Raw genomic sequence first — 288,358 nt, forward strand, 5'->3', positions numbered from 1 at the left:
GGAACTGGCAAAGTGAGGTGTGTGTGGCTTGTGCTGCTTCTCTGATCTTCCAGCATTCATCCCAATACCAGGCCCCGGGTGTGTTTTTATTAATAAGAACTTTTAAGATTCATGTAACACAATGACACCCTGATTTTTCACTTATAGTTTCCATAATTGTGATAAAATAAATGTCTAACTTTAGAATACCCAGTCTGGGATATTTTGTTATGGCAGGACAAGCAGACTAGGTAGGAAGAATATCTCTATATAATATAATAATATAAATATATGTACTACATAAGATGAGTTCATTCTCTGCCATTTATTATTAGTACAGTGTTAGAAAAATTTCTATGGGCATAAGAATACGTCTTGTTACAAAAACAGATTTGTGAGTCAATGGAACAGAATAGATGATCTAGACCCAAGCCCACACAATGGCAGCCACTTGCATTTTAACAAAGATGGAAAGTACACCAAACATCTACAAAACTTGTGATGACAATTGGCTATCCACACATAGGAAGAAACTAGGACCTCATCATTCAACCTGCACAAAAATCAAAAGAAATTAATGCAAGACCAAAAACTCTGAAACTATTAGAGGGAAAACACTCTAAGATATTGACATCGGTAAGGATTTTCCAGTAGCTTAGAAAATAAGGCTGGCAATCAACAAATGGGAACTCATGAAATTAAAAAGTTTCTGCATGGCAAAGGAAACAGTTAATAAGGTGACTCATCAGCCTAGGGAATGAGATAAAAAACTTTGTCAGCTATTAGAGTATACAAAGAAGACAAAAAACTAAATCACAAGAAACCACACAACTCAAACAGTAAATGGGCTAACCAAATGAACAGTTCTGAAACGGCTAAATACAAATGGCCAGTAACCTATGAAAAGTGGTTCAACCTCTCTAGAGAACTGCAGATTAAAATTACACTGAAATTTCATTTTATTCCAGTCAGATTGACAATCATTAAGAATAGAAATACCAAATGTTGGCAAGGATGCAGGGGGAAAGGAATATAAAATGGTTAGGCCTCTGTGGAAACGAATTTGGAGGTTTTCTCCAAAAAAGCTAACAATAGATCTACCATATGACCCAGCTCTACCACTCCTGGGTATTTACTGAAGTCAATAGTATTGACTCCAACTCAAGAGATCACAGAATACTTGCACTTGAATGTTGACTGCAGATCTATTACAACAAATAATTCACAGAACTATAACAGGCCTGACAGAAATGAAGATATTCTAAGGAGACACTCATGTCTTTTAATCTATCAGACTATTGAAACAATGGACCTCAAGAAAATGGGAATTTCCTCAGAAATCTCATGTGCACCTGATGCTCATGGAGGTCAGATGTGGACATTGGATCTCTGCTAAAACTAGGGTTATAGATAGGTGTGAACCACAATATGGATGCTGGGAATCGAATCTGGGTCCTCGGCAAGAACAAGTGCCCTTAATGCTTAGCCATCTCTCCAGCCTGGTACATTAGTTTTTCATGCTACTATTATTTCAGGCTGGTGCTATTAGCTATGGACTAGAATCCTAGTCTGTAATATGAGTAGTAATACAATTGGCATGGAAACTGTGTTGCTTTCACAAAATTTTATATGTGTGACCTTTTAAATTAAATAAGCCCATCTTTGACTTATAGGAATAATAAAAAAATACATACTAAGATAAATTAGCAAAATATTCTTTGATGGTGGTGGTATGAATGTTAATAGAAGATTACATGTATCCTGACACTCACATAAGGCCCTCCAATATCTAATGATGTCATTACTATTATTATTATTATTATTATTGTTATTGTTATTGTTATTATTAGTATTATTATTTGTCCATATATGATTTTCTGTAGCACAGGTTAGCCTAAAATTCACAGCAATCCTCCTGCTTCAGCCTCCTGAGGTCTGGGACCATACACATAAGCCACTGTCTCAGTTAGGGTTTCTAGTGCTATAATGAAATACCATGACCAAGGCAACTTGTAAAAGGAATGTTTTGTTTGAACTTACAGTTCCGTGGGGATAAGAGTCCATCACTATTAGAGTGGGGATATATGATAGTAAGCACCAAGCATGGCAGCAGGAACAGCTCAGAGCTCACATCTCAAACCACAAGTGGGAAAGAAAGTGAACTTGAAGTGACACAAGTCTTTAAAAGTCTCAGAGTCTGCCTCCAGTGACACAGCTCCTCCAACGTAAACCTCCCCAACAGCACCATCAAATGGAAGCCAAGTTTTCAAATAACCTGAGACATTAGAGGTCATTTATCACCTAAATCACCACATCCACCATGCCCAGCTGACCATCTACTAAAATTAACAAAACAATACAAACATATATAGATTTGGTGCTATCTTTATTCAAAGTAAAATTTCATTATCTTTACCAAAGCAAGGAAGCATATATATCTGCAGTTAAAATTCAACCTTTGAAGCTCAGATATGTTCTTGCATGTTTGAAGTAGCTCTATTTTTCTACCCAAACTCCATTTTTAACTACTGTCTAGTTCAGCATCTGAGAATAAGCTTTATGTTTTCCTTGCACTTGCTAACATATAATTTGATTTCTTCAATTAATTTCCCATTGAAGATGACTCCTTTTAGAAGGTAGCTCCCTGCAGGGAAGATCTGCATATCCATCTTAACAGTGTTGGCATATTTTTTCTCATAAGCTTTGTTAGAACTCCCATCTTTCCCCAAACCTTTCCCCAGTGTCCCTCATTCTCATCACGAAGTGTCTTGTGAATTCCATGGAGGTGGAATGAATTCTTAAGCAGCACTTGGACACAAGGCTAATTTGATTTCACATCAATCAAAAGCATCAAGTGACAGAGACCCAGAAACAAATATAATTTCAATATTTACTAAGAATCACACAACAGTGATTTGGTTTTGTTCTCCTTAATTGGCCCTAATATGTTTGTTTTAGGAACTCTAGTGAGCAGGAAATATGCAATAAACACCAAATCACAGAGCATCAGAGTTTAAAGATCAAGGTTTGTCTGGAGTAAATATGTTTATCTATTGAGTTTCTGCTTTTAATGATGTCCCAGATAATTACTTGATAAAGCTTTATCTTTGAAGGAGATGATTTGTGGCCATTAGAAAGTAAAAATCTAGCAATTTCCAAACATCTTAACAATCAGATCAATCTCCACTCAAATTTAGGTAAATGCTCAATGAATGTTAATTTTCTTTATCCCCCTGCACTTTAGGAACTAAGGTCATACAAATGTGGAATCTTTGATAGCAAAACCCAGGTCACATGGCTGGCTGTACTTGCCAGCTGGTCAGCTATGGATGACACTGTTGGTGGAGAATTGCTGACTTGCTTATCCTGCCGATTTCAGTGTTGATTGTTTCCTCCTTCTTCCTTCTTGTAATGAGAATGAAACCCAGGTGTCTTAGTTACTGTTCTACTTTTGTGAAGAGACCAAGTCAATTTATAAAAGAAAGCATTTAATTGGGGGCTTGCTAGCAGTTTCAGGGGATGAGTCCATAATCATGAGTAGAGCAAGGCAACAAATAGGCAGGCATGGTGCTAAAGCAGTAGCTGAGAGCTTACGCCTTATCCATAAGCAGCAGGTAGAGAGAGAAAGACTGATCCTGGCAAGGGATTTGGAAACCTCAAAGTCTAGTGACACACCTCTTTCAACAAGGCCACACCTCCTAATCATGACCAAGCATTCAAATATATGAGCCTATGAGGACCATTCTTAATCAAACCACTACACTAAAGCATCACACATATAAAAGTTCATGTTTTTATTTTGAGACATGTTCTCACCAAATCACCCAAGCCAGCCTTGGCTGTAGCACAGGTAGGGCTTGAATTTCTGATCCTCTAATATTAGCTTCTCAAGTAGCTGGTATTACGGGCTTGTGCCACCAAGCCTAGCTAAAATTAATCTTAAAATTAATATACTTCTCAAAGAGCTGCACTATGATTCAGCAAATGGGTTACCAAGTCTTATATTTCAATAGCAAATTTTCATATTGTGAGAAGGGTATGATGGGTATGCACATCTATAGACCTGAGAGACAGATAATGTAATAGTTAGATTTGTCAACTAATATGATCTAGAATGACCTAGGAAGAGTCAGAAAGGACTTGCCTGGCTTGTGCTGATCTGTAAGTATAGCTGTAAGGGATTTTCTTAATTCAGTCAATTGATATAGGAAAACCCACTCTGAATGTAGGTGGCACACCATTTTGTGATCTGGGCCTTGAACTGAGTAAAAAGAGGAGACACAGCTGAGCACTGGCAAGCATGCATGTGTTCATTCTCTCTCTCTTCTTTTGACTATAGATACGACTAGCTGCTTCATGTTCTAGCCACCTTGACTCTCCCTCAATGATAGTAATCTGGAATTGTAAGCTAAAATAAATGTTTTCTCTTTCAAGTTGCTCTTTGTCAGGTTTTTATCACGCCAATAGAAATGAAACTGGTGCAGACAATGAAGTTGATTATTCTTCATGGATAAGTATAGTTGGCAAGAAAATGGCAAGTACAGTAAGTGACTCTAGATGTATATCAGTTATCAGAAGCAGGAGATGACAGAGCAAGGTGCACAGTGAGGGGCAAATTAAAAAACCAGGGTTATTAGGTTAGGCCAACAGAGTGAGAAGCTCTCATCATTTCTGAAATGTCATGCAGAAACACCTAGCACAGAATTATAATAGCTCCTTGTCACTGGTGTCCTTCCATAGGTTGGGCACTGATTCTGACCGGTTTGACTTGCAATTAATAACTTCTTTTTCTCCCAATTTTTTAAGTATGCTTGTGGTTATTGGCTATGGAATTTTACTCAAATAGATCACATAGTGGAACATGGCAATTTAATCTGGAAAATAAACTCCAGGAACACTTATTCAATTTTATTAAACACACACACACACACACACACACACACACACACACACACACAGTGGGGAATATGAGTCTGGATTACAGAAGTTCAAGATGAGCTACCAGAAACCAAGATTCATATTGCTTTCCATTTTTTGTCTTCAAAGCATCCAGCTCTACACATATCAAAACAGCTATTGTAATAATAGTAATATTGAAATGTGTGTCCAACCCTAGCTTTTTGTTACTGCAGTCAGGCTACAAGGCTTGATGTTAGACCCATGAAATGCCTGGAGTTCCTGCAGTCAATATCCTAGCTTCTCTTAATGATTAATCATGAAGGACCAATATGACATCCATCATTGTCCATATACAATGTGCAATCTCTAATGTGTACCAAAGAGACTGGAATTATTTGAGAGGAAGGCACTAGGTATCAAACACAAGGTCTTACAAATGCTAAACATGTGAACTACCTCCCTACTCCTTGAATCTTTTAAAATGGTAGATTTTCTGATCTCACATCTCAGGAATCCTGATTTCCTAGGTCTGAGTCAGGGCACATTAATGTCTATTCTTACTGAGCAGCTAAGGTGATTGTGGACAGTCCACGTAAACAGTCCTTGGACCATGTTTTAGAGACACTGAACATAGAGGCATATGGGAAAGAAGTAAGAGGAAGAGAAAGAACATGAACAAGCATATCTCTAAGAGAAGGAGAGTAACCATTTCACACAAAACTAATGAGCTTTTGATGAATGTAGATTTGAAATAGAACCACAGTAATATTTTAACAATGGACTTGCTTTGCTCATTGGACAATGGATGACAAAACTAAACTAAAGACATTTAACACCATATTTTCCATTCTAATGCATAAGCTGCAATATCCCCATCAACTCTCGACATTTGGATCCCTTACAAAATTTAATCTGTTGAATATCCATCAAGATATATTTGGTGTCAAAAAAGACCAGCAATTGACTTTGCTGTTCTAGAATCATCATTTCACTTTCAGAATTATGCAAGAACCTGCTTCAACCTTAGGTTGAATATTAAATATTAAATGTAAAAATATTTTAAAATTTTAATTTTATGTATATGGATGTTTTGTCTGTATGCTTGTCTCTATACCATGTATGTCCCTGGTACTCACAGAGGCAGGAAAGAGGTGCTGGATTCACTGGAACTGGTGTTATAGATAGTTGTGAGCCTCCATGAGGGTGCTGGAACCCAAACCTGTCTCATCTACAAGAGCAGCCAGTGCTCTTTACCTCTGAGCCACCTCCCAGCCCCTAAATAGGAATTTTTTAACTCAAAATTCTCCATTTTAGCTTCTCAACCTACTCTGGCTTCTTCATTTGGATATGTAATTGAAAGTCTGCTATTTGCCAACATATTAGTAAACAAATAAATGATAATGCTTCATATTTATTTGGCACTAGCTCCTAGTGTTATGTTGTTTCTAAATGCATTATCATGTCTCTATAACAATCTTGGAAAGTGGGTGCTACTATTATTTCAATTTTACAACTCAGAAAGGTAAATGATTGGGGGCCAATGATAAGGATGTAGAACTGGGATTTGATTGCTTCCAAGAGCATATGTGCCTAACTGTCATCAGTTACATCAGTATTGATTATGGAGCTATGCTTTTCACAAAAGGCCACAGATCAGTAGCATTGGCATTACCTGGTAATTTCTTAAAATTTTAAGTCCTTCTCCATTAATGCTAGGAATCTTAGTTGGTGTCATCCTTGTGGATTCCTAGGGATTTCCCTAGCACCACATTTCTCCCTAACCCCCTAATAGTTCCCTCTACCAAGATATCTCTTTCATTGCTTTCCCTCTCTGTCCCTCCTTTCATTTAGCTATCTCAATCCCTCTTGCTCGCATCCCCCATCCCTTCCCTTCTACCCCCTCCCAGTTTACCCAGAAGATCTTAACTATTTTCCTTCCTGGGACCCTCCATGTGTGTCCATCTTAGGGTCATTAATTTTACCTAGCTTCTCTGGGGTTGTGGATTATAGACTGGTTATCCTTTGCTTTGTGTCTAATATCCATTTAAGAGTGAGTACATACTGTGCTTGTCTTTCTGGGTCTGGGTTACCTAGCTCCAGATGATTCTTTCTAGTTCCACCCATTTGCCTGCAAATTTCATGATGTCATTGTTTTTTTGTTTGTTTGTTTGTTTTTTAAACCGCTGAGTAATACTCTATTGTGTAAATGTAATTTTCTTTATCCATTCTTCAGTTGAGGAGCACGTATGTTGTTTCCAGGTTCTGGCTATTATGCACAATGCTGCTATGAACATGGTCAAGCAAATGACCTTATGGTATGATTGAGCATCTTTTGGGTATATGCTCAATAGTAGTATGGCTGGGTCTTGAGGTAGATTGATTTCCAATTTTCTGATAAACTGCCAAACTGATTTCCAGAATGGTTGTACAAGTTTGCACTCTCCAGCAGTGGTAGAGTGTTCCTCTTACTGGACATACTCTCCAACCTTGGCTGTTGTTAGCATTTTTGCCCTTAGCCATTCTGACAGTTATAAGATGGTATCTCAGAGTCATTTTGAACTTACCTTTCCCTGTAATGAGATTAGTGACTACCCTAATTGTCATCATAGAACCTATATCTAGTAATTAATGGAACCAGATGCAGTGATCCAAAATGAAGCACTGAGCTCCTAGACTTCAGTTGAAGAGAGGGAGGAGGGATCATAGGAGCAAGTGAGGTCAAGATCATGACGGGAAAACAATAGAGACAGCTGACCCAAGCTGGTGGTAGCTCATAGACTCTGGCCTGTCAGCTGGGAAACATGCATGAGACCAAAAACTAAGCCCTCTGAATGTGCGTGATAGTTGTGTGGCTAGATGTGTTTGGGGAGCCCCTGACAGTGGAACCAGGACTAATCCTGGGCACATGAAATGGCTTTTTGGAACACATTCCCTAGGGTGTGATACCGTTAGCAGCCTTGACACAGGGGGAAGGGGCTTGGTCGTGCCTCAACTTAATATGTATGCCAGACTTTGTTAACTCCCAAGGATTAAAAAATTGGATTGGGGGGAGTAGGGGGCGGGAGAAGGGCAGGGAGGGGAACTAGGATTGGTATGTAAAAAGCAAAACCCCTTTTTTTAAATAAATAAACTAAAAAAAAAATTTAGTTCTTAAGCTCCACTTGAAATGGGGCCCGGATATAATGGAGATACTTTGTTTCAACTAGCTTCTCAGTAGTTTTGATGCACACAGAACTTTGAGAAGCACTGAATGAGTGAACTAGATATAGAATCCTATTCAGTATTAGAAACTGATTCCAGGTCTTGACCATAGCTACTCATTGTTATTGTCACTCCATGAGAGAAGCTTGATGATGGGCGCGGGAGGAGGGAGGGGCATTTTTCCTGTGTTCCAGACCTTTTCTCATTAAAAGGAGATACACAGAAGGGACAGTAGAACTCAGGTGCTATGAAGGGGAGATGGGAAAAACAGGGGTGGAGAGATGTGAGGGTGGGGGTTGGGAGATAGGGATACTTTTCTGAATGTGGGGAAGAAGGAAAATCCTGCTAGTGGGAAGGAGGAATAAAGAATTCTAAGAATAATTTTTAAAGCCATAGGAAAAAATGTTTTGTTTACTAAAAACATTCATGTAATGTATATAATTTTGTGCATGTATTTGTATTTCATCACTAGGTAAAGAGCTACAGGCAATTAATGGCTGCTAAAAGAGGGAGAATCAGTATTTTCAATGGAAGCTCCTTGATAGATTATCCAATCTCAAGTGGTCAGTCATCCCTAAACATATGTACATATAACAACACTAAAAGGACACAGCAAGTTGTATTTATATATTCATATGTATGCATATATAAGTAAAAATAATGAATGGAAGGACACAGAAGGAGTTGGAGGAGGAGACCATGGGGCAGAAGTGATATACAGTACTCAAGTGTTAAATCCTGAAGAAACAATAATAAAATAAGTGTTTAAAAATTAGCTAAATAGAAACCTTAAAATGTTCTTTTCCATGAATACTCTAAGAGCTGGTAAATAGCTCCCAGGTTAACAAATCTATCTGTCATCTAGCCATTTACTAATTCATTATTTCATCCATTTACTTATTTTTTTCAGCCGCCATGCTGGTTAGTTTTTATTGCTAACTTGATACAACCTAGAGTCATCTGGAAAAGGGGAACCTCAATTAAAGAGCTGACTTGATCAAATTGGCCAATGGCCAGGTCTGTGGGGATGTTTTTTGAATATTGATTAACATGGGAGGATCCATCCCACTATGGGCAGAACTATCCCTCAAACAGAATGTCCTGGGCAGTAAAATAAAACCAGGTAGAAACAAGCCAGTGAGCAGCATTCCTCCATGGTTTCTTCTTTAGTGTCTTGTTGAAGAATATTATTTTAAGGTGTATTACTTTTGTTTATGTTGCATTTGTTTAACTCTGTGAAGCTGTGATACTTTGCCTGTCTAAAACACCTGATGGTCTAATAAAAAGCTGAATGGCCAGGCTGGAGAGATGGCTCAGCCGTTAAAGGCTAGGCTCACAACCAAAAATATAAGAGCTGAATGGCCAATAGTGAGGCAGGAGAAAGGCTAGGCAGGGCTAGCAGGCAGAGAGAATATATAGGAGAAATCTGGGAGAGGGAGACCTAGGAGTCAGAGAAGGAGGACATCAGGGGCCAGCCTCCCAACTACACAGTAAGGCATGGAGTAAGAGTAAGACTTACAGAAGTAAGAGAATGGGAAACACCCAGAGGCAAAAGGTAGACAAGATAATTTAAGTTAAGAAAAGATGGCAAGAAACAATCCAGGCTAAAGCCAGGCATTCATAGTTAAGATAAGCCTCCACGTGTGATTTATTTGGGAGCTGGGTGATGTGCCCCCCAAAAGAGCCAAAACAACAGTGTCTGCTTGAGTTCTTGCCCTTAGTAAGGGACTGTGATGTGAAGTATAAGCTGAAATAAACCCTTTCCTCCTCTAACTCACTTTTGGTTATCATGTCAGTAGAAAAGCAAACTAGAATAGTCACTTACTCCACAAATGTTTAACAACCACTCACATGTGAGGTACTGGTCCTGCATATTAAGCATATGGAAAAAGAAGATAATGGCAACCACATACAGGAAACCAATTTCACAGTGCATGGAACTAGACTTGGAGATCTAGGAGTGGTCCTGACTACTTCAAAAATCTATAGTTCAATACCACCAATGTCCACTCCCTTCAAAAGACTTAGGTAATGAAACTCTAAAAGGAGTATAGACAGATAACTAGAAAAAATACAATGCTCTTTTTCACTGCTGGATCTTAACAAGTGTACATGGAACGTAAGAGAAAGCTACCAAATATCTAAAATCAATTCTATGTCAGGCAAATCCTACACAGAGCCAGCCACCAGATGTTTTCTTCAGTGTCTCCCATATGGCATACAGAAATAAAACTGTAGTAGCTAGTTTCTTAAACACTTGTTTAATAAAAGGCTGATAACTGAAATGATCTTGATTATGGGAGCCTATGGGAGTCCAGCTCTGACCCGCTCCCACCTTTTGAAGGGTTCTTAGGTGGAAGAGAGAGGAATGAGAAAATATCAGATAGAAAGAGAGACCTAGAGGACAAGAAGAAAGACAGACACACAGGATAGCTTCGGGAGGGCCTGACTCAATACCAACCAGCCTTGTCCTTTATTGTCTCTTCAAAAGGGCTTTTTATAATGATTCCAAGGGGCAGGGCAAAAGACTTCCCCCTTTTAAGATCAAAGCAATAACATACAGCCAAGTGTAGGCCCTACAAAACACCTGGTAACCATGTCCATGGTCAAATCATCCCATTATGCAGCCCTGCTGAGTAAACCAAGCCCAGATTCTCTGATCCTGAATAATTTGGGCCTGCACACTTGATTAGAAGAAAAACCACTTTAGGTAGATTTGGTGATAGAAGGCCCTGCTTCTAGAATGTGAAATTCATGAGGCCAAGTATCTGAGTGGTTATTTTGTGCCATGATATATTTCAAATACTAAAAACAGCATTCAGTACATAGTTGGTGGTCAAGAAATATTTGTTATGAATTATCCCTGTCTGCCTTCATTTTATATAATTTCAAATATCTATTCTTTATAGAAAATGTCATTAACTAAACATTATTTTAATATGTGCAAAAGCTTTTGACATATATAAATACCCTTCATAAAACCAAAGATTATACCCCTAACCAAGTTTTGATTTAGGAAATGGGGTCATCCTACCAACAACACATCTTCTCTGAACTTTGACGGTTAATCCAAGGATTAACTTTGCAAAAATAAGCCCCTTAAGACCACACAGGCCAGATATAGTTTCTGGTTCCTGGAAAGACTTTCCAGTTGAAACAGATCCATCCAGTGTTTTGGCTACAAGCTAGGCAAGCTTTGCCCTTGTCGGCTGGCCTCTGGCAAGACCAGCCTGGCTTGAGAAAGCCTCTGGCACTTGTCTCTGTTTCCAATGTTGCTGCCATGGATACTCATGGCTAGAAAGCAAAGAGTGAAATTATCAGATGCCTGCGGCTGAGGTGCCAGACTTAGGGTGGTAAGAGGCTAAGTACCAGCAGTAGAAAAAGCAAAGGTTGGTCCTTATGCACCAGCTAGAGAAGAGGCCTTTGGTAAACACCCTCTTGGGACGATGTTGATCACTCCACACCGATATGCTGAGTTGTTTCATCTTAAAGCTCCTGAAAGGACACTTTGGGTGAAAAGTACAAACATTAACAAGTTAAATCCCTCTTAATAGGCCTTTCTTGAGATGCCTCATTTGATAGAACTGAGAATGGAGCAAATATATTTACACATTGCACATAGCAGGGCTGAGTTACTCCCAGGCTGTATAACCAAACCATACATGGTTGGGGTTGTTCACTTACACTAGAACAAGCACACAGTTTCTTGTGATCAAGAGAAGGAGAAACTAGGAGTCTACTTTCTTCACATGCAAAAGAAAATGTGTATACTCTCATTTGTCTTATTTTTTTAATTAGTATACATGAGGCTGGAGAGATGGCTTGATGGTTAAGAGCACTGGCTGTTCTTCTACAGAACCTGAGTTCGATTTCCAGAAACCACATACAGCTTACAGTCATCTATAACTCCAGCTCCAGTGGATCTGATACCTTCTTCTTGGCTCTGTAGACACTGCACACACATACCACACACATCTATATGTAAATAAGGCACCCATACACTTAAAATAAAAGTTAAAAAGGTAATCAGTTTCCTTGAAACACTTTTATACATATTTATTTTTTATTGTTACTCCTTCCCTTCTCAGCTTTGGTTGGCTTGGCCTGCTCTAGAGACACAAGTTTTAGTCTTCTGTAACCTTTAGGGGTTCAGAATTTCACCAAAAAAATATATATAACAGTTTGAGTTCATAATATGTTTACCTCATGCTATGAAATATATTTAGCTGAGATTCTAGACCATAGATCAAGTGTTTGCCATAAATAATGAGTCACAAGGTGGGCAGTTGAAAGAAACAAATGATTGTCTTATAAGTCAGGACACTAGAGGTCCAACATCAATCTGCCTGCCAAAATAACTGTTCTGCGTGTGGCCTGGCTTCTGGTGCTTTCCCAATAACTCTTTGCCTCTCAGCTTATAGATACAGCACCCCAATTTATGCATTATCTTTATATGGTGGTCTCCATGTACATGTCTATCTCCATATTTCTTTCTAATGAGGGGCCTGGTCACGTGGATTAGATCCATCTCACACTAGTATTACCTTATCTTACCTAACTACACCTTTTTTCCTCCTGTTTTCAGATAATCTGCATTCTGAAGTACTTGGGGTAGAAATTCAATGCAAGAATTTTGTGAGAACCCAATACGGTCCACAACGTCAAATATTGTCTCTAAATAGAAGAGCTTTGTTTCAGGTATAAATGTTGATCACAACAGCTAATGTAAATTCTATTAGATAGTGCAGCATTTTGAATAGCACAACTAACGAAACACTATGATGATAATAATAACTCAAAAGATGGGGAAACAATAAGTAAAAAGTACATTGTTCTTCTTACAGCAATGGCTTCAAAGGGAATAGAGAGAAGATGTAGCGGACAAGCAGGGCAAGTCACACTGGCCTAAAGTAACTTAATTGCTCCTAACCTGGCAAGCATCCGTGAGATGTTTGCCACGGGGGGGAAAAATCAAAGTTTCTTGTTACTCAGGCCCTGTTTTTTAGCACATTGTAGAAGCTGCTGGCTCTTCAAATTGAACAGATTGCTCTGAACTGAAGGAAGGAAACAACACAAACACAGCTGAGGCATTTTCAATATGCAAGAGGAAATGGGCAAACAAGAGGAACCAGCACCCCTCCACAGGAGTGGATGGGGGTGAGCACATAGAAGAGACATTTGCTGAAATCTCAGATTTCTGCACAGCGAGCCATGGGGTGGCACAAAGTAAGTGAACTCCCTTTCTTGTCATCAGAGGAGAGAGGGGATGACATGGGTGGTTTTTTGACAGTCTCAAATAGCTGGCTTTAAACTTGCTAAGTACCAGAGGATGACCTTGAACCCTGAGCCTCCTACCTCCACTCCCTATCTGATGGGATTACAAGCACGTGTTACCACCCCTGGCTGAGATGGATTGTTGAAGGCAAATGTTGATAAGCCAACTAGCCATAAGACTTTTCTGGAAGCCTTAACCAAATACACTATGATGCAGAGCTTATTCCTCAACTTTGCAAGTACAAAAATAAAATCCTTTCTGTATTCCATGCAACATACTCAAGAAGAGTGACTCATGCTACCAAGTGAGCAGACAGAGATTGCCAGAGAAACCAGAAGAGCCAAATGTTCGTGTAGAATCGATTACTTAATAGGGTCACGGTGATGGTCATCATGCATGTATTGTCCAAATCTCATGGTGACATTAAGATAACACAGAGCAGAATTTAATATCAAAAGATTTCAGGGTGTACTTGAACTCTGAGAACAGAAAAGATGCTGCTTGTCAAGGTATTCTACCCAGACCACAGTACAGCCTGCTCCCCTTCTGCCTAGAAAGTGCATGCCTTCCAGGATGTTTATGAATCCTTCCAGCCTTGGCCTTCTAGGCACCCTTGCTAACTATCCATTCTGCACTGATTTATCCCCTCCTTTAGTAGCACTGGTTATGATACAGGGGAAATATGGGTCCTCTTTGGGAGTTCTTAGTCTCATTAATAAAAGAATTTAATAATGGACTTAATGGAAAAGTCAAGGACAATTTTATTAGCTTTTAAAAGACAATTTCCAAGGCAGGCAAGCTGTAAACTTCAGTAGCTACCAGGAAGAGGAGAAAGGGGGAGAGAAGGGAAAAACCATGGCATTTAAGTTGGCCTTGAGGTCAAACACATGACACACAAGCAGCCATGTGGCAGGGAGGGAGGTTTTAGAGAAAGATATACTCTAGGGGGAAAGCCCAGAGTGTTAATGAAAGCATGCTTCGAAGAGAGCTCAAAAGAAGAAAAGGAAAAATTAGGTTAGAAAAGCAGGCAGACTTAGGACTCTTACATAGCTGCAGCTCAGAAACTTCTACACCAGTGGTGAGGAGTCTGGGAAGGCAAAGTACAGTATCTCATTAAAGAACTATTTTTCCTATTTCTTTAGCAGGGCTTAAGGTGTATCCACATTCATAAAGGTGGTCCCTTAAGCCAAGGTGATTGACCTAGCCCAACTGGGAGGTTGGATCTCTTACCAAACCAGAGCTTCCATTCTCATAACCAGCCCCTTTTTTTTTGCTCTAACAATTATGTTAAAATTAAGTGTATTCTCTCAAATTCTGTCTTGACCCAATGTTCTGCCTGTGTCTATTATGTGCTGATTGTATGAGTTGATGGCTCAACAATTTGAGGACTCCTCACTATTATTTCTATGTGAAAGATTCTGCCTCACATAAAAACTTAATTATTCAAATCATCCTGCCTCAGAGAAGTTACCACAGTTTTGTTCTAAACAAAAGGATCCTTGTTACCTTGGCATATCCTTTAACCCCAGGACAGGAGGTAGAGATGAATGAAGATGGAAAGGCAAAAGAGAAAGAGGGAAAAGAGAGAGAAAGAGCCAAAACTGTAAGCACAATGGGCAGAACTATAAGTACAATCAGAACACCAGTATTAACTAATGAATCCCTTATCAATAGTCTCCATGCCATCTGTAGCTTCTCTTTCAGGAACTCCCAGACTGTACGAAACAGGCTCCATTGGGGTCCTCTTTCTCATCCTGGTGATTTCCTCCATCACAGTCAGGTTGATGAAGAGCTCAAATATTCAGATTGTTGTACCCCATTGATGCTTTGGAGACTTTGGTGCAGTTGTATGTCATATTGGTTTCTAGTAAAAGGTTCATGGCTGCTATGGTTTATTGATAATTTTTCCCTGTTTGAGTTGGACTGACTGTTCAAAGTCATGTGCTTCTTTGGCATGAATCAAAGTCTTTCCTTCACAGTAAAAGACTGGTCATTGTCTAGTCACAAAGAGAAGAGACACAAAGGCTGATGTCACAATGGATGTATAAAGATTGAAAGATCCTTTTTTCTCTATCTTTTGCTCAAAACTTCCTAATTCATTAACTGTGAATTCAGCTCAGTAAGCATTGGATGAACACTAGTAGTTTCTGTGGACAACAAAATAAAGTCCCTGCCCTAAGAGAGCTTAATGTCCATAAAGGAAGATATTAATTTGAACAAGTCAGATGGGCTGGAGAGATGGCTCAGATTTTGCTTACTATACTTGCAAAGGCCTTGAGTTCTGTCCCTAGCCCCTGCATGGTATCTCTAAAGCACTCATAATTCCAGTTCCAGGGGTTCCAATGCCCTCTTCTGACCTCTGCAGTCTCCTGTCTGCATTTGATTCATATACACTTAGGTGTGCACGAGTACACACACATACACACAGACACTTTTTTTTTAAGAAAAGAGATAAGTAAGACAGTAGTTGACTAATGGCAGAGAGTGCTAGTAGAATAGATGCAAGACTAGTCATAATGATTCAAAACATTCTGCGGTAGTGTGTGCCAGGCCAACAGACTGGCACCATTTTATTCAAAGCTATGTTGACACACATCCTATCTGCTGCAATAAGTGTTCCCAATGTTGCTGCCTCTTTGGTGGAATTGAGAGGTTGTCTTGCCAGTAAGAATGAACACAGGAGAAACTCAAGGGGGAATGGAGTTTCTAGGAAGGAAGAAGAGAGTCTGGGATAGAGATACATTTAAAGCATTGTTCAGTATCCCAGAACAGGAATATTCACTCCTTGTGTTTTATCATAAAATTACAGCTTAGAATGGAGGTGGCAAAGATATAGGAACTCATCTTACTCAACCACCACATAGTGCTTGAATCCCCTTGAGACTATCATTGTAAACAGAAGTCCACAAAGGAGACAAAGTTTTATGAGAGAAAATGGAATTTCAGTTGAATCCTCAGATATCTCACCTCTCTCTCTCTCTCTCTCTCTCTCTCTCTCTCTCTCTCTCTCTCTCTCTCTCTCTCTCTCTTTCTCTCTCTTTACTGGAGCTCAAATACACAGCCTCACACATGGTAAAAATATTGAATCATTGGGTCTTGGTGCTTGAAAACTAAAAGATTTGGAAGTGGCAACGCCCCAAATCTCTCAGAAAATATGATATAATTTCAGAGAATAATTTCAAGAGATAAGTTGCATAGAGTATACAAGGATATAAAGAGAATAGAGAGTGCAGATAAAAACTTGGTAGGAGTTAGGTCATGAAGACTTTTGAGTATCAGGCCAACTAATACACAGTTGATTCAATAATGAATAGGGAGTTTTGGCAATTTAAGAGCAGGGGAAAAGGAAACTTTAAAAATGGATTTTGAAGACAGAGTGGGGGCACATCTTGTGCCCCAAACCAGGTCTTCCCACCCATCCCCAATAAGAGGATTAAAAGAGTCAAATTAATAGTATAAGGTGCAAAAGAAGGGGTTATTCAATGTGGCCACACTGGGAAAAGGGACAGAGATTCAACAACCATCACCATATGCAGGCCAAGTCCATCTTTTGGTCCTGAAGCAAGATTAAAGTTTAAATAAAGCAGTTGTTCTTAACCCGTGGTTTGAAAACACAGGGGTCACCTAAGACCATCAGAAAACACAGATATTCATATTACAATTCATAACAGTAGCAAAATTACAGTTATGAAGTAGCAATGAAAATAATTTTATGGCTGGGGTTCACCACAACAGAAGGAACTGTATTAAAGGCTCCCAGCGTTAGCAAGGTTGAGAACCACTGAAATAGAAGGAAGGACAAGGATTTGTACATTTAAGCTGTTCTAGGCAAGAAGTGGTCCCACTCACCTCTGCCCCATCAGTCTCTAGGCTTCAGTCTCATCATACACTGTGGTCTGACAAGTTATGTAGAACTGTGTGGCATTTGTTTTCAGGAGACAAGTTTCCCTTCTGGCTAAGGTCTTTCCTTCTCTCAGCATGAGATGCCTGAGGAAATTCCCATTTCTTTGGCGTCCATTGTTTCAATATTCTGATAATCAGATTGAGAGGTACAAGTGTCCATTACACTAAAGTGACAGGAGACTGTAAAATAGATTGGAGGTTACAGTCTCTTGGGGAAAGGATAGATACTGCTTTTCAGTTAGGCCAGAAAACTACAAATAGCAAAGTGATAGCTTTACAAGTTGTAGAGGTGGGACCTGGTGATGTGTGTGTGTGTGTGTGTGTGTGTGTGTGTGTCTGTGTGTGTGTGTGTGCATCCATCCGGCAGTTAAAGATTATCAAAGAGCTAGAACATCTGTTATTGTTTTGGTCCTTGTGACAACTCTACAATACAAGCAGATAAAAAAGGATCACAAGGCATAGGCAAGTCACAGCATTTAGGAGGCTGCAGCAAAAGGACTGTGAGTTGGAGGCCGTATACATTACATAGTCAGACCCTATTTCAAACAAATGAAATCAAATGAAACACCATACAAAAGGGTAAGTGTTGTGGATGAGAATGCCAGACTTGTTGACTAATTAAAACAGCAGTGATGTGGAAAGTTTGGAATGTTGCAGATCCTGGGCCTAAATATACTTTAGCTATGGCCTTCTGAATAGCCATGCTTTGTCCACCTCTGTGTCAGAACTAACACCTTGTAACTAACAGATAAAAACCTTTTAGAATCTATTAATTTAGCAAACCAATATCTCCCACCAACCCAAAAGCTAAGAATGTCATCAGGCACAGCATTTGAGGCCTAGAGGATAGATTCCCCCATCTTTCTGTAACTGCCTCTCTGATGTACCCAGTGTTTTCTTTGCTTCCGTTTATGATGTTCTTTGTTCTGCTACTTTAAAAGTTCATGAAACTGCTTCCATATAGGTACCTAGGGGAGCAGAGTGTGGTGGTCTGAATGAGAATGGCCCCCATAGGTTCATAGATGTGAATGCTTAGTCACCAGTGAGTAGACTATTTGAGAAGGCTTAGGAGGATTAGGAGGTATAGCCTTGTTGGAGGAAGTGTGTCACTAGGGGTGGGCTTTGGAGTTACGAGAGCACATACCATGTCTCCCCTTTGCCCCTCCCAAGCCTGCTGCCTGTGGATCGGGATGTAAAGCTCTCAGCTATTCCTCAAACAGCACACTGCCTGGCTGCTACCATGATCCTTGCCATGATGATAATAGTCTTACCCTCTGAAGCTGTAAAGAAGACTTCAATTCAATTATTGCTTTTATTGAAAATGGATTTTTTCTTTTATAAAAATGGCCTTGGTCATGATGTCTCTTCCCAGCAATAGAGCAGTAACTAAGACATCTAGCTCAAAATCCTGAGCCTTGGTGACTGAAACTCTTCTCCAGAAGAAACTGTCTCTTACTCCCTTTGAGGTAAGAGCATTTGTGTGTGTGTGTGTGTGTGTGTGTGTGTGTGTGTGTGTGTGTGTGTGTGAACAGTGTCATATTGAACAAAATCAATCTCAGGGTCTGGCCATCTGACAAGCAGAACTCAACAATCCTCCATGTCTACTCTGGGCTTTGTTCAACATTCTATCAATAAGACAACTTCTCTTTGCTCTTTTAAATGATCTAATTATTATAAAAAAAATAACTACTTTTTATTTGGAATTTTGTATGTGACAATCACTTCTTAAATGTTATTAACTAACATTGCTCCTTCACAATTTCATGCATCTACACTAGATATTCCAGTCACACTCAACTCTACCTGGTTCACTGTGATCACATAGTGGCTAGTACTATGTATTACGCTCTGTTTAGAAAGAAAGAAAGAAATTGTTCTTGTTTGTGCAGAATAAATGGCTCGTGACAGACAAAGCAACTTTCATTAGCTTGTTTCCTTATCGTAAAAATAGCGCCAGGTCAAGGTAATCCATCCCTTGAAGCACTTTAATCTCACCTAAACCATATTGCTCTCTGCATGAAATACATCCAGAGAAGAGCATCATTCACTCAACCTTCTCATGAGCTGTGTGGCTGCTGGTTCAATGAGTAAAGGAAGGCTGTGTTATAATCAGAAGAAACAGCACTCCTTTCATCTATTCATATTCATGATTTCTGCTACAAATAAAATGAAAGCCCCGAAAAGCATCCTCTTTGGGGCTATGAAAATACATTACGTGTAAATACAAATATTAAATAAAATAGTTTTTTAAAAGTCACTGCCGAATGAAAAGTAATATGGTGACTCACTGTCAAGCCTTGCATACCTCTCAGAGCAAACACAAATGGACACAGAAGAGTCACCAGATCAGCGGCAAGCAGAAAATAGAAACAGTCTTTGATCTAGGGTCAAAATGAAAAGGCAAGGAAAAGCCTTCCTAAGGATGGACAATACGTCCAAGCTTTAGTTTGGAGAACTGCATTGCATAGCAGATTGACTGGGATTAATAACAATGAAACATTGTATTGTTCAAAATCACTAAAAGAGAAGATTTGAAATGCTTTACTACAAAGAAATGATAAGCATTTAAGATGACTATTAGGCCAGGCGGTGGTGGTGCACACCTTTAATCCCAGCACCCAGGATCCAGAGCCAGGCAGATGTCTGTGAATTCAAGGACAGTCTGTTCTACAGAGTGAGATCCGGGACAGGCACCAAAGCTACACAGAGAAACCCTGTCTCAAAAAACAAACAAACAAACAAAAAAGATGACTATTATACTCATTAGTCTAATTTGAGCATTATATAAGGGACAGGTGAATCTAAATATTACATTATACCTCCCAAATATGTATACTTATTGTCAATTAAAAATAAAATTTAAACCATGTATGATACCACATACCTATAAACCCAATACTTGAGGGCTGAAGCTGGAAGATCACTGCAAACTTGAGACTACATGTAGATTTCCAGGCCAGCCTATACAATAAGAGTGTGACCTCCCCCCTTCCCCCCGCCTTTTTAATGGGTCAGTGAGATAGCACAGCAGGTTAAAGTACTTTGCCATCAAGCCTGGTGACTCTGGTAAGTTGTCCTCTTGCCTCCATATCTGTGTCATGCCATGTACACACACGATAAACAAATAAATATAAAAAATAAAAACCAGCAGCCTGAACAGATGGCTCAGTGGTTAAGAGTACATATTGCTCTTACAAAGGACCCAAGTTCCGTTCTCAGCACCCACATTGGGTGGTTCACAACCCTCTGTAACTTCAGTTCCAGGGCTATTGCACTCCTCAGGGTTTCATGTTCACCTTTACTCATTACCATCCCCCCACACACACATATTCATACACATAGTTAAAAATAAATCTTAAAAAAGCCAAAAAGTAAAATTTAATTTAAAAAAAACCTACTAAGAATTCTTTATGCAAATCTCAAATACTATATTGCTAGAAAAAAACAACTGATATTTAAAATCACATGTTTCAAAAGGGGGGAAAGGAAATAATGAAAAAGGAAGGATTAAATGGGGTTGGGGACAGGAGGGCAAAGTAAAGGAGGATAACTAATACTCAAGGTTCTTTAAAAAAGGGATATGGAAACCTAATACTGCAGAAGCTCCCTAAATGTACATATAAATATACATAGTTTATACATAGATGTATTTACTATACACATACATATATATGGATATAAATATACATACATATACACATAAATATACATTCAGAGTTTAAGTGGAGTTACCCTATAAATGAGGGGGCCATACCCAAACTAGACACCACATATGCCCAGTACCAAGAATGGATTACCTTTTTTTGAATTGCTGCCTAATAGGGTCCTGTAGAACACCCCCCCTCAAAAAAACAAACAAAAAAAGAAACATTACAAGCTATCACCATTGCTCTTGGTTACCTTTCAGAACTTGATAGTAAGACCCTATTGGTAAAGACACCACACACTTGAGTCATAAAACATAAGGAAATTTAGCTGGTACTGACCTAGAATCTTCATCCTTACTGGCTAGCTTCCATATGCTGGAAGGTACATGCTGCCCGAGGAGAAAAGTAATCATCAATCATACCCTGCTATAAACCCCATGAACTATAATAACTACTGCCCCAGCAAGATCACACTGCCTACTTGGGCAATAGTAGCACATATGTTATAGGTGTAACACTTTCTGACTGGATTCAAGTCCCACTCCACGAGGCCAAGAATCTATTTCATAGGTTCTAAGAGAGAACCTGATACTATTATTTTGCTAAATGGGAAATGTATTAAAATGACTCCTGATGAGTTGCTATTATACCCATAGAATAGTACATCTCTTAGCCCTCATCAGAGAAGCTTCCTACAGTAGAAGACAGTTAACATAGAGACCAACAACAGGTCAAGGTATAGAGAATAAAAGTCTTAGAAGTGCTCAGCCCCAATTGGGACATCTATTCTACACTCCTCAAATCCAAGGCTTAGGAATCTTCACAGAAGAGGGAGCAGAAAGAGTCTAAGTACCAAAGGTGGTAAACGACGACATGGAAACACTGTTTTTCAGATACACATATAAATTCACAGTAGTTGTGACAGCATGTACAAGACTTGTGCAAACTCAAGCTAGGCAGAATCCCATCATAAAGGACATGAGATAGGCATGGAGTCCTGCCCCCAATTGAGGAGCTATTGATAACTGACAACTTCTAAGAGAGAGAGAGAGAGAGAGAGACAGAGACAGAGACAGAGAGACACACAGAGAGAGACAGAGACAGAGAGAGAGAGAGAGAGAGAGAGAGAGAGAGAGAGAGAGAGAGAATTTTCTTTAAGGGTGTGATACTTGGTAGGTCAACCACATTCTAGGGCAGGCCCTGAACACAAGAGGTTTTGTGTAACATGAGCTAGACACTGAGTATTGGGGGAAGTGAATACACACATGGAGTTGGGGAGGAGGTGAGTATGATTAAAATATAATGGATGAAATTCTCAAAGTATTAAAATACTATTTTTAAAAATCACATCTTTTAGCTGGGCATGGTGGCATACATGTTTAGTCCCAGCACTTGGGAGACCAAAACAAGTGGATCTCTGTGAGTTCAAGGCCAGTCTGGTCTACAGAGTAAGTTCTAGGACAGCCAGGGCTGTTACACAGAGAAACCCTGTCTCCAAAAACAACAACAAAAAATCATGTAGTGGATAGCTGTTCCAATTATGACCTGGAAGCACCACCCCTAGAGAGGCAGCAGGTAACTGCTACACCTGCTATGACCTTGAAGTACATGCCTCTGGGGTGTCACCAATCAGGACCCTTAAGACCTGTGTGGTTTGGATGCTGAAATGGACTAGGCAGATCTTGAATCAGGAAAAAGATTAGCATGGACCATAGCTCAGTTTTTCAGGTTGTAGTGAGTTTTATCTGCTAATAAATTCCTTTGCCTATATGCAGACTCGGTGGATTTCTAGCAATAAAATCACATTTTTAAGTCAGATATGAAGGCACAGCAGCAGGAGTTGAAAATAAGGCCAATGAGCCAGTGTCAGTGTCTTTTCACCTATAAGCAGTGTCTGGCCTCCTGATGTATCAGATGAACCACTCAATTCTGTGCCATTCATCATTTTCCCCTTACAACCACAAACTTTTCCTGTCTCTGCTTGTATAGTTAGTGATGTTTCAAGGAATTACTTAATAGGCTTTTAAGTCCTGGCTTGGAAATTTGGTGTAAAGGTATCAACCATATAGAATTAGGTACTTATAAGGAACAGCCAGGAGACATCAATGGACCAACGCATAAATAGTCCAGGGTTGTAGTGAAAAAGAAGGGAATAACTTTATGTTTTCTTATCTCTGAGTATATATTCAAGCTCCAAGCCCAAGCCCCAAACGAATGCCATCTTCTATGCTCCTGCATCCTGCCTACTAGTATACCAGAATGGGGAGGAAGTACTAAGTGTGGGTACTAAAGTAATACCACCTGGGCATTTCACTATGTTTCCTGATTCAGTTGAATCCTCACTCTGAATTCAGTAATAGGGCTACTATGGGATCATTGGGACAATATGACCTGTAGTCAAAAGGTTTCCTGTGTCCTGCCTGACAAATGCTGATTGGCCAGTAGCCAGGCAGGAAGTATAGGTGGTATAAGCAAACAAGGAAAATTCTGAGAAGAGGAAGGGTGAGTCAGGAGTTTCCAGCCAGATACAGAAGAAGCAAGATGTGAAGGCAGAACTGAGAAAAGGTACCAAGCCACATGGCTAAACATAAATCAGAATTATAGGTTAATTTAAGTGTAAGAGCTAGTCAGTAATAAGCCTGAGCTAATGGCCAAGCAGTTATAAATAATATTAAGCCTCCATATGTTTATTTGGGTCTGAAAGGCTGAAGGACTGAGGGTAAGAGATTTGTCCTGACTGTGGGTCAGGTGGGACACAGGAAACCTTCTGACTACAATGACCTACTAAAAACATCAATCAGCACGAATTTAATGACCTCTTTCTCCTCAAGTAAAACACTTGACTATCTGAACCTCAAACCTTACTCATTATGCAGAATAATTTCCCCATCTGTGTTATAAATAGTGTGGTCTAGTCAAAGGCCTAATATCAGATGTGGTAGAGTTCAAACTGCTCTGGTCAAGGCAGCCCTAAAGGACCTGAGCCCTAAAAGGCCTCTGCTCTCCTTTTTGACTCTGAGAAAGTGGATTGTACCCTGACTCAACAAACAGAACCCATAAAGAGAAGTCAGGACATGGAATATCTACCTTTAGTTAACCAATAAATGATTGAAATCCTCCCTGAAGCCATAGCCCATAGAATGTGATTGATAGCTTATGAAATGAAATACCATCCTCTATGAAAAAGGTCATTTTTTAGCACTATTGTTAGCAATACAGTATCAAAAAGTACCCTTTCTGTTTTTTTATGCAAAACAGTGTTATGTCTTGATTTATTGATCATAAGCGACATGAAAGAATATAAAATATATAGTTCAATATTCTGATATATTTTTTACTATTTTAATAATACAAATAATACAGAATATATAAGAGGAGACTGTCTCCACTCATACCTGACACTCTTAGGTAAGTATCCTTTCAGAATTCTGTCACAATATATATGCACATATATTGTCATAGTTATTTTCCTATTGACATAGCAAAACATCATAATCAAGGCAACTTATGTGAAAGAATTTAATTTGAGGGCTCACAGTTCCAGAGGGTTAGAGTCCATGACCATCAGGTTAGAGAGCATAGCATTAAAAATGTAGCTGAGAGCTGCCATGTTGAGACAACAACCATTAGGGAGAAGAGAGGGAGAGAGGGAGAGAGGGATGCAGGGAGGGAAAGAAAGGGAGAGGGGGAGGGAGAGGGAAGGGGAAGGGAGAGGAAGAGGGAGAGAGGGGGAGGAGAGGGAGAGAGGGAGAGGGGGAGAGAGGAAGAGAGGGATAGAGAGGGAACGGTATGGGCTTTTGAAACCTCAAAGCCCACCCTCCTCCAATGACACATCTCCTTCCACAAGGCCACACCTTCTAATCCTTCCCAAAAAAATAGTTCTGCTAACTGGAGACAAAGCATTAAAAATATGAGCCTATGGGGGCCAGTCTCATTCAAACTACCATGTATATGTATATACAGATTTCTTGTAAAATATTATTTTATATAGTTGGCTTTCATGTATTCAACAATACCTCTTCAGAAAGTTATAAACACACATAAACATATTTTTCAATGGTAGCTTTACATGTGATTTCACCTTGTTAAAGTTATCCAGTACTTTACTGGCAAATGTTTACCCTTCCTTCCTTCCTTCCTTTTTCTACTACAAAACAGATTTTTTCATTTTATTTTATAAATGAGGGAAAGCGTGCAGAAGATGGAGGCTCTGGTTTCCAATGGGTAAACATCATTGTCACCCAAACTATAAAGAACAGGGAGTCTAGGTCACCAGTATTCAGTCTTGGCCCCAGTCCTCATTTTGTTGAAGTCTCTAGATTCCTTCTGTCAGTGCAAAGGAAGGCCTGGGGCAGTTTTGCCAGCAGAGTGCTCAGAATCCTGCAATAGCTTCCTTACTCTACTAAGAAGTTGATATAAGCTTTATGGATTCCATCCCAGCCTTTGAAAAGGCAAATGACTTGCTAGGACTAATTATTCCTTAAAACTCAAGCCACCTATGGCAGCACTGGACTTCTCAATGACATTAATTTTCTCACCTCTCTGGCCTTCTTCTCATCTATAGGAAGTAGTGCATGACCAGCCCTGAAATTTCTTTAGGGTAAAAGGGTGAAACTGCAATAAACTTCACCTTAATTAGTCACTGATTACACTAACCATGCATATTTATTTTAGAGCTTCCCACTTTATGGGTTTTTCACTCCATTTATTTTTTAAAGCCCATTTTCTGTTGAATATGAAATTTAGCACAAGCCAAGACTTCTCAGTAACTGACGTCAATACCAACTTGGAAGCAAAACTAAAGAAACCCAGATCCTGTGCCAAGATTGTGGAGTGAGTGAAGAACTCCTTTCTGTCTTTCCCAGAGGCTCAACTGTTTGGACCCTTCTTGAATGCTTAACAAGAAGTGTTATTATCCAATTTCACATGCATTTGCACTGGCCCAGTTCTCCTTTCAGCCCCAGTGTTGCAGTTTTGCAGAAAAGCTTTTTACTGAAGAGACAGTACCAAAGAACCTAGTGCATTGTCTCCTTTAATATTTGCAACTATCCCTTTTAAACGGCTAGTATGGAAACCCATTGGTTAATAAGCTCATGAGACCCTATTCTGAACTGAGGCGCTATTGGCAGTTGATAGGTGCTAAGAGAGGGAAAATCCTTTTTCTTTGGGGCTGTGGCCACAAGTAGGTCACTCATGCTCTGGTACATGGCCCCGCATTCATGCACATGTTGGCAGCAGTAATTGGACTTACTTAGTTGTTTTTAAAATTAAAGAAGAGATGAGATGAGATGAAGTCAGGAGGAAGACACATTGGGAAGATCCAGTGGACTTGAAGGGGGGGAATGGGGAGTGAGTATGATCAAATTTGATTCTATACGTGTATGAAATTCTCAAAAATGAAATAAATTACTGCTATCATTGCTAATTAAAAGAAAAATGGAATTCAGATACAATTATAAGATTGTTAATTTGGTATTTAGCTTTCTGAGTTCTTTGTATATTCTAAGATGCAAATCTGCTATCAGATATACAGATGGCAAAACTGTCTTCTTTACTGTACACAGTGTTTCACTTGGTATATAGAAAGTTTTAAATTTCACAAGGCCCCCTTTGTCCATTGTTGACCTTATTTATTGTGTGACTAGAATCCTATTCAGAAAGTACTTACCTGTGCATGCACATTAAAATATTTCTCCTATTTTTCCTCCAGCAGCTTCTAAGTTTTACATTAATAGATTTTATCCATTTTGAAACACAAATCAAGTTTAATTCCTCTACTTGTAGATAGTCATTTTCCCAGCACCATTTTCTGAAGAGGCTGTCTTTTACATTCAATATATGTTTTTGACGCCTTTGTTGAAAACCAGGTGGCTATAGATGTGTGAGATTTTTCTGGTTCCTCTATTTCCCTAGTCTATGTGTCTGGTTTTCTGTCAGCATCATGCTGTGTTGGTTACTATGGTGCTATAATATCATTTGAAATCAAGCATTGTGAAACCCCCAACATCGATCTTTCTAGTTCAGATCATTTTGGTTACTTTAGGTCTTTTGTATTTCTGTATATATGTTAGGATTTTAAAAATATTTCTGTGAATTTTAACAACACTGTATATTTATCTAATATGAACTTTTGTCTTTCTAGAAATAAAAAAATATTGATCCTGTCCCATTTATACTCTAAATGATTTTCCAAGAAAAAAAAGGTTGTAATAAGTACATATCAACTTGTTTGATCCTAGTTATCGCAACCTAGAAATATCTATCTTCTCCACTAAAATGTAAGCCTCATGTTATTTAATAGAAACTCACATATTATTTAATATAGGCCAGATTCATTTATTCTTCATAATAAATGACTGTGTGAACTCATGACTATTATTATCTCCATTATTCAGAAGTAGAAACCAGGGCACAGAGAGGTTTGATGAGTTATCTACTGTCAAGCAGCTGCTAAGTAGAAATATGAAGATTCAAATGCAGGCAATCTGATTGCAAAGTTTATGTTAACTGCAGGTGCTTTGTGACATGTGAAAATGGAGATCTTACATTGTTCACTACTTATATCCTCTATGCAAAGTACAATGCTTCACAAATACTCAAGGTTCAATAAATATGTCTCTTAATACACCCCCCGACACACACACACATAATCAGATCTCATGTAAACCAGGCTGACTTTGAACTCTAGCCATGGCTCACCTTGAACTCTTGGTTCACCTGCTTCTATACTCCAAGTCCTGAGAATACATGCATTTGCCATCACACTCCCCTAACTAAGTATATTAATATCTTAAGTAAATGAAGGAAAGAATTACAAGATACAAAAATAAAGTACAGGGAACTTAGAATACACTAGATTTTAACTTTTGTTCCTTACCATCTGGGCTCCAAGGCATAACCTTCTGGAAATACTACCAGATCAAGGCACCCACTACAGGGAGGAACTATATCTATATCTCATGGGAAAAACTCTTGGGATCTTTCTTCACTGACTGGCTGGCTTTAGCCAAAAATGGTTGTTGACAATAGACTGTTTTTGCTTTGTCAGTTAGTACAGTATTTTCATCTTAGTGTGTTAATATAATGAATAATGGCTATGCATATACAAAAGTACAAGTCCCTACTGTGCTATCAGTCTTAGTGTACATTCACCTTCATTACATATACAGTTGACATTGGTAGATTCTGTATCCCAGTAATTTTCATTCTTGTATCCAATTGATAAATCATACTGACCTAAAAAAATGGTTGTTGGCTAAACCCAGTAAAGATTTCATGATGACACTAATTGAAGGAGATAGTTTAAAAGCACCATTTCTATTCAGAAGTTTTCCTCACAAGCTGATTTCTGTGGAAACTTTCAGGAGATAAGTGTAGAGTCCAGTTTGTCAGGATCACCAGTTAAACCAAAACCACAAAGACATCCTGACACTTTTCATCCTGACTCAGTCCAATGACAGCTACAAACTTAAAGCAATAACCCTTCCCAGAGGTGGGAACTAGGGACACACAGAGGCCACTCCTTGCCTGACTTACACAAAGATAGGAACATTCAGTTCCTTATTTGATAAGGAAGAACAAAATGAGCCTAAAACAGACAAACAAGTTTCTGTTGTCAAATAAGAAAAACAGCTCTCATTTTCCATCCAGGGTTTAAACGATACAATTTTCAAATAATTCTATTTCCCAAGAACATTACCACAATATTTATGTAAGATCCCACTAATCATGTATAACTCTTATATAGTTCAGGTTATAGTTGTGGTTAGAGTAACCTCAATTCTGAGGCTAAAGAACTTCTCCCATAGTATTAATGCATATCCCATAGTGAAGCATTTTCTCTGAGACTTGCAGATTACCAAAACCATGCTTCCATAATACCCCCATGGGTTCTATGTTCCCTTTTAGTCTAGGAGTTCATAGGACTCTTAAAGAGTTACATGCCTCTGAAATTGCATGCACCAAGTATGAACATTATATAAAGTACTGATTTCAAAAGCCCTGTGCCATACATATCTTTTATGGTTACATAATTCAAGATGGTTCCTTCCTTCTAAAAGGACTTTCCTTGCTTGATTCTTACCTGAAATTCCAGCAATTGAAAAAAGCATACCATCAAAAGGAGCAAACAAGACCAATTGGTGAAGCACAGCACCTTCTATCATATAGGATAGGAAGGAGCCTTTGCAAAGCTTTCCACCTTGACACATTTGAGCTTGCTTGTTTGTCTAAGAAGAATGCTATCTACATAATGGACAGCAGTCTGGAATTCAATTACTTTATTTCATTATCTCCTTAAATACATTGGAATTTATCAGACCATGTGCCCTGAGTAGCAATTGGAAAACATTATCCCCCTCTCATTGAAAGAGAATTTAAACTGTGCTAGTCAGTTGGATGGCAACAGAATAAACACACACCATAAATTACCACTGGGGAGCTAAGAAAATGCTGAATAAGTTGGGCTTTTCCCATGGCTGAAAATACAAATCATACTCATCTCACTGAAATATTTAGATGCATCTTCTCTGTCAATCCATCCATAATAAAGACATTCACCATATTCAGAAGGGATACTTGTGGGTGGTATCTACATATTCTGAGAGAACTATTTTTTTTTCAAATTCCTCACTCTGCTTCACCATAGTTCTGGCCCAAGTTTGGTTCATCAAGAAGGAAGCACTTGGGCCAGCAGAATGGTTTGGTAGGTAAAGGCAAGGACCTCTGAGCCTGACAGCCTGAGTTTGAGCCCACATGGTGAAAGGTGATAACTGGCTCCTATATGTTGTCCCCTGATCTCTGGTACATGCATGCACGCATACACACAATAAATGGACAAAAACTATTTTTAAATAGAAAAACAAGTACCTCACTGCTCACAGCTTAGCTCTTTCTTCATATAAAACAGCTGTATAGCACACAAGGCTGCTTTTGCAACAAAAGATTAACTAGTATTTCATGTCAATAATTTTTTCCCAGACTTTGTAACAACCAGGAAAAAGAAGAAGTATACAGCAGAGTTGTCTGTGAACTGAAATATAAACAAGCAAGTGGTGTTGGTTTTTGTCTTGTTTTGTTTTTTAGGTTTTTTTATTTTATTTTTTTTACTCTTAGCTCTTTGAGGGCCTGACATCCAGCTCCCAAATAAATCACACATGGAGTCTTATTCTTACTTATAAATGCCCAGCCTTAGCTTGGCTTGTTTCTCGCCAGCTTTCCTTAACTTAAATTATCCCAGCTACCTTTTGCCTCTGGGCTTTTCCTGTTCTCTTACTTCTGTAAATCTTACTCCTACTCCATGGCTTGCTGTACAGCTGGGTGGCTGAACCCTGATGCCCTCCTTCTTCTCTGGCTACTTCTTCCTTCCTCCTATATTTCTCCTTCTAAATATCCTCTCTCCCTGCAAAACTGCCTATTCTTTCTTCTGCCTTGCTATTGGCCATTCAGTTCTTTATTAGCCCATCAGGTGTTTAGGCAGGCATGGTAATACAGCTCCACAAAGTTAAACAAATACAACATAATCAAAAGTAACACACCTTAAAATAATATTCTACAACGAACAAGCCTTTTCAATAACCCAGGAAGTGAGAGAAACAAGAAGGGGAAATACAGTAAAAACAAGATCAAAGGACAATTAGAAGCAGAGAGGAAATTGTTGCTCAAATTGCTAAATGGTCTTTTTATAAAAAAAAAAAAAAAAAACCCAGATTCTGATAATGGGGTGAATGCTGAAAGATCAGAGAGACAAAGGAACAAGCCACCTCTTACCTCTAGGACTCCCCAGCATGAAAAGCTTTCCTCAGCCAAAAGACTTTAGTTCCTGTCTCCTCATGCCTTATATACCTTTCTCTACCCACCCATATCATTTCCTGTCTCAATTTTCCTTGTGCTAGGATTAAAAGTGTGTAACTTCCAAGTCCTGGGATTAAAGGTGTGTTCCACCACTGCCTGGCTCTGTTTCTCGCCTAGACTGAGTCAATCTCATGTAGTCCAGGGTGGCTTTGAACTCATAGAGATCCAACTGGATCTCTGCCTCCGGAGTGTTAGGATTAAAGGTGTGTGGCACCACTGCCTGGCTCCTATGTCTAATCTAGTGGCTTGTTCTATTCTTTGATCTTCAGGCAAATTTATTAGGGTATACAATATATCACCACAGGAAATTCTATAAATGTAAATAATATATGGAAATCAAACTTTTGGAGGACTGCTGATTTACACTTAAGAATCCCATTTTTCCTTGAAATCTATATCAAGTAGATAATCCAAAGAAAAAAGCCTACAGTTGTGATTTTAATAAAAGCAGTTGAGCAATAATGTACTGCCTTTTATACCTACCTTCCTGTAGTTCTGCTTTCTTTCTTATGTCATCTAAACAGACACCCCTATCCCACTTGTGGACCCTAGGCCAGAGTCTCACTCCTGGCCCTTTACCTCATAGATATTGATACAGTGTACTCAAACACATATTGGCATATTGTTGTTGTTGTTGTTGTTGTCCTTGTTCAGATCTTGTGTAGACAGCCATGTTGTTGAGACTTCATGGGTATAGCTTCCCTGTCATTTCTAGGATGTATAGATATATATAGATATATAGATATTCAATGATATCTTTCCAGATCATGATAGTAAGTTTATATTGCCAGAGGCTGAGAGTCTCTAAGGCCTCTGACTTCTGCAATCAGGCAAGACATGCCACACTACAGACCAAAGAGGAGCCAGGGTGATCTTGAAGTTTTGGGAGCCTTTCACCTGTAAAACCACTAAAGGACTTTTATTTGTGAATACTCATCTATATACATTCAAGAGGGGTAAGAACCTGTAAGACACTGTGGTTCAGGGTACCCTCACCATATGCTATAGTAGAATGAGCATGTTCTGAGAGAGAGAGGTTCAGGTTCAAGTATCACTTCAGTAGCTTCTTCTTCATGTGATCTGTTTAAGGCACTAACCTGAAACTTCATGTTTTTGGATATTCAGGATGTAAGACATATGGAATGATACCTGGCACACAGTCAAAGGCTGGTTGCTCCCAAAATTCTGTAAAGACGCAGTGTCACAGATGAATCATAGCTGAAGTTCATTGGTGAGGGAGGCTGACTGATTTGAAGCTGAGGGGTTTTGTTTATTTGTTTTGTTTCACGAAGAATGTGTTTTTGTCTAATGTACTCTATGGTGCTTAAAAGGCCCACAGTAGCCCAGGGAATTCTTGCAACTGTCATAAATAGCATCCCAGTCAGATGTAGTTTTTGTGAACACCTAGACCATTGTAAATTACAGAGATTCAATGCCATCTAAGGCCAGGGTTGCATTTCTTTGGAACCTAAAACTAGTAGAATCTTCTATAATCCTCATTGTCTTACCTTGTTTAAAAACAAAATTCAGCAACATTTTCTTACTTGATTTTATGCAGCTACAATAAAATTTGATTGCAGCTGGTCCAAATGCAGAGAACAACTGGCCGTGTGGTACCCAGCCCTAGTTGATATATCTACAACACAACTCTCGTACCTAAGGCTCAGGGAACCAAAGAAGGAACAGAAAGATTGTATGACCCAAAGTACTAGGACTTCTGCTGTGACATTGTGTTTCCTAGAAATGACAGGGAAGCTATACCCATGAAGTCTCAACAAACATGGCTGCCTTCACAAGATAAGAACAAGGACACCAATAATAATAATGTGCCAATGTGCACGGGGGAAAGTCCAGGAGGCCACAAACCTGCACTAAGATCTACAGGCAAAGATCTAAGGGATGCTGAGAAAAGGATAAATCGTCTTCCCCAAGGATGAACCCCTTAATGCATTATCCAAAACCCTTGGTCATCCCTGAAATCATATACATGCAAGTAATAATGAACAGACTGAGTGAATTATAGTCATAGTTTATGCATTCATGTTTATATGTCTATATTAAAGAAAAGAAGACCGTGAATTAAAGAGAAAACAAGGAGGAGGAACATGGGAGAGGATAGAGGGAGAAAAAGGAATAAAGGAAATGATGTAACTATAATTTTAATTTCAAATAAACACTGATACAAATATCAAAAAAATGAAATAATTTATTTTATGCTATCCTAGGATTTTGAATGTCCTATTAAATAAAGTATGTTTTAAAGTAAAATAAGATCATTACAATAATCCTTGCCTGGTTCCAGAAGCTAGCTGGTACAGACTCTGTGATGGCTGTTCTTTGTTGACAGCTTGACCACATCTGGAATGAATTACAATGCAGAAATGGAGGGCACACGTGGGAGAGATTTTTTGCTTAGTTTGAAGTGGGTAGTCCAGATCTTTGAGGTAGTAAGAAACATGTCTTTGATACAGATTTTTTTTCAGGGGGAGGCTTAAAGCTGAGAGATAAGAGGAATCGAACAAGCCACAAGCCAACCTCAACTCACTGATCCTCCACTTCCAAAGAGACCTACTTCCTGTATACTCTCTCCTATATTCCTTTCTGTTCTACTACCTCATTTACTGTCTCTGCCAAGCTCTGTCACTTCCTGTCTGTCTGTACAGACTTCCAGACCTTTATGGCTAAAAGTGTTGGAATTTAAGGCATGTGCCACCATGCCCGGCTCTGTTCTCAATGTGGCCTTGAACTTACAGAGATCCAAACAGATCTTGGGGAGGGGATACACACCTTTAATCTGGACCACACCTCTTGCTGGAAAGCCTATATGTTATATAGTATATAAGGGCATGGAAGAAGGACACTTGCTCTTTGCCTGCTTGCTCTCACCTTGCTAGCACATTCATTCCTTCCCTGGCATTAGAGCCAGTGTCTACTGAAGTCCAGGTGAGACATCCAGCCTCATGGACTGAACAACTTCTGGATTCTTGAACTTTCTCTTCACAGCCAGCCATTGCTAGATTAGCTGGACCACAGCCTATAAGTGATTCTAACAAGTTCTGCCACACTATACAGCCCTAACTAATACAATGGGTCTTGATTGAGAAGTTTGTAAAGGAAGAATGCATGTTTTTCTTCCTTTGTGACAGTGCACTTACCAAAGAATAAAAAACATCTGTAATATCCTTAGTAAATGTGAATAAAGATATCAGAAGAAACTGTAGTATTAAGAACCCAATATAATCATGCTTTTCTTCAAAATCTCTGCTGTCCAACTCAAAATGTGTTGGATGACAAATAAAATGAGTGAAACAATGGAGCAAAGAACCAATTAACAAATATTTAAAAAACAAATGCTCGAGGGCTGGAGAGATGACACAATGGTTAAGTGAATTGGTTGCTCTACCAGAGGACCCAGGTTCAATTCCCAGCACCCACATGGCAGCTCAGAACTGTCTGTAACTCCTGTTCTATGGAATTGACATACTCACATAGACATACACGCTTCAATTTACATAAAATTAAAAAATATTAATAACGCTCTTAAATTTGATTGAGGAAAATGGTTATATATTACTGTGGTGATATTTTGTGTGTGCTCTAACAAAGCTTCCCTGAAGATCAGAGGGCAAAGCCAGTACACACTTTTAATCCCAGCACTTGGGATCTCATGCCTTTGCTCCCAGTACGTGGGAGGCATATAGGCCTTTAATCCCAGCAGTAGGGAGGTTGAGACAGGAAGTGATATGGCTGGGTGGAGAAAAGGAATATAAGGCGGGAGGAGACAGGAGCTCAGGCCCTTTGCCTAAGGAGTTGGTGAGGTGAGAGGTGGCTGTAGCTTGTTCCTTTGTCTCTCTGATCTATCAGCACTTACCCTGATATCTGGCTCTGGGCTTTTATTAAGACCAATTAGGATTCATGCTACATACTACCAATCTAGAAAGTATAGGTATGGCTCTTGGTTCTGCCAATTTAGCAGTTAAGCAGGTCACAAAATCTTGGGATTGAAGATTACTGATAAACGGAAATGATAGTAACAGCTACAATATCTATTTCATTTCCTGGCTGCTCATTCACCCATGCATTCATTTTACTGAAAATGATTGAGTGTTGACTATACCCCTGATTGTGGAAAGAAGAAGAAACAAGCCCTGAGCTCCTCTGCATGTGTAGCCCTTGGAATACTTGTACAAATAAAAGCATTCCCTTGATGATGACTGTTCATCTCCCTTCATAAAATACCTATTTACTCAGCACTGTTTTCTAGCAGGTACTGTGTTAGATATTCTTCATAAATTACAAAATCCTTCAGGAAGATTGATCATAATGATCCTCATTTTTGCAGGTAAGATAACTATAGTTCTGAAAGCCTGAGTAGCTTACCCAAGATCACATACCTTGTTGAAATAGTCAAGCTGAGATTTCAGGCCCAGACTGAATGCTAAACTACAATGTTTTCTACCCTGCCACACTGCCCACGTGTGATATAGCTATTGTCCAGATGGCTTTTTTTCCTAATTAGGTACACAAGTGACTAAATTTTTCTTTAGTCAAAATATAATTTTTGGTACAATCCAGCTTTAGAACAGAATAACAAAGAGTCTTTGTTGATTCGGTTCTGATACAATGCAATTTGTCTGAATTGTCCCCTAAAATGAAAGTGAAGACGACAGGCACATCAGCCTCCTGAGAGCCAGACAAGATGGCCCGGGCAGCACTCATCACTGACAGAGAAAGACCCTTTTAATATAAAATTTGAAGATTTCTTTTATGCATATGAGTGCTTGGTTTACATGTATGTCTGTGTACCACGAGCACACCTGGTGCCTGCAGAGGTCAGAGGAGGGTAGCAGATCCCCTGGAGCTACAGTTAGGAAAGGCTGAGAATGGAATCCAGGTCCTCGGCAAAAACAGTAAGTGTTCCTACCTCCTGAGCCACCGCTCCAGCCCAGAGAGAAACTTCATGTGCATAGTCTCTAGGATTCAAAGTCAGGGATTACCATGATCATTTAGTATCACTGGTGACAGGGCAGTTGGTCACAATGTAGCATGAGAAACTGTTTTCTGAATCACTTGTGCTGACTGTGGAATCAGTTTAAAATTTTGTCTTGCACAAGTTATAGTCACTACTACAAAGTCAACATTTAAGCATCAACTCATTGATTCACACATAGACAAAACGATGATATCTCTACCACAAGAGCTATAGAGATAAAAGAATGTAATACCATGTCCGTGATGATGACTGTATCCATTGACTGTTAATTAATCATAGGTCAGAGCTGAACAAGAGCTTAGAGAACATCTGACTTAATTCTCACTTTACAGAGATTTCAAAGGGAACTCAGGATAGAGAGGTGGCATGCTCACAGGAACATGGTTATTGCTTACTAGACACTGAAAAAGAAACAGCTATCATGGGGAAGAGAATGGATGGATTAAGAGGGGACAACTGATCTCTTCATTTTTCTGTCAGAATCTGGTCACCAAAAAGGATGTGTGAGGTACTGTATGTTAAAGATAAAAAGAACAGAAGAATTGGAAACAAAATATCTTGACATGACCATAAACTAGCCCTGTGACCTTTTATCCACTCCTTTGATGTGACTTTGGTCATCTAAAAAGCAAGGATACTACTATCAACGCAGCTCATTTCCTAGGGTCCCAAGACAAACAAAAAATAAAAAATAAGAAATGGGCATGTTCTGAGCCAAAACTTAGAATTGCTCCCACACTGTCTTCTAGTTAATTTTTTAATTATCTAACTCTAGTAACAGCCCCCAAACTTATACTGGCTTTCACCCCTAGGATGTCACCAAACACTACGGCCTACTACTTTCAGCCAGTGCCTATGAAAACCTAAATCTTTGAGATACAAGTATAATAAAAAAAAATCCAAGAAATGAATTCTCTCTCCTTGCCTCCCACCAGATCCCCCTCTCTCAGTCAAGATCTTTTATGGCTATTACTTGATTTTCTCTGTGGAGTCTGAGATTCTTTATTGTGGAATGACTCACTGTGAAAGGGGGAAATACCCTATTGTCTGTCACTTTTCAAGGAGGTACTGCATGGGGTATTTATTAATATAGGACAAATGTATTCCACTTGAAAGGTTTTTAGTGTCAAGTTGGCAGAGCATCAGAAGCCAATTGGGGTCAGAAATTTACCCCAAGATAATCTTGTGCCATTCAGAAGCAGTAAAAAAATCACATATGTTCCCTTTATATTATTTATTATTCATGAGTTTGGAAGGAAATCACAAATCTACCATTTTAATCTCTTTACTTATACTGCACATATATAAACACAGGCAAACACACAACACAAACACATAGGCACACAGCCTTCCTAGCTTGGTGTGGGGAAAAGTCTATTTTTGTGCAAGTAACAGATCATGTAATTCCACCAAGCAAATCAGAGTGATTTTTCTTTTTTGCAGGGGGTGGGGTGGGAATGCATACTTGCTCCAATTTTCTTGTCTAAATTATCCAAAGCCCTTACAGTCTTGATATAGTTCACTTAAAGATCATTACTCATGTTACCGAGTGGGCTGCAGAGTGATTGTGCCTACGCAAGGTATTCTTCTGGGTGTTTGAAAATGACAGCAGTTAGTTCTAGTACTGAATGTACTGAAATGAACTCAAACTCGCAAAGTTTCATCAACACCATTTAAGGGAAGATATTTACCCCGCAACTTAAGTAAAGGTAAGGGAGGTAGAGTGATGGGAAGCATTAAGCAATTTATAACTGAAAATGTTGAACTCAGATGACTATCTATAGGTTCACACAACACCCCCCAAGGATATTCAGAAATTAGCAATATGGCCATTTAAATGTGTGCTTAAGATAAATTATTAATGCAAAATAAGAATTTGAGATGAAAGGATTACCACTTTCTCCCAACTTCTGATTTGGCACATAAAGACTACCTGCCATGTATCATTTGTGACTAAGATCAAACAAGGGCCTTTCTAAAAGATTAAGCACAGAAGAGGGACTTGTTATTTCTAGAGCACAGGAAAAAAAAACAGCTTAAAGATGGTATGGTTTATAATACTCCCCAAGAAGTATCTTGGGTCTTAATTAGCTTTCTTCCTTATCTGTGGTAAAACAGACCCACAAAGGAATGGAAGGTGTGTAAGCTCATTTCCCCCTATTTGAGACTTATTCCTGGCAATGTGTGTATGTTTGTACATTTTGACTAATAATTATGGAGAATTATGGGAGATGCAGTTAGAAACACTGGTTCCATTAAATTAGAAAGGAACATTCTTCCAATATTTCTGTAGGCCCAGTATCATCGTAAACATGATTTACAAAGTGAATTCAAGTCATTTTAATGCAAATAATTCTCTAGATTGGATAATGGACTTCCATTCAGAAGTTCACTCCACCTCAATGCGTTCACCAAATAAACAACCATGAGTTAATTGAAATTTATATTTTAAAATGCATACATAGAAAGGATGATCGCTTTTTGCAGCATCCCCCTCAACAAAAGTATCTGTGAACAGTCTGTGTTTCTTCCACTTTTCATTAGTCAACTCCACCTTTTTGGAATTTTAGCGAATATGTCCATTGCTACACTCATAAGCATGATATTATTACTATTAACAGGATCTTGGTGACAGTCTCTTTACATTAAATATTATTATCTATATATGAAATGTATGTTTTCAAATGTGGGTAATTTAAATGCTCTGAAATACTTTTGTATTAAGTGCAAATGCTGGCAAGGGAAGGGCATAAATAGGTGGGCCTGTGGAGCATACAGCCAGCCACGCTAGTCAATCGGTGAGATTTGGGTTCAGTTACAGCAGTGGTTCCCAACCTTCCTTATGCTGTGACCCTTTAATACAGTTCCTAGTTTTCTACCACTCAGCTATACCCTCCATCTAGGAGATGCTTGAAGAGGGTCTCAAAGGAAAGCATGACCATCAGCTAGAGGAATATTACATCATCCTTGAACCACACTACAAAACACCAGAGGGTATCACATGCATGAAAGCTGAAGCTATGCATTTTGAAGCTTAGATTAGTATACTTTAGTTTAACTTGCCTTCTTAGTGAGGATTTTTCCATCATGTGCTTATTGAAATAACCATTTAGCTGGGCTTTGTGGTGTACACCTCTCATTCTAGAACTCTAGACGCTAAGGCAGGTGGATCTCTGTGAGTTCTACATAATGAGTTCCAGGCTGGCTAGGGTTACAAAGTGAGATTCTGTCTCAAAATAAATAAATGAATAAAAATAAAATTTTAAAAAAGCATAATAATTGAAGGAGGTTTAGCACAAGCATAAGTGGGCTATGACAAAAGCACTAATTAAAGGTACAATAGCTAATAACACAAAGTTAAAGTCCGATAAACAGATATGAGATCTAAGCCTAGCTCTATCTCCTAGAAAATCTTAGACCATGACCAAGGTATATTGCCTTTCTTTAACTTGGTTTCCTTGTTGGATAATAGTGAGTTAACAAATAAGTAACTGGCCAATAGCATAAGTGTTCTATTGAAGATGTAGGAGCAAGAGGACTAGAAACAGGAGACCTGGATATAGACACAGATTCATCACTTACTGACTCAGGATCAGGAATATTAGCTCTCTGAACTTCAAGTTCCTCATCTCATCCATGGACATGGAAATGATCAGCCCCTGGCTTCAATGGTCTTTTAACAGAAATGAAAGTTGTAAAACACTGTTTAAGCATTTGGGTTTTTTTTTTTTTTTTCAATTAGATGAGAGAATATAAAAGTAAAGAATAAGGAGCTGAAGAGATGGCTCAGTGGTTAAGAACACTTGTTGCTCAGCCGGGCGTGGTGGCACACACCTTTAATCCCAGCACTTGGGAGGCAGAGGCAGACAGATCTCTGTGAGTTCGAGGCCAGCTTGGGCTACCAAGTGAGCTCCAGGAAAGGCGCAAGCTACACAGAGAAACCCTGTCTCGGAAAAAAAAAAAAAAAAAAAAAAAAAAACAAAGAAAACTTGTTCCTCTTCCAGAGGACCCAGGTTCAATTCTCAGCACTCACAACTGTCCTGTAACTCCAGTTACAGAGAATCTTTTTCCCTCCTTTATTCTTTTATTTATTGAGAAATGTTTTATTCATTCCACATACCAACCACAGATCTCCCCTCCTCCCTCCTCCAGCTCCCCTGCAGCCTCCCCCCCTGCCCCCGCCATCCCAACCCCCATCCCCTCCTCTGAAAAGATATGGGCCTCCCATGCATGGGGAGTCATCAAAGCCTGGCACTTTCAGCTGAGGCAGGTTCAAGCCCCTCCCCTTGCATCAAGGCTGTGCAAGGTGTCCCACCATAGGCAAAATTACAGAGTATCTGACACCCTCTTCAGGACTCTGAGGGGACTGCATACATGCAGGAAAACACCCACATATACAAAATAAAAGAAATCTTTTAAAAAAGGAAGTACAGGGTAAGATGTAAAATGAGTTCATGTGTTTCCATTCCTTTGGCTATTTGTCCCTGTGCTTTATCCAACCTTGGTTTCAACAATTCTCGCTCATATAAACCCTCCTCTTTCTCGCTAATTAGACTCCCGGGCCTCCACCCGGGGCCTAGCCGTGGATCTCTGCATCCAGATTCCTCAGTCCTTGGATGGGGTTTCTGGCACAACTATTAGGATGTTTGGCCATCCTATCACCAGAGTAGGTCAGTCCCGGCTGTCTCTCGGCCATTGCCAGCAGTCTTTTGTGGGGGTATCTTTGTGGATTTCTGTGGGCCTCTTTAGCACTTTGTTTCTTCCTTTTCTCATGTGGTCTTCATTTACCATGGACTCCTATTCCTTGTTCTCCCTCTCTTTTCTTGATCCAGCTGGGATCTCCTGCTCTCTTTCCCTTGACCCTCACCCTTCATTGCTCCCACTCATGTCCAGATTGTTTATGTAGATCTCAGCCATTTCTCCATCATTGGGTGATCCTCGTGTCTTTCTTGGGGTCCTATTTTCCAGGTAGCCTCACTGGTGATGTGAGTAGCAGTCCAGTCATCCTTGTTCCACATCTAGTATCCTCCTATGAGTGAGTACATACCATATTTGTCTTTCTGAGTCTGGGTTACCTCACTCAGGATGATTTTTTCTAGATCCATCCATTTGCCTGCAAACCTCATGATGTCATTGTTTTTCTCTGCTGAGTAGTATTCCATTGTGTATATATGCCACAAGTTATTTATCCATTCTTCAGTTGAAGGACATCTAGGTTGTTTCCAGGTTCTGGCTATTACAAACAATGCTGATATGAACATAGCTGAGCAAGTGCTCTTGTGGTATGATTGAGCATTTCTTGGGTATATGCCCAAGAGTGGTATAGCTGGATATAGCTTGGGGGAGATTGATTCCCAGTTTTCTAAGAAAGCGTCATATTGATTTCCAAAGTGGTTTTACAAGCTTGCATTCCCACCAGCAGTGGAGGAGAGTTCCCCTATGAACCAAAGGCTGAGGGGCCCCCAACTGGATCAGGCCCTCTGAATAGGTGAGACAGTTGATTGACTTGATCTGTTTGGGAGGCATCTAGGCAGTGGTACCAGATCCTGGGCTCATTGCATGAGTTAGCTGTTTGAAACCTGGGACTTATGCAGGGATGCTTGGCTCAATCTGGGAGGAGGGGACTGGACCTGCCTGGACTGAGTCTATCAGGTCAATCTCAGTCCTCAGGGGAGGCCTTGCTCTGGAGGAGGTGGGAATAGAGGGTGGGCTGGGGGGAAGGGGAGGGGGGCAGGAAGGGGAGAACAAGGGAATCTGTGGCTGTTATGTAGAACTGAATAGTATTGTAAAATAAAATAAAATAATAGTAATAATAATAATAATAATAAAAGATGTAAAGTGAGAACTTCATCCACTCAAAGCACAAAAAAACCCAAAACATTTAATGATAACTTTTGCCAAATCATGAAAATAGATGATTCTTTTCCTTTTTAGCACTAATCTTTAACTTTCTTAGCCAGCCAAAGCAGACAAGAGTTTTCTCTACATATTTTCTGTATGAAATTACTGGACAAGAGTTTTCTCTACATATGTTCTGTGTGGAATTACTGGAGCACAGATTTTACAACTGGAAGTGTTCTTAGAATTTTTGTCTAATTCAAGCTTTCTACAAGTGCATGTAAAATACTGATGGAAACAGTCTGTCCTAGGAAGAGGCTTATAAACTTGTGAAACAAGATTCATATGGCCCCTTCCCAAGATGATGAAGGCTGTAGACTATTGCTAGCAGAAGGAGACTTTCTGAGCAGCCAGAGCAAACTTACTACCCATGCTAGGTTGGGACTGTCAATGATACAGCAGCATTTGAGTCACCCACACTTCTGTAAGTAACTTCAATAAACTCACTGGTTCATTAAGATAAACACGGATGGAATGAATTCTTTTGCTGTCATCAGCACCCTATTGGGTGAATATACAATTGGTCATCTCTTCCCAGTAAAAGCCTTAGAAGACATTTAAAATGGAATGTGGTAGCTGGAGAGATTGGCCAGTGGTTAAGCAATTACTGCTTTTGCAGAGGACCTGAGATGTATTCCCTACACCCACATGACTGCTCACAACACCCTTTAACTCCAATCCCAGGATGGATCCCACACCTTCTTCCAGCTCTCATGGGTATCTGCATACTTGTGGAACAGACATATATACACATAAATAAAAAATGATATTGAAAAAGAACTACAAGAGAATGGAGTTCTGTTATTTAAAAAGGAGGTAAGAAAAGTGAAGGACGGACAAAATGATAAGTTGGCATAGTAACAGTGGGACACGTAAAAGTAGAATTCAGATTTCCAAGTCAGTCAATGCTCCTCCTTAGACAGTAAACTCTCCTAGTCCTTCCTTCTTAGCCTTTGTTCTTGCATTGAATTATGAAATAGGTTTATGCTTACAACTTCCCCAGGTATCTCTCTTAAATAAGATATTTATCTTTCTATATCTGATGCAGCCACCTGCACATTTGGGAGCAGTCTATTGCAAATCTTGCATATTTCACAATTGTGCTGAAATTGTAGCAACAGTTGGACTGGATTCAATCATACATTCATCTCACTGGAGCAATTTCAATACACTGCAATAGCATTTCTCTTACCCTCATAAAAACTGTATTTGAATAAAAGAAAATAGGAACAGGTGGCTTTATATATGGTAACAATCATTAAAACCCTCAGTTGGCCAAATTTCTAAGAAAAAAAATATTCTGCCCAGAAACAACAGAGCATGTTGAGAGCCAAATGTAATGGATTTCTATGGAGAATTTAGGAGCCACCTTATAAATATGGCTTCTCCTCCTCTTGCTTGGCATTTCTTCTAAAGTCCTGGAAGGACTTAAGTTACCTGCAGGACTTTTTCTAATGACATCATACTAGGTGAAACGTAGGACCTTGGTTTTCCTCAACTGGTCTCCAAAGAGCTTGCAACAACAGTACAAAGGAGACGGTATGACAGCATTTCAACTCGGCCTCCACTGAAGTTCGATATCACTATTACTTGAAAGGCTTGGTAGTGATAAAGAGATCAGTGGAGTGAATGTGAGACAACTTACTAAGACACAAACTTAAGTTCTCATAGGAACATTTTTTTTAACTTTCCAGGGATTCAGGATGGGATCAGTTGTTCAAAAGACTGACACTCTGCAAGCAATCCAATGAATCACATTGAGAAATGCTTTCCTGCTGAGGTAGAACTTGCTTTGAATAGCCAAAGAAAATGTTGATCCTAGCCTGTATGGCACTTCCTTCTGCCTTGTCTGAGTACAGTACTTCACTTAGCTATGTACCATCCAAAGACAGTAGCCCCCTCTCTTGAAGCAAAGAAAAGAAAAGGAGACCAGGAAATTGAAAACTGAGAGAGGGAGCCAGTAGACAAAACCAGAATCCATCACGTCAAATGTGATAATGACTCTGATCACACTGATAATAGATCATGTTTACTGAACATTTTACTAAAGTGCAAGTTACTTCTTGGCAACTCGTTTTAACCTTCATAACATGCCCAGGTTAATACTAGTATATCCTTACCTTTACCAGTCATGAAACTGAGACTCAAAAATGTGGAGTAACTTACTTGAGTTTATAGGCCCCTGAGTGATGAGTAGAAGTGGGCTCCAGTGAATATGACTGCCCACTTACCTCTTAAAGTCTAAAGGTCTACTTAATGTAAAAAGCAAAGATGACACCTGACACTCAGGAGCAAAGTTATGAAACGAAGTTTATTAATAAACTTCTACGTGCTGAGCTGGGCCTGTGATGTAGGCCTGTAATCCCAGTTATTTAGGAGGCTAAGACAGGAGTGTCACAAGTTCAAGTTTCCCTGAACTACAGAATGAGTTCAAGTCAAGAATGGGCTACTTATCATGACACTGTCTCAAACAAAATAAATAAATAAATAAATAAATAAATAAATAAATAAATAAATAAATAAATAAAAAGTAACCAGGCATGGGATTCCTCGCCTTTAAGAGGCGAGGCAAGACAATCTCCATAAGTTTGAGGGAAGCTTTGTCTACATAGTAGGTTCCAGGCTAGCCAGGACCTCACAGTGAGACCCTGTTTACACAAACAAAATATAACAAAGAAACAACAACAACAACAAAAAAAAAAAACAAGTAAAGAGGGGGTAGGGCTGTGGCTCAGTAGTCTCCAGAAAACTCCCTCAAATAAGGCTTCTTACAATAGTGTACCTATTTTTCAGTGTATATTTTCCCTGCACACCTCCTGCCACAGGGTCACAAGATTGTAACTGTACTAAATGCCATTGAACTGCACATTTTAAAATAATTAAATATATATTTATAAAATTTAAATTATAAATTTAAATAAGATTTAAAAAATTGTCCTTAAGGGAAAAGATGTGATAAAATGACTCCTACTGATATTCTGCCGTACTCATAGATCAGAAGCTTCCTCCTGCCGCAGATGGGAACAAATACAGAGACCCAGAGCCAGACTTTACACAGAGAATAAGAGACCTTGGAGCACTCAGACCTCAATGAGATGTCTTGCTCCAATCCCTCCCCTCAGAGTTCAGTGGAGGAGAAGAGGGTGTAACAGTCGGAGGGGATAAATGACTGCAAGGAAGCAAGGCCCTCTAAATCAACCTGAACAAAGCTCATAGGCACTCACGGAAGCTGAGGCAGCATTCCCAGGTCCTGTACAGAGCTGCACCAGATCTGTGTATACATTATGGCTTCTGATTTAGCATTTTTATGGGATTTCTGAGTGGGCAAATTTGCCTTCTCTTGGGCTCTTTTCCTTCTGTTGGTTTGTCTTCTCCAACTTTGATGTGATAGTTCTCCTTTTAACATATTATATTTTGTTGTATTTTTAAATGAATGAAAGAACTAATGAATGAAAACCCAGCCACCAGAGTAAAGGTTAACAACTGAACTGTCATTTATGCCTGGGAGAGAGAACATCAGTTTTCCCCAATGGACTAATACTGGGTATATCAACCACTCCTGGGCAAGCCTTGTGTTTGGGAGAATTTGACTAATCTATAATGGTCTCCACAGGTTTTTGTTGTTGTTATTTTTGTTTTGGGAAGGTTGGAGTTTTTGTTTGTGTGTCTGTGTGTGCTTTTACTTGGTTATAGTTTGGTGGGCTTTTCTTTTTGGATGTGATTTTATTTTATTTTCTTGGTTTGAAGGGGGGTTGATGTTGTATTGGGTTTTTGTTTCTTTTTTGAGAAAGAACTTAAAAGTTTGGTGGGTAGGAAGGAGTAAAGGATCTGGAGAGACTTGGAGAGGGAAAGAATATGATCAAAATATATTGGAGTTTGAAAATTATTTTAAATAATTAAAACTATAAAAATAAAAATAAAATGAAACAATGTAAATCTATGTCATATGCAGAAACTATTTTTTGCTTAGTAAAGCCAGCTCCAGTAAGTAAAGTCTCTAGAAGAGTGATCTGCACATTTTGCTTCCCAGAGCTCACATTATCTCTGTAGCATTTTTGAAATTGCATTCTGAGTTCGTCTCACTCATCCTGCCACCCTATGTCCATAGATCTAATTGGCAGAAAGATATTGATTACCCTACTTCTATGATTGTTTTCTTGCTTTAAGTCTTCTAAAGCTCTTCTATTCAATTCAGCAGCCAGCAGTCAGATGCTGACATTTGAACCTGAGGTCATTCAAACAGATAAAACAATTAAATGTAAATCATAGTACCACAGAAGTAGTAGCTATTTATCGAGTGCTCAGTAACCATTTGTGGGTTCCACATAGCAGCTCCCTTGTTGAATGCTGTAGCCATAGAACGTTTTCATTATCTCAAAATGTTTTATCAGACTGGGCAGTGGTGGCACACATTTTTTTTTTTTTTGGATTTTTCAAGACAGGGTTTCTCTGTGTAGCTTTGCGCCTGTCCTGGGACTCACTTGGTAGCCCAGGCTGGCCTCGAACTCACAGAGATCCGCCTGCCTCTGACTCCCGAGTGCTGGGATTAAAGGCGTGCGCCACCACCACCCAGCCACATCCTTTTAATCCCAGCGCTCAGGAGGTAGAGGCAGGCAGATCTCTGAGTTCATGGCTAGCCTTGTCTACAGAGTGAGTTGCAGGACAGCCAGGACTATACAGAGAATCCCTGTCTCAAAAAAAGGAAAAAAAGAAAGAAAGAGAGAGAGAGAGAGAGAGAGAGAGAGAGAGAGAGAGAGAGAGAGAGAAGGAAGAAGGAAGGAAGGAAGGAAGGAAGGAAGGAAGGAAGGAAGGAAGGAAGGAAGAAAGAAAGAAAGAAAGAAAGAAAGAAAGGAAGAAAGAAAGAAAGAAAGAAAGAAAGAAAGAAAGAAAGAAAGAAAGAAAGAAAGAAAGAAAGAAAAAGAAAATGGAAGCTTGGTTCCTCCAACTTTGGAAGAGTGATCTAGTGCCTATAGATATATGGTGGCAAGCTACCAAAGTATTATCTCATGGTTCTGAATATCAGAGGAGATTGGATTCAACTGGATTTGTGCTCTGCAACTCACAAGGTTGGAATCAATCTGTGGCGTGGGCTGGATTCTTACAGGCCTCTAGAAACTCAGAACACCTATTTTAAAAGCTTGATATAGTTAGATTGGTCCCGTCTGATAACCACCTTGGTTTTAATGCATCTTACAAAATCTCCTTTGGTTGGAAATGTCACCACAGTCAAAATCTGCAGGCTATGGTGGGCAGTGCTGGTGAAACTATCTTAGAATTCAGCCTACCACAAAAGATTTCCCCTGTTTCATTTTGTCTATAACACATTTTCCAGAGAGCTCTTGGGCCCAGGTAATATCTTCCTTTGGGTTCTGCAAAAAGAGGTAGCACCTCCGCAGCAAACATTTCCAAAGCTTAATTCCAACCAAAACTTAGTAAGTTGTATAAGAATAGTTTGAGGCCTCCTAGAGACAGACACAGGAATAAAGTCAAAACCCATAATTAATGATTCTCTTTTCTCTCCAATTCATTGCTCAAGGAGACTAGAATGTCTCAATTATTTAATTGTATTAGCATGTGCTAAACTTATATTCAATTAGAAAGCTTAGTCTAAGGAACGTTTTAAATGGAAGCAGCTCTATGTGACTAAACTAGAAGGCATATATAATTCTACATTTAGTGCCAATATAAAATGATGGCTTTCCATAACTCTTACCCGAGTCTCCTTTTTACAGTTGCCAAATTTCACACACACACACACACACGCACGCACGCACGCACGCACGCACGCACGCACGCACGCACGCACGGACACGCATGAACAAAACAACAACAACAAAAAATCCAGCAACAAAACGCTGACCACATTTCCCTCTGTCCTAGTTTGCTATTTGCTGCTATGATAAAACGCTAACCAAAACCTACCTGGGAAGGGCGGGACTTATTTCTTCCTGTTCATAGTCCACCATAGAAGGAAGCCAGGAACACAGGCAGAAGCTTGAAGCTGAAACCATGGAGGAACACTGCTTACTGCCTTGTTTTGTTTGTCTGGTTTGTTTGGCTAACCTTCTGTCTTACTGTCTTACTGTCTGGTTTGTTTGGCTAACCTTTTTATTTTATTTTATTTATTTTATTTTACAATACCATTCAGTTCTACATATCAGCCACAGATTCCCTTGTTCTCCCCCTCCTGCCCCCTTCCCCTTTCCCCCAGCCCACCCCCCCATTCCCACCTCCTCCAGGGCAAAGCCTCCCACGAGGACCAAGATCAACCTGGTAGACTCAGTCCAGGCAGGTCCAGTTCCTTCCTCCCAGACTGAGCCAAGCGTCCCTGCATAAGCCCCAAGTTTCAAACAGCCAACTCATGCAATGAGCACAAGACCGGGTACCACTGCCTAGATGTCTCCCAAACAGATCAAGCCAAGCAACTGTCTCACCTATTCAGAGGGCCTGATCCAGTTGGGGGCCCCTCAGCCTTTGGTTCATAGTTCATGTGTTTCCATTCGTTTGGCTATTTGTCCTGTGCTTTATCCAACCTTGGTTTCAACAATTCTCGCTCATATAAACCCTCCTCTTTCTTGCTAATTAGACTCCCGAACCTCCACCTGGGGCCTGGCCTTGGATCTATGCATCCAGATTCCTCAGTCCCTGGATGGGGTTTCTGGCATGACTATTAGGGTGTTTGGCCATCACATCACCAGAGTAGGTCAGTTCCGGCTGTCTCTCGACCATTGCTATCAGTCTATTATGGGGTTATCTTCTTGTACAGCTCAGGCCCATCTGCCCAGGGATGGCACCACCCAAAATGGGCTGAGTCCTCCATCAACTAGCATATAAGAAAGTGCCCCCACAGGCATACATACAGCCTGATCTGATGGAGGCAATTCCTCAACTGAGATTCCTTCTTCCCAGGTATGTCTATGTGTCAAGTTGACAAAACTAACTCTTGACAGTCTCCTTTGTGCTTCCTGTACGAAACAGTTATTAAAACTTGGACTACCCTAGAAGTGTAAGGTGATATTCTAAAGAAAGTTGGATATGAGACTGGAGAAATGGTTCAGTGGTTAGAAGCACACACTTCTCTTGCAAAGAAAACAAGTTTGATTCCCTTACCCACAACAGGCAGTTTCCAAGCTCCTGTAACTCCAGTTCCAGGAGGATCCAATGTGGGCACTGCACTGATGGACACATACCCCAAAGACACACAGAGTCATACACACATGTAATAAAAATAAAATTTTGAGAGTGTGATATGACCTCATCGATATTCCCCTGTCCATGTTGGCATAACAATACCTCTGGATGAAGAGCTACTGGTGGTCAATGGCTGTTGTGAGAGGGATAATCAGTAATCAGCTTCCTCCAGAAATAGCTGTATGTATGTATGTATGCCTGTGGGGGCACTTTCTTAAATGCTAATTGATGGAGGACTCAGCCCATTGCGGGCGGTGCCATCCCTGGGCAGAGGGGCCTGAGCTGTACAAGAAGGTTAGCCAAACAAGCCAGAGGATGCAAGGCAGTAAGCAGTGTTCCTCCATGGTTTCAGCTTCAAGCTTCTGCCTGTGTTCCTGGCCTCCTTCTATGGTGGACTATGAACAGGAAGAAATTAGTCCCACCCTCCCCAGGTAGGTTTTGGTTAGCGTTTTATCATAGCAGCATCATGTCAGTCATGAATCAACATAGATGATTCAATTCTAAGTGGTCAGTCCTGGGCAAATGTACATATGAGTAATGCTAAATGAACGCTGTAGATTGTATATGCACGCTGCATCGTGTGTGTGTGGTGGGGGGGGGGGGTGGGTGCGGGTGTGCATGCGCAAAACAACAAAAATAAAGAAGGGAGATGAAGAGATGACTCAGTGGTTAAGAACACTTGCTACTCTTCTAAAGGACCAGAGTCCAATTCCTAGGTGATTCATAACTGCCTGTAACTCTAGCTCCAGGAGATCTGAAACCCTCTTCTGGCCCCTGCAATACCAGAACACATACAGATAAACAAACAAACAAATAATAAATAAATATGAAAAAATAATGAAGATGAGGCCATGAATTAGGAGGGAAGAGGGGCCATGGGAAGAGTTGGGGGGTCAGAAGAAAAAAGGGGTGGGAGAGAAAAATCTTTTAATTTGATGTTCGTAGAAAAGAAAATATTGAAACGGTAAACCAACAACAACATTCTTGCAGCCAGAAATGCCAGAAGTGATATATTCAAAACACCACTAGGCATCTTCCCTTTGAGAACTCTTGAAATTCTTATAGATGCAGGTCTATGGATCAAGGTTTCATGCTTCCTCCTCTTGGAGAAATACCTATTTTAGGATCAGCAGGTCAGTAAGAAAACAAACAAATAAAACCAACTAACACTGACTTGAATGTGATCCGCATGGTTCAAAGTGCTATAAGAATGAAGGGGTGATGGCAGTGATGACTGACATGTTGCCCAGGGCAGAAAGGGAGCCTACTTCATAGGATTCTCAGTTCCCTCAGGTAGAGGCATGTGAATAGATCTTGCTGCAATTTCCCCATCTTGAAAAGAATATACAATTCCAGAATAAAGCATTAGTTGCAATGAATAATTTTCTACTTTTCTGAACAATAATATTGCTTTTAGTAAAATGCATCCATCAGGTCTATTAGTCAGTGATTTGCAAACAATGAGAGGATCTTGACTACCATTCCTAGCAGGGTAAGATAACACCCAGTATAATTCTTTATCCCTAATATTCAAAAGGATGCCATATTTGCTGGCGAAGCTAATACTTGTGAGACCATCCCTAGATAATTTGCAAAGAGCTCTCACAAGACACCACTGTCTCCAGAATTTGTTCCAAGTCTTTCTTTCTCTGAAAAAAATTGTCCTTTAGCTGAAATCCTTGTCTCAGGAGACCCCAGGGTTCCATTTCCTCCATATGCACACTTGTGTTAGAAGTAGCACATAGCATTTCTAAACTGGAAAGGGTTACAATGAACCAATCTGATCTTTTCTAAAGAGGTTAGGATAATAGAACTCAGTTCCACGATCACATTCATCTCCCTAGAATCATTCCTCAGCATGGCCTGGGGTTCTGAATAACCAACCACATGTTCAAATTCCCACAAATCAGACTGGTTGCCATGGCCAAAAAGAAACATGGGTCGGTGTATTAGTTACTTTCCTTGTCCTTATGGCAAAACACCTAATGCAAACAACTTAAAGGAGGCGATTTTTAGCTCACCATTTCTGAGCGTGACAATCCAACATGTCAGGGAAGGCAAAGCTAAGTAGATCTGTCTATGGTGGGAAGCATGTGGAGGGGACTTGTTCATGTGGCTCAAACAGGAAGTGGAGAGCACAGGGAAGAAACAGGCATAACTGTAGCTTTCAAGGGCCCATCCCTAGTGACCTACTTTCACAAGCTAGGTGCCACTTCTCAAATGCTCCACAGCCTTCATAATAGTGCCACAAATTGACAGCCAAGCATTTAAGATGTATGTGTGTGGGGGGGAGCTTTTCAGACTTCATTCATCATTTTTAGGCAAATACTAAACCTAGTTCCAATATGTTCAGCTTCCCCTTTCATGTCGTCCAGTAAGCTATGTCTACATATTTTAACTTGTTCTATAATGATTTTTAAAATTGCATAAAATTTTCACAAATAACCCAGGGGTACCTCTACTACCCTTTAGCTTGGTTCCCTTAATGCTAACAGTTTGCATCGCCTTGGCAAAATTATCAAAGCAAGGACACCACATTGGCTCAGAACAATGAAATGCAGACCGTACTGGAATGTTATAGAGCTTCTTATACTAATCTTCATTTTCTGTTCTCAAATTCACAGGTCCTATATTATAATAGTTGTTGCAACTCTTTGGCCCTTCCCAGTCTGGGACTGTCTTTGTCCTTACATTGACACTTTTGATGAATATTGGTCAATTATTTTGTTGGATGTTTCTCAGTTACCTCAGGTCATTTTATAACTCTCACTTGGCATCTTGGTCAGGTTCATGTTTTAACATTTGTCACTAGTTAAGTACCACCTAAGTATTTGTCTCCACTTATGACCACTCCCAATTTGTCACCGCTCTTCTGCCAAAATTAGATTTGCTATTCTTTGGATGTCTCCGGAGAATCACTTTGTGATGTATGATGAGTAATGAGAACACTGTCAGGACATAAAATGTGAAGCTCATTAATATGGTAATCTTGCATCTGTGTTGTTATCTTGCCTAGTTTAATTATGACAGAGGACTGTGGTAAAGCTGAACAGGGTACAGGGGTGCAGTCAAGAGTCATGAAGATGTGATAAATGCATTACATGAAAAGCCATGGAAATGCAAGGCATTGATAACCAGACAATGTTAATTCAAGCCAGTCCTTAACCAAGATATGAGAACCTTCCATGCTCTGAGAGATGGTGGGCATGATGAGAAGCAGTGGACACTGCCTGCCCCACCAAAAAAAAACCAGAGGAAATGCAGCTGAAAGGAGGATTGCCTGGAAAAGTAATCTTTAAAAATCTCTTGATACTACTCTATAATAGAGGATAACAGAGCCATCTCCATTTCCCTCCCAGGTCTGTTGGCAATGAGCATGGGGAGAGGAGGCAAACACAATACAGCTTAAAATAAAATAAAAGCCATTGGATATCAGGAAAGACTTAGTGCTGCAAAATTCCACTCTTCTGATGGATCCACTCAGCAACAAAACTCCAAAGCTTCTACTTTAAAATCGTGTTGACCGTGAACTCTTACTCTGTCATGGGGCTATTTTGGTTCTTCCCTGCTCTCATTGCTCTTCTCTTGATCTCTCTAAAACTCTCCCTTTCTAACTGGGCCTTATTTTAATTAAAATTTGTTTTTTTCATATGATATTTATATGATATATATATATATATATACATATATGTGTGTGTATATATACATACATACACACACACACACACACACACAAACACACACACACACACATATATATATATTGGTTTTTCGAGACAGGGTTTCTCTGTGTAGCTACTGGCCTCAAACTCACAGAGATCCACCTGCCTCTGCCTCCCCAGTACTGGGGTTAAAGACCTGTGCCACCACTGCCCAGCGATATATTTTTATCATATTCTTCCCCTTCTCCCAACTCCTCCCAGATCCTCCTCATTTCCATACCCACCCAACTCCCCCCACTCCCCTCTGTCTCTCCCAACCCCCACTGAGAGTAGATAGCAAGGCTGCTATAGGGACAGTACTTGGTCAAATGCTGGTCATATTGTTTTACTTGTCTAATCCAATCCTCCCAATAACCCAGAAAAGTAAGCAGCATGGATATTATTTCCATTTTAATGAGGAAAAAATGAGACAGTTTACATGACCTGCTTGAGATCACATGACAGTTGACTTTCACATTGCTAAACCTGGGGAAATGAAATTTGTCCCATGCCTACACTAAGCCTGGAACAGCAAACGCCAAAGTCTTCAAGGGCATCAGAATGTGGGCAAGCAGAAGGTGTTGGACAACAGCTGTGGTGAAGAAAACAGGATAAAGGGGGTAGATATGGTGCAGGATGAAGAAAGGAAATGGCCACTATGACATTTGCAGGCCCAGCACCTCATTTCATTCTGACCCCAAGCCACTGAGTCTGCAGATGAGACCATTGGAATTTAGATGTGCTGAGTGACTGGTAAAGAAATGGGTAGTGAAAGGTATGATCATGTTCATATCACTTCAGGGTTTTGTCTGGGCTCAGAGCTCTGCAGAGGAAGCCAGGCCATTTTGTCTTTGGAGAAAGCAAAAGTCTGCAGGAGTAGTTGAGAGGGCTAATCTGAAGAAGGTGTTAGGAGAACCGGCTCAGAATAGCATTCACTGAAGGACAGTTGAGTAGGAGTCCCTTCTCTGGGAATTTCTGAAACAGCAAAAGTAAGAAGACAGAACATTCTGGAAGAAGCAAAACAGTAGAAGACAGGGTCAGAATGTGATTTATTAAAGGAGAATTCAACTAAACTTTCTCTCCTGGGTGTTTCTCTGCAGGTCGGGGAATGGAAGCAGAAGTTTCTGGGAATGAACCAATTGATAGAAGGTAGATTCCTCCAGGGCTATTGCTGGATAGAGAAAGAACAATAGTTGCCATGCCAATCAAGATTCAAAGGAGATGAGGGCAAACTGCTTTTACTATGTGGATTTTTCCTTGTCTTCTGTTTCAAAGATAAAACTTTGCAACTAACTCCTTCCAATTTAAAAAATTATTAATGTGTATTTGTTATACAAAATGAAGGACTTCATAATATTTTTGTTCAAGTATAGTATGTACTTTAACCTTACTGCCTCCCCATTAACATTATTAGTCTCTACTCCCTTAATACTAGTACTCTTCCTCTTCTATTTTCATATACATACATATATATACATATACACTCCCCACGCCCCACATATATATAAAATGTGTGTACATATAGGCTTCATGTATGAAAAAAACATGGTACTTTTCATTTCAGCTACTTTTTCTGCTGTTGTGATAAAATATCCTGATGAAGCAACTAGAAGGAGAAAAGGCTTACTTTGACTCACTGACTCCGCATTGTATCTTCTGTTGGGGAGCAGAGAGTAATGAATGCTGCTACTGATAGCTTTCTCCTTTTCATGCAGTCAGGGACTCCAGTCAATGAAATGGTGCTGCTTACTGTGGGCAGATTGTACCATTTATATTAACCTAATATAAGTGATCTCTCATAAGAATGCCCAGAACTTTGCCTAATCTATAGAATCCTTCTCAGGCATTGACTCCTATGTGATTCTAGAACCTACCAAGTTGATAGCTGAGATTAACCATCACACTGGTTAAGTTTTGCTTAATATGATGATCTCTAAATTCCAAATCACTTAAGTTTATGTTTCTTTATGGATTACTAAAACTCCACTCAGTATATATACCACATTTTCACTAACTACTGGTGTATATTCAGGCTGATTGCATAAGTTGATCATGGTGAATGATCCCATAATAAACATGGATGTGCAGGAATCTGGGGAGTAGTCTGACTTCTAGCCCTTTGAACACACAAAGCTGACTTCTCTGTGCTCTTTTGCCTTGTGCTTATTTTTCTTTGTATTTTATAATATGAATTCTGTATGTTCCACTAAATGCTCTTTATATCAGATAATTAAGTGCTTTGTGGGTGTCACATCAAAGAATTTATTCTGCTTGGGAGAGAATGAGGAGTTGAGTGGTACAGGGAAAGAACAGATATGGGGCTAGAACTATGGCAAGGGTTGAGGTTGGGACAGAGTAATGAAAACTAAAAACAGAAATACTCAGAGAAGTTTTGTGTTGCAGGTCACTACCCAAGTTAATTTAAGCCACTACTTAATCCTGATAGTCATCAATCTGAATAAACATTAGTCTGAAAGACAAGGTAGAAAAGTTACCTGCAATTATATCCTATTACTAATGTTAGTCAACACATGTAAATGCTTATATGAAGGAAGAAGAGAAAACTGTCACCAAAACAATAATTCCAATAATTTTTTTAATTTATCATTATTTCAAAAGGACCATCACTGAATCACTATGTGTGAGAGTCTGCCAGAATCCAGCTCCAACCTGTTCCTACCTTTTGTAGGGTTCTTGGGTGGAGGAGAGAGGAATGAGGAAATAATGGATAGAAAGATAGAAAGAGACGATAAGAAAGACAGACACAGGATAGCTTCAGGATGGCCCTGGGTCAATACTCAGCTGCTCAGAGCTTTATTCAAAAGGGCCTTTTTTTTTTTTTTTTTTTTTGGTTTTTCGAGACAGGGTTTCTCTGCGTAGCTTTGCGCCTTTCCTGGAGCTCACTTGGTAACGCAGGCTGGCCTCGAACTCACAGAGATCCGCCTGGCTCTGCCTCCCGAGTGCTGGGATTAAAGGCGTGTGCCACCACCGCTCGGCTTCAAAAGGGCCTTTTATAATATGCCAAGGGGAGAGGCAAAAGTCCTCCTCCCACTTGCAATATCAAAGCACACCATACAGCCAAGTGTAGAAACTTTCAAACACCTGGTAAACATGCTCCTGGCCAAATCATCTTATCATGCAGCTGGGCTGGGTAAAGCAAGCTCAGATTCTCTGACCCTGAGTAAGATCTCACTAGATAGCCTCTGTGGGCCACCACAACTTTGTGACTCAGCTCATCCACTCCACTCCGTTGAAAATTCAAGAGAAACTAAGTCAAATGACCTCATACAAACTTACACAGGAATATTCAAGGAAGCATTGTAATAGAGGAAACAAAAGAGTAGAAATAAGCCAAGTGACGAATAAAAAAGCAAGACATAAAAGGACCCCCAAGACCAACTTCTCAGCACAAAGGAGATTTATTTGCCCCAAAGGGACAGAAGGCAGGAAATAAGAGACAAAGACAGGAGATAGAGGGTGAAGGAGGAGGGGAGGGGAACAAGGGGGAGTGGCAGGGATGTTGGTCCCAGATGACAAAGGACTGCCTCTAGATAGAGAGGAGACAGATGTGGCCCCTAGGAAAGTGGTATATAAAGTTTATAAAGGTACAAGGGGAAACCCCATGATGGGAAGAGGTGTTTAATTTTAATTGGGAATGTTAATTAGGTGAGCCAAAGGGGGTCTTTGATTGCCATATTTAAATACGTTGATAGCTGGACCTTGGTAGTCGACCTCAGGAGGAGGGATTGGCCAAATAAAGGAATGGTCCTCAGGGGCTAGCTTTAGGAATATAATGTTTTTTTAGAAAGGAAGAAGGAACTGGGGAGAAAGGCAAGGCCTGCCAGAGCCACATGCTCAAGTGGGTTGGTGTCCCTTCAAGATGTGTTTTAAGTTGTATACAAAATGGAATTCTATGCTGCAATGAAAAATGAACTACAGATACATGGTACAATGTGGGTATGTCTTGAAAGGATACTGAAGAAATCAGACACAAATTGACATACATTGTTTGTGTGCCATTTTTGTATTCCATTTATGTGACATATCCAAAACAGGTATCTATATGGAGAGAAAACTGATTAGTTCTTTGTCAGAGGCTAAGAGTTAAGCCAATGTTAAGTGACTAATCATGAGTAAGGGGTTTCTTAGGGAACTTCTGGAATCACAGAACTCAAGTAAATTAAGCATGGGGCTCAGCTTTAAATTTTTAAAATTGTGGAATCTGTGATCATCAACAAAGAAATCTCTGAAAGTAAATTCATGCCAGGTGTGTGTTTTAATTAATTGCACGGCACCACTCTTCATTAAAATGTGATTTTCCCTCTCACTATAAAAAGATGGGAGGGAGGGAAATTGGGCTATTTTTCATTTACACTTTCCCACAAGTGACATTTTAATTAATCCCCCAAGAAAAATGTTTTGTTGTTCTTGCTTTTCCTGTTCAGAAAGCCTAAAGCGTATGTTTCCCCTCAGGACAAACCGTTTGTACAACTGTTGGAGGATCAGTGTCAACTTTCATTTCCTCAGGAGTCTTTGCTGGGTCCATGGGACAAGTGGGTCTCATTAGTCAGGCTTGGCCTTTTAGACACCTGAAGGACACACATCCCAGTGGTGCTGCCCTTGACTGCCTTTCTTCCAAGAAGATTCTTTCCAATGAGTCTACTCATGCACCAGACCCTGTCACAAAATTGGAGCTGTGTGGCCAATCATGAAAAGATACCTTTGTGTTAGTTTTAAGACAACACTTGAAAAGCTGAAGCACGGGAATTAGCATTAAGTTTGAAGCCAGCCTCAGCTACGTAATGAGTTATAGACCTCTTAAGGGATGGTATTACAGACTTGAGGACCACAGGAAGCTTAAGAAAATACTTCTTAAAGGTATATGTGGAAATCCTGATGCCCTATCAATTAAAAATCCTCTTCTGCATAGGTGTTAGCTCAAACCCAGCCATAGAGAGTTGCTACACTCATCCCAGGCAAGGAATTAATACAGATTTTCAGAGTGTGAACAAATGTGCCCACACAATGTGTAAGTCTGCTAGAAGCTACAAATCCTTCTCAATTCTGTTCTGCTTCTTAGGTCAAGGAGAGGAGGCAGAAGGGGAACTCATAGTGGAGGTGGACTGGTGTGAATTGATGGATCACACAGAGAATGCAGGAAGCCAGAAGTCCCAGGAAAGGCTTCCTACCAATGCCTGGAAGTGGAGAATATCAGGTATGGCACCTCTGGAAAACAGACAGCATCTACCAAAAGGTAGCAATAGCTAGATATGTCCCTCAGGCCTCTGACCCTGCTACTTTGAGACACTGAGTGCAGCTTGAGCATCTTTGAGACCTCAAAGCCCTCCTTCACAGTGACACACTTCCTCCAACAAAGGCCATACCAACTCCAACAAAGCCACACTGCTTAATAGTGACACTCCCTATGAAATTAGGGAGGCAATTACATTCAAACTATCACAGTGTGTGTGTGCATACATGCTTGTGTACATATACCTGAGTGAAAATAAGTATCTGTAAACACATACAAATATACATTTATATAATCAAAAGAAAGGCCTGCTCCATAGGAAGACATGCATGCCTGGTAGTGTAAATATGGGCAAGAACTCATAATGGAGGTTCTCAAAGGCTGCAGGGGTGACCTTACTATTATTGTTTGGCTGAATAGACATAGCGTTAAATTGTCGACTAAATTCATAACTCTGTACCCATAGATTAGTGTTGCTCTCAGATCTCATCAGAGATATTTCTTTGCATAGAGAATGGTGGTTAACACCTTCTAAATGGTTCACAACCTCCCCAACTAGTCCCAGCAACTGGAGGCTAACTGTTCAAATACCTGAACCTCTAAAGGCCATTTCTCGTTCAAACCTTCACAATGTGGAATCTAGAAAAAGCCCAAGCTTGTTACATACAAATTGAACCAAGCAAATCCTGTTAGATCAATTTTGTTCTCAGAGTGTTTTATTTTTGTTCTTGAATGAGAAAGGTACTATTGTCAATTTCCCATCAGATAATTAGTCTGAACCAATCCATGCATAGCACTTTGCTAACTATTAGTCCAGGTGCAGTCTGTAGCACTTATCTTAAATGGTCTTATTAATAAAAACAAACCTGGAGCCAGGTATTGGGGTGACTGTTGGAAAATCAGAGAAGCAGAACAAACCACAGCCACCTCACCTTGCCAATTCCTCAGCTGATCCTGTTTCCTCAGACTGGAGGCCTCTGAGTCCTTATCCAAATGGATCACAGCTGAACTGCTTCTCGAAAGCTTGAAGCTTAACCAGCTCTAGTTCCTGGTTTTCATGCCTTATATACTTTCCTGCTTTTTGCCATCACTTCCTGGGTTTAAAGGCATGAGTGACCATGTTTGGCTGTTTCCAGTGTGGCTTTGAACTCAGAGATCCAAATGGATCTCTGCCTTCGGAATGCTAGAATTAAAAGTGTGTGTGGCACCATTTTCTGGCCTTTGTATCTAGTGGCTGTTCTGTTCTCTGACCCCAGATAAGTTTATTAGGGTGCACAATGTTTTGGGGAACACAATATCACCACAGCAGAAAGATGTGCTACGTCTGTTCAGAACGAAAGACTTAAATTCCTGGTTTGGGGAGGTTTTCTTCTTTCCTTTTCTTTCTTTTTTTGGGGGGTGGGTGGATGGGTATGTAACAACTCTGGCTGTCCTGAAAGTAGTTCTGTAGACCAGGCTGGCCTCTAACTCACAGAGATCCGCCTGCCTCTGCTTACCAAGTGCTGGAATTAAAGGCGTGCACCACCACACCCAGCAAGCATTTCTTTCTTCTGATATGACCCAGGTATGCTACTGGCAAAACTGTGTGTGGAGAGAAGAAATAATAAAAATACTTTTAAAAAATGGGTATTTCATAACACTGAGCTAATTATGGGGTGCCTGGGGCCTCTTTCGCCTCCAAGAAAGCTTTGCAGTACTATAAGAATTTTTCCTTATTGTTACTATTGGGTTTCAGTTCCTTGTACTAAAGAAACATACTTGTACAGTGAGGTTGAAGGAAGCCTTGTGAAATATTTCATTCTGGGTTGTAACACATTTTAAAGAGCAAGTTGTGTCTGACCCTTTCTGCATAGAAAGAAGTGTTGATAGTTTAGGGTGAGTGGTTTTAGGAGATTTGCAAGATGTTTCACCACAGCAGACAAGAGCAATGATTTAAAAGACTGGCTGCATTTTCCATGGGTGCTGTTGTCTTTTGACATTTGGAGTCATGGGATATGTATGTTATTAAGGAAGACCCTCATTTATAGTTTTCCTTTCATCCACTTTACAAATACCTATTCTCATGCCACTGTTCAGATGATGCCTCTTTACACACCCATCATAACCTTTAGCACACTTCAGTGTAAGTGCCTATCACATGACTAATTGAGCTCCAGATTGCTGTATTCTTCTTTGTAGCCCAGGTATGGTGGTCTGAATGTGAATGGTCCCCATAGGCTCATGTATTTAAATGCTTGGTTCCCAGTTGGTGGAATGTTTAGCAAGGACTAAGAGGCGTGGCCTTGTTGGAAGAGGTGTGCCACTAGGAGTGGGCTTTGAAGTCTCAAAAGCCCACACCTTTCCCAGTTAGCCAAATCTCTCTTTTTGCCTGCAACTTGGGGATCAGATATGAGCTCTCAGGTACTTCTCCAGCATCATGTCTGCCTACCTGCCACCAAGCTTCCCTCCCTGATGATCATGGACTAACTCTGAAATTGTAAGCAAGCCCCCAGTTAAATGTTTTTCTTTTATTAGATGCCTTGATCATGCTGTCTCTTTACAGCAATAGAACAGTAACCAGGACACCAGGTAAGGCAGGAGTCAGCAAACGACAGCCTGTGGCCCTTTTTTTGTGTAGCCTATGAATGGAAAAAATGGCTGTCATGTTTTTAAATTGTTGAGAAAAGCCAAATGTCAATAGGTTCAGATGTCAACCTATTGATATATCAAAAATTGTGTATTAATACTTCAAACCATACTGTACATAGGATATGCAAATCTATACTGATGTTATATGTTTTTATACTATGATGTAATACTTCTTTGTGGTACAGGGAAGATGGGTGACTTTTCTTCTTATATTTTTACATTTTTATAATTAGAAAAATTTTTAACCACTGAATTATTTTATCAACTTAAAACGATGCTTTGTGAATCCTTTAGAACTTGCTTTGCATATATTTTCTTCCCTAAATGCAATATGATGTACAAAGGACTCAACCTATAGTAGAGATTCGTGTAAATAAAAATCTCAGGGATCTAGAATACAATAAGAAGGAAAGCTGACTTTCCACAGAAATATTTTTAAAACAAAAAGGTGCATGCAATTAAATAAAACAATATTCTTAGGAGTCTTAGCTAGGGTCACTCTCAGATTCCTGGGAGTTTCCTGTTCTAGGTTTCTAGCTCATTCCAAAGATGCCCCTGATACAAGTTGTATTTCCCAGTACTCTCTCTCCATTCTGCCCCCAAATAATCCCTCCTATTCCCATACCCACACTCATCTAGACCTCCCCCATCCACCTGTGATGTCTAGTCTATTTCCCCTTCACAATGAGATTCATGTGTTCCCCCCTTGAGTCTTCTTTGTTACTTAGCGTCTTTGGGTCTGTGGATTATAACATGGTTATCCTTTACTTTACAGCTAATGCCCACCTATAAGTGAGTACATACCATGTTTGTCTTTCTGCGTGTGGGTTACCTAGCTCAGGATGATCTTTTTTAATTGCATCCAATTACTGGCAAATTTCATGATGTTATTAACAGCTGAGTGATACTCCATTGAATAAATGTACCACGTGTTCTTTATCCATTCTTTGGTGGAGGGACATCTGGGTTGTTTCCAGTTTCTGGCTGTTAAGAATAAAGTTGCTATGAATAGTTGAACAAGTTTCCTAGGGATATTGTAGAATATCCTTTGGGTATACACCTAGGAATGGTATAGTCGGGTGTTGAGGTAGGTCAATTCCCAATTTTCTGAGAAACCAGCAAAATCAATGAAATGATTTCTAATCATATTGTGATATACTCATAGATCAATGCCTAGTCTGTTGTCATCAAAGAGGCTTCACCCAGCAACTGATGGAAACAGATGCAGAGACCCACAGCCAAAAATTAGATAGTCCTCAGGGAATCCTGTGGAAGAGGGGGAGAAAGAGTTATGGGAGCCAGAGGGGCCAAGGACACCACAAGAAAACCCACAGAATCATCTAACCTGGGCTCATGGATACTCACAAAGACTGAACTGCCAACCAGAGAACTTGCATACGACTGATATAGGCCCTCTGCATATATGTTATAGCTGTGTAGCTTGGTCTTCTTGTGGAACTCCTAACAGTGGGAGCAGGGGCTGTCTCTGACTTTATTACCTACTCTTGGGACCCTTTCCTCGTGCTGGATTGCCTCATCCAGCCTTAATAGGAGAGGAGGTTCCTAGTCTCACTGCAACTTAATATGCTATGGCTGGCTGATATACATGGGGAGCCTGCATTTTCTGAAGAGCAAGGGGGAAAAGTAGATGAGAGGAGGAGAGTTTGAGAGATTGGGGGAAGGGCTGGGAGAAGGGGGAAACTGTGATTGAGCTGGAAATAATTAATAATAATAATAATAATAATAATAATAATAATAAACACTATTTAACTGTCCTCTAGAATATTCTCTCAGGAGTTAATAAGAGAATGAGTTCAGAAATACTTTCAAAATACTGTATACTTTTATATAGTTTTAATCTCTTCTAGCAACTGTAGAATAAGCAAAAGTTTTAAAGACATAATTTTACCTTTTTAGGAAAATACTAATCACACGAATATTTTAAAAGTACAAAAACAAACAATATCTTGTCTTTTAGACCCCACTTTGTCCAAGAAGAAAAATATGAACCTTTCAAAAGTTCAAAGGCTTTTGTCAGTCATTTTTCAAATATAGCAACAACCTATGAAGATATGGTGAACTGGCTGCTCTTATGTCAACTTGACACAACCTACACTCATGTGAAAGGAGAAAAACTCAATTGAGAAAATGCCTCCATAAGATCCAGCTGTAGGGCATTTTTTAATTAGTGATGGATGGGGGGAGGGCCCAGTCCATTGTGGGTGGTGCTATCTCTGGGCTGGTGGTCCTGGGTTCTATAAGACAAGGTTGAGCAAGCCATGGGAAGCAAGTCAGTAAGCAGTACCCCTCCATGGTTTCTGCATCAGTTCTGGCCTTCAGGTTCCTTCCTTGTTTCAGTTCCTGTAATGACTTCCTCCGATGGTGAACAGTGATTTGAAGTGTAGTGGTATTGTGTTCCTCAAAATATTGTGCACCCTAATAAACTTATCTGGGGTCAGAGACAGAACAGCCACTAGATACAAAGGCTGGAAAATGGTGCCACTCACACCTATAATCCTAGCATTCCAGAGGTAGAAATCCCTCTGGATCTCTGTGAGTTCAAGGCCACATTGAAAACAGCCAGGCATGGTGACAAACGCCTTTAATCCCAAGAAGTGAGCCTTTTAATCCCAGGGAGTGATGGCAGAAAACAGAAAGATATATAAGGTGCGAGGGCCAGAAACTAGCAGCATTTGGCTGGTTAAGCTTTTAGGCTTTGAGCAGCACAGTTCAGTTGAGACCCATTCTGGATGAGGACTCAGAGGATTCCAGTCTGAGGAAACAGGATCAGCTGAGAAATTGGCAAGGTGAGGAACCTGTGGCTTGTTCTGTCTCTCTGATCTTCCAGCATTCACCCCAATAACTGGCCTCAGGTTTGATTTTATTAATAAGACTCTTTAAGATTCCTGCTACATTCAAGTGTTTTGTCTGCATGTATGTACACACACTACATCCATGTCCACTGCCATTCCTCCCCAAGTTGCTTTGGTTGTGGTGTTCTGCCACAGCAATATTAACTCTAGTTAGGACAACAGGCAAATGCAAAAAACACCTGTAAAGCCAACCAATGACTATTGGCAAAGATTCTTTTTCAAAAAGAAAATAGTTAATGTGCTGAGAAAGAAATGTGTAATAATTTCCCAGCTGTTTGAACTGTTTAATAATAGCTATTACAGTAAAGTGTGAAATTAATTGCATCTAAATAACACATGGTATGGATGCAGAAGAGAATTGTATCTGCTCCGCATTATTCCCTGGGACAGACTGCTAGAAGATCACCAACCCCACTTCTTTCTGTCCCCTTCCCTTTGTGTTTTTTTATGTAGCTAAAGGATGTCTGGCCAGTAGAATGTGAATAGAAGTGATGCATGCCTCTTTCCAGATTGACCCCCTGTAGTCACAAGACTGTTGGCCAGTAGAATGTGAGTAGAAGTGATGCATGCCTCTTTCCAGATTGACCCCCTGTAGTCACAAGACTGTTGGCCAGTAGAATGTGAGTAGAAGTGATGCATGCCTCTTTCCAGATTGAACCCCTGCAGTCACAAGACTGTTGGCCAGTAGAATGTGAGTAGAAGTGATGCATGCCTCTTTCCAGATTGACCCCCTGCAGTCACAAGACTGTTGGCCAGTAGAATGTGAGTAGAAGTGATGCATGCCTCTTTCCAGATTGACCCCCTGCAGTCACAAGACTGTTGGCCAGTAGAATGTGAGTAGAAGTGATGCATGCCTCTTTCCAGATTGACCCTTCCAGCACTCACTTTTTAGTAGTGCTCACTTTCCCATCAGGATTATTAGTTGTCTTGTACACAATTCCATTTTCAGGTAGGTATTAGCTGAAATAAATGTTTCTAGATCTGCCCATGTATAGAACACTAAAATCACCAGAGAATTTGTGCTCACTTAGGAAAAAAATCTTGTCTAAATGGAGAAATCTTTTAAATTTATGCTAGGTTCTTCCAACAATATCCAAAGGGACCACTGATGGGAAATTTGTTTCCTTAGCTATATTTAATTGAAGACTGCCAATCTACCCTTCTGGTCAAGAAATTAGATGACTCAGTACTAGTGTTTTGGAATAGCCTCAAGGTCTGTGTTCAGTTTATATTCAACCATTTGCAGATGTAGAAGAGATGGCAATTCTTTTTCCTTAGGACTCTAGGTTAAAAATAACTCTTACAAGTTATTTTACATGGTTCTACTTGAGTAGACAAGATGGATCTTGAGAGCCAGAGAAATAATCCTCAGAAATATAACTGCTCTTAATCTCAGTAAAGTAGCATGAATCTGGTCTTTTAGAATGTTGAAGCATTAAGATGGCTTGAGCACAGAAGTTTAAGGGCAACCTCAGCAATATATTAAGAAATAACTTCTCCAGGAAAAAGGAAAAGGATGGGAGAGGGGGTATATGGAACAGAAGAACCGTAAGTGAGTAATGTCCTGAGTGAATGCTTAGTGTTGACATGGATACAGCCATGGCAAGGAAGAAGGCCTCAGAACCATGGGAAATTGGCAAAGCCTTTCCCCATAGGGACCAAGCTTGAAACTGGCAAAGACTTCTTCCTTTGGCTCAAGTACAAGTGTTTATGAACAATTGACCATTGTGAGTAAAAACTAGCCACTGCAACTCCATCCTCTCAAATGCTTGCAGCCTGAGACTGATAGCCTACAGACACTTCTACCCAGTCTTTCCCATGTTTACATACTAACATGCTTGAATTGCAGCCCGAGTAAATGCCACTCCATCAGAGTGGCAACATCTCATCTGAATCCGGCTTTTCTGTAAATGTGTTTGTCATTTCTACATTTCCCTCACCATGCCTATCATGGTTTCTGGACCAAGCATTGCAGGTCACAGCAGGGAGGGAAGAATAGGTAAAAGAAAGGGGGGTGGGGCATGTAACTACTTTTGTAGTTTACCCATGTTTGGTACAGGGGCTGCATAATAGCCAATCAGCGTCTTTCAAAACTAATTCCTCAAAGAAAACAAGCAATGTCTTCACAGGGAGGTGAGGGCTGGCCCAAGTCTTTCCTCTTTGAATAAAAGGCACACATACTTGTTCAACTTCCTCAGGCTTGCCCCAGAAGAATTTTTAGTAAATGGAAGTCAAATCAAAGAAGAACAGGATAGCGCAGAGCAGAGCGACATTTTTTATTGAATAAAGAAGGGAAAACATGAACATCATAGAGCAAAGGCAGCTTTTCTGATGAAGCTGCTACACGTTGTGCTAAATAACCTCATCAACCAAGAGTATACAGAATACACAGAACAGGGCAGTTACCTCAACAGCAAGGAGAAGGATGAGAATACGGTTTTTTTTTTTTTAAGATAAAATTTGGTCAAGTGACAAATTTAGTTGCTCAAAATTTCTAGCCCTTTTCCACCTAAATTCAGTATGGTTCTACATATATGCATTAGGTATATGCATACTGAATCCCCATTTTTCATGGAAGCTGCTTTTTAGAAGATTTATTCAATTTTTAATTTCAAATTTATATGACCTGATACTGAATTTTTAAAAATTTGTGATTGACATAGTATGTGTGTATATATTTATACACACTTAAAAAACCACAAATCAGTTCTTATAAGCAGAGGGGTCATGCTTCCCTCCCCCTCAAACTAATGTTGTGAGTTTCAGTTATTTCTCCTGTGTGTCTAAGAAACTTGGTGTGTTCTCAATGCACCCACACAGTCAGGTGGGTTGACAGATGTGTCAAAAATACTTCATGAAAAGAGGGAGGTAGCTCATGCGAGTTGGCAACCTTTTGTGTATTGTTTCTTGCTGGAGCAGGCTGCCTCCCTTTGACATCTTACAGTTAAAGATGAGAGGAAAACTTTACTCTGAAGCCTAGTGAGCACAGTTGTACATTTACTATAATCCACCTTCAACTTGGCTTATAATGTAAGATGACGAATACCTTACACCAGTACACAGCATGAAAAAAGTACTGAAGAAACTTTTCATAGACAATACTTTTTTTTCATGTTAAACATCAGCTTCTATGGGATATATTTCCAGGATGGTTTGTTATCACTTTATAGACATTCTAGGCCATACAAACACCACAAGTAACATCAATGTCAATTTTTTTCCAATAGCTGTATCAATTACTGGAGGCTAATTCTAACAGATATACTACTTAAGGGAGGAAAAGAAGATAATCATGACACATTGCAAAGAGAGCAATATAGCATTTTAGCAGTAAGGGTGATCAGGGACCAGAAAGAGGGGACTCTCTAGAAGGTGATGGTGTGGTTTCTTCAGGTGGGAAAACTGTAAGCGTACAAGCTCGAATGCCACCAAGGGACTCTGGCAGATCAAAGACCTTATGCCATTCATCCTTCTCTGGATCATATTTCTGCACTATCTCAACCATACAGCGATTATTCCATGAATAGCCACCAACCACAAAGATCTTATTCTCAAAGACAGCGACCCCAACATCACTCTGCCCTCTTAACATGGAAGCAATTGGGGTCCACTGGTCATGGATAGGTGAATAGTATTCACAGCTTAGGACATCATCATAATCACTGGTTCCCCGGAAATGGTTGCCACCAATGACATAGAGCCTGTCTCCCACTGTACACATGCAGTGTAGGCCTCGAACAGTGGTCATTGGTGCCTTCTGGGTCCATTTGTCAGTATCAGGGTCAAAGCACATGAGTTCCTTTTGGAAAGTGTCATGGGTAATTCCTCCTAGAGAATGAAAATAATAGGTATGAGGCAAAGAGATCATAAAAATGTAAAAGTAAGGCTCTCGCATATATAGTTAACTTTTAGCTACATTTTATGGCATATTGTAGCTTATAAATAGTAAATTTATAAATATTGTCATTCTATATTCTTTTAACAAAAAATAAAGAAAATATGTTCAACTTTTTAAGACAAATGAATAAGGTCTTATATTAGTATAATAACTTTCTCAAATGGAGATTGATCACACTTAAGAAGCTTTGATGAATGGAAATATATTTTGGCCAGTATTAGAATTGAGTCAACAGTAAATCTGAACTACAAAGCATCAGTCTGTTGTGGGTTTTTAATGGGTAGGCTATGGGTGCTGAGCACCAAGCTAGAGCACTTTAAATTCCAGGGATCCATTAATTCCTTTTCCAAATCAGAATACCCATTCTAATTAACATATTAGGATTACGAATACAAAGCAAAATATTTATTAAAAAGTGTTGAAAGTCTCATGCCAGTAACATACCAACCAGAAAGACTATGCAAATATGCAAAATGGTTGGTTTTGTAGAGTTTGGGTGAGCATGAAGAAAGTGACATCTGTTATATGCGTTGCAAAGCTAAAGAATTGGAATTCTGAACATTATGGGAATTTCATACATGTAGCAGTTGGTTGGTATAGTAGGTCTTTATAACCCACAATTGATTAAGACTAAGAAACATAAACCAACCTATGTAATGAAAGTATCAGTCTCTACCTTCAGCAGACAAGGGGTAGACCTAAGCTAATCTTTATTTGTATCATGTGAAGAGTCATCAAGTTACAAGACAACAATCAAGGAAGCACAGTTTTCTATGCTTTAAAGCCTTACAAGAAAGCAAACCATTGTTTTTGTTTTTGGGGGAGGGTATAAAATTGGCCTGACATCAATGTGGAAGATGATTTTTTTGGGGGAAACATACACCAGTTATGCCAACATGCCACTATAACCATTCAAATGTTAGTTCTGCCCTGAGAACTGTGAGCTTTTGTTACGGCAGTAGAGAACTTACACACATAAAACAGGTAGGTGATACAATATGATTTCCTTTATGGTTCCGTCAATATAAGATGCCCCATAGTCACTCATGAATTGGACCCTGGAAGCCTGTCAATCAAAGCTACAGGCCTTTCACTAATCCTTTTTGACCACAGACATCATAAGGCAGCCCTCTGTGACTCATAATCCCCTCAACAATTTTGTTCTCTAAGAACATAATTGCTTGCTTGGTATTGGTAGGCCTTCAACTTGGGGGAAGAGGCTGTCAGAGGCAGCCTGAACTAGGGAAGAAAGAAAAAAAGAAAGGAAGAAAGAAGAGAAAAAAGAGAAAAGAAAGGAAGGAAGGAAGGAGGAAGAGAGAGAAGAGAGGGGGAAGAGAAACAAAACTGCCTAAAAAAAATTAAATGTCAATATCAAAGACGATCATTATGTTAAAACATATTTCTGAATTCTACAAAAGGGCAATTCAAGCACAAACCATTTGAGAATGAAAGTTGTTATTTGAATTGAGCCATTTTAGAATTTTTATAGAAATATATCCCTGTATATAATGGCACCATAGTAGAACTCCATTAGAATACTAAGGGAATATTGTGTGTATGTATATGTATATATGTAAATATGTATATATACATATATACATATATATGTATGTATGTTTGTGTGATGGGTTACACTAAAGGAGTATTATGCATATTTTATGCACAATAGAGCTTATATGTTATATAATGTAATATTTCCTAATATGACTTAGCCAAATTTTAAGGAAAACAAATTATTATGTATGAACAGAGAATATGATTGGTGTTTACTAGAATACAAAGTATTGAGACTTTAAAAAATGAACTGGCAAATCTAAATGCTTTCCAATTTCTTATCAATTATATATATTTAGATGAATTGGTTTGCTGCTAGCTTGTAAACTTACAAAATGCTCAAAGCATTTACATGCAAATATACACACAAAATTCCTCCTAAAATATAAATTATATTTTGATTATTATTTTCCAAGAATTATCATTATTACTAGCACTATATGGAAAGATCATATAATTAAAGTATAAACATTATTATGTTGTGTTCACAGGGTAATTGCCTACCTGAAATGTACATTACTCCACCATACACAGTTCCAGCATGGCCATAGTGAGGCTCATTCATTTTGGCAACGTAGGTCCATTCATTTGTTCTCGGATTGTAACATTCTACTGTAGCTGTTAAAAAAAAAAAAAGAAACAGAATGATTTTTTTATCTCAAATTTTATTTTCTTTTTAGTAGAGTAATAATAATGTACTAATCTCTGAAAATGCATAAATCAATATGAAAGATCTCAGAGGGGCTCTTCAAATTTTTGAGACTATGTTAATATAAAACATTAAGAGATGCTACATTAGGCTAGATGATATAAATATCTAACACATTATACAACTGTAAAAATCACTAAGGATTCTTTTCTGTCATCTATTTGTATCTTTTTAATTTGACATTTCTTTGCCCTAAAAATACAGAAAAAGATTTTAAAAAATCATAAAGAAGGAATAACACATCAACTCTGAGTCCCTACTTGGACATAGTATACAAGAAGGAACATCAATATATGAAAAACTAACTTCACAGTTGAGCCTGAGGATATTATCACTGCCTAGTTTATGTTCTACACATTTGACTACAGCAACTGCTGCAACCAATACTACTTTTAACCAAAAGATGATTAGCAACAAGGTGATAAGTTCTTTATTAGGCAGACTTCATATCAGTAATCAATTTGTCATCTTCAACATAAAGTATTTCAGACAAGCGACCTCACTTACTTAAATATCTTTCAATCTATGCATTGTTGGAAAACACAAGATCAGAATATCATCAGTCTAGACAGATAGGAAATATGTTTCTTTTTACAAGGAAAGATATAGGGATGTTCTGAGGACTGGTAGGAATCATGAAGTCTAGATGGACTTGAAAGGTTAAAATTATTAACTACAGATATTGCAAAAGCTAATCCAATTCTTTGTTTCCCTCGACCCTGCCTTTTCAGCTGACAAAACCACAACACTATGCAGGGAAGCACAACACCAACCTGAAAATAAAATTTGCTTTAGTAGGTTCCCTTCAAGCTTTATGATATAGTTTTGACTTTATGATAGAGTTCTAGACTGCAACATAAAGCAGAAAGTCTAAGGTTTAGCTACTTGGAGCCGCATGCAATCCCAACTGAAGAGTAAACCTTTAAAGCAGGTTCTCCATTTAACTACAGGCAAATGTGGGGATAGAGGAACGACTTTGTTTTCTGTTTTCTGTACTAATTTCATTTCTTCCATCAGTTCTTATGCAGTTACTTATGCTTCTCCCATCCTCTCCATATGTTAGCACTTCTCACAGCCCTCCAGTAATTTCCCTTTCTACTTACTTTAGGTATTTTTTATTTCAAAATCTTTCACTATTCTCATTCTAATCTATTCTCTTGTCTTATATGAGGCACTGAAGTCTTTTTAAAAATTTAAATGGACACATAATATGATGTATTTATAGTGTACAATATGATGTTCTGATGTGCGAATACATATATGATGGCCAAATCAATATAATTAGTTTATCTGTCACCTCAAGTACACATTACCTTTTGTATTGTGATGCCTTTTATACACTAATTTCTATTTACTTTATCATGATTATCACCTGACAAGCAAACACACTGAATGTACACTATTCCCTCTTCCCCTTTCCTGTCTCTCTCACATATACACAAAGTGACTTAGTGTATTGAGTGGCATGCAATATTAGAAAAGTAATAAATGGACAGAATTTCTATGAGAAAGCGATCTAATCTCACACCTTAACAGGGGATTTTAAAAAGACTTCCAGATATCATCCTCTCCTGACTAGCCATATGCTTCTCTTAATGCGACGTTTTCGTTGAACTTTGAAATTTCCCCATTATAACTGCCCTTTCCTATATCTAATTCCACCTGTCTTGATGCAGTTTCCATTATTTTCCTCTTATTCTTTTTATGGTGGAGTTAGAAATTAAATAGCTAATCTCTGTGGTTGTTAATATTCCCCTATATGAAAAGGTAATGCTGTTCCTCTGTCCGTAAGGTAATTGCATTTTTCTAATAGGGGTTGTAAGAATACAGCCTCTCAGTAACTGTGTAATTGCCCATCAACCCTAAACTTCCCTTTCTCCATCTGAGTCATCAATTTCCTTTACATTTTTAAGTTTCCTTAGCTTTATTGTCAACATTTAAAGTCGTTCTGTGTGCAACTGTTTTTATTAGGGAAATCAGTAAGTGTTCATTATGAAAATGAAATGTAGCTGTTTCAAAATTTGATGTACATATTCTTGTTTCTGTCTTTCACTTTTTTACAAGAAGCAGATACAGATACTGTCCATAAAACTGACAAGCAGAGGAGAGCAAAGTTAGTACAAGACAAGGAGCCTGAACCATAAAGTGATGGTTACAACCATAAGCACCAGGGAAAATGCAGGATAGGTATCAGCAAACTTCAGTCCCAGCCAATACAGCCCCCTGCCCATTTCTGTATGGCTCACAATATAGCAATGTGAATTGCTTTAAAAATTTTTAAAGGTTGGAAAAATGAACCAAAGGACTATTTTGTAACATGAAAATTATATGAAATCACAATTTCAGTGGTCACAAATAAAGTTTTATTGGAACTGAGACTCAAGTATTTGATTATGAATTGTCCACATTTGCGTTTGCTCTACAAGAGTGGAGCCTATTAGCTGTCATAGAGAAATAATAGCCCACAAATCTATAAATAAAGTTTCTGGGACTATGCAGAAGTGTCCTGGCCCATAAACTAGAGACTCAACTTTAGTGGTCTAAGGTTCTAGAGTATAACTTAGAGACTCTTCAGTTTCCTAACTATAATTATGATGCTTATTTCCTCTCGCTCAGGGACCCCCATTCTCTGAGATGATTATATCAAGGTCTAGGGCAAGTCTTAAGAGACTCTAGATCTAGAATCTGAAGGTACTGTTTAGTAATCAACAAAACTCCAAATCCATTAAAGGATATGGAGGCTCATTTAATAAATTTTAGTAATTCTTACTGCATATTTATTTGAAATTTAATAATTTTTATGTTATTTCATCATTTGAAAGCTTTTTTAAAATATGTAATTGAAATGAAAAATCTGAGCCATTATAGTCTTCTTCAAAATAGAAAACCTCAATGGAAGGCCAGTTTCTTATATGTATTACATTTTTCAAAGGTTAGAAAAAAGAACCAAAGGACTATTCAGAAAGAAGCCAGAAATACAAGAATCATTTTTCACTTAAGTGGCAGCTCCTATACACTTATCCTATTTTCCAACCAATATCAGGGAAAGCAGAATGTCCAAGGAATTATACTCCAGTATGACAGCAGACATGAAGATACACAGTCTTTGTTTTATGTACTACAGACTTAGATATTTTTCTCCTTAGCCACTCCTACACACTCCATGAGAGAATTTTAAAAGGCCTAGTATATTGAAATGATCTATCATGACTTACAAAGTGTGCACTGTTTTCCATTTATAATTATTCCTGGACAATGGATATTGTGTCTATGAAGAATACAAGATGCACTGGCACTAATGAACCCATTAAATCATTGACACTTTCCCCATCAATCTCTGTGTCTTGCCTTCCTCTTCCCATCACCTTCTCTATTTACATAGGCATATGAGAGTGGAAATTTAATGAGTTAAGAAGGGGATGCTCATTTACAGGAAGAGATGCTGGCAAGTCTGTATAAGGGGAATTCCAACAAACAAACAAACAAACAATAAAACTAATCCAGTCTCTGTCTGGAATACTCAGAAGTATATGAAAGACTTTCTTTAAGCCTCTTTTTGCTTCAAAAACAATGCCAGCAAGCAAAACTAGACAGCGAAACCAATACAAGTTTTGTTTGGATTTCTATAAAGAGATTATTATTAATGGATAAACTTCAAAAGAACTCACTGACTAGCTTCACTGGGAAGAGGAAAACCAAGGACAATTAGATCAAATTTGGCTACCTCAACAAAACAGAACATGACAAAATGAGACAGTACACTCTCCCTCTCACTTAAGTATTATATGTGGAACTCAAAAAGAATGCTAGGTTAGGATCAGAAAATGAATGAAGTCTCTTGATTTTAGTTTTGTGCAATAATTCCTTCTGGCCTGAAGTCTTTACCAGAATCAAGACTCTCAATTTGAATGTAATTAGTATGTCAATCATGTAATTTTAAAAACTCCAATATACTGTGTCTTAAAATATTTAGTAAAAAAATCTATTTGACAGTGATACTGATTGGGAAGTAATCATTTCCTACAAAATTTTAGGAATAGCTTTATAGTTTTATACTTTATAAATGATGGGAGGTCCCCTCCCTTTCCTTCCCTCCCTCTCTGTTCCCACTCCAGGGCAGCCCTGCCTGTCTGTCCTCTTTCTCTCTGTCCTGGAACTCTCTCTGTAGATCAGGCTAGCCTCGAACTCATAGAGATCTACCTGCCTCTCTGCCTGGGATTAAAGGTATGCATGGCCACGTCCAGCTAAGTGATGGAATATCATAAAGTGAACTGTAATTATAACTAGAGCAGCCTCATAACAAGGCAGGTTAGTATCTGTACTGTAATCAGAAAAACGGTTGTGAAAAATGCTGTTTGTGAAATAAGATTAAAAACAATCTATAGCATCTCAGGTAGATAATACAATATAATATATTTTAAAGTAGTTATCTATCCTTAGGTTAACCTTTGTGAAACCTTTTTAAACACAGGGTCTCAGCTGGGCATAGTGGCACACACTCAGGACTCAGGAGGCAGAGGCAGGCAGATCTCTGTGAGATTGAGGCCAGCCTGCTCTACAAAACAAGTTCCAGGACAGCCAGGGCTGTTACGCAGAGAAATTCTGCCTCAAAAAACCAAACCAAACAAACAAACAAAAAAGACAGGATTTTACTATGGGGTCTAGATTGGTCTTGAACTCTGGATTTTCAGCCTCTTAAGTGCAATGAATTCAGGTATGTGCTATTAGGACTAGTGATAGTCTAGCAGTACCAATAGGCCTATTTTTAATTATGTTTTTAAAGTAAAGTATAATTACATCATTTTCCTCCTTCCATTTCTTCCTTTCAGCCTACTCCATGCACCCCATCTTGCTCTCAAATTCATGGCCTCTCTCTCTCTCTCTGTTCGTGTGTGTGTGTGTGTGTGTGTGTGTGTGTGTGTGTGTGTGTATTTATAAATATATAAATGCAACCTTCTCTAATTAGAGGTACAGATCATGTTCAAGGTAGTTTATTCCTATGTCATCTGCCCAATACATTCACTTATTTCTCGTTCCTATCCAGGCACAACATAAGAGAAACAGAACATGGGGATGCAAGCCAAAAAGGAAGCTTCTAGCTTTTTAGTTTTACATAAGGATTCCCCTTGGCTTAAACAGTGTAATTCCCAGAAGAATAATACTTCTAATTAATATTAGGGACAGTTTAATAAAAACTAAGTGGCTGAATATTCACAGGGATGATCACATTAACACACAAGCACTAAGAAAGGCACTCATCCCAGGTGCGAATAGACTTTTCCAAATGACCACCAACTGCCATGGTTAGCTATCTAGAATTCTGTCAACTCTTGAAGACTATTGTTACAGTAATTACTTTTCAAAAAAACCCACAAAATCAGCACTTGTATTTTCTAGACATTTTCAGATATCATAAATTTCAAACAGTCCAATGAAGCTAATGTGTGTGGTTAAACTAAGGAGACCAAATACGACAGTTCTATGCTAAGGGCATGAGTGTCTTGTGTTTTTAGAAGTCTGATTAATGAAATCAATTGGGAAAGCAGCACAGTTAATAATCATGCTATCTAGGCTCCCAAATCTACAGAGCTTGGTCCTATAACAACTATCATAACTCAAAATGGGAGAAATCAGACAGAAAAGATCAGTAACATTAAGGCCATGTCACTAATAAGAAAGTGCTCTCTATATAGGAAAGTATAAAAGAGAAAGTAGCTGTTTTCTCCAATAAATAGCTCCATCTAAAGACCATGAAAGTCTCTTTTATTTCTTACAATACTAGGAAAAAAGATTCTGAGAAGTATTTAAAGCCATGACAGACAATATGGAGCTTGGAATACTGGTCACGTCAAGGACTCTATATAGAATCAAAGGACTAAAAGGCGGCCAGCGACTGGGGTATACCTCACAGTAATACAGTGCTTGTCTACCACATATAATGCTCTGAGTTTGAGATCCCACATTGGGGCAGCAATAAAAACAACAAACAAAACCCAACAAACAACTTTAAACCAACAAAATCTGTTTCTAGATACTTTAAAAAAAATGTATTGTTGGCAAGTAAAAGAGATTAAACAATAATAGTGGTGACAGATAAAATGTAGTCCCTGGCATTCATTATAGAAAAAAATTATGTTATTCACATTTAATATAAAATAAGAAAAATACACCTTATGTGGTTAATTTATATAGTCAAAATATTTCTGTTAAAATACGCTTGTGACCAACGTTAGGAAGACAAAAGAAGTATACAATGGTGAGACCTGTCTGATGTTTCAGTAAGAGAGTAATCATGGAAACTAGTAGTCAAAGATCTTTTTTTTTTTTTTTTTTTTTTGAATTTTCTTGTAGTTTGCTTTGGAATCACTGTAGCCCTGCTCACTCACAGAGATCCCTGCTCTGCTCCGATGCTGGATTAAGTTGCGCACACCCCCGCTAGTCACAGATCTTAATTATCATAGTTAGTAAACTCTGTCTAATACTAAATGAACTGTTTATATTTACTCTGAGAAGAATATTATCTTACTATATGACCTGTACTAGGTCTCATATCTGGAAATGAAGAAATAAGAGCCAGGCCTCAGTAAAGAAGAATCTTGGCTTAGTAAGTACCATAGCTGGTGGGCTTTGAAAAGTCAAGAATGAAGGATTAGGTCGAACTTCTGCCAAGGCACTATTAGAATATAAATTAATCAGATAGACATTCCAATAGACCTTTCCATATGAAACTATGTGTGTGTTACAGTTGATGCAATACAGCAAACTACATATTAGATATAATTTGGACCTTGGCCAACAATACGTGCTGAAATAAGATATACAGATGGTCCCTGATATTTTCTTGGAAAAACTGTTTACAAATGCAACCCTAGGTATATTTTTGTCTTTAAACTTCTAGAACTGTTTATTTTGTGAACTAAAACACATTTCTGGGTAAAGAAAAAAATGTATTCTATGTATAATATAAGTACACAGACTTACGCAATTCTCCAGCAGCATTGCGCCCACCGACTGCATACAGATATCCTTTGAGGGCACTTAGGTGGAAGAAGGTGCGCTTTTCATTTAAAGGTGCAACTTGTATCCACTTGTTGTATCGAGGATCAAATCTAAATACTGTATCAACAGCCGTTTTTCCTTTTGTGTCATAATTGCTTTGCCCACCAACGACATAAAGAAAATTTCCGATGACAGCAATGCCATGCTGGTATCTTGGGGCTTCCATGGGGGCTAGAGATTTCCACTCATGGGTCTTTTCATCATACATGCGCAATTCTTTACTGACAACCAGCTGCTGCCTCAGGACTCCGCCGAGTGTAACCAAGTGAGTGGTGTCAGACCGAATGGCAGTCCTGTCTGACTGCATAACTGGCTGCATAAACGGCATCATTTGGTAATTGCTGGCTTCCAGAAGCAAATTGACACAAGTATTGTCAGTTCTCATGAAATCTACCGTTTGCACGAAATTAATGAGCTCCTGTGGTGTCATCAGCGGGAATCGTATGTTCTTCATTAATTTTGCAGCAAAGTCCATCCTTGGCTCTTCCAGGCGAAGCCAGCGACAGGTAGCTTTGAAGAGCTCTAATTCGGTGCAGCGCTTAAGGCTGTTACTGGAAAGTACGAAGGCAAGACGCTCAAAAGGGAGTTTCAGGAACTCCCCAGTGGTTATCAATGCAGAAAAATTTCTTAAGACGAAGGTGTTGACGTATTTATCCACTTCTGTAAGGTGGTAAGTGTTGGCAATTCGTCCAACTTCAACACAGTTATCCAAATTAACCTAGGAATCCAATAAGAAAATTAAAACATGGCTGCTTTCTAGACATCTACACTTTGACCACAGAAACTCTTATTTCAGAGTAAGAGTGCTTTGTAAAATCCATATAAATGCAAATAAAGATTATTATTTAAGTGCATAAAGATGTAAAGAAGATGCAAACAACCTTCACCTTGATTTAGCAAAAAGTTGACTAAACAAAAATGATCCGTTAACCTGAAAAGCAACATTTCAAATTGACTATGTCCAAAATAATTTTCTTCCTCAAAAAGTTATCATTCTCTCAAATCCTAATGAAATTATTGCTAGATAGAAATTTTAGGAAAATCATGTTATTCAATTATAGTCAATTTCTTCTTGGTTCTTCAAAGTAGCACACATAATTAGCAGGTCACCAAAAAGCTCTACTATCCAACTCTTGGACTTCTCTTTGATGTAGAGGTATCATTGTTACTATCCTCCATAGTTTCAAAGTTAGTGTTCACAATAAATGACTTAACAGCATGATTACTTCTAGGACAAAGTTATTTTATATATTTTATCCAGAAATATAAGCCAGAGAATTTGTTGAGGGCAGGAGGTATTTATCTGCATTAAAATCCATGCAAGATGAGTTTGGAGGACCTGTTTGGGGAGCGTAACTTTCCTTAGTTATTCTGTTAGTACCAACACACTCTACTAGCAGTAGTTGGAGTCAGAGAGCCCAGAATAATTTTCCCAGCACTGACTCAATATGCCTCAGAGTGGAGAAGTGATGAAAGTAGTCCCTCCACAGCAGGGTCTCTTTTCAATAACTGATAGGTCAAAATGAAAAATAGAAAAGTAACATCAGCAAACATAATACAAAAATAAACCACAAAGCAAGCCCACCACACAAATATTTCTATGTGTGTATATAACACAGTGATAGGAAAAAGGCTCCAAAGCATCTGTGTGTGTTTCTTAACTTTCATCACAGTGTATGCTCAATAAGTAACATAAAATTCATCAATGTATTGTTAGCCTCCTGGCTGCTATGCTAAGAGATGTGTTATATGCTTAAGAGAAAACTGGATAATTCTTCTATTGATGTTTCTCTTGAAAGATGAAATGAAGGACTGAAGACGTAGCTCAGTGGTAGGCTGCTTGCCTGGCATGCACGAAGCCATAGGTTCCATCCCCAGTACTGGAAATAAAGCTAAAAGCATTACTCCTTTGCATAAAATAACAAGCCAGTTAGATATAGTAACAGTAAAAACTCTAAGATTAGCCCACAAATATTTTCACAGATATATTTCTCAAGAAGAATTTGCATTTGTTTCTGATATTTGTTCTATTTTGTTTAATAGCTTATTTTTAATGAATTAAAATCAATTTTATACATGTATACAATTCACATGGACAACTCTCACTCCACCCTTTCCTATATTCTTGTCACCTGTGTCTACTTGTTTTCTCTCCATGAATCTTTTTGTGGTTCATAGGGTTTAACAAAAGCTTTGGTTTTACCAGGATCTTCTGTGTGAGCAAGAGTTTGGAGCTATCCATTTGAGCCTGGAGGACTGATGGTAATGTTTCCCCTAAGAAAACTGATTTGATGAGTATAAAAATCATCAAAATGTCTAATTGCTTATTTTATTTGGTAGTTATAGATTTAACTTCTCAATATATTTGGTAGTTATATATTTACACCTAAACAAAACTGACACAAAAACAATGAAAATAAAAATAAATTCTGGTGCTCTAGAAACACAGTTTAACAATGTACCAAGTATCTTTGATTTCTAATATAAAATATATTTTAATACTATTTTAGAAGTGGCAGGCTGATGTGTCATAAAAACTTTCAGTAGCATTGAGCATCAAATAATATTCCATATTTGAGTACCCAAATGGTACTAGATACAAGGCATTACTGTTTAAGGTGATGAATCTGTTTCTCAAGGTAAGTGAGAAATATAGGTAATTTGTGCTTTTCTAAATATTTATTAGTAGTGGTAAAAAAATTATAATTAATGATAGCATAAAATTCTCAAAGATGAACATTTCTGTTATTATTGATATGACCACTAATAAAATCAACAAAAAATGAGTATTTAAGATGTTAAAACAAGACCAACAGCTATTAAATTAAATCTAAATTTATAGCATGTAGTGAGTATGATGGTATATGCCTGTGATTCTAGCATTTGGGGAGCAGAAGTAAGTGGCTCACAAGCTCATGGCTAGCCTGAGCTACAAAATGAGATCCCCATCTCCTCCTAAACAAAATCAAAATGAAAACGTTTAAATAGAAGGCAAAATAAACCAACAAGAGAGATTAAAAAACCAAGCTACATAAATGGTTAGTAGAGCCTGGAGTGCTGGTGTACAACTATAATCCTAGGACATGGGTCTCTGTGGCCAGCCTGGGCTACAGAGTGAGACCTGGTCTCAAACACTAATAATAATGATAATAATAATAACAATAATAATAATAATGAAGAAACATATTGGGACATTTTATTCTCTTCCCCCTGCCCTAGCCTCCCCCCATCTTCAATAATACCCAATCAGAACAAACATTACTAAAATGACAGGAGAGAAGAAACCTACCTTTTATTTAGGGGCATTTGGAGAATGCCTTCTAGATATCAGTAACCCACATACACAGATGCACAGGACTGGAAAAGACTTGGATGGAACATCTAATCAATACAAACAGCTCCTACCTTTGAAATAATGCCAGAGGACTTTTGATAACCCTTTGAAGTGTCATCTTCTTTACAAAAGGACTAACTATTTTCTATAGCCTCTATACAACAGGCACCACACTGTGGGCACACAGCAAAGTTAAGACCCAGCAAAATCAATATTACAAATATTCAAGATGCAATAACAAAATGTAATACCTGTTAGGACAGAAAATTCCTAGGACCTTATTAATTATAAATGGAACATGGGTAAATATGTATTAGGAAATTAATTTTCATCAAACATGTTTCATCAAACAGTGATAAGAGTTGAAACCTCAAACAGTTAACAATATATACAGATTAAAATTGAAGGCAAAAAGTAAATAATTTTGGCACAATTCAGGATTACTTGATTCTTAGTCATACCTCAGGTAGATCTCCAGATGTTTAAACCAGGTAGTATTTTAGAAATGGATACAGGCAGTAACATATAATGTAATTTACATATATGATAGAATACCTTACACCTTAATAAGCTTCTTTTAAGAATTCTTTAAGTAGAAATAACTCAAATTTTATGCTAAGTTATCTAATTTCATCTGAAAATTTGGCCAAATTTCCCCGTAATTACTCATGAAAACAGACTTACAACAGAAGCTAGCTCAGATAGTATTACTTCATTTAAAGGGGCTGCACATACTCTTCAGAGCATCTAAAACTTCTATCTTTTAAAAGGTCTGAACACCAAAATGAGAAACAATTCTTCAAACACATCTAGTCCCTTCTCAAATTGTTCTTCAAATTTTTACTTCTATTTCCTTGGCCTATATTATTTCAAGTTATTTTCATACAATCAAACCTTCATCCATCCTCAAAACAGTTTGCGCATTATAATTTTTGTTAGTTGTGTTCTTATTAACACATTAGTCCTTCCTGCTGCTGTGGATTCAAATGATTCCAGCTGCTCCCAAACACCTTCATTAATGTAATTTGACGAGTCAATGGCACATTGGATTGGAAATCAAATATTAGTTTGTTAAAGGAGCAGTGTTACATACGAAGAGATCCTGGTACAGATTAAATAAATGAATGCCTGCTTTTATACTCTTAAGGGAAAAAGTAGAAACTAAAAGAATCTGAAAATCTCGACTATGCCTCACCCATGTCATAGAAATAATACAGCTTCTCAGTGAGAAACCACTCCACACTCTTAGACATGAAGTAAAGTTCCTTACTAAATAGAGCTCCTGGTTGACTGTGGCTAATGTCCAAATAAGAGTCGACAACCAAAAGATTTCATTAGCTTATATCCACCTTAGGCTTATGCATTTTATATACGCTGCTGTCATCCTTAAATCTCTTTTGGGTCCTGACCCCAGGTTACATTTTGAACAATTCAAACAGAGACAGGAGACTACAAGTCTGACCACTTAGGCAGATAGGAGATTTATACAGCAAAGATACTGCATATTGCCAGAATTATTTTAAGTATGCCAGTGTTGTTCTTTTTCAAATAGTTGTTACTGGGGAATCACCTTGTGCACCTGGCAGAATTATATTTTCCTGGTAAGAGCACAGGGGATTAATGGCAGACCTGAACTTACTTAATGATGGTTTAACCCCATGCTGCCTCCCACCCCCAGCTGCCCCTTAGAGATATATCTTTGGTATAGGATCAATGCGACTAATGGCTGGTTTTAAGTCAGTGCTATCTCCCTTGTTATGAGAATCAGAGTCTAAAGGCTGATCAATCCTGATGAGTAAACATTTATATACTACTACCCTAAATTTTGTGTATCTATAACAGGCCTAGTAAGCATGATACTTATCTTTGGGGTGCTTAGGAGGCAGTGCTCCTTTAGCTAAATTCCACATGCGTGACTTAATGTTTCCTAAGCAAATTTATTAGTAAGTCCTTTATAATACCAATACTATCACTTCAGCTTCTTCTACATAACCCATTCCACAAATTAAACTCTTCTTGGTGCTTTCTAGTGTGTTTGGGGAGAGAATGTTGGAGGGGAAGGAGGAAAGAAGAAGGGTATCTGTGATTGGTATGTAAAACGAATCAAAAGATTTTCTTAATAAAAAAAATGGCCGGGCGGTGGTGGCGCACGCCTTTAATCCCAGCACTCGGGAGGCAGAGCCAGACAGATCTCTGTGAGTTCGAGGCCAGCCTGGACTACCAAGTGAGTCCCAGGAAAGGCGCAAAGCTACACAGAGAAACCCTGTCTCGAAAAAAAAAAAAAAATGAAGCCTATTTCCTCCAAAATATTTGGTTTCAGCACACAGTTTTAAAAACATAGGCTCATCTTACTAAGAAATTACTCATAATAATTTAGCTCAGGGAATAAGTAAAACAAAAAACCTCCAATGTGAAATAGTCATAGTATCTTGAAACAGGAATTTCTAAGTAGAAAAGGTGCTGAGAAGGAAGGGAGAGATAGCTCAAAGCGGAAGAGTGGTTTAACTAGAAACACAATACATCAGAAAAAGAAAAGATCCTGGTACTAACAATCCACCAATTTTCTAAAAGTAGATCAAAGACCATGAGAGAGGAGATTGCCATTATAAAAGAACGCAGACACATTCTCAGTCCGCATGACAAAGCATGAACAAAGTAGAATGATGTTCAGAAAAAGATGAATCTCCTACAAGTTCACAGACAAGGAAATCTGCAATGAAGAGGCAGAATGAACTGTAGCACAAGTAAACAACACTCTTATCAAGGTTCCTCACTACATATGGTGGAGCTTGTCTGCTGAAGATATTAAGAACGAAGAACACAACCTTGAAGACAATATTAACTGTCCATGATAATGAAGGCATCTCAAGAAAGCCTTAGTTATAGCAAGTGTTTCAAACACATTAATTACTAAATTACTGGAAAGGTATAAATATAGAAAATCACTATCATTCCATCTTCAAATAAGAGTTTTTAAATAGTTATCTTGAAAAATTCTTCTGTACTAATCTGATAGAAATATATTTATGATAAATACAGTTGGTTTAATCCCAGCATTTGGGAGGTATAGGCAAGTGGATCTCTGTGAGTTCGAGGCCAGTCTGGTCTACAAAGCAAGTTTCAGGAGCCAAGGCTACACAGAAGGATCCAGTCTCAAAATAACAAAATAAAATAAATAATAAAACAAAATTAAAAATACATTTGGGTGTGGTGGTTCATGCTTTTAATCCCAATACTTAGGATGCAGAGGCAGAAACCTCTGTTGAGTATGAGGCCAGCCTGGTCCACAAAGAGAGTTCTAGGCCAGCTAGAGCTACATAGTAAGACCCTGTCTCAAAAAAATGTATGTATACATAAAAAATATATACATATTCTGTCTCTCTCACACACACATACATTCTCTCTCTCTCTCTCTCTCTCTCTCTCTCTCTCTCTCTCTCTCTTCTCACACACACACACACACACACACACACACACACACACACACTAAATTTGGTCATCTTTCAGGTAAAGTGATCATGACATTTGAAGTTATAAATGCCAAACATCTGTTAGATAACAGGTCAACACTGCTTCTTCCCAATGAAATCACAGCACTTTCTCTAGTTTGTTTCAAGACAAGCATATGTTGCTAAGCTCAGTGGAAAGCAATGCTAAAGAGTCTGCAAACATAAGCTTTAATCCTTGAACTTGTTACATTCAACACTATCACAGTTTACTTGAAACTCTAACATGCTGTTGGTGATTAAAAAAAAAACTAGAGGAAAAATAGTTAAGAGTATGGGCTTTGCATAATGGGGTTAAAATGAAACTTAATACACAAATTTAGTAATGCTGGCAAACAGTAGAATGAGCGATTAATAAACTTCACTTAGACTATTCAGAAGTAATGATATAAGTCAATAATATAGCACTGTATGGTCATAAAACCTTTAAAAGAGTAATTAGCTTAAAATTTTACAAGTAGTTATGACAGTCATTTCAGTACTCTATAATGGAAAGAAATATATTAAAAACAGGTTTAAATAGTATTATTAAATGGGTATTGGCTGATATATAGAAAGTTTCTCATTTTTAAATGTTCTTTGTTTAATATGCCTAATTTTTTTGTTTTGAATTGACATATATACTTATTTAAATTTGCTGGTACAATATGATGTTTCAATACATATATATATGTTGTGTAATAATTAAGGTAATTAGCATATCCGTTGTCTTATCCACTATCTTCATTGTAAGGACATTTTAAATACTTTTATAGTTATTTTGACATATATGAAACATTATTAGAAATAGTCACTCCACTGTCCTGCTGTTCTAGAATACCAGAATGCTACTATGTAACTCTGTTTCTGTACCCACTAACCAATTTCTCCCTCAACATTCTTCAGCCCTATATTTCCTGGAGTCTGGTAAGCACTATTTTCCTCTGCTTCTATGAAATACGCTTTTCTAGCTTCCACATGTGTGTGTGAACAGGTAGTATCCTTTTTTGTATGTGTGTCTTATTTCACTTAATATATTATATTCCAGGCTTATCCTTGTAACCTGTAAATGACAGAAATGTATTCTTTTCATCATCCCCTTGTGTACTTATATCACATCAGTATTGATTCACCTGTTGGTAGATAAGAAGCAGCTTATTAATAAAATAATTAGGTAAATGATTTCCCCAATCTTAGTGTTTTAAGGAAGAAAGAGTTCATGTACAAAAGTTCAAAAAGGCCTAAGAGCAAATTACCAATATTAAAGTTGACATTAGTTAAAACCAATTATAGGAAAATAATAATGAAGTAGAAAATATATAAAATTTCACTGTTACTATAATTTAAATCACAAAAGCAGGCTCCAGGAATTGTAGAAATCCTGTCATCTCTGTATAAGCCAGACAATGTTTAAGTTTTCTTAACTAAAACAAAATAGTGTCTCTAGGAATAGAATGACTATTAAGCAGTTCCTTGATTAGTTGGTTTAAGAAAAAGCTAACCACTATTCAGTGTGATATGTTCTAAGTTTTTGCAAGTTAGCACTTAACTGCTAGTTCTTAAGATCAAAGTTCCCATATTCAAAGAAGAAAAAACTGTCAAGCTTGCTTTAACAGAATTCGAGAAGCTCAGGTTACTTTTCTATGTAATTCAATAAAAGAAGCCTACTGTATAAAAATAAGTTAATTGCTGTATAAAATCACTGAAATGAATAAAGCAAAATTAAAGTAAATAAAATTATGAAACAAGTTAAGGCACATATATGTTCAAATGTAATACTATTCTACATCATTTGCCTATAGGCTGTTGTTAAATAATTCTACTTTGTAAAATTTACCTCGTTTATTTTCCACTTACTCCCACACCACGCCTTACACAAGAGCTGCTTCTGATCTAAGTTTTACATGTCTATACCAATGACTTCATGAGCCCTTCTCTAACTCTACCAACAAGAAAAATAAGATCTGAAAACATCTTACCCCTGATATGAGAAACACTTTACAGAAGTCCAAAACCGGTAGAATCTGCAGAAAGCTGGCAGCTTCCAGAGTGTCTTGAAGGTTGTCCATGTTGAGAGACAGTTTCGAAGTATAGATGAAATCAATAATTTTCCTTAGACCTACTCTGCTCACGCCATGAAGCTTAATGCACATTAACTCTTGTTCTTTCATGCCACCTTAAATGAAAAGAGAGTCAATTCAATGAAGGTGGATAATTAAGGTCAAACTTACTTCTGCTGCTAATTAGATGCATTAAAATCAAAGGAAAATCTTATTCCAAGTAAGCATCCATTCCACAGTTGGGCTTTTGCACATTTTTACAGTTAAAAAAGCACTTGAAGAAAATTCTCTCTATACTAATGAAGATCATATATGATGCAAATGCTTTCAAATGTTCTTCTGTCACTTTCTATCTTTTGATAAAGTAAAGACCATATTATAGGAACACAGAGTCTCTGATATTAAAAAAAGAAAGACTATGAAGTACAAGGGATGGTACGAAACATGCTTTGATTTCCCATGACAGAGCAGCAGCACACACAACCACACAGATTGGTAAATATTTCTTTTGAAAGTATTTTTTTTAATGACATAGAGTGAAATACTAGATTTTGGATTAGAAATAATACTACTACAATAATTAAACAGGGCTTTCCCCTAAAGTCTTAATGTGAATGCAGGTGTCAAAAGGCAACGTACCTGTGAACATAGCTTTGAAGTAGTCACTAGCAGATGCCATCATGACCCTGTGCACAGGGTAGGCATCATCTGTATCACCGGGCATCAGAGTCACATCACAAAGCAGTCCTTCATGCCGAAGCTGGTCAAAGCCCTGTAACAAGCACATGAGTTGAGCCAGGAATCAAGCAGAAAAGAACATCACAACCCCTGTGTGCTAAGCTTCTGTTTAGAGGTCTAGTCTATTTTGAAAACAGAGCCAAAAGAGTGCACAAAACTGCTGTGTTGATCTCTGTATACATTTTACAGCACACAAAAAATAGAACATGAAGGCTAATTTACATTAATAACAAAGAAGGGAAGTATGTAAATTCATTTATTTATACATTTATTTACCCTACTTGGAGAAAAAAATGATAATTTACACTTGTTTTCCCCATACATTAAAAAAAAAAAAAACCCTTCAAGCTTCCAGAACAGCTTTCCATAATCACATGGATAGAACTGCTATAGGACTTTAAGAGAATCTTTTGCATTTTGATGGCTTTTTCCCACTTGAGACAGAAAAGAGAAGGTATCTGTCTATATCAAGTGCAAGACTGGAGTTCATCCTATCACCTGAATTGTTTATCCTCCTTAAGAATTAAGGATTATGCTTTAAATATTCCAATACCCGGCTTATTGCTGCTGCTGTTTGGCCAATTTATCTTTCATGTCAGAGATTTAATTATCTTTGATAAAAGGAGTGTAGGGAGTCCCAACAGTAAGCTTAATTGTCTCCAACGGCTTAAAGGATTAGCAGAGGATGAACAGGCTAGCCCCTGCAGTGGAGAGGAGAGACAGGTCCCAGTGAGAAGAATACCTGTTGATTAACTCCTTCATCTGTACCCCAAACAGGGAGTTCGGTCTTGACAGGATTATGTATTGTATTTGTGTATCTTTGCCAATGAATGTCATGTTTTTGTTCATAATTACAAAACTGTTCACAAATGTCCCCATTCCTCTGCAAACACAAACACTCAATACCCTAGCTCTGTAATTCACCCCTTGACTCTCTTATTCAGAAATGTAGATGAAAAACAGTAACAGTGAATCTTGCCAAAGCAATGCCAACTTGGAGAAGCTGTTCTCATACTTAAGACAAGAATTGACTCTTACTATTCATGTAAGGAGCAAAAAGTTCAGTAAGTTTATGGGAGGTGCTTTTAAATTTGGTAAGTATCTGTAAGTATAGAATGAGCACACTGCAGTGGGGGTAAGACTGTCAATCAGCTAATAAAGAGACACCCTTGGCTGGCACTGTTTGGGGACCAGTACCTTTGAATTCACCAGTGCTTTGGCATATCCTTTGTAGTAAATGTTCAAGTTAGGATATGCACAAAACCCCATTTCACTTAGAAGCTGTCAATTAGTACTTTAAAGTCATGTAAGCATGGTGGGGAGAACATAGCTTTTTGTCATATTAATTAGGAACTAGAAACAGCTTCTCCCAATAATGAAAGGGAATGTGTTTAAGGCGCTTGCTGTGAAAGAGTATAAAGGTTGAAAATGAGAAGAAAAAACGGAAGTAAGTCTAGTGTTTAGGAAGAAAAGGTTGGATACAGTGGAATGGCTTGTTTTCCCTTCCTTCCTCAAATAAATTTGAGGTTAAAATTATTGATATACACCTTTTAAAAGTCAAAACACATGCCTACATAACAACAAAGAGCCTTGTATCTTAATGTGCAAGGACAAACTTCATTCTTAGAGGATGTAAACTCTCCCGTGGTGACATACCACAGCACTCTGATGGTCTTACAACTTTTGAAATTACAATTGATGCAACAATGAACTTCCTGTGGACAGATAGGCTCATTCCTTAACATCTGAACAGCATGGCTCAGATCAGCTAAGGTATCAAGAGACTTTATCCTCCTCACAAAGTAAACCATTGTGCATCTATTTACACAATCATGAAAAACTCAACCCTTTCTCAGTATAATTTGATGTCATGAAAGACCCCTGAATCTGCCTTCAATCTATCTACTTTTTGTTCTCATTCTCACACTCTTTTCTTAATTGTTTTTTAAATTTGAGAATTTCATATGCAAATACTGTATTTGTACCTTGTTTACGCCATTCCCTCCTGTTTTCCTTCTACCCACTCTCTCTGAAATTATTGATCTTTATACACACACATACACACACACACACACACACACACACACACACACACACACACACTATTGAGTCCATTTAGAGCAGTTTTTGTGTTTAGGGCTGTACCACTTGGGACTGGATAATTTATCAGAGGACTTGTCCTTGGGGAAGACTCATTTTCTCTTCCAAAAGCCACTGATTGCTTGTAGCTCTTCACCCAGGGGTAGAGCCTTGTGAGAGTTCCCCATCTACACTGTAATGTCAACTGATGTCATTTTGCAGGTCTTGTTTAGGCAGCCATATTGTTGAGATTTATGGGAGCAGTTTTCCTGTCCTATGTAAGAGACACTATCTTAAAGTAGACTTTCAAGTGCTCTAGCTCTTACAATCTCAACCTCCCCACTCCTCTTCTGTGATTTTCCCTGAGCCTCTGTTGTAAGGTTGCCCTGTAGATGTGTCAATGAGGGGTTGGCACCCTCCAATCTCTTCTCTGCATTTTACCAGTTGTCTCACAATCTGTTCCTCTGATCAACTCTAGTAAAGAGCTTAGAGATCATGCACAAAGTATGTCCTTTCATTAAAAACATCATTTTCTCCGACCAATTTTGTATTTATTCCTTTCATATAATTTCTATAAACTTACACTGCCCACCGCTCTACACATAGAGTTCTGCTTTATGAATATTGCTTAGCTTCTATTTAACTTTTAAGGATATCCTTGAAACTGCTTCCATTGATTTAAATTCACCTTTTTGTATTAGCACTTATCTTATTTCTCTATTATTTCATTTCTTCTGGGCTTTGGTTCTGATTTAAGAGGAATTTGTTTGTCTTCAGTTCCTGGATATCTACTTTTTTCTCTTCAATAAATCTCCCTACATCTTTTTTATATTTCTTCTATATTGTTTTGGGACAAACAAATACTAAAATGTTTTAATCTTCTTGAAATTTAAATTATCCAGTATATCAAAACTTCAAATATTACAAAGAGTCATGTCTATAAATACCCTAAAAGTAGAAGTAAATTAACTCAACCTAACAAATTTCATAATTATTCTATAAGAGAAAAGAAAGAGTCAATGTTATAAAATTCTAATATAAAAATAAGCAAAAATAACTTATTTTAAAAGTTGGTTGGATAGCAGTGGCATTCAAATGAAATATGCAAAATCAACTCTGATGTATAGTATGGTATTAAAAATAATGAGGCAAGTAAACATTCCACCAACTTCTGCATTAGAATTTAGTAGTATATTACAAATAATGTGATAACTATAATTTTGCAAAAAGAATGAGCAGAAACAGGAAACTCATCTTGACAAGAACAATAAAAATTACCAATAGAAAATATGTTTTACAAACAAGCATGTAAGATTTTAAGATGTGAAGAAGAAAAGGTTAAGTAATGAGTTTAATCTCTTAGTAGCTATCACATATTTGATCAAAGCAATATGAGATTTTATTTTATGGGGCTGCTCTTCATTTGATTCAGAGGGATGAGATATATAGGCTGGACATAAAATTTTATATTAATATGAAACACTGTTATCATTATGTACCACAGCTTGCACTTTCAAAACATCTAATAGCTCTCTATCACTGTGCTACATCATAACTCCTGCTTTTCAAAGACTTCTCAAATCTGGCTCTAATCCAACTATACACCCAGAAGTTTTATGACTCTGTGTAATGTAACCCATCATATCAGGTTGTCCAACCCAGGCTTACTCCTTTTCCATTACTTTTTATTTATGTCATTCATTTTTTAATTTTTTTCATTTTATATTCCAACCACAGTTCCCCCTTTCTTACCTTCTCCCGCTCCCCCCACCTCTATACACTCCTCATAGGAGGTAAGGCCTCCCTTGGGGAGTCAACAAAGTCTGTATGTATCACATGGATGTCCTCCCTCCTTCAAAGTGTAATTCAAATTTGACTGCCTTTATAAAGCTGTTACCAACCAAATCTCTCCTAAAACAGTCAGTTTTGCTTCGTGTCTCAAGATTAGAATTTAAATAAAGCTCAGAAAATTTTGTTTCCAGAAAGGCAAAGAAAGTAGCAGATTTTTTCTTCATGTTACCTCCAAAAACACCTTAAAAACATGACAAAAATATAAAAAGTACAGCTTTTTAAGACCAAAAGAGCAGCATTTGTGAAAGACAAGAAAAAGAATTAGATGAACCCATAAGTGTCATAACACACTGTGTAGAAAGAGGTACAACGTGAGAACCCAGGCAAAATTCAGTTTGAAAAGACCAAGACAATTAAGTTTACTGGACAAAATATAAGGGAGATTATGAGAGATGCCTTCTCACACCACTCCTTCTCCAACCCCCACCAGCCAGCCATCAAGGGCAAGGCAAGAACTTCGGTATCACGCCTTTTGTAAGTAGTCGTCTAGCATAGATGCATGATAGCCCATGTGGTAAGTGCTCACTTTTTCTCTAAATCTGAATCAAGGAGTGGGTGTAGTTATGGTATGTATATAGCACTGCAGGGAATGGAGCCTCAGCTTTTAGATAAAAGAGAGAGAGAGAGAGCCCTGGTAAGTGGAAAGTATTGGGAGAATGTTCAACAGGAAGTATAGCCAAGAAACACCACAAAGAGTCATACTGTAAAACACTGTTCACGAATTAAAAAGGGGACACACTATTAACATACATGACAGAGTGAATGGATCTAAAAGACTAGACTATGAAAAGCTAATCTCAGTATCTTATAGGTTATATTATAGTTTGGAGGGTTTGTTTTTTTTTAACAACAGAAACAAAGTGACCGAAAATCAATTGTAGTTCCCAAGATTTAGGAGAAGGGACTACCAAGAGGTAATAAGAAATACATTGGAGTCATGTAATCATTCCATTTCATAATTTTGATGATTAAATGACATATTTGCAATGCACATGCAAGTAAAAATCACTTTAACTGTATATTCCAATTAATAAAATAAAAAGATGGTAAAATATACTGAGTCGACAGTAATTAAAACACAGCTGGCATAAATATAGTATCAGACAAAACAGATTTAAGAACAAAGACTATTAGCAGGGATAATGTGAGTCATTTTGTGACATGGGCATCAATTAAACAAGAGAATATAAAATCATTAATGGTTTCTATGTTTAAGAGCACAATTGCAAAATACATGAAGCCAAAACTTGAAGAGTTTTGTGACTAGAAATCTCCATGTTGGTGTACAGTGTCAGGTACTGACTCTAGAATTTTGTTCATACTACCTACAGCATTGTTTTTGGTTTGTTGTTGTTTTTTTTCTTTACTGTCTTTTTTATGTGAAAGTATGTCATGTAGCCTAGGCTTCCAACTAGTTATGTGGGTGAAGTTGACCTTGAATTCATAATTCTCCTGCCTCTATTTCCTGTGTGATATTATCACAGCTATGTAGTACCTTATCTAGTCCCAGGTATTACCTTAACACTCAAACCAGACAAATATAATTGAAGAACTACAACAGTAAAATCCATCAAGAGGTGTCCATCATGGTAGCACATGACTGTCATCCTAATACTTGTGCCTAGGAAGTTGAGGCCAGAGAATTAGGAGTTTGAGGTCAGCGTGAGCTACATAGAGAGACAATGATTCACAAAGAAAGAATGAAAACAAATCCATCAAGAGCATACATATACAATTAAGTCTTAACAGGTCAAATTTAACAATACAAAAAGCAGTAGTATAGTATGGTCAAAGGGGAGGGCCTTTAGGAAAGCCATTCAAACTGCAGTGAGGCTAGGGTTGTTGATTTAAAAAAAGTTGCCGAATTGATAGACTAAAAGCTTTCCCTTAAACTCAAGAAGAAAACAATATGTACATGCTAATAACTTCTACTCAACACTTGTCTCCAGTTCCTTCCAGTGCAATAAGTCATGGGAAGAAATAAAAAAATTGGAAGCACCCACATGGCAGCTCACAACTTTCTGTAACTCCAGTTCCAGGGGCTCTGACACCTTCTTGCCTCCTCAGGCACCTGGCATGTACACAATACACATACATACATACATATATACATACATATATGCAAGCAAAACATGTATATGCATAAAATAAACCTAAAAATTAAAGAAAATATTCAATTAAGAGGGTTAAGAAACCCTGTCTCAAAAAAAAGAAGGTTGGATACTTGAAGATATATATCAATTAGAAAATATAAGAAGGGTTCATTGTACCCTACCATGGGGGATCTAAGAAGTACTTCCCCAGCAAAGATATATAATAAATTCTTTCTAGTCTGGCTGCCATGAAGGAACAGAAAATAAATGAAATGTATGACTTTGATAGAATCTTAGCAATCTAAATTATTTGAGCTATTTTATAACATGTAACTTTTAGTTATTATGTTTATGTTAACATTTTTTGAGACAGGGTTTCTCATGCAACCTACAACCCTGGCTGTCCCAGAGCGTGCTCTGTAGACCAGGCTGGCCTCAAACTCACAGAGATCCACCTGCCTCTGTCTCCTGAGTGCTGGGATTAAAGGCATTCACTGACATGTTTGGCTCAAAAATACATTTTTAAAAATGTTTCTCTTATAAAGTTTTGAAATGAGGTAAAGGTCACCAACATGTCATGACCAAGAACCCAAACATCAACTTTAAAATTAATATTCCATGAAGCTAAACCAGTAGAAAGCATGACACATTAATTTGCCTCAGCTTTTTTAAAAAACCCACTTTTAAACATTCTATTAGCTAGGTAATAACTGAAGGTTATAAAATTATATCTTACAGTGACTTTAGCACTAAAATTAGAGAAAATAAATAGCTAAAATTGAGAAAAACATGGAAATATCAGAGTGTTAGGCACTAGTCATGAGGATGGGAAAGTGTCAATTACCAGTCTCAATGGAAGAACAGAAAAGTATTTTTAAGTGTCCGTGGGCTTAAGTAAGTATTACTAATATCCAAGAAATGGTTCATATTCAATGACAGAAGTATTCAACAACTAGCATGGATAGCTCCCATCTGGAGCCTTGTATCCTAGCTATGGTCTCCTTGTCCTAACAATGGGGCTACCAATGAAATGACAATTCATATTTTCACTCCTTGCTTTTGTTTTATTTACTTTTTTGGCAGATACAGAGAAGAATAGACAAGGAATGAAATAATCTGTGTAATACTACTTTTTCTATCAAGAATAAAACCTACTATATTATTCATGTAAATTGTTAACTTCTATTGATATATTTTTATAATTATGGCTAATGTGCAGTTCATATTTATAGAACTTATATTTTAGAAGGTAAAACAGTTTAGAACAGAATTAGAATATAAATGCACATACAGAGTCAGAAAACCTGGGTCAAGTCCTAGTATGTATCATCTAAATGGTGAGATGAACTTTGGCAGGCCTCCTAACTTCTGTGATAGTCAGTCTCTACATATAAGGTGGATATAACAATTCTTGCCATCTCTGTTTTATTACATATTTTCAAGTATCAATGAAGCAAGATTATAAGTAAATGCATCTTACATTGCCATCTAAAGTCATTCATTCCATAAATAATACCCATAAGAACAGCAAAAGCATTGAGTGATTTCTCTATGCCAAGTATTAGGCTAAGCTCTTTACACACATTGCATCTTTTAATGATACTGACAATATTTAAAAAATTAAAGCTGGATATTTATGGAGAATACTCACATACCACAGCACTAGATAAAAGGCATACAGAAAGAACATGTTAGATTCCAAGTCTGCAGAATCTTTCTAAGAGATGATGTTCATTAAGGAATGAATTATGTGGATATAGTAGAAGCCAGTAACTGCTTTCGTCACAAAATATCTTATATGGGAGAAATAAATCAATGGTTGTTAAGCTGCAGTTATATAGGCATGAATAAAGAGTTCTAGTGTGCTACTGCCTAGAAGGGTGCCTATAGATAACAAGCATGTATCACAAAGTTTGAAAAGCTAGAAGAAAGGACTTTTAAACTTTTTACCATAAAGAAATAGTAAATATTTGAGGAGACAAATATATTTAACCTTATTTAAACATCATACAACTTACCATGTACCCAAAGATCATGCCACTCATTAATATGTGTACTTTTGTGTTTTATGTGTCAGGTAAACATAAATTTAAAAAATATCTACTTCCTAAATAGGGAAAAAAGCATGTTACCAAAAGGTGCCATTTAAGATGAGTCATTATGAACAAATAGGAGACAGTTAAAGAAAAGAAAGGGCCTTCCAGGAGAGGAAAGAGGCCTAAGGACAATGACATGTGAAAGAACTTGAGGACAGTGAAAATTTCAAAGCCAGGTAAGCATTTTTCTTGACCCTCTTTTCTATTAACTCTGCTAAGCTAATGCTAAGGAAAGGGGTATGTGATTCAATGGATAAAGGATTAGAAATTAACATAGCCAAACAATGAAGGAACATAAATCTGAAGATGTTTTGAGAAATGCCAGCAAACTATTTATGAGATAAGGATTTGTATCTACATTTTATATATATAATAAATATAATATATATAACTTATACATATAAGAGAACATTTATTATTGAATAATAGAAAGACAAATCTCCCAATTAAAAACGGCCAATATTCTAAATAGACATTTCATCTAAGGTGGCATACAAATGACCATAAGCACAAATGAAAAGCTGTTCAATATAATTAGCAATTGGAGAAATGCAAATCAAAACCATAAGTAGTATTTCACACCTATTTGGATGGCCATATTTAAAAAAAAAACACACAATTGTCAAGGAGCATGACTACATGCTTTCTTTTAGTGTACTACATGTCAAAGAGCATGCGCTACATTTATTCTTTTCTATAAAGAAACCAGAAGTGTCTACAATTCAGTATAACTATAAAATAATGCAGCCATATTGGCAAACACTCTGGCAGTTCTTCAAAAGATTAAACATACAATTACACAGGACCAAGCAACTCCATTCCTAGACTCATATAAAAAAGAAATGAATATATTTGTAAATATATAATCATAGCAGCATTGTGCATAAGCTAAAAGCTGGAAGTCACCAGGTACCCATCAATGAACAAATGGGTGAACAGTATGTAGTACATCCATGCAATGGGAATATTGTTTAGTCATAGAGAGAAAGAAGTATGGTACATGCTATAACATGGATGAGCCTTGAAAACTTTTTAGTAAGTAAAAGCAACTAGTCACAAAGCCCATGTATTTGATAACTGCATGTATATGAAATGCTTAGAATACACAGAGCTATGGAGCTAGAGAGATTAATGGCTACCTAAGGATAAGGAAGGGGCTGGCAGCAGATGTAGAGTGCCTGCTAGCAGATACAGGTTTTCTTTTTTTTTCTTTCTTTCTTTTTTTTTTCTTTTGGTTTTTCAAGACAGGGTTTCTCTGTGTAGCTTTGTGCCTTTCCTGGAGCTCACTTGGTAGCCCAGGCTGGCCTCGAACTCAAAGAGATCCACCTGGCTCTGCCTCCCGAGTGCTGGGATTAAAGGCGTGTGCCACCAAGCCCAGCTGATACAGGTTTTCTTAATTTGAGATAATACTATTTCAGAATAGACTGTTGTGATAGTTGCAAAATCTTGTGAACAGTCTAAAGCCCACTGACTTATACACTTTAACTAGGTGAATTATATGTTATATGAATTGCATCGTAATAAAGCCCTTATTTAAAAATTAATGCACCTGAGAGCATATGACACTGAGAATTATCATCAAAGGACTGCATACTAAAAGAAAGACACTGTCAATCTGGGATAATAAGGAGAAGTCAAAGAACTGAAGGCTTTATGAGAAGCAAGCACAGATGCAGTAGCAGTCAAGGAATGGGGGCAATGAAATTATCCTTGACTTTCAACAATCAGTCCTTAAGCTAACTCTGGGTAATCTTCTTACATCGTACATGTAATTTGTACTGCTAACTCCATCATGGATTCTTCTGGGATTTGTTTAAGGTTCTAGGAATGCAAGCTGATTATGTATCAAATGTCTTTCTAGGCACGTTGACAGCCTAATTTGTTGCAGCCTATTTAATAAAGATGACTAATCTTCTAGAGTCACTCAGGCCAACCAGATGGAGACCTTATTTGGTGTACCCATCACTTCTGATCAGCTACATTTCCCCCTGCAATCTTCTCTGTTTAGCTTGGGTGGAAGGAAAAGAAATATTTATCATAGACCTTACTTTTCCATAAACTGTGACATTTAATCTTCGTATCTTTCACCCAGATTACAAATAAGGAAACTGGTCCAGAGAGGATAAGTGACTTTCTCAAAGTCAGATCACCAGCCAGTAGTACTATAATTAGAATTCTAGTTTGGGCTGAGCTAGACGAATCAACTACAGTTAGGAAATGGGTAATCACTCAGGGTGAGACTTCCTAAAGCAGTTGCTCCCCATGGATCTTTCCCTTTGACAGTACTGGAGTTTGCGTTGTTGCTAATTTTAACACAATGATAACATTTATATATTAAACACTTCTCTGGCTTATTCCCTGGACAACCACACATCCAAAATTATATAGAAAATGGTTCCCTGTTAGTGCTTGGTCTTCAAATCTGTTTGTGGGAAGGTACTTTTTAAAAATATCATTTTTATTAATTCTTTGAGAATTTCTTACAATGTATTTTGATCACACTCAGCCCCTCTCCAAACTATTCCCAGATCTATCCCCACCTCTCTACCCACCTGGCTTCGCTTTTTTTTGCTTTGTTTTTTTCTTCTTTTTTTTTTCCTCTTAACTCACCAACTTCAATTTGTATTTGCCTTTCCCAGGTGTGAGGCCTACCCTAGAGTGTGGCTCACTTGCCGGGGTGGGGGTGGGGGGGGGGGGGGTGGGGTTGGGGGTGGGGGTGGGGGGGGGGGGGGGGGGGGGGGGGGGGGTGGGGTGGGGGGTGGGGGTGGGGTGGGGGGATGGGGGGGTCACACTCATAAGGAAAACAAACTCACTCTCTTCCAGCAGCTATCAAATGCTAATAGCTCCTCAGCTAGGGGTGAGACTTTGTGCTGATGCCCCACCACCACATTGGGATACTGTCTGTCTTGAATGTGCACCAGTCTTGAGCACACTGTCACAACTGCTATAAATTCATATGTGCATTTGTCCTACTGTGTCTGGAAAACTTTTTTCCAGAGTCATCCATCACCTCTGCTTCTGGCTTTTACACTCTTTCTTCTCACTTCTTTCTGGATGATCCTTAAAACTCTGGGGGAGGGATATGACATAGATTTCCAATTTAGGGCTGAATATTCTTCAGTCTCTTTTTAGCTGCACATTGTCGAGTTGTTGGTCCCTATGCTAATCACCAACATTACACAAAGTAGCTTTTTTGCTAAGGGTTGAGAGATGTACTAATAGGCCATTAGGAGTTTTTTAAATACTAAGTCAATTTAGGAGAACAGTAGTAGTCTATTCTCCCCTAGAGATCAAGACCAGTAGAGACACAGATCATTGGCCCTCATGTTCCATCTCTTTGAGTGGGTCTTATATCCAAGAAAATATTCATGCACCTAACATTCGTGCCACTGTCATACAGAATCATGCCAGAAAAGTCATTACTGTAGCTCACAGGGTTCACAGCTGGGCAACAATGATGATTATGACTCTCCATCAGTAGCTTGTACAGCATCTTTTAGCACTATAAAAACTAACCAGTAAGAGTGAAGCGTCCAGGTCTGTACTCACTTTAATTTTCCATGTTTTATGACTCAAGCATGTGGTATCTTCCCCAATAGGGTCTTGCCATCAAGTTCTGGAGGGTAACTAAGAGCAAAGGCACTAGCCTGAAATGTTTAGGGGCCTTTGGGACATCACTTTCAAAACTCAAAAGGTAACCAGGTCCTGGTACTGGTGGTTTTTATTTGCTAGTATGTGGTGTCTAGTCAGGGGTACTGTCCTTCAGTGATAGGATAACTTCCCTGAAACTCTTCTATTATATGTATTAGGTATATATTTTACGATGCTTCTACAGTAGTAGGTTTCCATACGGCTTTTTCAAAAGGCCTTCAGGATTAGTTTTCCCTCCCCAGATTCCCTCCTCTACCTTGGCCTCCCATCCACCACCCCATTTAATCCTTATTTCATTATTCCTCTTTACCCCTTTAAATCACTATATTCTATCTGCCTTCCCTAGAGTGATCCCTTCCTTTCCTATGGCCCCCTACTAGTTATCTAACTTCTGTGGGTATTGCAAATTACATACACCTATCTAAAGATTTATAGCTAACATCTATATATGGAAGGAAAAATGTGATGTTTGCCTAACTAGGCCTGGGTTATATCATTCAGAATGACTATTTTCAGTTCAACCCATTTTCACTATTTATTTATTTGTTTGTTCGTTTGTTTGTTTATTAGTTTATTTGTTTTTTCAAGACAGGCTTTCTCTGTGTAACAGTCCTAGCTGTCCTGGAACTCACTCTGTAGACCAGGCTGGCCTCGAACTTATAGATCCACTTGCCTCTGCCTCCTGAATGCTGGGATTAAAGGCATGTATCACAATCTCTGGCAATTTTATTTTTCTTAACAGTTGAGTAATATTCCATTGTGCATTCCATTCCCTGGCTATTATGAATAGAGCATTAATTGAACATTGATGAGCAAGCATTGCCATAGTAAGATTTAGAGTTTTTTGAGTGCCCAAGAGTGGAATAGCTGGATTGTGTGGTAGATTGATTTTCAGTTTTTTGAGAAACCTCTACACCGATCTCCACAGTGGCTTTACTAGTCTGTAATCCCACCAGTGGTGAATAAGTGTTCTGTCCTACCCCACATCCTTACCAGCATCTGCTGCCATTTGTTTTCTTGATGTGGGCCATTCTGACTAGGTCAAGATGAAATCTCAAAGTAGTTTTAGTTTGCATTTCCCCATGGCTAGGGATGTTGAATATTTTTTGAATGCTCCTCGGACATTTGTATTGATCTTTTGAGAATTCTGTTTAGGGGGCTGAGACAGAACTGATTGCCTCAGTTCAAAGTTAGCTTAGACTATAAAGAGAGCTTCAGGCTATCTTGGGCTACAGAACAAGATCTTGTCTTAAAACAAACAAAGTAGGATAGATCTGTGCACTGAATGCAAAAAGTATGTGATTAAATGACTAAAAGATAACAGGGAAAACATTCAGGCTATTTTAAATGTTCCCTCATTGTAACAATGATTTATAATTCATCTTCTCTATCACCTCATTTATTCATTCATGGAAAAAATAATCCATGGTTGTTGGTAGAAGATTCTTGCCTCTGGTTTTTCCCCAGTATTTTAAAACTGTTCTCTAGTACAAAGACATTAAAGAAGCACATTACTTCCTCTTATGTTCTTGATATCTACATTGGCTGGAAAAGTCAACATTTATACTATGTATACAGTGTCAAGATGCCAAAAGACTGAACTATCTTTCTCTCTGACCCTCATATTTCTACTGAGGATACCCAAAGGACAACAAACTTTAGAACCCATCTCTCAGAATTTACGGATTGGACATAAAAGGCAATATAGAGATGTTCTGATCAAGAGTCACATTTTAGGAAAACGAAGCCCAGAGACATTACACTAAACAGAGATTACACAATAATTATAAGCATAATTTTTCATTATAATATGTACTATTTCAGGGTAGTTGTTCTTGATCATAAAATTCATCTAGGATGATTTCATTTTAAGATACATTTAGAAATGTATATATATATATATAAAATGTTACTTAGCAAAAAAGACTGTCAGAATTTAACTTTATCTAGAAGGCACTTATGGCCATCAATGACTCTACTGTTCTCTAATTCATCAATGACCACAGAGGTCAGTAAGGTCATGTGGAATGTCAACATCCATGCAAAATAGTCCCAGATCCCTGGCACTTTGTGTTCCTTTGATTTCTGTCCCCTCCTTTCATGTTAGTTATTAATTCTTACATCTATTGATGGAACTATATGCAACAGCCTCCATCCCTACACCCACACTTACTATGGCCAATGAGAACTGAGACATCAAATAAATGTGATATTTAAGACTATGACAAAGACAACTGCATAACAGAAGACAAACTAGAATATTTAGAATAGGAAACTTGTGATTTTTTTTTCACTTCGTCAGTTAAATAACAGAGATTAGAGTCAATGGTGGCAAACAGGATATTCTTAAGGGAGAAAAGAAATAGGAAACGATGGAAAAACAGTATATAATTAAAAATAAATTTAAAAAATAAAGTGAGATGCTATCAAGATACTCTTTACACAAATAAAAACAATGAACTGTGGAGATGATTTTTAAACTCAAGAACACTTGCATTTTTTGAATCAATATTTCTACACTGGTGGGCTTTGTTTTTCTAAGTAATAGATTCTATTTCTAAGTAATAGATTCTATTTCTGAGATATTCTATGTTAACAATAGCTGAGCTGAAAACAAATTTTCCATGCACCTTCCCTTCCCACTCCCACACATTAACAGCCTCCCCACTTATTGACATCTTGCACTTCAAAACAACAACTAGAAGGTTTTGTAACTATACAAATCTTCCCAAAGCGACAGTTGAAATTACCTGTAACACCACAGAACTGTGGGTATTGCTGGTAAAGATCCGTGTGTTTCCTGCCTTGCAAGACTGCAAATGGGAAGAGAGCCCCATTTCACTGCTTGCAAGGCACAGTTTCATGTGCTGGTCGTCCTCGTCCACAAGAGATCTGAAAGATTTATTAAATGAGAAGGTAAGAAAATGAAAATGTGCATAATTCACAATAATGATTGCTGACAGTCATCTATCTATGGAATACACTGAGGTTCATTTTACTACATTCTAATTTCATACCAGTCTACAGCATAGAAGAAAGGCACATGTTCAAAATGCTTTCCAAGAATAGAAAATGTAGAAAAGAACTGAGAAATCAACTAAAAGATATTTTTAAGATACAGTCTCAAGAAACTTTTAGGGTGACAATATTTGCTTTGTATATTTAGTTTACTATTCAAATAGCAATGTCATCAAATTGTGTCCTTCATGGTTATGCTTAATTTCAAGTACATAATTTTAGAAAGAAAAAACTAGTAACTGATGTAATCACTGCTCTCTATCAAGTACTTGCCAAGAACTTCACAGGTGAGCTCTTTTACTTTAAGACAACCAAATGCAAAAGGTCATATTATTAGCTCCCTTTTCCTTTCTTTTTATATTTTATTAATTGTGTATGAATGTCCGCCTGCATGCAGGTCCATACATCACAAGTGTGTCTGGTGCCTGTAGAGGTCAAAAGAAGGAGTCAGATTCCCCACAACAGGAGATACAGATGGTTGTGAGCCACCATGTGGGTGCTGGGAACTAAATTTTGGTCCTCTGCAAGAGCAGCAAATGTTCTCAACCAGTGAACTATCTTTTCAGTCCCTATCTTATTTTTGTTAAAGAGAGCAAAGTTAGAAATAACTTATCCAGGTTAGTCAAGCAATAGAATCAAGATTTAAATTTAAATATGGCTTTATTCCAATTCCCATACACCCATATTAATAAAAGTAAAAAAATAACTGCAATATATTAATGCAGTACTTCATTTTGCTGTTTTTAGTAATCACTCTAGTCAACTCTAACCAAATAAAATTTTACACATGAAATAAAAATTTTAGCTTTTTTTCCCCCTCAATTTTGGATTATTTACAGAAACAACTATATTCTACTAGCATTTCCATTTTTCAGAGAAATGAATAACTTAAGTAAATGAAAGACATTCCCAAGTATATAATAAAATATTAACTTTTCCCCCCAAAGGCTGTAAAAAAGATTGCCGAATATGGAGTCACCAAGACACTTAATTACCAGAGATGATAATTAATTTACAGGGCTTGATAGTTACAGGGCTTTCCTTAGGTTATACTAAAAATTGACCACCCTAGAATGATCTGTCATTATTTCTTACAAGCAGCCTTTTATACCCCTAACTCTACAAAGCTAAAATGGATTCTGGATCATGTGCCTAAGAACAAGGAGTCCTTGGCTCTGAATTGGTTTGGTTTGTGCATTCATGATGGATACTGCTAAGTAGATATTAGGAAAAGAAAGAATATCAATTTAAATTTTTCTACTTAGCTATAATTTCCTGAAATTTAAATTATTTGATTTCCTATCTAGACTATCTGATATCAAAGATTTCGCCCTTTTCCTGTAATATCTATAATCTGAGCTGCTCAGTTTTAATAAGAGTTTTAAGACTATAGCTACTTTATACACAAAGATGTTGCTTTTTGAATACTGACACCAATCAAGTGCTTTTAAATCCTGCAATAATTAGCAGAAATTCTTGCCTTAAGGGTGACATCAATTCTTTTTAACAATATTAGAGCCATAGTACAATGAAAAATGAATTAATAAAATATAACCATGTTTTATTCATCTCTCATAGATATTTAACAGAGAATAATTCAAATTAGGTTTTGACAAGCATAAAAGAAAATGAACATAGCCTTCCATTAAGGTTTCAGAAATAGCTTTAAAAGGAATGATATACGATATATATAATTTACATAGCATGCAAAATATTCATACACATGTTTGTAGACAGGCACTGGAATTTATAGCATCAATTGGAAAAGTCAGAAATAGATAGATGGTGTGGCACGTCTCTACCCAGAATATATCTATCCATCTAAAATTATTTTAATAGCAAATTCAAGCAGACTGTGCTATTAATTTCTATATTCCCTACACACAGCCTGGTATGAGAGGCTAATTTATGTCCTGTGACTGAATATGGAATCTCATTTCTGTGAATCATTCCAAAGACATTTCTTTATCATGCAGTGCTTAAATGGCCATCAATTATCATTTTTACAACAGGGACAGGAGTAAAGCTGCAGCTGCTCTCTCCTTATGACATATCCTAGAAGTTGCTTCTTTGAATAAACTACAGATAACAACTTGTTTACTTGTCATTTGTCCCTTGCTCTCAAATTTGAGAAGGTTTACATGAAAATGCAACCCTTTCTTAGTAATAGGAGAAGCTGGCTTTCTAATAATTACTTCAAAAGCTGGAGAAGCCTTCATACTTGACTTCTGGAATACTGAGGAGACTGATTCTTTAACATTCAAAACACTCCCTATTATTTCTGCGCCAGTAACAGTACATGTCATGTCAACCTTTTTAAGAGACTCAATATGCCCTTCTATCTTCTTTTTATTAAATTTATTGACTGCAAGGGAAGAACATTGTTCTTCAACACTGTAGGAAAGTAATAGCTTTCTCTTTTTGCAAAGCCCAGGCTACAATTATATCATGTTATGTTAAGAGATTGTTTATCAGACAGATTTCAGAACAAAATTTAAAAAAAGATTTATTTTTCAAGTCATATAGTTAAAACAATATGCATGCCAGTGGTTCTCAAAGGGCAGAGGAAAGGAAGGAATTTTGTTTCCAATCCCTGCCCCTCACCACACACACATCCCTTGACAATGTCTGTGGACATTTTTCATTGTACCAACTGAGAGAGGAGTAGGCAATTACTGTCATCTCTTGGGATGCTGCTAGACATACTACAGTAAACAGAACAATTCTGTATGTCAAAGATGTTCTCAGGGAAAAAAGTCAATGGTGCTAAGGTTGAGAAACCCTGGTATAGAGGGAATGACTTCCACATGAAGTGTTTATCAAGTAATTTCATGTTTTAAATATTTCCCAATCCTTGGCTTGACTCCACAGAGTAATGTTAGCAGTACAAAAACACAGTGGGAATTATTAATTACACTAAATCTTCTAAATCCATCTTAGCAGAATACCTCAGCTCTCCTCATTCCTAACATTTGGAAAACTTGAGTGTTTACAACAGATCAGTAGATAATAGCTCTGATGTTTATAAGATAATTATGTAGAAAATATTTTTATATTTTATATAAGAATAACAATTTCTTAATTCTGCTTAAAACAACTGTTGACTTGATTTAATTTTACATAACAAGTTAGAATCTTGTAAATCTTGAGCAAATCCTGCCATTTTATAAATACTAAAAGGTTACTTAGAGGAGACAATGTCTAAAACTTGAATCTTTCTGCAATAACATGAGAATCTATATATGGCTGCCAAACTAAGCCTGCACACTGAACACATTTTATTTTCAAATCAACAATGAACCACCAAACAGAAAACTAATCTTTCACAAAATGTGTTTGGTAAAGAAAATAATCACTGTTTTGCTGCTGTAGCTGTTGAAGAGCTATGGTTTAGAGACGAGGCCCCCTCCACACCATTTTACTAAAACCACTGCAAACAGACAAAACGTTAAACATTTAGCAGTGCATTTACTTACAGTGTTGTTTGAAGGAAGAAAAAAAATCAAAGCAATTTGTTATTTTGTTAAGAAAGCAATGCCAACATTGTAATCTTGTCTCAAACTTTCCATATTTTACAAGAACCTCAAGGAAAACATATATAAATAATACAAGTGGAGAAATTCATATAGACAAGTATACAAATAGTTAACAGATAAAAATGTTCAATTTCTTCAGTATTCCAGAGCATGCAAATCAATGCACAGCATCTATCTTTTAAACCTATAAATTATCAAAGAGTAGAGCACAAGACACACTCAAAATCACTAGTGCAGACATGCATGAAGTCCCTAGGGTCTAGGTGGAGCTGTTCATCCAAATGGATATTTGACAAAAGGCCTCAAAATTACTAGACCAGTCCTTTTCTTTCCTTCTTTTTTGATAATGAAGGATTGTGCATTACATTTATAACCTAGAAGACTGCCACCCAAAGAGTGCTCTCTAACTCTTGTTAAGATGTTTCCTATACAGAACAGTGATGAGTATGTTCATTTGCTCAAGGTTCTATTAATAACAGAATAGTCTTATAAATTACTATGCCAATCACATTTGTTGGTATGCTCCAGGGGAGGGCACCTCTAATTTGCATTGAGTCCAAACTCAGAAACTCCCTCTGAAATGTCCTCAATCTCTACATCCAAAAGACTAACTGTACTGAAACCAGTTCTATTGTGTTAGAAATTGAGGTATCATCTTGGTAAGTTATAAAATGCACATTTCATATTCTTGGCTTCTAGCACCACAAACACAAATCCATTTTAAATGCAAATGCCAAGGAAGGTGACATTTCACTGTCACGTCAAGGAAAAGAGAATAGTTTAGTGCTTTTTGAAATTATTATCATGAGAATACATTAAATCCAGATGACTTCTCTTGGTATAAAAGTTATGTATGCCAACTTATACACTGGTGGCTTAACTTTTAGTTTACAAATAAAGAACCGTACACTGACATTGTGAGGAAATAATCTGCCTTATACATTCCTGAAGTGCTTGGAATTTGTCAGAAAAAAAACCATGAATCAGAAAAGAATGTAAAGTATATGAACAACAGCTTTATTGTTTCTCTCTATTCAGTTACTGGTTAGTTTCATGGTGCAACTTTTGGCTTGCCATCATTTCCTTAGACATATTAAATCTAACATGCATTGTAATAACACAGTTTCACTACAACAAACCACTTGTGTCTCTTGAGTTAGTCCTAAAGTATAACACAAATATCTTAAGTTCCCAGATAGATAATGTTATCATAACCAAAAGTTACTGCCAGTGGGTGAGCATGTAAGAATGGCAGCACTAACAAGACAATAAACAAGACAGCCATAAATGCTTTAACAGTGCCACAAAGCAGACAAGTTCATCAAGTCAACAACTTATCCTTTCCACAACCCGGCCCTCGGGAAAAGAAAAGACAGATTGCAAACTCACAGTTTTAAAAGAAAATCAAGAAAGGGGTTTTCTTCAAAGAAGTACTCTCCTTCCATTTGTTTGTCTGCTCTGAAGTAGAGAAGTGTCTGCTAGCAGCAGCATTTGCTAAATGAAACATTTCTTGTGATAAAGTTGCATGGCAGGTGGAGGAGAAATTCTGCCACCTGTTCTCATGCTCATTTGAATTGGAGTGCTAAATCTGTCAAGATATTTCCTTCCACCCTTGAGAAGTAAATCAAAAACTTAAGATGATAGGATCCATTTCCCACTAGTTTTCAGATAGATTCAAAGTATGAATTGAATGTTAAAGATATTAATGGATTTTTTCTCCTCTACCCATCCCAAACAAAAACTGAATGATAAATCACACAAATTTCAATATTCATACTCATTCATTTTATCTTTCTCTATCATAAAAACTAGGGAAATACAAAATTAAAATCAGGAAAAAAATGTCCAACTGCTGAAATAAAATAAATAAATCTGATACAGTTGTTTCAAAAGTGAAAAAAATCCATTGTACTTCAATAATTGAAATATCAGTTTACTAACTAAAGTGTCATTTACATGAAGAAATTAAAAATATCATGGTAGCCTGTATGAATAAGGCATAAATTAATTGCTGGCTAAGAAATGTATGGACAACATATCTCCTTAAAAAGATTAGGCTCAAAAGGAATCAAAAGAACAAAGCTTTAGTGAGTTATTTCTATTTTATGATAAATGTTAGGTCTATTATTAATGATCAGAAATGGTTTTACTAAAAGAAATTTTTAGCATAGGCAACATTTTTATTTTTATCAATAGCTGCTATGTTTTCAATATTCTGTTTCTGCCATGATAATACAAGCATCCAGAAAAAGAAAAATAATCAAGGTATTAAGAATATGTTAAAATGGCATTTCGAAGTTAAGAAAGTATTGTGCGTATTTCTCATATTCATACATCCATCACATTCAAAATAGAATTACATTACTAAGTAGCTGATGTCCATAATAACATAGGAATAAGATCATTTACTCAGCACCTGCTGTGTACTAGGCACTGTGCCAGGCACATTCTCATATGGTACTTAATCCTCATGACAATCCCACTTTCAAGACTGGGAACTGAAGCTCGGGGAGGTTAATGCTTCACATACATATCATAACTATGACTCCAAACCCATGTCTAAACCTAGAGTCAACATTGTTTCCATTACATGAGGACTAAAAGTTAAAAATAGAGAGTAGAGACCGTACAATGATTCACATTTAAAAGCTTATTTTATAAATACAAGAAAGATATCATAAAAATACATTCTGTTGCAGGAAAGTAATTTTCTGATTTAACTAACTGCATCCAAAATACCCTGCTTTGGGAGAGGATGATGGTGAGAGAACAGTTAACAGGTACAAGGTCCAGATGTTTCAGTACAATGACTTCTAATGATCTATATTATAGGATAACTATGGTTGATGAGAATTAACTGAAGACTTAAAAATAGCTAGTAGTGAAATTTTTAATATTCTCAAAATAAAGAAATAACAAATATCCAGGGTTATATACACCAATTTCATTGTTCTGATTATTGCACATCATATGTGTATATAGAGATATCACAGCAGATGTTATGAATATGTAAAATTACTAAAATGCCATTTATAAAATTGAAAATAAACCATTTTAGTGAAGCATGCTTGTAGGCTTAACTACTTGAGATGCTGAGATAGGAGGATCTCTTGAGCATAGGAGTTTGAGAGTAGTCTGGACAACACAGAAAGACCTTGTTCCCCTCATACAAAAAGGTAATAAATGGGGCTAGAGAGATATCTTGGTATTTAAGGGTATTTTCTGCTCTTCCAGACAACCTGATTCCCAGCACCCACAGGAGACAGTTCATAACTTTCTTATAACTCCAGCTCCAGGGAATCCAACACCCTTTTCTAGCCTCCAATAGTACCTGCGCAAACATGGGAAACACACATGCATACACACATGCACACAAGTACACAAGTACACACACACACACACACACACACACACACATATACTCAGGCACTAACTCATAAAAAATAAAATAAATCTTTTAAAAACTAGTAAAATAAACATATTATAAAAATAAAGTGTCTACTTTTATCACTCTAGTTTCATAAAAAAACAGTATCAATGGTAAAAAAGTATGTGTCAATATGTGGGAAGGAGTAGTACTTCCTGGATCATAATTCAGATCAAGTTTAGGGAGATTTTGACATTACTGCATTTAAAAGAACAGATTTTGAATTCCACTGCTGACTATCATCATCACAAAAATAGCACTATGACACAGATGAGGGAATTGGGCTAGACAAATGGGATGACAAATGATACTCCATTAGATAACTGTAATAGGATGAAAGTTAATTATCCAAACCCAAAAGCATTTGCACGGAATATTTCAATCCTGTCCTTGAACAACTCTAAAATTAATAATTTTGCTCTCAACCTACCATATTTTAAGACTGTTCTGCTCTCTTCATTTAAAACACTGATACTAATTAAATTACATCAAGTTTCATATACCTTGACAAAAATGTAATATTTTGGAGATAAAAAGATGAGCACATAGGTAGACAGTGGGTAAATACATGGAAATATGTATGAATGGGTGGGTGGATGAATTGTAGAGGATAGTGAACAAATAGAATTCACTATATATTCTGAAGTAAAAATAAAACACTGAGTGAAGAAACAAATTATTGACTGTTCATTCCATTCCTGACATACAGAAAACATCTCATCCACAGAGCCCATTTCCTTTAGACAGCCACAATCATGAGAGATTACACACAGGGTTTGTGGTGATTTGAGCATGGCCCCCATAGACTCATATATTTGGATGCTTAGGGAATGGCACTATTAGGAGGTGTGGCCTTGTTGGAGGAAGTGTGTCACTGGGAGTGGGATTTGAGGTTTCAAAGCTGAAGCCAGGTCTAGTGGCTCACTGTCTCTTCCTGCTGCCTGTGGATCTGGATGTAGAACTCTCAGCTCCTTCTCCAGCATCATGTCTGCCTGCATGCTGCCATGTTCCCCTCCGTGATGATAATGGACTTAACCTCTGTAAGCCAGCCCCAATTAAATTATGTTCCTTTATAAGGACTGCCATGGTCACTGTGTCTCTTCACAGCAATAGAAGCCCTAAGACAGGGGTATGGGTATAAGAAGATGGCAGTATGCACAAGTCAGTTGGGGGAAACAGCAAGTACTCCAATTATAGAGAGGACACAGAAGTTATCCTCTAGTAACACACAAACCTTTTGGCAGAATGTTCTACCCTCCAGCCATTAATCAATCAGGCCTGACTATCAAGAAGACTCAGTATACCTGCAGCTTCAAGTTTAGCTTCTCTTCTTTCAATTCTCAATGAAGAAAGTGGAATGGACACTCCATCTCCTTCAATATCAAGCCAACTTGCTTTGAAACTGTTTTCTTACAGAGCATTGGTCAACTCTAGTGTCATTTTACCTCCATTATCTATAGCTCACCAATTCTGAAATTTGACTATTATGTTATGACATATCTAAATAAAAGATTCATGCTATGAACAAACTGGGTTTCACCTGCCTAGAATTCCAGTTTATTAAATATTCAAACACTCAAGTTATACAACTTCAATATTTATTTAGAAAGCAGACACCATAAACCACAATCAAATTAGCAACCACCAAGAGAGATCTATTGGGGAAAAGAAGAATCATTAGTCTAGTAGGATAAAAAGTGAAAAGCCTAACCTAATTTTCCGGATTGTCCAGTTATATTTAACTTATTTTTTTTATTATTTTATGTGTACATATCTTTTGCATGCATGTTGTGAAGTAGTAATAAAACACCACCTTAATTTGAGATAATGAGACACAATCCTCTTTCACTCCTTTACATATAGAACATTAAACAGGGCTTTTATGCAAATTATAGCATATGACTCTGAGTAGGTGAGAAGCACACAGAAAGAAATGAGTCATCGAGTAAGTGAGAATACTAATGGGGTGTTAAAAGTTTTCCCACTGGTTAGAAAACAGTACCTACTATCTTCACTATATCTTCATGAGCTATTCCTTACAGTAACAGTTTCAAGTCTTTTCACATGTCTACAGTATTTTATATGGAAATGAATTTGACTACATAGTCCCCAATGATCCTTTCTGGAAACCTAGTCAATCAGAACAAATTTCAGGAATCTCAAATACATCCTGTTATCATGCATCCAAATGAACCATGGATAAAATATTTTGGTTTCTAAAAGGCAAATGCCATCATCAAAACACTTCTGTCATCCCCATTTTATATATTTATGATGATTAATTTCATATGTATTATGGTTTAGCATTTTTGCAGATAACTGTTCTTATAGCTTAGAAAACTATCTCTTTGCTCAAAGGCATTTAGTTAAGCACAATTTGCTAAACAAAAACTCAACTCTACATTCTTGACTTCAAGATATCTGGGTCTAGTCCTCCTTAACTGAGCATCCCAACTAATTCATGATAAAGATTCTTGATTAGAGAATAAATAAAATTTAAATTTATATTATAAATTAACAGCCATTTTGCTTTAGAGTATATTGTTTTTATCAGGTACTACCATGCCTTTTGTCCACATTCAACCAAATAGTATGGAAAACAATCTTAAATTTAATTATTCACTTAATTTACAACTCCCAGCATTCCCCCATTGTTCTTATACATCACATGTTCGGGGATAGGGGCAGAGAAATAAAAGAAGTGGGTAGGAGGTGTGGTAACCATGAAAGAGATATGAAGAAGCCTTGTGAAAACCCACTAGTTTTTTTTTAAAAATATGTGTATGAGTGTTTTGTCTTCCTGTATATCTATATGCCATGAGCATGTACAATGGCTGTGAAGGCCAGATGAGGGTTTTAAGCCACCATGTGGGTGCTAGTAATTGAACCTGGGTCCTCAGGAATTGTAGCCAGTGCTTCTTAATCAGTGAGTCATCTCTCCAGACCATGTAAACATGTTAGTTTTTAAAGATTATATATATATTTAAAAACATTCATTCAGAAGTATCCTCCAGGAGGGGGTAATATTCTCACAGGCATGGGTGATTAAAAATCTCATTGCCAAGAACAATATACTACCCTTTGAGTTATTATTGGTCACGAAGACAACACAGGCTATTGTCACTGCTCTTTTTGCCTACCAGAACTCCTGCTACTGAAGATATCACATACTTTGGTAAAAATTAACCTCAAACTAACCAGAAAATGTCCTCTGCCGGCTAGCTTTTATAGTGCCATAAGGTGCTTCCGAGACTGCTAGGGGGAGAAAAGACATCAGTGTTCTTACCCAATGTTACAATGCCAACATGCCAGGAAATATGTGCCCACTGGTGCAATAGCGGTATGACTATTATGGGATAACCAATTCCTCTCTTGATTGGATTTGTGAAGCATGTTCCACATAAGGTATTTCATGCCTGGTACTATAAACGTGATGAAAACTTCAGGGAAATAATAGATCCTAGAGAGGAACCTACTGTTGTTGTTTTAAATGGTAACGTTGTCAAACTCTTTTGAAAATATTTTATTTATGTTTAGACTCATAGATGTGCATGGATCTCAACCTTGGTCAGAGAAGCTTCATATCACAGTAGGTAGCTGTTAATGCAGAGACTAATGAGTCTGTTCAAAGTGCTGAGAATAATGATTTGAGTTCTCAGCAACAGACAAGTCACTTAACAATCTCTCCCAACCCCAGGCTCAGTAAACATTATAGAAGGGATAAAAAGGATGCAAGAGCCAAAGCATAGGGAAAAGTGCTTTGAAATGCTGTCATCTGGTCATGACATGTTTGCTGCACTCATGAACTCACAACAGCTGTTGTTGGCTGCATAAGGTCAAGACAAGTAAAAATTTCAGGAAGGTTGGGGAAGGGTCACCAAGGCCTCACCCCTAGTTGAGGAGCTACTGGCAGTTGATAGCTAGCTGCTAGAGGAGGGACAGTCACTTTTCTTTGAGGCTGAGTCTAGGTAGATTTCCTGTATGTTCGTGGAGGGGCCTACACCAACATTCACATGGGCAGTACATGAATTGTGTTTATTGGGTTATAAAAAAGTAATCAATTAAAAAAAAGAGGACATGAAGTTGAGAGGATGAAGTGCTGAGAGTGGACCAGGGGATGTTGGAGGGTGCAGTGAGTAGGGAGGGGTTCATAAGATCAAGATACATTATGTACATATATGACATTTTCTATGAATAAAATACTTTAAAAAGAAATTCACTTAATTTCAATCTGATATCTGCCAAGCTTCTGTAGTTACTATGAAGCTCTTATGTGTTAAAATTTATAACATAAGGAAATATAGATGATTTCTGAATACAAAACTACTGTTTTTCTTTAAGCATTATTCAGATTCATTCTGACTCTTTTTACTAGACTGTACACATAAAACACATCATTATTTAAATGTATGTATACTAGTAAAAAAAAATATAACCTGCCTGAAAAAGTTTTCCCTGTGAAGACAAAAGGCATGAAATAGGTCATATAACCTTTAAAGTTAAGAGTACTTGCAATCTTAAAAAGACTATAATTTTATTTCTTTATCAATTTACCAACTGACATACTATGGTAACATATTTGGGTACTTGGCTAATTGCTTTTAGTGAAACTACTGTCACTCTGGGTCAGCACCATGGAATTTACTAACAATGATGCACAGAATCCGGAGAGCCACATCTTACCATCTAATGAGACAATGATGTAATACTACATATTCCAATGGATATGCTCAATAATACAATGTAAAGAGGAACTATATGGGGTTATAGTCCAAAAATTACTCTCTCTAGGGTCACTCATACATTCAGCATTCATGGAGCATTTCTTACGTGCCAGACACTATATTAAGAAACAGAAATACAAACATCAGGCAGGGTAGTTGCTTGCTAAGTCATCACAGTCAGACAAATAATTACTAACTGATTAAATTATATAAAATTATAATAGATTCTTACTATTTTGTACCAATGAATTTCATGTATAATTCATGTAAACCAACACCAACCTTAGTTGAAATTTGTTCCCTAATCTCTAAGGATATCCATCCTTCCTTCCTTTCTTTCTTTAAAAAATGTGTATGGGTGTTTTGCCTACATGTATGTCTGTGTACCACTTGTGTGCCTGGGTGCCTACAGAGGTCAGAAGAGGGCATCAGAACCCCCTGAACTGGAGCTACAGACGGTTGTGAGCTACCATGTAAATACCGAGAATCTAACTCAGGCCCTCTAAAAGAGCAACAGCAGATCTTAACCCATGAGTCATTTTTCCAACCCTGTTATTCCTTCTTTTTTAGCATATAAGCATCAATGTAAAAAAAATTATTTCTTCTAGATCTGGCTATCTCCAAAGCAAGATTGATAAATAAATAATAGTAATTATTAAAAAAATGTAACCTGGAATTATAATTATATGAAACAAAGCCAAAGTTTATAATGATGTGACAGTAAAACACATTTCCATAGAAGCATGCTCTAGCTGCATCTATTTAAATTCTCTGACAATATATCTACAGAAAATATGAGCCAGGTCTCTAGTTTATTTAAAATGAAACTTTGGTTACAGTTCCACAAACTTCTTTATAGTTGTGAATCTTTCAGAAATGATTATACATACACACTCTTGTAGGGAGCTGTGCTAAGAGATCATGAATTAGATAATCTGTTTACAACTTAGAACATGCATATATTCTTCAAACTTCTTTTTCAATTATCTTGCATTTCCACTCAAAATAAAGTAAAGTAACTTAATTGGGACCATATTTTACCACAGGAGAATACAAGTGAACATATCTATAAAGAGAGATCTATTTGAGGCTTTGTTGTGAGCTGGCCTTTAACATTAACTATAACACAGTCAAGAAAATGGTATCTAAAAATTGTAAAAGGAAACACAAATCAGAGCTAAGTAAAATCATCCAACAGAAACATACACAGAAGAAGTAAAAGTGATTAGGCATTTCAAAGCACATAAGATAACAAAAAGTGGTTTCTAAGATCCCTTCCAGCTCCTAGACTGAAAGAACATTAAATGAGATCATTTGATTGGTCAATGAAAAACCATTGTAATTTTGGCAGTACTAGAATTGAATGCAGGGCAACTGCTTTATCACTCCGCTATATTTTCAGTCAAAAAACAAAAGAAAAATTAAACTAGATGACTTTGCAATGGTTATTAAATGTTATTTCGGAATTTTGAAAACACCTACAGTGAGAAATATGAATGTGGATGGAACAAAAGAAGGGAGAGCATGGGCAGAAGAATGGCATACAAACACTGGCCTGAGCTTAACACACTAATTTAGCATTCTCCTAATGTGTCAATTTCAAAATTGTAGTGCCTGATAACACAATATTCAAAACTTTTAAAGCTAAAATGTGGCTGATGAGATGGCTTACTAGGTAAAGGTGCATGCTACCAAGCCTGCCAATCTGAATTTGATATATGGAATTGACATGTTGGAAAGCATCTTAGTTTCTGCTCTGTTACTGTGAAGAAACACCATGACCAAGAACACTCTTATAGAAGAAAGCATTAAATTGGAGGCTTGCTTACAGTTTTGGAGGGTTAGTACATTATCATCATGGCAGGAAGCAGACAGGCATGGTGCTGGAGCAGTAGATCCTGACCTACAAGCAGCTGACAGAAAGAGAGACTGGGCCTGGTGTGGGCTTTTGAAGCCTAGTGACATGCCTCCTTCATCAAGGCCATGCCTCGTAATCTTTCCCAAACAGTTCTAACTAGGGACCAAGCCCTCAAACATATGAGCCTATGGGGCCATTCTCACTTAAACCACTACAAAAGAAGAGAACCAATTTTTGCAAGTTGTCCTTTAACCTACATACACACCATGATACATGTGCATGTATACACAATAAGTAAATTTAATAAAATAATAAAGAGAAAATACTATCAAGCTTCCCTATCTTCCATACAACTAAGAAAACAGTGTCTAGAGAGCTGGGTAACTGGCTCTGAGTTCAAAACTTCCCTTCATTGACTGCAAGTTTAGTAACAGTACTTTTCAGGTCTTAGTAACTTGAATCAGTTTTAAAACTCAGTAACAGAAGCTCACCTGTTGTTGGCTTTTTTTTTTTTTTTACTCTTTTTGGGGGTCTGCCACCCAGCTCCCAAATAAATCACTCATGGAGGCTTATTATTACTTATGAATGTCTGGCGTTAGCTTGGCTTCTTTCTTGCCAGCTTTCCATCTACTTTTGCCTCTGGGATTTTCCTGTTCTTTTACTTCTGTAAATCTTACTCTTAACTCCTTGGCTTGCTCTGTAGCTGACCCCTGGAGTCCTCCTCCTCCTCCTCCGACTGCTAGCTCTCTTCTTCCAGATTTCTCCCTCTATATATTCTCTCTGCCTGCCAGCCCCGCCTGTCCTTTCTCCTGCCTTCCTATTGGCCATTTATTTCTTTATTAGACCATCAGGTGTTTAGACAGGCACCGTAACACAGCTTCACAGAGTTAAACAAATGTAACATAAACAAAAGTAACACACCTTGAAATAATATTCTACTACGCTCACCTGCTGTTATTTCACTGTTTTAACTTCATTCAACAATTGGTAATCAAGGAACACTCAAGCTTCAATACTTTCTCATTTTCCTACTGGAGACCTAGCCCTATAAAGGGCATAAGAAAGACTATCAATCACATAATTATATGCCATTGTTTGATAATTCTAAAATACATTAAAAATTTTAATTGCATTCAATTTTGTTGATTCATAATCCAAAGTGAGTGTGTTTTAACTGAGACACATGAAGACATTATAAAAGGCTCTCAGCAACCTATGTTTATTTGACTTTTCAGAGATGTGTGAAAGCCTTCTAGTTGTGATTGGTTTCCATCAAATGTAGTGGGTAGCCATTCCAGCTTTGATCTGGAAGTTCCAACCCCCATTGAGGCTTCAGCAACTGTCATGCCTACAAGGTGGGGTCAAGGGAGGCGCTGAGAGACCCGAGATCTGGATGGGCCAGCGCGCTCTCTGTTGCTGGACTCTAGAAGGTGGAAGTTGATGGAGCAGAGCTCCAAAGAACACCGCTGGACTGCGATACACCTTCCCCAGACCCCGCGACCTATCTATCCCTTCATTTGTAAGTTACCCACTAAATAAATCTTCTTTTTAACTATGTGGAATGGCCTTAATAATTTCACCAATATCTGGTTCCCAACGTTAAATCAAACATTATTAAGAAAGTAAGTTTTGCTATTTCATCCAAGAGATACTACTATACTACTACTGCTTACTTAATTTTCAAAATGAGACATGGGGTGTGCAAATCTTTTTACCACAGTCTTTTTTATGAAGTCCAATAAATAATATAATTTTAATGACTAGTGTTTTTTATGTTCATACTCTTATCTGCATTTTATGTGATTCTGTCTACTTGCAAAATTGATGTCAACAATATTTTCCAATGTTTACAAGAATTGGAACACAGGAAAGTTCTTGTGTAGTGTCCTTATGATGATTTTAACAAAAATCAAGATTATAAGGCTATCAATGTACAATTCTATTATTAATAAGATTTTCATTAAATCTTGTTGCAAGGGTTTGAGAGCTGCCTATGTAACATTTAAATTACTGTAATTTTCAAGAAGAAAATATTGACACAGAGATTAATAGAACTTAGATTAATATAACTTAGTAGTAAGAATGCAAAGTGTCTATCATTTGCATTAAATGAAACAATTTCTTATAATCTTTATACATGCCTAGCATGACTGTTGATCTAGATGCATTAGAGCAGACACCTGGGAATAATTACATCCCAGAAACTTCTGAACATGTTAAAGGTAAAAGAGGCTGTGAATATGTTCAATGCAAAAGCACCTAATATTATGGACCTTGATATGTCAAAATTGTCTTGTATTACTCAGGTGGCCAAGTCTAATCACATAGGTACTTCAATGAAGAAACAGAGTAGGTCACAGAGCAATTAAAAAGGAATTCAACTTGTTGGCTTTGAAGATGGAGGAGAATCAAAGCAAAGGAACGCAGTTCCAGAAGCCAAAATTCTCCTTCAGCCATAGCTAGCAAGACAATGGGGACCTTAGTCCTACACCACAGAGAACTTCATTTAATCACTGACGGGAAATGAGCAGGAAATAGACTTCCTCCAGAGTCTCAGTCCTGCTGACACTTGCATTTTAGCCTGCTGAGACCAGTACCAAACTTATGATCTACTAAACTGTAAAATAATACATTGATGCTTGAGGCCACTCGTACACATTAACTCAATACTAAAGCAATAGAAAACTAATAAATGGGGAATTTGAATTTTTATTGAGTGCTTGTATATAATTAAACAATAAGATAATATTGTCCTCAAGAAAATACCAAACATATTGTGTAGAGAAGTATCTTTGGAGAGTGCTAAGTAGAGCAGACCAGCTATAGCACTGTCCATGGTAGCTGGTTTCCACAGGGAACTGAGGTAGAACAGTGCATTAAGAAATTACAGAGGCTAAGTGTGGTGGCACATGCCTGTATTCCTAGCACTTAAGAGGCAGAGCTCTGTAAGTTCCAGGACAGTTTATGCTACACAGAAATTTCCAGGCTAACAAGGGCTACACTGTGAGACCCTGTCTCAAAAAACACACACACAAACAGTTTTAGCAAAGAAATTATACAAATATCAGGAGATAATAGCTAATACAGATCAGAATAGCAAGTAATCAAAGTTGGCCCAACATTTTCCTACAACTCTGTCAGCTGACAATCTCTTTTTCTACACCACTACTCACTACAGAAAAGCTGTCTCAGCTACCAACCTGCTTCTCTCTTTTCATCCTACTGAGGCATTGTCTAATTAAAATATGGAATAAAAGGTAGCAAACATATTTGTCTGGAGGGGTAGTTCAGTGGTACAAACCTTCCCTAGAATCCTCAAAGCCTGAGTCCCATAGCAAGCACCACAAATAACATGAAACTTAATTTAGAAGAATCGAAAGTCTTCACAAAGGAAAAGGCATTAGAGGTATCAAAAGCTTTGAAATCAGGCATCCCTGGGTTTAAATTATGGCTTATCATTCTGATAAATCATACTGAACAACATAATTAACTTACTTGAAACACTGTGTCTGTGACTGTAAGAATGGGAGAATATATTTATGTATGCAGTGTGGGAGAAGCATCATGGAAGGTGCACCCAATAAATTATATCAACCATGCAAAACCAGTACTTTTTAAAAATGGGATACATTCTCATAGGAAATTCAGAGTATCTGATATACATGATAAAGTTTTAAACTATTTTTATTTTATTAATGAGGTATTTGATTTCACTTCTCCACTGAAGCACATTTTAAAAAGTACTCTGAAACAAGTTGCACATGTTCTCACCTTAGTATACCATAAATGTCAAAATTTAAGTAAAAAATTTAGGTACCTTCATCATAGTGAGTTATGTCAGTCAAAATATTTTGCTAATGTCATTTTAAACAAAAATTTCATTATATAATTTAGATGAAACTATTGCTGCTTGCTGCTTGGAAAGCTATGGTTACTATAATGTTATAAAAAGCATCTGACCAATAAATTATTTCCTGTCAAACATGAAGGATGGCCTTCCATTTTGTTGTTTAAAATGATACTATCTGGTTCAAGCATAAATTGATTTATTTTAAACACTATGCAGTATGCATTTTAAAACCTGGTACCTATCTCCACTCTGTGCCCTATTTTTCTTCAGTAGTGTTTTCATTGCCCTTAAATCAGTTATCAAAAGTGAAAGCATTTAATGATTATCTTGGTTCAGAATTTTCAGACATAAAACATGAATGAAAACAGAATGAAGATGAAGAATAGTAATTCTCATTAAATGCAAGGACTATATCTGCCTAATACTCAGCAGTTATTCTTGGGATGCAACACTAAATAGCTGCTGAATGTTACCAATTTAAAATATGATGGCTCCTGATTTACAATAGTTACACACACACACACACAGAGAGAGAGAGAGAGAGAGAGAGAGAGAGAGAGAGAGAGAGAGGTGTAAAGCACACATTCAGAAGTAAACTTTCTGAAATTTGACCTTTTCCTATATTAACTACATGCAATATGATTGTCTCTTGTGATCCTTGGAAAGTCGAGAGACACAGTTCATAGTCATACATCATGGCAGTAGACAACAGACCTTACAGTGTGCTGTGATGATAGTCAGGGATGCAAGTTAGGTGTATTGAAGTCATTGTTTTTACTTGTGATATTTTCAACTTATTAGATGACTGAAAAAGTTGTGTGCACTTTGAATACCTAGAATAACTCCAGATGACCTCTTTGGTGTAGACTTGAAGAAACATATAGTAACACACTGTGACTGCCATTTCAACTTAAAATATCATCTGCAGTGCTTACCTCTTAACTTCTTAACTGTAATAAAGTTATTTACACGATATTTGCCAGTATCTTACTGCTTTCTCATTTTTCCCTCTCTCAAATTTGGTTCTACATACATCTTGCCTAAATATTCTGTCAAGTTTAATGGGTGTAATCCTGAGTAACTGTGGACCTCCAAATGACAGTATGAAGATTTGCAATTCTGCCTCTTGCCCCTTTATGGGCAGTCACTTTGCAGGGAGGGGTTCTGGGCAGCAGCATCCCTTTAAGAATAAAAACAATGAATCAAGATGAATTTCTGGCAAGTAAAACTCTTTTAAATATCTGAAAGTGAAAGAAACATAGCTATCTTTTTATACATTGTTTATGTGCAGTATTTTCCAAGTTCATTAAATGGTTTTGAGAATTCTTTTAAAAATATACTATGAGATTAATGAGAGAATTTTAACTTTACTTGTACATGCCAGGCTAAAATATCTTAAGTAGCTAACAGAATAAATGTTGATAAGGAGGAGATGTAGTCTAATCATAACCCTATAAAAAGAAAATTTTGAAAACACTAAAGGAAAGGGCTGTCTTCTCCTAATGGGACTACATACACTGCATCACACTCACAGTACCCAATCCACAACTTAGTACAGAACTACTGAGTAAGGACAACAGAAGCAGGCAGTGCCTAGAAACCATGGCACATGGGACAGCTTCCAAGCTTGGCTGTATTCAAGAAATATTTTGTAACTCTACTAGCTCCAGGAGACTCCACTGGGATCAGGAAATAAAATAGGAGGAACTGATTTTGTACAAGGAAGGGCTGTTCATGAATGAAGGTGCTGCTCTGGGGACAATTTTCAAGGAGGACATGGACTACCATCTTTGAGAAGTAACATAGAAGGGATTCCTGCACTAATTAAAAGGACTGTGAGTTCTCCAAGTCATCTCAAAGGCCACTGGGATTTTCTATTAATAAATGATAAGGAAACCCTTTTGCAAATTAAGACAGTGCAAATTCCTACCAACCATGCCACATAAGTTACACAGCAACACAAATTATTCTAATGTGTTAGCTTTATTATTTATTGACATAATTTTGTTATGTAGTAAAAGCAAATCAAGCAGAATGCAAGTAAAGGTTTATTTGCTAACTGTAAAAGCAACTAAATACTGTTTTCTTAATTTGAGATTATTTTAAGTATTTCAGTAGCTAGGAAAGATTTCTCAAAGTACAAGTCTTGGTTTGTATCATGAATTAGTAGAGGACAGTCTTAGGAGAAATAAGGGAAAGAAAATACCAAAAGTATAAAATATACATTTTTTGTTATATCTGTCTTTTGAATCATCCAGAAACGGGGAAAATTAACACAGCATGCAAAATGTTTTTCTCAGTTAATCTAAGGACTGAAATTTATTGATTAAAGAAATTGCTTTGAAATACTACACTGTTGGCATTAACTATAAAATATAGCTTATATATTCAACCAATTTAAAGCAGAAAGCTAACTAATTACAATTATAGAGACAAAAGGAGGACAAGACTCATTCTGGTTCAAATTAGTTCACTAACATCTGTCATCTTTTAGCCTGAGAAAGGTAAAAATCTAAGGAAAAGATCTCAGAGTATCCATCTTGCTAGAATACACTGTTACAACGCATCATCTAATTCTTACCTAATTATTTTCTCCTTCTTGCCATACTTCTATTACTAATCAAACTTGCTGTTTGTGAAGAAGAAAACATTGCTAGCACTAATACTGCTTCAGTGTGCCTTTGGAATCTAGCAATGCATTAATTCTATAACGTTGGCCTGAAGGAGACATTTGCTGTTTTAAAACAATGAATATCAAAACACTGGCCTACCACTTAGATGTGGTTGCCCTTTCAGCTTTATTAATTTAAGCCAAATGACAGGGGAATTTATATGGTTTGCACCTGTCAAAAGTGGAGTCTTTACTAATGCAGTTTCCACTGACCAGGAGAATCTCCCTGAGGCTAAGATTGAACTTCAACCTATTGTTGAACAGCCGGGTAGCACAAACATGTCACCAAGGACTCAGTTTCTATTAAGACAATCCTTTCAGAAATCCAGACGGATGGCATGCCACTCTGCACATGTTCAAGCCTGAAGATGGAGGAAGACTATGTCTATTCAGTAAACAGGGCCAAAAAATTATCCTAAATCTCTTCTCTCCCCCTAACACACTACAACATAATCAAAAATGTATTTTATGCTACATAAAACAATTTTCCTAAAGGGTGCCATAGTCAGTATTACCTCAAACTCTTGAAAATATTGAGACATTTCAACTATCTAAAAAAAAAAAAAAAAAAAACAAGTAAACAAACTTGAACTGTAAAACCCACAAAGAACAAAACTAATATTTCTGTTCAAAGTCTCCAATGAATTAAATGTTCTGTACTGTAGCTGATGCTAGCATAGCAGCCTTCACGTGTCTACAACATCAAAAGCCAAGCTGGACCTAAACAGCACTGAGACTGGGTTTGGGAAGATCACATTTTGTTATACCTGCTGAATTCCTACAGTACATTTGCACTACAACTAAGACACATGATTTGGGCAAATCTTTGAGAAAATACTTGCTTCCAATCAAAGTCATGTAATATGTGTTAGACAAATCACAGTACGTAATGATAGAACAGTATAAAGCATTGGTGGTGCTGCACAAGCACGCATTACAAGAAGATTGTACAACAACGGTGAATAATTCTAGACTCTAGATTACTCAAAATATCACCTGGAATTCTAAGACATGATTTTACAGATCAGTTTCCAACAGGCCACAATATACCAATGAGTCAGAATTTAACTATTCCACTGCAATGCAAAAAGTTTCAAGAGAAACAGCAACAAAACCAAGATTTATTTGCCAGTCAAACAAGTCTAAGAACAAATTTTGGCACCTGATCCAGTAGTCCAACTTAGTTTTGATAATTTGAAGATTAAATTTTATGCTAAACTTAAACATCATTTTGTGTACAAAAAGGTTGTAGAGTATAAAGCATTGATGACAATAACATAGTAAACAATACGTTTTCTTATTTGGGGCCGAATGAATCAATGAATTGTAATCTAAAAGTTAAAAGGTAAAGAACTTACAGATTCCCCAAGTGAGTCTTTTCCATATCAAACATTTTTCTCTCCATGTATATTCACTTAATATTTGGTAGTAATGTATTTATAAAGAAAAATAAGCTGGGATCAATTTAATAATGTTGCCTGGTACCAGTCAAAATAGTCTAGCCTAACCTTTAGCTCTTCAAACATAGCTTTCCATCTATGTATACTACTAGTAAATAGCATTCACCATGTAAGATCACAGTATTTTCTAGTTTTTCCCTTGTAAACCAGGTCAAACAGATAAATGAATTCTTCAAAGGAAGAATGACATTCACTAAAAATGTTGTATTACCTTGTATCTGAGCTCCTAGCTAGTAAGAATTAATAAAAATATGGGCATATATTTTATATCTATAACAAATCTAAAACGGGCCAACCAGCTACAAAAGGGGTACAATTTTAATCATTTGAACAGTGAAATATAGTAAAGAAAATACTATAAACATTACTATTATTTATTGTAACCTAGTGATCTTTGCAGGGCTTTGTTTTGTTTATAGTCAAGTTGCTTTTGGTATACATTTAATCATTTCTCATTAGTTAAGATTCACAAAGGCAGGAAGCTATCCTTCCTTTTTCTCAAATAATTGGAAGGAGCTCCACTAATTGTCACCTCCCATTAGTTTGTGCTTTTGCTAAATACAGCATCCGAAAAACAAACATAGCTGTTGTATTTTCACAAACATCACCTAAATTATTTCACTTCATGACAGAAAAGGAGTTTACTCTCCAATCAGATAAAATAACTCAGAACACAAACAAGGAGGATCATGAAAAACAATCTCAAAATGATTCTGAAATGGCCTCATTTTTTCAGTGCTTTCTAGGGAATCAGTTCAGTTACAGTGACAGCAGGAACATACTTCCTTAGTGGCTGAACACCTTTCCAGGGACCTGGCCAATGTGTATCGGAGTCTCACATGAAACTTTGTTTAAAAATGGCAACTCACAACAGACTTCTAAACACACATTTCACCTAAAGCAAGGAGAATTTCCCCATTCTGACTGCTAAACATATTTTGAAGGGAACATTCAGAGTTCAAACACCCTTATTAATCAAAAGATATCCTTCTTACTAATATTGTTTTTTAAAAAGATCCGGCTTTCCTTTGCTCATTCCTCCTCTAGAAGAAAAGGATTCTAAACAATACTTCAAAAGAACAGTTCATCATATCTCCTGGATTTTGTTTTTAAAACTACATTTTATGTATTTTTGAAAATTCCAAACAGATTTTCCAATGCATTTCTATAGACATTTACTTAAAATACATTTCTAGAACAGCTGTTTGTAGAATACTATTTTCAACCTCTGAATATATAAGTAACTACCCATAGAAGTAAAAGCCATCCAAATTTGAACTTATCACAACTTGAATGAAAAGTAAGAAAGATGAAATATTACTCATTCATTAATATTTATACAGAACTAGAAAGTAAATGTCTTGGCTAGAAGACTCATTTGATGAACTATGAATGTTTCAAATTCTTCCAAATTAATACACAAAACATTTTCATACTTCACATATCACAAACATTAAACATCAGCAGATTTTAAGCCATCACACAAAAGAAATCACTGTAGTTCAGATACATAAAAATTCCAAAAATCTCATGCTAAACATTAAAGTTTCCTTATACAATCCCTTGGCTATACCTTCATAGTAATGATTAGATTTGCATTTAACACTTTAAATAAAAATAAACTCCAGGAAACAAAAACAATGGTAATGTGGGCATGCCAGCATCTTTAAACACAAGCAAGCTTGAGGATGTTTATTGCTGTTTTTTTTGTTGTTGTTTTTTTTGTTCTCAATCTTGTCAGTTGGGGGATGTTGCTATTTGCAATCCCCCTCCCACATTTTGCCACACAGCAGATTCATGAATGAAATCCCACTTTAACATCCTATTTTCTCTCACTTACATGTATGCTGGAGAAAGTGGAGTTGACCTGGATGTTTTAAGCACAGGAACTGGGAATTTCCAGATAGCAGGAGAGCTCGTTTTCCATTTCAATGGCATGTTGTCACCACGGTACTACAATAAACAACGTTTCCATAACAGACTACCAACTAGGACTTCCATTCCACAGTGTACTGACACAGCAGCCGCGGAGAACAAGCGAAAGATTCTGCCAGTGCCCTTAAACCGACGCCTCCAATCTGTACAATAGGACTGCAAGGTACCTCCTTTAAATCCTCCTGTCCCCTAAAGCAATAAGATGATTCTATCCTTCCAACTCAACAATAGTGCCACCTCGTTAGGAAAGTGTTGATTGCAGTGTGTGTGTGTGTGTGTGTGTGTGTGTGTGTGTGTGTGTGTGTGTGCACTGTACTGTGCATAGTACACAATGCAGCTTTACTTAATAAAAGCAGCTACGGTGCTTTAAAAAAAAAAAGCTTGCAATACCATTGTTCTACCTTAACAGGGATACTGCAGCATTGTACTATGTTATGCACCTATTAACCTGATTTCTGACCAATAGTAGCAGGAAAAAAATAGATGGGTTTCATATAAGAATGAAACAACATACCTACTCAGAATACATTTGTCATCCTCTGAACATTCTTCTTTTGAGCTGCAACAATACAAATGGGATATAAACCTCAGCATAGCCTTAGGCCACAGCTAATAGAGATCAGTGACTAAATTCAGCAGCCTGCTTTCCTCCTGTGCAAGCTCTGGCCACACAATACAAGAATGCCATTATGGGAAAAGCCCATTTAAAAAATGCCAGGTCCTCTGTTTTCCAGTTAGAAGAAAGCAAAATGCCAGAGCAAATATAAACTGCTGAAGAACTCTGCGCACTCTTCTAGTAGCTTCTGATTCAAGTTGCACTCCTTTCCCTATTTTTATTTCCAAGCCGGGATGAGCAAAACCTCCTACATCTATAACATGCTGTGGTAACACGAATATCTCTGTCTTCTGCAGCAGAGAAGTACAGAATAGCGTGCTCTTATTAGCAGTCCTCAGAGGGACGCTATCAACAATCTAATTCAACACTGCCCTCCCCTTCTTCCCCTTTTCTCCTCCCGCTCACCCCCCTTACTCCTCCTCCGCCCCCAAACAGCTCACAAATTGTCTAGAGGAAAGGCCGACACTGCTAGCCAAGCAGGTGTCCAGCAGGGACCACTCCACGGCTCAGCAGCGCTCCAGTAACCTCTTGGGATTAGCGACTGTCAAAGAGGTTCCAAAAATTGAAGCTGCTGTAAAAGCAGCTTGAGGTATTCCGTGAAAGCAATGTCAAATAAAGTGTTCATCTATATTGTTTTAAAATACTGCCTGAAAATTGTGTTGTAAATAATCCCATAGTGATTGGGGGGTTTGCATTTTTGTTGAAAGCAGCAAAATAAATTCACAAAATTTCTACGCAATTTTCAAAAGTAAAAATAGTTTAAATTAAATTAACATTGTGCACAACTCGTTCTTTATAAGCTGCTAAATATTACTTCTCATATGGGCAAGTTGCTGTCTCTAAATACCTACCTTCCTAACACCTATTTCTACTAAAAATAAAATTATCATGTCTCCATCAATGCACACTTACTAAGGAATACTGCCAATTCTATAAAAGTCACTAGGTTTTCAAAACAATAACTGCATCAACAAAGAGCTCATATTTATTCTTACACTCACTTCCAAACAATGAACAATAAACTTATCCCTCCAGCCAAAAATTGTGGCTTTCAGAGATTCTTTCCAAATTGTCCCTGGTTTCTAAGGATTGAGACTCAGTCCCTTAAAAAGATTTTTTTGTATAAAAACAAACAAACAAACAACAAACTAAGATGAATGTTTCTATAATAAGAAGCTACTTTCAAAAATCCCCAAACACATCATTTAATACACCAGAAATAGAGCATGAAAGCAGCTATGATAATCACAGCTCCTTTTTTAAATTTAGCTCATTATGGAAGCAAAGAACCATTTTCTATCAGATAGAAATATAGATGGAGAAGTAGTATTTACATATACATTAATATCTGGAAAGACAAGGTTTATTTTGAGCACTGACCAGTAATCCATAAACCTTATAAATATTAAATTGACATCAGCTATCACTACCTCCTGTGTAATTTTTTATTCTATCATACATTAACTACTTCTCAAAAAAAGCTAGAAAATTAAATTATATTCCAAACTTCTTTTAGTACTCAACACAAAACTCTCTCACAGAAATCTTTAAATGAATCAAAGAGAAGAATATTCATCAACATCTTAGCAGCCAAAATATATTTGATTAAAAAAGGGAAGAATGTTCATCAACAACTTAGCAGCCAATTTAAAAAAAAAAAAAACCTCACAAATACAAATATACCATAGTCAGTATCTCACACTGGAAAATTCTATATTGTCTAGTAAAAAGGCCTCAGAAACAGTCAGTAATTGCAAGTTGTTTGAACGTGAAAGAAGGAAAAGTGCATGTATAAACACACACAGACAAGCATGTATATAAAGAGGTGTGTATACATGTATGTATCCAGCTTGGAATGCCTCATTCAAGAATGGGTTTCTAATAAATTTCCAAAATCTGAAGCACATGCAGACATTTCAAAATAATAAACAAAAAAATAGCAATATATTAGCTGTATCTAGTAGGAAAAGTATATTTTAGAGAGGAGATTTGGGCTTTTATGCTTATGACAATTCTACAAAGCAATAACTGCAAATGTGGCTTCACCTTCTGAGACCAGTGATGCCCAGACTTGTGTTAAGCCACAGGAACAAGTGTTTTAGTAGTTATCTGCCCAGAGACACCTCAACATTGCTGAACAGAAAACGGGGTAATAGTTTTACAACTTTCTGAAGTATACAGTTGATGATCACTTTCTTACGAATTTCCTTGAGGTACCATTCTACTCCTAATCAACTGACTAAAAGAAAATCCTAACAAACGAACAAATACTGCTGTCTAGTATCATTAAGCGTCAAAGAAACCAATCAAAATCAATATGTCAATTTTCAATCTAGATTTCTGAGAGACTTGGTGTTAAATAGAATTATTTTAATGATTTTTCAAAGTGAGAAGAAACTAAAACTAAAACTGCTTCCATACATCCCATTTCATCATTCTTAAAGACTTGAAACCCACAAAGTGTTAGACATGATTGTGAGCATTTATTTACATTCAGTTCTAGGTTTGGGGTTTAATAAGTTGCTATTTCCCTTGTATCTGTCACGAGCAAATAAGCATTATCCAAAGGACATATGAAATGATTACTTTAAGTAGTAATATGGTCTGTGAATTATCATCTATTTCAATTTACTTAACACCATTCCTCATATATCATTTAGAAATAAACTTCACTCAGGTACAATCACCCCACTATAAATTAGAAGTATCAAAATTAACTAGATTTCACTCTCTTAGCAATGAGTCTAATAGCAAATATTGAGTGTAACCATAATTGCCATTATATCCCTGAACCTAAAATACGTGCATCTATATTAAAGAATGATTAAATATGCATTTAAAATATATTTGTACTCAGATTCAGCGAAGCACTACTTTGACACTGAGATTCATAAATATCCCTCAATCATATCACAGGAAGCCATCATTTCATTTACAGAACACTTGAATGCTATCACATAGCACCACATAGGGCAGGAGGACAATCTATCCAATGGGTATTCCAAGTATTTTATGAACATTAATTACTTAAGTACTTGTGAAATATGTATCTCAGAGATAAAATAGCCAAAAGACAATGATGGTTCTTGGTCAAGGCCATAGAAAGATCATTCTTGAAAAACTCCAACAACACAGAATCCTATGACTTCCAAAGTAGGAAAAGAAGATTTTTAGAACTGGTAAAGTCCCTAGACACCATCTTTTTCAGTACTCTCATTGTAGAGATGAAAAGTCTGAACTCAGAGAAGTTAATTAATCTATTGTCATTGTGCTGACTAGTAAAGATTACTCTCAATCTCCTAGTCCAGGATGCCTTCTGCAGTGTTTCTAAAGTCTTTTCACTCAGAATATCCATTAGATGAATGCTTCTATCTGAAGTGACTCACACCCAATAATTATCTGAGCATATCCTAAAGAAACAAGGACAACTAAGAGATATTTAATTCTATTGGATGTCCACTGAAAGACAGAAATGGGACAGAATCACCCAAATGAAAAGGTATACATACAAAACCACATCTGAACTTTTAATTCTAGACTGTGTAGAAGAATGGTCAGGTGGAAAATAACTTAAGCACAATTGAAGGCAGTCTTAGTATAGGGAAAATAGAGATAATACAGCTAATATTCTTGATTCTTTTTCTCAGTGTAAATATCCATAAATAACTTATACATGTGAATTTCTTATTGACTGCTACAGCCTGTCATATCAGTTCATCAAATGAATTCACTGATACTTAGGTTCCTAATTTTTCTCTCTATTACTTTCTTAGTAGGCCTAAGAACACATCTTTTCCTACCAATTTTTGTTTAATCTTGTGGTAGTTACAGCTAAAGACTAACAGCAGTAGATACAGTGTATGCAAGCAGGCATGATGTGATTGCCAATATTGACACTATCTTTTTAGACCAATCTAGACTACCAATGTTATTCATGTTGTTCTGACAGGACTGTTATAGATCATGCTAAGCTACATATGCCATTTATGTTCTACCAATTAATTAGTAAAAATATGTAGATAGCAACCAAATCTGAGATCTGGCCAAGAAAGGAAAAAAAAATCACAATGGGAACAGCATATCAAAATTCTTTGGGGAAATAACTCTTCACACTTATAGTTATATACATGTGTGCATGTATCTTTCACACACAGTAAGATTATATGTACTTGTGTATCAATTTGTTTTTGTGAACTTGAATACAAAATACTTAATAAATTTCTTCATAGATAACTCACATACACAGCCTTGTTGTAACACATCTCAAATGTTTCTCATAGATACTACACTGGAAAATTCTATTTTGAAAATTTCCCTAACAGAACTACATATGGTTCCACAACAGATCTATAGAGACATACACAACTACGGCTATGACTACTCCTGACAGAGAACCATTATCTTGTGTTCATATTCATATGCAAGTGCAGAAAAATCCCTTACTCCATATAGCATAAGTAATATGAGGGGCAGGATTCTTTAATAGCCCCAGTGGCTGTGAGTAGTATGTTATGCCGTGGTAGAACAGCAATGTAAAGAGCTAGTATGGTGGTGGCGCACACCTTTAATCCCAGCACCACAGAGGCAGAGGCAGACAGATCTCAGGGTTAGAGGCCAGGTCATATATATATATGACACGTGACATAAGAAACCAAAGAACAAAATCATTGGCAAGGAAGGTAATGACTGTAAGGGGAATGGAAAGAGCATCCTGATTTTTACATAAAATATTTGTAATTGGAATTCCTACTAATTAATTCCTAGAACATGTCAAAGAAGCTATAGGGCTAAGACAGGAGTTGGAGTGGGCTGACAAAGATACCCAGGGACTATATTAAGCAAAGAAGAAAGTTCCAATTGTTGAGGAACCAAAGAACCCACAGATTCTGACTCTATTTACTCTGCTGCTAAAGCTAAAAAAGATTAAATGTTGAATGGTAAGTTCAGAAGTTCTTACCTTCCCTGTTGCCTATCTCCTGAAAGTAACTATATTATTTATATCTTTCTTTTTTTCCTACCCTTCAGTATTTCAAAATATTCCCATCTGTTCAGAAATGCTTTACTTCCAAATTAGAATGTATTTACTAGGGGTGAGTAGTACTATAAATGAATAATGGAAGGGGGTCACTAAGGTGTGCTCTGGAAGATATACCTTGGTCCTCAGCCTCTTACCCCCTCTTAGACACTGTAATGTAAGCAGTCTCTATCAAATGCTTCCAACACCATAATATTCTACCTTGTCTTACATATACAGGATTTAGCTGACCTTGAACTGAAACCTCTGAAATTAAACTGTTTCACTGAGGTATTTGTCACATTGATGAAAAATTGAACAGGCCAGATACCATCTGGATAAAAGTAGTACATGTTAAATAAAATCATCCATAATATATAGTTATGTAACTAAAATAATCTATTGAAAAAGCTGTGCTTTCACCTCAAATAATAATCATTTATCTGGATAAACACCTCTTAGCAACTTCCTAAAGATATCCTTAAATTACTTTGAGGGAAATAACACAATAAACTTCAAAGCTTATCCAAAATAAAAAGCCACTTGAAAATGAGCAGTGTGGGATAGGGTGTAGCTCAGTAAGAGAAGATTAGCATACTCAGTCCTCTGAGTTTGATACCGACCAGAGTCAACCATAATTAAAATAAAAATGTATAGTAAATTTGAACGAACAATATGGCTTTATTGAATAAAAATATTTACACTTTCAATATTTCAGGACTTTGTTTTCATTTTGGTAACTTTATATAGAAACAAAGCAAAAAAATAGAATGAAGAAAATAGGGCAGTCTTTATATTTGTAAATCTTTATATTTGTACTGTTTGGGTAAAAATAATTTCTAATCATGATTATTTATGATGGTTGAAATGTTTCAATAATAAGTACATTGTATACCAAAAAGTATGCCAATTAAAGATAATCAACACTTTCTATAGTCTGTACTATTTTAGAAATATCTAGTAATTTATAAAACCTGAGTGTCTGAAAGGCCTTTCAAATAGCAGAAGGCTTCAACATTTGAATTTTAATTGATGAAATACTACTACTACTTTGAAAAATAAATACTTAAATGCAAAGATCTAGTGCATTCCCATGAGAACATTGGTGTTTTGGCTAAAACTGAGATTAGAAGACTACCTTATTATTTTACCTCTTCCTCTCCCTGTTTAAAAATCTTATAGCACAACTACAACAGATTTTGGGGTTGTCAGCAATAAATCCTTTCATGGAAAGCTGATCCCAATGATTCATTAAATTACACAACACTATATCAATTTGCCATATAAAATGCTATGGTTTTCTTTTAATATTTTCTAGACTTGTTCATTAAAATGTAAATTTCCCATACATATACCCATTAAAAACTACTACTATCAAAAATTAAATGTTCACCAGGCAGTGGTGGTGCTCACCTTTAATCTCAGCACTCAGGAGACAGAAGCAGGCAGATCTCTGAGTCTGAGGCCAGCCTGGTCTACAGAGTGAGCTCCAGGACAACCAGGGAGATACACAGAGAAACCTTGTCTCAAAAGACAAAAAAAAAAGTAAAAGTTCATTTGGGTATGGGGTACATACCCTTGGGCAACTGAGACAGGAGGACTGTGAGTTTGATTGAGGCTAGCTGGACTACAGAGTAACAAGACCAGGTCTCTAATAAATAAAAGATTTAATTGTAGAAAAAAAATTCAACAACTCCATCTCAAACCTGAACCTAATGACCTATTGCTATAACATGAAGCCCAATAGTTAAGGGGGTGGTTCCCATTATTTGCCTTCTGTGGAAAATCCTAAAGACTGAGTAACTTAGTCAATATCTGTATTTTTTATGTGATTATTTCTAGAGCCTTCTCATTTTCTAATTTATAAGTCTTCTCTTTTGTGATTTTGAGCACTCTAAAATAGGTAAAGGATACCAAAAATATGCTGAAATATGACAAATATATGGTGTTTTGTCTGAATTATAGAAGCAGGTTTAAACACTGCATAATTCATTTCTTGTCCTTTATCTCATGCTCTATTATTCATTAAATACAATTTTGAGTAAAAATAGAATGCATCCTCTAGGTTGACCCTACATATACGCTAAAGGTAATCTAAATTTGGGTTTTCAACTTGCATTTATAAGTCTGCATACAATCACTAATACATTCAGAACTACTTTGTGTCTTCAAAATCAAATATGTGCCTTAAATAATCAGTTATTTCTCACAGCATTCTGAAGCTGTATACCACTTCAAAATGAAGTACATTTTCCTATTGTCTAGTATTAAGTAGTCATCATTCCTTCTTCGGCTTGATCTAAGTTAGAGATACTGCTGAACGTTTTTATTAGTCTTCCCCTAAAGAATCTGAGCAATTTAAGTTCCTATGAAACTGCAAGATATTAAAGCCAAAATATTTATGCTTGGAGGTTTTTAGAATTACAAATTTCTGAGATTCAGATTTGTAAAGAATGAAAACTCTTGTAAACAACAAAACTTGAAGTAGCCAGACTGAGCTTAATCTGCTCCTGTAGATGATAGAGAAAACATTAGCAAATTTATTTTTTAGGACCATGCATTCACATCAAATAAATGCATCTTTCTACCAAGGACTCTTTAATGTATTAGTCACTGTGCATAGTATTATATAAATACGTTATATATCACAAATATCAAAATCAATAATTTACTGTTTAGTCAAAACCCCCTCGAGAGAATCTGCATGATAAATTAGTTGTCATGAGTAAGCACTGAAAACTTTGCTAAGTGTTACAAATACACGAAAGAGCACATGTGACCTGAGTGCATGTCACCTTCAGCCTAATCAGACAAACCCAAATGAGAAGGAATACAGGGATGTTGCAAAGCTTTAACCACACAGCACTTTGGACAGCCTAATATTTTAGACATTCTTTAAAAATATTTTCAAATTAAAAAAATCTAGCAAAATTTAGCTATTAAAATACCAAAACTTATTTTTCATCTTTTAGTGACATTTTGCCACTTCCTTTTACCTTTTCAAGACACAGGCCTTTCTAAAATACCTCACCATCTTCAAACTTCACAAAAGCCACTGTGCTGTGCTTCAGCTATAGACACAGAAATGAGCACAAATGCTGGCCTTGGTTCCTCACCCTCGCCTGCCCCCGTCCCGACTGGCTTAGTTGATGTGCTTTGCCAGAGAGCATAGATTCTGCGGAGAGAAAGGTGTCCTTTCCTCGGTGTGAGAGTCAACAGTGAGGCACAGCAAATGTTTATACCTTTAAGGCAAATGCTCTCCAACATTAGTGTATGAAGAATCACCTGGGGTGAATAAAATGTCAAACTCTGGGGGTGGGGACCCATACTCTGCATTTTAAACAAGTGCTCAGACTCATTATCACACCAGATCTACTAGGCTTAAGAAAAGGCTGTCTTAAGATAAGGTAACTAACCCCTGCCCAGGATACCCAAGCTACAGTAATATTCAGTTTCCTTTCTGTCACTGGACTCCCTTAGCACATTGAATTGGCTGCTCACCACTGTCAAACCAGTATCCACAGCCCTTATCTTGCCCTTCCACATTCAAGATCCTTTCCCGTCAGAGAAGTCAGAAAGCAAGGTGCCCAGCTAACAGCTAACAGAAGCAAACAGACAGATGCACAGTGGCAAAAAAAAAAAAAAAAAAAAAAAAAAAAAAAAAAAAAAAAAAAAAAAGTACAGGAGTTAGAAAACAAATATAGTACAAATTAGATTGATTATGCAATACATGTTTAAATGTTAAAAACTTGTTTTAAACTTCATCCATTAGCAAAAAAAAAGAACAAGAGACCCATGGTCTGGTTGCAGTCTGACACTCATTAGCTTAATGACCTCAAGTGCTATTTCTCTCTTCTGTAAATTAGAGAAAAATGCTACTGTCTTTGTTTATCTCACAGCATTGATAAGAAAGCCAAATGAACTTAGGTTTGTGAACTGAAACTGAAAAATGTAAAACACAATTACAATGATGCAAATATTATTAACACAATACTTAATCAACAGACCCTAGATATCAATGAAAGTTTATTTGACAACTGAATGTCTTCAGATACCTCAGGGTCTCTTATTAAAATAAATTCTTATCAGAAAAAAACAGGTACAGGAAAATATAGACCCTTGGACATACCCTGAAGCTGCTTTTTTGAATATATCCTTGAAATCGGCTTGTTTTAAAGACAATTGCCTCCGTCTCCTGAAAGTGGAGTGCAAAAAAAAAAAAAAAAAATCTGGTTAATTGTGGCTTTATTGTACTTGGTTCAAATTTTTCAATGCATACTCTGAAAATATTTAATGTTAGTTAATAGGCCATATTTATAAATTCTGAATACTTAAGGTCCACAGAACAATTTAATACTATATAAATTAGTTTTACAAAATGTAACATAGAAAATCATAAGATTCCATTTGTTTTTAGAAGCTTTCCTAATGTTTAAGAAACTATAAAATGCAGACTGGCATTAAGTATAACATTGATTTGCAGCTGATCTACAAGACCAAGCTAATCAAATTAGCATAGAAAGAAACATTTTTTTAGTAGATATACCCTCAGCCTTTGGAATGATTTGTCATTTTTTAGCTTTTTATGCTTAAAGGTCAGCTCTTTTCTGACACACTGCTTTGCCATAAAGACCAGAAAGCAAATGACAGACATTATAATCTTTCAGAGAACATATGACTAATATTCTTTTAGGATAATTTACTACCTTTTTTCCTTATTTCCACACTGCTTGTAATTAATAAAAACAGGTAAATAGATGTACAGTCTCCTGTACAGAAAATTTGTGGGATTTTTTTTTGCGACGTTTTCTCATCTAAGTAGTTCCTACACATACACACACACACACACACAAACACACACACACACACACACACACAACATTGTACAGACATACTTCTGGTAGTGCCTCCAGAATGCAGTTTTAAAAATAGACACTACTACAGAAACACTGCAGTATATGCTGCTGACAGTCAACTCTCCTAAAAAAAATATTACAATTTGCTGGCAGATGTTTGAGGCACTCCAACACAATGCATAATTTATTTGCATTTATTGCATTGATGTTGCTATCGGCTTATACAAAATAAACATTAGCCTTACCTAATATTTTCCTCAAAATAAGCCATCTCAGATATTTTATTCTGGATCATTTCACAAGCACTAGTGTATTATTAAAGTCATAACTAAATCAAAGTCTAAGAGAATCTTTAAAAAGACCTTGACAAAGACATTATCCAAACAGTCTCTTAAGTGGAAGGGCTCTCTACAAAAAAATGACGGTTGTAGAGAATTTTATTTCTTTGTGAAAATGACATATTCAAGATAGTATCTCTTTAATGGTAATACTATTTCAAAGCTTACTTTAAAAATGCTAAACACATAAATATTATGGTTGACTAATAAAAAGGTATAATAGGTTAAATTCACATTTGTCATTACATTCTTATTAAGCCTTGCCAAGCAAAAACAATTCTATTACTCCTGTGCTTACAATATACTAAAATACCTTTAAATACATGTTATTTTATATTCTTATTAATATTATTCCTTTTCTTTGTGTATGTAAGAACAATCTGGTGTGCCACCTTCTGGTGACTAAGTGAAATTATCTATTTCCACACAAGTCACTATTCTTTATTTTAACTTTTAAAAAATACATATTTCTCAACCTGCATTACATTTATGCTATATAAATAAATGCATTCCACAGTCTGAAGTAAAATAAAAATTCCTTAGAGGTTTTGTAAAAAGAAATCAAGCTGTACACACGCTCCCTATGATTTTTACATGGTTACCAATATGTCTCCTGAATTCTACAATACATATAAAATTGATTTTTATATACCGCTTCACAGCCACAGCTCAAAATAACAGGCTTGCTATTTTAATGAATAAGTAACAGTAGTAAATAAAGGAAAAGAAAGGTCTCTTACCAATAAGCCCATTTTTCTCTTAAGGTTTGAACTCTCATCATTTGTCATGTTCTTGTGGATCCCTCTCTCATCAAATTCTCTGGAGTTTTAAAGTTAAGAGCTGTGATGCACAGCTAGGCTCTGCTACTACACAGTGGCGCACCCCAGTGCATCTGCCTGGTATAACACTTCAACTGTAGCTCCCAGAAACAGAAACAAGCTTTTCAAATGCAAACGCCTGTCCTGCACACCTTGGCTTGATAAGAAATTACTGCCAGTGTGGTTGAACTGTTTATATTTCACATCTAAACTCCTGATCAGATATGAAAATGAGAACTGAGTGAATCCAAAGCCTGACAAACTGAACAGGAGCAGAAAGCTCATCTTCCAGTGAGACAAATGCAGGCACCAGGAGCTCTGACTCCGGCAAAACATGTTTACCTCAAAATAACCTTATTTTTGCAAGGATCACAATCTTATTCTTTGTAATAGGGTCTTAAGTTTTTATTATCCTTCACACTTTCCTCTCTATTACAGGCTGTAATAAATCCTAGCCAGTCATTAAATACTGTATTTTTTCTCTTACACCAATTTTCCAGGAATCTACCTCTTATTGGTTTGTCTAAACAAACAAGATACTTCAAAAAAGACATGTAACTGTTCTCCCTGCATCTCCCATTTTAATTCTTCATTCATATTATTTCTGAATCATTTTTTTAAATAAAGCGACATGTGATAAAAATTTTAGTATTCAGTGAGTACTCAAAATTCATTTATTTTTGGAATTATCTGTGTTACATACTATGCTTACTGATACTGATATACAAGTGAATGAGACACAGTTCTTTTGATCTTAAGAAGCTCCTGACTGAGTGAGGGAAACAGGCAGAAAAACATGGTAGAGAAGCTTTAGTAGCATAGAACCAGGGTACCAGAGCACAGGAAGAATGAAAAGCCGGCTGCAACTGAGGCTAAATACAGCCTTAGAGCTGGCGGCGGCGGCTGAGTGGCCGCAAAGAAAGTAGTAGTGTTGAGGGACGTGGATTTTAAGGCATACAAAAGACCACACAGCAGAAGACAATGCATGACAGTGAAAAGATTTGCATTTTATCCTCTGTGTTATGAGGAATCATTTGTTGAGTGAGTGGATGGATCAACAGCAGAATTAATCAGGCAGTAAGTGCAGTAAGGATCCACTACACAGTAGCTGGCTGGCTCGTTCAGCTTATTGCTGTTGCAGCCCAGACACAGCAGGTTGTCATTCTCTCCATCATACCCAGTTTTCTTTGTTCTTTCTTGGTTTTGCTCTACAGGTCCCCTGGCATGGAATTTTACCCCCTCAGTCTCCTTTTCTGAGAGAAATTCATCCTTGTAGATTTACCTCATCTTGTACTCTTTTCTGTGATATCGTCAAATTTTTCTTAAGAGGGACTGTGCATTATTCTAATGTTTAGCATATAATATATAAAAAAATCACTTTGATCCTGTGCTCATTATATGAAACAGAATTGATTAAAAGGGTGACAATCAGGGCAGGGAACAGGGAATGGGGCCAAGTGAGCTCAAGAAACCCACTTTCCCAGATCTCAAAGTACACACTACTTTTAACAACTTCCTAAACCATGCTCAAATCTCAAAGGAGAATATCAGAATTGGGGGAGAGACGGGCCTGTTAGGAGGTTCCCTTCGTTGCTAGCTGTGTCAAATCTTGTACTTCAAAAATTTTAGAGACTAGATGAAAGATGCCAACAGAATAGCTGAAAGAGGGACAAGTGACCTTTAAAAAACAGCTGTTTAAGTTGGGGCAAACTGTGACTATGTTTTTATCACTTGCAGTAAAGTTAAAGTATTCACCTTGAAGGCACACTAGAAACTACAGGAATTCATGAGGACCACAGAAAGAGATGGGAAACAGGGTGAATCATTTGATCTTGCTTCAAAATCTTCAGGGCTGGGCTGTTAAAGAAGAAAATCTGAGTGTAAGAAGAGAGTGGTATTTTTTAAAGGGTTAACTGTTTTGCTAGGAGATTAATATAGGGCAAGAAGGTATCCTTAGGTGTGTGAATATCAATAGTCTCACCCTATGGAATCACATCTCATTACCCCCAATATCAAATACTCAGTAAGTATTCAAGCTTTGTTTCATCCTGTTTATGGATGCATGATACCCTAAGATTTATTCAATGAGGCAAAAACCATGATGTTTTCATTTATGTCAACAATGAAAAAAATCTTTTCATCATAATCATGGTTTTATGTTCAAGTTAATTAAGAGGAGGCAGCCAATAAATTTAAAAAGTAGCTAATACTTGAAAGTGTATGCGCTCTGACTTAAGATTTCCCAGATAAAAGCTGTCCACATACCCTTCTTTTTTATTGAGCACTTTATACTAATTTGTAAGAAAAAATTAAATACAGAGGAAAAAAAGCAGTATGTAACTTTGGAAATGTGCCACATCTCAAATAATCTTCAGGAAGGACTAGTAGTTAGGAAGACATAAAAATTGCTTAATTTGTCATCAGAATAATGTTTTTAAACTGCACTGAAAAAAAGACAAAATAATTCAGACCATTCATCCGTTTAATGTTCTAGAAAACAGAGTAACTACCATAGTATTTCCTTTAGACCTGACAGGAAAGAAAGATCAGGTTTACATTATTGTTTCATTAGAATGAATATTTTATTGAAATTCTCCTAGCTAGATCATTAAGGTTGTAAAGGGAATGGGGGAGAGGGGTGAGTACAAAAACTATCAATGAAAGCCCATTAATAAGTATTGTATATCTGTGATTGATCATAACAAGTATCTACTGTAAGTCTAGTATAATCCCCTTACACTCCATTTTTTTTTTTTTTTTTTTTTTTTTTGGTTTTTCGAGACAGGGTTTCTCTGTGTAGCTTTGCGCCTTTCCTGGGACTCAGTTGGTAGCCCAGGCTGGCCTCGAACCCACAGAGATCCGCCTGCCTCTGCCTCCCAAGTGCTGGGATTAAAGGCGTGCACCACCACCGCCCGGCTCAACACTCCATTTTTAAATCACATCATCTTATCACATTCATGATAACTTTCTGTCTGCTGATATTTAAGATGGTTCAGAACATGGTTAAGTTAGGTTGTTTGTAGTTTTTTGTCCTTAAGTCTATGGATGACGTATTTTGAAAATCACTGGTATAAAGAAGGGTTAGTCAGGGTATTTATATTAAAAGTAATGATTCATATTCCTATAGCTCAGAAATTCATACTACAGGTGTATTACCAGATCTCAGTAGTACTGCCATTCAATACAATGGTAGATACGGAGCAAGTGAGAGGGAGTAGCTAACAATGCTTTTTTCTGCTACTAATAACTATTGCCTGTGCTCACTGGATTAGGACAAAATAGGAAAGGAGGCAAAGGCTAAAGAAATAAATCATAAATGTCTTAGATATCCTTAAAATAAGTCAAAACTCAGGACGGTAGAGATAGCTCTGTGGTTAAGAGCACTGGCTGTTCTTGCAGAGGACCCAGGTTCAGTTCCCAGCACCCACCTGGTGACTCACAACTATATGTAACTTCAATTCTGGGGGGAGGGGTGATGCTCTCTTATGGCCTCCACCAGTAAATCAGGCACATATATGGTACACATGTATTGAGATGAAACATTCTTATGCATAAGATAGGTGAATAAATCTCTTTTTTTAAAAAATAGTATGGGTCCTACGATCCTTTCTGCCCCTGTTCTGCAGGATTCCCGAACTCTGCCTAAGGTTTTGATGTGGGTCTACATCTGTTTCCACCAGTTGGCCTCTCTGATGACAATTGAGCTAGGCATCAATCTGGTCAAAGGAGATGGCCAGGGGTCAATAACATCACAGGAAAACTCACAGAATCAACTAACCTGGGCTCATAAGGACTCACAGAGACTGGACAACCAGGGAGCCTACATGGGACTGACCTAGGTCCTCTGCACATATGTTACAGTTGTGTAGCTTGATTCTTTTGTGGGACTCCTTAACAGTGGGAACAAGGGGCTGTCTCTGACTCTCTCTTTTTTTTTTTTTTTTTTTTTTTTTTTTGGTTTTTCGAGACAGGGTTTCTCTGTGTAGCTTTGTGCCTTTCCTGGAACTCACTTGGTAGCCCAGGCTAGCCTTGAACTCACAGAGATCCGCCTGGCTCCGCCACCGCCACCACCTGGCTCTCTTTTTTTTTTTTTTTTTTTTTTTTTTTTTTTTTTTTTTTTTTTTTTTTTGTCTCTGACTCTTTTACTGGCTTTTGGGACCCTACTCCTCATACTGGGTCACCTTATCCAGCCTTAATACATACAGCGCTTAGTCTCACTGTAACTTGATATGCCACATTTTGTTGATACTCATGAGAGACCTGCCCTTTCCTAAACAAAAATGGAGGAGGAGTAGATTGGGATGGTGGACAGAGAGGGAGGATGGGGGCAGGACTGGAAGGAGAAGAGGGAGGGGAAACTGTACTGTGGCTGGGATGTAAAATAAATAAATAAGCCTTATTTATTTATTTTAATAAATAAATAACACACACACACACCAAATCCTACTCATATAACCCGAGAGATGAGGTTAGATTTTATTTATTTATTTATTTATTTTTTATTTATTCATTAGATTATTTATTTATTTATTAAAATATATGGAACAAAATTCATACCATACAACTAACTACATAGCAATACATTTGATAAAAATTCACACTGCTTAAGCAATATTAATTAATCAAAGTTTACCATGAAATATACATATTTTACTAACCTAAATAAGAACCTGAAAGGGGTTAGAACATATGTGCTAGGATATTGGTTAAGTTTAAATTTTTATTATTTTAATTTGAAAAAATTAATCTAAAAATAAACAAAGAAAATCCTCCAAACACAAGCTCAAACCTTTTAGATTAATAAACAAGTACAAATATCCTCATTTGTCAATTATTTGACAACCTGATTTTCCTATCCAAATACTAGATATGTTAAGTACTAGTTTAAACTCAACCAGAAAAATTTCTTAATTATGAAGTATTTCATTTTCATGTTAAGCTGATCCTCTAGTAGGCAATGCAGTTGTTAATGTCCCATCATTCCACCAGTGAGAAAACGATGTTAAATGATTCAGTTTGGTAACAACTGTTGAGATAAATGGAAAACAAGAATACACACACACACACACACACACACACACACACACACACAGAGAGTTGTTTATTTTAAGGAAAACTACAAACTACAAATACTAACCACACTGTCCTCTCTGAAGAAGGTTGTCGCATAGTGATGGGGAAGTTATACTATAGCTGCATGACAAAAGTTGTAGAAGAGTCAATCTCTACCTGTGCCAGAAATATCTTCCCAGTGTCAATTTGAGGTTTCCTTTCATCTATCAATCAGCAATTTGTTGGCAAACACTTTAAACATGCCATATTCTATTGTGCCCAATTAGTTTCATAGATGATTCCACTTGGAATTCCATGCTCCCTGTCAACCAAAGAAACTTCTAGTAATACTTAAGTATTCATGAAACTCTCCCACACATCCCTTACCAGATGCTGGGTTCTATCCTCCTGAGTATTATATTTCCTATTTCTTTGGATTATAGCTGTTTGTTTCTCTCCCTTCCCCATCTTTCTACACACACACACACACACACACACACACACACAATCCTACTCATATAACCCAAGAATTGAGGTTAGATTTTCTTATGCTTTTATAATACCTAACTCAGTGCCTCACAAATAACAACCGAATAAAAATATAAATTCGGTAAAAAAAAAAAAACTGTCAGCAGAGGTAGGTGGTTCTTTTCACTCTAAACTCAATTTTAATAGTTAAATAAGAAATCATTAAAGGGATCTTATCCTCCCCAAACTAAAATATGAGTCACAAGACATAAATAAAAGACTACAATAGCAAGCAGCACACTGAAAGTGGTACCTTTTGATGCTTGCATGACAGACCCTGTGACTGGCAGAATGCTCAGCACAGTAGATAAATGGCCGTGGAAACGATGGATGTGGGGAGGACTTGGTAAATGACTAGTGAACTGTATTAAGCAATGGAAATGCTTAGCTAGAATAAAAGCAGTGCTCACTGTCAATTTTCTAAGTAAAGATAAAGCTGGTAAAGCTTAGAGAGTAAAGAAATGTTTCATAGGCTTGTCACCACCTAATCTAGTGAATGCTGAAAAAAAAATGAAGTTGTCTCTCCTAAAGCTAGTCATTTCTACAGACTAGTAATTAAAAATGATAGAAGCGTATTATGTGGATTTTAAGATTCTATTAAATTCTTATTTCAACCAGTGGTGATGAAAGAACACATTTTGAAATCCAATATTGACAATCAATGCTCCACTAGATGGAGCAAAAATATGAAACAGTAGGTTCAATCAAGCAAGCTACTGCACATCACCAATACTCAGTAATACAAATGGTATGGAGGGCAGTCGAGAGTAAACTACACAAGCAAATGGGAGGCTGGAAGAAGGAAGGAGACTAGCAGGATGACGGGAAGGAGGCATGAAGCAGTGGGGGTAGAGTATGGGGGTGGATACAGTCAATGCACATCATATACACAAAGGAATCTGTCTTTATGAAACCCAGCAGCATGTACAATGAATATACCCCAGTAAACAAAAATATAACTGAAACACAGGAGAGCATAATGCTAACATGATCCCAACTTTCAAAACAGATAAATACCTATTTTTGATTAAAGGCCTATGAAACTCTATCCAATTAAAGATTTATTTAGGTTTAATAATGAATCTCTGATCTTTATCTCCACATTTCCTTGCCTCTCCTTTCACACAGACTGGCAGGTAACAAATAGCAAAGATATCAACACAATGGACAATATAAAAATAAATACATCTGGACTTCCCTAGAGAAAGAGCCTGTTTGCAAACTGGATTGACAAATGGAGTCCAGGCAGTGAGGGCAGAAGCTGCGGCAGCTATGAGGGCTAACTTATGCAGATCATTAGATATTGTCTTCTATGTTTGGGAAAGCCAACACTGGGAGGCCTGTTGGCTCACTAAAAGAAAAAAAAAAGGATAGTCTTATAATGTGATCTTTGAGTTTTGCTAGCATTGGACTCAAAATTGGGGAAATGGAAATTTAGGCATACAAGACCTTTCAGCCTTGTTTAGAGTATAAGAAGCATAAAGGCTGTTAGGAATCCAGTCCTTAAGAAAGACCATCTCAGGCCGGGCGGTGGTGGCGCACGCCTTTAATCCCAGCACTCGGGAGGCAGAGCCAGGTGGATCTCTGTGAGTTCGAGGCCAGCCTGGGCTACCAAGTGAGTCCCAGGAAAGGCGCAAAGCTACACAGAGAAACCCTGTCTCGCAAAACCAAAAAAAAAAAAAAAAGAAAGACCATCTCAGGAGCCACAGAGAACAGTCAGCCAGACAGGAATGCAGACATTACCAATTAAAGGAATAAGGTTCTGGACAATGAAATATAGTAGCAAAAAGGGGACCCTGGATAAACAAATCACAAGCCAAGACTGAGGTTTGATGCCCTTCAGGAGCCTCTTTTTCAATCCAATTCTATTTCCCATTACAACTACTACCACCACCACCTTACCAGAACTGCCATGCATCCAATAGGAAAAAATGATACAACCTGCTGCATATAGCAAATCTGTACATGAGAATACACAGTGACGATGTAAGGAGGGAGGTCAAGAAGAGAAATTAAGGGATGGTTTTAAGCGAGGATTGTGCAGTCTCAAAATACCTTCTGGTGTGAAACTCCCTCTCCCTCCAACCTCACTTCATCCTGCCCCATTGTTTGCTCCGATATACTGCCAGAAATTACAGCCATTACAGGTTTATGTGAGCTAACCAGAAGCCTGTCAAAATTATAATAACTATAGCTTCCAAGATGAGGGGGTTGTCAGCTATTCACACATTAGTGTGAATTAGTTCAACCAAGTCTCTTCAAATAGCAAAGAGCTTTTGCCCTGAGGGACTGAAGCTGGCTGGACTATGAGAAAGACTTCTATAACCCTGGCAATATTAGGCAGGGTGTTATTACAAGAATGTTAGCAGAACAAAGGGACTTTGGAAGATAGTAGAAATCAAGGAAAGGGGTCTCAGTAGGTAAGGACCCTTGCTGCCAACCCTGATAACCTGAGATCTATCTCTGGAATACACATAGTGAACTGACTTGCAGAAGTTGTCATTTGACTTTCACAAGTGTGCAATGGCACACACACACACACACACACACACACACACACACACACACACACCCCTACACAGATAATCATATTTATATATTTAGGAATACATACACACATACATACATACACACATACACACATATGTAACAACAAAGAAAAAAAGCCATTAATTTGAAATATAGCAAGGGGATACTATGTGTGACAATATGGAGGGAAGAAAGGGAAGGGAAAAATAAATAGAAAGTGCTGTAGAAGAGGGAGACTGGATGTTGCAAAAAGCATACAAAAACAACAAAGCTCAACTTCTTCCACAACTCTGGCTTCTGGTCAAAAATCTAACACATCTTTCCTGAGGCTCTGCTTCTGCATAGCTCTGGGGTTCAGGCTGGTACTGTCCAGGGGGTACACCGACTATGTAAGTAGATTAACTACAGTAATTGTAGTTATTGTATGAGGGCTACAAATTTCACCATCATAGATGTGATATGTAATGTTCAAAAAATGGATCTGCAAGTAAACCTTTAGAACAAATTCCAAAAAATCCCTTGTACAGATTGTGTATGACCTCCTGTTTTCACAGAAGTTCTGCCTTTTCTTACATTTCAAATATAATTTGGTTACTCTAAAGATAAACAAATGGCATATTCTAAACTCTTCCAGCACTTACCACATATGTGCAGCTGTTTTTCCTCATATGTGTTCACTGCAGTATTCTAATGAAGACTGTAAGCCAACTACCTACAGGCGGAGGTCCTTCATTCAGCTACTCAAGAATTTAATAAACATCTACTTTGTTCCAGGGGCTGTGCTTAGGCTGGTACATCAATACTGAATAAATTCAGGTCCCCATTTCAATGTGATAATGGCCAAAGGGACATGAGATGTGAAATACATGCATTAGGCTCAAGGTGACATAAATGAACATCAATAGCCTTAACTGTACTAGGGCAGGAAATCAGAGAACACTTCAGAGAGATGACATCTGTGAAGTATATTTATAAATAAGCAAGAGCATGTAAAGCATCAAGTCAGAGGCGAGTAGAGAGCAAGGAGGATGCAGCACTAGTCAGGGCACAATTCCAACTGTGACTAAATCAGGTCAAAATAAGACAGTAGTATTGGAAGATAGTCAAAGGGATTTTTATGAAAAAGAATATACAAGTCTCATTAGCTAATGTTTATCACTGACTATGTGCCAAATAGTATTAAAAGTGTTTCACCCACTTGATCACTGAATTTACTTAATCCTTATTATATCCTTATAATGTAAGTTTTGATAATATTCTTTCTAAAATACAAAACTAAGACACAGAATAACAAAACAACATGACTACAGTTACATGCTATATAAATATTGGACCTAGAATTTGCATCAAACCAGTCTAGCTCCAAAAGTCATATATTCATAAGTCCCTGGTATATTATCTCCATATATGAGGGGATAAAGGAGAGCTGGAATCTAGATGACGTCCAGTTTACTGATAGAGAAAAAGGTAGAGGTAGAGGGGTCCTAACAGAGCAACAATACCTAAATTAAGTTGAGGGTCTTCCCCTTCAGTTTATTTTCTCCATATTGTATTGCTAACCAAACAGGTACCTTATTATGAACTCACTTTGTCCTCTGTTCAAGAACTTGGCACATTCCGATTCTTGGAATTATTGATAAGCGTGACTTATCACCCTTCTTAGGATGAGAGCTCCAAAGGCAAAAACTACGCCTTTGTTCAGTTTTGATGAGCTGAAACTAATGTTCAATATGTACTCATTAAAAATAAATTCTCTTGAGCACAGAAAACAGTGTTTCTTGAAGTTTCCATTTTTCAGTCATCCGTGACTTGTCTTCATTTGTCATCTCAGTGGAAACTTTATTGTTTACTTTTGTTTTAAATCAATACTAAAACTGAACATTTTAAAACAAAAATCCCTGTGACTGTGACTAGAAAATGGATATAATTTACCACTGATAAAAACAACTTGTCAAAAGAGATAGACAGCTCCTATAACAGGTAATATTTGTGAACAACCTAACATCATCACACATAGTACCACACACACCAAACTATTGAACATCTTTGTTGGTAGTTGTTGTTTTTTTTTTTTTTTGAACTGACAGTCATATGAAATAAAATTAATGACTTAAGTGAACACTTTCGAGGCATCTACTATATTCAGAATGTTAGGGAGCCACTTCACCAAAGTTGTTGCAAACTAAATTTATTCCCCCAGATAAAATTTATATTCATGAAAGATTTGCTCCCCATCACCAATTTTCACCTGTTGGCTATAGTGAACAGGGCTGCCTTCACATGAGCATACATTTGTTTGAGCATTAGTTTTCGAGCATTAGTTTTAAATTCCTCCAGAGATACACCTAGACATGGTATTTCTAATTCATAAGGTTCTATGATGACCATTGGAAAGACTGAATCTCTTTGTGTAGGTTTTGGATAGCTTTCTTTGTATGTTTGTATGTTTCAAAGAAGCACTGTTATTCAAAGTTTTCACACCAAAATGTGTTTCTATATGTATGACATGCAAAGAAAAACATCATTCTCATTATGCTTGTAAAAATGTCAAATTATTTCATTTTTTGTTGGATACTGGTTTCGCATACAATTGATTTTTATAGAACAGCAGCAAATAATTTGAACAACTAGTTAATATTGTCTTCATATACAATCAAAGGATACATCAATGAGTTCATCAAAACCATCCCTTAATATCACCATATCCCTCATAGCCTAGGTCTGCTTATTTTTTTTAATTCAGTTTTTATTTACTGAATCATGATGACTTCAAACAACAAAACAGAAAAAATAACCCACAGATCTGGTTATTCCACTTCACAATTATGTATACTATAAGAGACTTTTATGTTTCTTTTAATATAGGAAGGTCTGAAGTATCCATGCAAACAATGCAGAAATGCATTCTTGGGCATGCCAGAGCATTGCACTAGTGTAGTGGTACCTGCTCTAGTCTTAAGCAATAACATCCATCAAGTCATAAGTGTGATACAGCAGGGTTTTCTTCTAGTAATCATTAAAATAGAGAATCTATTCAAATTGTGCTTTCTATATCCAGTGCAAAACACAGCATCTGCTAGAAACCTCTGCTCTAATAGGAGCTATCCTCATGTATTGCATTACCATCAAAAAGGAAGCTAAAATCTTATCTTCAAACTATCAATGCATGGATTCATATCTCTCTGAGAAAATGTGGACATCCTTTCATTTAACAGGACACTTTGGTTCAAATAATAATCACTAATTTAAATTGCATGCTCCATTTATTCTATGTACAACCAAGCATGTCATCCTCTAGAATATTCTTCATCTTATGGCAAGTATAATTTAATTTTTATGGTATACAGACTATCATAAAGTCTTTGCATTTACTCTTGTTTTGAAGTAAAACAAAATTTAAACCATTTTTGAATACAAGTGTCCATTAATATATACAAGTAGTATAAATTTGAAAAGCTACATTAAAAACTAAATTTTCTATGTGAAGACACAAATCTGACCACAAGCAAAATATTTTGAAAATAATTCCAAGATGATAAAATGATTATAAAACAAATATAAAGGTTAGTGTTTATAATATATGTAAAGTGCCTAACACAAGTCCCATGAACATCACAGCCATTTAGCAAATGACAGCTTAGATACTTCAAGATCAGGTGGCTTTTCTTGGAACTAAACCATGGATCCTGAGGCCATAATTAAATTCTAATTATGGGGTTTGCTTTAGTCTGATTTTCTCACCTATTTTAGCACCCAGTACATTCAATGCCACCTAATAATCCTATGTATTTTAATAAGTTTTATTAGGCTATAAGCATCCTTAAGTGTACCTCAAGGCTTTTAAAATAAATGGCAATTAAAATGTTAAGCACGTAAAAGGGGAAACCATCTATGTAATAAACACAAGTAATATCATCTTGCCTCTCTATAGCACCCTATTAATTACAAAACACATTTATATTTGTCATTTCATTAACTTATCATCTTTTATAGCTCTATGGTGCCAACAAGGAAGTTGAGACCCATGGAAGTCAAATGATAGTTTGCTATCAGCAAAGCTGGGACTAAGAATCAACTTAATAAAAAAGAGGAAACCAAATTTATAAAGACTGAGACAGATTGAAAAGAATAAGAACAGTAAAGTTCTTAGTATTAAAGGCAGTAGACATGGAGACAGAGACGAGAGACAAAGACACAACACATAGAGACCCAACAGAGAGAAATGCTTATCTTTCTGGGATTGTAAGACATCACCTTAAAGGAGACTTGAAATGTGTTATTTTGATCTAGTTCAACTACAAACACAATAAATTGGCTTAACCTCTCTTAGCCTAATTTCTGAAAGTTAAAAAAAAAAAACCCACGATATCCAAGTACTGGAATGGCATGAGAATGGAGTCATGATAAACTGATTAGTAGTACATAAAGTGAGTTCGAAGTACAAGAGTTACAGCTACCAGATGCAATGAGCCCACTTAAGACTTAGATTAAATGACCAAAGAAGCATCTTCCATGCAGGATGGTACCTATACTTTACTGGCGAGGACAAACATCTTGTTCAATGAAGGACATAGAAGTTTGTGTTGTTTATGCAGTAGAATTCCCCGAAATTTATGATCTGTAACATTGGGAACTCCTAGACAATATCCTACCAGAAGTACTCTGCAATAAATCTGCTGCTATGGACATGAGGAAAAAATACTGACTACTGGATGGAGAAGATAAACACCACTGAAGATGTCCAAGGAAAAGGCTGCTGAGAAAACAGACATCAGAAAACAAACCACTCCTTCCTGACCTAACTTTCCAGTACATCTATTGACACAACTTCGGTGGCTAAGTGGTAAAGAAAAGGAACATTTAAAAGGGCCCAGGGCCTTTTCTCAAAGAAAGAAAATAAGAAGGTTAATTTGAAATTGAAAGAGCATAAGTAACTGACACATGGTTTAGACAGAAAAGGTAGATAGTTTTTAAAGCAAGAAGCAATCCATCTATGTCAAATATTTGATTTTACCAAGTCCATTTTCTAGACAAACTTGCTAGGTCAAGAATTTTGCACCTCTATTGTTTTTATTCGATTACTCTATGCTATAAAAATAGTTCATCAAAATGACACATGCCAGTGTGTTCTTCCTCACCCCATAGTTGGTTCATAAGTACTAATTCATTTTATACTTGTGATATGAGGATTATTAGCTTCATGTAATGGAAAGGAACATAAACAACAAACAACGATGTTAGTTCACTTCGCTGTTTGACACTGCCATTCCTCAACACAGATTAGTCTTCATGCAGGGCCTTAAGTCTGTTACTCAATGTGGCCAAGAAAATGCAACCAAGAAGATCTTCTAAGCAAGAATTTATCCGTGTCAAAGAATCCCAACCATAATTAGATCCTGTGGATGTATTTAGCCTGCAAAATTACTTCCTAGTCCAATGCTCCCAAATACTGTAAGGTCACATAAATTTCATCTACCTAGATTAAACATATATTCAGGGAACATTGCAACACTTAAAATTATATACAACAATGCACTTCCTTTCAACAAAACAGAAAAGGGCATCTTTATTGGCTAGGAATGAATATGAAAGTAAAGTTACACTCACTTTAATAGCTTTCAAGGAAATGTTTCCCATGAGTTCACATTTTGTGAACCAGTCAAATTGAAAAAGAGAAAGCAGAAGAGAAAACAATTTACATACTTCAGGTTTTAAGTTACTTTTTTCCTCTCCACACAACCATAATTTTTAGTGTTTGACTTTCTCACATAATTTGTTGTGATGGTATTTATAAATAATGCCTTCGTGAAGTCAGATTCCATGCTTTGTTCATGATAAATTACACTTAATTCATTTACTTTTTCATTTGGCAAATACTAGTTGAGCAGCTAATCATGTGCAAGCCATAGCTATAGGTATTACAGTGCATAACAGAATCAATAATAGAAGAAAAGCAAAATGAGAAATTATGACAGCTGAAACCAGTAACACTTCAAAATGTAACAATTAGTATTAAAATTATTTGTACCATGTAATAGTTTACAACTATTTTGTGTACTTCAAGTCTTTATTGACATGTAAACATTTTCATGATATAACTAGGAAAGAGATAAAGGCACAATACACCATGTAATCAAGCAGTGTTCCTACTAAACATTCACTACATTCCAGGAATTTAACTGTCTTAGATATATTTCATTTAGTCCACACACATACATGTATAAGTATGCATGTCTACATACATATATACACATACATATATCCTATACAGTGTGATATTAGTTTAGAGATGAAACAGAATTTGAGAAGTAAAAGCACCTTCCATAGTTTACACAGATAGTAAAAAGCAGGGCTTGAGACCCCATTTCATCCTTATAACTTGTTGCCATTCAAAAGTGCATCAAAAGACTAGAAAGAACATACACTAAGGCCTTAATAAACATTATCTTTGGCTATTTTGTTACTTTGCATATACACTTTCTCCATGTGTTACATAATATGGTAATGATAAACAATAAATATGTGTTACATAATGCATGCAGTCTACCATCCCAAATGACAGAAAGTGGGAATAATAAACTTTTAGCCTGAGATTCAGGAAAAAGGTTTAGGTCTGATATGTGATATTATCAACACACAGGCAAAGATTAACAGGATGGCTATGGATGAAATGTATAAGATGAATGTTAGAATATGATCCAAATTATGAATAGCATAAGATGTGGTAGAAAAAGAGATATCTAGTATCATTTTTTTTTCTCCCTAGGAACAGAAAAACTTTGTTTGTCCTGGAAAATTCCTCTAGATGATAAAACATGCAACATTATTAAAATGTACATGCCATTTGTATAAAAATATATAGCCTTTCAGTGATGGGAAAATATAATAATTTGGATCTATTGTAAGATCTTGGAGCAATACTAGGATATAACCAAAATTCACATGATTTCTAAAGGAAAATGAGCCAACTGTATGAAAAGCAAATGGCCTCAGTATTTTAGGTTTTATCCTCTGTCTGTATCCCTCTTCTAGGAGAATGCTTGACTTAAAATCAAAAGCACAAAAATGTGTTCACTCCAGTTTAGAAACATAAATCATGAAAAAGTAATAGGCCAGATCTTTGGTAAGTAATAACTTTATTAAATTAATTTTCTATAAAGTTAACCAAATATGTTTGTATTTAGTGCCCACCATGTACTTATAGGTATGAGTCTAGATTATAACTCAAAAGGAGGGGCTATATTTCCAGCTTTCATATTTTACAGATGTGCACACTTTGAAAATAATAAATGCTGAATATTTTAAAATATCACATGACTTCATTCCTAGCTCTGTGTTCATCTGACATCATATACTATTACAAAAGGATTACTAACATAGTTGTTTCACTCATTAGAAATTTTCTCAGATGAAAATCAAAGGAAAGCCGGGTGGTGGTGGCACATGCCTTTAATCCCAGCACTCCGCAGGCAGAGGCAAGCGGATCTCACTGAGTTCAGAGGCAGGCAGATCTCTCTGAGATCAAGGCCAGCCTGGTCTACAGAGGGAGTTCCAGGACAGGCTCCAAAACTACAGAGAGAAACCCTGTCTCGAAAAACCAAAAAAATAAAAAATAAAAAAAATTAAAACCTGAAAAATAAAAGAAAATCAAAGGACTATTAAAAGCTTGTCCAAATGTTACAATATACTAGCCTTGTGGAAAAGGTCCATAAACATAAAAAAAAAATCACAAAACAGGACTCTAAATTAAAGTGGAGGAACTAACTACTGATCCTTAATAGGTTGATACAAAAATTAAATCAAATCTTATGTATAAGGCAATTAAACTCACAAGCTCAATCTGAACAGGAAATTAGGAACCTGAAAAATTAGAAAATTAATATAAAAATATAAATTTCACTTACACTAAAAATTTTGTGAGAATTTGCAATTTAGATAAGTTGCTTAAATTGTATTTATAGATTATGTGAGGCAACTCTACTGTCTAAGGCAGGCAGGCATCCTGGAATCAGATCTAAGTAGATAAAACAGTCTAGTTCTAACACAGAAACGTGGTAGGGGAAAAGTGACTACATATTATACCAGCTAAAATATCTGAGCCCCACAGGAAAACTGTGAAAAAGAATTGAAAACAAAACACACACACAAACAAACAAAAACAAATCTGAGCTATTTCTAGAATTTAAATTATCTCACATCACTTCTTAAGATTGTCAACATCTAGTTTCTTAATTATAGTGATAGCTGATTCTAAGAAATACATGAAAACCACCTTAAACTGTCTATCCAAGCAAAATTACTAGCAACAAATGACTGCATCAGTGCTCCAATTTCTGTATTTATTGCTCACCAACTGTGTACAAACTCCCACATTATATACTATAAATGACATAAAATGCATTTGTTAAGTCATTCATGCTCTGAAACAGTTCAATTAACAATGTCATAGGTATCAACAAGCTCAAATTACTTCAAGGTGAAGATAAAAGTCATGCAATAAATGTATTAAACAAGTCAGAAGCCAGGAGACCCTCTTGGACCATCTGGCTGATCAGAGAGCATCACATTTGATGTGAGTATGGAAAAATAGGTTGCATTCTGACAGAAACAAAAGGACAACCTTGGTGGCATTGCCATGCTGTGAATTTCAAAATTCTTCTAGTCCAGTTTGCCACTGAGTGTTTTCAAACTTAACCTAAATATTCCACAGTCCATTCTTTCAATTCCACTGCCATCCATTGTGGTCTTTCACTTCTCACTCTGGCTGCTACAGATAGGCAGTTGGTCTCATAAAATCTCCAACTCTCCTTCCGCAAATAACTTATACAGGTATCAGTTCTCTTTGAAAGCTTCAGGAAGTAGTTTGCGGCACATTCACACCCATACAACACAACACAATGCAATACAGCACATGCAGCAATTGCTTCACACATCAAACTTTTAACTTGGCTTCTACCCACCTCTTCTAATCCTCTTTATTTTTCCCTTGACAGCAAAAATCATTAACTTTTTTCCCTTATAGCTTCATGAATATGTTTCGGATTTGCATGCTCTACTGCACAGCAGTGAAAGATGAGATTAAACAGCAGGCATTTTCCTAAACTTAAGAGAAAGGTACAGAATCTATACAATGATCTAGGGAGAATTTATGTTTGACCGGCAGTTTTAGTATGGTAATTAGATCATGGCATGTAATGTAAGTATTCTGCCTTACTTCTGAGAATTTAAATGTTAGGTTCACATAGGTCCTATGAGTTGTAGCTGAGATTATTACTAAATATTTATGCTTTGCAGTTATTTTATGGGGAATGTTTTTCATTGGATCTCTGAAGTGGCCACTACTAATACAAATAAAAGATATTGTTATTTTAGTTTTTATTTATAAATTACTTTTTATAGTCCTTTATTGATTTTTTAAAATCTTGTATAACTTGGGGCTAGAGAGATGGCTCAGTGGTTAAGAGCATTGGCTGTTCTTCCAGAAGTCCTGAGTTCAATTCCCAGCACCCAAAGTGTGGCTCACAACCATCTATAACTGTAGTCCCATAGAATTCATTGCCTTCTTATGGTGTGCAAATGTACGTGTAGACAAAACACTCTTATACATAAGTAAATAAATATTTTTTAAAGTATTGTATAACTTTTATAGGTATATGAATATATTCTCTTCTAACATCTATTTATATCTTTTATGGTATACATTTAAGGTATATATCATGGTGTTTTAGTACATGTGGACATAGTGAAACAATTACTATTACTCAAATAAATGAACAGTTCCATCACCTTCCATATTTGTCATCTTTAGTGAAAGCTCCTAAAATCTACTCTCTCAGCAAATTTTAATCAAACACTACCTTATTAACTACTATTCTCAAGCTGCATTTCACATCTCTAGAACTTTGCAAACTACCTAAGTATAAATTTGTACCCCATGACCTACTTCTCCCCATTTCTTCTTACTCCCTGCCCATGCTTACTACTTTTCGCCAATGAGGTTGGTTGGTTGGTTGGTTTTTTTCCTTAGATCCCATAGGTAGATTGACATTTGTCTCATTTCACTTAGCAAAATGTCTCCTGATTCATCCAATGTTGTGGCAAATGGCTGTGTCCATTTTAAAAAGACTGGACACTATTCCACTGATTTTATATGTAACAATTCATTTGTTCATTATATTAAAGGTAGTTTTTCATCTCTTGGCTATTGTGAATGATGCTATAATGAACATGGGTGTAAAAGATAAGTTGTACATTTCATTTCCTCATATGCCAAACACAAGGATTTCTGAGTCACATAGTGTAATACATGGGTTTACTTATAATATCTACATCTTTTCTAAAACTTATCCTTTGGGTTTAAACACTTTCTGTCAATTTGTCTTTTCATTTTGTTAACTGCTTTGTCACAAAAAAAAGCATTTTTCAAAAGGATTTATTTCTTTTTATTTTATGTATATGAGTATTTTGTTTGCATGCATGTATGTGCACCACATGAATGCCCAGTGTCCTTAGAGGCTTGAAGAAGGCCTTGGATCCCATGGAAATGGAGCTGCAGATGTTAATAAGCAACCATATGGATACTGGCAACCAAGCCTGGCTCCTCTGTAAGTGCTTGTAACCACTGAGCCATCTCTCTAGCTCCCATACAGAACTTTGTAGTGTAGTCCTAACTAGTTTATTTTTGTTAACTGTTGCCTGAGCTTTTAGTGTTATATCAAAATCAATGCCAATGTCAACAATATCAAAGAGGGCTTTCTCTCCATTTCCATCTAGGAATTTTATTATCCTGGATCTTATGCTTAGGTCTTTAATCCATCTGGGGTTTATTTTTGTGATTGGTGCAAGATAAGGGCACAGGTCCATTCCTTTGAATGTCAACGTCTACTTTTTGCAAGATTATTTAGCATTCAAAAGTTGTTTATTTTTTCTCCATTTTTATGCTGGACCAAACTTACAGGTATGCATTAAATAATGGTGATGATGGCAGTTTCTGCTGCTTCTTAAAAACAATTGTTAGGTTTACCATCAAGAATTTTGGAATTACTTCAGACAAAATAGTTTTATATAATTAAAGGGAAAATTTGTACCTTTATCTTTTTAAGCGTTTTTTTTTCTTAAAATATCTGCTTTTTTTTCAAGTACTTTCAGCATTTTATGCTTTTCTTACAAGAAAAATATGTTGAAGGATGCAATGTTTGTATGAATAATTTTCACATTTTCTAAGTTCTGTGCAATATTATAACTTTCTTAACAAAAGGACTTAGTTTCTTCAAAAAATTCCATAGTGTGCCTGGTTTTGCTTTATTTAGAATTTAAAATTGACTCATAATTTGAATATGTATATGAGTCCCTTTTTCCTTAGGTTTTGATGAGTCTGAATAGTGCACCATTCTGAAATGAATTGAGTAGCTTCCCATCATTTTCTAGGTTCTAAATGAGTTTTTTTTAATAAAAAGAATTACTTTTTGATCAAAATGCTCATATTCATAACAAGAAAAGCCATAAGCTAGAGAAATCAAGTCGCTATGTTATCAGCTAGGGATCTTAACATCAGCTTCCTGAGCTTGACAAGATTTACCTCACCTTCCCATTCAAGTACCATGCCAATGACAACAGCATTGAACTAAGAATTGAAATTACAAAATGGTTTCCTTTTATACAGTGACATTATTAATTAATCTGATTCAATATGAAATTCAGGCCACATACATGCCTTTTATGATCAATAGTGTACTTATAATGTGAAAGCTAACACTCCATAATTTTCTAAAGAAAGCCTGAAATTGGAGAGGAGCAAAAATTCCTTGGGAAAGATGCAAAAACCACTAGTCACAATATTTGAAAATGACAAAATATAACTTCAAAGGAAAAAAGTAAATGTCTCACTGAAAGAACAAACTGAGGTCCTATATCCAATTTACAGTACCAGAAAGAAAAAAAAAGAAATAGGAAAATGGGAAGACAAGACTGCAAGTAAGCATGCACACTACATCTAACTCCATATCTAAAGTAAAGCAAAATCTTTGGAAAGTTAAAAAAGGAAACAACTCATTTTAATCAGGCAAAAGACATGAAAATATACTCAAAAGTGTGCAAATAGCTAACAAGCACACAAAAGACCAAATGATTGAAAATGAGAAAAATGTAAAGTGAAAACCTCAACTAGGAACCACTTTCTAGTCAGAGAAAGCCTAATACTAAATATATTAAAAGTTCTAAGAATAGCTAATATGTATAGGTGTATGTCCCAGCAATTTCATTCTTAGTCTTGTGTCTGTCATGGTATATATTTAAATTATTGTCCCAAAAGCCATGTGATAAAGGCCTGGTGGTAACTACTGGTAAACTGTTAGGATGCAGGAGGACCTAGTCAGAGAAAACTGGTCAGTTGAGATATGCCCTTAACGAGTATATTGGGACCCTACCCTTCACTCTCATTTTGCTTCCTGATGTCAATGAGGTGACACAATCTTCAGGTACTGTGATGTTCTAACTCACATGAGGCTCAAAGCAATGGAGCCAGCAGATCCCAAACTGAAACCTCTAAAATCATGATCCAAACAACATTCTCCTTGTTTGTATGTGTAAATGTACAAATTTATATGTCTGTACACGTTCATGTGTTTGAGAGTGGGTATGTACATGGTATATAGCACATGAGTAGTCAGAAGAAAAATGAGTGTCAGTCACTGCCTTCCATCTTGCTTGAGACAGGGTCTCTTTATGCCAGACTAGCTGGCCCATGAGTTTCCAGAATTTGATTGTCTCTACCTCCCATCTCTCTGTAGGAGCACTGAAATTACAGGCGTGTGCTACTGCACCCAGCTTCACAGGGGATTTGAACTAAGGTTCATACTTGTATGGCAAGTGTTTCCCCACTTAGACATTTCCTATGCTTCCTCTTTAATTTTCTAACTTATTTTTCCATGGCAACAAAAAGAGAAATAATATAATATCCAAGGGAAATGAGTACATATTCAAAATAAGAAAATTAAAGAAGAAATGTATCACTCATAGTATCATCTCATCTGCATAAAGATACTTTGACTTCTTCTGTTCCTATTTGTATCCCCTTCAAGTACTATATTGAATAGATATAAAGTGAGTAGACAACCTCGTCTCATTCCTAAATTTAGGGGAATTGCTTTGAGTTTCTCTCCATTTAATTTGATGTTGGCTATCTGCTTACTTCAAACTTCCCTTATTATGTTGAAGTATGTCCCTTATATCCCTAATCTCTCCAGGACTTTTTATCATGTAGGGGCATTATATTTTGTCAAAGACCTTTGTTTTTCAGTTTGTTTATATGGTGGATTATATTTATTGATTTATGTATGTTGAACCATCCCTGCATCTTTGGGATGACATCTACTTGTTCATGGTGGATTAAGTTTTTGATGTGTTCTTGGAATCAGTTTGCAAGCATTATAATGAGAATTGTTACATCCATGTCCATAAAGGAAATTTCTCTGTAGTTCTCTTTCTTTGTTGAATCTTTGTGTTGTTTGGGTATCAGGGTAAATGTGGCATCATAGTATGAATTAAGCAATGTTCCTTCTGTTCCTATTCTATGGAATAATTTGGAGTATGGGCATTGACTCTTCTTTGAAAATCTGGTAGAATTCTATGTTAAAACAATTTGGCCCTAGGCTTTTTCTATTTGGGAGACTTTCGGTTACTGATCCTATTTCACTAGGAGGGAGATATTGGTCTGTTTAAAATGCTTATCTGATCTTGATTTAAATTTGTTAAGTGGTATATATCATGAAAATTATCCATTTCCTTTAGGTATTTCCAATATGTCCAAATTAAAGTGAGTCTTTATGTTTCTCTGGATTTTCTTGTTATGCATCCCATTCCATTTCTGATTTTGTCATTTTGGATATTCTCTCTGTCTGACTTTTAGTTAATTTTGATAAGTCTTTTACAATATTACTGATTTTCTCAAAGAACCAACTCTTTGCTTAATTGATTCTTTGTATTGGTTACTTGTTATTGTTTCTATTTTATTGATTTCAGCCCTGAGTTTGATTATTTCTTGCTGTCTGCTCATTTTGAGTGTGGTTTCTTCTGTTTTCTAGAGCTTTCAGATGTGCAAATTTCTAGTATGAGATCTCTCCAATTTTTTTAATATAGGCACTTACTGCTATGAACTTGCCTCTTAGAACTGCCTTCATTGTGTCCTGTAAGCTTGGGTGTGCTGTATATTTATTTTCATTCAATTCTAAAAAGACTTTAATTTCTTTCTCAATTCCTGTCCTAATGAATTTATCCTTCAGTGATGAGTTGTTCAGTTTCCATGGGTTTGCAAACTTTGTTGTTTTTATTGTTGATGATATGAAGCTAATCTATGGTGGTCAAAAAACATGCAGGGCTTTATTTCAATTTTCTTGTATTTGTTGAGACTTGCTTTATGTCCAGAGAGAAAGATGATCTATTAGAATGATTTACAAGTTGTGGTCCAGCTAATACAACACTGACTGTCTATGGACAGAAAGTCTAAGAATACAGAAGTTGCTCAGTCTACAAGACTAGGTGTTTCAGCTGTTATTCAGTATACAATGGAATTCTGAAGAAGTAGGCTCTAATGTCAGTGAAGATAAGGACTTACTAGTAGCAAGGCAAGAGCAAGTAGGCAAAGAGCAAAAACTTTTTTCCTCCTATGTCTATATAGGATTCCAGTAAAAGGTATGGCTCAGATTAGATCTGGATTAAAGATGTGTCTTCCTGCCTGAATAGCTGGACTAAAGGTATGCTTCCTACGTCAAAGACCTGAATTAGAAGTAGATCTTCCTACTTCAAATTAAGCCAAAATCACTCTCATGTGTGCCCTCTATTTGGGGGTTTTTAATTAATTTCAGATGTAGTCAAATTGATAACCAAGAATAGCAATCACAACAGCTTTGATGGGTATAGTAGTCTGGACTGGCATCTGTGGTCTCTTAGAGTCTGTAGCACATGTCCAGGCCCTTCTGGCTTTCAGAGTCTCCACTGAGAAGTCAGGTGTAGTGGGTAGCCATTCCAGCTTGGATCTGGAAGTTCCAACCCCCATTGAGACTCTGGCAACTGTCACGCCTACGAGGCGGGGCCAGGGGAGGTGCCTGGAGACCTGAGATCTGGATGGGCTAGCGCTCTCTTGGTTCCGGGAACCTGAACGGTGGAGGTGGACCTAGCAGAGCTCCAGAGAACACTGCTGGACTGCAATACACCTTCCCCAGACCCCCACGACCTACCTATCCCTTAATTTGTAAGTTACCCACTAAATAAATCTTCCTTTTAACTACGTGGAGTGGCCTTAATAATTTCACCAATATCCAGGTGTAATTCTAATCGTTCTTCCTTTATATGCTACTTGATCTTTTTCCTTTGCAGCTTTTAATATTCTTTGTTCTGTATGTTTTGTGTTTTGATTAATATGTGCTGAGAGGAATTTCTTTTCTGGTTGAGTCATTCTGGTGTTCTGTTATGTTTCTTGTACCTTAATAGGCATCTCTTTCTTTAGATTAGGAAAATTTTCTTCTATGATTTTGTTGAAAATATTTTTTTATGCCTCTGACCTGAGTTTCTTCTCCTTCCTGTATTTCTACTGCTGGAGTTGGGGATTATGATAACAGGATGGGTGGGTAGGAAGTTTGTAGGAGAAGATCTGTGTGATCCACTGGAGAGGAGAGATCCACTTCATCAAGTGGTCTGCTACAGAATTGGAGGTGAGCCTGGGACATGAGATTTAGAGGTGAGAAAGGAGTAGGGATGATTCCCAGGCTACCTGCTTCCCTGGTAGGAGTGGCCTGCTGGTTCCCAGGGAATACCTGCTGGATCTGGAGGCTGTGATAAAGAACTGAGTGCACAAGTGTGGGGGGGGGCAGCGAAGTTTGGAGGGGAAGACTTGTTTATCTACTGAAAATGGGGGAAGGGGATAGAAGGCTGTAGCAGCTGGTCTGCTACCAGGCTGGGGATGAGACTGGGGGATTGGATTTAGAGGAGAGGAAGGAGAGGTGAAGATCTGCATTTAGCCTACCTGCTTCCTTGGCTGGAGTCTGCTCTGTCTTTTCACCAAACATGACCACAAATTACTTTTTATCATTTTACTTTTTTTTTTTTTTTTGGTTTTTCGAGACAGGGTTTCTCTGTGTAGCTTTGCGCCTTTCCTGGAGCTCACTTGGTAGCCCAGGCTGGCCTCGAACTCACAGAGATCCGCCTGACTCTGCCTCCCGAGTGCTGGGATTAAAGGCATGCGCCACCACCGCCCGGCTTATCATTTTACTGATTTCTATGTTATTGAGCAAATACATCTTATAGTCTCCCGGGACAAATCAGTATCACACCCTTCCAAAGATGATGATAGTGCACATCCCAATACATTGGCATCCTTTATGTGATTACTTAATGTTATATATGGGATTGTTATGTAAAATCCATTGTATACTATATGTCAAATAGCCATAACTTTGTATGCATTCCACTTCTGCCTTAACCATCCACATTTTTGTCTTACAATTCAACTGTAGTTTAAAATATCCCAGAATCACAAATTCATCATGACTCAATGATGAGGATATGTTCTGTGAAGTAAATCATTAGGTAATTTTATCAATGTGTACATAGCATATAGTAAATTCATACATTTATACAAACTTAGATGGTCAGTCACTAATCAAGAAACATTGTAAAAATATTCCACATGAGGCATACTATTTTTTTTTTTTTGATTTTTCAAGACAGGGTTTCCCTGGAGGCATACTATTTTATAGTAAACATTTTTATATGAATAGGATCACATTCTAAAATAATACTAAAAGTATAATATAATGGAATGCAACCCAATACCAGTCATTTATTATCATTACTAATTATTATGTTCTGCACACAACTATAATAAGGTAAACTTGTATACAACATGCAGAAAAATAGGTTCATTTCTATCACTCTCTTCACAAGCACACGAGTAATGAACTTTCCTATGTTATTAGGGTGACTACATAGGGTTTTTCACCTCCATTATAATCTTATAGGACCATAGTTGTATATGTGTCTATTATTAATGGAAATGATATATAGTGTATGATTTGCCACATTTTAATAATTGAAATGCCACACTCAGATTTCAATAAGAATAGCACTTACATGCCACTTACTATTTGCCAAGTCCGCCACCAACTGTGCTCTTCCTCTCTCCCCTCACACACATTACAAGCACACACATACCATAGTGGAGCTTGTAATGTAGGTATTATTGGCCCCACTTCACAGATGATGAAATTGAAGTTTAAAACAAATAAGAACACTTCTCAATACTGTACTCCTACCACACATAATAACCAGGGCATAGAAAATGATGTGGGACATACTATTCACAAAGTTTCACCCAAACTCTGCAATCAAACTACTAGGAAGAAGAAATATTCTTTCACACCTGCATAAACAAGTCCATTTTTCTTTAAACCATTAATTTAAATTCTTAGCCTGCCTTGGAGAGCTCTAAATGGCTCACAGTAACTCCCTGGAAAGCATATAACTGGATTTTAGTGACAGAAATGTATGCATAATCACAGGGAAGTACTATTTTAAAAAATCTTATTGGGACTTCTACTATTAAGCTATGAGTGTATTTATTCACAGATAATGTTTTTAAAACTAAAATTTTAAATCATAATCTCCAGTGGCTGTATGCCAGTTGTTCACACTTTATATCTATTGTGTTTTCTAGGTATGTTCTCTATTTTTCATTAGGTCAGAACACAGTGTTAATAATACTATTTATCTGGTTACTCAGTTATTCTCTTATTTAATAAATAATTCCTATTTTAAACTAGGCATTAAATAAGTATTTATTAAGTGTCTTCTATGTTAAGCTTATAAAATAGAGAGTTTATACAACTTATAAAGTAAATAGTTTTCATAAATACCGGTTGCGGAGTATTGCAGAAACCAATTCTCCTCTGTGCAGATGATCCATCTCCTCTTACAGCTGAATAGACCTATTCAGGAAGAAAAGAAATCAAAATTCATTCTGAAAATCAGTATCAAGACTTTTCACAATAGTGTTGTTTTTAAAAATTATGAAAGTTTTATGACATATATCCATGTATCTAGTGTCCATAATACACCTTGTGAAAATTACAGAATTGAATCATTTTACAAAGTTCAATAGTCAGAATATATTGAAAACATGGTGAGTCATTAAATAGTATTGATAATATTATTGATAATTTCATGTGAAGTCATTAGCTAACAAGTATCCATAGACAGTCAACACAAACTTAAATTCCTCTATATGTGTTGACTATCTATGGACACTTGATTCAGTAGGCTTGAGAAGTCTGTGGGAAGTTAGTTAAGACAAAAGAAATGAAAAGTATAGGGTTGGGGCAAGCATTTGCTATACAAAGACAGCACCAATTCCCATGTTAATGTAGGGACTAAGAGTCTGAGAAGCCCATAAAGTTTTTACAAAGGGTTGCACAAAATACGGGCCAGAAATTTAGAACATCTTGAAATCTTAAGCATCAAACACCAGGTAGAACTTTTGTTTTTCTTGAAAAGAATGGAACTGGTTTCATGGTTGTCCTGTTTTAGTAAACTGAACTATACCAGTGTCTGTTTCTTTTAGGAAGCAAATGTATATTTTACCTTCGTGTTCCTTGTTAATAAAATCAAGCTATCACATTAGAAGGATAAGAATGTGTTACATGCAATTTTGTTTGTAAAAGTGTCTGCTATGAAGATTTACAGAAAAAATAATTAAGGAGTGGGAGATGGGTCCTTCATCTGTCCCTAGCTCTCTTCCAGTTTATTTTTTAAGAAACAGGAGAAAAAGAAAAATGTGCTCTGCTAGACATTTTTTATATAAATTTGAAAAAGGAAATAAATATATCAAAACTATATAGCATGAATGCTTATGTTCACATCATGTTTTCTGCTTATAAGCACATTGTTGCAAGTAATCAAGGACCTTAAATGAAATTAAAAATTTGAGGCATCTCAAAGTTAAATAACTTTGGATTTTCCCTTTCCTTAAAAAGCTTTAAATGATAAGAGAATTTTGAGATGTTGTAAGGCTTATATTTTGTTCAGGCTCTATGGTGTGTTTTTAAAGGAGAGATGATAAAACATTAAAATACCAAATGCTACTAGGAATGCAGAAGAATGAGATGAGCAATAAAGCCCTGCTTTACTAATTAAATGAGGCATCAAATATAATATAATGCCCTGAAGCTAAGCATTCAAACTTATTTAGAATCCTTACTGTCATTTGGATGTGTCCCACTCTGAAAGCACTATGTTGGAAAACTTGACTCCTAATGTGGCAGTGCTGGAGGGTGTTTGGATTTGTTAGACATTTGGATCATGGAGACAACAGCCTTATTAATGATCATTTTGTGGAGTGGGCTCCTTATAAAAGGATATGTCTGACTTGTTTGTTTTTAAAATTGGTTGCATGGGAGGCCATGGCATGGTATACAGACAGAGATCAGAGGTCAACTTGTGGGAGTCAGTGCTCTCCTACCCTGTAGTATCCATGATTGAACTCAGGTCACACAAGTTGGCAACAAGCACCTTTATCTGCTGGGCTATCTCACCAGCTTTTGGCCTGCTTTCATATGCTTGTACTCGCTCTTTCTCTCTCTTTTCCTTTTCATCATCTCCCACAGGATGATAAAGCAAGAAGACCCTAGCACCTTGATTTTGAACTTCTATTCTACAGAACAGTAAGGAATATTACTGTATGAATTAACCCTCTCCGGGATTTTGTTATAACAGCTCAAAGTTTGTGATCTAGGAAAAAATATGAGGACAAGCCATGAAAGGTAAAAGATGATGTCATACCACAAAAGAGGCAGACAGCTCCAGAATTACACAAAGTCAAATGCACTAAGGACAGAACAGATCTGGAGCAGCACAGCAGGACAAGTGGGTCCCCACACATCAAAGCAGAAAAGAGGTTTATTTGCTAAGCTAGACAAAGCTGGGTCGTGGTCTAGCCAGAATGTACCAGCCCTTTCTTAAAAACAATTAACACACCCATTGTCAGTCAAGTAAGATATACTCAACATCAGTGGACAGCACAGCTCATTTGGATGGCAGTCTTAGTGACTTTCCGCTATCGAGCTTGGTATGTATGCCAGGGTCGCCTAACACACCAAATAGAGATAGATTGCAATCAAGATATATGTAAGTTGTATCCATTTAGGCCCTTGCAACAGTGTGATTCAGCCCTTCTCTAACCAACACCCCTGCTTCATATTAACAGCACCTCTAGCACACAAAGATCTGTGTCTTGGGTTGCCATTAAAATTTAAGAGCAGACTCTTCCATTTCCTAAGGAGCAGGGCTTAGCATGGAACTCCAGCCACTTACCATAAAGGCTTTCAATAAACAACCCGTGTTTTAAATCACATGATACATTCTTGCTTCTCACAGACCAAGTCTGGAGATACTAGAATTTCCATAAGAAGAATTAGTTTGTTTTCCTCATAGGAGAGAAGGGGAATTCATTTAAGTTGTAACTTACTTTGTTCAAAATAGTTTTAACCACCTCCATGCTTCTACTGTGTTCTCCCTAACTTGATTTTTTTATTTGCTTTTTATAAGTGAATGGAATTAGGAAGGAATAAACACATGCAATCAAATTCACATAGGATTTAACTAAAGCCAGGTTTTAAAAAAACATAGAATTAGCCGGGCGTTGGTGGCGCACGCCTTTAATCCCAGCACTCAGGAGGCAGAGGCAGGCGGATCTCTGTGAGTTCGAGGCCAGCCTGGGCTACCAAGTGAGCTCCAGGAAAGGCGCAAAGCTACACAGAGAAACCCTGTCTTGAAAAAACCAAAAAAAAAAAAAAAAAAAAAAAAAAAAAAAAAAAAAAAAAAAAAAAAAACATAGAATTAAATATGTATATATTCATATAAAATTTCTACATTTATACTATTAAATAGATGTATCAAATACACACACATATACACATATATACACACATACACACACACACACACACACACACACATATATATATATATATATATATATTATATGGGATAGAAGGTAGATTTAGAAATAAACAGACTAGATAAGAAACCACTTCCATAGTCAAAGCATGAAATAATAGCACACTGAAGTGCTCTGTGGACAGCCAGAGAGATCAAAGTTTTTTCTTTGTTTTGTTTGTACCTAAAGAGGACAGAGAAGAGGGAAAAATAATGAGACAACAAAAACAGTACTGAATATTGATAGAATTATGTAATAGAAGCATACCTAAACAATTAAGTGGTGGGCAACATGATGAGATTGAAATTATTGCTCAAGAATCTGTTTTCCTTAAAAAGTCCAAATGACAATGAAACAGGAAAACAGGCTAGTGAGGGAATCAGAAAAATAGGCAGGGAAGAAACGAAGGGAATTTAATCTAAAAGTTGAAGAAAAGTGATCCAATATTATTCAACAATTTTAAGTTCTGCTGAAAGTAAGAAACAGTTACTTGTTTTGACAATGAGGTGTGCGTTTTTCAACGTATTATTCTCAGAATCAGTAGGGGAGAATTCACATTACAATGGTTGAAAAATGAAACATATATGAACAGATTCAAGAGAATTATGTAAGGACTGGTCCCACAAATGAATATAGGAAAAGGTGAGTGAGAAAAATTAAAACCCACTCCACAAGACAGAACCCGTGCCTGATACTGCTTGGGTAGCCAAAAACCTGAGACTATATAGGTCAGGGAACTAGACGAAAACCAAATACTACTATCCTGCTAAAGGATCAGCAATAAAATGCCTCCTAACAGCATTCCGCTGTACTCCTAGATCAGTGCCTCGTTCAGTCTTCATCAGAAAAGCTTCCTTTTGCAGTAGATGGGAACTAACACAGAGACCCTCAACTGCCCAATGTACACAGAGTGAGTCTTTGGAACACTCAATCCTAAGTGGTATGTTCATAAATCTCTCCCCTCAAGGCTCTGGGAGCTATGCAGAAAAGTGGAAAGTGGAAAGATTGTAAAAGCCAGAGGGGATTGATGACTCCAAGGAAGCCATGTCTTCCAGATGCAACAAGACTGACACACACATGAACTCACGGAGACTATGGCAGCATTCACAAGGCCTGCACAGGTTCAATCCAAACAAGGCTGCAGTGTTGAGAGGGGGAAGACAGCTCCCATCCCTAACCAAAAAGCTATCTTTAATTGACGACTGCTTGCAAAAGAAAAAAATTAGTTTCTCCAATGGAGAAAGAGGGAAAATGTACCCTTCATTCAAAGGCTTGATGAAGGTGTCTTTTTAGTTACAGTGCTTGTCTGGCTAGATTTTTTGTCATTTTTTAAAATTTATTTTTATTTTATTTTATTTTTGAGGTTATAATTTAATTACAACGTTTCTGCCTTCCCTTTCCTCCCTTCAAACTCTTCCATATACCTTTCTCTGCTCTCCTTCAAATTAATGGCAAAAATGTAGCCAGACAAGCACTGTAACTAAAAAGACACACTTCAGCTGGTAATGTTGGTGTATGCCTATAATCCTGGCACCCAGAAAACAAAAATCTTGAGTTTGAGGTCAGTCTGAGCCACATTATGAGACCATGTCTCAACCTTCATCAGCCCTTTGAATGAAGAAAAGCGAAAAAAAGCCACACTTCTCATTGCCTGTGACAACCTAATGAATAAAAAGGGAAATTAATCACTACTCAGAGAGCACACCTGACAAAGACCTAATTGTAGTTTGCCTTTAAAATATTCTACTTACCTCACTAGAAATAAAGCTGACAAAGCTGTGCCTCATAGTTGAGATATCTTGTATAAGTCAAGCAATTTTGCCATAAGCATTTCAGTAACTCACAAATCTAATGTTTCAAGAACCTATCATATTGTTAGGAAGTATTTCAAATAGATTCTTATGACTTTACATTTAATTAAAAACCACCATATCACTCTATCCATGCCTGCACAAGAACCAATAGCTTTAAAAATAATGAGATTTGAGATATCCCAAATTAATTTCATATCACATAAGGTAAACCTTATTTAGGAATTAAATTGGTGTTATATGAAAGAAGTTTTGGAAGTTTCTATAATAGTCTAGCTTAATTTAAAATTGTGATAAGTCCTGTTATAAGAAAAGAATACTGACAGAACTGGTAGGAAACACTCAGCACCACAAAATCGAAAAATTACAAAATTAAGCAAAATTGAATTTAACTGCATTCCTCTAACTCAAGTTAAATATAGTAGCATCACCGCAAATATGACATTATCTTGAAATCATGAATCTGAAGTTTAATCATCAGAAATGTGTACTTTGAGGTTTATTAAATGAAAGGGTACATTTTCTCTCTTTTTTTCTTATATTGAAATGGATTTTTGATACAGTATATACTGATTACAGTTTCCCCTCCCCCACTCCTCCTACCTCCTCCTCACCTCTCTCACACCCATATCCACTCCCTTTCTGTCTCTTATTAGAAAACATGAGGTTTCTAAGGGATAATAATAAAATAAGATACAATAAGATTTCTCAAAAACAAAACAAATATGACAAAACAACCAAATAAGGAAAAGAGCCAAAGAAAAAGCATAAGAAATACATATAAATGCTGTGGATATATATCGCTCTATATAAATAAAACAATGATGGCCAGTGACCAGACAGGAAGTATAGGCGAGACAAGGAGAGAGGAGAATTGGGGAAACAGGAAGGAGGGGGAGACACTGCAGCCACCGCCAGGACAAGGAACATGTAAAGACGCCGGGAAGCCACCAGCCATGTGGTAAGGTATAGATTTATAGAAATGGGTTAATTTAAGATAAAAGAACAGTTAGCAAGAAGCCTGCCATGGCCATACAGTTTATAAGTAATATAAGCGTCTGAGTGATATTTTATACTTGGATTGTGGGACTGCGGGGCTTGGTTGAACCTGGAGAGAAGCTCTCCAGCAACATATAAATGCAGAGATATATACATTTGTTCACATACATAGGAATCCCATAGAAACCCAATACCAGAAGCCATGTATGCACACAAAGTATATATTTTTAAAATGTTATAGAAAGGATGGGGGATGTATTCCAGAGTTACATCACTGTCTATCATACACGAAGCACTGGGTTCTCTCTATAGTATCTCAAGAAAAGTTACAGAATTATCATTTAAGCTCATAGCTCCCTCCTACCTGCGGCATGGAAGACCTATATGCCAACTATTGCAGTAGGTAGTCACTTCTTTTTCATAGTAAATCTGCACTTGATCACCCAAGTGGTATATTTCCATATATTCACCCCCTTCTAAACTATGTAACATTATAAACTAGGACAGTCACGCTATCCTAACTGTTTCATCTAAATTGATAATGCATCACTGAAGTAAGTGATCAGCTTGCCTGGGTTCCCACTGACATCTGTTGAACCAAAACTGTAGGTCTGAAAAATCTACTGGTGACTATAATCAAGTAGGACTGTCCATAACCATTTTCATCATGGAGTTGATCTGTTTTTTTATGACATTCATTTTTATGTAGCACTAGACTTGGAAAGAGGTGCTTGGGCTATATAGTTCAAATCCTCTTTCCTCTCACTGTAAGTTTAGGGATGTTTCAATGATGACTGTCAACATCATTGAATTTCCCGGGTTTAGAAAAGTACAGTAACAACTGTTTCTAGATCCAACCTCCCACTTGAATGAACAGATTTCTATGATCCATCTGATTCTTGCTGTCTTTGGTGGAATGATGGAATGAAATTTCTCTTCTCAAGAAACTCAGCAGTCACTGAGGCAACATGTCCATGTTAGCACCATGTAGGCACTACCATCTTGCTGGCCATTACATGCCATATACCTTTAGTCACAGTGCTTTTTTTAGTAGCATCACCCTTTTCTTCTCAACAAGGTCCCTCATGGTTTCTAATCTTGTCACTCATAATATATTTAGGACTTCCTTGGGCTTTTCTGTTGTCTTATGACATCATTTGTCATTACTGCAACTGGCCATTTTTATTGATAATTATATTGCACTCCTATTAAGAAAATTCTCTATTATTTTCAAATGGTTGTTGATCTATTATTAAAAGGGCTAAATTTCCTTTAACAAATGTCTATTAGTGTGAAATGCCAGGCACAGCTGACTTGATGGCTTGCAATTTCACACTGATACTTTTGCTTGCCTACCATGTCTCACTTTGAATCAAACTCACTTCTGCTAATCACCAAACTTGAACCTCTTCCTGATTACTCTAATTAAGAAACTGAAAAATGAAAAAGAGTATACATATCCCCTAATCCCTTCCTCCCTCTTACTCTTGGAAGTTAGTAATTTGTTTCCACTGACTCCTGCTACACAGTCTTACAAGAAAAAACTAAGAGGGACAAAATATAAATAACAACAGGAAATTTTCTCTTGTGCATCAGAAGCCCCTAGAGACATGTTAAATACAGATTGCTGCACACAGTTCCTCATTCATTTAGGATGGAATGAGCCCAGAGGTCCTGCATTTCTAACAAGTTCCCAAGGCTGCTGCTGCACAATCATGGATGACAGTCTAAGACCTAATGATTTACAGCTAACACAATACTTCTTATGCACTGGGTAGACAGATTATCTGAAAATCTGGCATAGTTAAAGAGGCTCACTGTAAGAATGCTGATCCTATAAAGAAAATGACTGCTTTTATTCCACTAATGTCATAAAAAAATTACTCATAAGTATCAAAATTTGTAAAACACATGAAGAAAGCTCCCAAATAGATGTTGGAATATATCTAGTTTTAAAGCTTTACTGAAGTACATAAAAGAATAAAGGACCTGAGAAAATGAATTCTCACATAACATATCCAGGACAGAAAGGCTCAAATTCATACAGAAGTGGTTTTGTCCTCAGTATAATTTCAGTTGAATTATTTAGAAGAATTGGGAGAATTCAATTAGATATCCCCATAGCTTTTGGTCCCCAGTTGGTGCAACTGTTTGTAGAGGATTAGGAGGTGTGGCCTCGTTGAAGGAAGTGTCACTAGAGGGAAGCTTTGAGAGCTCAGGCATGCACACCATTTCTTGTTCACTTCCTCTGCCTTGGCCTTGCAGTTGTGAGCCCTCAGCTTTGGCTCTCAACATTTAGTTCCTGCCACCTGCTGCCTCCAATACACGGTCATGGACTCTAACCTTCTGGAACCATAAGCCCAAATCAACTCTTTCTTCTCTAAGTTGCCTTGGTCATGGTATCTTATTTCAAAAATAGAAAAGTAACAAATACAGAGGGAATAGGTATTTTGAAGGTTGAATCTATAGATTGGGGGAAATCAACAGGTGAAAATCTTCCCAACTGCTATTAAAATGCACAAAAAAATAAAAATAACATCTCTACCATGTAGGACTAGTATGAGATCAGACAAATATCTTCATAAAATATATAAAATATACAGATTATTTATTAGCTATATCATGAATGTGGCAGTTGAAATCAGTTTGGGATAAATCTGAATATTTCACAAAAACAAAACATAAAACAGTTTATAAGGCTAGGGTAATCCCAGGGGATTATAAGTAAGGGGATCATTAGTTGGAAGTCTTCCTAGGACAAATAGTGAGTTCAAGACCTTCTCAACATGACTTTATTTATTTCAACCCCATCCCAGGCTACTCCCCTTCAAAAAGAAAGAGTGGTTGGGAAAATGGCTACAGGCAGTTCATATCCTATCTGTACCACACATATGCATAGATTAAGAATCTGAATACTACTAAGGCCCACAGCAACTGTATTAGAGGCCAGAGTAGTCCTAGGGATCCCGGAGAATACACTGCCCACCACCGGCTAAACCCCTTTAAGCCAGCCCAACAACACCAGACTTCACCCCTACCCCTGGGCCCCATATTCTAGCCTTCTACTTTGGAAGAAGTTTTCAGGTTTACCAGAGGTCACGCAGGATCTAGGAAATCCAGCTAAAACACTGCCCACCACCAGCTAACACTCCTTAAAATCCACCCAATAACCCTAGACTGTACCCCCTCCCCTGGGCTCCATACTAGGGCTCACAGCCCCGGCAGCTTTATGGGAGTTCAGGTTGGTCCTAGGAACCCCAGGTAGGAGCTGGTGGGGTAGCTTAGTGGTAGGTACAGTACTTGTCCAGCATGCGCTAGGTCCTGGGTTCAATCACCACAAAAATACCTAAGAAAGTGATAATTGTAAAAGCATCCCATATTTGTGAACTGGAAGACTTAATGGTAAGGTGGAAATGTTCCCTGTAGTCTTAACATGATGCAGATCTGTAGTAGAATATTATTTTGAGGTGTGTTACTTTTGTTTATGTTGCATTTGTTTAACTCTGTGAAGCTGTGTTACTGTGCCTGTGTAAAACACCTGATGGTTTAATAAAGAACAGACCAGTAGCAAGGCAGGAGAAAGGATAGGCGGGGATGGCAGGCAGAGAGTATAAACAAAAGGAGAAATCTGGGAAGAGGGATATATGATCTAGGAGCCAGAAAAGGAGGAGGACTCCAGGGGCCAGCCACCCAGCTACTGAGCAAGCCGTGGAGTAAGAGTAAGATTTACAGAAATAAGAGAACTGGAAAAGCCCAGAGGCAAAAGGTAGAGAGGATAAGTTAAGGAAAGTTGGCTAGAAACCAAGCCAAGCTAAGGCCAGGCATTCATAAGTAAGAATAAGCTCCTGTGTGTGGTTTATTTGGGATTTGGGTGGTGCCCCCCCCAAAAAAGAGACAAAAGCAAACAACAACACAGATCAGAATCCCAAATGAATTCTTAGCAGAAATTGATCATTATAAAATTCATATAGAAATTCTCAAAACATACATATAACTATAAGGCAGCACAGCATTAACTGTACTGAATGAAAATTCTTAATCTTTACAAGTTGCTCTATACGTAGCTTCTCTTTGTTTAAATACCTTGTGAAGTTTCTTTCTCTGATTAGAAGTTGGCTGAAACATTTATTCAATTAACTTCATATTCAAGGGAACATGGCAATATATCTTAGAGCAGTGCTTCTCAATCTGTGGGTTGCAACCCTTTGGGACTGAGTGACCCTTTGACAGGGGTGTCCTAAGACCATTGGAAAACACAGCCACTCTGCTACTCAGACTGTTTTCACAGTCAGGAAGCAGAGCACGGTTATCTGTATTCAGATGACCTTCTCCCTTTTCTTCAGTCTGGGACCCAAGTCTACAAAATGGTGCCACACACTAGTAAATGGCTCTATCTGTTCAACTAATCTAATCTAAATAATCTCTCACAGGCATGCCCAAAGGCTTGTCTCCTAAGTAATTCTAGATCTTACTTAGCAAGTTGACATGTTGACCACTATATGAAGAATACAGATTGCTGACCAGTATATTAAGAAATACTCAAAGTCACCAATTAGCAGGGAAATGCAAATTAAAACCACAGTGAGGTATCACTTCCCAGCAGTAGGATAACAAGTATCAGAAGAAGAAAAAGAAGATGCAAGTTAACAAGTGTCAAGAAGGATGTGCAGAAAAGAGAACCCATTCCGTAGGAATGTAAATTATGACAGTCCTTATGGAAAACCAGATGGGTATTCCGGTCACCTAGGTATGTATCTGAGAGAAAGCAAATCAGTGTTCTAAAGAGAAGGCACCTGCATTCACCTGTTTATTGTAGCACCACTCACAAAACTGGAACTTACTCTACAAGAGCACTTCACATCTTCAACTTCAATGGGGCTCAAAAGCTAGATTCGTAATCATATCTACCATTTCCTTCATACTATAATCAAATCATTGTATTTTTTATTATACTTATACAAGCAGCTTATAATGTCTATGAATTTTATTTCTGGTTAATTAAATGAAGCACTACAAAATGCCTAATAGAAAGAAGCTGAGGCCTAACAGATTAAAAGCCATATATGGGGACTTACAGAGTCCTGAAACAGGAGGCTACAGAGAAAGAACACGAATCTGGTCAAGTGGAAAAGGGAAATGTTTTTAATTAGTGGTCCTCTGACTAAACAGCAAAAAGAAACCTGAGCCCAGAAATTAGAAGTCAAGAAATTAAATTAAAGAAAAAATGGAGAAGTGGTTTATTTTTATTTTTTAATTAATTTATTTATTCATTCATTTATTTTTTTCCGAGACAGGGTTTCTCTGTGTAGCTTTGCCCCTTTCCTGAACTCGCTTTGTAGACCAGGCTGGCCTTGAACTCAGAGAGATCCTCCTGCCTCTGCCTCCTGAGTGCTGGGATTAAAGGCCTGTGCCACCACCACCCAGTGAGAAGTGGTTTATAAGTAAACCAACAATCAACTGTGAATATGTAAAGTTGATTTGTGCAATGATTCTATGTCTAAGTACAAGCAGCCACAGCTTCAGATTTGAATAAAGGGTCTAAGATAGGAGATGAGAAGAAAGCCTAATTTGAATTTCAATTCCCAAAGTTTGTTAACAAGCCAGTTTTAACTTAGTAGTTCAATTTGTTATATAAAGTCTATGAACCACATAACATTGCTCAAAAGTCAGTGAGGGGCTGGAGAGGTGGCCCACCAGTTACAGCACATACTGCCCTTGCAGAGGACCCACATCTGGTTCTCAGCACCCTGTCTGGGCAGCTTACAACCACCTGTAACTCCAGCTCCAGATGATAGGTCCAATACTTTCCTCTGGCCTCTGTGGCACCTGCACTCATATACACATACCCACATACATATATACATAATTAAAATAAAATAAATCTTGTAAATATGTCAGAGAGAAAGACCACAATACTAAAGACCACTCTTGAAGAAACTTGTATCAGTAATAAGCCTCCATCTCTGCTTAGGAGTGCCAATGAGAAAAACATGAGAGCAACTGAAAAGAAATACAGGATAGCTCAACCCTTTGACTCTAAGTGGGAAGTCACTGCCCCTAAGTATCTTGGCCAGGGACTTAGGGTTACTTTCAATTGGGTACTTTTTGAAAAGAAACACTGAGAGCTATTTTGCCAAAACTCTGATATTTGATGCTTACATGTCATACTATAATTAGTTTATCTTTTGGAAATACAGCCTGTGAAGATACAGCAAATATGATTTTGTTTTCTCCTTTCTGACCTACCTTGAAAGGACTGCAACCTGAACTCTGGATTATCAAACTTACCTGCCATTCCCAGTCCTTATAGTTTAGAATTAGCAATTCTTGATAAGACATTAGTAAACTTCAATTCAACTCAAACAAGGTTAACCCATGAGACAGAGAGACATTCTATCCATGTGCAAAGCTGCCTGGAAGTCACCTGTGTCCTCAGTATGGGAGATCAGGCCATGGTGAGGCTGTTCTCTTTCTTAGCTACTTCCTTGAGGTAGCCCTGAGCAGACTTATTACAAATGTCACAACCTGTGCAAGTTGGATAGCTTGATAGGTAAAGGTGTTTGCTTCCAAGCCTGACAAGCTGAGTTGAATTCCTGAGCCCCGCATGGTAGAGAGAACTGGCTCCTTCAAGCTGTCCTCTGACTTCCACTGTGGCACACACACACACACACACACACACACACACACACACATACACACACACACACATACACACACACACACACACAACACACACACACACACACACACACACTCTACATAAGTAGATAGGTAGATAGATAATAAATAAATAAATAAATAAATAAATAAATGGAAATTCAATAAAGGCTCAATCTTCTTTTGCTATGACTGTCATGAATAGTCACAGGACAAAATCAGGAATTTTATGATTTATACCATAGTAGTGGTTTTAATATTTTCATGTTAAGTCTGAAATAAACTAACAAAATGACTCATTTTATTGGTCAAGATTATTTAGGTTGACAATTTATAAAATTGCCTATCATTAACTTGGATAAAAATATGTATGTGAAGGATAGATCTGCTTCTGTCACATCAACACTAGATAACTTGAATTTGTTTTTTGTAACTACTAAAAATAATTCACACTACAAATATTGGTGTTCAACCAAAATTTCTAAGGCACACCTTATTTTTCACATTAAAAATATGGTTTTGGAAATACCAAGTTTCAAGTATATAAACACAAAAAGCTTAAAATACTGCTCCATAAAGTTTAGCCAGTCTTTGCTTTCCTCACTCTGTTTGCTTAGCCCAAAAAAGAAAGGTCAGTTTTCCCCTATTCCCCCCAATTCTCAATTTAGCCTGCACTAATGTTTAGAATGCATGGACAAAAAATGTCTTTCCCAAATGCAGAAGCTACTGCTATTTTTAAGTATTGATTCATCACTTTAATGCCCCCTGAAAAAAACAATCCAGGTGCTTAGTGGCTAACATTGGACTACTGTAACTCTCTCGTTCTGCTCCAGATACAGAGAAGTTGTTGCCACACATTTCCAGCAGTGTCAAGTACACAGACAAGAAAACAAGCTGTGCAGCTTCTGGACAGCCTTGCCTATATGCTCCTCCCAAAGGGGTTTATTCATAAGTCTGTGCAAGAGGGACGGTTCAGGAGTTAACAAGGCATAGTATTCTTTCACCAGTTCAGTTCCCAGCAACCGTGTGGGGGAGGCTCACTGTGTGCACATTCATATTCTCATTCTCTCTCTCTCTCTCTCTCTCTCTCTCTCTCTCTCTCTCTCTCTCTCTCTCTCTCTCTCTCTCTCTCTCTCACACACACACACACACACACACACACACACAATTAATTAAAAAAAACTCATAATACCCCCTTAATAGTAGATTGGGGAAAAATACTAAAAAAAATACAGACCTGTCCTTAAATCTTACCTTGTCATATGTTTGCTGGATGTTTTGCCTGTGTTTTAATTTCTCTTCCCTGGTTCTGAAATAATAATACTTCTTAAAGGGTGCATGTAAAATTTGAATGAAATAACATATGTTAAGTAGCTACCTAAACAAAAATTTAATAATAATATGAATCTCCTGTATTCTCTTCCCTATTCATCGGTAACTGAATTTTAATGTTTTTAAATGAAAATTCTTTAAGAGGTAAGTTTTTAATAAATGTTTACTACTTCACATGTCAATTTTCTTTACTCTCCACTCCTTCCATTATTGGATGAACATGACATTCTTTATATGAAATAATGGCCACAGGAAGGAACTCATGTCTGGCACTGGAAACCTGGCCAAAATCTTTGGCATAGGAAGTCATAGCCCTGCTACTATTATTTTGCTAAAGGAGCATACTATCAAACTGCCTTTTAAATGCTTGCCATTTGTTTGTATTTGAAGCTCTCAGTCCTCATCAAAAAGCTCTTTATGCTGGCTGGGGACAGTAGCTGATACAGAGACTCACAACTGGTCAAAAAGTAGAGAATGAGTGAGTGTGGAGTATGGAGTCCTCAACCCTGAATGGGACATCTATATTACCTGTCCTCCCCCCAAAAGTTCAGGGAATATCTGGGAAAAGGGGACAGAAAGACTGCAAGAGCCAAAGGTCAAGAAAGAGTACTATAAAATAATGTCTCACGGACCTGACCTGCAATTATGAACTAACAGTAGCTATTGTTGCCTGCACGAGATCTCCAAGACTTGTACAAGATCACACCAATCAACGCCTAAGCATGGAGAGGGAAGGGGCTCCTGAAGTTCCATCCCTAGCTGAGAACTATGAGCAGTTGGTGGTCACTGGAGAAAAGAGAGTCAGCTTTCTTCAGGACTGTGGCCCATGGAAAGTTGCCCATGCTCCAGCTCTACATCTCTGTGCACATGATCACTGGACTTAGTGATTCACTAAAAAGAGAGTGAAAGAAGAAGACATGAAATTGGGAGGGAAATTGAGAGAGAGAGAGAGAGACAGACAGACAGACAGACAGACAGACCAGGAGGAGTTAAAGGAGAGGAGGAAGTGGAGCCACAGACTGGAACTTCTTAAACCATTAGCAAAGCAAACCTTCCCAATATTTTCGAGGACACAAAAGACTTTTCATGTTCATACATCAGCAGAATTAATACTGTAAACATGGTGATATTACTAAAAAGCAATCTACAGATTCAGTACTATTCCACATTAATACTCCAAACACATTTTTCACAGAAAAATTAAATCAATTCTAAAATATATCTGGAAATACAAAAGTCCTTGAATAGCCAAAGTTATCCTGAGGAGGATAAAAGTGATACTGGAGGCGTCACAGTTCCTGAATTCAAATTGTATTACACAGCCACAGTAATAAAAACAGCATGGCACTATCACAAAAGCAGACACACAAACTGTAATCATCTGCTTCTTGACAAAGATGTAAAAAACATACATCGGAGAAAAGAGTCCTCGTCAATAAATGGTGCTGGCAAAACTAAATATCCATATGTGAAATAAGTGAAATTCCTGGACAAAAATCAATTCAATATGGATTAAAGACATTAATGTAAGACCTAAATAAGTCTAGAAAAACAGACGGGAACACTTCAAGATATAGGCAACAGCTTCGTGAATGGGATGACAGCTCGGGCTCAGACCGTTAAACTCAGTACACCCATGAACCATTACTAGATTGGAGAGACAGCATATAGGATAGGATAGGAGAATATTTTCTCTCTACTCATCTAACAGTAATTTAACATGCAGAATATACAAAGAACTCAAAAATTTCAATTCCTAAAGAATAAGCTATCTAGTTTGTCAACTGACAAACAAGTTGAACAAAGAGTGCTGAATTCAGTACAAATGGCCGATAAATACAGGAAAAACTGTTCAGCCTCCTTAGCCATCAACAGGACACAAGTTAAAACTGCACCTAGACTCCTTTTTACCCTAGTCAGGGTGGCTACCATAACAAAGGATGATACATGGTACCTAGGACGGAGAACAGGTATAAACTGGCACAATCATTATTCCAAGGACATCAGTGTAGTGGTTGCAATACACGTACTGAACCACTCCTGTGTATATAACCAAAAATTCTAAGTCAGCACACCACAGAGATATCTGTACATCCACATTTACTCCAACACAAATCACAAGAGCCATATTCTAGAAAATGCCCTGGTGCGCATCAATAAATTTAGAAGAAAATGTATATGTATACAAATTTATTTATGTGGCCACAAGAATAAGCTAATGGCATGTTCAAGAAAGTGAATGAAAATGTAGACAATCATGTAAAACATATAAGCCATATTCAAACTAATATCAGATGTGATACTAATATGATCAAAAAAGAATTTTAGATACATGTATGGAACTGGCATAATAAACCCAGTATTCTGTACAAGTAATATATGCTAACAAAAACAAGTGGAAAAGTAAGGATTTAGCTCAGGTTATATCTCATTGACAGAAAGCGGATCAGCCTAAATTAGGCAAAGATTTTATTACAAAATGCTACAAAAATCATGACTCTTGAAAAAGCAAACAGTCAAAATATTTTGGTGTGACAAAGACACTACCAAGAGAATGAAAAGGTAAAGCACAAAGCACACATCTGCTACAGAGTTCTGCATCCAGAATCTAAAGAACAATTACACATTGGCTTCACTGGCAGCCTAATTGTTTGTAATGGGCAAAAATCTAAATACTGAAAGACAGAATGCCTAAGTACATGAAAAGAAGCTAAAAATCATTAGCTATTAGGTACATGCAAATTAGCCCAATGTGATAATTCTCTATGCAGTCTCCTCATTTTATCCACATTTTCAAGTAATTCTTTGTTACAATAATATTCCATAAATATTCATATTTATCTGTCTTGCATACATGTGAATAAACTTTTACCAAACACAGTCTTCAAACCAGAATCACAAAACAAAGGGCATTTGTATTTTTATTTTTTATAAATCTAATTTATTGGGTGTATCTGATGTACATTTGGTAATAAAAAACATAAGAAAATTCCCCACTACTTGTCCTGATACTTAGCAAGAGAAACTGAGTCTTTTCTACCCTTAATGGATATTCTCCTTTATTTTCCCTATTTACCTTTTTTCTCATTTTATGAATTCCCTTTCTACTTTGAATTTTCATCCTTAATTTCTTGCATATCTCAGTACTATTTTATTCTACTTTGTAGCTTACCTGTTATCTTCAGATGATCAAATTTATGATTACCTACAATAAAATTCCATTAAAATTTGAGAAAAGACTATGTAACTAGTGAAACAGCTATGTTTCTCTTTAGACTTAAGACTTGGTGAGGATATTAAGCAACTGAATTTTTGTAGAATGTATGGAATTGCAAAACATTACAGTGTCTTAAGAAAAATACCTTAATTCTCCTCTAAAATCAAGCACTTACAGTATGTGACTTTACTCCAAAGGATTGCCTACACAAAAGTAATCTCATATTTGTGAAAATCTACATGTAAATGATTGGGGCAGCTTTATTTATAACCCTTCCAAACCAAAAAAAAAAAACCTAATTATTCTTCAAATGTTAAATGATAAACAATGTTAAGTGTACACCAAAAATACTTATTTGCAATAAAAGGAACAAACTATGCATTCACTACTTTAGATAAACTCTCAAAGGCAGTATGTAAAAGGAACTTGATTCACAAAATTAAAGGATTATATGACTCCATATAGATGACATTTCAAACAAAGCAAACTTAGGAACAGAAGGTAGATCAGTCCTTGCCAGCACAGGGGATGAGGGAAGTAAATGAATATCAAGAGAATTAATAGCAAAATGGAGCTATTCCATAAAATGCTTATAATGGTAATGGCACTACTACTCCCTGTTGCTCAAACTCAGAGCTGGGCATGTATAGTGGTTAAAATTTTTACATCTCAATTGTCTCTCAATAAACGTATCAAAATATCTAAAAATAAATGCATGTAATTTGGGTTATAAATGAGGTATCACTTTCGGATTATGAAATAATAAGCAGCAGCCCTGCTGTAATTGAGACACTAAAGCAGAAGGAGGCTCTTATGCCATCCTTGCTAGTTAAATCCTTTGACAGAAAACAAGACATTTTTACAAAACCCAAAAGCTGTGTTATACCACCATTGGAATGCAGAAAATTACAATAAGACCCTTGCTCAAAAGATTTAATAAAACACACACACACACACACACACACACACACACACACACACACACACTATCCATTCTTTCTAGGAAAAAAACTGAAATAATGCCTAAATCTAGGTAATACTTTAAAGTTTGTAAAGCACCTTGATTGCCATCTCATTCTGGGTTATTAGAAAGAACACTTCACTAGCAAAGAATAAGTGTTTCACTGCTAAGTTCTCATAGAGATGCATGGTAACTGTGAGGCCACCTGTGAAGTTAGGCCTATCAAGCCCCAAGCTTCCCCCCCCAACCCCAGTGACCCTTACCTAAGGTATGATTAAGTCAGTCCAAGACACAGTACGTCAGACCAAAACTGATGGTATGGTTGTAGCATTCCCAAACCAAAAACAAATTTTAAGAAAGAAAACAGAATAAATTTATAAGCGTATTTGCATATATTTACATTCATTTATAGTCAACGTGGCTGAGAAGAAATAGCAAGTTGTTCTTGATCCTAGGGTCCATCTTTTTTTGTTTTCTTTTTTTTTTTTTTTTTTGGTTTTTCGAGACAGGGTTTCTCTGTGTAGCTTTGCGCCTTTCCTGGAGCTCACTTGGTAGCCCAGGCTGGCCTCGAACTCACAGAGATCCGCCTGGCTCTGCCTCCCAAGTGCTGGGATTAAAGGCGTGCGCCACCAACGCCCGGCGTTTGTTTGTTTTCTAATGTGTATGAGTGTTCTGCATGCATGTATGTACATGCAACTTGTGTGTGCTAAGTATCCATGGAGGCCAGAAGAAGACATCAGGTCCCCATGTAAGTGGAGTTACAGCTGGTTGTGAGCCACTCTCTGTGGGTGCTGAGAACTGAACCCAGGTCCTCTGAAGAAACAGCAAGTACTATTAGCTGTTGGGGCATCACTTTAGCCCCACTAAAGTATATTTAATTTGAGGGTGTCTCCATGGTGATTGCTCCCAACAAAATGTATTATGTATTAACATAATACACAGTATCTTTCTTATCCCCACAAGTTATCCCCTTCCTAGTCCAACACCTTTGCTCACTATATTCCCTCTGTTTCTGACATGCTTTCACACAAATACTCCATCTACATTAAGGTAATGATCTAAATTCCATACATACATAGGATCAGTCCCAAACTCCCTCATATTTCCAAGCAGAAGTCATTACTCTTGGTGGATTTCTACTTCATGTTTCATAGCTCTCTCTTACAGAACTGATGACATTCCACTGTATGTCATAGATGGTTCTTCACTTCCAGTCATAAACTCCTTAAGAGCAGGTGTTTAGCCTTGTTCCTCTGAACACTATCACCGAAGCTGACAGTATGTCATGCTCTGTAGATACAGTAAGTTCTCCATGCTTTCAGTGAACTACAGCCATACCAAGAGTGCCGCACAATTCTAGAGAACAGCAATCCAATAGGAAGGAGAAAGGCAGACCTAGAAAGCGAATAATACTCAGGATAATAAAGTAGCAGCATACTGTTTACCCATACAGGTTGGGAATCTGCAAAAAAACAAACCAACAGGATAGATAGGTGAATATATATGTTCATACACACATCACAAACACACACACATACACACACAGACACATATCACAAACACACACACACATACACACACACAGAGTGAAAGAGCGAGAGAGAGAGAGAGAGAGAGAGAGAGAGAGAGAGAGAGAGAGAGAGAGAAATGTGCATTAATAAACAGCAGAGAAAAGAGATTTATTCATTGTGAACAAGTTGAGAAGGAAAAAATAAATCTGGTGACACACTATGACAAGTCCTCTCTTGAGGTGCAGTTTAAATAGAAAGCAAGAAGTATCCCTGACTAAGCAATCCTAGTCATGATATGGTCCTGCCCATCACTGACCCTTCATTTTCTGGCTGCTGACTGCTCAGCAAGGTGATCTGACAAGTTCCTTCACTGACAAACACCAAAGATTCAGTCTTTCCCTTCCTCCCACAGGAGACTACTGGGGAAGTTCCAAATCATTCAGGACCATTGCTTCCATTTACTGATGGGCAAGGGGAGCAGCACATCTCTCTCTTGAGAGCATCTTAGGGACGAGTCATAGCAGGAAGAATCATCTACTCAATCTACTGATGTAAAAATTAACCTCATCTCAAACTATCTACAATGGCATTTGACAACATAGCCAAGTTGGCAGCTAGAAGTTGGCCATCGCATTCAATTTTCTCTATACACTATTTATTCTACATTCCTCTTGACTCCAGTCATTGTCCCCAGTGCATCTACAGTGCGGGCCACCTCCTTCAAAGAAAAGCAGCTTTACTTAAGGCATATTATACCAACTCCTGCTAGATTCTAGCTAAATGATAAATCCCAGTTTTCTATGATAATTTATGTTGCACTTGGTTCTTTTATTATAGTTCAGTCATATTTTAAAACTCTGCTTTAGAATGGATGCTTTCTAAATATGTCTTAATTCTGGAATGTGCAGCATTTTCTTCTTTCTAAACAAGCTACAAGTAACCTCAAGTGAAACTGAAATTTCAACACATCAAGAAAGAAGGAATGAATAGAAGAGGGGGAAATGCTATAAAATAAAATTCTAAGTACCATAATTACTGATGCTAAAATCCATAGTGCTCAAATAAAAACAAAATTAGAAACTCCTAAGTATTTTAATACAGCCTTTCCCTGTAAATAAACATACAGACAGAGTATAGCAGATTGCTGAAGCCAGCAAATAATGAACTTTGGCAAGGCCTAAGGAGACATAAGTTAGATTCCTTAGAGAAGCAAGGAAAAGCATATTAAAACATATTAATGCAACAAGTGTCAACTGAGTATCTATTATGACTGATAGGTTATACAGACAGTGCAAACAGATCTCCCATGAAAATGACTGGTATATCCATCAGTATAAAACAATGCATTACATGAACTGCTATCATCAACCTAGATCATCAAGTTACTCTCGAAGCTAAATGCAAGCTAATGAGGATGTGTGATGCATTTTCATGTGGCCTATCTGGAGCTTGATATTGATGACTATCCTTCAAGTTACCATAACTTCCTCAGCTTCTTACCATAGAAGAAACACAGATCTCCTGGCTTTCTCAAACTACTGCTTCAGGTCTCCCTTTCCTCTGAATAGCTCTCTCTACAGTTCTGATGGGTCCTTTAATCATGTCTTGAATTTCTTCCCCTACAACTTTTTATATACACCTTGTGCAATTAATTGCATGCATTTTTTTGGTTTCAAACATTTGTTTGCTGGTTACTCCTTTAACAGGCTGGCAACTGAGAGTTTGACCATACTCCAATGAGTACATGAATTGCTATCATTGCTAAATTGGACTTGGTATATTTTTTCTTTTTTTTTTTTTTTGAGTGGGGTGTGGCACAAGGGTAGAAGAGTAGACCTGGGAGGAATGGGAAGTGAGTGTGACTGGCGTGCACTGTATAAAATTCCCAAATAATCAATAAAAATTTTCTTGATAGATATTACTTACAAAAGTTAAAACAAGATCAAATAAACAATTTAAATAGACCTATAATCCATAAGGAAAAAGAAGCGGTCATTAAAAGTCTCCCAATGAAAAAACTCCCAGTGCTAGACAACAGAATTGTATCAGACCTGTCAAGAAGAGCTAACATCAATACTCCTCAAATTATTCCACAAAACAGAAACAGAAGGAACGTTGCCAAATTCATTTTATGAGGTCACAGTCACCTTGATACTCAGACCAAAGATTCAAAAAAGAGAATTACAGTCCAATTTCCCTCATTAACATAGATACAAAAATACTTAATAAAATACTTGCAAACTGAATGCAAAAGCACATCAAAAAGATAATCCACCATGATCAAGGTGACTTCATCCCAGAGATGCAGGGGTGGTTCGACACATGAAAATCACTAAATGTAATCCACCATATAAAAAAAGTGAAAGACAAAAACCACATGATCATCTCATTAGATGCTGAAAAAGCCTTTGACACAATCCAACACACCTTCATGATAAAAGTATTAGATCAGGGATACAAGGGACATACGTAAACATAGTAAAAGCAATATACAGACAACATCAAAGTAAATGGAGAGAAACTCAAAGCAATTCCACTAAAATCAGGACAATGCTGTCCATTCTTTCCATATCTATTCAATATAGTACTTAAAGTTCTAACTGGAGCAATAAGACAACTGAAGGAGATCAAGGGGATACAAGTTGGAAAGGAAGAAGTTAAAGTATTCCTATTTGCAGATTATATGATAGTATACAAAAGTGACCTTAAAAATTCTGTCAGAGAACCTCTACACCTTTAGTGAAGCAGCTGGATACAAGATTTTTTAAAAAATCAGCATCCCTCCTATATGCATGTGACAAACAGGCTGACAAAAAAATCAGGGAAACAACACCTTTCAAACAGCCACTATTAATACAAAATATCTTGGGGTAATTCTAGTCAGAAACTGGAAACAAGCTAGATGTCCCTCAACAGAAGAGTGGATAAAGAAAAGGTGGTACATTTTATACAATTTTACTCAACTATTTAAAAAAGGGGGGGTATCATGAAATTTGTGGGCCAATGGGATGGAACTAGAAACTATCATCATGAGTGAGGCAACCCAAATTCAGAAGGACAAACCTGGTATGTACTCACTCATAAGTGGATATTAGCTATTAAGTAAAGGATAATCATTCTACAATCCACAGATCTGGAGAGGCTAATTAACGGGAGGGCTCAAAGGGGGACCCACTTCCTGCAAAGGGAAATAGAATAGATTTTATAGGTGGAGTAGGGACAGGTGCAGATGAGAACAAGAGGGATCGGGTAGGGAGAGAGGGATGGAGGGAAAGAATACTGGAAAAGTCAACTGGAATTAGGGAGCATTGAGAGGGGTGATATTGAAACCTAGTGCAATGGAAATTCCCTGGAATCTATGAGGGTGACCCTAGCAAAGACTCCTAGTAATGGGAGATATGGAGCCTGAACCGGCCATCTTCTGCAACTAGACAAGGCCTCCTTCGACTTACAAGATGTGCTGGGGTAAAAGTGGCCCAGAACTTGTGGGAGTGGCCAACCAATGACTGGTCCTCTTGAGGCCCACACCATGAGAGGGAGCCCATGTCTGACATTGCCTGGAGGGCCTGCAACTAGAGGCTGGATAGCCCAGAGACCCAGGATAGAACCAAACACGGCTGGCCAAAAAAGTCAATGAAATGATTCCTAATGATATTCTGCTATACTCCAGATTGGTCCCTTACTCAATCTTCATCAGAGAGGCTTCATCAGCAAGTGATGGGAGCAGATGCAGAGACCCACAGTCAAACGTTAGGCAGAATCGGGAATCCCACAGAAAAGGGGGCAGAAAGACTGTAGACACCAAAGAGGTCTAGGACACCATGAAAACAGAGCCCACAGAATCAACTAATAGGGGCTCAGAGACTGAAGCGACAACTATGGAGTCTATACGGGTCTCAGCTAGGCCCTCTGCATATATGCTACAGTTGTGTAGCTTGGAGTTCTTGTTGGTCTCCTAACAGTGGGAGAGGGAGGTCTCTAACTCATTTCCCTGCTCTTGGGAACCTTTTCTTCCTACTGGGTGGCCTTATACCAGCCTTGATTTGAGGGTTTGTGCCTAGTCATACTGTAATTTGTTATGCCATGTTTGGTTGATATCCCTGCCTGAGAGGGCTTCTCTTCTCTGAAGGGAAAAAGAGCAGTGGATCTGGAGGTGAGGGTGGACTGGGAGGAGAGAAGGGAGAGGAAACTGTGGTCGAGAGATATTGTATGAGAAAAGAATAAATTTTTAAAAATTAAAAAAAATCCCAAATAATCAATAAAAATATTATGTTGGGAAAATTTTAAAATAATTTATTATAACTAATAACATAATTTTAGATTTTTATTTATTATTTTAAAAGATTTATTTTTTTTATGTATAAGAGTGTTTTGCCTGAATGTATGGAAAGTGCACCACAAACATGCAGTGCCCAGATGTGGCCAGAAGAGGGCACCAAACCACCTGGAACTAGAGTTACAGGCAGTTGTGAGCTGCCATGGAGGGTTCTGGGAACTGAACTTGTGACTTCTGCAACAGCAGCAAGTGCACTTAACCACTAGCCATCTCTCCAGCCCCACAAAACTTAATTTTAAATCTCTTCTATAATTCAGAACCACCTCACACAACTGGCACAAATTTTCTTTTTGCCTTACTATGAGCTTGATCCCAGGGCCTCTGACAAACCAAGCAAGTGCTCTATCACTGAGTTACACACTAAGCTCAGAATTCTTAAATGTAACACGTCCAAATTTTAACCACTCCATTAGCTAAGCGATTTAGTTTTCCCTCCCAGCCTCTTCTGTTCTCTGGCAGTAGGAACAGAACTATTCTCCCACCAAGAAATGCGCAGCAGAGACCTGTGCTCCTCTCTACTTTCCCACTCCTTCATCCATTCCAGGTGTGACTGCTGTTCAATTCATTTGTCCTTCTCTCTCCTTATTAGATCTTAATTTGTATTAGGCGGCTAACCTCCTGGCCTTAAGGCTTGACTGCTTTTAATTTGTCCTACAAATTGCACTCCGATAAATACTGCTACACTACTACTCTCAAGCCAGTCTTCTGTTTAAAAATCACTTCAAGGGCTGGTGCTCTTCCAGAGGACCTGAGTTCAGCTGCCAGCATCCATGCCAGGTGGCTCACAACCAGCTCCAGGGGATCCAATGCCCGAGGTGATGGCCTCCATGGGGCCCTGCACACATGCATGCAGACACACACACACACATACACACTCTTTGAAAAGAGTCCACACACACACACACACACACACACACACCTTTGAAAAGAGACCATACACACAGATACACACACACACACACACACACACACACACACACACACACACACGATGTATATACGTAGATTATATATGGGATTTAAAATCTGACAATAAGTTCTTTAACTATCACCACTGAAAAATGTTTGCCATGTTCAGAAACACACTGCTGTGCTTGAAAAAGACTGATATTTTCCAAATCAGTAATATGTCCCCACCAAGATCACACACCAAGCAGTGGTGTGATCCAAAGCAGCTGAAATTATCACATAAAATGTTCTAGAAGTTTGCATGATATGTACACAAAAGATTATTTACTAAGAAACTCACTGGTGGAACCCCCTCAGCTGGTAAGGTTAACGGTTGTTAACACCAGTCTGCCAAATCAGACTCATAAATATGCATTCAAGGAGATTTTGGATCCTTTGAGAACCAGTTTTTTCTCAACCTACAAGGAATGACAGATTTATGATCAGGCACTTACTTCACAAACAAACCATTAGTTAGAAGCAACATTTCAACTGAGGTCATAGTGCCCCTTTATATGAAGGAGACTCCTAAGAAGGATCAGTTCTACAGCTGGATTTATACACATAGAACACTCCAGTTGTCAGAAGATACCAAGGCCTATGGATTTAATGAGGACCCCATATGAGAAAAACACAAGAAAAATAGGATAGGAGAGTCAATGGAGGGAGAATTTGACAGTGTCAAAAAGGTATAAGCAAACATTTTAGTTTACCTGTGAAGATTTTTCATCTGAATTATGTTAGGGATGAAAGGGCCACTAAAAACTTCCCAAGGTACTTTATAGCCTTGTGAGACACTTGGACCTACAGTGACCTCCTTGACTAATATATCGAGGGCAAAATAGAGACGGGAAAACATAGAAACTATCAGAAGTGAGTAAATATTATATAGAAAAGCTGAGTATAATGTCTGAGGAGCAAATTTGGACTGCTAGAAAGCATCATTCATTATTTTCCAACTTGAGTTTTCTCAAAATTAATTTCTTCAAGTTTTTCTGACTCTTTTATTATTAGACACAACATTTGGGGACAACAGAATCACAAATATTGTGGCTTTTCCACCAAATAGGTTTGTATTCCTAGACAATCTACTGTCATTTCCATAGCCAAGTCTGTTTGTGTGGATCTTACTGGAGGAGAAAAGGTAGCTCTCTCCCTGTGGGTGTGCATCATAAAAATTTTGATTTCTTAAGGGACAGGGACATCGCTTAGTTGGTAGAATGTTTGCTTCGCATGCACAAAGCCCTGGCTGGTTTCTATCCCCAGCACCATGTAAACCAAGTGTGATGGCATATACCTGCAACCCAAACACTTGGATGGTAGAGGCAGAAGGACCAGGCTTTTAAAACACTCCATAAAATGCAAAAGAACTGAGAATTAGAATATATTCTGTTCTGTGCTGTGCGTATGTGTGTGTGTGTGTGTGTGTGTGTGTGTGTGTGTGTGTGTGTGTGTAGCCTCATGTATGACAGTGTCTATGTGTAGATGTGTGTGTACATGTGACACATACTGGGGACCAGAAGACAATCTCGTGTTGTTTCTCAGGAGGAATTTTATATATATATATAATTCGTGTTGTTTCTCAGGAGGAATTTTATATATATATATATATATATATGTATATATATACACACACACACACACACACACACACACACACACACACACACACAACACACAGTCTCTCTCTGACCTGGAATTCACCAGGCAGACTAGACTAGCTGGTCAGGGATCCTCAGGAATTCCCAACCTCATCCCCTCCACCTCCCCATCTCCACTTACTCAGTACTGAGAGTACAACTATGTGCCACCACCCCTGCAACTTTTAAACCTGGGTTATGGTAATCAAGTTCAGGTTCCACATATTTGCACTTTAGTGACTGAGCTGTCTACTCAGTCTTGAATGTGGTATTTTGCAATCAAATAATTTTGCTACAAATCAATGATAAATTAAAATAATCATGCCTGGATACTAAACTTGTGGATAACACTATGCCAAACAAATAAAAAAGGAAATTATAAAATACTCAAAAATGTTAAACAATAATGTACATAGAAAAGTTTGAGGGACTGGCAAGATGCCTGAGCAGGTAAAGGCACCTGCCACCAAGCCTGGTAACCTGAATTCAATCTCTAAGAACCACATTGGGGAAGGAAATAAACAAGCTGTCATCTGACCTCCACACAGGTACCATGCACACAGGTCTCTATGCATGACTACCTACACACACACACACACACACACACACACACACACACACACACACACAATTTCAGAGGTTAAAATGCAATGCATATGGAAAACAAAGTTTAAAGAAAAACTTATATCCTTAAATACTTTGATATTAAAAAAGAAAAGCTGAAAATGGATGCACTAGGCTTTCTGCCTCATAAGCTAGAAAAGGAGCCCAGTGAGATCAGAGCAAGTATGACTATAGGCTAGACATGGTGTCATCCCAGTTATGGAAGGACAGAAGTGTATCACAAAATCAGTGCCAGCTGGTAACTCAACAAGACCCTGTCTTAAAATTAAACAGAAATTTAACATTTTAAAATGGGATCAGGGTACAGCTCAGAGATAGAGTATTTTCCTGGCGTAAGCAAAACAGTGTCTCTCTAGCACCACAGGAAATATACAAATCAATGAAATAGAAAACAAAATAACAGGAGCTCAGACATAGACATTACAGAGACTGAAAAGAGAACCTTTTCTAAAGTTGTAGGGAAACAAAGCACAAATTGAGGAAAGCAGCTTCTTGCAGGTCAATGAGGACACAACTCTCCATCTATATGCTGCAGCAATTCTAGCTCTGGACTGTTTTCTCTCATCTATACATAGAAACGATGTGCATCGCTGCAAAGGCAACTGCAAAGTCTCGACGAACTTAACGTCCCTAGGTCAAAGACTGTCAAGGTATGCTATGCAGTTATTTATTTTCTAGTAGCCAGAAAAGTGGGAGAATTTATTAAGAATGAGGAAGTAGACTGGAGAACCAGAAGCACAATGCCCACGCTGTACAAAGGATGAGAACTTTAATGTCACATAGTGTGGACTTTCTTGCAGTTACTAAAATTAATAACATAGCTTGCCACATAACTTGTAGACCAGTGGTTCTCACCCATCCTAATGCTGCGACCCTTTAACACAGTTTCTCATGCTGTGGTGACCTCCAACCACAAAATTATTTTTGATCCCTGTGAAAGAGTCGTTTGACTCCCAAAGTGGTCACAACCCACAGATTGAGAACCACTCCACTGTTGTAACCAAACATTCCTAGAATATTTTATTAATAATTAGAGGAAATAACCCAAACATCCATCTACTGATGAATGAATAAAACTTGCATGAGAAATAAAATATAAGGTATATATCTATGGCCTAATATGGAAAGTATATACATATATATGAAAAGTATACAGCATATGCTGTTTGAAAGTCAACGTGGAAGAGATTAGTGTATATGTATATTTTCATTTGTTTTAAAAGAGGACATATGCATTTGCTTGTAGTTCCATAGAAAAAATCTATAAATAAACAAAAATGGCTGCTCCAAAGACAGAAGACTTTCCTTAGCTACTTCCCTATTTGTCCTTAATATGTTCTCATATATGTTAATGATTGTTGTAACAGAAAAAAATCAACCACAGTATGTATGCATGTATATGTATAATATATTTCTCTGTATATAATTAGTATATGTACATCTATTTGATTAATCTCTAGTTCTATAAAAACTTAGCTAAGTTACAGGACCAGGGAGTAGGTCAGCTCTTAAACAATTACGGCAAATCACCAGGGAGACAAAGACTGGCAGATCCCTGGCGCTCACCGGCTAGCATACTTAGCCTGCTTGGTGAGTTCCAGGCCAGTGAGATACCCTGAATCAAAAAAAGAAGTGAATGAATTTGAGAAATGATACTAGATATTGCAGACACACACAAACACACATGTAAATCATAAACAACTCTAAACCAAGCAATAGCCAAATTTTTTGTCCAGGAATACAATTTTTCAAAATAAAAATAAATTCAACACTACATGAAGAACTATAGGCAACTGAGTTTCCTCAGCTGGAAACAGAAGAAGTAGTCTTTCCCAGAGAAGAGTACACCAATTGGCTGTCCAGTGCCAAACAGCCTTGAAAAACATATGTACAAGTAGCATTATATAAGCTAAACAAGTTATAGTTAGAAATATATAGCTATAGATAGATAGATACAATGACAATTCCTGAAAAAAGAGGCTATTTTTAGAGGAGAATGGATAGGGGTATATAGGAGAGTTTGGAAGGAAGAATGGGAAGGAAGAATTTTAATCATATCTTAATCTCAAAAAAAAATAATTTCAGATCTTTTTCTCTAAAAATATAGAACTAAGATTTTTGACTTATTTCCTTTCCCTCAAGTATTCATATTTCATTACTGAAGTATATTTTTAAGTGGTTGAGTAATGAAATTTAAAAACTTTATCTGAACCCATTCGATGGGAAAGACAACTTCCATGTATCTTAATGACTTTAAGATGTTGTAGCAGATGCATAAGGACAGGCCGTAGGTCACTGTGTGAACTAGCACAAAACACAGGATCCCCAGGATCAGAGAATATAAATTGCAATTGTTCTAAGTAAGCTTTTTCAGCCCTCCTCAGGTACCTAAACATCTTTGGACTCCAGTTTCCTCATCTGCTGAAAGGAGAGCTTTCACCGAGCTACATTTAGGTCTGCTTCCTCATTCCTGATTGAGTTTTATGTATGTAACCATCAATACACCCCTACACACACACACACACACACACACACACACACACACACACACACACACACAATCAGAGACCTCCTCTGAATCCTCACCACTGCCATTACTTGTAAGGCACACTCTTCTAACCCTCACCAGGAATGCAACAGGAAGGACAAGGTATATTCATAGTATGACATTTAAGGACTTGGGAAATGTACAGCAGACACACTTTCAATCAGTCCAGTAAGCAAAAAGGTATAGCAATAGATGATGTCTTTGAAGGATTTGAAGAAGTGTTCGGTGCTTGCTAGTTAACAGGCGTTATGAGACCGACTTTTCATGGGGAGATGTAACACACCTACTCACCGCAGATAGGGAGCCCATGACAGACCAAAGTGCCAAGTACCACCAAAGGCTGACTTAGGGAACCACTGGGTGTTATTGAGGTTACTTACAGGAATATGGGGCGGGGTACTTACAGGAATAGACATGACTCAAGGACAGCTGCATCACAAGAGCCCCTCGCAGCATGGGTGACACAGCTCACAAAAGCTGGGGACCTGGAACACACTGCACATAGCCTGCAGGCAGCTCAATAGGCTGGAGTGTCCTTTCCAGGTGGTTCAGTTGGTCTGAGCCTTTTCTAGACAACTCAGCTCATTTTTGGTTCCTCTAGGCCAGTATTTCTCAACCTGTAGGTCACAACTCCTTTGGGGGGGGGGGCAGGGAAATGACCCTTTCACAGGGATCACACATCAGATATCCTGCATATCAGATATTCACATTATTGTAGTAAAAATTAGTTATGAAATAGCAACAAAATAATTTTATGGTTGGGGGTCACCAGAATACAAAGAACTGTATTAAAGGGTCACAGCATAGGAAGGTTGAGAACAACTGCTCTAGGCAGGTTGCCTGCTCTCTGCTACTTTCAGGCTATTTGGAAGGTTTCTTCTTTGCAACTTGGCTCCTCTGAGAGTGACTATCAGCAGTTTTTACTCTTTATATAGAGACAGGATCCTAGTAAATCTGATCAATTTCAGGGATTTCCTAAAGCTATTTTGTGTTCTTTACTTCTTGTCTTAAGGAGCTTCCGTGCACTACCCCCTGCCCCTAGAACAACCTTTATTGCACCTCTCTGTAAGCATCTTGTCTTCAGAAGTTCCCCTCCAAGAAGGAAGGTTTTCATCTCAGAGGAAGCTGCTATACAACAACTGAGGCTGCAGTAATGTGTGCATTTGTGATTGCTTAAGCAGTACATACTGTAAGTCTCCCATCATGGCTTGAAGCTTTTCCTCTTCAGGCAATCTATGCCACCTATTCTATCAATCCATTTTTGCTATCTTATCTAAAATAGGTTTCTTTTTAAAGGAGTAAATAAATTCTTCAAGATAGACTCTTATCTATGTGCTTACATGTTTTTGTTTTGGGGATTTTGTTTTGTTTTTTTCTTCACAAATGGAGAAAATGTCTGTCTAAGGCAAATTTAAATAATACTGTGAAAATAACAAACTGTCTCTGGAGTCTATAGTTAAGACAAGGATTAGTGTCCCATTTCAAGCTGAAATGCAATTAAATCATGACAAAAAATAATTCAAACTTCTGCTTCTGGGAAGATGAAGTAGGTGGGGTTTTTCTCTATTCCTCCTACAAAGTGCAATTAACCATAGAAACTGAATGTAAGGAAACATATCATAGTTCTGAAAGTCAGCAAGAAAGGGTAGATACAGGCTGAGGACCTCGGGACCTAAGGACCAACAGAGTGGTGGGTGCTCTGGGCAGTTTTTCCTTCTCACCTATTCCAAACATAAAGTCAAAGATGACCATCTAGAAATGACAGTTATCAGAGACTAACACCAGCATAGACCAAGAAATGGATCTGGAAGGGAGGGAGGGAGGGAGGGAGGGAGGGAGGGAGGGAGGGAGGGAGGGAGGGAGAAGGAGGGACAAATTTTGCCTGTCCTCTCTAGACAAATGATGAAGAAAGGGGCAGAAGAGCAAGACAAAAACCTCTGAGACAAAATACAGTTTATAAATTAAGCATAGAAAGGAACTAAATAAGGAGATGGCTCAGGAGTTTAGGGCACAGCAGTTTAAGAGTGCTTTCTGCTCTTGCCAAGGACTCAAGTTCAGTTCCCAGCACCCACAGGGAAACTCACAAGTGACTATAACTCTAGTTTACAGGGGATTGGAGACCTATTCTGTGGGCCCCTGAGCATACACATAAATAAATATAAATGAATCTTTACAATAAAGGAACTAATAACTATCAGAACAATGATAACAGTCTACTGTAATACAAGTTATGTGAATGTCCTCTCCCACCCCAAAGCTAACTTGAACACAAGCAGGAGTAGTGAACATCCTGGATAGAATAGCACACTGCTCAAAGCAGGCTGCACTTTACAACATGGATTGTTTATTTCTCAAACTTGCCATGGAACATTTTCAGGTTGAATTTAACCACAAGTTACTAAAACACAGACAACTGAATGTGCACATAAGGGGAGACTCTTCAGTTTAAGGAAATAAGAAATCCACAGTCATGAAGCTGAACAAATGTGAAATAGTACCTTACTTACGTGAGGAAAAACAATCCACATGACCACAGACTCTCCTCAGAAAACGTTAAGGCCATAAGGGAAATGAATAGGAGATTTTATTTTAAGTACTTAGAAAAAAGAACTGCCAACCAAGAACCTCGACTCCAACTAAAGTGCTGTTCAGAAATAAATGGGGGAGAGCAGGCATTCTTGGGGGAGGGAACTTGAGAGTCTGTCATGAACACATCTGCCCTGCAAGAGTAAGTAAAGGAAATTCTCGATTCTGAAAGGAATGATAAAAGAATCCTGGAACATGAAGGAAAAGAACAAAGTGAGAACAACACTTGTTTTCCTTCTCTTAAGTTCTTAAAATTATGTTTATAGTGATTAACTGAGTTCTGCATTTTCATGGTGGAGGCGGTTATGTGAATCCAAATCATAGTAAAATTAAATAAATATAAACACAAATGTGTAGAAAACATTGTGAAGGATATACATGATTGCTTCTCTGAAGTTTTGTAGGTCTAGAGATATAGGTCAGTTGGTAGAGTGCAGTCTATCATGTACAAAGCCCTAGAGGCATGCAGGATCATAGAGGTAGAGGCAGCAGGATCATAAATTTAAGTTCATCCTTGGTTATGAAGTGAATTAGAGGCCAGCCTGAGATAAATTAAATTTATCTCAAAAATATATACAAAACAAAATTTTTTAAAATGTCTGCTACAAATAGGGCTATTTCCTAGTAAGGGAGGTAAGTTTAAAACAAATCCTATTAATACAAGTTAGAAGGGCCAGGCATTGTGGTATTCTGCTATAATTCCAACATTCAGAAAGCTGAGTTAGGAGAAGTTCAAGTTTGAGGCCACGGGGCCTCAAGTTCAAGGCATACATAGTAAGACTGGGATACACAGTATGACTGCCTTAAAACAAAAATAAATACACAGAAAATAGAATTAAAAACAACAATTCTTTTAAAACTAGTTTTCTAGTCAGTTTTTCTGATTTGCTTTCTCAATATTTTCAATAAATGAAAACAGACTCTGACCAGAGAAGCAGGTAGGCTAACGGCTGACCTTCATCTCTCCCTCCATTCCTCCAAACCTAATGCCCCAGTCTCATCCCCAGCCCTGAAACAGAATACCTATTGAGGCTTCCTTCCCCCTTCTGCCCCATCTTCAGTGGATCACACAGATCTTCCACTTCTAACTTCCCTCTCCTCATTGCTTTATCCCAGGCCCATCTCTAGAAGGCTACTCACATATTGATCCCCACACAATGATAATGGTGATTTCAGCACCCTACTCTTACCAATACACGGGTCATCCAAACAGAGAAATGCTGGAGCTAACTGATGTCATAAACCAAATAGAACTAACAGATATTTACAGAACATTTCACTCAAACACAAAAGGATATACCTCCTTCTCAGCAACTCATGGGATGGTCCAAAATTAACCACATACCCAGACACAAAACAAGTCTCAAAAGATACAAGAAATTGAAATAACACCCTGGATCCTATCTAACCACCACAGATTAAAGCCATATACCAATAATAGAAACAACAGGAAGCTTACGAACTCATGGAAATAGAACAATTTATTATTGAAAGAAAAATGGGATAAGACAAAAGTTGAGAAAGAAATTTAAAACTTTCTAGAAATGAACAAAAATGAAGACACAATATATCCAAACTCATGGGACACAATTATCACTAAGTGCTTACATAAAATATTCTAGAGTTTTCATACTAGTAACTTAACAGCACACCTGAAATCTCTACAACAACAACAAAGAATGAAAAAAACAAAAGAAAGAAAGAGAGAGAGAGAGAAAGAAAGAAAGGGAAAGAAAAGAAAAGAAAAGAAAAGAGGAAGAACTATGGTGATATTTTATTTGTATTCAAATGTTATTTGTATGTTAATAAATAAAGTTTCCCCGGGGGTCAGAACTATTAGCAAGCCATAGGAAAGCAGGGCAGTGGTGGCATACACTTGTAATCCCAGCACTTGGTAGGCAGAGCTAGGTAAGTCTCTGTGTGTTCAGGGATACAGCCAGTATTGGATACACCTGCCTTTAATCTCAATACCAATCAATAGAAAACCTGGAGGTCTATACAGACAGGCCGTGATGAGGCAGTCATGTGGTTGGGTTTATAACCAATGAGAAGGCAGAACAGAAACACTATAAAAAGACAGACACACAGGAATTAGCTCTGGTTCAGAGAGGTAGGACCACCGCAGGAGGAAGGGTAAGGTTTTAGCTCTTAGCTCTGACCTCTTGGCTTTCTTCTTTGCATTGGTTCTGTGTTTCTTATTTAATAAGACAGTTGGTTACATCTACAAAGAACCACACCCAAAATGAGTAGACTGCAAGAAATGAACTCAGGGCTGAAATCAATAACTAGAAAAAATTTACAAAGAATCTGTGAAACAGAGTTAGTTTTTTTGAAAGACATCAGTAAGATTGGTAAACCATTCTCTAAATTAACTAAAAGCCAGAGAGAGAATATCCAAATTAGACATAACAACAGACACCAAGGAAATCCAGAGAATCCATAAGAACATACTTTAAATCCATAAGAACAACAGACACCAAGGAAATCCAAAGAACATACTTTAAAACCTGTACTCCACCAAACTGGAAAATCTAAAAGAAACGGATGATCTAAAAAAGAAAATCTAAAAGAATTTTCTCCATACATATAACTTACCAAAGTTAAATCAAGATCAGGTAAGTAATTTAAGCAGACCTATAGCCCCTAGTGAAATAGAAGAAGTCATTAAAGTCTCCCAACCAAGAATAGCCCAGGGCCAGATGGTTTTGGTACAGAATTCTACCAGACTTTCAAAGAAAAGTTAATGCCCATACTCCTCAAATTATTGCACAAAAAATGGGAGGAACATTGTCCAATTCATTTATTGAGGCCACAGTTATCCTAATAGCCAAACCATGTAAAGACTCAATAAAAAATTACAGACCAATTTATCTTATGAACATAGATGCAAAAATTCTCAATAAAATACTTAAAAACCAAATCCAAGAACACATCAAAAATAGCATCCATCATAATCAAGCAGAGATTCAGGAATGGCTCAACATACATAAATCAATAAATATAATCCACCATATAAACAAGCTGAAAGACAAAAATCACATGATCATCTCATTAGATGCAGAAAGAGCCTTTGACAAAATCCAACACCCTTCATGATAAAAGTCCTGGAGAGATTAGGGATACAAAGGACATACCTAAATATAATAAAGGCAATTTACAACAACCCTATAGCTAACATCAAATTAAATAGAGAAAAACTCAAAGCAATCTACTACAATCAAGAACAAGATAAGGCTGTCCACCCTCTCCATACCTATTCAATGTCGTACTTGAAGTCTTAGAGCAATAAGACAACTAAATGAGATCAAGGGGATACAAACTGGAAAGGAAGAAGTCAAAGTATCTTTGTTTGCAGATATGATAGTATATACAAGTAACCCTAAATTTCCACTGGGAAACTCCTATGTGGTAGAATATTGTTTTAAGGTGTGTTACTTTTGTTTATGCTCTGGAATATTTGTTTAATGATGCAAAGATGTGTTACATTTGTTTGATTAAATAAAGTTAACCTGAAGCCAGGAGGCTGAGTCGGCAACTACCCTTCAGGAAGTATTAGGGAGGAGCCATATGGAGCAAGGGCCTTTAAGTGGGGGCTTGGAGAAGGATTAGTGGCTTTGGGGGAGACAAGAACAAGGAGAGGAGGTGAGCTTCTTGCTATTCAGCCTCTCTGAGGAGCAGAATACCACTTCAACTTTTGAATCTTGAGTTCTTTATAGGGACAGAAATTTAGAGAAGTTCTCTTCTTAGCTTTTAAAGAGTCGGTGTCTGAGGGAACAGAATCCCCTCAGGCTGCTGGCAGTTACAAAGTTGCAGTTTAGGCCAGCCATTGCTTAAAAGGCAGCAACAGTTTTAAAGACAACACTCCTACCACTGATAAAACAAATAAATAGTAAAAAATTAATAAACACTTCCATCAAAGCAGCTGGGTACAAATTGACTCAAAAGTATACAAATGATAAACAGACTGAGAAAGAAATCAGTAAACAACACCTTTCACAGTAGGCTCAAATAATACAAAATATCTTGAAATTAACACTAACCAAGCAAGTGATAGACTTATATGACAAAAAAAAACAAAGTCTTTAAAGAAATAAATTGAAGACAATATCAGAAGATGGAAAGCTCTCCATGGATCAGTAAGGTTAATATAGTAAAAATGGTCATCCTATCAAAAGCAATCTACAGATTCAATGCAATCCCCATCAAAATTCTGACACAATTCTCCAGAGATCTTGAGAGGACAATTTTCAGCTTCATATGGAAACAAACACACACACACACACACACACACACACAAAAAAAATCCTGAATAATAAGAACTGCTGAAGATATCACCATCTCCAATTTCAAATTGTACTACAGAGCCATAGTAATAAAAACAGCAAGGTATTAACACATAAGCACACACAGTGATCAATGGAATCAAACTGAAGAACCAGCCAAAAATCCACTCACCTATGGACACCTAATTTTCTAGAAAGAAACTAGAAATATACACTCAGAAAAGAAAGCATCTTCAACAAGTGGTGGTCTAACTGGATGTCTGCATGTAAATAGGTCCACATCTATCACCCTGCACAAAACTCAAGTAGAAGTGGATCAAAGACCTCAACATAATACCAGACAGTGAACCTTGTTATTGTTTATTTTTGCTCTTTTGAGGGCCAGCCAACCAGCTCCCAAATAAATCACACATGGAGGCTTCTCCTTAATTATGAATGCTCAGCCTTAGCTTGGCTTGTTTCTTGCCAGCTTTCCTTAAATTATCCTATCTTTTGCCTCTGGGTTTTCCCTTTCTGTATTTCTGTGTATTTTTCATTATTAATATTTTTGTTGTTGTTGTTTGAGACAAAGATTCTCTGTGTAGTTTTGGTGCCTGTCCTGGGTCTTGCTCTGTAGACCAGGCTGGCCTCGAACTCAGAGAGATGCACCTGGCTCTGCCTCCCAAGTGTTGGGATTAAAGGTGTGTGCCACTACCACCCGGCTCATTATTTCTTACTCTGTGGCTTGCTGTGTAGCTGGGTGGCTGTCCCTTTGAGTCCTCCTCCTTCTCTTGTTCCTTTTTTCTTCCCAGACTTCTCCTTCTATATATTCTCTCTGCCAACCTATCCTTTCCTCTGCCTTGTTCTTTATTAGACATCAGGCAAAGCATCACAGCTTCCCAGAGTTAAACAAATGCAGCATAAACAAAATTAGCATACCTTAAAATAATATTCCCCAACAGAACCTGATAGAAGAGAAAGTGGGGGATAGCCTTGAACCCATTGGCACAGGAGGCAACTTCCTGAACATAACACCAATAGCACAGGCAGTAAAACTGACAGTTAATAAATGGGACCTCATGAAACTGAAAAGCTTCTATAAGGCAAAGGATATTGTTAAAAGGACAAAACGACAGCTTACATAATAGGGAAATATTTTTACCAACTACACATTCGGTAGAGGACTAATATCCAAAATAGATAAAGAACTAAAAAAATAGATAACAGGAAAAATAGCCCAATTAAACAGAATTCTCAACAGAAGAATCTCAAGTGGCTGAAAGACATTTAAGGAATTGCTTAACATCCTTAGTCATCAGGGAAATGCAAATCAAAATGACTCTGAGATACCATCTTACACCTGTCAGAATGGCTAAGATCAAAAACATTGAAGACAGCTTATGTTGGAGAGGATGTGGAAAGGGGAACACTCCTCCACTGCTAGTGGAAGTGCAAACTTGTACAGTCACTTTGGAAGTCAGTATGACAGTTTCTCAGGAAGATGAGAATCAATCTCCCTCAAGGCCCAGCTATAACAATCTTGGACATATACCCAAAGGGCACACCATCCTATCGCAAGGACACTTGCTCAATCATGTCTTTGTAGCACTATTCATAATAGCCATAAATCGGAAACAACCAAATGTCCCTCAACAGATGAATAAAGAAAATGTGATACATTGACACAATGGCGTATTACTCGGCTGTTTAAAAAGCGCAATTCACAGGGGCTGAAAAGATGGCTCAGAGGTTAAGAGCACTGACTCCTCTTCCAGAGGACCTGAGTTCAATTCCCAGCATCTACATGGTGGCTCACAACTGTCTGTAACTCAATTCTAGGGGACCCAACACTCTCACATGGACATACATGCATGCAAAACACCAATGCCCATAAAATGAAAAAAGTGAAATTCACCAGTATAAGATAGAACTATAAAAAAATCATCCTGAGTGAGGCATCTCAGACCCAGAGAGACAAATATGATGAGTGCCTTGCTCAGCCATCATCAAAGAAGCTTCCTCCTACAACAGAGAGGAACAAATACAGAGACCCACAGCCAGATATTTTACAGAAAATGAGACACACTGGAACACACAGCTCTAACTGGGATGTCTCCATCCAGGGCACAAGGGAAGAGGAGACAGAAAGAATGAAAGAGCCAGAGGGGATACAGGACATCAAGAAAACAAGGCCCTCTAAACCAATATGAGCAAAGCCCACTCAGGGCCTGCATGGTCTGCACCAGGTCCTCAGAATATGTATTATGACTTCCATTCTAGAGTTTTATGGGATTCCCGCATGTGCAAATTAGTGGGTCTCTGTTTCCTTCCCTTGGGCTCTTCTCCCTCTTTGGTTCATTTTGTTCGATCCTGATGAGCTAGTTTTTGTCATATTATATTATTTTATATTATAATCCCTCAGAAGCTTGCTGGTTTTCTAAAGAGAGAAAGAAAGGGGGTAGATCCAGAGAGGAGGGCAGGTGGGAAAGAACCGGGAGGAGGAGGGGGAAGGAAAACCGTAATTAGGATATATTATGTGAGGGGAAAAATCTATTTTCAATTAAGGGAAAAAAAAATAAAACAAATACATTACCTTCTAAAAAAGAAAAGAAAATGAGTAATTTACCCATTCATATTATTTCTTGTTATTTGATAACAACTAAATTTCCTGTTTTTCTTATTAGATTGTTTCTTCCATAGATGCTCATTTTAAATAAAACAGCTGAACAAATGAATTTGAAACTAGCAAAGATCTTTTGGTAGTCAGATAAACGCTACTTGCATGAAGGAATTATAATGACCCACCATTCACTGAAACTTACTGTATTCTGGGTACTGTACTTAAACCCATGCCATGTTTCATCTATTTCCTAGAACATTGATGTTTTGCTATATTTGAGATGGGGAAATCATGACTCGATGAAATGAAGTGACTCAAATAGCACGTAGCAGGACCACTCAACCAAGACTACAGTATAACACTATATTTCCATTGCTATCATATGCAGTGCATAGAAAAAACTAGTACTCTGGCACGCCTTTAATCCCAGCACTCGGGAGGCAGAGCCAGGCGGATCTCTGTGAGTTCCAGGCCAGCCTGGTTCACAGAGTGAGTTCCAGGAAAGGCTCCAAAACTACACAAAGAAACCCTGTCTCTAAAAACCAAAAATAAAAATAAAAATAAAAAGACAAAATAAATTAAAAAAAAAAAAACTAGTACTCAGGCTGGAGAGATGACTCAGAGATTAAGAGCACTGGCTGTTCTTCCAAAGGTCCTGAGTTCAATTCCTAGAAACCACATGGTAGCTCACAGAGATCTGGTGCCCTCTTCTGGCATGCAGGCATACATGCAGGCAGAACACTATATACATAATAAATAAATCTTTTTTTTTAAGAAAGAACATGTACTCATGTATATTGAATAAATTCTACTACACTTTACACTATAAATTGTTTTTAAATATTTCAGTTAGTATTTCTTTCCATCAGATTTGGGAAGTTGAACAAACAATTTTTAACAGTTTATAGCTAGGTAATCCTAATAATTCATTTACATCTTAATGACACATACAAAAGTATAAATTTTCTGGAATATTATGAGAGTGAGTTTTATAATGGTGTATCATGCCAAACACTGATTGTGGAGGTTGGAATGATGACTCGGTGGGTAAAGTGCTTGTATGAGACAGGCACAGAGGCATACATCTGTAATTCCAGTGGTAGGGAGGAGGGTACCAAGGGCTAGATGAGCAGCTGCCATAGTTGATCTGATGAGCTCCAAGATCACTGAGAGACCCTATCTCAAAAGGTAGAGGGACTGTAGAGATGGTTCATCAGTTAAGAGCACTGCATCAACCGAAGTCAAGCCTATTATCCCGGCACTCAGGAAGTAGAGGCAGGAGGGGCGGAAGTTCTGCAGGTGTGCTTCCAAGCACCCATATGGAAGCACACAGCCACCTCTAACTCCAGTTCCAGGGGATCCAATGCTCTCTTCTAGCCTCTGTGGGTGCTGCCCACACATGGTTCACACATGTATATGAAGATAAAACACACATAGACATATAACAAAAACAATAAAGAAATGTAAAAGAAAGAAAACACCTGATGTTGACCTCTGGCTTCCACACATGCACACACATGCAATGCACATGCACCCCCCCCAAACATGAACATATGCTACATATACACACACCAAAAAAAAATGCTTATTATAGATTTTTATGTTGTTGCTCAAGAATAAGAAGTATATATGGGCTAAAGTTTACCAAATCTTAGAGTAGGAAAAAGGAGACTCAAAAGATGAAAAAAAAACTATAGTTTTAAAATAAAATGCATCTAATTTTCAAAAGCATACATAGAGTTGACCAAGTGGTGCTGAAGTCCAAAGATAGTATAGAATAGATTTATCTTTGCATCATTTGAACTCCTTTGATACAGGTTTCCTCAAAGAAATGTTTCAAATATGCCAGTCTCCAGTTTGGACAGATGGCTCTGAAATTAAGAGCACTTGCTTCTCCTACAGGGACCCAGCTTTAGTTCCCAGCATCCTCACAGCAGCTCTCAACGACTGGCAACTCCAGCTCCAGGTGATTCAACTCTTTTTTCTGGATCTGCAGGCACATGCATGTACTAGGTACACATACATAAACTCGGGCGGGCAGACACACACACACACACACACACACACACACACACACTAAAAAATTAATCTTTTAAAAATATGGCCTACTGAAACCAATATTATATAAAAACATTTACTTAACTCAAATGTTCTTTTCAATGCTTAGGTGAAAGAGAAATGATACAAACTGTTCACATATAGGTTATTTTTTAAAGTATTAATTTTTCTGCAATCTTCAAAAAAAGGGGGAATAAAAATGTGCTGCAAACTTGGACTTTCCCAAATCAAAGCTAAAATCATCCAAGTCTCTCCTCCAGAAAAATGTATCTGTTCCCTTAAAGAAATACATCATGCAGGACATAATGGCTCACTCTTGATTCTAGCACTGTGAAGGCAAAAGCAGAAAAATCAATACATAGTAAGTTCAAGGCCAGTATGAATTACATGAGACCCTGTACAAAAAAATGTACTCATCACTAGCAAGGCAAATTATGTATAATATACATACACACACACACACACACACACACACATATATATATAATATATATATATATATATATATATATATATTTCACAATATACCTGCATTTTTGTTTGTCTGTACAACATCAGAATTCAAGGTTCTCCCTCATGCTTTTCAGTTTCAGAGGAACTATAATATATTGCAGAACTCAGCTCTTATAATACACTATATTATATTGCTATAAAACCATTCTTAAACAAAACAGCTTCCAAATGCATAAGGAGGTTCATGCTTTGTGTTAATTTTTCTACTCTAGATGACTGGTAAAATAGCACGGGCTAATGCTGCAGCTGCTACCACGTTCTCAGTTACTTCAGGGATGTTTACACTTGATTGGCATAACAGGAGAGTTTATGCAATTAAATATAGTATGTCATGACTAATGCATGCACATTACTAATATTACAAGTTTGTGGCTTGGGCTTATTTTTTCCATTAAGAAAAATTCTGACACTGTTATGTTAATCATCTTGGGAATTGGTGGTATATCATGTATTTGCCTTTAAGCAAAACAACAAAAACCAATTAAGCCCCTAATCTTTAAATTGGCCTATTAGACACTGTGCCAGTTTCATGACCCATTGAGGCTAAATCCTGCCCACATATCAGTCAACTAAAACATAAAATTTCTTTTCATTAAATCAATCATCTAATTAGAAACTGCCCATGGTTTCCCTCAGTAGCTTCTTAGCCAAGCGCCTCTACTTTCTGGTTCCAATTTTCTGCTTTTCCTCTTACTACTCAAAAGCATTCAAATGAACATGTTTCCCTGATCCTCCTGTACATTTCCATCTTCCTACCTATACACCCCCCACATTTGGAACATTCATTTCAAAATCCTAACTACCATCAAGGCTCATTCCACAGCCTAATTCTTTGGTTAAATCGACCTTTTCTATTCAAACTCTTTTACTTCTCTGGCACCTAATTCTTAATTGTTTTTTTCATGTCCTATAAATATTGTTTATGACACTGAAAATTCCTTAAAGATAAAGAACCATTTGAACTCTCTCTTTCTCTTTCTTCAGTATTTATTATTCATCTTTCTAGAATTAGAGGAGCTCTACTAAGGGACCCCTAGGGATGCTCTTAAGTCTACATTTTTGTACATTACCTCTTATACCTCTTATAACATGGCATTTATTTTAAAATATCTGACTTTAACCATACCTAATATAAAATTATCCAGCTTGGGCTACTGGAAAGCTGGTACTGTTTAAAATCTCAAGAGGACAAAGGGATAAACGATCAGCTTTTACTCAACAGATGTTACTAAGTAAGCAAAGTATTCACTCATTCTTTTTCCCAGTCAGCAAGTGTTAAACTTAAATCTAAGGTAGGTACCATAGCAGGCAACAGAACAACTTGTACATTTCAGTACAATTAGATTACCACCACAACAACTGGCTTGTTTTTTCGCCTCAATGAACTCACAAGCCAGTGATAACTACAGAGAAGTAAAAACAGTAATACAAATTGCCAAAGAGGGGAACAAATGATACTACACAAATATGTAAAAGAAACCCCAGACTGGAGTCGTGAAGTAGAAGAGATGTCATCTAAACTGAACTCTGAATGACAGGAAATGGTCAGCATTCCAGAAGAGAAGCAAGTGCACATTTGCGTGGCTGAGAGAACACGGCCAGTTTGGGGAAGTACAAGTCGGCCAAGTAAGGCTCCAAGTTGGATTGCAACATTAGTAGGGGTGAGGTAGAAGTTAAAGGGACAACCGGAAGGCAAATCCCAAGTCTATTATAGTCTGAGTCTGAGGTGTCCCCTAGAAGCTCACTGGCCAATGCTTGCAGCAATATTCGGATGTTTGACTTTTAAGAATGAACTGGCTCATGAGAGCTCTGACTTTATCACTGGGCTAATCCATTGAGCAGGTTATAATCTGGTGGGCTATTGAGCAGTGACAGGAACCTCTAAAGTAGAAGAGGTGAAGGAACTGAGTTCTTCTCATATGCTGCGGGGACTATGTCTTGCCCCCTTTCTCTCTTTTTTTTGCTTCCTGGCTGCCATAAGGTAAGTTGCCTGTGTCACTTCAGCTGCCACGGTACCTGGCCTTGCTTCAGGTTCAAAGCAATGGAGATAGTCCCAACAAGTGAATCCCACTGAAACAAGCAAATGGTGGCCAATGTTAGAGAGATGTCGTCTTCAAGTAAGTCATGAAATTGACCAATGACTCAGAGTTTACATTAGGAAAATGTACAGCAGACACTGCTGCTTATCCTCCAATGTAGTTCTTCCCTCCTCATAGAGAAAGAAAGTAATGTGCTAAGCATAGGACCATTAGGAAAGGACAGTATTGTCTCCGCTTCTCTTATAACTCGGCGTCACCAAAGATCTAAAATGGCCAGTGAGACAGTTATAAAAGTATTACGTGTAAGTAATATCCTTAAAAGGAATATGGATGCTTTTGCCCTCTCTGACAGGAGAAAGAGCAAGCAAATAGGAATGTTACGATTGGTTCAGAAGATGAACACTGGAGTTGGTCTTAGTCACTACTGTATCCCAGCACTTAAGTCAGAGAACTCACTAATATTTGTTGAATGGATTTATATAAAATACTTCATTGCTTTCCAGAGAAAAAAAGTGCTGCTGTACTGCATATGCAGGCTAATTAAAGCCAGAGAGAGTCATTATCTGAAGATAAAGCACATCTATCAGTAAAACAGTAGATGGATTGAAGCCACACAAGGGGTTCTTCTCAACCATTTAACACTCCAAACTGTTTTGAGCACCACTTTAAGCAGAAAATCAGACCATTTTGAAGCAGGAGTTAATGAGAATACTGTAATGGGTGCTTTTTTAAAAAATCAATAAATATTTAAAGCCATAGAAAATTCAACATTCACATTACTCTAAATTGTTGTTACTAAACAATATACATGGTACTCTCTCATTCAGAAAGCCCCAATTTGGCTTGTTAACACATTTCTAACCTATTTCTATATAGCCTAATAGCATAAATGCTTAATAAACAAACTCTAGCCATAATAAAGGCAGCAACAATGCATATACACCAACCATTCTAAATCAAGGATCCTGCTCCCCTCCCCCTCCCAAATCTACCCAATACCTTGATTCCTTCACCCCATGTGATATCAAGCACCTTGATGAGGTGATAAGGTTCTTTATGAGGTGATGAGGTTCAGTGATTCTCAACCTTCCTAACGCTGTGACCCTTTAGTACACTTCCTCATGCTGTGGTGACCCCCAACCAGTAAATTATTTCATTGCTCCTTCATAACTGTAATTTGCTACTGTTATGAATCATAATGTAAATATCTGTGTTTTTCATTGTTCATGGGTGACCCCTGTGAAAAGGGTCATGACAAGTTAAGAACCACTAATCTATTTAAAGAATGGCGTAATTGGTTTCCTTCTCCTAGGAAAAGCAGTGTCATCTTGTGAGATCCTATGCTTTCCACCAACTTTGAGCATGTACCTCTGCTGCCCACCCCCACCAAAGCAAATGGAAACTATACTTGACATGTACAGCAAATTATCATCAAAGAATCTGGTGACTTTAATATCAACTGTCCCTTGAGTAGAAAATGCATGCAAGTACACAATAAGCATAAAGTAAGCATTTTAAAAGTCAAAATTGATAAAATCAAAAGTAGGTAAAATAAAACAAAGCCAAAGAGACCAACCTAAAATTAAGTCAAAACTTACTTATGACAGCTAATTATGGAGATCCATTTTTAATAACAAAAATTAAATAGCAATTCCCTCCCTGAAAAATAACACTATTATCCATTTAACAAAGTCCTGAGACTTCCTCCTCCAATACTCACATAGATGTTTGGATAGGTAACTGTAACTAAACTGAAAGGCAGTCCTTGATTCTAACACTAACTAGTTTTTCTGAAGGCTGAGTGGCTGAAAATAAGAGACCAAAAACGTTAAAAATTGCAGTTATTTCATAGTAGCTGTATACAATATCACAATATCCACAGTGTGAGACATTCCTAATACTATCCCCACCCAAAATCAGGTATAGAGTTCTTTCATGTTAATGAATCATCTATAACTAATATATACTAGCCATGACATTAACATATTTTAAAACATCAGTATGGCCGGGCGGTGGTGGTGCATGCCTTTAATCCCAGCACTCAGGAGGCAGAGGCAGGCAGATCTCTGTGAGTTCGAGGCCAGCCTGGTCTACAAAGTGAATTCTAGGAAAGGCGCAAAGCTACACAAAGAAACCCTGTCTCAAAAAAAAAAAAAAATCAGTATGTACCCTTAACATTTCTCAGCTATTTCTAGTTACTGTTTATAATAAAGAATGCACTGGGTGGTGGTGGCGCATGTCTTTAATCCTAGTACTTGGGAGGCAGAGGCAGGTGGATCTCTGTGAGTTCGAGGCCAGCCTGGTCTACAGATGGAATTCCAGGACAGCCAGGGCTACACAGAGAAACCCTGTCTCAAAAACAAAAACAAACAAAAAAAGAATGCATACAGCAGAAGACAGCCATTCACACTAGTGGGTTTAGCAGTTTTGTCTTTAAACATAAGTCTGACCTACATTTATTTAGTACTAGTATCAAAATTCTATGACAAACACGATTATATAATGAATTTGAACAACACCAAAAAAAAAAAGAATCCATTGAATGACTAATCAGTCTCCAAAACGAAATTAAAAGTATTTTGACAGCAAGTTGGAACTAGACTGTGGAGGGGAAGAGGGCACCATGAGGATCTGAGTTGCACTGAGAGGACATCTCTAGGTATTTATTGGTAAAGGAGAACAAACAAACAATTGACTTCCATCCTGCTTGTGGACTCCTTTGTTTCAAAGCCCTTGATTCTCTACGGAGGAGGAGGGGAGACATTCTAAAATTGATTGTTGTAAAGTGAACAGCTGGGCATGGTGTCTCACACCTTGAATCCTAGCACTTAGGAGGCAGACAGAGGCAGGCAGATTTTTGTTTCAGGCCAGCCTGCTCAACATAATGACTCCAGGATAGACAGAGCTACATAATGAGATCTTGTTTTAAAACAAGCAAACAACCCACAATGAATATACTAAAACCACTGAATTGTATACCTCAAATAGATTAAATTTATACGGTGTATCAATTATGTCTTTTTGTTTGTTTTGTTTTTTTGAGACAGGGTCTCTCTACACTCCCTCCCTGTCCTAGAACTCACTATGTAAACAGACCTGCCTCAAATTCACAGAGATCCACCTGCCTCTGCCTCTCCAGAGCTAGGATTAAAGGAATGCATGAGCCACCAGGCCTGGTTGACTATGTTATCTTTAAGAACAGGATTTGGGGCTGGAGAGATGGCTCAGTGGTTAGGAATACTTGCTGTTCTTGCAAAGGACCTAAGTTCTTTCTCAGCACTCACATCACATGGCTCACAACCATCAGTAACTCCAGCTTCAAGAGACCTGACCCCTTCTGGCCTCTGCAGGCACCTTCACACATGTGTACAAATGCATAATAAATAATAAAAACAAATCTTAAAAAGGAACATAAGTCTATAAAGTCAGAAATCCCAAAACAAATTTCTGTTTATAAAAGATTTTTTCCATCTTATTTGCCATACCAATTTTCCCTCATTGAAACTATGCACACATGTGTACAGACATACATGCAAATACATTCAAAACTTTGGGCATTAAAATATTAAGAGGTGTTTTTCTAGTCAGGTGGTGGTGGCACACACCTTTAATCCCAGCACTCAGGAGGCAGAGCCAGGTGGATCTCTGTGAGTTTGAGGCCAGCCTGGTCTACAGAGCGAGTACCAGGACAGGTTCCAAAACTACACAGAGAAACCCTGTCTCGGGTAAAAAAAAAAAAGTGTTTTCTTCACTTTTCAGTAACACCCTGTTCAAAAACAACCTCTTAAAAATATCTTGCCACAGGACTACATGGATGGTTCAGCAGATAAGCGCACTTGCTGCTCTTCCAAAGGACCCTGGTTCAAATCTCAGCCCTACATGGCAGCTCACAACCATCTGTAGGGAATCTAATCCTCTCTTCTGGCTTCCAAGTGCACCAGCATGCAAAATACCCATACATTTAAAAAAAAACCCTCCCAGCAATCCACAAGAATGACCTCAGCTAGATAGACACCTAGCAATAGTGGAGAGGGAGCCTGAACTGGCCATCTCCTATAGTCACATTGGTGATTACCCTAATTGTCATCAGAGAGCATTTGTTCAGTATTTGATGGAAGCAGATACAGAGACCCACAGCCAAGCACTGGGCTAAGCTCCCACAGTCCAGTTAAAGAGTGGGAGGAGGGATTATATGAGCAAGGAGCATCAAGTTCATGATGGAGGAACCCATAAAAACAACTAACCAGGGCTCAAGGACTCTGGACTGACAGCTAGGGGGCCTGAGTGGGACCGACCTAGGCCCTCTGCATGTGTGTGATAGCTGTGTAGCTTAGTCTGTTTATGGGGCGCCTAGCAATGGAATCAGAACCTGTCCCTGGCGCTTAAGCTGGCTTTTGGGAATCTATTCCCCATGCTGGGTTGCCTCACCCAGCCTTGATACAGGGGGAGGAGCTTGGTCCTGCCTCAACTTGACTGCCATGGTTTGTTTAAGTCCATGGGAGGTCTGCCCCTTTCTAAATGGAAACAGAGGAGGAGTGGATAGGGTGTAGAGGCGAGATGTGGGGGGTAGTGGGGAACAGGAGGAGAGGAAAGAGGAGAAACTGTGATTGGGATGTAAACATAAATGAAAAAAATACTAAAAATAAATAAATAAAAATTCTTGCCATCATTTTCCTCTGATAATCCTTCAGCTTTTTTTCCCAAAATATTTCTTATGTGCTTTTTTAGATATCCCACTCCATGTGTCCTCTTTCATAAATAGAAAGAAAATGTGGCTTAACAGTAGACAGCATGGATTGTATTCCTAACTATTCTATTTATTAGATATGATACTTTTGAGAAATTTATCTAAACTTCGTAATACATCAGTTTATCTATAAAAGGGGACTACAGTCCCTCTCATTACTCTGTTTTGGTTTAAATTAAGTGTGTAAATGTATAGAAAGTACTTGGAATGTCAGGCTCATGATGCATATTAGAACAATTCAGTGATTTACATTGTCATTAGCATTGGCTGATGTCGAATTATTTCATGTTCTCAGTCCCTGGTTAACCTGTAAGCTATGTCCAGATAGTGGAAGCATTTTGTCTGCCCTAGTGCTCTACAAATCATTGTTAAATAAATGCTGTTCATTGGTGTTTAAATGGATATTGCCCCTGAATGATGCCAAGAGGCACTTGGAGAGTTTCTTACTCTACCCAAAACTCATTTTAATAAATTACCAAATTGTATAAGGAAGTTGACAGGTATTTCTACTATTGTTCTTTTAGTTTCACTTCGTTAATTAAAAGACTAGAGCTAGTGAAAGATCCTCTGGGCTAAAGCATAGATGGGCTTTCTTTTCCACCACTAGCCACAAATAACTACACAGAGGCTTCTTATTAATTATGAAAGTTTGGCTGTTAGCTTAGGCTTGTCCCAACTAGCTCTTATATCATAACCCATTTATATTAATCTATGTTCTATCACAGGTCATCACCACTCTTTCCATCTTTCACCTCCTGTTTCCTCTCCGTGTCTCCTGGCATCTCCCACATGCCTAGATCCCTCTTCCTCTTCCTTTCTCTCCCCGAAATCCTGCCTATACCTCCTGCCTTAGCTTTGGCCTTTCAGCTATTTGTTACACTAATCACAGCAATACACCTTCACACAGTGTACAAATATCTCACAACACTAAAGAGTTTCTTATATCATTAGTGCGTTAACTCTAGGTTAGAAATGAAAGATACTCAACTCCTAGCTGTACCTCGTAGCAAGCTACTCATACTCACTATATATATTCCACAGGGATATATAAAATAAGGATAATTAACTGTACTTCAAAAGAAAAATGCTCTGTTATGGGTAGTATTCTATCTAGTGCCCAGCCCACTGACCCCTTGCAGTGTCAATAAACTATTCTAAACAGAAAGAAAAGATGACCTATGATAAAAGGCATTACCTTTTTAAACATTTAAACTACTTCTCTAAGAGCATAATAAAACTAACTTTTCCAAAATCATTTTGCAGTGGTGGAAATAAATCCTAGGACATGTGCATAACTATATACAATGAATATATGCCAATAAAAATTGAGTCCAAAATGGGGGTGACTGGGAGCTGAAAAGATGACTCAGTGGCTAAGAACACATACCTCTCTTGCAGAGGATCCAAGTTCATTTCCCGGAATCCATATTTGGTGGCTCACTAACACCTGTAACTCCAGGATGCATCACACACACACACACACACACACACACACACACACACACACACACACACACACTTAAAATATTTTTTAAAGAAAAAATGTTAGTATATATACACAATGGAGTTTTATTCAACCATAAAGAAGGAATTTATAAGAAAAATAGATGAAACTAGAGGTGACCATCTTAAGTGAAACAAGCCACGAGAGCTGGAAAGATTGCTTTGTGGTTAAAAGCATTTGCTGCTCTTCCAAAGGACTGGAGTTTCATTCCTAGCACCCAAATTGGAGGAGTCAGAACTTCCTGTAAATCCAGCTCCAGGAGCCTAGGCACTCTTCTGGTCTCTGTAGGCACCCACATGCACACATGAGCATACTTCCATGTACAGACAACAAGCATACACAGAAATCAATTCAAATAAACCACAAGCCAGACAAAATTTCTCATTCATTCTCTTATGTGAAAGCGCGCGCGCGCACACACACACACACACACAAGTAAAAGGGTTGTAAAAGGAAATGAGTATTCCAAAGGAAGGGAAGAGAGAACAAGAAAGTAATTGGGGAAGAAAATAAATGTCACATGTTCTGTCTCACATATGAGACTTAGATTTACTATATCATAAAAACAAAAGTAGGTACTATTTGGGAAAAGGAAGGAAACCAGCAAGAAAGGGGAGAATAGGTAAGAGAGGGGAACAGAAGACAAATATGAATACAATACAATAATATACATGTATAAAAATATCATAATGAAAACCACTATTTTGCAATTTCAAAACTGACGAACACCAGAGAGTGATGACAACTAATCATAAAAAATAAAAAAGGAAAAAGTGACACATACTTAAAGTGTCATACACTTACCATGAACTTCCTGTCAGAAAAAAATGTTATTGTAAATACGTTAAAATGGTATTTTAGCTAGGATTAACACAAAAGACACATAAAATCTCTCACATTTCTCTTCCATGTATGAATGGCAATGCATCTGCGTTTGGCCATGTTTTCAACTAATTCAGCCACTAATCTAGGAAAAGAGTTAACACTAAGAATAGCTAGCCAGGCATGGTGATGCATGTCTATAACTACAGCATTCAAGAGTTCAAGTACAGAAGGACTATAGCAAGAATTTCAAGTCGGTATATACTGCAGAGTGAAAAAACTATCTTAAAAATATAAAAACAAACCAAATAAAAGAGTAGCTCTATGCACTGTGTTGTGTGAGCTGTGCTGAGTGCTTTGTGTGCATTTTCCCTTTTCCCTTTGGTTTTTTGAGACAGGGTTTCTCTGTGTAGCCCTGGCTGTCCTGGAATTCGCTCTGTAGACCAGGCTGGCCTTGAACTCAGAGAGATCCGCTTGCCTCTGCCTCCTGAGTGCTGAAACTAAAGGTGTGTGCCACCACCGCCTGAATTGCATTTCTTATTTAATACTTCAAATAAGTCAGATACTCTACATGAGAAAAATAAGATTCAGAGACATGAAACAATTTACCCCAAACCACAATACAATTATGTGATTTTAAGGCCTAAGCTCTTCAGCCATTAAGCTCTACTGTCTTCCCATTTAGTAATAACCATGAGTAGAACAGTAAACACTCAGGCTGGAGAGATGGCTCAGACGTTAAGGGCACTGACTGCTCTTCCAGAGGTCCTGAGTTCAATTCCCAGCAACCACATGGTGACTCACAACCATCTGTAATGAGATCTAGTGCCCTCTTCTGGCCTGCAGACCTACATGCAGTAGCTGTATACATAATAAATAAATAAACCTTTAAAAAAAACAGTGAACACTCCAAATGAACTAACTATTCTTTACTAAAGTTTCCTTCTGTAAAGTACTACAATTTGCCTACCCCCTCTTACTGCCTCTTACTGAAGAGAATGCAAAGCACCTCCCTCAGAGACTGCAAAGGCTTTGCCTTAATCACTGCCCACCCCCATGCCCATGTGCTTACAGTCTTTCAGCACTAACACACCACCACAATGGCACGTCCCAGGAACTGCATCTGGCATGAGGAAACAATGAAAGTGGGACAGCAATGATGAACAACAGTTGAAGGATTTAGTGTGTGGCTTGCCCCATTTACTCTCAACCCCCTTTTCACTTGCTTTTTTTCTTTTCAAATCTCATTTGTAGCAAATGAAACTATTGCACTATACCAGGCACTGTTGTCCTATTTCCAAAACCATCTGAAATTATAGAAAACTGTTAAAATCAAAGTTAAGGCTTTCCTTAACTTTGATCTAGCATCAAATATTCCAGTAGTTGGCAATTAACACACTGTATGTTTAATGTGTTGTAAACAAAAGACAATTTAAACTTAGCAAAGAGAGCCTCAATTCAGCAAGTGTCCACATAACAGGGCAAAGCTCTGACCCATCAACTGTGCAGTTTAAATTCATGGTCACTGTATAATAATCTCTAATAATCTGTCTAATCTCTCTTCTGAAGATACTAGTTCCTTGGCAAATCCCTCACTGTCAGTCTAGCTCTTACCAACCAATGTTGGGAATTCGAAACATTGTGACCATTACTGAGCAAACAGTGTGTCCCCTTGAATTAAAGGAACTTGGGCAACAGAGAAAAACACCAATGACCTTTTCCACAGGTCATGATGGAAGTTTAAGGGAACACATGAGTGCTTAACTACAAGAACAGATTCTAGCAATATAATGTGGCCTCAATAACCTTTGGGGGGTCATGCCAGAGTTACAACTGTCCATGGAGAAGCTTACTAGGAAATATTGTAAATTAAAAAACAGTTAATGTTCTCCTGAACATTCACATGAAATAGATGCTTCATGAAATATAAACTGTGGCTAGAGAAATGGCCCAGTGGTTAAGAGCACAGAATACTCTGCCAGAGGACCCAGGTTCAATTCCCAGCATCCACATGGCAGCTCACAACTACCTGTACCTGGAATTACAGGGGATTCAGTGGCTTCTTCTGGCTTCCCCAGTGCCCTCTTCTGGCCTTCACAGGCACCAGGCACTAAGGTGGCGCATAAACATACATGCAGGCAAAACAGCCATACACATAAAATAAGAAATTAAGTCTCAAAAGAGGTTTACAATACAAACTGATTTACTTTCTGTCTCAAGGGGTACATTATCACATTACCACTCTGTTTATTCAGAACATACACTCCAGTCTGAGGGATCCTGGAGTAGTGGAAAAAACAATGGATAGAGACTCCAATGTTTATGTTAGACTACAATAGTTCTCAGGCTTCCTACTGCTTTGACCCTTTAATACAGTGTCTCACGTAATGGCAACTCCCAACTATAAAACTATTTTGTTGCAACTTTTTAACTGTAACTTTGCTACTATTATGAACTGTAATGTAAATATCTGATATGTAGGATATCTGATATGATACATAACCCACACGTTGAAAACCACTGGGTTAGAGTAATGCCTAGGATATATTACATATATTTCATGTATATTAGTTGAATGAATTATCAGAATGGGGCCATTCTAGCCAGAAGACCAGAGAAGAAACAGAAACCAAGGGAAAAAACACTAACCAACACAGACAAACTCAGAAATCGGCACCTAGACCTATAATTACCCCAAACTCAGATGCTGAGATGCCAGTGTAAGAAGGCAATTGACAACAGCCAGGGCAGTATGTCCCCACCAGAGCCCAGCTGTTCTACTACAGCAAGCCCAGAATATCCCAACACAACTGAAGCATAAGAAAAACCTTAAAAACAACTTTATGAAGATAATTGATGTCCTTAAAGAGGAAATGAGTAAATCCCTTAAAAAAGTTGAGGGAAAGAAACAAAAAATTGGAGGAAATGAATAAATCCCTTAAAGAAAGCCAAGAAAAAAAAACAAATAATTGAAGGAAACAAATAAAACTGTTCAAGACCTGAAAACAGAAATAGAAGCAATAAAGAAAGCACAAACTGAGGAAATTCTGGAAATGGACAATCTAGGCAAGTGAACAAGAACTACACAGACACAAGCATCACCAAGAGAATATGAGAGACGGAAGAGAGAATCTCAAGTGTAGAAGGTACAATAAAAGAAATTGATACATCGGTCAAAGAAAACATTAAATCTAAAAAAATTCATGACACAAAACATCCAGGAAAAGACCAAACCTAAGAATAATAGGATGCCAGGTAGTGGTGGTACATACCTTTAATCCCAGCCCTTGAGAGGCAGAGGCAAGAGGATCTCTGAGTTCAAGGCCAGCCTGGGCTAAAGAGTCAGTTCCAGGACAGCCAGGGCTAAACAGAGAAACCCTGTCTTGAAAAAAAGAAGAATAGGAATTGGCAGATGGGTTGAAGGGCTTTATCTTAACTGAAAGAACATTCCAGAAAAAAAATCCACTGAGACATAGAATTTTGGACAGCATCACAAAAGTGAAAGGATACATAAAATATGCCAATTATGATTGGCAAATATAGATAAGGACAATCTTTAAAACTAGGTTTTTTTTATAGTCAAGCTGCCAAGATATTAGGTAATGAGAGAAGGTTGTAATACTAAAGAAATTCATGTAATGGACACTAAGGTCAGTTAATAGTTGGCTCCTAGGCTTTCTTTTTGCATGTTTTTAATATTATTTAAAAGTTAAAGATAAAAATCAAAAATTATGCTGAACACTCATGATCCTATGTAACTATGAATGGTTCTGAAATTACTAAAGGCTAGGGATTATGTCTCATTTGTCTGATACTTTCCTTCTGTTTTTAATACAGATTCTTAATATAAATTATGAATTTGGCCGGGCGGTGGTGGCACACACCTTTAATCCCAGCACTTGGGAGGCAGAGCCAGGTGGATCTCTGTGAGTTCGAGGCCAGCCTGGGCTACCAAGTGAGCTCTAGGAAAGGCGCAAAGCTATACAGAGAAACCCTGTCTCAAAAAAAATATGAATTTAATAAATGTCAAAAATAAGTAAATAATCAGAATAAAAACATGTTAACTGACCCCCCCCACAAAAGGCTCTCTTGTCATTAAAAAAACCATAGGAAGTTTAAATAGCAAAAGAAACACAAAAATATTCTATAAATATGGCCCTGGCAGACTGAGCACCAAGTACCAAGTACCAGTACTGACAGAGCAGGGTTTGGGCTAGTTTCAGTCGTGCGGCCCTGCTATATCTGCTTTCTTCTGATATAAGGAGCAGACAGACATCCCTCTCTATTGAGAGTTGTGTGAATAAATCAGCATGTATTTATATGGTAACAATTTACATGGTAACCATTATGAGCAGGGTACTGAGAAGATAAAGTAATTTATTTACCTCCCTAATCTCCAGCACCCACAGCAACAGCTTACTATTAATATGTGCAAAGCCCTGCTTTAAGCACTACTGTGAGGAGAGGAGGTGTACAGTCTCTTATCTAAAAACCTCAGTGCCAGATATAATCCCAATTCAGAAATGGCCAGCCTTTCAGACAGGCAATAACTTGCATCACTGTATATTATGTAATACTCCACTAGGGTCTGTGGCACTATTCCATAAACATATTACTAATTCTACAATAAATATAAATTAAGACTACCACTAAGGAGAAGAGGAGTTTTAATATTTTCAAGTTATATTTTGTTACCACTTGAGATTTGTCACCTAACTTACCAAATGAAATTATCAATTTTCCAAGTTTTGGAAGTCTGAAATTTTCAAATTAATTGTGGGTCAAGCCAATTCATTTAAACTTTAAATGTTTTTCTTACTTTAATGATGAGGCAATTGGGGTCTATTTATGTTACTCCCTCACATCCCCCAGCTAACAAGTATCCTAGATAGAATCAGAACCCCAGCTGCCTAGCTACAGTGTTTATATTCTCAACAACTATGCTTCATAAATAAACTCTCCCATAGACTGCTTTGGAATACCAGAGAGCTATGGAAAAGGCAAAGCAGTATTGAATCATACGGTATATTAACATAACAGAAGAACATTCACAAGGCAGCATTTATTCATTAGTAAGTAACTAGGAAGGACAGAGCATGGGGTCGGTGCATGGGACAGCAACAACAGGCAAGCTAGAAGAGGTCCGGGTCACCTTCCCAGAGCCAGCAGCCAGGTACCACAAAAGCTTAATGATGACACAATAGGGCAAGTTTGTTCCTACTATTCACCTTCAAAAGAAGGAGACTGTTTATAATAGCAAATGCTACAATAGGGCCTGATATTTAAATTGTTCCTTGAATAGGACTGAGCTTTGAAATGATAGAGAAAAAGAATTTTAAAAATGGCTTCCTATAGTGTATCTACTCTGCACCAGGAATAATGTTAAACACAAAAGTTTCATATTGAGAAAACCAGGTGAAACCAATGGAAATTTGTATGAGAATAATAAAACTGGCCAGGCGGTGGCGCACGCCTTTAATCCTAGCACTTGAGAGACCGAGCCAGGTGGATCTCTATGAGTTCGAGGCCAGGCCGGTCTATAGCTCGAGATCCAACACAGGCACCAAAACTACACAGAGAAACCCTGTCTTGAAAAAAAAAAAAAAAAAAAAAAAAAGGCTGGAGAGATGGCTCAGAGGTTAAGAGCACCGGCTACTCCTCCAGAGGTGCTGAATTCAATTCCCAGCAAAGCAACCGCATGGTGGCTCAAGAATCTGTGCTTGCTCAGTTAAGACATTGGAATTTGAACCTGCAGGAGGTGCTAGAGGTCATTTTACAAGAAATAATCTCCCACAACACCAGGATTGACTCCTATAAGATGTTAATATCCATGCATATTTCTATTAGAGACCAAAAAAAAAAATCAAATCTAGGATGGCTTTCAACTGAAGGCTCAGAGAAATAAAATTTAATTTAAGCACCAAGCACTTGAGACAATCCTAAACTCAAAGCATAAATCTATGGCAATATGAAAATATAACAGAAGCTAAAAGGAAATAACAAATCTCTCTTAAAAGTCCAAAAGACATTTCTAAAACCTAAGTGATTCTTTTGTACACAAAAGGAACTTCCAGCCTTCCAAAAGAAACACATTTCTAAGAAATTAACAAATCAGTCCTTAAAAAACAAATTCTCTTTTTTAAATTTATTTATTTTTTAAAAAGGTTTTCTTTTCATTTTACATACCAACCTGTTTCCCCTCCCTCCCCTCCTCTAGCCCCCCCACCCCCACCCCCATCCCATAACCATCCACATAATTGTCACCAACATTCCGAGGGTCTAGTTTGGTCCCAGGCATGTTCCCCAGCAGAGAGGCCAGAGTCCATGAGCTGCCATCAGCTTGGGTCAGAAAAACAAGTTCTTAAATGATGGGTTTGTGGTGGTGGTATGTGGTCTGTTTTGCCTTGTCTTGCGACAGCATCTCCCAAGTAGCCCTTGCCCTAGAAATCTGAGACCCACCTGCCTCTGCCTCCCAAGTGCTGAAATTAAAGGTCTGTGCCCCAACATGCCTGAGAAGCCTGCAATTTTTTCAAGTTGTTGACAACTTACCTTGCAGCACAGGTAACAATTTGCCAGCGGCAAGAGGACTGCTCAGCCTGCTTTCAACAGGCCCCAGAGGTCCTATTTTCCTAGTCCCTTATCTAAACAGAGTAGAAGAACAGACTCCTTAGCTATTTAGCCAACTTACCAAAGTTTTCATTCTCGGGTATTAACATAAATGACCAAGCCAGGCATTCAATTTAATGCTCTGTAAAACATGTTTTAAGTTTCAATTTTTTTTTTTTTCGACCAATAATTTCAGGTTCCCTAATGGCTTCCCATTGTTCCGACAATCAAATTCAAATTTTCAGAAGACTTCCAAATGCTAAATATCTATTATCTCTAACACTCTCTGGTCCAGCACACTAAGACCTCTCACCACACTGTGTTTACTGTTCTTCATAGCTCCTACGTCTGAATTTTCCCTGATTTTTTTTTCCAGAGCTAAGACTTTACAATGTAGCTCTGGCTATCCCGGAACTCGCTTACTCTGTAGACCAGCGTGGCTTCAAACTCACAGAGATCGATCGGCCTCCCGCGGTCTCCAGAGTGCGGGATTAAAGGCCCGTACCACCGGGCCCAGCTTGTTCCCAGATCTTGAGAAACTAAAAGTATTCTCTCTTCTCTTTAGGGCTGTGCTCAAATATCACCTCTTCTCTAAGAAGCTCTATAGTTGCCGGAGTTCTCCAGAGAGAGACACAGAAAATAGATTCACATAGATCTAAGAGGGGAGATACACTACGGGAATTGACTTACAAAATCAGAGATGTCCCACAGCAGTCTTTCTGAAAACTGGATGCCCAGGAACGCTGGTGGTGGAGCCAACGGTGAAACTCTCTTAGGCCAAAAGCCTAAGAACCTAAGGGGCCACTGGTTAAAAGTGGAGCCTAGGTCCAAAGGCCAACAAGCCTGGAGTTCCGATGTCCAAGGCAGCAGGGGGAAAAGTGACTCGCTTAGCTGTGGGAGAGAGCAACAGGCCTCCTGTATCTGTTCTCCGCAGCCAATTGGCTGGTGCACGCCCACACCGGGGGCGGATCTTCCCTTCTTAGTCCACTCAGATTCATACACCAATCTCAGGAACACCCCCACAGACACACCCAAAACGATGTTTTACTGAGTAGCTAGATAGCTCTTAATCCAGATTAAGTTGAAAAATAACATTAACCACCATATACCACCATTGTGAAACTAGGTGTTTTCTAGTTTTTGTACTCTATGTATTATATTTATTGATCTTGGTGCAATCTATAAGGATTCTGACTTATCAGTTTTTACACTGTGCCTATTATACAGAGCCTTGGCACATAGGAGACATTCAACAGATTTTATACCATGAAATATTAAATTAATTAGTAATACTTTAAAACTCCATTGCTATAAATATCTCTAACTCTAAGGAAACCATTTTCTCTACTTTTGAAAAGTTCACTTTAGGGCTGTTCATCTTTTTTTAACATACTTTCTATGCTTTTTTAAAATGTGATTTCTGCCAAATTGTTATACTATTTTACAGAAATTAACAATTACACCAGAAACAAAATGCTAGAAAGGTTTTAATGATATATCAAACATCATAAATCAAACAATTTGAATATTTAGGTTAATCTCATTTTAGTACTGCAAATCAAATTAATGAATACAACACAAAAGAAAAAAGAAAAAGGCTATAGTAGTAGCAGAACATGAAGTTAGCTTTAGTAACATCAGAAATATTCATTTCAGTCGGAGCTGGTTCTGTAGTATGTAATCCAAGCACTGAGTAGCTGAAGATCAGAGGATCACAAATTGAAGATAATCCTCCATCAACTACTTACCGAGTCTGAGGCCAGCATGGGCCATGTGAGACCCCTTTTCAGTTTTTTAAAGGAAAACTAAATATCTAGTTTGGTAATCTCTAAGTGTATCACACAATCTGTCAAATATTGAAAATGCAGAGGAAAAAATGCTTATGGCTAACTTGCATCCACTATTTTTCTTTATCTTCCAGGCCAAAAAAAATCAGTTTTTATTTAGAAAGTCACATCAGTGATAATCTAAGTTTAGGCTTAATAATAATAATCTCAAAGGGAAACAAGTAAAATATATGTATCAAAGACAGGTTGCCAAAAAATGAAAACAGTGGGCAGACTAGGCTGAGTACCCTTTTCCTATCATCATCTATTTTTTACTGAAACTAGAGTGAGCTCTAGAAATTCAGTGGAAAAGGAAGTATCAGGCAAGGTACCTAACTAAACTGATCACTAATAGCCTCTACTGCTCTTGTGAAAATCACTTTCTTCAAAACACTGACTAAAACCGATAGAACCACACCACACAGTTTAAATTTTGCTAATAAAATGGCAGCTTAAAAATACTGAGCATGTGAAGTTCTTTTCTATCGACAAATGCTTCACTTGCTGTTGCAGCAGAAAGTCTTCCCATTGCCTCGCTACCAAACCTAAGTGCTACCAGGAGAGGGAAACGTCGTCACCGTCTTCACTGGCAGCGTGCTTTCTTCTGAACTGTCGTCAATGCCAGCGCCTGGTCACACATTAAGTGAATGAATCAATCATTGGTAAGTGTAAGGGTATTAATAAGGATTTGTGGTTAAAGGAACTAATATTTTTAGATATAAAATGATATCATAACTGCTTAACTCATTTTGCTCGGTTTTCAAGTTTGAGAACTAGCTAAAACCTATTTCTAAAAACACAGCTGCATACGTCAGCATGTGCTCGTTCACTGGTATCTGCCTCCACGTTCAGCTTCTCCATTCAATTTTCCTCACACTAATTACAGCATGAGCAAACGAACCTCAGTGTAGGAACCAACATGGCAACTGAATGGGAACAAAGTGAAATGGCTAAAAGTAGTGGGTTGGGTTGGGTTTGGTTGTTTTTAAAGAAGCCCGAGGTTCTAAAATGCACTAGACAAAACTGGGGCTTCTCTTTAAAAGGCAGGTATCCTCCCAACAGAGGCAGTTTTCAAGCCCAAGGCTTCTCAGTGCCCATTCAATGTGCTGTGTAACCAGCCTATGCTAACTTGAGAGACTAGCGCTAACTCCACTTAAATGATGAGCATCCTAATTTGCAGATGGAGAAAGGAAGGCAGGCTTACAAACCCCACCAGACCTCTTTTAGTCCAGCCTGCTCCAGTGCCAGGAAGGTTTAGGGCCACAAACATTGCATGCAAACATACACACACATTTTAAGTGACTGGTTTTTGGACTATGTTATTAAAACCTAGAAAGAAACCTTAAAGTTCCTCAACAGATGCTTATTAAACGGTATTTAATACAGAAATTGTCCTATCTTTTTTTCTGTAAATGGTACGCTTAAACCCTGTAAGCCTCCAAGAAAATAATTCATCAACTGTGATTTTAAAGGGGGGAAAAAGAGCCAAGACATTCACAGCTGAAGACATTCAGAACTAAGTTAAGTGTTCTTGACTGGGGAGCCAGCCACGGAGTCTCTCAAGATTCTGGAAGCGGGATGGAATAGGAAGCACAAAGTAGAAACTGTTAGAGGACAAGAGACTGTGAGGCTGAGGGTGACAGAGGAACCCCAGAGGATCGGGGCAGCGATCGGGAAAACCAGAGATGATCCTGGAGGGATGACAAAGAAGCCCAGAGAAACTGAGTTCTGACTAGGATCCTAGAAGTACCCAAGCTTCTGGTGGAGCCAGAGGGACCTGCAAGTGCGAAGGTGCGGAGATAAGAGCGCGCGACAGCACGGGGGTGAAAACCCGGGTGGGCAAAGAGAGAAGCTGGGTCCCCGCCTCGCAGTTCCCCGCGCGGATTCCCAACTCCTGGCCGCGCAACGCGGGTGCAGAAGGCAGGCGGGGAAGCTCGTGGAGCCCCTGTGACTTCAGGACCCTGCCTCACCTTGTCTGCCGAGCCCCTGCACCCAGCCGCTCCTCCGCGGGCAGCTGCGCTCCGAGGGCCAAAGAGGGAGTCGCTCAGCGGAGCCCGGGTTCCCTACTGCCGCGAGGCACTGACGCCCGCCCCGCCGCACCCCCTGGTCGCCCTGGCCACTTCGCCCCGTCTTCAAAGCAGAGGGAGAGCGCTTACCCTAACCCGAACGCCGCTCCAGTTATTTGCCAAAGTCCCTGTTCCAGGCTGCCCGGGAATAGGAGCTGAGCTGCAGCGGCCGCAGCGACAGAGCCTCTGCCTGACCTCACCAGGGGGTGGGGGATAAGGGAGCCCAGCTGGGGAGGGGAGGGAGAGTGGTGGGAGGGGAACGCGTGGGCGGGGGAAACATGGCGGCAGGGGTGGCCCTGGCGGCGCCTGCGCGGAGGCTGGGGCTAGGACTGTGTGTGGGGTCCGAGTTGAACACTCCGCTACAGAGAGGCGAGGCTGGGCCCGGAAGCAGGATGACTGCCAAGTGGCCCTGGAGCCTCCGAAACCAGGACACTTGGGTGTGAGCCCACATGGCTTCTAGTGTCCAGGAGGCAGAAGTGAAAACTGTCAAGTATCAAGGGACAGCAATGCATGGACTTCTCCAAGGAAGTTACCAAGTGCATCCTGCCAGCCATAACTTCAACCTCTTCAAAGTCACTCCAGAGACCAAGCAGAGCAGATACTGAGAAAGAGGTGTCTGTCGCATCATCTCAGCGGAGCCCAAACCTCAAAATAACCCTGATCCAGGCTCTCATACCACCAATTATTCATCGCTCTTATAATGATCTGGAATGAGTGCTTCGTGTCTCTTTCCTATTAGAGTAGAGAATATTAGGAAAGAGGAAGAAGAACTCCAAACACAGCAGTTAACATTTTACCAAGTGTCTACTATTACCGGCACTGTGCTTCGAACTCGCTGTACTCTCAGCTACTCCATGAGGTCCATGAAGGTTATAAACTAGTAAATGGTAAAGCCGGGCCCAAACGCTTCACCACTGTGCTACACTACTTCCAAACTGCCGAGACCACTCTTCTAAGTTTCAAATCATCGTCCTTTTATCCCAGTTCCGTTAACCTAGACCCCAACCAATAAAATAAAGCAGTCAAGTCAGCTTGCCCCTTGTCTGTCTTCTATTAATCATTTACCTTCCTGACAGTTGAAGCTTCTGGCCACCTTCTGTTTCTTCCATCAGCATTTCTACCTATCACTCTAGACTCCTTTCTACTTAAAATTCTAGTCTCAGGCAGGTGAGGTGGCTCGGCAGGTTAAGGCATCTGCTACCAAGCATGATGGCCTGAGTTTGCTCACCAGGACTCAGTCTCATGTGATGGAAAGAGAGAACCAACTCTTGTAAGTTGTCTTCTAACCTCCACAGGCGCTACATGGTGTCGTGTCGTGTGGGTGCTCTCACAAATATACAAATATACACGCAACATTTTTTTTTTTATTTCTAGTCTCTTCCTTGAAAAATACTGGAGCCTTCTTAGCAACCAATCTAATTAATCATTGTGGGGTTTCCCCCTATTTTCTTTCTTTTTCTTTCTTTTTTTTTTTTTTTTGGTTTTTCGAGACAGGTTTTCTCTGTGTAGCTTTGCGCCTTTCCTGGATCTTGCTCTATAGACCAGGCTGGCCTCAAACTCACAGAGATCCGCCTGGCTCTGCCTCCTGAGTGCTGAGATTAAAGGCGTGCACCGCCACCGGCCCTATTTTCAGGAGTGATGAGACTAGGGGCCAGAATGATATGTGTGTCCCAATACTCCTTTCGCCTACGAGTAACCTGATCTGGAGTCTGAGATCTCAATATCGCTGTCTTCATATTTCAAGTTCCATACACTGAAATTTGAATAGTACAATGTATTTTAGGCAAATTTAGGAATAACTAGCTACTCATAAGCTTGCTAGAACTAAAGACAACCCACCACATTTATCAAACTAGCAACATGGTAGTAACTCCAAGTATACAAGTGATATACATTATTACTTTTTACCTATCAGTGCATTCAACCCAGGTCACTTGTGTTAACAGGGATGCATCCCCCTGGCTTCTCCTCTATGCTTATCCAATAATAATTGTATATGTAACCACACAGTTAATGCCTATTAGTAAGACAGCACCTGTTAGTTTACAAACTCATTAAGATGCTTCTAAGCAATTAATTTCACTATGAATCAAAAGTCTAGAATACAGTTAAACACAAATTCAGTTGATATGCATCCAAGTTACTGTTTTTCCCTGCCACCAAAAGATTAAAGTGTTGTTACTTTAAATTCCTCCACCAGAAATAACAGGAAAATGGGCTAGTTGGGTGTGGCCAAAACAGACTTTTCCCACCCCAGGAGAAAAACTTTAGTAAGGATGAGGACAGCTCTACATTTGAACTGGGAGTAAGAGGTTACAAATGATGGTAATAATGATACCTCATGTTAATACCTGAGGTGAAGGTCAATAGAAAAGTTCATATTTAGCATTTACAAGGTCCTGAGTTCAATCCCAGCCCCAATACTACTACTACTACTACTACTACTACTACTACTACTAATATTATTATTATTATTATTATAAAAGATAACAAAAATTTATTTAGAACACCATAGTTTTGTAACACAGAATAATGAGCATTTATAACAGAAATTCAGGAGCTAAGAAAGAAGAAATCAAAACAAAACACTGTGATGAAAAGAAAACAAAACAAGTTTATGGCCACTACAGGCTGAACTATGTTAACCCTCCATCCCAGCATGCATGGTGATCACATGTTCTAGTATACCAGATTTTAACCACACTTGTGTAAGGTATTTAGAAGATAGACAGTTACATTTATAGAGGGTTCTTTAGGGTAAGCCTGAATCCCCTATGACTAAGGTCCTTATAAGAAGTAATTGGATCGCTGCGGCGCACACCTTTAATTCCAGCACTCGAGAGGCAGAGGCAGGCGGATCTCTGTGAGTTCGAGGCCAGCCTGGGCTACCAAGTGAGTTCCAGGAAAGGGGCAAAGCTTCCCCCTGCCTCGGCGGAAAAAAAAAAAAAAAAGAAGTAATTGGATCACCACACCAACATGAGTGCACATAGAAGTAAGGCTATTTTACTATGTTACGTTTGTTTTAGTTTTGTATCCCTGGCTGGTCTAGAGCACAGAGAGATTGGCCTGCCTCTGCCTCCAAAGTTCTGGGACTAAAGGTATGCACCACCATGCCAAGCTGAAACAATTGTTCGCTTTAACAGGTATATCCATGTAAACTAAGGCTCATGCTTCATAATATGCATAAAAATGTAAAAGATGGGGCTGGAGAGATGGCTTGGCAGTCAAAATCGCTTGTTGCTCTTTCAGATCACCCAAGTTCAGATATCAGTATTCATGTTGGTGAACTCACTACTGACGTACACACACACACACACACACACACACACACACACACACACACACACGTATATGTAAATAAAAGTAAACCTTAAAACTATTAAGAATGTCTTTGTGATGGCTACTCTTGGTTGTCAACTTGACTACATATGGAATTAACTAAAACACAAGTGTCTGGACATACCTGTGAGGGATTGTCTTCTTAATTAAATCATTTGAAGTAGGAAGACCAACTTTTAATCCAGATCTTTTGAGGTGGGAAGATCCACCTTTAATCTAAGCCACACCTTCTGCCTGTAGGTATATAAAGGACATGGGAAAAGGAAGCTTACTCTCTTTGCTTGCTTGCTCGCTACTTAACTGGCAAGTACATTCCTTCACTAATACTTTAGAGTCTACTTCTTTGGGATTCTAGCATATACTGAAGACCAGCTATTTCAGTTCACCTGGACTCAGTCAGATTTATCACTGAGTTCATTGTTGTCTATCTCTGTATTCTGAGATGTTAGAAGTTGGCTAATTTTATTACAGAGCTCATTCTTTTCCTTTGTCAGTTTATCCAGAGATGCTAGGAAGAACCGACCAGCATCATCAGTTTCCTTATTTTTACACAAATTGCCTCTAGATCTATAAGCAGATTAAAGGCCAATGAGGCTACTAGAGGGGATATAGAAAGTGTAGTCCATGAGGAGGTACACTACCCTACTAAAGAACTTAATGAGTTTGCTAATTCACTCAAGTATAAGTCTGGGCAATATGTGTGGGAATGAATTTTAAGGGTGTGGGATAATGGTAGAAGGGAAAAAAAACTGGATCAGGCCAAGTTTACTGATATAGGCCTTCTGAGTAGAGATTCTAGGTTTAATATGGAAGCTTCCACAGTTTAAAAAAAAAAAAGGTGTCCAATGTTTCTTTGAATGGTTGGCTGAAGCATTTGCCAAAAGATGGTCTACTGAAAAGGAGTTGGAGATGCCTGCTATCTCTTGGCTTAGTGTTGATGGAGGGATTTTAAGGCTCAGGGAAATTGCAATGCTGGAGTGGGTACACTGTGTAAAATCTAGTCCTCCACAATGGAAAGACCCAGAAGACATGCCCTTCACTAATCCTATAAGACACAAAATGGTTAGAGGGACACCAGCACTTATTTTGTTATTGCCTTTTTTTTCTCATGCCAGACCTAGGGCTGGAGACTCTACTGCTCAGTTGGATGAATTCAATGCAATGGGTTTAATTAGGACCCAAAGAAGCATGGGCCAGGTGGCAGCACTGAACACCAAAGGCAAGGTGATCATAGTTACATAATGGGCAGCATAGACAATGCAATGTTCATAATGGCCTGACCTGTAATGGTCAGCACAGGCAAAGTGAATTTTTATGGTGGCATGACTCGTATAGACCTTTGGTACTGGCTAATCAGTCATGGTGTTTCCAGGCATGAATTTTTGTTTGATCTGTATAAGAAGAAACATTCTCAAACAAATGAAACAAAGGCAGTATTCGATCATGACAAAAGTGAATCTCAGCCTGTGAACCAATTCCCAGATTTGAGCCAGTTTGCAGATCCAGAACCCCTTGAATGAAGGGACAGCCAGGTTCCCTTCGTTTACACAGGAGATGTACATGGATATCCTTAACAGGTGCATGTTTAAGAGGTGAAATTTAGTAGGTGAAACAATCCAATTATCCATCAATAGGTGATCAATAAGCTGGCACACACATGTCCTGCAATGCTATTCAGCAATAAAAGGAGTGAGCAAAATATAGTGTAATGCACAGAACAACATGTATGTATGAATCTCAAAATAATTATTTAGATACTATGTAACAGAGTACACTGTGCTATTCTAGTTATATAAAATTTTATGAAATTAAAATTAATCTACAGTGATAGCAGATGACCAGGTAACAGAAAAGACAAAGAGGATACCAAGAAATGTTCAGCGGTGACAGGGAATTTCCTTATGATTTCACAGGAACATAGTTGCACACTTGTGTTAATATTTAACCAAGTTGTCTACTTGAAATATTTATGTCATTACCCCTTAATTATACTAAGCAATCAGTTGTATGCCTCTAAAAATTGCATTTTCTCTATTGTGTTTTCTTTTTGTAGAAAATAGAAAGACAGGTATACAAAAAAGTCTCCGGAATGGTTTGAAATCAGGAACCAGACACTAAAGGGACTATCTTCATTTTGGTTTTGCACATCATCACATAAGGTATTTTGCTATTCTATTACAGATTAGGATTTTATACTTTGCAGAATAATGAAAGACTTGGTCACAATTTTTTGGGTTAAATCTACTTCATGCAAAAGACTAGCCAGAATGAGGTTAGGATATCTTGAGTGTGCATATGGAAAGGGGGTTTTGTGTGTGTGTGTGTGTGTGTGTGTGTGTGTGTGTGTGTGTGTGTTGTGCATGTGTGTGCATTCCAGGTGGCAGATTCACACAACTTTGATCACTAATAAAGTATTCAGTATTCAATAGCTCCACCACTCAAGACCTTACATCTCTTTTTGTACACTCATAGCATTTGTAGAACAGAAATGTAATCTAATGGATTCTCCTGGAGGATAAATTATTTATTATATTTAACCAGGCACCCGTAGTCCCAGCTACTCATCAGACTAAAGTAGGAGGATCATTTAAACCCCCAAATCCCAGACAACGTACAAATTTTTCATCATGGTCATGTTAATAAATTGATTATACTTCAGAGCACATACAAACACAGGAATTTCTTTTTTCTGGTTTGTTGTTGTTGTTGTTGTTGTTGTTGTTGTGTGGTGTGGTGGTGTGGTGGTGGTGGTGGTGGTGGTGGTGTTTGAAACAGGGTCTCACTGTGTATCCATGGCTGTTCTGCAACTGGCTCTGTAAACCTCAAACTCAGAGATCCACTTCCCTCTGCCACCACCGCCCATCTTCGTAGGCATTTCTTGTGAGTCTGCTTCTCTTCACTACATTATCAACTTCCAGGACCAGGGATGATGAGTTATTTGATGCCCGACAAAATATGTTCAATAGATTGACAAACTGTGTCCTGAGAGACCAGAAATTCCTATTCTAAACAGACTAGACCCCTCTCCAAAGAAGACTATTACAAAAACAAACATAATAAATTGGTCTCTTTTTCTTCATTTCTAACATTTAAAACTTTACAAAACTCCCATAAAACTGTTCAATTCTATTAGTCAAGAAAATGTACAAAATGGGAATATATAAGTCTACAATATCTCTTTAATGATCAACTCAGAACATGTTCTTTTTCTTTGTCATGCTGGTCATGGAACCAGGACTTTGTGCATGCTAGGCAAGCCTTGTCCCACCGAGATATACCCCTAGCCCCAAACTATTTTTTAAATACTTCCATTTAACCTATTCCACCCTGGCAAGTAAGCTCTGTTAACCACTAATTGATTTGCACAAATCATTTACCTCCATTGATTCTTTTCTAATCCGTAAAAGAAAACAAGATAATACTCATTACTCATCATTTCACAGTGCAATTGTGATAGTTAGTGAGCTAGATGAAATTGAAAGTGCTATTGAATTACTCATTTTTAGTTTTACAGACTTTTTTCTGTTTTTTTTTTAATAGACTGAAGATCAAACTCTGGGCTCTGCATGAGACACTGAGCTACACATGTACGGCCTTTATGAAAGGTCCTTTTGATGAAGTCCATCTTCTTTATTCTTGGTGATTCCATAGGAACTTTGTCTATAATACTACATTTCATTCTCCTGGACGTGCCTAGAGATTCCAGAAAGAAAATAAGCAGTAGGTACTCTATTAGAACAATAGTCCTTGATTTATAGACATATTGTTCTTAGGGATCTGCCTCTTCAAATAGGTGATACTTGAAAAGCATCTGATCAGGTTTGTTTTTCCAATGTACCATTCTCAACAAAGTATCCATCACACCCACAGATAAGGACCTATTCCAGTAACTGGTTCTATCAAAAGTTAAACATTCTCTAACCAACAAAGATGATTCCTGATGGTCACTTAAAAGCACAGAACTTGTTAAATTTCTCTTCTGACTGGCCTCAGCCTTTGTTTATTCACACAAAATAAAGACCAGATCAGCACTAACAAGAAGAAATATGCAAGCCATATTTCTGCTCCATGTAACTTTCTAGTAGCTATATGTTAAAAAATAACAGGGCTAGGATATAGCACCAGTCACAGAGGGCCCGCCTAGTATATGTGAAGCCTGAGGTTAAACTCCCACTCTTGCTAAGTAAATAAATATGATTAGAGCTTCATCTGTTTAAAAAAATAATAACTTAAAATTTTTAAATATTTTGGAATTAAGCTAATAAAAGAATGAAAGACTTGTAAAATGAAAACACTAAGACACCAAATAAAGAAATGGAAGAAGATATCAGAAGATGGAAACACTCCCAGTGCCCATGGACTGCTAGGATTAATATTGTGAAAATGACCGTCCTACACAGATTAAAGGCAATCTCCATCAAAATTCTAACACAATCTTCACAAAAATTAGAAAAACAGTCTTAAAAGTCCTGGGTTAAAACAAAAGATCCCCAGATAGCCCAAATAATCCTGAACAATAAAAACATTGACTGAGGTATCACCATACCTGATTTCAAGTTATACTACAGAGCCAGAGTAGTGGAAACAGCAAGGCACTGAGGCACAAGCAGACATAGTGATCAATGGAATAAAATTGAGGATCTAGATAACACACTTCAAACCACCTGATTTTTGACAAAGACACACACACACACACACACACACACACACACACACACACGCATGATCAAAGGCAGCATATTTAACAAATGGTGTTGAGAAAATTGGATGTCTACTTGTAGAGAAACAAAATTTGATCTGTCTCTTTCACCCTGCACACAAATCAGTTTCAAATGGTGAAAGATTTCAATATTAGACCTGAAACTCTGAAACTTCTAGAAAATAAGAGTTGGGTGTACACTTTGGATATAGACTTAGGTAAAGACTTTCTGAATAAGTCTCTAGTCACCCAGGAAAATAAGAACATCAATCAACAATTAGGGTTTCATAAAATTAAAAGAGCTTCTATGATATAAAGGAAGCTGTTAATGAACTAAAGAGGTAGCCTATAGAATGGAAATAAATCGTTATACATCTGATGGAAGATTAGTGCCTATAATATACATGGCACAATGAGAGAGAGAGAGAGAGAGAGAGAGAGAGAGAGAGAGAGAGAGAGAGAGAGAGAGAGAGAGAGAGAGAGGTGAGAGAGAGAGAGAGAGAGAGAGAGAATCTAATTAAAAATTGGACATGAACCTGGAAATAAAGTTTTAAAAATAAATATAAAATGTCTAAGTATATTTTCTAAATGTGTTCACCATCCTTGTCTATAAGGGAAAATTCAGGAGAGTAAGCCTGCCCTTGACACTCTCTGGAGCACCAGGACCCACAGACTAGATAACACAGAGATGTAAGAATGAACCAAATGTGAGAAAAAAATGCCAATGTAATGATGCCTAACAATATTCTGCTATACACATAGATTGGTGTCTAGCCCAATTGTCATCAGAGAGGCTTCATCCAGCAACTGATAGAAAATAATGTAGACCCACGGCCAAATATTAGGCAGCAGTCAGGGAATCCTGCAGAAGAGGGGGAAGAAAGAATTGTAGGAGCAAGAGGGTCAAGGACACCACAAGAAAACCCACAGACTCAACTAACCTGGGCTTATCGGGGCTCACAGAGACTGAACCAACAACCAGGGAGCTTTCATGGGATTGACCCACGCACTCTGCGTATGTGTTACACTTATGTAGCTTGGTCCTCTTGTGAGACTCCTAACAGTGGGAACAGGGGCTGTCTCTGATTCTTTCACTGGCTCATAGAACCCTACTTCTCATACTGGGTCACCTTGCCCAGCCTTAATACATGGGGAGGTGCTTAGTCTTACTGCAACTTGATATGCCACATTTTGTTGATATTCATGGAAGATCTGTCCTTTCCTAAACAGAAACAGAAAAGTTTCTTTTTGTAGTGGATAGTGGTTAATGTAGAAACTCACAACTAGGAAAACTATGGAAAATAAGCATGATTAAGTGTCAGTGGTGTGCTCAGAAAAAAAATGGGACATCACAACCTGCCCCCAATACTCAAGTATTATAATGGAAGTGGGGAGATTATAAGAACCAGACATCAGGGAGCACTGGAACAAAACAGTGTCTTTGGACACGACTTGAGTGCTGTATTATGAACTCATGGCAGCTTAACATAAGACGTGAAATTCTGAAACTATTAGAGGAAAAGGTAGGGAAAACATTTCATCATATAGCCACAAACAAGGACTTTCTGAGTAGGACTCCATAGACAAATGGGGCCTTGTAAAATTGAAAAAGATTCTGTACATAATGAAGTGAATAGGTATCCTACAGAATGGGACAAAAACTTTGTCAACTATACATCTAACAGAGGATTAAAATCTAAAATATACAAAGAACTGAAGAAAATGAAACAACCTAATCAGTAGCCTACTGAAATGAACAAGTGTTATAAGATGGATACAAATGGAATATCTGACATAAATATGAAAAAATGTTCAACTCCACTAATCATTAGAGAATGGAAATCAATAATATTGAAATTTCCTCTCGCCCCAGTGTAGGGGTATTGTGTATATGTACTACATTTTCCAGAAAGATGCCATGGTACCTAAGAACATTACTCAATGATCAACCTTGGACTGAAAACTCTCCAAGATAGTTCCATGATAAGATGGTGATCATACCACACTTCTCAGACAACCTTCCCCATTACTCTGAGACTGGCTGCAGAATCTACAGTTAGTCCAACTGAGACCTAACTATCTGAGCTTTCTTGCAAGACCCCACAGAGATACCATTGCCCCCTGAACAGCAGGAAGCAATTCTAAGAAAAAGATGCCCCTTTCCCAAAGGTTTCATATTTCTCAGGGTTATAGATAATGGTTATAGTGTTGGGGGTGGAAAAAAAATATTGGACTTGGTATTCTCCTTAAGAAAAAGGGGAATGGATAGGTATAAGATATCAACATAGATTATTGTATATACTAGTAAACTAATTTAGTAAAATATCAGCCTTAGATAAATTGCACTGTTATGGATTCTTGTATATTGATACAAATGTAAACTGATTTTATATTCCTATTTAAGATAATTTGTATGTTGATATGAATCAGAACTGTATTTGTTGTAATGTACATATATTTCTACTCTTATTTGAAATATTTGTATATTGATATAAAAGTAAAATTATATTTGTCATACTGTATGTTCTACCTCTGTTTAGGATATTTGGTATATTGATACATATTTAGGATTATTGTCATATTGCATATTGTACTATACATTCCTACCTCTGCTTTAGCTATTTTATGTATTGTCAAATTTTGAGGTCATTGTCTTTGTACTGTACATTTGCTTATAGACTGTTTACATGAAGCCTTAGTCTTTAGGTTATTTAGGCAAATAAGACTTACATATTTATAGTCTCCTATGCTTATCATTTCTATAGTTATGTTATTTAGGTTGTCCAGATTTACAAATATACAGGTCAGATGGAAAAGTAGTCTTCAAACACTTCATAGACTAAAGAATATGGCATTCAAATAACTTATAATTCTGTTGACGTGAGACATGATTGCTCCTGGCAACACCGATTTGATCCCGAGAGAATATTGGGCTTCTGAGACATTTCCATTTGGAAGTTTGTCTTCTAGGCACAAAATGGCTTACTGGGCAAAGAACTGCCCTTGCCTCAACTGCTGACAGTACAAATACTGTCCCTTCAGAATGAGCGGGACACAAGGATAAGTGACTACTGAACTCTGCCAAGACAGGGAAAGATAGTCTTTCAAAATACCTACTTCTGAAAATCATCTGTCAGATACTCTAGGCCTGTAGCCAATCTGAATGCACCAACAATGCTGAGAAACTTTAGGTGACTGTCTAAGCTGCCAGCTGTCTCCATCTACTCTTGCAAGACTCCCAAAAGTTGCTTGTGTCCTTCTCCCATTTCTCAGGTATTACTATATTCCTTCTCAGGTCTTTGAAGGGATTAAAGACTAGCAGTTACAGTTACAATCTTCTTGTATTTTAGCTAGAACATGTATTCAGGTTCTTCAGGATAGGACACCATTTGGAACGAACTCTGTACATGCCATTTACTTATGCTCTAGACTTCTCTGGATGTTAGTATGTGTCTCTTGTTTAATGTTGCTCTTGTTGGTTGTAGTTCCATTTGTTTATGCCATTACCTTTTATTTCTCCTTGATAATTATTCCTATTGTATATAATTTTGTGTTAAGTTAGAACTTTCTTCTTAGACAAAAGCGGAGATGCAGGGGTGGTTGTCTGTGCTTCATCCCTAAAGCACCACCCCTAGTAGGCAGCAGGTAACTGCTGGGTAACTTCCCCCACCTAAGGCATGGCTGAGATGGGGACCCCTTAAAACCTGAGGTGAGTATGTGCTCCCATTCTCTTGGCTACCTTGCGATCCTGGATGCTAGATGCTGGATTGAAGACCAAGTCATAGTTCTCCAGAGAACCACATTGGACTGTGCCTCACTCTCCTGGATCTTGTAACCGACCCCTTTGCTTGCTGTAAGTTTACCCAAAATAAACCTCTTTTGACTATCAGGTAAACTGCATGGAATTGCCTCATCAATTTCCACTACACCTCAGTAAGAATGGCAGTTACTAAGAAAACAACAAACACTTGCACATCCATCTATATTGCCACTCTATTCACAGTAGCTAGAAAATGGAATCAACCTAGATTTCCATCAACAGATGAATGGATATGGGAAATATAGTACATATACACAATAGTATATTACTAAACTGTGAAGAAAAGCAAAATTATGAATTTCCTGGCAAAATGGAGGGAGCTGGAGAAAATCATAATGAGTGAGGTAACTTAGGCCCATATAGCATGTTCTATCTCATGTATTGATTCTAGCTTCAAATTTTTTGTTTTCAATGTTTAATTTGGAGCACAAGTATAAGAAACCAGAAAGGGGCCTCTGGAGGGGCATAGAATAAGTGAGGGCAAGTGATCAATTATAAGTAAAACGAAAGTAGAAAGATAGAATACTAGAGATGAAATGCTTAAGCAGGGAGAGCATAGGAATATGAGAGAAATTGGGGGATGGTGATGGCTACCCCAAAGGAAGGGTGAATGAAAAAAAGCCATATGGAAACCTACTATCTGACAAGCCCAACCAAAAATAAAATTGGAAGGATAGTAGAATACATATGACAAGAAAGAAAGGGGAAGAATACTTGAGTATAAAGTATTAAGTTGGGGAGGGACATGAATTAGAGGAGAGGGTAGTATGTATGTTAATCAAAACTAACAATTCATGAAAAGGCCTTATGAAAACCCATTAGTTAGTAAACTAATTTCAAAATATAACTTGAATAAAGCAAAGAGTTCAAATGGAGGTTTTACCCTGTCTCCAAGAAGATACAGGATATTAAATGAAAATAACAGTGCAAACTTGAGATAGCTCCCTCCTTGTTATTGATCAAGGAGGTCACAGTTCTTCAAAACAACACAGGCTATTGCCATTGCCCTTACTTATTATTACAATTGATATTAATGTCAGCTTGCCACAAGTTAGAATCACCTGAGTAGGGAGCCTAGCCTGAAGAGCTGTCCTGGTTGCCTTGATTGATGTGGGAAAAGACCACACCAATCATGGACAGGACCTTTGGGTAGCAGCACAAATGAAAATGGGTAAGTGTGTCAGAAAAGATTGCTGGCTTTTGCTCACTTGGCCTTCCCTTTTGCTACCAAGTTGATTTTCCTGTTCCTGCTGTTGTTGATCCCTTTGCTGATAACAGAACCAGCATTTCAAGCTTTCCTCATGGACTAAGGATCAGTGGCTATTCAGGAGCCTTCCAAGTTTCTAGTGCAAGATCGGGACTATTAGGGAACCCCACCTTGTGTACTGAGTTGTGGGTTCTGAGTGAGAGACAGGTATTGAGGGACTACTTCAACTGTTAAGACATTCAACCTCAAGGAACTAGTAACTACCAGCTTTTCAGCTTCTCAGGTGTGATGTAGATGTTTAGGGCTGTTACTGTTTTAAATCTGACTTCATAAATGCTGTTAGAGTTGTGGAGCCCAGTCCCAAGGAATTCATTTCACTACCAAACAATTCCCACACTTGAGGCTCAGGGAGCATTGCAGAAGAGGGAGTAGAAAGACTGTAACAACAAGAGGATGGGGGGATCTTCTGTGATATTGTATCTCCTAGTGCTTTAGTTAGGGTTTCTATTGCTGTGAAGAGACACCGTGACCACAACTCTTATAAAGGAAAACATTTAATTGCGGTGGCTTATAGTTTCAGCTGTTTAATCCATTGTTATCATGGTGGGACATGGCAGCATACAGGCTGACATGGTGCTAGAGAAGGAACTGAGAGTTCTCTATCTTGATCTGCAGGCAACAGGAAGTAAACTGAGACACTGGGTATAGCTCAGGCATAGGAGACCTCAAAGCCCACCCCCACAGTAATACACTTCCTCTAACAAGGCCACACCCCTTAATAATATCACTCTCTATGATCTTATGTGGGTCAATTATATTTGAACTACCACATTCCACTCCCTGGACCCCATAAGCTTGTAACAATATCATAATGCAAAATGTATTTAGTACAACTTCAAAAGTCCCCATAGTCTATTACAGCCTCAACAACATTTAAAAGTTCAAAGTCTCTTCTGAGATTCATGTAATCTCTTAACTGTAATCCCCCATAAAATCAAAAAACAGATCACATATTTACAACATATAATGGAACAGGATATACTTTACCAATCCAAAACTTAGGGAAGAGAGGACAGTGAGGAAATACTGGATCAAAGCAAGACTGAAAACCAGTTGAGAAAACTCCAAACTCTGCATCTTCATGTCTGATGTCAAAATACTCTTCACATCTCCAACTCCTTTCAGCTTTGCAGACTGTAACACACTTCTTTCTCTTGGGCTGGTCCCACTCCCTGTTAGCAGCTTTCCTCAGCAGGTATCCTATGGCTCTGGCATCTCCAACATCTTGGGGTCTCCATGGCAATCCAAGCCTCAACTTCACAGCTTCACTCAGTGACCTCTCCTGTTTTTGTTATTTTACTTAATGGCCATTCTATCAAACTACTTTCTAATTATTTATGTTTATACGCATAGACCTGGGCTGCTCTCAACCTTGGTTAGAGAAGCTTCTTTTTGCAGTGGGAAACAGTCAATGGGGAGATACATAAGGGGTCAAAGTGCTGAGAATAAGAGACTTAGCACTTATCCCTAAATAGTACATTTTCATCAATTCCCCCTCCCACCGGGACACAGGAAATATTGTGGGAAAAGAGGCTAAAAGAATGTAAGAGCCAGAGAATGGGTAGGAATGCAGTAAAATCCTGTCTTTTGGACATACATAGCTATTATACTCATGATCTCATAGCAGTTGTGGTTACTTGTACAAGACCTGCATAAGATCAAGGCAGCAATAATTTTGCCAAAGATTAGAGAGGTACTCTATAATCTCCACCCCTTACTGAGGATCTGTTGTCAGGTGATAGTTTCTAGGAAAGGAAACATCATTCTTTTTTGAGCCTTTGACTACTAGTAGGTTTCTTGAATTCCAGTGGATGCCCTATGTAAATGTACATATGGGAAGCAAAAATTGGATTTAGTGGGTCATTAAAAAAAAGAATATATGAAGTTGAGAAAGGGATGTGTTGGAAGATATGGAGAAAATTGGAGTGGGGAAATGTAAAAGTGGATATGGTCATATTTTATTGTATACATGTATGAAATTCTCAAAGGATAAAATAATTATAAAAAGAAAAACTAGCAACAAATGCTGGCAAGGATGTGGTCAAAAGGGAATCCTCATATACTGCTGAGGGTGATGTATGGTGGTTTGAATGTGAATGGCCCCCATAGACTAATATATTGGAATGTTTGTTTCCCAGTTGTGGACTATTCAACAAGGATTAGGAAGTGTGGCCTTGTTGGACGTGTTTCACTGTGCTATGGATCATGATATAAGATCTTATTTATTGCTCTAATGCCATGCCTGCCTGCCTGCCTGCCTACTGTCATGTTTTCTGCTGGGATGACCATGGACTTACCCTCTGAAACTATAAGCATGCCCACAATTAAATTGCTTCTTTTATAGGTTGCCTTGGTCATGTTAGCTCTTCACAGTAATAGAACAGTAACTAAAATAGGATGTAAACTAGTCCAGCTACTATGGAATTCTGTATGGCAATTTCTCAAAAAACTAAAAAAGATCTACAATATGACCCAAATATATTGTTTCTGGGTATTTGCCCAAAGGACTCTAAGTCAAGACACATAGCAATGTTTATTGCAGCACTATTCATAGAAGCTAAGTTATGGAACCAACATAGATGACTAATAACAAAAAAAACATTTTATATATATATATATATATATATATATATATATATATACATAGAGAGAGAGAGAGACAGAGACAGAGACAGAGACAGAGAGAGAGATACACACACACACAATGGAACTGTTTTCAGTCATAAAGAACAACATTGTTTAAGAAATTAGATCCTATTGGAGATAATCATATTGAGTGAATTAAACCAGTCTCAACGTGATAAACATATTTTTTCACATCTGGGGTTCCTAGATTTCAAAAGAGATATCAAATTATGACTTAAAAGTTGAAGTGAAACTGTTGTGCTGCTAAGGGAACAAAGTATACTAACTAGGGAAGTGAGGGGTGAAAAGGGGAAGGAGTTGGGGGAAATGTGCTCAGTATAGAATATATTCTTCTAGGAATGTTTCTAAAACTAAAAGTTAACAGTTTCAAAAGCCAATGAAATGAAGTAGGTGCTACTATATTTGTCCCTTCTCCACAGAAGTACACTCTGCATCACAGGAGTGTGAATGATTCCCCTATATTCCACAGCTGTCATGAGATAGAGATGGCTTTAGTCCCAAGCAGGGTGCTTTCTGAATCTGTGCCACATGACTTTGATGAAAATGATACTCTGGTTTCATTCAGGTAAAAACTTCATCCTGCCTTGCTCTGGCCTTATCAACGGCACATAGCCAGAAAGAATATCTATTATTTTTCAATTTAAATTACATCACAATTTCTTATCCCAAACTATCTACATGTGATGCATTTGAAAACCATTATAGACGATTCAATTTCAAACATAAAACAGTTATATACTCATCCACATTCATTACTGTTAACAGCTTTATTGTCTTGTGGAACTTCATTGAAAAGCCAAATTATATGAGTAGAGAGCATAAAATGTTGAGTGGAAAAGACCTGGAAGGCAATCTAACATCTCCATCCTAGAGGTGAAGACCTCTAATTTAAGGCTGAACTAATAGGCCAGGCTTTTAGTTATTAGTTAGTTCTGTCAGTATTTATTGAGTACTTCCCATGTGTTCTAGACAGTATAGAGGCAAAGTCAAGCATTTAAGGAACATATTCTATAGTATGAGGAGTATAATAATCAAGCAATAATGCAATAGGTTAATTTCAGGCAATGATAACTGCTACAAAGAGGAGAAGCAGGTGGTTTATGAGAAAGACTATAGATGGCGCATAATGTAAGGTGGGAGAAACTACTTCCAAAAGGGTGCTGAAGAAAGATGCCACTAGAAGGAAAATTTTAAATAGAATCCTGAATGATGAGAATTCATCCAAACAAATATCAGAGAAAAAAGTCATTTTAGAAAAAACAAGTAAAAATTCCCAAAGTGGGAATTCAGTGAACTAAAGCAATGTAGCAACAACCATAACAGATGAAGGATGGTAAATTAGGTAAAGAGGCTGAATCATGTGATCATAAAGGCAGAAAGAAGCAAAATCACTTATGACTGCTGGGTGAAGAAATTTTGATGGCTATTCTAATTGTAAGAAGATTTGCAGTAAAGCAGTGATATGATATCTTGGTCTTAGAAATGATAATATTAAACAGTATTAAATCCTTAAATTATAGAACAGCAATACCTGTGCTTATCATTTCAGTTGTCCATATTTTTCTAATGATGAGTTGCATTTGTGTATTACCAATGCTTTCAGAGAAAAAATGAAATTTTTAGAAATTTTAAAACTGTTGTAATAATGGCTATCATCGAATCATTGATCCCCATGTCCATAGTCAGTCCTCTAACACAAGAACTCTTGACTTGGCTTCCTACATTGACTTGGTGACTTACTTCAGTCATAAGTCTGAGCATAAGCAGACTCAAACAGGCCATACATAGAAGGCACATTTCATTTAGAACTTGTTCCTCTTGCTTTGGGTAGAACCCAACAATCACAGGAAGTAGTTCAGGTTAACCTGCTATAACATAAACGAAACTTGTCTCATTCACCACCATTATCCCTGCTGATAGCTAGCTAGCCACTATCGTGCATATAAATATAAAGCCCAGCCACAGGGGTGATGCCACATACAACAGAGATAAGCCACCCAATCTTCACTCAGTCCAGATTGCTAGATCCTAGAACAGTAAGAAATCAGTGATTGTTTATTGATTATTTGATTTGTACTAAAGCAGCTAACATTTTATTCAACATGAAATTCCACAGCCAGTATGGAGTTGTCGCCTGTGTCCCCTGCCTCCAGCTCCTGACAGCCATCATTCTGCTTATTGTCTTGTATTTGTTCTTTTGTTACTAACATTTCCTATGGCACAAAGTCATCAAAGTTCATTGATGTTGTAGAATATGCCATGATCAATTTAGCATTTTTATCATCTACTTTCACAAAACATTCATATCCCCTGAGCATGTGGACAAGTGAGTTTCCTGAACCCGCTTTTGCTTTATGCTGATTTATTGCTATTTTTATTGTCATTGATGATGAGCATGAGGAAGAGCCTCACTATGTAGTCCAGGCTGGCCTTGGACTCACTATCCTTCTGCCTTAGTTTCCTAAGTGCTGGGATTAAGGCCATAGACCACTAATCGTGCCTGTATAAATTCTTAACATTTCAGAAGCAGAAGTTGTGAGTTCATTTAAGAGTTAAGCTTGTGCTGGCAGTGGTGGCACACGCCTTTAATTCCAGCACTCGGGAGGCAGAGCCAGGCGGATCTCTGTGAGTTCGAGCAGCCTGGCTACAAGTGAGCTCAGAAAGACAAAGCTACGCAGAGAAACTGTCGAAAAACAAAAAAAAAAAAAAAAAAAGAGTTAAGCTTGTATCCACCTATCTGCACAGGGCTGGTCTTGCCAACATTTCATCATGGAAAGGGAAAGGGTTATTGACAGTTAATGGTGGCTGAAGGAAGGAGTGTCACTTTCTGCAATGATGATAAGTTGCTCATGCTCCAATCTACCACCGATTAAAGAAAGTAGTTATGTTTGCATTCTGGATTTTTATAAACCTGAGTTGAAATGAGGCTTTACCTCATACCATATCTGTTGTAGAATATTAGTTGAGGATGTGTTACAGTTGTTTATGCTGTGGAACATTTGTTAACCTTTTGCTTTTTTTCTTTTTATTAAAATAGAAAAGGGGAAATATGGTGCTATTCTATTTGTACTGAAATGTGATTTCAATTGTATGTTAATAAATAAAGTTGCCTGGTGGTCAGAGCTATTAGAGCCATTGAAAGAGCGTGGCGGTGGTGGCATACACCTTTAATCCCATAGATCTCTGTGTGTTCAGGGATACAGCCAGCATTGGAGACATACGCCTTAAAGACCTAGAGGGCTGTACTTACAGACAGTAACGAGGCAGTCACATGTTTGGGTTTACAACCAATGAGAAGGCAGAACCGAAAGACTATGTAAAGACGGACACACAGGAAGTAGCTCTCTTTCAGAGAACTAGGACCACCGCAGGAGGAAGGGTGAGATTTTAGCTCTGAGCTCTGACCTCTCGGCTTTCTCTTTTACATTGGTTCTGTGTTTCTTATTTAATAAGACGGTTGGTTACATCTACATTTAATGATGCAAAGATGTGTTACATTCTTTTATGTTACTTTTGTTTAACTCTATGAAGCTGTGTTCTTTTGCCCATCTAAAACACCTGATGGTCTAATAAAGAGCTGAATAGAGAAAGGATAAGTGGGGCTGGCAGGAAGAGAGAATAAACAGAAGGAGAAAAAGAGGAGAAGAAAGAGGAGCAAGAAAAGGAGAAGGAGGGAGGACTCAAGGGGCCAGTCACCTAGCTACACAGCAAGTCACAGAGGAAGAAGTAAAGAAAGGTATATAGGATAAAGATAAAAGCCCAGAGGCAAAAGGTAGATGGTATCATTTAAGTTGAGAAAAGTTGCCTAGAAATAAGCCAAGCTAAGAAAGAATAAGTCTCCGTGTGTGTATTTATTTAGGATTTGGGTGGCAGGCTCCCCAAACTGCCAAACTTTTCATAGCCTCAGCTTTCTCATACATAGTAGAGAAAAAGATAGTAACAATACCACCTTTATCAAGGCATCAGAAAGGTTTAATGAAATGAGCTAAAATGCATACTGTTATCTAAAATCCACAAGTGCTCAAGGCTTATGTAATACTTACACAATAATCCACAAATATTACTATTATTTTGAGCCCCTCGTCCATTAAACCTCTATAATTTCTTCCATTATCACTTCTGAAAAAAGCTCCCTGTAATTTGAGAACCAAGTTTTCTCCATTGAATACTGTCACTGTAGGTTTAACTGCCTGTTCCTGGCAAAGGAATGGCAATATCACCTCGGGTAGCTAACCAGACAGATGCAGGCTTTGAATCTTAAACTAAGGCATCCAAACAGAAGGAGAAAACACAGAAAAATAAACAACTGCTACCATAGTCTATGTGTTCCCACTACAGAATTCAGCCAAACTATAGCCCTAAGGGTGCAATAGTGGTATGCATATCTTGACAGTAACCAACAGCTCTCTAGCTGGAATTAAGGACTGCTTAACAAGAGGGAAATTGTGCCCGGTACTGGAAACTAGCCAACTACCCAAGGCTAGTGAGGTCATGGATCATGGAGGAGAACACACAACCACCACCACTTTATTAAACTGGAATAATTCTTTACTGCATTCTAAATATTTATCCTAATAACCACAGTTAACTGTAGCTCTCACACCCAAACAAAGAAACTTCTCTTTGCAACAGATGGAGACCATTACAGGAAAACCCAACTGATCAAAACTCAACAAGTGACTGTATAGTGCCTAGCCCCAACTGAAACATCTACAACATAACTCCTGTACCTAAAGCCCAGGAAACCTCACAGAAGAGAGGAAAGGCTATAAGAGCTTTAGGAACAAAATAAGAGATTCAAGAGAGCAAGATGGAAGCCACCAGATACTTTATAACCTAGCCTCAAAAGCTGAGTTCTCATACTTTCTCAACATCCTATGAGTTACACAAGCCAGTCCTACTTAATGTTCAAAAGAGCCACAGAAGAGTAGGAGTAGAGACAGAGATCACTAACAACCACCAGAGGCTAGCTACCCCTAAAGAAGCTTAGAAGCCTTTAGGGGTCTTGTACCCAGCCACCATCCTTTCACTGTAGCTACTCCTAGACACCTAAAACCCCAAGAAGGCATCTTATTTCAGGAATCTAAAGACAACAACTTACAAGTAATTGTGGAAAGGAAGGATGGATATTAGATAAACCACAAAACATAATAGGAAGGGTGAATATGTCTATTCCAAGAACAATGTCTGTAGAATAGTAACTAGAAAAGATGAAATTTCAAGGGACGTAGACTACTCCTAAGGTCCAAGGACAGAGAGTACTATCAAACACAAGTGTGTACGTTCACAGATCAGTAACTTCTTTTATGATCACCAAGGAAAATCTGGCATCTAGTTCAGCCCTACTTGTATGGGTCATCTGTTACTATTTCACTCCAAATTAGTCCCAAGATCTATGAGTTCCACCTGGTTAGCAACTCCTACTACCCTAAGACCAAATTCTGAACATAAGGCCATTAAAGAAGAGGTATGCTAAAATAAAGCTGTTAGGTGAGCCCTAATCTAATCTGACTAGTGTCCCTGAAAGAGGTTAGAACACATAAAGATAAAGAAACCAGGGACATAAACAGGAAAGATCCTGGGAGGGCACAGGAAGAAATGGTTGTATGCAGGCCAAGAAGAAAGGCCAACCTTTCTGACATTTCATCTTTAATTTCCAGTCTCCAAAATGATGAGAAAATATGTCTCTGTTGGTTATGCCAGACAGTTCTGTGGCATTTCCATAATAGTGCCCCTAATGAGCAAATAGTGCCTTCTGAACTGTTTGGGGATACTGACTTCTTTGTGAGCCAACTCCTAACCTCTGCTGTTTAATGTGGTGTGAAAAACCAGACACACAAACGTCCTTCCCAGAGTCTAAGGGAAGAGACACAGGGGAAGAGATTTCCCTGGCCAGCTGAGAAGGACAGCCCTGCTATGAAGCCATAAAAGTAATGAGTCCAGAGATTCTGTTTACACTCCAGGTTCCTTCCATGGGTTTCCTGATGGGCCTCAGACATCCTGTAATCCTCCAAATGCAGTTTCCACACGTACACGTACAGAAGCCTAAGGCCACAGCCACTGACATGCTAATCTTCTCACTGGGTGCAAAGCCTCTTCTGGACTCATTTTCTTTAGTTCCGGGATACCATTAGCTCAGCCACAAGGGGTTCTGACAGCTGTCCACCAAGAGCCATTTAGAGGAGTTTTATCCTGTTACTGTGCTTTGTGCCTTCCAGATCTTCTGACATTAGTTCTCCATTCACCACACCTGAGTTAAGCTTGAGGCTGAACTAACTGACAACCACAGCACATGCTCAGCAATCACATCCAGGTGCTCTGAGTCAGCACCCAGCTATGCTCGAACCACGGTTGAGTAATCCATAGGTAGGAGTTCAGTGAGGAGAACAAATTACACAGGCAGCAGATGTGGTCCTTCTGCAGCAGGATGATTCTCTCCACTTCATGTAGGCTGGGTCAAGGGCACGGATATCTTGCAGCTGGTGACTGAATGCCTCTTCACAGGCGCTGTAGCTTCCTCACCAGCTGCCACCTCTGAGCCTCACTACTTACCAACAAAGATAGGACCCACTGGAGAAATCAAGCAGATTACTGCTTAAAGCTAGTAAATGATAGAGTAGCTTATTATAAACAATTAGCCAAAGCAGATATTTTATTTTTGGATGGTGGAGCTTGAACTCATGGTCTCAAATTTATTAGCATATATAAATTGAGCTATACCCTAACTGTAACCAAATCTCATTTTAATAAGGTTAAAAGTCTAGCAAAATCTGTGTAATATCATACATAAACTACTTGAAGTTATATTTTTAAATGATTAAGTATGCTTCAATGGTGCCTACAAATACCTAAAATGATAGATTCAAAAATGTGAAAAACACAATTTTAAAAAACTATAATATTTGTGAATTATTGTGTAATTATTACATCAGCCTTGAGCACTTGTGGATTTTAGATAACAGTATGCATTTTAGCTCATTTCATTAAACCTTTCTGATGCCTTGATAAAGGTGGTATTGTTACTATCTTTTTCTCTACTATGTATGAGAAAGCTGAGGCTATGAAAAGTTTGGCAATTTGGGGAGCCTGCCACCCAAATCCTAAATAAATACACACACGGAGACTTATTCTTTCTTAGCTTGGCTTATTTCTAGGCAGCTTTTCTCAACTTAAATGATCCCATCTACCTTTTGCCTCTGGGCTTTCATCTTTATCCTATATACCTTCTTTACTTCTTCCTCTGTGACTTGCTGTGTAGCTAGGTGACTGGCCCCTTGAGTCCTCCTCTCCTTCTCCTTTTCTTGCTCCTCTTTCTTCTCCTCTTTTTCTCCTTCTGTTTATTCTCTCTTCCTGCCAGCCCCACTTATCCTTTCTCCATTCAGCTCTTTTTTAGACCATCAGGTGTTTCAGATGGGCAAAGTAACACAGCTTCACAGAGTTAAACAAAAGTAACATAAAAGAATGTAACACAAGCCAGGTGGTGGTGGTGCATGCCTTTAATCCCAGCACTCGGGAGGCAGAGCCAGGCGGATCTTTGTGAGTTCGAGGCCAGCCTGGGCTACCAAGTGAGTCCCAGGAAAGGCGCAAAGCTACACAGAGAAACCCTGTCTCGAAAAACCAAAAAAAAAAAAAAAAAGAATGTAACACATCTTTGCATCATTAAAGTAATGTTCCACAGCATAAACAAATGTAACACATCCTCAACTGTCTGTGTTTTGGGGACTGTGTTTGAGAATCTCTGTGCAGAGCAGTAGCTTGAAATGTTTACTTTATGTTTTCTTCTAGGAATTTCACTGTTTGGAACATACATTCAGGTCAATCCATTTTGTGTTATTCTTGTGACTAGTGAGATAACGAGGTCTAATTTCATTCTTCAGAATTTGGGTATCCAATTTCACCAGCAAAATCTATCAGAGGGACTGCTTTTCTCTGTTCTATCTTCTTGGTGTGTTTGTTTAAAAACTGACTATAAATATATACACTTTTTTCTTAGTTTTCTTGTCTGTTCCATTGCCTATTTGTTCATATGAATGCCAACATTGTGTTGTTTTATTTACTATAGTGGCATGTTTCCTCTGAGATATGAAAAAAGGCCATGTATGCTCACTTCTATTTTTATTCAGTTTAGAGAAGGGAGTCCTAGCTAGAGCAAATAGTCAAGAGAATTCAAAGAAGGGCATACAAATTTAAAATGAGGAAGTTAAACTATCAGTGTTTGCAGATAGTAGGATTTCATATCTAGAAAACCCTCAAGACTCCACAAAAGTAAACTGAATGACAAACTGTTAGAACTGACAGGTCCAGTACATTTGTAGTATACAAGATAAATATACAAAATCCAGTAGTATTTCTTTACAACAATTATGAATTAGTTGATGTAGAAACCAAGCATCCCATTGACAACCATTCAAAGAGAATACATAGGTAAAAAAAAAAAGCATTATGCAATTAAAAGTATAAAGTAAAGCACTGACAAAATAAATTTAGGAAAACTCATAAATAAATGAACACTACGGCTGGGAAAAGTGTCCTCTAAAGGCCCATGTGTTAAAAGTCTTGATTCACAACCCATGGCATTATTAGTAAGTGGTAGAACCCTTAAGAGGTAAAGCATTGTGTTAGGAAGTAAGGGTACAGAAGGCATATTCTTGCTGAGTATGTTAGGAACCCCAGCTCCTTCCTCTCTCCACCCCAGTCCCTTTCTATCTCTTTTGTTTCCATCTTACCATGAGGTCAATAGATTCCTCTTCCATGAGTTTCTATTGTGATATAAGGCTCAAAAGCAACATGCCAGCCTACCCTGACCTGCAGCCTCTGCAACTGTGAATGAAAATAAACCTTTCCTGCTTTTATGTATATCATTCCAGTCATTTTGTTACAATAATGGACAGCTAACACAGAAAATAAATGTGTGTATATTTATTTTGGTTCAATTTCTCTGGAAAACCCTGGCTAATAAAATGTCTAATAAGATGATATTTGCCTGAATTTCACCATACTGACAGTATCACTTGTTTATGTTGTACTTTCTTCCCAAGTATTTCATTAATCTCTACCTCTCCTCCCTCTTGATTCTGCCGTAAGGATAATAGACCTGACTGTATGTTCCAACCCGTGAAATTCCTAGAAGAAAACATAAAGTACACATTTCAAGCTATTGCTCTGCATGGAGATTTTCAAACCCAGTCCCCAAAAACACAGACAGCAAGAGTAAACACTTGCAAAATAAAGGACAAGCAGCTAAAATGTTCTACACAGAAAAGGAAACGCTAAAGAGAAAACACACTTATTGGGAGAAAATGGTTGGAAGCACAATAATCCAACATTGTATTAATATTCAGAATATATAAGAAACTCAAGGGCAGACACAAAATACATACTGTAAAAGTAGGCAAGCTAGGAATGGCAGGACATAACGCTAGTCACAGCTACTCTCCAGGTAACATGGGAGGATCACAACCAGAGACCAGCCCGGTCAATTATCAAAACTTTGTCTCCCAAAACAGACACACACACACACACACACACACACACACACACACACACACACACAAAAGTGAATTAGTCTAAATATACATTTCTCAACCATTCACCAAGCATATGGAAAGTGCTCAGCATCACTGATTATCAGGAAACCACCAATCCAAATCACTATGTGATTTCATACCACCCACTCTACAATGGGTGTTAGCAAAAACAGATGCAAAGGAAGGCACGTTCTCATTTACTGTTGGTAGGACTGTAACTTAGTACAACCACTACAGAAAACAGTACAGATAGACCCTAGGCAAAAAAAAAAAAGAACAACCATATGATCCAGCAATCCCACTATTGGTTCTATAGCCAAAGGAAATGAAATCTGTATGTTGAAGAGACAGCAACAAGCCCATGTCAACTGCAGCACCATTCACAATAGCTATGATATGGTATATATGTGCAGTGGAATATAATTCAGCTATAAAAAGAACAAATATGTTATTGGTAGCAACAAGGATGAAACTGGAGAACATTCTCTTAAATAATTTACTCATTGAAAAATACCACACATTCCCACTTGTATATGCAAGCTAAAAAAATGTTGATCCATAGGAGAAAAAGATGGAATGATACTTAGCAGAGGCTGGGAAGACTGAGGTACCAGGAATGGATGGAGAGACAATATTGAAGAGGCGTAGAAATTTAGTTGAACAGGAGGAAAACTTGTAATGTTATAAGGCACAGTAGTGTAACTACAGTTGACAACATTTAACTGTATATTTCTAAATAACAAGAGACAATTTTTAATGTTCCCAACATAAATAATATTGAGGTCATGGGTATGCTAGTTACCCATACATATATTATCATATTGCCCTGTATCCTATAAATACCTACAATTACATGCCAAAATTTTTAATTAAAATTTTTACATTTATTTATTTTAGATTATATGTATGAGTATGTTGTCTGCATGTATGTCAGTGCATCACATGCGTGTCTGGAGCCCATGGAGGACAGAAGGGAGTATTGGATCCACTGGAACTGGGATTACAGACAACTGTAAACTGTAAACTGCTGTGTGGGTGCTAGGAACCAAACTATGAGTGTCTACAAGAAAAGCAAGTGCTCATAACAACTGAGCCATATCTCCAGCCCCCTTAAAATTTTATTTTTTAAAAATATGTTTAAGTTCCTTTTAAATGTTTTAAAAGTTCTAATAGTGGTAAAGAACATATAACACACATTTTCCCAATATAGCCATTTTAATTGTACAATTCATTAGTGTGGTGGTAGTGTGTTCCCCAAAATAATGTGCACCCTAATAGACTTATCTGGGGGTCAGAGACAGAACAGCCACTAGATACAAAGGCTAGAAAATGGTGGCATTCACACCTTTAATCCTGGCATTCCAGAGGCAAAAATCCATGTGTTCAAGGATACAGCCAAGCATAGTGACTCACGCGCCTTTAATCCCAGAAAGTGAGCCTTTAATCCCAGGGAGTGGCGACAGAAAGCAAAAAGGTATATAAGGCGTGAGGACCAGAAACTAGCAGCATTTGGCTGGTTAAGCTTTTAGGCTTTGAGCAGCAGTTCAGCTGAGATTCATTCTGGATGAGGACTCAGAAGCTTCCAGTCTGAGGAAACAGGATCAGTTGAGACATTGGCGAGGTGAGGTAGCTGTGGCTTATTCTGTTTTTCTGATTATCCAGTGTTCACCCCAATACCTGGCTTCAGGTTTGATTTTATTAATAAGACCTTCTAAGATCCTGCTACACATTAGTATTAAGTATATGCTTATTGTTATACAACTACTCTCCATAAATTATTCATCTTTTGGCTTGATCTGTTTGGGAGGCATCTAGGCAGTGGTACCAGGTCCTGAGCTCATTGCATGAGTTGGCTGTTTGAAACCTGGGACTTATGCAGGGACGCTTGGCTCAATCTGGGAGGAGGGGACTGGACCTGCCTGGACTGAGTCTACCAGGTCGATCTCAGTCCTCGGGGGAGCTTTGCCCTGGAGGAGGTGGGAATGGGGGGTAGGATGGGGGGAAGGGGAGGGGGCAAGAAAGGGGAGAACAAGGGAATCTGTGGCTGTTATGTAGAACTGAGTGGTATTGTAAAATAAAGTAAAATTAAAAAAAAAGAAATTGTCAAAAAAAATTAATCAATAAAAAGAAAATCTGTAGAACTCACCAAAAAAAGCCTCCTTTACATGCATGCAGTCCCAAGTTCAATCATGAGTACAAAGGCTTGGGGAAGAAAAATAAATTGCAATCGCAGAAAATAAAAATATGTATATCTGTTTTCACTATTTCGTTCCCTGATATAGCATACTAAAATCATTTGGAGGGTGCCACAATATGCAGATCTATGAACCACAGAATATTTGAATAAAGTCATTCTCAAGTTACTATTAAAAAAATTATTCATCTTACAAAACTGAAACTCTATATCTACTGGCCAGCAGCACTTTCTCCTCTTCTCTCAATGCCTCCAACCAAAATCCAACTTTCTGTTTCTATGATTTTGATTATTCTGGAGCAGTGGTTCTCAACCTTCCTAATGCTGCAACCCTTTAATACAGTTCTTCATGTTGTGGTGACCCCCAACCACAAAATTATTTCCATTACTACTTCATAACTGTAATTTCACCACTCTTGTGAATTGTAGTGTAAATATCTCACATGTTGGATATCTGATATGCAACCCCTGTGAAAGGGTCATTAGACCCCCAAAGAGGCCATGACCCACAGGTTGAGAACCACTGTTCTAGATACTTCATGTATGCAATAGAATCATATTTGTCTTCGTATGACTACCTGACTATACTTACCATAATATCTTCATGTTATACTCAAGTTGTTCCAAATAATATTTCCTTTGTTTTTAGGGATGAATACTATTCCCTGTCTGTCTACCAAATTTTCTTTATTTACTTATCTATTGATGGAGATTTGGGTTGTTTCTGCCTCTTAGAGATTGTGAGCAGCTACTATTATCATGGAAGGTACAAATGCCTTTTTAATAGCTTTTTTTCTTATTCTCCCCCAATCCCCAGGACAGGTTTTCTCTGTGTAGTCCTGCTGTCCTGGAACTCACTCTGTAGACCAGACTGGCTTCAAACTCACTGAGATCCACCTGCCTCTGCTTCCTCAGTGCTGGGATTAAAGGCATTCACCACACCACACGAGCTAGAGAGCTTACTTTCAGTTATTTTACTTATAGACTCATAAGTGGGATTGCTTAATCATTGTACTTATATTTTTAAATTTTATGATTAACCAGCATACTATTTCCTGATAGTATTTCCCACTAAGCTACATTATTTTACATTCTCAAGAACACACAAAAAGTCCAATTTCTCTACATCATCACCAATATTTGTTACTTCTCTTTTACAAATAGCCATCCTTTGTGAATGTGAAATGGTATCTCATTTTGGTTTTGGTTTGCATGTCTCTAATGATTTGTGATGTTGAGCCTCTTTAAATATGTTAGTGGCCATTTGTATGTATGCCTTCTTCAGAAAAATGTCTATTCATGTCATTTATTCATTTCATAATTGGGTTATTTTCTTGTTGTTGAGTTGTAGGAGGTATCTTGATATATTCTGGATAATAGCCCTTTGTTCAATATAGACTTTGCATATATTCTTCCATTTTGTAGGCTGCATTTTTACTTTTGTTTTGCTTTGTCTCTTTTTGATGAACAAAAAGCCTTTTGTAGTTTGATATAGTCCCATTTGTCAATTTTTCCTTTTATTCCCTGTGCTTCTAGTGCCATATCCAAGAAATCAATGCCAAATGCATGTAATATCATGAAGCTTTCATTTGTATTTTTCTAGGAGTTTTATACTTTTAGATGTAATCATTACGCCTTTAGTCTTTTTTGAGCTGATGTTTATACATGGTATGAGTTGCAACTTCATTCTTTATTACATAGATATCCAGTTTTCCTTGAACATTTTTTAGTTCCATCCTTGCCAATGTCATTTGACCATATTTTGGGGGCTTTTGCCTGGATTCTCAATTCTATTTCATGGTGTTATGCATTTGGCATGCTCTCTTTTTATCTACTTTAGCTTTGCAATATGTCTTGAACTCAGAAAACATGGCTGTGTTAAATTAGCATTCAGCTCATTTCTTGCTTTCCTTCTGGTCTGAAGCAAATTATGAAACTAAAAAGGTTTAGGAACAGTGATAATTTCACTAGGTTCAATAACATGAATGTCATATCCTTTCAGTACTATGTGAGTTACCTTTTCTGACCACTGGGAAACCAGGTCACTGCCATATACTGGACACATTGTCCTTCTCAACCAGAATTCCCTTGTCACTCCTCATTCTCTATTCTCAAACCAAGGGCAGAGGCATTTGATACCAGCACTTCTGTTCCTGTATTGCAAACTATACCATCTCTATAATCAGTAAGTTAACCCTCCTCTATTGTCTTAATAATATTTCTATTTCGATTACTTCTAATAAAACCAATAAAATATTTGCAGTCCTTTCTTACTATTGCCAATGGTGTATGTTCAAGTTATTGCCTCACAGAAATTTGCCAGAAAAATGTCCCCTGACCGTATGTTAAACACTAAGTCAATTCTATCTCATGAAAATAGTTTATGTTCTTATAATCTACCAAAGCAACAACAAAATCAAAAGGGAAAGAGAAGGTCATTGTGTAGTATTTCCTTAGTGTCTCATAGAATTGACTACTTTGCTGTTTATGTCTTGAGACCCATAAACATAAGCAGGTGGATAGTAATAATTTTTCAAAGGCAATCAACCAAATCCTGCATATTTTTTTGCCTCTGGAAAGACCACTGTAAATATAAGTGATGTTCAAGATTAAGTATGAACATGCTTGTTTTATTGAATCTTAGAAATAATTGGTAACAAAAGAAGATCTATTAATACCCATATGTCCAACTTTCTCTCTTCTAGGGCCACTTATGCTCCCAAAGAAACATTATGTAAATCTTAACTAGAGCATAGCCTGGGTAAAGATACTGATAAGTGAAGCATCTGTGGATAGGATGAGACAGGCTACCCTAAGTAGGAGAATACGCAAGAGCTGAATATGAGAGCATGGTGGATCAGGTTCATGAAAGGAACTGCCTAAACCATGTCAAAACCAAAGGAGAATAAGGAAGCCTTGGTTAAAACTCAGGCTATTCTTATACAATATTCTTATTTTTAAAATATATCCAAATTATTTTCATTTCTAATTATTAAATATTACATAGCTAAAAGGGAATTTGATTATGCATATAGATTTTAACTGCAACACCTATAAACGCATCAAATAGGAAAAGGGAGTCTAGTTTGGTCCCGTGTATTTATGTCAAATCTGTTGTTTGATTTTTTTTTTTTTATTTGGACCAAGGTTTTGGGAAGGCTACTGATACATCAATATCACTTTGGCTTCCCAGAATTTGTACATGATTGTGGCATGACATTTTTAATTATTATTAATATCTATACATTCACTTTCAAATACAGGTAAGCATTCCAGATAATTAGTGCACATAATTGCCTTAATGTTTTCTACATGGTAAGATTTTCAGCCGCTTGAACTATAAATACACCTACACCATCAGGGCCCCCTCTACTGTGTTGCCCTGGCGACGTCCAGGGCCTACTCTTCTGGGTGCTGCAGCTGGTAAGGGGCTCTCATGACCTGGCCCACTTTCCTACCTGCCACAGGTGGTGAGGGGTGGGAGGGGGTGGTCATCTCTCCCTTGCTCATGCCGCCATATGGCAGATGAGGGGCCGGGACAGATCTCACCTGTTGGGGTTCTCAGGGCAGGCTCACCTGTCCTCCTGTTCATAGGGTCAGCTCTACTGTGTTGCCCAGGAGAGATTGCAGGGCGCATTCTCCAGAGTGCTATAGCTGGTAATGGGGCTGGGTCAGCTCCCCACCCCCACCTCCCACCCCTACCCCTGCTTGCAGGAGGGGGCTAGGGACAAGGTGCAGAGAGGACACCTTTCTTTTACCCACACCACATGGCAGACCAGGGGGCTGGAAGCAGCTCTCCCACTCTCACGCCCTGAGGGCCAGCTTGCTCATGCCTTGGCGAACAGGGTCAGCTCTATTCTTGCCCAGGCAAGGTGTATGGCTGGCTTTCCTGGGTGCTGTCGCTAGTGAGAGCAGGGCTAGTTGTCCCTAGTGTTGCAGCCAGTGAGGGGCGGGGCTGACTCTGTGCAGCCCTGTCCTCTTGGCCTTCAATGGTAACAGGAGCCCCGGACATCAACACAGACCCTGGCTGCAGCAGGGCCACGGACTCAGACACGGGCCTTGGTAGCTGCCCAGTCCCAGATATCACCATGGCCCCAGGTAGCAAGCAAGCCACACACCTCAGCCCGTTCCTCATTGCCATCACCTCTGTCCACAAGACATGAACCACCCTGTGTCTCTCTCTCCCAGACCTCACCATATATTTGCTCACCATAATAGCGCCCAACGGGACCCAGGTGCTAGGTGGGCCCATGTTTTCTCTTCACTGTCTGGAGCATACGGCCCCGGGCTGGAATGTGCATTCTGTAGTCCTAATTCCCACCCTGTCTTACGTTCCTTCCATCCTACAAGTTTTATTTTCTCACAATCACATATTTTTGTTTTGTGTCCCACTGCTTTCAATGAGGCCCATTTTTGTGGCCACTGGTTTGAAACTATACATTGGAGCTTTTGGGGCTCCTCATTGGGCACAAAACTAAAGGCAATGACTGACCCTCCCCCGGAATCCAGCAGCTACCAGCAGCTCAGCGAAGATTGATATCGTCCCATGAGCCCTGTGTAGGCCCTGTGTCCCCTGTGGGGACAACTGCAGCTGTTAGGAAATCATGTTTGAACACATTCCCATTATACTTGTATAAAATCTTATCGTCAGAGTGAAGGATGTTTTGACTCATGGTTTTGGAGGTTTAAGTCCATGGTTGCTCTGCTCTGTTGCTTCAGGCAGCACATGACAACATGGCAGGAATACAGGGCGAAGGAGGCCTGTTAAACTCACAGCAGCCAGGAAACAAAAGACAGAGACAGGAAAGGGCTAGGTTCCAAACATCTCCTTCAAGGGCCTGATCCACAGTGGCCTAACTTCCTCCAAATAGGCCTTGTTTCTGAAAACTTTCACCACCTTCTCCCACTCACCTTAACAACTAAGCCTTTAATAGACAGGCCTTCAGGGGGCACCTACAAACCACAGCATTCTGCCTCTGACCCCCACTTCATGATGTAAAATCTACTTAGTCCTTCTCCCAAAGTCACCATAGTGTTAATAATTCCAGTGTTTTTCAAAAGTCCAACTGCAAACTGTCTTCTGAGACTTAAGGCAACTTCGTAGCTGTGAGCCCTGTAGAATCAAAACCAAGTTGCATATATCCAAGGAACAAAGACATAGAGTACACCTTTCCTGTCCCAAAAGGAGGAGTAGGAAAACAAAGACTAAGACCAAAGCAAGACTGAAAGAAAGTCAGCAGAGCAAACACTGAAATATATATATATATATATATACAAAATAAATATATACTACAAAAACCTCCTGGCACCCAGGGCACATAGTGGTACAATGAGAGCTCCAATAGGCATATACCATATTTTATTTGTTCTTTATTGCCGAAATAACTACCTCCCATAAACACGTGGCACTCTCTTCCATATGATTACCCTACCTGTTTAGTCTGTATGTATTCAAGAAACCAGAAAACAGACATAGAATTAATTGCCATGAGAAATCAATGCCTGTTGCTTTCTATTTTTATCATGACAATGAATGCTGGATTGTTGTATCTGAACACAAGAAGGGGAATTATTCGTGTAGAAGAAATCAGCCATGAAACAAAGAGCAGCTCTGTAGGAAGAGTGGGGAGGATCATTTCCCAAGTGGTTCAGAATCACTGCTTGAGATAGCTCTTCAATTGATCAGTCCTGTCTTAGTTTCCAGAAAGCTAACCTCCTGCCTCAGAGCTGTTTTTTAGGACAACTGTTCTCTATCTCGGTAATGACCAGGTGTCTGTAAGAACTTTCAAAGGGGCAGATGGTGTGGAAGCAGGGAGCCTTTCTGCCTTTTGAGATTAAGCAATGTCCTCCGGGCAAATGTCTTATCTCAGCACCTGCGCTGTCCAGTCACATACCTAATCACATACCTAATCACAGTGAAGCGCCAGCTCTCCTGGTCAGGGTCTAAAATCAGCATTCCATTGAAAAGTGGGAGAGCTGAGACTGCCACTAACAATCACGGGGATGTTTCATAAGGTACTCCACAGGCAGCTTGTGAGTACTACATTGTATATAAGGTACTCCACAGGCAGCTTGTGAGTACTACATTGTATATAAATACATTGCACTCACAAAAATACACTGTATATCCTAGGTTATATAAGTAGAATGTAGCTTCATTAAGTTTATACAGGCAAAATATAACTTTCAGTATTTTAATTCCATAGAAAGGAGAATATTCATAATGGCAACTATAGGAGTATACTTTTTATGACTATTCGTTGGTATCATTATTTGATGCTTACCATTCTCATTGGCTTTTAACCTCCATAAAAGTGAGAACACACCTTGTTTTGATATTTCCTGAGAAGCCTCAGTGATGACAATGTACCATGTGAGCCATTGATCCCTGAAGATCACCTAGCTGACCAGCAAGGCTCTAGGTGGCTGCTTTGCCACTCTGCTTTTTGTTGGCCTGTTTGGGATGTGGGGCAGAAGGAGACTGGGATCGGCAACATGTATACTTGAAATGACACCTCTCAGCCATCTGACTCTCATTAATTGACCGTTTTACTTTGTGACTTTAGCACGTGTTTTGACTTTCAGGATTTCTATTTACATTTTTACAGCAAACACTTTTGTACAGGGCTTTCACTATCAAAAAGCAGATACCATGGGATGAGGCTATGGCTCAGTGGTAGGATGCTTGGGCTGGAGATAGAGCTCAGTGATAGAAAACATTTTCCTAGGTTCACTTCTTAGCATCACACACACACAAAGGGGAATGGGATCATGATGGGTTTTATTTTCCTTTTTGTATTTTCTAATTTTCTAAAAGTAGTCTACAATGATTATAAGTTTTGATAAAATTTTTAATATATCAAATACCACATAATCTAATTCTTAATTTAAGGTCTTTCAAACATTTTGGAATTATAAACATTTAGAACCACTCAGTTAAAGACTGTGATAAAAATTGAGACATTAAAAAAGTAAATGATTATATTAAAAATCTTAACTATAAATGGATGGTATTTAATTGTTCCAAATTGGTGGTGTCTCTAATGAAATTTGGTCTCATTCTCCTACAACGGTGGTCTCAAACTACAACCCTTTTGGCAAACTTCTATCTCCAAAAATATTCACATTATTATTCATAACAGTAGCAAAATTACAGTTATGAAGTAACAGTGAAAATAATTTTATGGTTGATGGGTCACCAGAACATAAGGAACTGTATTAAAGGATCATAGCATTAGGAAGGTTGAGAACCACTGCTCTAGAGGTTAAAATTTAAAATTCAAAATCAGAATGAAAAATTCTGTACAATATTACTTTCAGACTATGTACATAAAGTACACATGAAACATAAATACATTTCTTGTTTAGATTTTGGTTCTACCCTCAAGGTATCTTATTAAATATATACAAATATCTCAAATACTAGAAAAATTTAAAATCCAAAATATTTCTGGTTCCAAGTATTTTGAATAAGGAATATTCAACCTGTGTGGGTTTTTTGAGATAAAATTACAAATCGTACTTTCATGGCAAGAACATCTTTAAAGTTTGTCTGGATCTTGAAATCCATTTACCAATTTGAAGTAGATACCATTTTTAATGTGTTATAAATGAGATGCTTGGTAAGGATACAGAGGAAAAAGAAAAAATGTCATGCTGCTTAAGTTTCCATGCATTCTAACTATAAATACCAACTTTGTAACAAACACTCCTTAAACTTTTAACACTGTAACATTCTAACAGAGATCGTTTTCTTGCAGGTCTAGTCATCATATCCACACTGCACAATTATAGTCTATGTGTGTAAATATATTGGAGGAAAAATGTGAAAGAGTATGACAAAACTTCAGCTTACTGATCTTACCTAAAGGTCAAGCATTTACACACACACACACACACACACACACACACACACACACACACACACATACACACACACTTTAACAGATAAGGTTAATTTTCCTTCTGTGCTTCAAATCCCCTTGATTTAGAGGAGCACAATAGTTCAAAATTTAAGGAGTAGAATTATAAAAAATGCCATGTCAAGGAAGCACACTGGCATTACTTAAATTCTGAACTCTGACATCAAATATGACTTTGGATTGAATGTTAAATCAGAAAATTGAACTGGAAGAACTATATAGGCTGAGTTACAAAGTTCCATTATTTTTCAGTTTCAGAACTGTATACATTTCAAAATATGTTGGGTAAAAGAACTCTGTGAGCATATAATCCATTTTCTTTATTCATCCTGTGATTTCTGCACTACAGGTATAATTCATTTCGCTCTGGCATGTATTCCTACTGGTAAAACAAAAGCCTTTGTAGTCTGTGACAGATTTAGAATATGTGGTTTGCCTATGTTGCTCAATTACAGAGGTGAAGTTGAGTGCTTGACATGAATCTTTCAATGTCCACCTAGTTTGATTCCAAAATTATGCTAGGAAGTCCTGACTAGCTGTAATACCAATTCACTATCTATCAAAGACCAAGAAACCAGCATTCAGGAGGTAGAAACAGGAGGACCCCTGAGTCTGAGGCTAGCCTTGTCTAGGAGTGAGTTTCAGGACAGCCAAAGGCTACACAGGGAAACTCTGACTTGAAAAACCAAAAAAAAAAAAAAAAAAAAAAAAAAAAAAAAAAAAAAAAAAAAAAAAAAAAAAGAGGTGAAGCAATTTTTTTCAATTGGTATCATGAAGTCATTTGACACAAAGAGCACTGACCCAAATAAAAAGCATATTCTGGGACACACAATCTCATAGCAAACAATACTAGTAAAGACTCAAAAACATGAATAAGAACAGCAACAATAGACATGCCAAAGTGTACAGGGAAAAGACCATGAGGTCTCAACCCTACACGAAGGACTACAGGTAACTAAGGGATGATGAGAGAAGGAGAAATAGCCTTCCCCAGGGAAGAACATCTAATTCAAAATGGTCATTTCTGAAAACATACATACAAGTAACATTATACTGACTGAGCAGGTTATAATTTTGAATATATGTGCACATATATATTTGTGTGTAATAATGAAATAAGAGTCCATGAGTTTGAAAGAAATCATGGACTGGTGTATGGGAATGTTTGGAGGGAGGAAAGGGAGGAATGTAATTATATTATAATCTCAAAAATAAAAAAGAGAAAAAATTCTACTTTTATTAATGGTTTATATTATAAACTTGTATTCTAGTTGGATCATCCCAAGTCTAACTCATAAAAATCTTATGTATTACAGATATGTATCTCTAACTACTGATTGGTTGTCATCTCTCTATCAAAGACTATGTATGTATGTACATATGTATCTATCTATCTATCTATCTATCTATCTATCTATCCATCATCTATCAATCTATCTGCCTATCTGTATCATCTACCTATCTAAGACCAAGTCTATCCCTAATATTTCTGCCAAATAAAATTTCCAAAAACACAGATCAAACATTTATATTTCTCTACCCCAAAATGTTCAAAGCCCCCTAATTCCCTAACATTGTTTTTAGCATTTCTAAAGGCAGAAAAATTCTTTACTGGACAAAAATGTGACACAGAATCCTGATGTATATAACACAGGCAAAAATTACATTAACATCAATTTATTTTTCATGTTCAAATAATTATATTTATGTGTTATAAAATCAATCAATGAGGAAAATGAGGCTCTCCTGATCAATAAACAAATCTGCAATCAAGGCTTAGGGAGCTGTATTGTTATAGTAAAATTCCATTATTTAGTTTTTAGTTTTATTCTCCTTTTATAGCATTGACAGAATTCTTACAGATGAATAGCTGCAAAGACTAACAGTTTTAATAGTTCCCCTTGTAAGCGTGTACATAGAAGGCAAATCAGCTTCACTAAAGTTCTGAACAAAAATAAATAGTGGCAGCATAATTTCAATGTCTCCACTGTATTAATTTTTATATTTTACCTACTTAATGTGTAATTTACTTAGTTCTAAAATGTATGTTTTTATAATGCATATTTTATTCAGAAAATTAAATCAAGGCTCCATGGAATGAAGAGTACTCACTGCATCTTAAAGTTCATGACACATAGTTGGAAATTCTCACCGTGACAGTGTGTAATGACTTAGTTGTGATCTGTTTTTGTGATTTTAGTGTCCTCCACTTCCTTTCAGACATTCTTTAAAAGGCAGGAAATTTTGTTATGTTTCCCCTAATTATTAGTGTAAGAATCTTTATAGAATAGTGAAAAAATACTCATATTTCCTCAACCAGAGGATAACTACCATAAAATGTTCTAGTATGATTTCTTTAACTATTTTATCTTTATTGGTCATGTTAGTGGGTTAGAGGTAATTGTGCCAAACCCTTAAGTAGAACTGTGCCAAAACCTAGATATTACATTATTAAATACAAATACCATGTGATGCAATTATTGTATTATTTCCACTTTACATTAAGGAAACAGGATAAAGCAGGTTGAATATCTTGCCCAAAGTCTCAGAGTAAATTGCAGATCTAGGCTTCCAACCAACATCTGTCTGACCTCAGAGACTATTTATCCACAGCATTGCATGACCTCCATTTTCATACTCTTCCACTTTCTAGAAGTCTATCTCTTGTTGTTCATGCCATTTCCTTTATTAGGATTACCCCCTTCCCTATTTCTGCCTAGCCAAGTCCCCTGCATTATTCAAAGGCCATCTACTACTCAGTCTTTAACTGTAGTTCTCCCTTTGAGAGCTCCCAATAATACCCTTTCCTGAAGAATGGGTTTGGTGGGGATGGGAGGGGTATGAGAAAGGGTAATAAGTTGTGGAAATGATCAAAATATATTATATACATGTATGTAATTGTCAAAGAAAAATAAATAAATAAAATACTATTTCCTGTACTTTATCAACATCCTTTTCCTTCTGACCTCTTCTTCTTCCCTACCTCCTGCACTCCAGACAAAGTGAAATTTGTTTGTGCTGACTGACTAGTGGCCTTGTTCCAGTTCCCATGCTTTGGATCTGGGACTACACAGTTCCTCTAGTGTCTGGCTACTGGAACACAGGGAGACAACTTGTCCACCTGGCATTAACTGACACTGAAGGCCTGTGCATAGGCGTAATGAACACTTTCTCCTCTGGTCTAGGCAAAGCTGCTTTGGCCCCTCCTCCCAGGGCTGCCTGTTGCTTTTTAGCTTCTTTTCCTCTTCTGACTGCCCTGAACATTCCTTTGAAGAGGATTTCCTTTTGATAAAGTCATTTACAATGTGGGCTAATGCCAGCTTTGTGTTGTGCCCTTGATTCTGTGAAAGCAGTCTTGGTGGCCAAGCAAATTTTCTTTGCTTTATTCCTAAGTATTTTTGGCCTTCTAAGGAGGTCATTGCAATTAAAATCCAATGTTCTGGATCCAAGATTATGAAACTTAGTTATGTGGAACCATGTTTCCCAGTTTCACAAGTCATCCCTAAGAGTCCTTGAAAGAAACTGTGGACATGTTCATCTATCCCACTTAGTGAAGGGTAAAATCAAGGGAGTTTCTATGCTGACTAGAAAGTGGTCTTAAGTGACTGGCACAGGAAGCTATAACTTGCGCCTTCTATACAAAGATAATTCTCTGATAGATTACTGACATATCACATATTTACTACAGGAACATGGGAGAATGCAAATATCCAGACTCAACTTTGTCCAGACTTTAAGACACACATATCCAATTGCTTAGCAGACATATTTACCTGGCTATGTGACAGATTCCTCAACGAGTTGTAGATACTCTCTCTCTCTCCTCACCGAACCCCACCTATCCCACCTCCAGGCATAAACCTTTCTATTCCCTCAGCCTTCCCATCTTCGTTAATTGAAAACCTGAGATCAAAACCTTAAGTGTCGCTGTTGTCTCTTCTATCCTCCCCGCTTTTCTCACTCTGTCTCTCTCTCCTGACCTGGTCCAGAGCAACTCTTCTTGGCCTGCTACAGGAGAGGAACACCAACAACATTCCAGAGCTATCACACTGTCCCAATCTGTTCTGCTTCCCTTCTGGATTATGGCAAAAACCTAACTCCTCAGGACATACTGGCTCATGATTGCAATCCCAATTCCTTGGGGGGCAAAGACAGGGCTACTGCAAGGTCCGAGCTAGCATAAGCTATATAGTGAGGCTTTGACTCAAGAAACAAAGGCTGCAAATTTAGTGAATAAAGTTCAGCAGGTAAAGATTTTGCCTGGCATATACAAGACCCTGGGTTCAATGATCATCACTGGAAAAAAAAACTATCAGGTTTCTCTGCTCTATTCTTACCTACAACCAATCTACTCTCCACTCAGAAGCCTGGGAGATATTGTTGGAATTAACAATACAAACTCCAGACTCTCCATTGACATTTTATTTTCACCCATAACAAAAGCCTAGCTGTTCTAGAAATGTGTTAGGGTCCAGTCCCACCTCAAAGTTTTGACTGTTATAGGAGGCTCCCTCTCTGACTCTCCACAGGGTAAGCTCCCTCATTTTCTTCAGAGCCTCACTCAAAATTTATCTTAGTGACATTTTTCCTGGCCACACTTTCTGAAATTGCAAAGCAAATGCCCAGGCACTACCAACACCCTTTCCCTGTTTTACTATTCACCTTAAAACCACAGCTAGTTAGCAAACTATACCTCCTCTCTCCTCCTCCTCCTCCTCCTCCTCCTCCTCCTCCTCCTCCTCCTTCTTCTTCTTCTTCTTTCTTCTTCTTCTTCTTTCTTCTTCTTCTTCTTCTTCTTCTTCTTCTTCTTCTTCTTCTTCTTCTTCTTCTTCTTCTTCTTCTTCTTCTTCAGCATGTTAGGTGACATTCCACTAAATGTTCTCCTATGATTGGAATCTTAAATGCCTGCCAAAGATCCAAGTGTTAAAGGCTTTAGCTCACTTAGCAGTGCTGTTGAGAGGAAATGGAACCTTTAGAAGGAGCAGCCTAGTGATAGAGATCTAGATAATTGGGATATGCCCAGGAAGGGACTATTGGTTCCTTCTTCCTGCCACTCTGTGTGTGTTTGTCTGTCTCTCTGTGTCTCTGTGTCTCTCCTCTCTTTGCTTTATATCTGAGGTGAATAGTTTTGTTGTTGTTGCTGTTTTCTGTCACGTGCCCCTAGCCATGATAATTAGCCTCAGGACAGGCTAAAAAACTCCAGGACAAACAAGCATGCAGTATAATCTCTAGAACTGTAAGCCAAAATGAACATTTCCTCCCTTATCAAGTAAACTGCGTAAGGCATTTGAGAAAAGAAGGCCAATTAACACACACACACATTAGTTTGATCATGGCAGAGAATCTTATCTGTTGTATTCACTTCAGTAGCCATCAGCAGTGTTAAAAACAGGTCCCAGAACACATAGTCACTCATACAAGTTACATGCATGCATGGAGAGTGTGGATGGAAGGTTGCAAATGCAAATGACCATACGGTAGTGTAAAGATTTTGAAACTTCTTCCCTAAGCCCCAGAACTGCCGTGCCTAAGAGGGAAAGCCTCTGAAACTCCAATTCCCTGCTCCAACACACCGATTTTTTACACATTGGTTTTCCATTTCAGCCTCGGTTTGAAGAAACCATTACTTGAATGGGATTTTTGAAACTATACGAATGCTACTACCTTAAACTTAAAACAGGGCCACAGCATCTCTGGGATAAGAATCATGATATTGTTTCAAGAGACTAGATATATTGATTCCAATTTCCTCAAGTAGGTCTCCTGTAATGTGACCTGAATATCCCAGAGAATGCCATAGAATATGAACAAGGTCCATGATTCTGAGCAGGAGTGTGAGCCAAAAATTGACAGCAAATAATTTTCCTTTAAAACATGGATTAGGTATAATTTTTAAATTCTCATAAATATTAAAATTACAACATAACCTTTAACAGAAGTTTTTTATACTCCTTGACTTGGTTGAGGGTCTGCATATATTTTCTTTTCCTGTTAGCAACAGCAGGATTGTTTGAGATGCTCTGTATTCAGTGTTCCTTTGTCCTACAGGAGGAACAGAAGATCTTCAGCATAAAGAAATTTTCAATAGAAAAAAAAAAATCACTCTTATTTACCTAGGTAGGCTCCTTACAGTGATGCTTTAATTTGGATTAGCCTGGAATATTTTGCTGATCAGATGTGGTCTGTTAGGCCATCTCTGTACACTATACAGATGGCATAAAAAATATATGTCATCATCAGAGCCCTTTGCTTTTGCTGCTTCACTACAGAACAACATGAGATTTCCTAAAACTAAGGACATGTGGACAGAACTGCTTCCCCTGGGGAGCCTAGGCAGAAGGGTAGCACAACAAAACCAAGAATTGCAATGATGCATTTATTTAATACAGTAGTACCTAGTCTAAGACTATAAATCAGCAGTAGAGCACTAGCCTACTATATGTGAGGCCCGGGGTTCAAGCCTCAGCACCAGAAAAAGAAAGGGGACGGGGGAAATCAGTAACTGACCGAGTAAGCAGCCAGGGAAAGCCTCATTAAACAAATAAGCACTGCTCTCTGTTCTTTTTTAAAGGCACTGGTATGAGTTCAAAGTAAAAGAATGAGCACTACCTCAGCCCACTCACATCCCACTCCAATGCAAGTTGAGTCTTTAATATTTCAAAAGAATCAAATCGGTAAATATTAACCAATTCAAATCTGATCTACCAAATCCCACCTGGCTTGTTAGTGGATAAGGAAAACCACTGAGAAGAGTGAACAATTACTATTAAAGCCTTGGAGGTGATCTGGATCTATGGACTCCTTGATAAATATCAGTTAGGAAGGATCGCGCTGACACAGGAAGTTAAGAGAGTCACGTGAAGGTCTGCCCCCATCCTTAGTCTCTCTTTAGGTTGTTTTTCTCAGAGCAGTAGCCTTTCTTTCTAGATGTTGTCTGGCCACACGCCCACTTGACCTCCTTTTGGGGATTTAAAGTGTTTAGCTTTCAGGTTGGGTTTTTAAAGTACAAGCAAACAATGAAAGGTCAGGGCTGGATGGCTTCAGAAAGGAAGTAGGCCGAAGCCCCTGCTGCTAACAAGTGAGGCTAATGCAGCACACATTCCGTGAGGCCAGCATATGTCTCAAATCTGTCCTGTTCTCAAGTTAGCTACCATTCTTGGATTTTAAGTGGGATGCCTGGACCCAAAACACATTGGGAGCTGAGACTCAACAACCAGACTCCATGACACTACTGATTTACCCTCTCCCTTAGAAACCACCAGTCTTGTCTCCAATAGCCATCCAAGATGGAAACTCCCAAGCAGAAATAGTTAGACCATTCTCTGAGAAGTCTTTTCATTTCAGCTGAACCATGCTTCTTCCTGCACTTTCTCCCATAAGTCAGCCTTCCCCAAGGGCAACCAGCATACCAAAGTGGGCTGTTTGTGTCCTAAGCCCTAAGGCCTTCCTCCCCATTACAGACAGGGATCTAGGACAAGGTGGAGGCAGCCAGGTCCTTGGCTCTCTGAAGAGCCAGAACTGAAGGTTTAGGGAGTCATAGAAAACACCAGAGTGCCTAGGCAGACAGGCAGACAGGTCCATCTGAGGGGTTTCAGTTAGCAAAGTATTAAAAACCATAAACACAAACAGGCCTCAGAGTAGGGGTGGGAGTCCTGTCACGGAGGCAGAAAGAGAGTGTCCCTTAAGCACGTCATTTGTGTTATCTGTCCCACGTCTCCAGGCTGGCCAGAACATTCTCACATTCCGATTCTTATCTCACTGTCAGGTCTTAGCTTGTTGTTTCAGGTGAAAGATACACTCTGGAAAAGCACATAGACACAGTGTTTAGGTTCTTTCATTTCTTTTTTCCTCTTTCTTTTTCTTTCCTTCAATCTCATTGTTTACCTGTATGTAACATAAGGCTGAATTGTATTACCACACTTCAAACTAAGACATTTGACTTTGTACTTGGCAGTGATCAAAGATAAATAAAAAATTGAGAATTTCTAAATTATTATTTAAATAAAATAGTGTAATATAAATGCCTATAGTCACAATTGAGAGGCCTGATCAGTATCTTGTAATTAAAAAAAAAAAAAAAAAAAAAAAAAAAAAAAAAAAAACCTAACCTTTAAAATGGAGGTGGTGCCACTTTTAAAAATCTGTATTCCCATCTTTTCTTGAAAATGCAGAAGGTCATAAAAGGTACAGCGGCAGCATCTGTAATCCCAACTGAGGCAGCAGAGGTAAGGGCATATAGAGTGTCAGACCAGACTGGGCTAGCTAAAGAATTCAGGAACATGCTTAGCTATACGGTAAGACTCTATCACAATTGTTTTGCTTTTTTTTTTCCCAGAAACTCTAGCAGTTCCAAAGGAGTATTGACTTACAGTGGTAACTGGGAACATAGCTGAACAGAAGTAGCCCTCATTAGAATGGGCCTGAATTCTCTAGATAGCCACATTTCTCGTCGTTCCCTATTGCCCCACCCCCACCCCCGAACACCATAGTTAGGTATTGGGGCCATTTATCATGGCATTTGTCCTAGTGTTTTTTATTCTAGTGATGTTTGTAAAATATTCTTGCTGCCCATGCCTGGAAAAGTAGAACAAAAGTAAAATATATATCATATACTTGAAGAGATAATGTGGAAGAGCATTTTTTTTTTCCCCAAAAGCAAAGAATGTTGTCATATGGAATACAATTGTGTCTTTCAACAAAATACAGTCTGGTTTGTCTCACGCATTTTAATCACCTGTCTAACCCTGCAAGCTTCTAGTGGTCACCTGCATTTCCTGGCTTATAGCCTCTTGTTCCTTCAAGGCACGTAAGTCCAACCTCTACATCATCATACAGTCTTTTCCCCTTCTGACTCCTCTGGCCTCCTCCTATAGACATTTATGATAACACCAATCTCATCCAGACAATTCAGAACAAAAAAATCTACATATGGATTTGTCTACTTTGCCATATAACGTAACAGTCAGTTACCAGGGAATAGGGCATGGACATATTGAGAATATGGGCATTATTTGGCTTTCCATAATAGATGGAAGTATTAAGATTCAGAAAGTGTAGTGACCAGGGCTAGGTCACATCCTTACTCATAACAGGCAGATAGAGGATGGACCTTAGGGCCTCTGGCTTTCTGGCCATCATTCACTATACAGCAAAACTCTTGAGAGTTAAACTATTTATATGTTCCAAGGTAACAACCAACAAATCTTATAAGTATTAAAATGACTAAAATGGTAAATAGGGTTCTTTTTATTTGTTTATTTTTTATTTATTCATTCATTTAGAAAATTTCATAGTATAAGCTCCATACCCAAAGCTCAGCATATAACATGGAAGAGGAGGAAGAAATATTTTAAGAGCCATAGGACCAGAAGGACATTTTGAACATGACAAGGATGTTTCACCTGTGACCTCTCAATAATACAGTTGCCTGCATAAGACATGCAAAATATCACACCAGTCAAAACTCTTTTTTTCTTTTACAGATAATATCTGTTTATTTTAGCATGGTTTTTAGGCATTAATTTAATGGAGAGAATTTCAGAGCAGATCCAAAAGTAAGGGTCAGCCTGTACCTGTGGCAACATCTGTACTCCTACTTACTGAGAAGACTAAGGCAGAAAGAACATTGAGTTGACTTTAAGGTCAGTCTGGGTAATATCATGAGATCCTGTCTCAAGAAAAACAAATGTGAGTAGGAAGTAGGAATGACATAGAGTGGATGTGAACCAAACTAGAGTTCTCAGGATGATCCAAAATGATAGAAGCTGATCCTATTAACAGGAATAGAAGGCCTTATTAAGAATTCTGAAAAATATACAGGTAAAATAAGAGTGTATAATAGCCAAATTTAAGTGAATTCATTAAAATTACATAATTTCTCCTACTGGTATTTGTTAGAGATCTGAGAAAACGGGTACATATATCAGCAGGAATAATTAACATATAGAGGAATGACTATAAAATATATTGCTAGCCAATGAATCAATTTGCTATAATTAAGTAGCTATGAAAGCAGATGAATTTTTCTTAAGGGTGTTTAATGGAAGAGCTTGTGAAAGATTAAACTAGACTGAACACACTCTTTCTAAATAATTTCTATCTTACTTAAGCATATATTTCTTACTTATATTACCTTAAATTCTATGCTTTCTAGCCTGGCTAAAAATGACTGTGACTCTTCTGAACACATAGGCAGAATGCTGAAAACCTTCCTTGTCCATTTATCCTGGTTACAACATAGAAACCATAAGTTCTATTTACAATAAAGAGCCATGACAAAGAAGCACTCAATCTTTTGATTACAGTTAAATTCACACTAAATATAAAATTATTGATTGCAGCCCAGACATAAACTACGAAGAATAGCCTTAAAGATCAATGAATTTAAATGGTGTCAACTCTAGTGAACATCAAATCAGCCAATAAATTTATTACAGTGCATCCCTAAAGGGGAATTATCATCAGATTCAATACTTTATCTCCACAGGCAAATGTATCTGTATAGAAATGCTCCGTTTCTCTCTACAGGCTGTAGGAATCCAGTTTATATATCCCATTACTGACAAAAAAATCCACAATGGAAACAAAAAATAATTCTTTGGAGAAATGATGGGGCCTCCAAAGAAAACAAGGGAAAACAAATGTGATATCTTTGCACATAAGTTCAATTCCCAAGCATGAGAATCTTGTTACTCCTCCAAGTTAATCAGCGACCATTTCTAGTCACTGGAGACAACCAAGCTTTCTGTTGAGGACTTTGTGGTCGATCCTTCTTTCAAATCCAAAGCATTTTCCCTTTAGTTAACTCAATCTCAACCTATTATGGTCTATGCAGCTTCCAGCATCTTTTTTAAAACAAATTTCCTTTCTCCTGCTGTGTAGGGAATGGCCCCATCTTCTCTTAGCCTCCATTTTATGTAAAAATGAGAGAGGGAAAACCATAAATATTTTATAGATTCATTATGTGAATTGTAGATGTAATTTACACAAAGGACCTGGTTGAGTGGTGCCACAGAATAAGCAATTATAAAAATAACAGTGATGGCATCCAGGCGTTGTTACTGCACACCTTTAATCCTAGCACCCAGGAGGCAGAAGCCGGTGGATCTCTTTGAGTTCAAGGCCAGCCAGGTCTACAGAGCAAGTTCCAGGACAGATAAAGCTGTAACACAAAGAAACCCTGTCTTGAAAAAAAAAAGGAATGATGGCAATAATACTGATCACTAGGAGTTTTGTTAATATATCCCTTCCCTCAACAGATGAGATCCACATACTTGCTGTGTTTCCATCAACTTAGATGCAATCAACCCTTTCTAATTCCAGTAATCTCTGCAAAGTCTTTACTTGGCAACCCTTTTCACTCCATCTGGCCTAAACACACCTTCTAATAGACCACCACTCAATCTTCACAGAGGCTGAAATTAGTGCAAGTAAAGTCCACATTTACAATGACACAAAAATCATGGACACTTAGAGCTGAAAGTCTGGAGGTCATCACCCATCCCAGAATTTTCTAACTCAGACTGTACTCTGGCCCATGATAGTGTTGAAATTCTTCACTGTGAACAGCAGGAATAAGGTGAAGTACCCAAAAGCAAGATGAGAATCAGAAGTCAATTTCAATTGCTGCCTTGCATGAGAATGGATTGATATTTTAGCCCATAACATCCTCTTATAACAGAGAGTGAATCAAAAAATCTGGCGAGGTTATATGATTTGTTGCAAATCATAGAAAATATTTGTAGCAGTGATTGAATTAGCATCTGAAACCCCTGGCCCCCAATCCAGTGCTTTCTCCTTCACTGTACAACCCATCTGCTGTCCTTTTACTTAAGGAGACTGCACTGAGTTCATGACTACAAAATGGCCTTGATAAATCGACCCTAATTATTTTAGTTAGGTGTTCACACTTAGGTTCTTTTAAAAAGTCAGAACCTCCTCCAAAAGGACAGATTTCCATTGTCGGCCTTATCTGCATAAGGATTCTAGTGTGGACTGCTCTACATTATTTTGGCTACTGGCTCTGCTTCTTCCTCTCTATAGTTTGCCTAGACCGTTTCACCCACACAATATTTCATCCACAGTAATAACATGTGTTTTTCTCCCAGATACACCTAACACACTATTTGGCCTTCAGTGAAGAAGGACAGGATAACTAACCAGAAGACTATCTACAAAGTCACTTCTCCATATTACTAATGGAATTTCATGTCTCCTAGGATAACAAACAACCTAGGCTGACCTAATCCACAGGACATTCTTATCTGGGCAAACATAGGGGCTGGAGAGACGAACTCAGGAGTTTATTGCCCAGAACACACAAGGAAAATTCCATAAGTCAATGATTGGTAGTGAATGACACAACTTGTTTTTGAGCCTAAGGAACTGACACACTGTGACCTGATGACCTTTGGACTAGTCTTTTCACAGGTTTAACTTCTACCAAATTTCTTCCATATTCTGCTTTCTTCATTGGATATCAATACCAAAATACCTGAAAAAAATGGCAGGCAAATACTCTAATTTAATTAACAAACAGTTTCTCTTGCTAATTAAAACATGTTTCTAAACCCATCCTTTACGTGTGAATAGGACATACAGAATCCACTTATCCCTAGATTTAAAGGAGAAATATCTTTAACATCACTTAATACTTGGTGGTTTAGCAGTACTGAGATTTCATTTGTCCTTTGTTGATTTTTTTTTGTTCCCATCTTATAGGATCTATAACAGTGATTCTCAATCTTCCTAATGTTGTGACCCTTTAATACAGTTCCTCATGTTGTGATGACCCCCCCCAACCACAAAGCTAGTTTCATTTTTACTTCATAACTACAATTTTGCGAACTGTTATGTAATGTAAATATCTGTGTTTTCTGATGGTCTTAGGTGATTCCTGTGAAAGGGTTGTTCGACTCCTCAAATGGATCATGATACACAGGCTGAGAACCACTGCTCTAGGCCTTGTTTTAAGTCTTTGGAAATGTGGATATTTTAGTGGGCAATCTACCTGGCTCATTTGGCTGCAGTTTCTAATTCACCTTTTGTGGGCTGGCTTCAGGTCTTTCATTCAACTTCACAGACTTTTGCATTACTATTAAGATCTCTCTCCAATGCGTGCCATCCAGTCTTCAGTTTGCTACCCGCATACTGACCAAGCTAGTAGTTCAGTTTGTGAAAGTATTGGCATGATTCACTAGAACCAGGGTGACTACAACCAAATTCATGCTTGGCCATGAACTTAAGAGTTACCAAAGAGGGCATGACCCACAGGTTGAGAACCACTCATCTATATAACCTTGCCTATTCTAACCAGTGCATGTGTTTGGAGCTGCCTGAGTTTCAGCACTATTTCCACCCAATCTGCATACACACACACACACACACACACACACACACACACACACACACACACAGGACAGGCAGGAACTGTAGGTAGGTGCATTTGACAGAAGCCATGTTTGGGTACAACTCTTGGCAGTACCACTTACTTCCCAACTCTGTGGCCTTCAGCAAATCACTTCAGCTCGATGTATCCAAAAGTCACTATCTGTAAAATAAAAATAACAAGAAATATTTACCAGTGATATAATGAAGAATATATTTTATCTCATATCCCTGGTTCCTAGCCCAGAATCCCTAAAGCTCTTAGAATTTCTTATGATAGGAGTGACTGCTAGTCATAACACATCCTTTTTGATCAAATCTGAGTTTATGCTGTTGAGCTGAAGATGATAGATTCCCTAGATAATTTCTAGATGATAGCTGATCATATGAAGTACTCAATGTGATTAGAGAACTGAAGCTTTCAACTCCACTCCCAGACCTCCAGAGAAGAGATAAATGCTAGAAATTAAGTTGTATAAAATGATGGCAGAGACCTGGGAAGAGACGAGGTTGGTGGATAAACCTGTTGACTAGAAGAAAAAATGTCGAGTCTTGTAGCTAGAGTTTTCCTGCCTTGCCGACAATCAGGACAAATCTTTGTCACCCACCAGTCCTACAGCCACTCAGACCCAACCAAGTAAACACAGAGACTTATATTGCTTACAAACTGTATGGCCATGGCAGGCTTCTTGCTAACTGTTCTTATAGCTTAAATTAATCCATTTCCATAAATCTATACCTTGCCACGTGGCTCGTGGCTTACCGGCATCTTCACATGCTGCTTGTCCTGGCAGCGGCTGGTAGTGACTCCTTCTGCCTTCCTGTTGTGGTCCTAATCATCCTCTATGTGGACCTGCTGGGTAAAGCCACGAGGAACCCAAGAACGGGCTCCCATAGGACATACAGAACATCCCACAGCAGAGTCTCTGTATCTATATCCTATGTCTTCTCCTGTGCATTCTTCCACTGGCTACCTCTTACTTATGTAATATAATAAACTCATAATCAAGAGAATAGTGCTTTCATGATGTCTGTGTATTACCAAATTATCAAATCTGAGGCAAGTAATAGAAATTTCTGTATTGATAATAAGCTGGTCATAGGTGTAGGTCACTTGAGTATCCTATTTGTGGTTGATGTCTGAGGTTGAAAAAAGTCTTATGGGTCTAAGCCCTATACCCTGTGGAGTCAGGCTATCTCCAAGTAAATAGTATTAGAGTTTAACTAAATTATTGGACACTTGCTACACAAAAATGAAGAGTTGACTTTAAATCAACAGCACCCACATAAAAACCAGGTATGGTAATGTGTCTTTGTAATCCCAGTACCAGGGAAGCAAGACAAGAAAATTCCTGGGTTTCCCTGGCCAACCAGTCTAGCGAATATGATAAAATCCAGATTCACTATGAAACCTTACCTCAAAAAGTAAGGTGAAAAGTGATTGAGAAAGATATCCAATACAGACATCTGCCTTCCACACACGTACACACATAGACAAGTGTACTTACTTGTCACATACACGTGGATATATACGTACAAATACACAAACATACCACAAGAAAATACGATACACATTTAGTGTGGATAAGCAAAACCAACAGACTCTCTCATAGATATGCTATAAAGACTAAACAAAATGTATGATACAAAGAAAATGATACTACTATTTTCATGACTGGATATGTTAGTTTTCCATCACTGTGACGCACATCTGCAAAAATAAAGCTAAAGGGAAAGATTTATTTTGATTCACAGTTTCAGACAGCTTCATTCAAGATTAGTTGTATTCATAACTTCTAGTGTAGGATAAAGTAGAACATTGTACCAACAAGGACATTGAAAACACATAGCTGCTCACCTCATGGCAGGCTGGAAGTAGCTACGGACAAAATGTATCTTTCTACAGACTGGCCTTGGTGTCTACTTTCCTCAATTAGGAAGTAGTATTTAATTTGTGGGTCTTCAATTTCCACCCTCTCAATAATGCCATCAAAATTTTAATACATTTATCACAGCAGATGCCTCAAAAGCCAATCACTTCCCAAAAGCCCATCAGTTGATAACCCAAGGCTTAAGTGTAAAACTTTGGGAAGACATTTCAGATTGAAGCTACAGCACCAAGCTTCTATAATTCTCCAGTATAATTATCTTCTGCCTGGATTCTCAAGTAGCTTGGTTAATCTTGACTGTCAACTTGATGAGATTTAGAATCATCTCTGAAACATACCTCAGGACATGTCTGTGAGAGTATTTCCAGGAAGACTTAACCAAACAAGGAAACACCACCCTCAATACAGGCAGCACAACCCCATGGACTTGAGTACAGGACTGACTATAAAGGAAGAAGCAAGATGAGCCTTCATCTCTCTGCTTCCTGTCTCTGTTCACAAGATGACCAGCGGCTTTAACCTCTTGCTGTCTTCACTGCCCCACCATTATTTGCCGTCCCCTCAAACTGTAAGGTAAAATAAACCCTTTCTTCTTCAAGTTACGTCAGTCAAGTAATTGATCACAAAAACATGGAAAGTAACTAATAGACCACCTTACCCTACTCATGCTTTTGTTATTCTTGAACTAAGCCTATCTCTTTGTCCCTAGCCACTAGAAGAAAGCCTGCTGAAACAAGACAGACATCCATACTCACCCAGCTATATCAAAGTATGGTGTTGTCTTCTGTCTCCCTCTTAGTTCCATCAAAGGAAATCCTCTGAACACAATCGCTGCCCCATTCTAGGTGAAATGTGCCTCATGTCTCTAGATGCTAGGATTTAGATAGCAGGTTACCCTTTGTAAGTAAAAGCCTTAACCCTGGTATGGGCCAATCTTGACCTCCTCCTGCTTACAACATAGAAGTTTGACTTAAAACACAGAATATAACACAAAGTAATGGTCTTCCCATGGTTTTCAGAGTAACTTATGCTTTAAGGGGTCTTAACACTAACTACAGAAAGAATTTAATACTGTACTAATTTTCTTGGGCTAGCAAATAGGGTCACCTTTTCCTAAAAAGTCCACAGATTATTTTCTATATGATTCACATATTACCAGAAATTTATGACTTCTTTTTGGGAATTGACATAGAAACTCTAACAAAAAATTAAATACCACAGTTTCAGCTAACACCCTTAGGGGAAGAAGTGCATAGAAAGGACCATTGACCATTAAAATTCCCTTGCAACAAGAATCTAGTTGTCTGAGACCACCATGGCAGGAGGCAGAATGAATGGTACCTCTCTGTTGACTTTTTTTTAAAAGATCCTAATCCAATTACCTTCAGCTCCCAAAGTCAAAATAAGACTTTCCTGGACAAAGATAGAAGTGAATTCATTTGGACAAGTAGACTCTCTGTTAGATCCCAAACCAAACATTAAGCCATGATTTACATGTACCACCATTCTTCACATAACAGACGGTTCTGAGTGTACTGCATGTGAAGTGAAAAGGCCTTTCTTTCTCTGAATTTTTCAACTGACCCCTATTTTAAGCATCCCAGAGGAGTTTGCTACTTAAAATAATCTCTGTGAGTTGTTTTGCAGACTAAATAACCAATTAATTTTTTTCACAAATCTGAATATCCATATGTATCTCTAAGAGAAAATTTGTAGTAGAGTTTACTGATTCCCATAATCATTCCCTCATAATTAATTAAAAGATCCTACCAGAATCTAGCAATCTCTACATTGTACTTACAATCAGCATACTATCATAAAGAGTCTCAAAAGACCTTGGCACTTGGTATTCCACTCTATCACATATTTAAAACAAACCTCCATCCCAGGGCCAAGATCATGAAAAATGACACAGCTGGCCATGAAGATATTTTATTCCTACTTCCAAATGCACAGATTCAATATCATATACCTGAAAGTTGAGGAAACCTGAAGGACTTGCTTGAGGGATAGGCAGAACAGTTGTTAAGGAAAGGGTATGTGTTCTAAGCCAGTAGGTAAAATTCTGAACACATATGCAAAGTGTCATCCAAGATGGCAGGAAACCATACACAGTCTTGAAACTGTGTCCCAATTGCCCCCAGGAAGTGTCCTGCAACCAAGAAAGAGGGGGCAGCAATCCAATTCACAGTTGCTGAGGTGGGGGACCCTGAGAAGGCACAAAATGAAGGAAGAAAGTTTTTCCTCCTTTCTAGGCAAACAGCACCTTGTCCCATCTGCTTCCCTAGGCTTTTCTACAAATTCTATATTTATACTCCTGACACTTCAGGAACCATAGGCTTCCAAAAGCCCACAGTTCTTAACAACTGTTATGCCTCCTCTAGCCCATCCCTCAAGCAAAACCTTCAGATTTCCTCATCTTGATTAACAAACACAGGATTCAATTTGAGACAGTTTTGCCACTTTAGGAATTCACATTGGATATTTACGTATATGTTTGCCCTGTATTTGCGTATAATTCATTCCTTCCATCAAAGATTTGATCTCACTTTCACTTAAAAATACAAAGCAACAGAAGAGACATACAAGCCCAAGCTAGGATTTGTGGTAAAACAAAATTCTAGAATGTTGCTTTAAGGGAGTGGGGGCAGATGGGGGAGGCGAACAGCAAAGGAGCTCAGTTACATGCTTTTCAGCAGGGAATCAGACTGGCTATGGAGAGAAAATTTTCAAGGGTCGTGAGCAACAAACAGTTAATTTATGACTTCAACTCTCCCTCTCAAATATCAACTGTCTCACTCAGGACTTTGTCAGGAGAACAGGGGTATACTTTGAGTGGGCTATAATTGGGGAGGGAGATTTTACCTTAGGCAGTATATAATTAAGTGCCAAACTGAGTGGCAGTCTGTGCTCTGGAGATCAGAGGCAGAGAGATCAGTGGGAGCTGAGCAACTGTGAAAGGTTTCCTGGAGCAAGCCAGGAAGGAGACTGGCACTCTCAAGGACTCGTTTTCAACTACTCTTCATCAGTCATCATGCCCACCCTTCCTGAACCATGGCAAAAGTGTGTGTGGTGGGGGCTGGGATCTGCTTCCCATTTATCCAAGGAATACATGAATATTTCCTCTCAAAAAACTGCAAGGGATTAAATACAATATAATCTGTATGCATGAAAAGTGCAAATGCTTGGCATTTGGAGTCCAGGGAAACACTGTTCTGTTATGCAATTTGGTGACTGTAATTATATAACCGTCACAAGATGGAAGCAACCTTCCCTGAAATGCTGCAGCCCAGTGTGTCTATAGTTTGCTCAGAGCTATTGACGCTTGGAAGAAGTGATATTCAGAATTCCTGACATATGTGTGGGATCAAAGGTGGGTTCCCAGCACAGTGTATGTATCTGACCAAATACCCTACTTTTCACTCTAGCTGCTCTTGCTTCCCCCACAAACACTCACATTTATACACATCTGACACAACCCTCTATGGGCATTCTAAAAGGAACACTGCCAAGATTAATAGGCAAACTTTCACAGCGCTTACTGTGCACTAAAGCACTAGTATAAACTTAATAAATATATCAATCATTTCATCTTCATGTGAAGCGAAGACTGTTAAGATCACCCATTTCAAAAAGGATGAAACTGAGGCACAGGGGAGTAAAGGAGCTTGCCTTGGGTTAGATAGTCAGTACACGGCAAAGCTAGAATTACAACCCAAGCTGTCAGGCTCCAAAGTCTTTGTAACAGCTATGCCACACTGCTTCATCTGCCAAGCAAGAGGCAAAAGAACCCCTTAAATCAGCCACTTCAGCTCAGGAAGCATACAAACCATAGTCTATTCTCAGAACACAGACAAGGCAGCCATGTATATGTTGTGATTTGAAAAGAACTAGGCAGAATCTCCTGCCCCCAAGTATCTCTCACATCCTACAGAAATACCTCGAATTCCAAGTAATTGATCTACATATTAAGCCTTCCTGATTTTCAAGAATGCCAATGAAAAAGCAAACAGTGTCAGAAAAAAAAAATAATAATTCTTAAAATCATCATCAATATCTATAGTGTTAATTTTTAACAAAGAGTAAATTGAACTTGTATCCAGAAAAGGGGATCCTGGTTCTGTCTGTCAACTATGACCTATGTGACTTTGGATTTTTGTTTCATTACCCATTAAATGACTATGATAACACCTTCTGCAATGCCCTCATGGAACCTCTTGCTGTTGGATTGTGATGAATACAAAAGAATATTGCAGACTTTAAAAGATTGTGAAATTGTAAGGTATTATTATGATAAACTAAACATCTAGTAAAATTAGATAACTTAGTTGACAATCAGAGAAATGTACACAGCCAGTTTAAGACAGATTCACAAGGCATAGTCCAAGAAGAATTATGTCACAGACAATTCATAACTGATAGCTTAGGCAAAAATGGCCTCCATGTAGCAGGGTTTCTTTCAGAGGTGCTCAAAGCTTCCTAAGAATCTCTCCGTGGTTGTCACTGTCCTGCTTTTGCTTTTCTGTCTATGAATTGGCATTTAAGACCCCAAGGCCCCAGGCTGGGCTTTAGCTCCTGGGTCTGAGTATACTTGAACTCTTTCTTCTCTTGTGTTGTCCCTGGCATCAGCTCCAAAAGCAGTCTGACAAACTTTCTTGGTGACAGACTTACTGGACACACTTGTTCCTTCGGTTCCAACAGCGCCTTGCTTCCCTCCCTAGATCAACAAGTCTCTGCAAAGTGTATGGTTTCTACAAGGCACAGCGCCCATCCAGAAGACAAGCTGTTTCTTTTTTCTTTTTTTTTGGTTTTTCGAGACAGGGTTTCTCTGTGCAGTTTTGTGCTGTTCCTGGAACTCGCTTTGGAGACCAGGCTGGCCTCGAACTCACAGAGATCTGCCTGGCTCTGCCTCCCGAGTGCTGGGACTAAAGGTGTGTGCCACCACCGCCCGCCCGGCTGACAAGCTGTTTCTATGGCCACAAGAGCGAGCAACTGTCGGTGACAAGCAGAGCATGCAGGCCCCAAGATGGAACAGACGTACACAAAAAATTCGGAGATTAAACATGCAGCTATTGCCTGCTTTATTCTTCTGCAGAAAAGAGTAGATATGTTGAAGAATCAAGTGTTGCCATGGTACTCACTCTATGCTACACATTTGGCACAGGTAGATGTAACACAACCTCCATGGCTGTGCAAGCCTTCTAATGCATTGTGAGGAAAAACAATGATTACAATAGTCTCTACAAGAGCCTAGCTATACCTAGTGAAATATCATTTTGTAAGGACTTTTGCTGGCTTTGGCCACCAGTTTGTCCCCTGAGATGGCAAAAGTTGGGAAAACCTTAAATTAAACCTAGTTATGACAGAGCAGTTTGAATTTGCCAATGTTAGGATTGAAATATAAATTATGTGTTGGTAAGATAGCTCAACAGTTATAGGCCCTTGAGGCAAAGCCTGATGACCTGATTCAATTGAAATCCTTGATACCACATGGTGGAAGGAGAGAACCAATTCACACAACTTGTGCTCTGACCCTCACACATGCATCTTGGTGTACACACACACACACACACACACACACACACACACACACACACAAATAAAATGGAACTTTAAAAAGTAAGAACATCAAAATTGTGGCAGATTACTTTCTTCTGATATATTTTATTTATTTTATTTATTTATATGCTGTGAAGTCTACAGATCTAAGTGAATTGTGATAAAATTTTATTTTTGTATACATCCGTGTAATTATCATCTTGATTGATATAAAATATTCTAGGATGTCAAAAAGTACTCTTAATACCACAGTATCAGTTTTGCACCATACCTAATGAGACAGCTATTACTTTTACAGATGGTTGGGGGTGTTTGGTTGGAGGTGCTTCTGTTGTTGTTTGCAGTGCGAGAAACAGAAATTAGAGTCTCACTCATGACAGGCAAGTATTCTACCACTCAACTGTGTCTCCAGCCCAGAAAATGGAGGATTTGGTATTTTAAAAAAAAACTGTATGTGTTTTAAGCCCTGAGAGTTTATTCTTTTCTGGAGTACTTCTGCTAATATGGAACCTTTATTAATGTACTTGAGGAGACAATCTCTTTGAAATCTTTGGTGTATTTAAGTTACCTATATTCAAATCTGCCCTGCTACCTTTCCTCTTTCTGTAACAATTAGGACAGCATTTAGCTGTCACAAAACCACAGAGTGATAGTCAGAGTCAGAAGGGTACATATAAGTTCCATGGCAATGCTGGAACCCACTGACAAAGTGGTATTGCTTTGTTAGACAGCCAAGAAAAGACCTAGCTTTGCTGAGAACCTATGAACTTTCAGGAAAACTTCACTTTATCTTTTCTGCTAATAGTAGTCCTCACTAGAAGTTGAAAAAATGCCACCCTCATTCCTCATTCAACTTAAGGAATGAAAATCCATTGGAATGTAGGAGAAAAGAAAAAAAGTTTTTGCATGCTCTAGCCATAGGTTATGAGTCTAGTTCTTACTTTAAAGGTTCACCCATCCCATATGCTTCCTCCTTGCTTTACCTTTGGAACTAATAAATGAGTATTTAGTAAAACCAAAACACAATGAAAGCAATTACTAGGTAATACTAACTATGATGAAGGTTGCTATAATGGAAGATAAGACCAAAAGCAGTGAGTTAAGAAAGACTTCCAAGGATGCTGTGCTTGAGTTACATGAAAGAGAACAGAATAGGCAAAGCTGTATATATGAAATGATATGATAGTACTGGGAAGTTTAGTGTTGCTACAGCATAAAAGGATGGATATTCAGGGAGATACATAGAGAAAAAGTAAAGATCTGCTTATAAAAGGCCTTAGATGCTCCATGAAGAAGTTTAGATTTACACTATAGGCAGGGGATAATCAGCAAAAATTTTGAATTGAAGTATGACCCAAACAGATTTATATTAAAAAAAAAAAAAAACACTCTGTCCACAATATAAAGAACTAAAAGGAATGTAATGGAACTGATGGTTACTGTAATGATCCAGGTAGGACATAGTAAAATGCCTATAGGGCATCCAGGTAAGCTATTTCATAGTCAATTAATTCTGCAGCCTTATGCTAGGTGATAGTGGCGCACGCCTTCAATCCCAGCACTTGGGAGGCAGAGTCAGGTGGATCTCTGTGAGTTCAAGGCCAGCCTGGTCTACAGAGCGAGATCCAGGCCAGGCACCAAAACTACACAGAGAAACCCTGTCTGGAAAACACACACACACACACACACACACACACACACACACACACACACACACACACACACAATCTGCAGCCTTTGAGCAGAGAAGAGGAAATTTGTGATAGAGGTAAGTTTGGGAGTTACGTGTACATAATGATGATTTAGACAGTGTAGGGCAGAGTACATGATAAGCTTACAGCCTTAGGAAACAGTACTGAAGGTTCCAGCTGAGGAAATGGGGCCAAAGAATGAGGGAAGAGGTAAAACAAGTAAACAACCCATAAAGAAGGTACTATTTTCCAGAAGGGGTGGCTAATATTTCATATGCTCTAATGCACTGGCAAGACGAGAATACTATCCATTGATTTGGCACTACAATCACTGCTGACCTTGGGAAGAATACTGTCACTACACTGAAGAATGAACAAAAAGTGAGGAGCCAGAGGCAAGCAGTTTAGAAACAGCTAAAGTAGGAAAAACAGAAAGAAAGTGACTGGAGAAGAAATCATACTGATGAGAAGCAATATACAAGGAACACCAGAACAAGTTCTTATCCTATTGCAAGTGCCGAAACAGACAGGAACAACTGATGAGAAATTAGCCAGGATAAATCCTAAGGCCTACACTCAGAGACTTTTATGATTCCTGCTGATCAGGAAGGAGGCGTCCGAGATGAAAGTTTCCTCTGCTTTACAGGAGCTTCTTAAACTGTGATGGTGAAAAAGAAAAAAGTAAACATAAACAATTCATTTCTCTCTCTCTTTTTTGGGGAATAAATAGAAATGATTGTAATGTAAGAATGTGACCAAAGCTATTTTTAAGCCTTTGGTTTTTATACACACAAGGGGGTTAAACAAAAATCATACAGTATATGCTAAAGTAGAATATAAAATATTATTTCCTATTGAATTTTCCCCACTGGCATTTAGATCACATTTACAATTCTTCATGATGGTAATATAGCTCTGTTCTAGCATGTAGGTGACCCTGGCTTTAGTCCCTAGAATCAATCAGTTCATCACCCCCCACAATATTAATTTATTGACAGATAAGAAGACAAAATGTTATTGGCCAAAATCTGACAAATAAATAAAAAATTTAATGGGAGTGAAAAGACAGTTCAGTGGTTAAAAGCACTGGCTGCTCCTGCAGAGACCCGGGTCTGGTTTCCAGCACACACATGGCAGCTCACAACTGTCTATAACTCCTGTTCCAGTGGCTCTAATGTTTTATTCTGACCTTCACATGTACTGCATACATGTGGTACACAGACATATGTAGATAAAATACCCACATACATAAAATTAAATAAAATCTTAAGCATAAAATTTAAAGATGGTATGGCCTATAATTTAGCATATTTTATTAACCAGATTTTCTCCCAAGTACATCAAACTTTCTTAAACATCCTTAAAAAATGATCTGAAAAGGTAGGTAGGTAATCAAAGTAGGTATTTCAAAAGCTGTACGACCAGGTTTAGTGCAGTACTACTCAGAATAGCTAAGATATAGAATTAGTTTGTATCCATTAATATAATAATAGAAAATGATATGTGGTGCATATATAAACAGAGTATTAGGCATCCACAAAGATGAATGAAATTCTGTCATTTGTAGCAAGATAGATTGTTAAGTGAAATAATCCAAGCATGAAAATACAAGTGCCACAAATTCTGTCTCCTGTGTGGTAAAGTAAAAAAAAACACTGGCCTAAAAGTAGAAGAGTGATTAATAGGGATTAGAAAGTAAATGCAAGCCAGGCGGTAATAATAAAATAAACTATAGCCGAGCTGTTGTGGTACATGCCTTTAATCCCAGCACTCGGGAGACAGAGACAGGCGATCTCAGTGAGTTTGAGGCCAGCCTGTGCTACAGAGAAACTCTGTCTCGAAAAGCCAGAGGGGGGGGGGGGGAGGGAGGGAGGGAGGGAGGGAGGGAGGGAGGGAGGAAGGAAGAAACTGAAGGCAAGGTGAAGGAAAGGAGCCACTCAATACAATCAAGCCATGCTGTGTGCATGTATGGAAATACCACACAAAAATCTATTAATATGGACAATGTAATATATTAATAAAAATAAAATTGTTTGAAAAGAAAATAAATAGGGTTCAGAGTGATAGCTCAGTGATTAAGAGCACTGGCTACCTTTCTAGAGTACCCAGGTTCAATTCCTCGCACCCACACGATCATTCACAGTGGTTTCTAACTCCAGTCTCAGGGACTCCAATAGCACCCTCTTCTGGACGCTATGTATACAGGCACGCACGTGATGCACAGACATAAATGCAGGCTGTGCTGGCTGGTCTCATGTCAATTTGACACAAGCTAGAGTTATCAGCAAGGAGGGAACCTCAATTGAGAAAATGCCTCCATGAGATCAAGCTGTAGGGCATTTTCTTAATTAGTGATTGATGGGAGAGGGCCCAGCCCATTGTGGGTGGTACCATCCCCGGGCTGGTGGTTCTTGGTTCTGTAATAAAGCAGGCTGAACAAGCCATGAAGAGCAAGCTAGTAAGCAGCATTCCTTCATGGCCTCTGTATCAGCTCCTGCCACCAGGCTCCTGCTCTGTTTGAGTTACTGTCCTGACTTCCTTCAATGATGAACAGTGACAAATAGAAGTGTAAGCCAAATAAACCCTTTTCCTCCCAACTTGCTTTTTGGTCACAGTGTTTCATCACAGAAATAGTAATCATAACTAAGACACAGGCAAAACACACATACCTTTAAAAACTAAAAACATTAATCTTTTTTAAAGTAAAATAAATAAAACTAAGCTCAAATACTCATCAGTGACTCATACAATCAGCCAACACACGTTTATTAACCATATACTATGAGTCGCTCTTTTCTCTAGTCACTAAATGTTGACAAAAACCAATAAGGGCCCCCCTTACATTCACACTATCATTTGTTGCCATTTGTATTCTTGATGATGGCTAGTCTGACTGCAACAAGATGGAATCTTAAAGCAGTGTTAATCTGCATTCCCTTTATGGCTAAAGCTATTGACTAGTTTTTCAGGCATTTACTAGTCATTTGTATTTCTTCAAGAGATCATTTTTAAATTGAGTTGTTTATTTTCTTGGTGATTGTAGTTATTATTAGTTCTCCATATATTAGAGACAGTATTCCCCATGTAATATGACCAGATCTCTGCCACCGTGTGTAGCAGGAATCTTAAAAGTTCTTATTAATAAAATCAAACCTAAGGCCAGTTATTGGGGTGATGCAGAACAAGTCACAGCTAACCTCACCTGGCCAACTTCTCAGCTGATCTTGTTTTCTCAGACTGGAAGCCTCTGTGTCCTCATATCTGAATGGCTCTCAGCTGAACTGTGCTGCTAGAAGCCTGAAAGCTTAACCAGCTAAAAGCTTAACCAGCCAAATGCTTAACCAGCCAAATGCTTCTAGTTCGTGGTCCTCATGCCTTATATATCTTTCTGCCTTCTGCCATCACTCCCTGGGATTAAAGGCTCGCTTTTGGGGATTAAAGGCATGAGTTACCATGCTTGGCTATTTCCAATGTGGCCTTGAACTCACAGAGATCCAGAGGAATTTCTACCTCTGAAATGCTAGGATTAAAGGTGTGAGTGCCACCATTTTCTAGCCTTTGTATCTAGTGGCTGTTCTGTCTCTGACTCCAGATAAGTTTATTAGGGTGCACAATATTTTGGAGAACACAATACCACCACAACCGTTACTTCCCTGGCATGATAGACTGACACCTCAACTATGAGACAGAATAAAACCTTTCTTCCTGTAAAAAGAATGTGCACAAATGTATGTGAATGCGTGCATGTGTCTGTCTGTCTATCTTTGGACCAGCACCTTCAAAAGAGCTACTATCATTTCCTAAATATTTGTGTTTGTGCTGGGCATGGTAACACATGCCATTAATTCCAGCACTTGGGAGGACAGACAGAGGCAGGCAAATTTCTGAGTTCAAGGCCAGCCTGGTCTACAAAAAGAGTTCCAGGACATCAAGGGCTACACTGAGAAACCCTGTCTCAAAAAAAATGTATATATTTATGTTTGTGGTAATTTCTATTCCAAAACCACATTTACCTTACTATATTAAAACCATGTCCCCTAATGGGCAAAACTCTCTTGTGTTTGATCTCCAGCACTGGAACAACAAGAAAAAATAAAAAGCAAAGAAGATAATGGCACATTAGAGCCAGGGAGTCCTAGCCTGTCTTACCATTTCTCAGATGGCCAAGTTGAAGGGAGATGTTTAAGATGCAATCACTAGGACCAACAGTAAAAGTGCCCACTGCACAAGCTCGGGAACCTAAGTTTGATCCTCAGAACACACATAAAGGTAGAAGGAGAGAACCAACTCCACCAAGTTGTCTTCTGACCTCCCTACCAGTGGCATGTACGCTCACACAAATAATGCATGCACACACACCTACGAAGTAATAATAACAAGAAATTAAAACTTAAAAGTCCAGCCATTAACTATTACAACTGGAGCTAGATTCCTGAATTCTAACTCAGTACTTGCTCTGCTCATGAAAATCCCATCAGTACAATCCTATCTCTCCCCCTAACCTATATCTGTGTCCATTTCTTATCATTGATGTCTAAACATTCAGGCCAGCAATTTTCACTAAAATAAACACTAATGTGTCTACAATTCCTTTAGCACTTGGCCTATATTAAAACACAGAGCATAGCAAACATCTCTCCTCAATGCCTCTGTTACTGGACATAAGGTAGAGGGAGCCGGCAAAGATCATCTAGTTTAGGGCATTCAGTTGAAATGTCCCAAATCCCAGAAAAAGATTGGGGATATTTTCTCTCCATTGTTGGGCTGCTAGGGAGGAGACTGTGTTGACATGAAATTTCTATTCAGAATTTTAATTAAATTGTGGCCTGTGGCAAAATAGAAAGACATTAAAATCAAATGCTAGTGTCTCTTTGTTTATTTTATGGGCTCTCATCTCTGACTAGTTCTTGCTGAAATAATTAAATGTCTTTTCAGCAAATGGACTGTTCAGGCTGTTTACTTTAATGTTTCCTATAACCTGGCAAGTATGTGCTTTATAATTCAGTTAATTTCTGCTCTTCCCCACCCCACCCCCGTCACACACTTTTCTTCGGTTTCCCGGCACAGGCTGGCCTGAAGGTTTCTGCAGATCAGAATGGTATGAAGCATCTGAAGGCCAAAACCTTCTTACAGAAACTAGTGGGGACTGTTGGAAGCTGAATATATTACATTTGATGTAATGGGTCAGACACTCATCTTAATTGAAATTGGTGAAAGTGGAGTGGACTCACAATTTAGTCAATGAGAGCTCTTAGACTCAGAATGAAGCATCAAATGTCTTCACTGATTCACTGTAATATATATATATGTGTGTGTGTGTGTGTGTGTGTGTGTGTATTCACATGGAGACATGGAGTAAAATATAGTACAACATGCCTACGGGATATAGGAAATGTGCTGCTTTTCTGTCTAGTATGTACCATTACAGATCTCTTTGTAAAAAAACAAACAAACAAATAAACAAAGGCCCAGAATATAGTCAGCAATGGGTAGATTTAGTCAAAGGGATCCAATTTCCTGCATAATAAAGCAAAAAACAAAAACCTACCATAGATCTATCCAGGTATAAGTAGATGTTTCTTGTGCAAAGTTATTTCTACTTTCTCTGAACAGAGCACAAACACATGATTCAAGAAGAAATGCTGAAGATGATGAAAAGATAATTGTAATTACAATAACTAATTTTGTTGCATGTTGTTATGTCATCTAGTCACTAGACTAAGTATCAACTATGATCTGAATGGCCACTCCAAAATTCATGTTTTACATGTGTCACTGTGGAGAAAACTAGGCAGCCTGCCCACAGACCTCCATTCTCTCTATTCCCTGAGCAGACCCAATCCCTCAGGCTTGTCCCTAGGGACATATCTCCTGTGGATCCCACAGACCATCCCCACCTGTTATCCCTCCCGACACTTGCTACATTCCAGCCTCCAACACAAGCAGGCATTCCCTGTGAACACACCAGCCCAGCAGGCCAGGAAAAAAAAAGGCAATACCCAGCCATCACATTCTGAAAATTCAGAGAGGAAACAGAAACCAAGGAACAAGACACCATTCCAAAAAAGACAAACCAAGAAATCAGCACCCAGATCTATAATCACCCCAAACACAGATGCATAGATACCAGGGAAAGAGCATACTCAACATCCAGGAAAATATGCCTCCACTAAAGAACAGCTATTCTGTCATAGCATCCCCTGAATATTCCAACATAGCTGAAGCACAAGAAAAAGACCTTAAAACCAACTATATGAAGATTACAGAGGTCCTTAAAGAGGAAATGAGTAAATCCTTTAATAAAATCCAGGAAAACACAAACAATTGGAAGACATGAATAAATCTCTTAAAGAAAGCCAAGAACAAAACAAACTGTTGAAAAAAATGAATAAAAGTGTTCAATACCAGAAAATGTAAATTAGAAGCAATAAATAAAATAGAAACTGAGGAAATTCTGGAAATGAAAAATTAAGGAATTCAAAAAGGAAATTAAAGGCAAGCTTAATCAACAAAATACAAAAGATGGAAAAGAGAATCTCAGGCACTGAAGATATGATGGAAGATACTGATACAATGGTCAAAGAAAATGTTCAATCTAAAATATCCCTGACACAAACATCCAGCAAATATGGGACATTATGAAAAGACCAAACTTAACAGTAATAGGAATAGAGGAAGGAGAAGAATCCCAGCTCAAAAGCCCAGGAAATATTTTCAACAAAATCATAGGAGACAAATTTTCTAATATAAAGAAAGGCGTGCCTATCAAGGTACAAGAAGCATACAGAACACCAAGTAGTATGGACCAGAAAAGAAAGGGATTAAAACCTGATATCAACCAGAGAAACAACAGAAAGCCTACAAATGCTTGGAAACTGAACAACTCTCTACTGAATAAAAAATACATCAAGACAGAAATAAGAAAGAAATTTAAAGACTTTCTAGAATTCAGTGAAAATACATAGCATACCCAAACATATGGGACACAATGAAAGTGATACAATAAGTGATTACTAATAAAAAAAAGTTCAAGATGTCTTATACTATCTGCTTAACAGCACACCCGGGGGCTCTA

The 288,358-nt window shown here is 37.9% G+C and overlaps 1 protein-coding gene across 8 annotated transcripts; it reads right to left on the reverse strand.

Moving 5' to 3' along the window:
* Positions 1-65,543: 65,543 nt before the first annotated feature.
* Positions 65,544-223,583, reverse strand: Klhl13 (kelch like family member 13). 8 transcript variants are annotated; one of them, XM_028887288.2, is made up of 10 exons: positions 223,435-223,583; positions 220,143-220,343; positions 162,035-162,106; positions 134,137-134,202; positions 100,649-100,790; positions 86,030-86,162; positions 85,310-85,506; positions 76,434-77,229; positions 69,248-69,361; positions 65,544-67,119 (listed from the first exon to the last, which is right to left on the reverse strand). In XM_028887288.2, exons 3-10 carry the CDS (start codon positions 162,082-162,084, stop codon positions 66,632-66,634), a joined length of 1,986 nt encoding a protein of 661 aa, XP_028743121.1. In that variant the 5' UTR covers positions 162,085-162,106; positions 220,143-220,343; positions 223,435-223,583; the 3' UTR covers positions 65,544-66,631. The 8 variants fall into 8 exon arrangements, with proteins under 8 accessions (XP_028743121.1, XP_028743120.1, XP_028743126.1 ...); XM_028887287.2 differs by lacking the exon at positions 220,143-220,343; XM_028887293.2 differs by lacking the exons at positions 134,137-134,202; positions 220,143-220,343.
* Positions 223,584-288,358: the final 64,775 nt, after the last annotated feature.

Source organism: Peromyscus leucopus, chromosome X, assembly GCF_004664715.2.
Source record: "Peromyscus leucopus breed LL Stock chromosome X, UCI_PerLeu_2.1, whole genome shotgun sequence".
Taxonomy (NCBI): domain Eukaryota; kingdom Metazoa; phylum Chordata; class Mammalia; order Rodentia; family Cricetidae; genus Peromyscus; species Peromyscus leucopus.

Excerpts from the sequence above, each read along its gene's own strand:
- Klhl13 (XM_028887287.2), bottom strand. The coding sequence starts at position 162,084 with ATGGATCATCTGCACAGAGGAGAATTGGTTTCTGCAATACTCCGCAAC. Across the intron at positions 86,163-100,648 it reads ACAGTTCTGTGGTGTTACAG|GGCTTTGACCAGCTTCGGCA; the intron begins GTAATTTCAACT and ends TGCTTGTTACAG. Across the intron at positions 69,362-76,433 it reads CAATGCTGCTGGAGAATTGC|CTACAGTAGAATGTTACAAT; the intron begins GTAAGTCTGTGT and ends TTTTTTTAACAG.